Here is a 202,153-nt window from a genome sequence, read left to right as displayed (position 1 = left end):
CCAAAGAAGCCCCCTCCTTCAGAGCTTGGCAGGGACCAAACAGCCCTAGGAGACACAGTGCACCCTGTCAAGCTCTGCCCTGCTGATAAAGGGAACCTTGTCACCTCTTTTTCTCTGTGCTTGCTGCACTCAGCTGCTCCTGAGGATGCCTGGTTGAGAAGAGCTCTCTTTCATCCCTGGAGACATAGTCACAAGGGCTGCTACTGCTCAGTTAGGGCAAAGCCATGGCATGTGAGAGCCCCGTCCATGTTTGAGGTGCTGTGATGGTGGGGCTTGATCTTGCTCTGTGCTGAAGCTGGGACAGAACCTGGTTAAGCCTTCATTGGAGAAGGAAAATGCCAAGTGATGGAGCAGGGAAGGCTGGTATCAGGCTGATGCATGACAGCATAACTGTCTGCAGGCTGAGATTGCACATGGGGCTTTCAAACTTGGGCCTATCAATATGGTTATTTTTGTCTCTATAAATTTTACTGAGCTGAAACAACCTGTGAGTGTTCTTCAGTGTGCTGTCAAGCAATATAATTGTAATTGTGGCACAGAGGCTTTCTCACCCCCTCTCTCTGTGGTGGAAGGTACAGTGCTGTGGACAAGTTTGTACAGAAATCACATGCCCAAGTAGTTCTGTATTTACTGGAGATGGCACATTTCTGTGGTCTTGCTGTGACCTTCAAGCAGGAATCATAGAATCATAGAATTGTTAGGGTTGGAAGAGACCTCAAGGATCATCTAGTTCCAACTCTCATGGGCAGGGACACCTCACACTAGATCAGATTGCCCAGAGCCACATCCAGCCTGGCCTTAAAAACCTCCAGGGATGAGGCTTCTACCACCTCCCTGGGCAACCTGTTCCAGTGTCTCACCACCCTCACGGTGAAGAATTTCTTCCTAGCATCCAATCTGAATCTACCCACTTCTATTTTTGTTTCATTCCCCCTAGTCCTATCATTACCCGACTGGCTCTAAGCTCCTGTGGGAGATATTTCCCTTGTCTTCAGAAAGTAGTGTCTGCTACAAATTTGAGTTAAGTTTGAAACTAATCTAGGGGTGTGAAACAGGTGTACTTATATGTATCTGCATGCAGCAATGTATCTCTGCATCTGAAAATGCTGCAGTGATGTGCTGAGCATCTCTGCAGAAGTGCAAGTGTTCAAATGAAAGACTACCATGTCTGTGTGCAGTGGTTTAAACAGTTTCTCTCATTTCTCACTCCTTTTTCTGGCTGCTGCACTCCCACAGTGACAGCTCTTCATTGCCAAGCCATGCACTCAGGTATTGAAGGCAATTATGAGCAAAAATGAGAGGTCATTTTTTAAACAGTGGAATTTCTTACTTTGTAATTCCCCTTCACCCTCCTTGAGTAAAAGTGGTGGAGGTAATTTTGTTCAGCACTTCTAAAGCACTCACCTTTAGGGGGTTGGGGGGGAAAGTGTGTCCTAAAATGTGAACATGTAAATAGTATCTGACCTTCCCTATTACTCTGACAGATGTAACATCTATTACATTTCTTTATTATACAGTGCACATTATAAAAATGGCTTCCCAGTGGTGAAGCAACTTGCTTTTCAAGGAGAGAGAAGAAGCCTGAGACCCCTCCATTTGGAGAATGGAAGGCTGGCTGAGAGGAAAAATAATCATGGAGGCAGTGGATAGGGTGATGAAGTGCCACACACTGAGTCCCAATGCTTGGGCACCAGGGGGGCACTTGGTGAGGCATGTTGGAGGTTCTTTTACAACACATAAAGTATTGCTGTGCAACATAGAGTGAGGTGTTGGACCTTGTTGTCACAGGCAGTGGTGGAAGCAGGTGCTAGTAAGAGATTAAGAGGGTGATTACTTAAACATACAGGCTCTGTTGCCTATACACACTATAGAAATAGTAGGACTATATCTCATACAAGAGGAGCAGGTATCCCAGGGGGATACGGGAGGTATAGACTGTAGGAAGGAGCCAGGTTTATGAGCTCTCCTAGACAGTATCTCTTGAGACCACTGGTGCAGATGGGGTGATAGGACATAATGAACCATTGGCTTTACCTAGTAAAGTGTGAATTATGCTCTTGCTAACAATGGCCCAAATGCTACATTTTCTAGCGGTCCTTTGGGATGCTTTCTAATAGATAGAGCCACTCTCAGCTCAGGCACCAGCAATGTGGAGTTTTGGAGGAAAACTTTTGTCCTCAGGTTTACACCTCTAAATCTCCTTACATTATTGAGACCTGATCTGCAAATCAGGGAGCCTCATCTGCCTGCTACAGGACTTGGGGCTGGAAAGGGCCTGTAAGTGTGGAGATAGTTTACATAATCCATGTTTTTTTGCTGAGTTCCTTAAAGCAAATGCCCTCAAATCCTTATCACCTCCAGCTGGAGCCAAGTACTCTCAGCACCTTGCAACATCAGTCTAAGTCAGGCCTGCTGCCAAGGAGGTTATGCATACCTGTGCTGAGATCCCAGCTGTCTTTGGGGAGGTGGTCCCTGCCAGGGTTTCTCTCACAACCCTGACTGTTGTACTTTTTGCCCTTTGTTGATTCTGGGTAGTGACCAGCCTGGCTTACCTATCCTCCTGCACTGCCTTGGTGCTTAACCCCAAGATGGGAGAGAAACCCTAACTGCTAACGCTGAAACCCCAACAAGATGAGCAAGAAGGGATCAGCAAAAAAGGTAAGTGTCACACACAGACTGCTGACCTGTCCCACCACTGGCAGAGGCTGGAGCTGTGCAGAGGTTTAGTTGTCAAGTCTTGCCAGGCAGAGCTGTCACTGCTGAGAGTTTCTCTCCCAACATGACCAGACCTGCATGATTCCAGTGCAAGGGGCTCACATGCTTATGACTTCATAAAATCATGAGATGACAGCAACTCCATTTCTGCAAGAGCTTCCAAATAAGCTAATAGAAGCTTAGCAGTGCTTGGTTTTTTGTTTAAAGTGATTGCAATGGAAAGGGTTGCTGTCAGGCTCAGGCTGTGTACCTTACCCCTACATCAGAAAGGGTGTTGTACTGATGGGCTGTTTGTGCGTTGCCCTGTGGAGCACTCTGGCATCTTTCAGACTGACTTAACTTCTTGCCAGCCTGCTGCAGGTTAGCAGTTCTTATTGTTTGCAGTTCCATCAGAGCCATCATTCCAATAAAGTTCTTGCCATCCCTGAAGTCCATTTTACCCACCTCCCTGGGAGGAGAAATGTTCAATACAGCGCACATGGAAAAGGCAGAAATGGAAACATCTTTAATGTCGTATTGATCTGCCTGAATCCTGCTCCTGACATTACAGGGATGCCTGATGTCTTCTGCACCCTAAACCCTTCCCTGGCCTTTTCATGCTCTGCAGTTGCCAGATGGGGTGGCATCTGAAGATGGACCTCAATCCCAGCAGGTAGAGGTTGTGGGATTAGGCTGGTTGTGGGGGCACTGCAGCCTGGCTGATCAATGGCTCTTGTTTCTGGCCTTCCCTGAGCCTGGAGTTTCTCACGCCTAGTGCCAGGGCTGGAATGTTTTGGTAAGTTTTCCCCTAATTGTCTAGGCTATTTTGAGTGATAGAGCTTTAAAAATAAACACATTCCTCTGACTTTCAGGAGAGTTAAACATTTTTCATTGCACTTGACTCAAACACAGTCTGCTGTGCAGGGTGCAAGCCCCTTTTATGGGATGTGTGAGAAACTGAGTAGGCTATTTTTCACAGGTTATTTTTCCAGATTGTTGTGTTTTCACATGGAATTCCTCTGTAGTGAAAGGCAGGAGTTTAATCATTTTGCCACATGAGCACTTCAAGCTGCTTCTGCTTTGCAGCCAAAAGGACTGTTACAAGCACTAACCTGGTAGCTACACTGAGATGCAAAAGCTTTGAATTTCTAGGAAGACTAAACTGTAGTTCAGGCCAGTCGGTGATGTGATGAACTGCCAATAGAGGAGAGCAAATTATCATCAGATCATAATAAAAAGATGTTATTGTTAATTAACTCTGAGTACCAGAAAAAGTCCTACGTGGTTTACCGTAAAGCTGGGAAATAAATCCTTGTCCTAGAAGACTTGCAGCAAGTAAAAAGGGCAAATGATGCAGGGTGGGAAAAGGAGATACAGGAAATGGTAGGAGGGAGAGTGAAAGTGTGTATCAGGTCCATAAAGTGAATCAGATTAATTTTAAGTGGATCCTCACATTAGTAAGTTGTATTAATATGTAGTTATTACTATTTAAATACTTATTCTGTTCCTGCACTTTCATAAGACTGCACGATTGGTGCATGAATTCAGAGTATTTTTCAGTCGATAGCTCCTGCCTGATTCTGCCCTAACTCAGCTCCTCACTAAGGCTGCATCTAGTCTTGCAGTAGCAGGCAGGTGGATTACCTGTCTGAGACAGGGTTAATGGCCCACTCTGCCAGGAGGGAGAGGGGTGTCCTGGATCCTGGCTAGCTACCATTGAAGATTTTCTTGGCTTTTCCACACTGAGGAGATTCATCTTGCCAGAGGAGGTTCTCATTGGCCTTTTGGCAGATGTTCTCTCTCTGTACTTGAAGAGCACAAGTGCAACACGCAACTGTTACTTACAGCTTATTGGGAATTCTTCTATATGCTCTTATGTTTGTTGAGAAACATGCTCATGAAAATTATGTTAAGACAGTGTTTAACTGTGAAGTAGAAAGCAGCTGAAATCCTGGTTTCCAGTGAACTCTATGTTATTGGCCTTAACATGGCTTGAGTTGCTCCCCTCCATATCTGTTTGCTCACTGGCCAGTGACGATGACCCAGAGGATATTTCTGTCCTGGTCAGCATAGATGCCACCCTAGGGAACTCACACTATTAAAAGCAGATCTTATTGGCATGCACCCTATTCTGATTGAGCATTGGGGTAAATTAAGATAGAGCTGCTTCTGGAAAAGTGATTTGTCTGCCTGGCTTTTTTGCGGTGTCTGTGGGTGTGGTGTTGCAGGTGAAGGGTTGGAGAATATCTGAACAGTGTCCAGCTCCAGGCAGGGCATGATCAAGGCAAGCTGATGGACTTCTGGTGCATCCTGTAGTTTTCCAGTGGTGACTGAAGCCAAGGATGTGGAGGGTGATACATGACAGCAACAGTAAATTTTCAGAAATCCCCATGGACACCCAAGCCCTCTGACTAGTATGAGAAAACTTCTTTAGACAAGGAGTGTTTCAGGCAGTTTAGGTTGATGTAGATGAATAATGCAGATAACATTTTTCTTTTCAACAACCATGGGGTGGAGGACAACAGGCAAACACTTTGCCATCTTGGCATTATAGTATGAGCAAGCATGTCTGGGGCCCTTGGAGAGGGTGTGATTTTAGTCTGGATGAAGAGTACAGTGAGATACTATGGTCAGACCATCAGAGGGGCCTTTCATCCATTACGGGAAAAAGACTTCAGCTCTTTCTGCCCATAGGACAAATTTTTCCCTTTCTCCCCTTCTCAATTCACTTTTCATGAATTGAAATCAGGGGCAAGCTCCAAGTCTTCTCTCTTTGCTTTCACCCACTTCTGCCCACGTGCCCACCTGGAAGCAGACCACTGACTCTGTTTGGGAAAAGACCACAAGCTTCACCAGGGAGCACAAATGTCCACCCCAGAGATGGTCCAGAGAAGGAGGAAGGAGCCACTTGGTGGCAGTAAGTTCAGAGAAAAACTATCCTGAAATGTCTCACCTTCTCTGAGGCACCCTGCTCTGCCCCGTGTGGAAGGAGCTCTCTGAGGAGTGGTCTCTTGTGTGAAATCCCTGAACTGAGGCTGCTCTTCCTTTTCACAGCTTAGCCAGGAGCCATGACAGAGGCTTAGCTAAGAAAAGTGTCAGAGCTGTCTCATGTGCATGTATGGATAGATAGGGTTGGAAATAAGAATGAAAAGAAGGAACTCTTGTACCTGGAGGGCTTCTCCCTTTGTCCTTTTGGGCTTCAAAATATATGACCTTACGGATCTTCAGTCTGCAGCACTTACAGTGAGCAGGGGAGCCCAGTTGGATGTACATTACTTTCATGGGAAGTGGAACTCCATTCCCAGCTGGCTGCAGGAAAGCAGAGCTAACATTCCCTAACCAAGTCTTCTCCTCCCAGCAGAAAAACATGCCACTCTTGTTTCTCTCTGGAGCATGACCTGCTCTATCCCCTGAACCCAATGCTAATTTTCTTTAAATGCTCTTAGCTAAACTCTGGATAACTTTATTCAAACTGTTTCAGACCCTAGACAGACCTTATATTCATGTTGCAAATGGCACTTCCATGCCTGGAGGCCACAAATATAGCAGACCTGATTTCTCAGATCAGAGCAGTGCTAAGAAAAACCTTTGGGCATTCTCCAGATGTTTCATAGTTGAAAGCTCAGCTACATTTTATGTCAGATGACTGCAAAAACATGCACTGTGTCTCACCGTAACTATAAAGCAGGCACACTTTATTTTTTTTTTCCTGAAGACAAATCAGGACAATGCTTGTCTTTCCCCTGCAACAAAGATCTCATTTTTTTCCAGGCAATTTGGGATACCAGATCTGTTCTCCTAGGTGTTGTAACCCAGGCTGTCAGCCAAAGACACAAAAATGGCTTCTTGAGAGTATTTTTAAATATTTACAGTCCCAGGAGATCTCTTTCTGTTGAAGGTGATGCTGATTAAGGCCTCAGTGATTATAAATAAGGTTCTCAAACCCTACATAAAGTTCCTCCATGTAGCTGTTCATATTCCTCCCTCCCTGTTCTGTATCTAGATAATTCACCAGATGCCTGCCCTATACTCATGTCAAAGAATCAGCCATCTGGATTGTGAAGGAGTCCCTCATATCATTCCACTGCACGAAGTTTGTGACAAAATAGGAAAGACTTATCTCTAACATGCAACAGCAATAGAGGAAACTGAAAAAAACCCAAACCCATCCCCAAAAACCCAAGTGCGGTGGTAGGACCCCATAATTCTGCTATAAGGTTCGTGTAATACTGATTTGTTTAGTTTGTTACATTTCTCAGGTCACTTCCCTTGGGGCATTTATCGAATTAGCTGATGATTCTGCAAAGATCAGCAGTCAAGTGTTATCATTCTTAATATTCATTGTATGTCCACATTGCAGGTTGTGTTGAGTAGAGATCTCCATGCCAGACTGCTTCTGGTACTCGTGTTATCTCTGGTGGGGCTGGCTCTGATTTCTGCATGCAGCATTGCAGTTTACAGTATAGCTGTACCTGAACAATTTCTATTGCCAGAGATCCCTGTAGAAACAGAGGGTTAGAAGTGTATTTCAGAAGAAAGATGAGATTCTGGAGCAAAACTGTTCAGAGGAGAAATTACTGCAAATTCTGCCTGCAGAACATGGGAACTTGGGTACCAAGGCTTGGATCTGGGACTGAGCCATCCTACAGCAAGACCACAGTATCACAGAGGTTGGAAGGGACCTCAAGAGATCATCAGGTCCAACCCCCCTGCCACAGCAGGATCACTTAGGGTAGTCCACACAGGAATGCATCCAGGTGGGGTTTGAAAGTCTCTAGAGAAGGTGACTCCACAACCCCCCTGGGCAGCCTGTTCCAGGGCTCTGTCACCCTCACTGTAAAGAAGTTTCTCCTCATGCTGAGGTGAAATCTTCTGTGTTCCAGTTTGAACCCATTGTTCCTTGTCTTATCTCTGTGAACCACTGAAAAGAGCCTGGCCCCTTCCACTTGACACCCACCTCTCAGATATTTATAGACATTGATCAGATCCCCTCTCAGTCTGCTCTTCTCAAGACTAAAGAGCCCCAGGCCTCTCAGTCTCTCTTCATAGGGGAGATGCTCAAGTCCCCAAATCATCCTCATGGCTCTCCGTTGGATTCTCTCCAGCAGGTCTCTGTCTCTCTTGAACTGGGGAGCCCAAAACTGGACACAGTATTCCAGGTGTGGTCTCACCAGGGCAGAGTAGAGGGGGAGAAGAACTTCCCTAGACCTGCTGGACACACCTTTCTTGATACATCCCAGGATACCATTGGCTTTTCTAGCCACAAGAGCACATTGTTGTCCCATGGAGAACTTGCTGTCCACTAGCACTCCAAGGTCTTTCTCTGTAGAGCTGCTTTCCAGCAGGGCAGTCCCCAAAGGTGGGCAGCTTGGTGCTTTTGCTGTGCCCTTTGCTGGGGCTGTGAGCTGGAGCAGTGAGCTGGAGCAGAGGTGTGCCACCCTATGCTCCTCTGAGGTTCTGCAGGAACAACCCATATGTTCTGGCACTGACTCCTGGAGGGAGTGGGGAGTAAAGCAACTTTCTCCTAGGAGAGAGACCCCTTGAATTTCAGCCTCTCCTTCCTATATCAGAGCTGACTTCTGTTGGGGGGGGCTATGCTGAAGCTTACCTACAAGCTCCTTGTTTCTGATACCTAGCATGCATCTTTTGAATGGGATTTGGGGTCTTTAAATGAGTTAAATTATCTGGGTTGTGTATTTCTTGTAATTAATGAATTGAATAATTAAGAAAAGAAGAGATTCTGCACAGAAGGGCTCCTGTCACATGTGTAAGTTGTCAGCAGGCCACGTTACCAAGGTAGTACAAGTAAACTCAGAGTCTTGTGTTTTCTGAGCTCTTGGGAATGCTTTGGGAACAACAGGATGTGATGGGACCAGAATAGCAAAGAGGGTTCAACAGTGTGTTCTTCAGGCATGAGAAAGCACTACTGAGAGCTTGGGAGCATCCTCTCCAGGTGTACAAGCTCCTCAATGACAGAAAGCACCCACTGGCACATGGTCAGCATCCAAGGCTTGTGCCCAAGGTGCTTCCAGTGATGTGAGCCAGCAGAGTGCAGGCAGCTGCCTGCTGAACCCTACCAGGGGCACTGCCACCCTGCCCCATACAGCTCCCTGCACATGTTGCACGGAAGTGACAACACAGCCCCAGCTCTCTGCTGGAATGTTCCCCTGGGCAGTGATTGCAGATCTGAAATGCAGCAGGACCAAATTTCTCTGCTCCCTTGCTCACCTGGCAGTGCTTTGCACTTGTTTAGGGATGCAACCCACAGGGAATGATGGCTGCTCCAGGCTTTCTGTGAATGTCTGTGACAGAAGGGGGAAGAAATGTGCTTGGAAAGGTAGGAGCAGGTGGTGTGTTTGGTTCAAGTGTTGGCTTTCTCTTGTTTCACATGCTATTTGAGTGATTTGCTTTTCTGCAATGGATCTTGCAGGATGGTCAGAAAAGACTGAGGAGGAATCAAGCTAAGTGTGCTATGATCTGCACAGTGGTGAAAGAGAAGACAGTGTGCTAGCTCTGCTGTCCCAGGGAAATGAACACATCTTTCCCTTTTCTAAATCCTGGATACAGCTCCTCTGCAACCTAGGTAGTTGCTGGATCCAAATCCACATATGAGAGCAGCTGACCCTTTTTTTTTTTTTTTTTCTAGGAAGTGGAAGAGAGACCAAATCTGGTAGGAGCCCAGCCTCCATGGGTTACTTGTACCAGGGGGAAAGAGGTAGCTTGGACATTTGCCTTGAATGCCTCAAACTTCCTCTTGCCACTGGCTGTGATCAGCTGGCCTAGGAAGGTGTGGGTGGTTGATGGATTACAGGAAAAGATTCTTAGGAGAATGAAAGATGCTTTTTAACCTTTTTTTGCACCAGAAGTGCTGGGAGACTGATGTGGACCCATGCTGCAGCCTTGGGAAGTGCTGGTCCTAGCAATAGCTTTCTGTGCTGAGTGCTATGTACTATGCATCAGGAAATAAGTGTTGTGCAAGTAAACCTGAAAGGGCATTTTTGAGGGCAGATTTTAATTAAATTTAGAGGGTTTGGCCAGAAGAAAGGTAGACTAAAAGTAATTTAGACTCTGAATTTTCTGTACTGCAATTATAATCCCCTCATCAGGTGCTGTGGAGGTACCCACATGCTCTAAGCACCTGTCTTTGCTGGTAGAGTTGGTTTTGGTGCTTCTTCCTGCTCTCTCAAACCCTAAAGCCCTAGTTGCACAGCAGCTGCGCTGTGCCTAACTGCAGCATGGTTTTACCAGCTGGATGGTCTGTGATTCAGTGAGCTTTTTACTACTTACTGCAGCTTGGGCAATGCCCTGTGATGCAGAATGGTACCATTGCCACACTACCCTTCCTGCAGGGCTTGGGAAGCCTCATGGCTGTAGTGCTTGCCTAGATGGCACAAGGGCTGCATAGGTGTGTGTAGCAGCGATGGCAATGGGTCCTTGGTGCATTGCCAGCCCAAGAGCTTAGTTTCTGTGAACCACACTAACTTCAGTGCAGGATGATGCTCGGGATGTGCGCATTTCCACGGAGTGGGTGCCTTGATCCCATGTGCCATGGGGTGCCAGGGTGTACTCGCTGGCCACCTGCTTTATGCCAAAGAGTACCTGCTGCGTGGTGATGGGGCCACCAAGGGCTAAGGGGTGCAATGGGACAAGCCCCCGTGTCACCCGCGTCGCAGCAGCTGCCTCGCAGTTAGTCAGCCCCCGCCATGGGGGTGTCTGCCACCACCTGATGGCACCCGCTTTCCCAAGGATGCCGCCCCCCGCCCCGCTTCAGCTGAGCGCATCCCCGGCGGCACCCACGCAGCCAGCGGGCAGTCGCGGCCCGGCGGAGGCGGCGCTGAGCCCCCCGCCCCCTGCGGCGAAGCGGCGGCGTGAGGCGTTAGGACCCGGCGGCGGCGGCTGGGCGGTGCGCGGCCGGGGCTGGAGCTGGAGCTGGAGCTGGAGCTGTATAGCGGTGCGGAGGAAGCCGCCGCTCCGCCGACTGCTCTCATTCCTCCGGCAGTCGCCCCTGCCCGTGGAGGCAGCTTTCCCAGGCTCCCCCGGGGCGCTCGGCATGAGGAGGATCAGGGCCAATGCCATCGCCATCCTGACCGTCGCCTGGATCCTGGGCACTTTCTACTACTTATGGCAGGACAACAAGCCCCGCTCGGCGGCGGCCGCCGGCAGGTCCAGCAGCAGCGGCGGCAGCGCCCAGAGAGGGCAGAGGGCGGGCGGCAGGCTGGAGGTCCGGCGGGAGGAGAGGACCGTCCCCCTGAGCGTGAGTGAGCCGCGGCCGCCGAGCATCCTGCCCGGCCGCGGCGGGGTGGAGGGGAGGGCTCGCCTCGCCGTCGGGCTGCTGTGTATTTACAGTCGCATCCGTGCCTGTCACCATGGCAGCCGTTACGGTCGGGGAGCAGGGTGGGCAGACCCGGAGAGAACAGAGTAGCGAACGCCCGGGTTAAAGTGTTGGCGAGTTGTCTGCCGGCTCCCCCGGGCTCTGCGCCTTTTGCTGAGAGTCACTGCCCTTGGCGGAAGAAAAGGATGGGCGAAGCAGCTGGGAGCTTTTTTGGTTCGCGTTCAAGAAGTGCATACGTACATCCATGTGTGCATGCATGATCACATCAGAGTCAGATAAAAGCCGTGACCCGTCACAAGCCCTTCCTCCGGGCAGCCAGGCTCTGGCCATCGGGCCGGGGGATGCAAGCAGTGCTCCTCTCAGTACTGTCCGTTTTGCTGACAAATGGGGCACCTGGCCGCAGCTCACAAGTTTTGTCTGTTTCAAGACGTAGGTAACAGTCGGCAAGTCGGGCTCGGGCTGAGGTTTAGACAGGTTGGGAGATGAGGGCATCCCTCAAGGCTCTTTCCTAGCCTAAGGGCTGGTAGTGGTGCCCCTTCTCATTTGCTTTGAAAGCCCCAAGCTCTGCACTCCCTGGGTATCTGTGGGCTCAAGTATCCTAATAAAATCGAGCTCCTGACTTAAGTCCTTAAGGACGGTAAGGACCTTTCTGCTCTGTGGAGGAGGTTTGTTCTGATTCACCCTGTGTAACAGCAGCAATAAAGCTCTCCTAAATCTAGGCAATAGCTTCATAAAAAATAAACCAGCCACTGGAGCATAAGTGGCCCAGCAACACCATTCCCAGGAGTGATGTAGCTGAAGCAGTTGGGGGACTGCACTGTGTGTCACTCTTTGGCTGCAAATCCATTTATCAGCTGGTTACGCACACATGGAAGTGAACAAAAGCAGCAGCCTGGTCAGGGTTGGAGCAGGGGCCAGACACTGTTCCCTCCTTAACTGGCACTGGGATTTCTGGCCTGTGTCTCTCTTCTCCACCTGTAAAGTTGGGGTGGCAGGTGTGTGTGGGTGTTTGCGAAGCCTCATGAATGTTAGGAAAATACTGCCAGAGCAGCTCCAGCCCTTAGGCAGCAGGGTGGGAACCCTTCAGCTGAGACCTTCAGCCACTGCTTGCAGCTACTGACACTCAAAAGTCAAAACTGAGGCTTCTGGGCAGAGCAGGGGTGATGTTTGCTGCTCATTAGACCTGGGGGCTGCCGGCAGCTCAGACTGCTCTGTCAGACTCTCTACGGAGCAGGACTGTGGAAACTAATACAGTTTAGCCCAGGCCAGGGCTGTTATTGCTCTAGCCCTTTGTGCATGCTGCGGAACACTCTCAGGCTGTCCGAGCTGCACAAACGGAGGGTTTGGAGTGCTGCTGTCTGTTGGATTCCACCTTGGCAGCAGTGGAAACTGCCTCTAAGCCCCTGGTTTCTACATGTGCTCGAACATGCTGCTCTGGCAGTATCATTTATCTGTTCTTCTGCTAATCCCTTCAAATTAATTTTTTTTTCTTTTTAATTTGGTTTAATTTACTTCCTCTCAGAGGGCTTGTGGAGGTTATATGAACCTATATCATCTGACAAGCACCTTAAAATCGTTGGGAAGAGGATGCTGTGGCAATGCTGCATATTGCTTTATTGCTGCTGTTTGTGGGAAGGCAGTATGTGCTCATGGCTAACCACAAAGCCTCTCCTTACAAGCTATAGTGCTGTGCAACAGCTGCTCCAAATCTGGTCCTCATCGCAAAACAACGTAAAGCATCCCAGCTCTGCTTCATGCCTGAAATCCCTTGGGGAAAAATAATCATTCTTTGCTTCTCCTATCGCTCTGTAACTTGGGTCCCAGAGTGTGCCAGCTCTAGCTCAGTTAACTCCCAGTCTTTCTGGCAGGCAGAGGCTGGCATGAAGGAGGACCCTCTCCTGATCCACTTGACAGTGGGGCATGGTTGAAATACCACATCCTGACCTGCCACAATCTATTTGCATAGAGAAGGGAAGCAGAAGACATTTGTGGTGCTCGGGCTTCTCCTTGTTCAGGCAAAGTGATTTCCAAGGGTTTGGCTGGGTTGCTCTGAGAGGTGAGCTGGTAAAAAGGCAATAGGTGTGCAGCTCCAACTGTGTGGTGCCATTGCTTGCAGGCAGCCTAATGGGTTGCCATGAGATGTGAAGAACGAGCCGTCCCAGCCACAGTGTCTGCCCACCCTGCTGGGGCAGAAGCAAGGAAACAACTGCAGATGGATACAGGGCAGGAAGGTTGACAGGGGTCTGGGACAGCACCCCCCAGCACAGGGTGGCATCTAGCGGAGGTCTGAGTAACTGGACTCAAGGGCCAGGCTGACTGTGTGAGTCTGGTAGGACAGAGGCTATACCCCTGTAAGTGGTCTTTGGCACACATCCTTGTGTTCATGGTATGTGGGCTGCAGTGCTGCCCACCACCTTCTCCCAGCCAGTGCAGCAAATGTGCCATTTCAACTGTTCCACTGGAGAAATGAATCCAGAGAAGCAGCTGTTCTTTTGCAGTGCAGAGCCCTCAACCCTGAGTTCGTTCCCCATGAAGTTAGATTATTTGACCTAATATATAATGGCAGTCTTGTGTAAGAGGAGGCGTGCCAATGCTCTGCCTGCTTCTCCTGTCCCTTGGCCTTCTGCAGAGCCACTGAGACAAGCTACCCATTTTGATCCAGGTTTTGATTTCCTCTGCTCTGCATGAGTAATGGTGTTGGAGGTCAGGGTATGGCTCATCTGCAAATAAGGGTGATTCATGTGACTTATGGGTCTCAGGAAAATGTGGCTTTAATTTTCTAAAACTGGGAAAAAATTACAAATACCGTCTGAATGAGTCCTGGAGTTCTGCTCTTGTGTCTATGCTGTGACATTTCACATCCTGAGCAAATGAAGGTGAATTGCGTGGGTTTTGACAATTGAAGTGCTTTCTGGGCTTGTAGTTTTCCTCTTTGTTATCTCCCAACATGAAAAATAAAAATCACCTTAGGTAAAAGCTATAGTCAGTTTCAAGTCTTAGCTTGAAACTGGTTTGTTATTTGTTGACCTCATGCTTATTAGCACAACTTAAAATCTGGATGTCTGGACTCCTGGAGTCAGGAAGCCAAATTGTTGAATATTAAAGTTGGGGTGAGGGGCTGTGGAAGATCAGTGTCCCAGAAATACCTTGTGTGTTAATGGTGCTCCCCTGGATCCCTGCTTTATAGCCAGAAATATTACCATGTGGACTCTCTTCAAAAGCCTCTCCCATAGCAGGTCCTGCATGTGTCCTGGTTTTGCTGGGACAGATTTATAGTTCAGCCATGGGCCACAGGCCATCAGCAGTTTGGAGTCAGCCAGGAAAGCTGACTCCAGCTGGCGCTCAGGTGTATCCCAGACCATGAACATCACAGTACAAAGAGAGAAGTTTGCTGAGGAGAGGGGAGGCTCCTCCTAGAGCCTCTCTCTTGGGCTTCTCCTGACCCAGCTCCTCTTTCTCCTACTCTCAAGGACTGCCTTTCTGTTTAGTGTGACTGTTGTATCTTCACTTTGTTGAGTATAACTTTATATTCTTTGTATTTGCACTGGTATTAGTTTGGCTGTTTCATTAAATCTGGTTTTGTTTCAAACCACAGGTCTCATCTCCCTTTCATGATCCCCCTTCTCTGCTGGGGAGGAGTCAATGGTGTTATAGCAACTGCTGTAGTTTAGCACCAGAAAGGGGCTAGATGTAGACAAGTTGATTGAAATAACAATGCAGAAATCTGTAAAGGGCAAGGCTGACTTGGTGGCACACTGAGCCCCTGTGTAATTCCCCTTACACCTGACATGGAAGGTGGAAACACGAGGAAGTACCACAGTCCTAGAAATGCATCTTTTCTCTGGAGCACAGCAGAGTTTCATATCACTTAGGAAGAGCCCTGGGACCTTTGGCAGTTGGTTTATGTTCTGGGTTTTCCTGGAGGACGGACGTCTTCTCTGTGCTCTTTTCTGTTCCTCCCAGAGAGGAGGTTGCTTCCTGCTTCTTGGAAATTTCCTGGAGGCAGAAGCTCTGCAATGTGTCCTTTGGAAGGACTTTGGTCTACTACAGGCAGTTAATTATTCACTACATGCTGCTCATCTCCTTCAGCACAGCAGTAGTGGGCAAAGCCCAGGACTCTGTTCTGCCTTTCAAGATTGCAGCATGGGAAGCTGCCCTGGTGTATCTATGTTCCATTGAAGAGATCAAGGCCATTCCTATTGTGTGGCTAGAGCTTGTTAGAGGAATGCCTAGTAGGTAGCTCTGAAGGAGGAATTTTGCTCTTGGCTGACTGGATTATTTGCTCCCATTTCCCAGTCAAAAGCTGGTCATGAGGCTGCCTATAGGCTTCTTGCCCTTGCTGACTGCTCTGGGGTGGTAGGAAAGCAGCAACGCATCTGGAAGATGGAGACAGAAGAATATTGTTACTCGTGCTCTGAAACATGCTGGTGCCTAATTGCTCTTTAGAGCAGGTCTGTCACTTCTTATCTTTGTCCTGCCAACTTTTGTGACCTGCATTATTGTTCTGTGACCGACCTAGATTTGGTTTGGGAGCTGAGAGACTCTAAAATACTGGCTCAGGTTGCCTGGGCTCAGCTCTCTTGGCTGCTCCCTGCCTCTGTGCTGAGCCCTGTAAAATGAGCACAGAGGAGGTGAGATCAAGGTGTCCATTTCCCATGTAACAGAAGGTTTTTAAATGCTCTGCAAACATCATTGGACTGAGGGTCACTTGCTTGTGTTGAGACACTGAGCAGGAGGCTCCTCTGGGATGTGCTGCTGAGAACAAGAGGTGTCTGTAGGCATCAAGCAAGTTGGTGAGGAAAGCTGTCTTGTTTGGTTTGGCTGGGGTGTACCTGCTTCCCTGAGTAGCCAAACTAGGGAGTGTAGCTCTTGTATTGGCCACCATGTCAGACCACCTTGACATACGCTTTTCAAATCTTGGTAGGCTTAACTAAGTTGCCCAAAAAGGGCACTCTGCTGCATTTGTTTTCTGTTGCCTTTGGTCATGGGTGTGGAGCAGGTGTTGGCTGATCTTCACCATTCATTCATGAATGATCTTACTCCCGTCCCTTCACCACATTCCCCCTGTGCACAGCTTTCAGGGGATGCTGTTTCTGCAGCTTCTGTGGATTGGGAAATGATACCAGTTTTGAGGGAGTCATGTGCCTCAAGCCCCAGAGATTCCTGGGCATGTGTGCCTGCCTGGAGGCAGGTCTTATAGCCTTGGGGACAAAACTCTGGGAACTGGGGTGGAAATTAAATAAATCAATAAATAACCCCCCAAAACCAACAAGAAGGAGTAGAGCACTAATTTCTTGCATTGACATATCGTCAGGCTTGTGAAGTACAGGTTTGATTTCATGTCCTGCTGTGCCATGGTGAGGGAAGAAGGTGAAGGTGAGATTCTCCTGCTCATCTCAGCAGCCTCCTTACTACTTGACTCTTACCAGGTTGCTCTCTCTTGAGTCTCCTGCTTTTGGGGGCAAAAATCAGGAATGTGGCTGTACAGGTTTCTTTCTGTTCTTGAGCTGGACAGCTGCATACCAGTTTGCACACTGTGAGCACAGCAAAGGACAGGATGCTGCATGATCTCCCTAAGGCTGTCACATTGCCTGTAAGCCAGACCACCTTGGCTGCAGGCATCAGGAGCTGGAGTCCAGGGAAGCATGGTGAGCAAGACAGTGAAGCCATCATGTTCAACAGCTTAGGAAATGTTTTTTTAAAAACATCTCTTCCCTTCAAGTCAAAGGAGAAGGGATGGAGGCTTGGGTTCTCCATCCTGCTAGCTTGCAGAGCAGCTCCACTCCCTCTGGCTCTGCAGATGTTGCTGGAAATGAGATGGAGAAGAAGATGCAGATCATAATGCTGATGCTTTTGCAGGGTGATGGTGCCCCTTTAAAGTGCTGTGTTTGTCCATGCTGTTCAGCCTGGCCCATTCCCCTGCCAAAAGCCCAGCCTGGCTCTTCCCTGCCCCTGTACAGCCTCTGTTCTTCCTGGTTTGTTTTTTTGGAGGGGGGGGTGTGGAGGAGGGAGGGAAGGGGAGGGAAGGCTCTTATCACTTGGAGTTTTATGGCAGCTGTTCCTGCTGTGGTGAGACCCCTGCAACACTGAACTTTTGAATCTCTGTGGGATCTCTCTTGTGGCAGAGGAGAGGTCTGTGGTAGCTCCCTGGGAAAAGATGACTTGATAACTATTTCTCCAGGGGTATTGCTGCAGGAGGAAGATGCAGCAACAGCTTGACAGCTTAATATTTTATTTACAGTGTTGATGTTTTTTAAATGTGGGAACGAGTGCCATTTGCCTAAACGGCAGAAAATTATTTGCTCTTTAATTTGTCCCAGCAGCCCATGTGGGGCATTAAAAAAATAGCAATAAAAGAAATGGTTGACTATAATAATATTAATAAAATCCAGATTGGCAGCACTGGCCTTAGTTATTAGTGATGAGGTAGCTGGGGCTTGAGGAGTGTGGTGATCTGGGCAACCTGTGACAGTTTGTAGAGGTTTTGTGGGGTGCTGAAAGTGCTCCTGATGATGATTTCCACCTCCCCTCCCAATGCCCCAAGGCTTTCCATGAAATAAGTGAGTAAAGCAGCTGCAAGTTCTAGCAAACTGAAGCATTCTTTCAGTGTGCAGCTGCTTCCCCAGTTGGATTTGTCTTTGCCTATACAGAGCTGCCCTAAAATTTGAAACTTTAGCAATGTTTGCTGGAGAAGCTTTTGAGAGGCACCTCAAGTCACTGTTTGCTGTGGTGAAACTTGGCCCAGGTGCTTCATCCTGAGGTGGGCAGTTAGGGAGTCACTTGCAAGGTGAGGGAAGAATATCTGCTTTTGTTCTGAGGGGCACCAAACTGGCACTGCCCATGCTGGAGTGCTGAAAAGTGGCTTCATTATTCCTGTTAGAAAAGCATAGTGCAAAGTCATGAAACCAACAGAGGCAAATGTGCTGGGGATGAAGCAGGGTCAGGGGGATCCTTGGCTCACCTGTGAGGTGCATTGTCTCCTTCTGCAGGAAAAGTCCCAGGGCAGAGCATGGCCAGACAGGATCTCTTACTCTTCCTTGGCTCTCCCCAGGATGCCAGCAGGTTGTTCATGTCCCATGGCATCTCAGTGACAGTCCCAGGATCTTGTCCTCTACCTCCTGTGTTGGTGGTGTACACTGCTACTTGTGCTTCTCCAGCTCCTGTTACAGGCTCATAGGCTCTTTGGGGCTTGTCGTGTCCATTGTCACTGCTCTTCTGTCTGTACAGCACCTAGCACAGAGGTTGCGATTCACACCATGTCCCATATTATTGTTATGGTAATGATATTGCTGCAAGGAGACCCATGGGCTGGGAGTCAAGCTGGCATACTGATGGAGCTGCAGACTCATCCTCCTTACAGGCTGCTGTGCCTCAATTACCCTGAAGTCAATGGAGATTTTTATCTGCTTCACAGGGCTTTTGGAAGGTTTGGCTTGCAAGCTTTGTAAAAGGCTGGAGGTAAGAGAGCTTTAGCAAAACATTTGGTTGAGTTGACCCTTTGTATACCTTTGAACTAAGGATAGGAAGAGCAGCAGCACAGCAGGGAAGGGACAAGAAGGAGGAAGATGTTAACAGTTCAGCATGGACTGCTCCATGTACTGAACAAGAGGAGTTATGAGGAGAGGCTGTGTGCTACCTGCCTCTGTCTTTCCCTGTGTTTAATAAGCATGTATTTTTACAGCTAATAAAAGTGATAAAGGACAGGTGATGGACTGTCCTGATCAAATTTTCAGGTCCCAGTCGTGCCTCTGGCTGTGAAGACACATAGATATATAGGAGTGCATTAAAAAAAAAAACCAAAACAAAATCCAAACAAAATGTAAAAGGAAAAAAAAAATAACAAAATTGGTCTCTTGGGCCTCATCCTTGCAGAGAAAATGTCCATGTTGTGATGTGCTTTGAGCATATGGGCAATTTCTCAGTGGTGGCAGAGCCTGGGTGCTCCCTTTCGAGCTGCTTTATTTTGGCTACTTCAGCCAAAACTGTTCCTGCAGAGACCTGTCTCAGCTCTTTCTGTGGTGGCCATGCAGGTTCTGCAGGCATTGTTGGTGACTCAGCCCCGTTTACACTGGGATAAATTAAGCTGCCATCTGGGTCTGCCCCTGGGCAAGGAAGCTAGTTATGGCTAGTCAAATGATGCTTGGTTGGTCACTCTGCCATGATGGAGCTGTAGGGCTGACTTTGCAGTTCAGACTTCAAGACTGCCATGGTCTGTCTGGGGTAGTGTTCCACTTTCTGACACTCTTATAGCATGGGTACTGATGGCATCTGGCTAAAGTTGCAGAAAATAATTTATTTTAACCTCTTGTTTTCATTCTCCCACTTTCCAAATTTTTTACCTTGTAAGCTGAAATGGAGTCCTTATGAGGAGGCTTCCTTTAAAAATGGCAGGGAGGGAGAGAGCAACTCTGCTGAAACCTGCATCAGCCATTTTGTGAGCTTGGGAGGAGAAAAAAAAAGAGTATTTTTCTCACCTTTTTATTTTGAATAAGCTGAATCCTTAAACAGCCAGGGCTTGGCTGGAAAAGTGTTCCTGCTCTATAAAGGTGTCTTCAGAGGTTCTCTGAAGAAATCTTCCTGCAGGGCAAAATTGGAAAACAGTGATGGTTTCCATCTGCTCGCATGCTGGTGCCCTGAACAAAGTATTTGGTGCCAGAGAGTGTCATGTTCGGGTAATGCTGTGCTGTACCTTTTGAAATCAAGTGTGCAGTAAAAAGGCAAATAAATGAGGAAGAGTGTATAAGAGCAGCAAGAAGCACTGCAGCTCTTTGGGTAACTGGTGAGTTAGTGTGGGAATGGCTATACAGTGTCAGTGCAAATGGGAGCCCTCACATTCACACAGTGAAGTTTAAAAATTCTGTGCTCCCTGTGTAGTTTCCCAAAGTGATTTCAAATTGTGAAAATTAATATTAAAGTGTCAGAGTTGGGAAATCTGAATGCTGCAGGTACTCGCTGCAGACTTCTGGTGCTGAGTGATGTGATCGTGCATATTACAGCACCTGGAAAATACAATATGTGATTTTTTTTTTTTTATACCCTTCTAGGAGAGTGGAGTTTGGGTTTTTTTCTTGGTTTTTTTTTTTTTTGTTTGTTTGTTTTTTAGTTGTGTGCTAGGACTGCCCAGCTGCACCAGGCTGCTGATGGAGTAGGCTGTACGTGTTTCCTAACCTTCTGAGATGTCTCAGTTCAGCTGAAGTACCTGTTTTATGATCAAAGACAGGACACAGCCACTCAAAGTGATCTCTGGGTGGGTTGTTAGGGACAGTGACAGACAGGTAGGACATAACCCTATCCCCAGCATAGGGGTGCTGAGTGACCTCATCTCCACCGGTGCTACACTTGCTCCTGTAATGCAAAGGCTCTTGGTTTTGTGTTCAGGAGAAGCAGAGCTGGCTCCCCTGGCAGTACCAGATGCAGGTTGGGGTGAGCACAGTCATGTTTCTCCCACTGCTTGGAGTGCAATGTGGTGTTTGTACTGAGCTTGGGTTGGCAGCAGAAGGATGGATGATCTGCAATGAGGTAACCCTTTCAAAAAATCTTTTGGAGTAAGTCTGAGTAAACTTGGCATCTATTTGCATTCTCCTGCATTTGGGTGGTCTAAGTCTGGTTGAGCTGTGCCCTGGAATTCTGGATTGTTGTGCTGTGCCTGCTAACTGGGCAGCCCTGTGGGGCATTTCCAGTCTGTGCTGGGAAAACTGGGCCACACTGGCTGGCACTCCCAAATAAATTTTGGGAAGGGATAGAAAAATCAGTGTTCCTTCTGGACTAGCTGTGGATCTGTTGGGTCAAGCAATGATGTCATCAGGTAGGGTTTAGCATCTATCAGAAGCTTCCTTTGGCTGAGTATGAAAGGGCTTTAAGTCTGTGTGGACTGCTGGCTTGGGCTGGATTCTTGAACAGGCAGAGATCTCATGCTACATGTTAGGTGAGGCATGAGGAAGTGGTTTACAGTGAAAATTCTTACAGCACAGGACACAGATTGAGTCATGCCAGGTAGGAAAAATCTGCTGATCTGCTTACAGCATCATCAAAAAGAACTATTAATTGTAAAATATTTACTCATTAATGTTTTTGTGCCCAATGCCTCACCTTCAGGAAAGGTGTGCTTGAGTCGAAGAGAAACATAGTGGAGTGATACAAATGGTTGTGCTTGGCAGGGCTAATATAAAAGGTAACTTATTGGCTGCGTTCTTCTTTCTGCTGCTGTTCAACTGCTAATGGTGCATCTCTGCTGTGTGGTTGGTACCATCCTCACCTTTGCTGCCCCTTGGACCTATGAATGAAGGGGGTTACCTAAGGGCTTCTGCCACCCCCATGGTTTTGCATGCATTAGTTTTGGCATGGCAATGTCACAGCAGTAGAGTTCTCTTGCCCACCATCAACATCCTTGGGGCAGTAGGTCTCTTGCTTGTGTTTGCTCACTGAGGAAATGGCAGGGACAGTGAACCATGGGGACCTTGCTCAAGGGGTGCGTGTGCAAGGCTGAGCCCTTTAAATCTTAGTGCCCTAGTTAATGGGGATTTAGCCCTACCAACCTGTCACAGGCCATCTCATTTTTTCTCCTCTTTCTAGTTAGAGGATTATAATTGTCACATTGAGCTTAAAAGGGATTGGAATGCTCTGAATCTTTCTTCTGCTTTTGCCCAATATGTCCTAAGAGATATTATAAAGAAGGGTCAGGAATGCATAAGCAGGTATTAGTACCTCTGCAATCACTGATGAAAGGGTGAGAAAGTTTTCCCTAAGTAATTGTATCTGTGTTCTTGCAGGGCCTGCATAGGATGCTCTGTCACCTCTTGAGATGTGGCAGCTCTCTGCCACACTGGTGTTAGTCCATGTCCCCAAATACCCTGGTATGCAGAGTCTCTACTGTTGGCAGTCAGTTGGACAGGACCAGCAGGAGAGGAGAGAAGAGTGCTGATAGGAAAAGGATCTCCTTCTTATTCTTCTGTGCTTCCTGTACCTTAGGAACCTCGTATGGTGTTGCATTGGTTTCCCAGCTCATGAGTGCACAAAGGGAATGTGCTGCTACCAGTGGATCGCATGTTCAGAAAACTTGGTGTGCAGATAAAGTCAGTGACTTCAGCTGGGCTTCAGCAGAAACCAAACCAGTAACATCTCAACCTTAAACAAATTATATTGATGGTGCTTTTCACCACAGAAGAATCCTTAGAAATGGCCATTTGAGTCCTTAATTTACATAGCAGTGAATCTGAGAAATTAGGAACTAATGCCACACGTGGCAATCATCAAATGTACAGGAATTCGCTAAACCGAGTCTTGTGACAGATTCATTAAGGCTAAGTAAATTTTGAGGAGCCACATCACATCATCAACTTTCTTGTCCACCTTTCCTTAATGCTTTTATAATTCCACTAAAACAGAACTCCCACTGCTAGATTTGACTTACTGGACCTGAGTGAAGCATTAATTGTGGTCCTCACCATTCTCTATGTCAAGGACAGCGATGAAGCATGTTGCCAGAAGGTTAGTTTGAATCATTAAGGGCAATTCATATCCTTCCAGCCTTGATGGATAGAATTTGAACAGAAAGTATTCTATTGAGATCAGAATTTGCTTTAAGTTACTGGTTTAATATTTTTTGTCCCAAGGTAATTTCCCATCTCATTGTCCCATATCTGGTAGGGGTAAATACAGATGCGTTTTGGTCACTGCCTGTCAGCTGGGAGCCCTTGGAGAGTCAGGGGCTGCGTTGCCTGCAGTAGGCTCCCCATCTCTCCAAGACAGGTGTCAGATTGTGCTGGGTCACAATTGGTGTGACTCCAGCCATTACCTGGCTGTGCTTGTCAATAGCTGAGTAGGTGCTGGCAGTGTGCTGAGAGTCCACATGCAAAAGGAGAGATGTGGAGAGAAACTGTTCTTGACACTAGTGGATGAAAAGCTGGACCTAAGCTGGCAATGCATGTTCGCAGCCCAGAAAGCCAACTGTATCCTGGGCTGCATCAAAAGCAGCATGGCCCACAGGTCAAGGGAAGTGATCTTCCCCCCTCAACTCTGTCTTGGGGAGATTCCACCTGGAGTATGGCATCCAGCTGTGGAGTCCTCAGCACAGGAAAGACATGGACCTGTTGGAGTGGGTCCAGAGAAGGGCCATGAAAATGATCATATGTGCTGTGAGAAAAGGCTGAGTGAGCTGGGATTGTCAGCCTGGAGAAGTCTCAAGGGAGACCTTATTGCAGCTTTCAGTACTTAAAGAGGGCTTGTAAGAAAGACAGGGACAAACTTTTTAGTAGGACCTGTAGCAATAGGACAAGCAGTGATGGTTTGAAACTAAATGAATGCAGATTTAGGATGGATATAAGGAAGAAATTGTTTAAAATGAGGATGGGGAAACACTGGCCAAGGTTGTCCAGAGAGGTGGTGGATTCCCCATTCCCATCAACATTAAAGGTTAGGTTGGATAGGGCTCTGAGCAACCTGATCTATTTGAAGACATCCCTGCTTACTGCAGGGCAGTTGGACTAGATGACCTTTTAACGTCCCTTCCAACCAAAATCATTCTATGTCTCTGTGAAAATTCAGCTGGCTCTGGCAGCTGCCAGCTTTCCCTGTCTTGGCTGTAACTCTGCACACCAGCAAACTGCAAAGTCCAGCTCACAACTGGATGTGTAGCTCTGTAGCAGACTTGTTCTGTATCTGAGGGAGTTGTTTTGAGGTTCTTGGGGGATGGGGGAGCAAGGCAGGAAGACTTGTTGAATAATAAGCTGTTGGGGAGCTTGCCTGGAGTTACCACTTGCCTTACCATCCTGTTGTTTCTTAGGATTTTTTTTGTTGGTTGGTTTAGTTTGTTTGTTTGTTTTTGAACAAACTGGACATCAAAGTTATGCAGTCTAAGATGTCCTGAAGGTCTTGCTCGTAGCCCATACCTGTGCTGCTGGGTTCCTCCTGATTGCAGATCTCTTCTCGGAGGGTGTTTGGGTATCCAGAGTGGGGGCTTTCCTGTGCAAGGCAAACTGTGGACAGTAGAGACAGCCTTTGTCTTGTCTGTAGATAAATAAGATAAAGGGTTGGGGATCACTCTCCATTTCCCTGATGTGGAGCTGAGATTAAGCCTCACTTTGCTGAAAGGAAGAAAAGAAAAAGAAATAAAATATAGAATGTGTATTTGTTATTCAGATCTGCTTACCTCGGGTTATTAACTCTGATAGAAATACCAGTGGTGCCTAGACAGCTTCATATGTACCAACATGAGTTCAAAGAACTTGGTACTGAATTCCAGCTACTACCCAAAGAAATTTAAAACTGTCCTGTGGTAGCTGCTGCTGTAGCTGTACTTTATTCTTGTTAGGGTTTCATACTTTGCCATGGCAGTTTATCTGGGTGACTTCCCACCCCCTGTTAAGTTTTGTGGTCAGTGATGAATTGGCCACCTAAAACCACCTTGGCCTTTACTGTTACCTGAGGGGGCTGGGACAGCCTGGGGGGAGAATAAATTTGGTTCATAGCTCGGAGTGTGTGTTGGGAAATTTCTCCTTTCAATTACCCCACATGCCCCAACTCAGGTTTTAGTGTGCATTTCTTTATGCATGTTCTTTTGGGGGAATGTCATGACCTGGTTATCCTGGACCAACCCTGGTCAGCAGTGGGGGGGCTCGTGCTAAGATTTGAATAATTCCCTTGGAGTAAATAAAGGCAAACTGATGCCAAATGTCTGATGAATCAGGTTTATTAGATTGGACCGGAGCAGAGAGAAAAAGGAAGGAAAAGGAGAGGGTAATGTAGAGAGACAGAGAGGATGAGAGAGGGAGAGACTCGAAGAGCAAAGGAAGGGATATCACCATTTCCGGGATTCAGCTCACAGAATTATCACAGGAACAGTCCCAAGTTCTTGGTGGCAGGTGCACAGTTTGAAAAGGAGGTCCCTCTGTGGCAGTGGTGGAAACAGAGTGGTGCAGAGCTGGATGAAGCGGTGCAAGCAGAGGGAGCTGTCCAGGCTGTGCAGGCAGTGTGGACTGGAGCAGTGGCAGGAGCAGGGAGATTTGGACTGCCATGGAGCTGGCAGATGGCGTGGGCAGTGTGGAGGGAGTGGCACAGCAGGGCCGGCTATGTGTGTGGGGAGAAGCCAAGGCGTCAAGTGCACTGCTAACGTGTGGCTGCCACCCAGAAGTTGCCTTCCCCCCATCACCCCTTGTGGGGCAGGGGCAGTGTCTCCCGAGCTGTGCAGAGTGTGGTGTGCAAGTTTGCCTTCCAGTGGTGCTGCTGCAGTGCTTTTAAGCCCTGCCATCAGGCCGTGTCACACCCTGTTTGAGGTAATAAAGCCCTTGGGATATCACCGGAAAGAAGCAGCATTGGAGAGTAAGCAGCTGCGAGTGAGGAGACAGGTTAGAAAAAGCTTCAAACTGATTCCCTCATGTGCAAATGTTAATCATTAACCCTGTTACTCTGTAACAGCATGACTTCTTGTCACCATAAGCTGCGTCTCTAGGCTGAACAGGAATAAATCTCAGGGTGTTTGCTCAGGTCTGGAAGCTCTAACTCAGCCTTTCCCACCTGAGCCTGAATGCTGAATGACATTTAAATGCTCCTTGGTGGAATGTGGTGATGACCTGCATGACAGTAGGGCTGCTGCTGCTTCTTTGGTCTGAACTCTGCCTTTGGAGAGTTAACTCTAACCTTAATCAAGGAAAAGTGAGGTTCCCCGTGGTATCTTGGCTTGGCTGAGTGACATCTGTAACCAGCATCTGGATTCAAGGTCTGTGCTCAGACTAGTAGCCTGTGTGATATTTCTCTTCTTGGGGGTGGGGAATACACTGTAGGCAGTTTAATAATTCTCTTCACAGTAAAAAAGAGTTTTCATTTGGGAATATGTTCCAAGTGTTTGTAGGAGTTGTTTTTTGTCTTGCTACCAAGTTCTTTAAGCAGATAGATAACAGCAACATGAGCGTCTGCATGCTGAAATGCTTCTGTGCCTGTCCAGTGGTACAAGTTGTAATGAGCAGTACCATCTGACTGGGCATATGGCCTTTTTGCTATGAGTTATTAATAGTCAAATGCAAGCACAAAGAGCAGCTTCTACTTTTGTAGCAGCAGAATTTTACAGTAAGCAGAAGGGTGAATTCAGCTGGTTGGACTTGTTTCCCCCCAGACAGGCGTCTGAATGTAGGCCATCCATGGCTGCTACTGCACACCCCAGTTTCCTGTTGAGAAGGGCTACTTCACTAGTTCAGAATCTAGCAGTCAGGGCAACATCAGCTAGATGATAAAAAGTCACAAATGGATGACTAGGCCTTTACCTCTGTTATTTTAGCAAGTCATGTTGGCTAGTACTTGTTGTTAGTTACTCTAATGCAGACAGGAGCAATTTAGCAGTCTGAGGTGTGAAGGCCCCGTGGTTTAGCTTGTCCTTGAGTTGAATAACCCACTTTGCAAGGCATGCTGCAGACAACCATCTCTCCTGATCAGAGAGGTGAGTGGCAATGTTTCTGAGGCAGTGGCCTTATGCTACCTCAAGAAAACAACTAACATATGCAGCTAACTCTTAAATCCCTAGGAAAGTCTGTCCTGTTTGGCACAGACCTACTATTGCTTCTTCAACATTTCCAACAGCAATATGGGATTGGGACAGAATAGGTTCTGCAGAATTTATTCTTCATAATGGTGCTGCACTGTAAGCAGAGATGGGCTCTTTGGAGTTACTTAAGGGGAAAAAATTGGTCAAAATAGACTGAAAATCCTGATGGTCTAAAGGAAATACCTTTGCTCCTGAGAAGGTGACTGGAAGACCCCCACCTATTTGTTAGGGCCACTCAGGCTCCCCATAGGCTGTGCTTCCAGAGCAACTATTTGCATTCTTCTGCTAGTTCAGTGCCTCAAGCATTGCCAAAGTGCATGTGAAAAACAAATGCATGGGAATGTCTGCTATGTCAGCTCAGCTATCTGTCCTCTAGACAGACACCAGGTCTGGCAAGGAGAAAGGTATTTGTATGATGTAAGTTTTGACCTCAAAACTTGACACTATGCATTTCTCAAAAACCTGTTAGTTTTTAAGAAAAAGAAATCTCTTAGCTTTTAATAAAATTGATTTGGTGCATTTCTGAGAGTGAGAAAGTGATCAGCAATATTCTCCATGGTTTGCTGAACTAACTTACGTGAACTTGGAGGAGCCCCCTTGGTGCTGCCCACAGACAAGAAAGTTGTGTGAAGAAGGGTGGGGTGCAAGGACTTTACTGCATGCTCCTAGTGTAGGGTGGATGTGCAAATATTAGAATTCATATAAAACATCTGAATGTTTGCTGAAATGTACAGTCTTAATATTATTTTCCTTCCTTTGTCACTAAAGCTGTGTGAATTTATTAGGAGAGAAGGAGGGTTGTGGGTTTTTTTTGTATTTCCTCTTTACACATATGGTGTTGTTTGCATCAGTCACAGAAAGTGGAGGTGTGAAAATAACTATCATCCAGGCAACCACCCTGCAGATGCCAACTGCTTCCTGTAGTAATGGCCCACATTATCTCTTGGAGCCTCTTGCTTGTTTGTGGCAGGACAGGAACCATCCAGTGTCTGTTTCTGCCCTCCATCCCATTAAATATGTTGATGATATAATATGCAGGATTTTAGTGTGCACTGAATGTCTGTGATTTCAGTCTGTACTGAGTGAGACTGTATACTCAAGTTCCAAAACCAGAAGGAGACATAATTTTATAGGATGCTGGGGTCAGAGGGCAGGATTCTATGTCACCGGGCTGGAGCTGTCTGCTCCTTCATGTAGAAGGAGCTCCACCTCAACCCCTCTTTTGAAAATGATTTGGAGGACAGAACTGCTGTCAGAGGTCTGTTCAGATGCTCATCCAGAGCAATTTAGCAGCCTGCATCCCATTCAGGCAAGGGAAATGCCATTGGTGGAGTTTTTCCTATTACATTTAATGACCTGCGTGAACGTCATGGCCTGATGGTGTTACTGCAGAGAGCAACGGACAGAGGAGGATTTTCCTTGAACGTTTTCTTTGCTGCGTGGGGAAGGGGCTGCTTTTGTCTGATTCAGCTGCTGGGCAGCCAGATTTCTCTCTGCTGGCCAATAAACAGAAAGTTGTGTTTTATGCACCAGAAACTGGAGTACTGGCTGCTATACATATGACTTAGTTTCTAGTGTCAGATTGGTTAGACCTTATGGTGGCCTTCCTGTACCTGAAGGGGGCCTTACAAGAAAGCCGGGAAGGGACTTTTTACATGAGCTTGTAAGGATAGAGCAAGAGGGAATGGATTGAAGCTCGAGGAGGGCAGATTTAAACTGAATATTAGAAAGAGACTCTTTACAGTAAGGGTGATGAGACACTGGAACAGGTTGCCCAGGGAAGTTATGGATGCCCCTTCCCTGAAGATGTTCAGTGCCAGGTTGGATGAGGCCTTGAGCGACCTGGTCTAGTGGAAGGTGTCCCTGTGCATGGCAAGAGGATTTGAACTAGATGATCTTTAAGGTCCCTTCCCACCCAAACCATTCTATGATTTAGATTTGCACCAAGCCAAGGATCTAGCTACATAAGAAGGCCAGGTTGGAAGTGAGTCTCTGTTTCTGTGTTATGCAGATTTGTAGCAGCGTTTGTTCTGCCCAGTAGCTTTTACAAGGGGAACAGTCCAGAGACAGTAAGATTGAGACACTTCAACTGGTACTTTAGTAATAAACATTTTTTTGCATTGACACATCTGATGCACTTGACTCTTCAGAAATGTGGTAAGTGCTTAAGCATCTTGTTTTTCAGATCAAAAGTCTGGGGAAGGCTTGGAAAGGTTAAAGCCTCAATTTACGCTGATTGCTCAGGCTCCATTGAGTTTGCCTTTGAGAGTCTCCCACCAGGCACTTGACTGACATTCCTTTCCCTAGAGCTTCAGTGCATGTGCAAATAATCATGGCTCTTCTTGCAGGGAGGGGAGGTGGATTAAGGAAAAGTGAAGTGTTTCTACCTTGTGGATGCACAGTGCTTTGCCTCTCAAGAATGGTGCTTTTCTTGGGGTGTCTTTGGGATGCAGCTTTGAGAGTGCTCGGTCTCTGTTTGCAAGTGCTGCAAGGTGAAGGCCCTTATGAGTGACTCGAATGAGGCACACAGTAACAAGTTGTCCAGAGATGGTTCATTGGCTCCTGCCTAGGAGAAGGAAAATGTGTCACTGGGATTTGCACTTGCTTACCAGCTATGCAGCTGAATTTTATCCTTCATCTGGCTTCCTGGTTTAGACAAAATCCCTTGGATGAGATGCATGCCATTTGCAATGTTATGAATTAGAAGAATTCATCATAAATGTGGGCATCTTTCATTAATATGGCAGAGGATAGAGATCAATTACATCAGAAGAAATGTGTCTGCTGTTGTTTACTGTTTCAGTGAAATGTGGCGGTCCTTGGTGTCTGCAAACACAGATGAATTCCAAATGATACTGCTCTGCTGCCACTTATGCACCTAATTATTTAATGAGTTACTGACTAAATTTTGAGTTGAGGTAGCCCCACAAAGCTTGCTGCCTACTGCTCAGAATTTCCTTAAAACTTACCACTGCAGATCAAGAAGCTTTTGAATATGCAAAGGGAGAAAACCATGGCATGTTGAAATTTTTCATAGAAGATCTATACTGAAATATCTGTGTTCTCATCTCCAATACTACCACTAGCAAAGGAAGGGATAGAGGGCAAGGAGATAATTTACTCTAACAACTCCAAAATTAACAGCTCACTTTAGGACATACATCAGGCTTGCATCCTGCTTCTCTCTCTGTGTTATCCTCCCTCACCTAGCCAAGGGATGCCATTTTCAAAGCATCTGAAGAGGGGAAGGTCCATTGGCTGTGCAAAGTTTAAGAATCTGAGATTAAAATTGCGTATTAAGTTCTACTATGTGAAACCTGGCTTCCAGTGCCAAGGCTTAATTGCTTACATTCAAGTTTTTAAGAGTCTGTGTTTTTTTAGAGAATACTCCACATCCATCTTGAGGGCTCCAAAGCACATAGTAGTTATTTGGAATGTTTATTAGTGGGGTGCAGCAGGGCTCTCCTCTGAAGATAGCAGGAACAATTAGTCCACTGGAGATTTGATTTTGGTGAGGTTTTTTTCCAATAATCCCCATCTGTCACCTCAGGAAAATTTTAGCTGGTTTATCTCCTTTCTTCCTCTCCAGATGGATATCATGGTACAGAAGATGGATATCCTTGGTAAGGAGAACTGTTTCTTTCCCCTGCCTAAAAGAGGGAGTGAATCGATAGAAGCTGTCTCTCAGACACAAGTTTTGAGTGCTCTTTTAACTTGGCAAAGACTTTACTCTCAGCCCAGGAGCCTTGAGGAACAACATGTCAGGCAGAAATGGAAAGAGAAACCCACATAGATGGTTTACAGAAGAATGGAAAAAGTGTGTTTTGAGGAGATCAGAAATAGGGTACAGCTATACTGTACCAAGCCAAATCACACTCTGCCTCTCACAGTAGTAAAAGTTGTGATTTTCAGCTGCTTCTCTCCTCTAAACAGAAAATTAGTGGTATTAGTAGAGAGGAGATGAGTGTTTGTCCATGTATTTAATTAAGACCTGCTCTTCAATGAGTGCTTTTGGGATTAAAGTGTTAAGCAATCTATATTGCCCTGTCTTTTGTGCTCTCATGTCATGAGTTAGGAATGAAAGTACCTCCTCTGACAAATGCAGTCTGATGGAAGGTCACATCTGGAAGATTTATTTATTTGTGAGGTTTTTCATGTTGAAGCAATGTTAAGTTAGAATTTAAAGAAATATCTCAAAATGAAGGAGAGTTGAACAAACATTTCTGCCTGTCCTTGTTCTCAAGCATGCAGTACCTACCACTCTCAGAAGAGGAAGAGAGTGAGGTTTTAAGATGCTTAAGGAGTCACCTCTTTCCACAGAAGGCTGTAGTGCCTTCTCTGTCTCTGCAGTTTTTTTCATGCCTGGCTTGCAGTTCAGGGGCTCAGATGTGAACAATTTTAAGATATGTTACACATCTGAGGACAAGATTTACAGACCCTTAGAAGAGCTAAGAATTTAGCCAAAATAGATAAGAATTTACTGACAAGCCATATCTTATTGGATTGCTTCACATAAAATCTCATTTACAGCATTGAAGATTAATTGATTAAACTTTTCTCTAGAAAAGTTTGTTTTTTTAAAATGTCAGTAATGTAAAATTGCTTTCCTAGCTTAAAAAAAAAAGGCATAAAAATAGTTTTAAAGGGGCTGTTGCCAGGCAGAGAATATGGTTATCTGCTTTTGTATTTTCCCTTTAAAAAAAAAAAAAAGAAGAAAGAATCCGAAATGGTGAATGGAAGCAGTTAATTAAAATAAACACTTTGAGATTTGCAAGGTCTTTCAGATGAAGGACTAAGTTAGACATGGAAATAGGTGTTTTATGAAGCTGTTTCCTGCTTTGCAGTTCTCCCTTTGAGCTGAAATGGAAAGGAGGTGTTAATCACTTCTCAAGGGCTCTGCAAGACATTGCTGCAGTCTTGTGAACGTCATTGATTGTGTCCTCCAAAAGATCTTGCCCAGGCCATGCAGCTGGAAGAAGAGATGTGGACAGCTGTGATACCTTGATGAAAGAAGTAAGAATATTTGATATAAGAGCACTTATTACTGTTCCTCTTGCTCTGTTAAGGTGTTATATTTCACTCTGCAGGTTACCATGAACAACTATGTCTTACCTCGAAATTTTGGCAGCTGCCATTAGGAACGGTGCTTGGGAGGCTGAGAAACACAGGAGAAACTAGTTTTACCCAGACATCCCTCCATCTCTCTGCAAACCATGCTTGTACTTCCTTGTTCCTGGGTACTGCCTCCCTTTTTGTCTGTGAAAGAGGCAGGGGCTGAGCCAGTACAGCCCCACAGCAGCAGGAGACAGCTCTGCTATTTCATGAGAGGCCTGAGAGCAGAAGGGGGTCATCTTCCAGTAAAGGGGCTGAGAATACATTAATTGATGTGAAGTGTATTTAATAGGAGTGTAGAGGAACTTGGGAATGAAAGGCAAGCTGGTCTCCAGTGGATGCTGGCTGTGATCCCTGAGGAAAAGCATTTTTGCTTTATTGCCACCAGTGTCTTTTTTTACTCAAGGTTAAAGCACTTGGGTGGGGCTGAAGACACCATTCTGGGAACGTTTTGCTTCACGTGAGCTGACTGCAAAGAGAATTCTTCTTGTTAGCCTGGTATTGACCTGGGGCTATGAGAGGGATTATGCTGCTGTCACTTGCCTGGTAAAGTGGAAATGTGCAGGGAAGGGTGACATTAAGTCATTGTCAACTAAAAATTTGAGGGAGTTCCTTTTCCTATTGGTTTAAAACTTGTTGCTTCACACAGGTTAACTCAGTCATCAAAAGGGTTGAGTGTGTGTAGGGAAACAAAAGATGGGGATGAGTCTTCTATATATACTTTTCCCACTTGCTGCTTCCCTCCAAAATTGAGCAGTCATTTGGGAGTTGGTTCTGGCATATTGTTCTTTATGTTATAAAAGGAGGAGTCTGTTAAAGGCATATCTGTTGAGTGATGAAATACTTACAGCAGCTTCCCTCTGTTAAGATGTTATCAGGTTAAAGGTTGCTGGTGTGGTTACTGCACCTATAGCTCCAGTTCAGCACCTTTCTAGGTGCCATTTGGACTAGTAGCCCCCCACTTCACCTCCAAGAACTGCTGGAGCAGCTTTGCTGGAAATATCTTTGCAGTTTGAGCCACTCACCTAAATGCTGGCTCCATAATCCAGAGAGTGAATGTTAACCTGGAGATGGAAAAATCTCATTGTCTCTGACTCAGTGCATCAAGGTGACATGGAGTGGGGAGAGCTTGCAGGGGGCCAGGCAGGAGCAATAATGAAGTTAATTTGGAGGGGAAGTATATTGCAACAGGGCAAAATAGGAGCAACTTTGCTTCCTTGTGTTTTTGACTCTGTGCAGTGAACAGCAGCTATTTAAACATCCTTGTAGATCTCTTTCAATTTCACATGAGAGAAAAAAGAAACTTTTTTTTTTTCAGGAAACCTGAGGTGTGGCTATGTACACAGTTTCTGAACTGAGTTGTCTGGGAGATGCTATTTGTGTGGGTGTCTACTGACAGCCTTGAAGCCCAGCTTCAGTGAGTGCATGCTGTAATGATACTGTAATTGAGATAACTTCTGGAAGCCTTTTTTCAGTACAGAGGAGTTTCATAATTTGTGTACTTATTTTCCTGGTTTATTTCAAGTAGTAATTCAGATCTAGTGTTTCTTCCACTGCTTTGTGTGGTAGAAATAAAATAGTGAAAAGCTATTTGCCCATCTGAGTGAAACCATTGAAGGTCAGAGGAATGCTCCCTCTATCTATCAAAGGAGCTGACGTACCTACCTAGTAAGAGATCAAACTTCATCAGTTTGGCTGGTGTACTTCTGTCTCCAATTTAAAAGCCCCAGAGCCATCCTGCAGAAAGGGCTAGTGGCAGAGTGTCTCCAGGAGCCAGCCACCTGCCTTCTTGGTTTTCTCATATCTGGAGCATTCCTGAGCAGGATTTGGGGCATCCGAGGGCTGGGGACAAGCCAGGTTACAGTTCCTTCCTGTGTGAGCATCGTCTTGCCCAAGGCAGGATGACTCCTGTGTGCATCCTGTGATGAAGCCACCAGGGCAGCAGTGACTTGCCCTCTTTAGATGGAAGTGAGCTCTCAGCCTCGCAGCAGAGGCTCCACTAGCAAACCCAAATAAAACACTTAAACTCCCTTGATTAAAACTGCAATAAATGAGCATGTTCTTGTGATGGGTAAGTCAAGTTGTAGTACCTCAGCCCATGAGATTTTCTTGGATGCTTCAGTGTTCCTAAGTTAATGAGCTTTCTTGAGACCAGTACCTCTTTCCTCTTGACACCTATCATCATGTCTCAGACCTGGCACAATAGGATTTGAACTGTGTGACGCTGGTTAATGCAGAAATTTAAATTGCCATCATGATGAGTGGTCTGTGTCAATCGTCTCTCTCCAAGGCAGCCATTTTTGAAGCAGTTTTGGTGAAGAAGATCACTTTTCTGCAAAAAAACCCACATTTCTTCCCTAATCTGTGATTAAAGATCAATGGACTTTTGAAAGATGTCTTTCTACGTTCCTTTAATGAAATGATTCATTCTGTTGGTCTGCACAAAGTTATTAATGTTGTTGTCCTACATGACTAACATCTATCAGCTCTAGGCCTTTAGTATCACAGTACAAACCTCTACTGCCTGTGTTTAAGGGCTGAGTCTTCATTTGCAGGAGCAGTGCCAGGCAGTTTTCCTCTGTGAACTGGTATACAGAAATGGGTAGTGTGCAGTCCTAGCAAACCAAGAGGATAGGTGTGCAAAAAAATTGCTTCACTTTGTGGTGGATGTATCTTACTATGATTTAATGCTGTGAGACAGTTTCCTGTTGTTCAACTTAACTGCTGATTTCTAATGAAGCATGTGCTGCTAAGCTGCTCTTCTACTCCCCCTAGTTGGGGCATTTGTTGCTAAAGGATCAGCTCTCTTGAGTAGCCCAAATGTGCCAAGAGTTTGGCTTTAAAAAAAAAAAAACACCACCACAACTAAAACCCAACCAATAAAAAAACACCCACAAAACAAAACTTCTGGCAAAAAATATCTTTCTGCTTCTGGAAGGATTATCCCTTGGCTATACTTGAGTCTGAACATGACCACAGTTAGTTGTATTTTGGGAGGGTAAATGTCTGACAATCATTTCATGGTTTTCAGGTTCTTTGGAGTAGCTCATGAACAAAATTCTGAAACCCAACCTTTTGACAAGTGTATGCCATTGATATGGCAGATCTAGGAAACCTCCTTATGATAGCTGTATGAAGGCTTCTGTAGATCATTGACAAACTCTGGTAGTAGACTCTTTCATTGAAGAAAAAGTTTGCCTTATGATATTTGTGCTGGTCTTGTAAACTACTTTTGTCTCATCTGTTTAAAGGAGAAGCTGAAAGTGGATGCTCATAACAGTCTGATGACTGTTCTGAGAAAAGTTAATCACAGCAGCTCTCCAAGGATGTAAGGAGGTGCAGTAGTGTGGCACTCATCGGTGTGGGTCAGTAGCATCACCATGCTGGGTGCAGGCATCAGAATTGGCTTTGGTGAATGAAGTGAGCAGAGCCTGGCAATCACAGTAGGTCGTGAGGCAGGAGCTGAGCATCTCCTCTCATCACCCTGCTCCCAGGTGGCAGGCTCTGCTGTGTTCCACAGCACGCTGCAAGTATTAGTTTCACAGAATCACAGAAGTGTCAGGGTTGGAAGGGACCTCAAAATCATCCAGTTCTAACCCCCCTGCCATGGGCAGGGACACCTCACACTAGATCAGGTTGCTCAGAGCCACATCCAGCTTGGCCATAAAAACCTCCAGGGATGGGACTTCTACCACCTCCCTGGGCAACCTGTTCCAGTGTCTCACCACCCTCATGGTGAAAAACTTCTTCCTAACATCCAATCCGAATCTATCCACTTCTAGTTTTGCTCCCTTCCCCCTAGTCCTATCACTACCTGACATCCTAGAAAGTCCCTCCCCAGCTTTCTTATAGTCCCCCTTAAGATACTGGAAAGCCACAATAAGGTTACCTTCTTATATAATTGAGAATTGGCTCTGTTTGCACTGGATAAGAGCCTAGCTTTAAAAAAAAAAAAAAAAAAAGGCAACAAAACAAACTAAAAATTACTGTGGTATTGCTATGGTAACAAACATCTTGAAATGCAGACAGAACTCTGTATGACCTGCAGGCTTGGGCTTTATAGCCTATGCCCTGGTGGTTGCATATGCAATCATGGACAGAAATGATACTGTGAAGGGAAACAGCAGCAGGTTTATGACACCTTAGGATCTTTCCAAATATGAGACCTACTTCTCCTTCTGCTTGAGTCAGGCTAGGAGCAGTTGCATGGTGTTGAGGCGTTGCCTGTCATTGCTTCCTCTCTCATTGTCCTAGGCAATGAGAGAAGAGGGGCCAAATGCACTTCCCAGCACTTTTACACTTGAACAGAAATGGCTGATTACAGTACCGGCACTGGAATGTTCTGCAGTTTAAGAACACTCTGGCCTCTCATTGGATTATTTTTGGGCTTTGACTAGTTGCTGAAGACAAGTTAATCTTGCATATAGTGTATTGTTTGCACCTTCCAGCAGCACATTCAACAGCAGGCCTGAAAGAAGGCAAAGCGAGCTCAGCTTCTTCCCTGGTAGAGTGTTTAGTTGTGTGTGCAGTGGTTCTGGGTTTTGCTTTGTTTTCGTTCTTGTTTTCCACTTTCACTCTGTTACTAGCAGTGAAGTAGGAGGGGAGGTGCCAGTAACAGAAAGCTTTAAGTTTCTGACTGAGATGGAGCAGGTTCTTCCACAGCACCGCAAAAGCCTGGGATTTCTTGGTAACTCAACTACCTTCCCCTCCACAGCATCTCCCAAAAGTATGGCAGGACTGGGCTACAGGACAGAAGAAAAAGGGAAGGAACTTCTGCCAGGTATATCCTTCTATGAAGGTATAGGGGACCTTGCTATAATCATGGAGGCTGATGTTAGGGGGAGAAGATCTGTGCTGAGAAAGCCTGACTTTGAACAGGAGAAAATTCTTCCAAATGCTGCTTCTGAAAAGAGGTCTTGCTTCTATGCAGCCCTCTCTGAGGGATGATCCTGAAAGGATTTTGGTTCATGAAAAGGAAGCTGCTGCTTGTAATGTAAGGACTTCTCTGGCTTGCTGCTGTTCTGGATCCCCTTGGGAACAAGTCGCAGGCTGATTCTTCCTGACTACCATTTCTGGCTTCAAATTTACTGAAATTATTGAGTGTGAGCTATCACTGGAGACTTGATCTGGATGCTTCTGGCATGTCACTTGTTTCTGTTCTACTTTGCATGTGATCACAGGGAAGCAGCAGAAGAACTCTGGGGAGCTCAGTCTCCTGTGTCAGGGCACGTGTTGGCATGTGATTATCTGCAGTCATGCCAATTAATGGTTGTAGTGGACCTGCATGGTAGAGCTAGTTTTGTGCTGGCACTCATAATTCAGGATTCTTTCTGCTGCATGCTTGACTCTACAACCTTAAATAAGCCTGTTCATGTTGGTTTGGGGAGGAAGGAGCAAGGGAGAGAGCTGTATGAAATAGTATATGCATTAATAGACAGTGAAGAGCCCTTCATCAACTCATTTTGCTTAAATATCTGCAAATCAGGGAGAACAACATGAAAAATGATGTCCTGGCAATTGGCATAATTATGAGCAGTGGGCATGAGTGCATGCTCTGGTGCATAGAGATCTCACTGTCAGCTGCCTTTGTACTAATAAAAAAAATATTTGGACCATTAAACCCAGTTTATTCAGTGTGAGGTGCTGCTCTGCTGAAGAGCTTTGTTCTTTACCAGCATTGGGCATCTTGCTGGTCAGACTCCCTTCAGCAGTGGTAGGGACAGACTGCTTGATGTAGGGCATGCAGGCAAACACACTGGGTACTGTTGGTCCATGCCCCTGCCACATTCAAGCTGATTATATAGAATACCTTTTACATCTAGCCAGCTGCAGGAAGAAATGCTTATTCCAAGCTGTGTAATGACAGAATTCTGTCATTTAAGGATAGGCCTCCTGCATCTTGTTCTGTCTATAACAGTTCTTTCAAGTTTTTGGGTGGTTGGTTTTCTGGCTTTGTTCTTTAAAAGTTTATTTTGTGATATCTTTGGTGCTGTATGTCCCCATGCTTGCAACCACAGGTCTGGTTTTGGTTTTATGATTTTTTTTTCTTTTTTTTTAACCCCCTTCAAACAAACCCATCAGCACATTTCATTTGTTCATATTTGTTCATCTTCATTTTCTCTTCTGGAGCCAGAAATGCTAAAACCCAACAAAAGTGAGCCAGAAATGTGAAGGATATCTCAAAAACCTTTTTCTCTTCAGGGAAAATTAATTGTGTTACAGACTCCATGTCTCTAACAAGCTGTGTTGCTTTTAGCCTTTACCTTGCCACAGCAGCCTCCTGCTAGACATGTATACATTATTTGTTTTCTGGGTAATGAAGGCTACTTAACAACATGTTATGTAAAATGGTTTCTAAACATAAGCCATTTTCTGGAAGAAAGGGGAAATTCAGTGTGTTAAGCAGTTTGATTTTTTTTTCCAATAGATCATAATAAAATGAGGAGTGGGAAAGACTGAAAGGTGGTGGAAAACTTGGACCTTTAGGAGTTCTGCCTGTGTGTTTGGTTCTCTCTGTATGTTTGTGATTGAAATCCTGTCCTGCTGATAATCAGTCACCGAGAATTTTGCCACTTATGGCACCCTCAGACTTGTATGTTGTGTTCTTTCCAACACAAACAAATCCTCTGTGCTTTATGCTGCATTCTGCAGAGAAGAGCAAGAAGACTTCAATGAGCAGAGAACGTCCTTGTGAGCATCCCTGTGGTTTTCAGGGAGCAGTGACAGGACTTGTATGCACCTAGGATTGTTTTTCATTCATATTTAAGAAGGCTGCTGCAGGCCCAGGCAAGATTCTCTGACCCATCAGAGTACTTGTGTTTTGTTTTGGGTTTTTTTCGGAGCTGTTCTCTCTCTTTGGTGAAATCTGTGTGGTGAAAAAGGCACCTGCAGAGTGCTCCTAGGCAATAAGAGGTAGCAAGTCTCTTACATCACCCAAAGACATAAATGCAGGTCAGTCAGTCTACTGGTTATACTCAGCTGTCATACTCCAGAAGATAAGTTTTAAAACAGTATGCAATGTATCTTGAGAAAACTGTCTTCCTTGGCAGCATTGCTTATACTCATGCAACACTCTTCTAGGAAGCAAAATGTTACGACCACAGTCCCAGCTATCAGAAACAGACACTCATGTTTTTGTTGTGATCCAGGCATGAACTCTGAGAACCTCCTCACAGAGTGCAAACTTCTTAGCTGGTGGCTGCCTTGTGGTCCAGGCAGCTGTGAAGGGGAGAAGTGGTCAGCAGTGCAGTCTGTGTCATGTGAGAAAAGTGGGAGGAGGTTGCAGGGCTCTGAGAGCTTTCTGGAAATGAAATTTGGGCAAAAACTAACTAGCTAAATATGTGGAGAAAAATGTCAGACATAGCTTTCAATAAAGGAATTCAAATCCAGCAGCTCCCAAAATCTACCTTATCAGACTCATGGTTTAGCGAGGCCAAAACTCAGCTGCAGCCCAAGGATTCTGTAGCAGTGTTACTGCTGACCCCAAACATTCAAACATTTCTTGGTTTGAAAACCAAGTGTTGTGTCCTTTATCTTCGCCTTCTAAGTTCTGAGATACTCACCTTTTCCTCCTCTGCAACTATGGAAACAAAGATTCTCCTTTCAGAAGAAAAGCTGTGAATTCTAGCAACATAACTTAGGAGTTGCATCTTTTGGATGATGATCTTGCAATGGAACTGTGTATGTGGAGTCAGCTGATGGCTGCACTTTGTATTGGATGGGGATTGCTAGAGAACTGGATTGTAAAGATCCTTGCTGGTCATCAGAACCATTGACTTTGTTTTGCTGCAGTTTATATCTGCAGAACAAGACAAGTAATGGTGTAAGAGACCACAGTGCTTTGTGCACGGGGAAGACTGTAGTTCCATGAGCAGTGGCTTGCTTTGGCCATACCAGTCCTGAGTGTGTTTCTGTGATGTCTGCTTTAATGGTTCTGCTCTTCCTTATATGCCCAGCTTTTTCCTAGTTGACAGTGGCTGAGCAGAGAGACTGTTAAGGAGGTCTCTGTTGATAATGTGATTGAAGGTCTAGGATGACAAAGGCCTGCATAGCCTAACACAGGGTTTTTTCATAGTTGGCAGGCATATATGAGCCCATTGCATGATTCTTCATTAGTATGCATCATTGATTAAATTTGCTGCTGGGGAGGTGAATTTAATGCCTTTGCAAATGGGAGACCAAGCAGCAGCAGAGGGTGACTCTTAGGGTTCTGTCAGTTCAAATTGATTGCTGAGTCCTGGAATTGGAGCAATGCAGTAACTGAAAAATTAACTGATTAGAATGGAATATCATTTGGCTCCAAAACAAAATGCTAACAGCCTGATATTCTCAACTCTTCACTGACAAATAGACAATGAATTTTCCCACTATTAAAAGACAGCATAGCATGCCACGGAGCTGAATGCCCAGCAGAAAGCATATCTGAGTGAACAAGGCCTTGTGCTTAAGGACTCATTTTTGTTATAAACCAAGGATGCATATGCACCATCACCTTTTTCACTACAGAAGGAATACCAGCAGAGTCCCTGGTGATAGATCTCATGGCTTTGAACCTCTGAAATACAAGTCTGCATTGTGAGCTGAAGGTCATTCTTGAACTTCTCTAAGAAACTAGATCATGATTCAGCAGCAGCATGAGGAGTTGTATTGTCACTCTGTTAAATACCACTTTGGCTGTTGTTTAACTTACAAGCTTCATTTTCATGTTGGGCCTAGCTAATGCCCAACCACCGAGCCCTGTCAAGAGCCTTTCTGCCTGATGTTCAGAAGATAGTGTGAGGAAGACCTGTGTGGAGCATCCTGGTAAATTACCTGACTTCTCAAGACCATGTTAGTTCCTGGGAAGACAATCTGTGGGGCTGGGGGCCAGCCTCCAGGAGCAGCATGGTATCCTGGGCTGGCACAAAGGGAGGAGTGTGTCTCCCTAAGGCCAGTCAGCCACCCAGCTCCATCTCTGCAGGATGTACCATGCTTCCCACATGCATGGTGCAGCTATCTGTGAGAGGCTGCAATAGGATCTATCAGGTGATTAATATGGGGAGAGAAGAGAGAGTGTGGAATCGTGTAATATCAATCACACCTATTTGAGCAACACCCACTAACAAAACCATGCTTGGGAAAAATCTTTCCTTGCTGGAATAAGGGGAGAAATTCCCATCTCCTGCTAGCGGGTGTGTGAAGTGTCCTCTTTTCTTCCTGGCTCAGCTGTGCATGTGCACAGTATTTCTGTGGAGTGCTGGCTAGTTGCAAACCCACACTTTTTTATTCTTAATCTTCTAATCTCTGTTTAAAGCTCTTAGCTCTTAACTCTTGAGGATGAATGATTAAAAAGGTACTTCGACTTCCTTTCTCTGGCCTTAGCAAAAGCCTTTACAGCATGATCTTGAAGGCAAAGAAAATGATCCCCAAGCTTAATGTAATTAAATATTTTAATATTTTAGGAGCAGTCCCTGCTCCTCAGTGCTAGCTGACCTCTGCTCATCTCTTGGGTAACTAGTCTACTGCTGACTACTTTAGCAGCTTATGAGGTCTAAAGTTGCTTTCTCCTTCTCTGTGAAAATATCTGTGGCAGCATCTGTCACTCTAAACAGCTGTGATTCAGTAGGAGGGAAAGGCTGAATGTAGGTCACTTGAGTTCAAAGGGAATAGATTTGTACATCAGTAGGGGAAGCACATTGTGTTTGTGCAGACAGTATAAGGTGGGGAAGTGGACTGAGAGACAATTTCTGTAACTGACAGGTTTAATGAAGACCTAGACCGCTCTCACTTGAACTGTGTTATTGGCTTCATAGGTACTACCCCCAGTCATGAGGGCATTGTCTGTCTTGATACAGATGCTATAAATTAGGGTTCAGGTAATGCCAAAGTGGTCACTGAGCATCTAGCACTTAGAAGACAAATAAACCTTGTGGAGAGGCACCTTTGGCAAGCAGCAGTGGTGGAAAGCAAGCCCCAGAAGACTTTTCTTGCTTCTAACTCCCACCATCCCTTGGGAACTACAGCTCTGTCTCAGGACCTGGAGAAACCCTGTGAGCTGGCAACCATGGCTTCTTCTCAGATGACATTGAAAATAGCCTCTGCTGGTGAACCACAACTGGTCTCTCCAGCACTATTTGAAATTGACAGCAGGCCTCAAGATTGTCCAGTGTTGATGGCAGTAGAAAATTTCTGGTGGCCAATTAGCTGCTGTGAGAGCTGATAAATCCAACTATCTTTACTGCTTCCATTGTGTTACTCCAGTTTGTAGCATACACAAAGAAAACATTCAGATCAGCCTCTGAGCTCCTCTGTCAGCACTTGCACTTCTTGAATAACAAAGATGATTCTATTTAACTGTAGTAATTTTTATTAACATTTCATAACAGAAGTTCCATAGGAGCATGGCTCCTAAACCACATTTAAAATGCTTTTCACGGTTAAAGCATAAATAAAATAGTCCCTGTGCTGTCAGTATCTTGAATAATTTTTCAAAGCACACAGACTATTTCATGAGACATAACAAGAGCCATGTTTGCATCTGGGATTCCTAAACCCAAGTAGAAATGCAACGTGCTCTCCAAAACAAATGCTTCTGGCAACAGGCATTCAAGAGACGCTATCTTACAGGTTCAGCCCATCTTGAGTAGCTTGTTGCCTGGGAATTTTCTTGGCAGTTGGCAGCAGTTCACTGTCCTGCCTTGTGTGTGCTCTGTGCCATTCATAGCACATCTGTGTGCTGTGGGTTTCAGAGCAGAGCAGTACCTGTCTCTATAACATTTCCAGGCACTACTGTGCTCCCCAGCATCTGGTTGGTGGTGGTGGTGGTGCTAGGCTGTTCAGTCCTCTCTAGGACTTGTCTTCAGGTCACTGGGACAGCACAGAGCAAATAGAGTGGTCCACAGAGAAAAATTCACACTGTGCTGAGGCTGCTGTGGTTTACAGAGGTGTCTTGACCCTGAACAAGGAAGAGGATTTCCTCAGCCAGCAAGGTTGTATCTTAATCCAGTGGGCTGAAGATAGAATTAAACCAGGTCAGAAGGGAAACCTCTGCAAAGGGAGGTTGGACCTACAGGGCTTGGCGGGAGGGAGTTGCTTGCAGGGTTGGGGATTCATGGCAGTATGTGAGGCTGTGGCAGAAGAATAAATCAAATGGAGGCCTCAAAAGTGAAGAAGGTTTGTTGAGATTGTTTCTCTCTGGCTTGCTTTGTGTCTGTATTCAACAATTAGACCTTCCTGGTTTGTTAATTCTTCCAGGGAGGGACATTTACTGGGGACAGATTGGGGTTTAACAGAGCTGATGCCAGCCTAAAGCAATGGAGAAGCGTGGCAGCCCCTTGCTCCGTTTGTTGTTCTAGCACTAAATGTTTGTAAGAAAGAGATGCAAGAGCTGCAGAGTATGTGTCCTGTGATATAAAACTGCTCTTGGGCTGGTTTCACAGCAACTGGACAATGATTAAAGGCACCTTTGAGAGTTTTTATACTTTACTCTGATTAAGTAATGATTCCCCATGACCCCTGGAGTATGGTTATCCTTTTTGAATTCGGTCAAGCCTACTGTCACTGAAAAATATCTTGGGACACTGAAGTCTCCAACACTCTGGTTTCAGTGGCTGTTAGCACAATATTGGAGCTAATGTGCCTATGTTTGGTGGCAAACAGTGGCAATGTATGTAGTTGAGTGACACTGTCTCTGTTACAGTTTTGCTATTTCGTAAGTTATCAGGCCTAGAGGAATACTACTGTGGTAGTTGAGAAAGGAATGTCTCAAGTTTTCACAGATGTGTGTAGTATTAATTCCTTTCCCTTAATCTGTTTCTTGCAAAGTTAATTTCACTACTTAAATAGTTTCTAGTCTCTTGAACCATAGAATCATAGTTGGAAAAGACCTTTAAGATCGAGTCCAACAATGTGACAACTCAAGTAAGAACGTGCTTTCGACAGCAGAACTGCATCTCAGTCCATTCTATCACTGAAAGAGAAAAGCATAAGCAGAAATGAGAAATGGTAAAATGGGATTAGAAGGTTTACAGTATTTTCTGAAATTTTGCTATGTGAATTTTGTTGGAGGTCTCAGCAATGTTTTGGACAGACCTTAATCTGTGTAAACTACTTTGCTAATCACTGTTGTAGACACTCATATTTGTGGCATTGAGTGCACCCTCAGCAAGTTTGCTGATGACACCAAGCTGTGTGGTGCAGCAGACATGCTGGAGGGAAGGGATGCCATCCAGAGGGACCTGGACAGGCTGGAGAGGTGGGCACAAGCCAACCTCATGAGGTTCAACAAGACCAAGTGCAAGGTCCTGCATCTGGGTGGAGGCAATCCCAAGCATAAATCCAGGCTGGGCAGTGACTGGCTGGAAAGCAGCCCTGAGGAGAGGGATTTGGGGGTGCTGGTGGACGAGAAGCTCAACATGAGCTGTCAATGTGCACTTGCAGCCCAGAAAGCCAACCAGAGCCTGGGCTGCATCTGGAGAAGCACAGCCAGCAGGTCAAGGGAGGTGATTCTCCCCTCTCAGCTCTGGTGAGACCCCACCTGGAGCACTGCATCCAGTTCTGGAGTCCCTATTACAAGAGGGATGTGGACATGCTGGAAGGTGTCCAGAGAAGGGCCACCAGGATGATCAGAGGGCTGGAGCACCTCTCCTGTGAGGACAGACTGAAAGAGTTGGGGCTGTTCAGTCTGGAGAAGAGAAGGCTCCGAGGTGACCTTCTTGTGGCCTTCCAGTATCTGAAGGGGGCTACAAGACAGCTGGGGAGGGACTTTTTAGGCTATCAGGTAGTGATAGGACTAGGGGGAATGGAATATAGCTGGAAGTGGGGAGATTCAGGCTGGAGGTGAGGAAGAAGTCTTCCCCATGAGAGTGGTGAGAGCCTGGAATGGGTTGTCCAGGGAGGTGGTTGAGGCCCCATCCCTGGAGGTGTTTAAGGCCAGGCTGGATGAGGCTCTGGCCAGCCTGATGTAGTGTGAGGTGTCCCTGCCCATGGCAGGGGGGTTGGAACTAGATGATCCTTGTGGTCCCTTCTAACCCTGACTGAATCTATGAATCTGTTTGTACTGCCTATTTATCTTTATTTCCTCTTTCACATAGCAGGTTTTAGGGGTTTGTCACAGAGGATCAGTCAAAAGGACCTAGGCTCTTTTGCTCCCATAACTCCCAGTTGTATCTGCAGCATCAGGCATGGGGATTTTAGGAAGTGTGACCACATAAAAAACTCAGAGTACGAATTGTCCTGTTGATGTGGTAAAAGTCTTGAGTCTGCGCTTCTCAGAGGAAAACTCCTCAGTCTGACCTCCTCAGAGTTTAGCAGGGAACTGGTAACTTATTTCCTAGATGTTGTAGTTGTAATGAACCTGTGCTTCTCCTGTCAAGTAAGTTTTGAATTAGCAGTGATAAATATCCTGTAGTCAAATATATATATCCTAGAAAAAGAATCTAATAGAGCAATTCAGTCTTTAATGATAAGCTTTGTATTCACTTTATCGGGCTTATTCATAGCTGTCTGGGCTCCACTTAGAATGATGTTTGTTCTCCTCTCTTAATCTGACTTTGCTTTTTGTGTTTTGTAGTAATCTGTAATATCTAGAGGTTTTCTGAGGAGCTCTTCCCTTGCTTATTTTGTATTAGTACAGACCTGATGAACTGTAGATATCTGTGGTGCCCTTACTGAATTGCATTTACGGTTTTCAGACTTTTTTTTTTTTCTCTCTGTGTTGAGATAATCTTAAATTCTTCTGTTCCCCAACACATGTGACATTTTTCATGGATTCCCTATGGATTTCACAAACATTCTCTGTCTCAGTATCCAAGGTACTTATGAAAATATGGCACTGGATCCAGAAACCCCTAAGATCTGGTCTTAACATAGCCCCTCTGCTCTGGCAGTAATTCTACTCTGACAGTGGTCTTGCAACCAGTTTCACCCACTCTGCAGTAGTTTCATCTAGTTTCATCTATTATTCCTCCATCTTGCTAATAACAATTTCTTACCAGCCACTGTCAAAAACCTTACCAAAGTCACAATGTGTCTTATGTCCTGCTTCTCCACACCATGAAGACTGATTACTCCATCACAGGAGAGAATTAGGTTGGTATGAGATGATGGAGTCTTGACAAATCTCATTTTGCTCCTAGTTATTACCTTATTATCTTCTTGTTGCTCAGGAATCAGTTGTTTGATGACCTGTTGATCAGCTGTCTTTCTAGAAGCTGAAGCTAGGGCCTTGGAGCTATCATTTCCTGAAACCTCCTTTTTTTTTTTCCTTTTGAAGAGCACAAAGAGATTCTGGCTAAGGTAAATATGAGAAATATTGATGTACAACTAATGTGATAACCCTAGCATCTAGAGGAAATACTCTTAATAATTTAAGATTAAATCTGTCATGACCCTGAGGGCAGTAATGGGCTCTCCTGACCCCACCCAAGAGTCCCCTGTCAGTCCCCCAGGGCTCCCTCCACCCTACTCATGGCCCAGGACCCCAGGGGCTGTCAGCCTTTGCCCCAGTGACACCACAGCTTTGTCCTGACTGGCCTAGGCCCTGCCAAGGTGGACCCACATCCCAGCCCGTCCCCAGAGAGGTGCCTGATGCCCAGTTCTGGGGCTGCCCCACTGCTGACTTGTTCCTGACTGCAAGATCCTGCCCTGAGCTCCACCCAAGGGGAGCTCCCAGCCTCTGAGAGACCCTGAAAAAATGTCACTTGAAGACGTGTTGCCTATTCCAGAATTCTGCAAGACATCTCTAGCAATATAAACCAAAACCAGCCATTAATTTCCCAGGGCTTGGGGAAACAGATAAGTAGCAAAGGGCAAGCAAGTGACCACAGAATATTTAAAGGTGTGTGATAAACTGGGCTTTTGCCACAGTGGTTGAATAAGTTTCTTTGTGTTGAAAAATAATGTTGCTTTTTTTCCCCATGAAAAGATGTTTGCCTCATTCTTGTATGGTGAGAAAGGGAAATCTGAATATCAGGATGACCTTGGCTGTATTAGACATAATTTTATGGGCCAGTCTCAGGTTATTTTTCTCACTTCATTCATCTTCTCTCTAAATGGAATAGGCCTAACCTTTATTTGTCTCCATCCTGCAATAGCTTCCTTCTCGAGTTTGATAAAATTTGCATTCTGTCCCTGGTTGCTGAGCTGTCACTGATTTTGTGTGACAGTATTCATGATGGTTTCAGTTTTCCCTGTCCCTTTTGCAGTGCACTCAATTTGCTGTATTTCCCATCTCAGCAGACCAGCACAACTGGTCCATGGGGATGCTCAGATCTGTAATCCAAGTGGTCATGGTTCATTTGAAATCCATCACTGTGCATGAGTAGTTCAATTTGTTTCTTCTAGTGTTCATTGTCTTACTCTTGTCTATGCTGAATTTCATTTGCCATCACTGTCTGGTTCTCCTAGTGCTGTCTCCACTGCAGGGTAGCCCTTCTTGGAGAAAGGTAGAGGTGTTTGTTCTTTCAAGTGCTCTCCTGCTTAAGGAATTTCCCATGTTTCTGGATCTCTTGAGTTGTTTTCCAACCCACTAAAAGGACTCAGCAAAATGCTATGTGATATTGAGGACCAGTCATCTCTTGTCCTCTAAAACTCCTGAAATAAACCTTGTAGCAGAGGGAGAAACATGATTAAGCCTAGTATTGGAAGATATCCAGACTATTTTACAGAGAAGGAGCTTAAGATCTGGTGATTGTCCAGTGCTTTGGATGAGATATGGGTGTGCCTTTTCCAGCAGTTTTAGGGAGATCCAACACTTCCTCATACAAGTTTGGAAGCATTTTGCACTGCCTTTATGATTTGGTCTATCAAACAGCAACAACAGACAGTTTGTTAAATTTCTTTTATTGCATAAAAAGTCCTGATTGCTTTATAAGCGGGTATTTTAGAGTTTTTTTAGGTTGTTTCAAAAGAAAATCCTGTGTCTAAGATTTCAGCACAGGCCAGAGCTGTGCCTGTCCTTCCTCCTAGTGGCTCTAGTGAATGGTCTTCAGGTGCTGACATTGCATTGACACTGTGGCCTAGAGGAAAATTAGGAGAGAGGAGGGATGGCCTAGGTATTTTTGTTCTTACTGGGGACTGGACACAGTCACATGCAGCTTCCACCTTTATCATGGACTTCAGTGATACTGGCCAGAACTGGGCAAGGCAGAGCAGGGTGCCTGTTCAATCACCTGAGGCACTGTCAGTATGTGATAGCAATTGCCCAAAGGCTGGAACTGGTTTTCCTGGAAGTCTTGTGTTTCAGCCTCATTGGCTGGAGGCTCCTCTCCAGATTGTGTTGCTTGGAAGGGTTTCCAAAAATGCCTGCAGCCTCATTCATTCTGTGTAACAAGTGCTAAAGAGCATTTGACACTACCAGTGCTATCAGGAACAGCAGCTTTCATCCCAAGCTCCGTTGGTAAGGATAGTAAGGCCTGCAATTTTCCTTGGAGAAGGCAATTGTTACACTATATATGTGAAGCTTTCCTGCTTTCCTTTACAAGCTCTTGCCTGTCCTGTCTTCCCCCATGCCTGAGCCACTTCCAGATGCGTGGCCAACAACCTGCCTTAGTGTACACTGAACTTACTACCTGTGTTCAGACACGAGTTGTCCTCTCTTCCTGATGCTCTGATGCTTGTCTCTGCTGTAGATGACAAGGGCTCCCCAAGGAGAGAACAGCCGGAGGGGTTTTGATGAGAAGGCTTACTTGTCCTCAAAGCTGCTGAAGGCTGGAGAAGACCCCTACCGCCAGCATGCTTTTAACCAGCTAGAGAGCGACAAACTCAGCAGCGATCGGCCCATTCGGGACACCAGGCACTACAGGTACCGTGCAGACCTTGCTCCAAGCCATGGCTGCTGCTTGGTGTGGGGAGTCCACTGTCCTCCTGTGTTGTTCTGCCATGTTGACAAAAGACAATTTGCATTTTTCTTCACCAGTGTTGGTCTGTTACTTCATTATATTTTCTGGCTAATCTGGAAAGGTCTAAAGTGCACAGAGCCCCTTGACTAATTTGGCTCCAGCTTGTTGTTTTCCTAGCATCTGTTCTCCCAGGTCCAGGCATAATTTTGTTGTTTCAGCACAGCACTTCCGCTGCAGCTCAAATTGCTCATCTGACAGTTGGCTTTTTTTGCACAACTTCCTTCATGATCACGGCTTCTCTCAGGGACCCTCTGTCATGGCTGCAAGGTTACGCCATTATTGCAGCTTTGCTTTACTCTGGTGTTCCTCACCTGCTGTGCCCTGGCTGTCTGAAGCTGGTTTGGTGCCTTCTTTCCAGCCTGAATGTTTCTGTTTGGATGAAGGTGTCTGGGCTGGGAATGAAACAAAAATATGAATACAATGAATATTTCAAGGCTTGCAAAGCACTTATCATTCTGTCCTTATTTCACTGAGGGTGATTTTTTTCTGCTGACTAAACTCATCCTTGAATTGCTAATAGTTTTGTAGTTTCCTGTGTACAAAAGGTAGTGCTGTACTTTGAAAATAGTAGGTTTATAGTGATAGAATAGTATAAAACAACCTGTGTCAAATGGATGAGAAACAGAAGCAAACTAACCATGCCTAAAATGCTTGTGTGGCATGGAACCTAGACCCTACCCAGGGTTGCAAATCAACACTTCACAGCTGCTGGGAGTGGGAAAACAGGCATCAAACTTGATTGACATTGTGAAAGCAATCTCAGGAGACACAGAGCTTTGTGAGCGTGCCAGCACTGACAGCCATCAGGGTGCTTTGTTGAGACCTTGGTGGTGAGATCAAAGTCTTGTGCTCCTGTTTCCCAGCCTAATACTTGGGATTTGCTTCCTAGCAGCTCGAAGGCAGTGGTGCCATGTCCTATGTTCCTGACAAGTCTCCCTGCCTTGCAGAACTGCAGTTTTCTGTTAATGTGCTGTCATGTTCTGGCCTACAACCAGCTCACTTCAGAGGTGAATTATTGTTAATTTTGATCTGTGATATCTTGCTTCTTGTGAAAAGCCTTAGCTATGCACTTCAGTCTGAAGAACAACATGTTTGTGATTCCCTGGAAATGTATGGCCATTTTGGCCTCAGCTTTGAAAGGATTCCTTTCATCAATGGGGAGTCTCAAGTAGTGTATAACTGGAGCAGATAAAGCTATTTCCATGTTCCTCTGCCTTGCAGGGGTGGCAGTTTGGGAGTGAGGGAGCTGTGTGTTTGAGTACCTTGCCTTGTAACAATATTGGAATGGTTACTGGGATGGCAACTTGGGCTGAGAATTTATTTCAGCTGATACAAGTTAGATTGTGGTTTGAGGAAAGCCCATCCTTGTGTCACGAATGGACCTGTCTCCTCATTTAAGGAGTAGTGGGTCAATAGGTCAGTAGCATGTCACTCAATCATAGCTTGGATGTACGTCATACTTGGCTCTACAAGCTCCTTTTGACCTAGTGTGTAGCTGTTTTTTTGATCCAGAGGAAAGAAATGGTCAGCTTCAAAGCACAAACTCTGTCCTTCTCTTCTGTGATGCTGTAATAAAGCTGAGGTCTTGGAAAGACTTCCCCCAATAACACATACACAAACCTCTTCTGCTTTTCCACTTTCTGATGCCTTAATACATTTTATATGCATTACATCATGGAGCTACTTTGAAACAATAATAAATGTGGTATGTCTCCTGTCTGGTCTAAGGTTTTCCACTTTAGTTTTTATCAAGGCTTCTTTTATATGTTTGAAAATTGCTGTAAGAAGCTACTGTCCTTTTAATAAAATATTGCAATGAAAAAGTTGTTAGTCAGTAGGATTAAGTGTGATGATAAAAACAGTAACAGTTAGCAATAGCCATAAAATAGTAGTAAGTAAATGGGGGGAATACAAGTAGCAGCTGTAACACCTGAATTGTATTCCCTCCCAGGATGGATTCAGTCTGTGTTGGCCTTGAGTTGTTGAAAACACTAGGCCACAATTTCAGTTATGGGCTTTTCATCAAGAAGGGAATTAGTGCAGACTGACTACTGTTGGACACTGGCTGCAATTATACGGGCAGACCCTCTGGAGGAGCAGGTCAGTCCAAATCTGCCATTCCTGCTATCTGCCAGGATTGGATCTAGGATTCACATCTATGAGTTGTTCTTCTCCAAGAGTCCTTGTTATCCACAGGGTATGAGCAGCCCTTGTGCAATTTGGTGATCAGTTAATCCTTGGTTCTGAGTACAAAAATGAATGTATGTACCTAACATTACAGAGTTAGATGAGGAGGGATTAATTTCCATTGCTAGCCAGAGAATTAGTGTTGTGTCTCAGTAGCTTCCTGATATGAATCACAGCACTGGCTAGTGTTTTCTTTTCTGTGAAGCCCACTATCCAAAGAATTTGAAGTATATCCAATTTGAAGGGATGCCATCCAGAGGGACCTTGACAGGCTGGAGAGGTGAGCACAAGCCAACCTCATGAGGTTCAACAAGACCAAGTGCAAGGTCCTGCGTCTGGGTGGCGCAATCCCAAGCACAAATCCAGGCTGGGCAGGGACTAGCTGGAGAGCAGCCCTGAGGAGAGGGACTTGGGGGTGCTGGTGGTCGAGAAGCTCAACTTGAGCTGTCAATGTGCACTTGCAGCCCAGAAAGCCAACCAGAGCCTGGGCTGCATCAGGAGAAGTGTGGCCAGCAGGGCAAGGGAGGTGATTCTCCCCCTCTACTCAGCTCTGGTGAGACCCCACCTGGAGCACTGTGTCCAGTTCTGGAGCCCCTATTACAAGAGGGATGTGGACATGCTGGAAGGTGTCCAGAGAAGGGCCACCAGGATGATCAGAGGGCTGGAGCACCTCTCCTGTGAGGAGAGACTGAAAGAGTTGAGGCTGTTCAGTCTGGAGAAGAGAAGGCTCTGAGGTGACCTTCTTGTGGCCTTCCAGTATCTGAAGGGGGCTACAAGACAGCTGGGGAGGGACTTTTTAGGCTATCAGGTAGTGACAGGACTAGGGGGAATGGAATAAAACTGGAAGTGGGGAGATTCAGGCTGGAGGTGAGGAAGAAATTCTTCCCCATGAGAGTGGTGAGAGCCTGGAATGGGTTGTCCAGGGAGGTGGTTGAGGCCCCATCCCTGGAGGTGTTTAAGGCCAGGCTGGATGAGGCTCTGGCCAGCCTGATGTAGTGTGAGGTGTCCCTGCCCATGGCAGGGGGGTTGGAACTAGATGATCCTTGTGGTCCCTTCTAACCCTGACTGATTCTATGATTCTATATTAGGAGAATGTACAGTGATCCCAGGGTGTGCCAGTGCTGTGCATCTTTTTATCATGTGCATGAATTAAGAGGATTTTATGTGAATAATGGGAGAATCCAGGGCCTAGAGTCCACCATGTTCAAACTGTGTTCACCATAAAACCTCTGTGCTGTCCTTAGCATGCAGCATCACAATTTTAGGTATCACAGCCTCAAAACTTTGCCTTTCAAATGGCACAGTTCTTTTAAAGCTCTGCTTGCCTTGGTACAAGGGTTGCTGAGGCTTCCCTTACTGCAGCCCAACAGTGCTGTTTCTGATTTTGGCATATTTTTCTCTTGTCCTTTAGAAATTTGAGGCACATTGCCACAGTGGCTGCTGGTGGGTGATGTGCAGCTTACAATTCTGCTCTCCTGTGTTGCAGGTGCACTTCTGTACACTATGACACAGACTTGCCAGCTACCAGCCTCATCATCACCTTCCACAATGAGGCACGTTCTACCCTGCTCCGCACAGTGAAGAGGTGAGTTCAGCAAGGGGTGCTAGGCCCTAAGGAACGGCACTGGTGGAGGATTAGGCATTTTCCAGCAGTTGGACAAACAGGATGGCTGTATTCCTCCAAGGGCTTGAGATGATGTGCCTTTAAGCTGGCCCACTCAAAGAGGTGAGGGGCTTGGATTGGCAGAGCGTATGTGTAGTTAGCCACCATATGGACCCAGGTGGGGGGCCATAATTAGCAGCAGGAAAGGAGCTGCTGCATCTACATTTGCAGGCATGAATGGTTTATAGGAGCTTGGTTTGGAAGAGTGAAGGAGGACCAAAGGGGACACTATGTGTTGTTAGATGCAGCTGAGGGATTGTGTTCCATAAAAGGGAATAAGCAGCCAGCTCCCTGCTAGGGCACTTGTTAGAGGAGCTTGGACTGGCTCACTGAGGGCTTGGAAGTCTTTCAAGCAGAAGCTGATGAGCTCTAAGTCTCATTGAAACCAAGCTGTTGTGGTCTCAGTAGGTGCTGGTAAACAATTGCTGAACCCAATAGCCTACCCGATCCTCTCAAGGCCTTTGCTCACAGACCTTGCTGAACCCACAGGACACTTGCTATCTGGTACCAGCATCACCTCATATCTGAGTATCAGCCATAGATATGTCTAACCAAGTAAATAGGTGGCATAAGGCCTGTCAGCATCCCCATGTAGACAGAAGCATGCAGTTATCTGTATCACAAATCAGTGTTCCAGCTACTCCTTCACTCCTCCTTCCATCACTCACACAGAACCCAGGGAGGCTCTTTTCCTTTTAGTTTTTGTATGGAAAATAACCTCTGCCCTTCTGTCTTAACAAGTCATGTCTCTGAAGCTTACAAAGCTGGTCCAGCCTGTTGAGACTGAAGGAGGAGTGAACTGTCCAGGTAGAAGGTTGAGCTGATGGTATCGCTAACAGGAATACATTATTCATCATCACCACTTCTTGCCCTGACAGATCCTCTAAGCTTAGAGAAATGTGCTTTGTGAATAAGTGACAGGGTTTTTCAAGTTGGCCTCATGGCCAGAAGACTGGGGTTCTGTCTGCCAGGTTTGGTGCTACTGTGTTTCCAGACACCTGTATATATTGCATTAACACATTTTGTCTTTTTGCCTCTATAATTTCCTCTTCATTTGAACCATAAAATGAGTTCTACAGAGCCACTGTTCAGAGAATGAGCAGGTTTGTTTGAAACCTGTGCTGCTAGGACAACGGGAGGAGATTCCTGTCAATTACATCATAGGTCAGACAATAAATGGTTAGGTGCTCAGAAACCATGGTAGTAGGATCCTTAAGAAAAAGCTCAAGGTAGCCAATCAAATAACCAGGTGCCATGATAGGAAAAAGTAAGAGAAAATGACATTCAGAGTAGCAGTAATGCATACAAACAGAAATCGGTGTGCAGATCCTGTGAAGCGATGTCTACTAACGAGCAGATGAGTGTTGCCTATGTGTGAACAGGTCAGGCTTGACCAAAGCAAGGTCAGCTAGAGTAGTTTGCTCAGGGCTGTGCCTAGTTAGCTTTCAGTGTCTTCAAGGATGGAGATTCTGCAACTGCTCTGAGCATTCTTTTTTCAAGGCTAAACAACCCCAGCTTTTTAAGCCTGAGCTAATAATATCTGATGCTCCAGTCCTTTACTGGACCTGCTTCAGCATGTCCCTCTTTTTCTTGTCTTGGGAAGCCCAGAACTGGACACAGCATTCAAGATGTGGTATTATCAGTCCTCAGATGTGGCATCCTGCATCCTAGCACTCCCAAAAAAGACCCTGAATAATGGATGACCCATCTGCTCAAACTCATCCCTGCAATCCTGCTGCTGCCACTGGAGGAGGGCTGTCATGAGAAGCTGGCTGCGCTCTGCTGTAAATGGTTGGCATTTCCTCCAGACCTTTGGCTACAGATGGAGTCCTCTTTGCCAGATGGTTTACAGCCAGTGCATGGGATTGATTTACTCTGTGCTTACATCAAATGTCAGAAGTGTCTGTGATTTATCCCTGTCTGACAAGGGATCCCAAAGGCTGAATTCTTCTTGGGCCCCACAGTATTTGCAGTGTCACACAACCAACCATTGGCGAGTAGTCTTGTCTTTGAGGCACATGAGGTTTGACAGTTGTACACAGAGATGAAGGCATAGGTCATGGCTGCACTGTTAAAAAGAGGCATAGAGCTAAGCCCCACTTGCAGGGTGACACTGATGTTATAGAGGGACTTGGCAGATTTCAGATTTCCTATCTTAAAGGCCTCTTCTGTAACCTGGGAGCCCTGTCTTTTGGCAAAACCCATCTGGATGTACTAGGCTGAGTTGCTGCTGTGGCTATAATTGTCTCTCCATTCACATCCACAGTCAGTTCACCAAATAATGTGTAATTACTTTGCAGCACTTTGGGATAAGTCAAGTGTCAAAGGGACAGGACTGTTCTATTCTGTTTGGTTTATGACCCAGCTGTGAGTCTGCACAGTTGCTTAATATCACTCAGATATTAAGCAACAGGAGGTGTAAAATTGCACTGCCTACTTACCTGCTGACTTGCAGCTTGTCATTATTTCTATATCCATAAGAGCTTTCTTAAGGCAGGTAGAGCATGATTATTTAGATAATTAGAATTAACCATTTGAGATACACCTGGTGAAAGTTAACTATTATTCCAGTGTTATTATGGCCCTTTTCCCAAGTTTACTTATCATAATTAGACTATGGGGATGCTATAAGAGAAGTAGGTGCAAAAGTGGACAACTAGTGGAAATGAGCAGCACTAAGAGCAAAATTTTCTGTAGCTGAAAACCTTAATTTTAGAGGCCAGATCTTTAGAGGTGAATAAAGAATGTACTACCAATTGAAGTTTTTGTGTCTAAGATCTTTGCAAGCCTGGCTGTTGAGGGCCTGAATTTGGGCACTCAAAAATCAGCTGCAAAACTTTGGGAAATTGTAGGAATATGAGAAGAATACCAGCACTGAACTTAAATTAAAACTAGAGGGAGCCTAAATGTGCTTGCCTGAGCCACATAGTGTCTTACTGTGTTATTCTGACACCTCTGCAAGGTAACTCAGCTAAGTGGCAATGCTGGTACCAAAAAGTCTGAGGAAGTGTCCCAAGGAATAGACTCCTGCGTTATGGTCTGTTTCAGAGTTATCTGAATATGGCAGACAGCTCTTAATCTGCACACCCTTCTCGCTAACCCCTGCTGCATCTGTGCACACATGGACTCACATGAGCACCTCTTGCACCTCAGCAGTTGCAAGGCTGGTCCTGCTGACCCTGAGATCTCTGCTGCTGGGTGGAAGTTAAGGGAAGGATGTGCTGTTGTTGCCGCTTGAGGAGGGAGAAGGATTTGTGTTAGGGAAAAGAGGGAATAGAGAAGTGACTGTTATAAGTAGCTTATTCCCTCCAGCACTTTCACACTTGTCCCTTCTGGTCCCCAGAGGCATCATGGGCAGCATATCTGCCTGCTGCTGTGGACTCCAGCCATTTTCTGCTGTGGACTCCAGCCATTTTTCTCCTCTGCCCTAGGTAGAGGTGACAGGCAGCTAGACCTGCATCCCAGGGAGTCCAGGCCAGTGCACCAGTAGGCCATGCTGCCCTGTATCCCACTGTCCCCATGCAGGAAGCCTTTCAGACAAATTTTGTTTTCAGCACAGAGGGAGCCAACTGGTTAAAAACATTCAGCAAGAGAGTAAGAAGGGGAGTATGGAAAATGAAGAGGGGAAATGGGCTGCGCACCAGAACCTGTGAATGTGCCAATTCAGATGGCACGTTGTTGGCATCCTTGGTCCTGCAGAGATGGGTGTCAGTCAAGAGCTGCTTTCCTGTGTGATATTTCTTCCTCAGCAGGACATAGCTGTCACTCTTAAACCAGTTACTTGCTTGGCATCCTGTTCTTCTTCAGAAATAGCTGTCACTCAAAAGGCATTTTGTGTGATTGATGTCTGTGCCTGATTAGTCATTAAGCAATACCATCACTTCTGCTGGTGTGACCATTCTTGCTTTGGTGTCTGGTCCCTTTCTTTGTCTTTATTTCCGACTTCAGTCAGTATGCAGGGACTGTTAAAAGTCAGGCTTTAAGTCAATGAACTCAAACAGCTCTCAGTGGTTTGGTGCCTATGTAGAGAGGCTGTATAAACTGTGATTAAGACAATGCTGTTGTAATGCTAGAGCATTTGGTACAGCAGCTCATTACAATGACAATTTAAATAATGGCAAAAGACAAGATTATTTCAGACCAAAGTAAAAAAAGATGCTCCTCTGCTAACATCTGGAATAAATGAGATTATCTGTGAGCAGATGATGGATGGACATATCAGCAGAGGAGAGAATCTCATTGTCAGTGCTGATTTGGTGTCATGCAACAGTGAGGACATTGGCACTGAAAGAAGGAAGGAGTGAGAAAGACAAAGAAGGTAGGGAATCCATGAGATAAGGGGAGAACAGTCTGTGTTTCTGCTGTAAAAGGCAATTGCTGTTTGATTTTGAATCCTAACAATACACTTTGTGCCTAAAAGTAATTGATTGTTATGCTAGTCACTGCACCTCACTGAAGAGAAATACCAGGATTACTGTGTTTCTTGTTAAAAAGATGGGTAAGACAAAGTGTAAGAAGATTAAGTACCTTTCCCAAGGATCCACAGCAAATTATTGTGGAGCTGAGAGAAGAGCTGGGCACTGACTGAGCAGTGAGCTGTGAACAGCTCAAGGAGTATTTTCTCTCTACTAGAGATTCAGTGGGCAGGTGAAGAAGAGAAAGCGGTGCTTGGTTTTGGTTTAGGTTTTTTTTTTCCTAGTTATGTTGAGCTGGAAGACCTGAAACTTGTGGAGAAAATGTGAGCATTGCTAATAGTCAGGCTAGTTGGGAGAAGGTGCAGAATACCATTTTATAGCCATTATACTGTGGGGTGCAGCCTGTCTGGATTGGTTATGTTTTGCACTGAGTTTGCACAGACAAGAGTTTCAGCACAGGGCAACCTTCTCTGTAAAATATGCAGATGAAGGCTCTGCTAGGAGAAGTTGCACTTAGAAATGCAAAGAGGAACATCCCCCACCTCACACCCCACTATGCTAGAGGATCCAGAGAGGTACAAGCCAGGAGAAGCACATGAAATTCAGCTTTGAAAAATGCAAGCTCAGTCATCTAGGGACATATAAGCTCAAAACACAAATACTCTGAGACATATGAGGCAGCATAAATCTGAAATAGGGTGGGATGTGATTCTGAACAGCAGAGCAGTCAGGATTTTGCTGTGTGAGACAACAGAAAACTCTCCCAAAGTGAGGAATCTCTTGGCTCTGTATGCAAAGCCATCAGTGATGCTGCTTAGCAAGATGATAATTTATTTCTCTACAGCTCCATTCCTGGGAATATGGGATGAACTCTTGTCTGTTTCCTGTATAAAACAAAAAAGCCAGTGATCTGTCTCTAGAATTGCTCCCAGTCCGAAGTGCAGATGCTCCTTAATGAGATGGGTTGCTAGAACTTGAAGGACAGTGTTTACCAGCTTTTAATATTGAAGTTTACTTACCTGTCCTTCTTGCTGAGATCCCTAAGTGTTACTGGGCAATGAGGACCTGTGTGTGCATAGAGACACTGGAGGAAGCTCAAAGGAGAAATATGAAGGACTTGAAGAAGAAAGTTTTATTTAAAATATTTTAAAGAAGTGAGAGGGACAAAGAGGTCAGAATCAAGCTGCTCTGACTCAAGTGTACCTCGGAGGAGGGCAGAAGATTTTCTCTCTCCTCTTTGCATGTGAAAGCACCTCTGTCCTGCAGACAAAAACCCACTCTGGTCCTGAGGATACTGTGGGATATGGTGCAGCCAGCCGCTAGAAGGAGGCTCCTCTCAACAGTTGTGGGGCTGATTTAAAAGAAAGACAAGTAAGAAGAAAAAGAGGAAAAATAAACCCCATATTCTAGAATACTGCCAAATCAAATTGCCTTCCTTTCATAGAAAGGAATTGGTGAGAAAGCCCCAGCAGTCTTCATCAATGGCACTGAGACAGATCAACTTGCTGGAGAAAGTGACAGCTTTCTTACTGCTCCTCAGCAGTGATGAGCTTTGCCCAGACCCTGGCAGACAGGAATGGTCTCCTGGCTGCCTTGGGATAGGTGGTGCTCTGCTCTTTGCCTCTGTTTAGAGGCAGAGAGTGTGCTACAGCATCCTTTGCTAGTTGCCTCCCGGCAAGTCCTGCAGTCAGCTGCCTGGCTGTGGTCTCTTGTAAGGTGCAGCTGAGGTGCTATAGCTCACTGGGATATTCCTGCTTGCAGTTTGGCTCCTGCCAAGGAACTCTGGTACAAGGGTGAGGTTTCCTCTTTCACATTACTGGAGTGTGGTGTTTCTGCATAGCATAGCAGATTTGTATCAGTCCTACCATTGTTATTACTATGGCAGCTCACAAAATTTGTCTTTTTCCTCCCTGGGTCTCAACAGTGTCCTGAACCGCACCCCTCCTAGCCTCATCCAGGAGGTCATTTTGGTGGATGACTTCAGCTCAGACCGTAAGTATGGACCCATTTCCCTGGTACTTGTTTCTTTCCCTTTGTTTTCCTCTGTTTGCTCTGGTCAGCTCCCTTCCCTCACAGAAATTCCCTCTTGTCTGTATGCAAGAGAAAATGAAAAGGGAGAAACTTTTTCTGTGTTTAGTTGATGTTCATGCATGGCAGAGGCCAGAGCTTCTTCCACTTTTTTTGTCTTTCATAGGGTTTTCCCTTTCTGTCAGCTTGGCAGTTTTGGCCAGATTACTGGAGATCTTTGTCTAGTTTCATTATGCACCATTTTGTGATCTGTTTAGCACAGATATCTGTGTAGTAATGGTCTACATAAGTAGAATGGGGAATTACAAACTAAAGAGAGCAAGAGGATGCAAGCCTACAGACAGAAAACTGTTGTCTGGAGTCCTGCAGGCAAATTGAGGTGAGACTGCCTGCCTCCTGTCTGGGATCACAGGTGTCCCTGTGGGAGGCCATAGAAGGGTAATTGCTTTGGACAACACCATACCCTCTTCTGCAATTTGACACAGGGATGGAATGTCTTTTGCAAGAGTCCCACCAGACCTGCAGAGTGGGTGCTATGGACTCCTTCCATCTGTATGGTTGCTGTTGTGTAGCAGTGGTGAGGTGGTGGGGACAGAAGACTTCTTGCTTCTCCCATGATGTGTGCTAGACTCAAGGACAATCTAGTTGTGTGATAGTTATAATAATTGATAATTACTCCTTCAGAACCCTTTACAGATATCTGAGAATGCCCACCTTGGCCTGCTGAGGTAAGGAAGCATTGCTCTTACTTTTGCAGCTAAGTATTTATGTAGCTTTGGGAAAAAAAAAAAAGAAGTAAATGTGAATGCTGCAGTTGAGGATTTAAGTTTCTGAGAGCCTCAGAGTGTGATCTGGATAAGGACTGAGCTGTGCCCAGCTGTGGGAGTTGGGTGTTTCTCTGGTTTCCAGCAAACAATACTAAGTGTTCCACATTCAGCTGAAGTGTTCCAGATCAGGAGTGGCTGATCTCCAGTACCTGTCCTGCACAGGGCTCAACCAGAAACCCCCATTTAGGCTCCTGGGTAAAAAGAAAGGTTTTAAAAAGCTCCATCCTATGACAGTTCTCTTTTTTTTTTTTTTTTTACTGGCAGCTGGATATTTATGGATACAGCTGCTCTCCAGAGGCACCTGCATGGAGGCACTTTAGCACATGTTTGAGGTCTGGTGCTTTGCTTTGATATCTGCCTTGGTTTCTCTGAAGACGCAGAATCTGTCAGCTCTGTCAAGTAGCTGCAGTCTGGCTGATGTGCTCCACTCCTGGAGAGTGAATAACATAAAAAGAATTCTCATAGTTGAAGTTGTAACTTGACTAAGATGAGTGTTGTCTTCCCTGGTAATAGATGTCCAGCAAAATCTTGATACTCTGTGACTAAGAGCACCCACCACTTCACTTGGATGATGCAGCAGCTGCCAAGTGACCACTCAAGAGTGGGATTGTAGATTGCATGCATCCTTGAGAGTGGAAATGCTTGTGCAGGAACATGTCAAGAGATGCACTTTGGCTCATGGCCTTTGTATTCCCCCTGAGTGCTCAGTCTGTGGAAGGATGACAGCAGAAAGGGGTGGGTGAGATGTGAAAAGGAATGTGGAATAGACACGGAAAACGGGGTGAACTTGGTGGAGCTTGGAAAAAGAACAAGTTAGAAATTGTTATTCCTATGACCTCCACTAGGACTAGGACAGAGAAAGAACAATAGAGAACCACTGTTCATTGTTACAGCAAAGCTGGAGCCAGTAGCTGTTCCTCTCTGTTGTCTTCCCTGGTCAATGTAAACGAGGGATGCCCTGAGCATCTGGCAAGCTACCAGCAAAGCCCTCAGTTAGGCATCCATGTGTTAATGTAATGATGTCTCCTAGGAAGTGGGTCACATCCCTGTGGCCTTTATTAAATAAAATCAAGCAGAAACTGCCCCAAGAACAAATGATGAGAAATGCCAAGTCGAGCTGCTGAAGGCAAAGAGAGCAGATGAGATCACTTTGTATAACAGGACTCTCTTTTATTTGTCATTTTGGTGATTTGCAGCCTTGGCTCCCTGTGGTCTCTCCATTTCATCAGTGCTCTGTGCCACGTTGCCAGCGCATGCCTCGTTGTACTTGTGAAACACTGAGCGTGGGAGGGCGAAGGCCTGGCTGCTCAGAGTAACAGGGAACAGGCTCAGCTGTCTGAGGAGGCCAGCAGTGCTCTTCTGTGTACTCTTTAGACAACAGGATTAAGGCCATCAGGCTGATTAATGTGATGTTAAATGAAAGCAAGATTTCCCCTCCTGTGGAGAAGCAGGAGAACAGTTAATGGGAGCTGTCTATTGAAGCTAAATAACCCATATGTGTGTGCCAAATGTTGTTTTGTGGTTTTTGTTGTTGTGGTTTTTTTTCACCTTCCCTAAGCTGAGGACTGCCAGCTCCTTACCAAGATCCCAAAGGTCAAGTGTCTACGAAACACTCGGCGAGAAGGTGAGCATGGAAAGCTTTGTAGGTACAAGGACTTTGCAGATTTTCCATGGTCCTGTTTGCCTGTCACCTGCTTTATATGTTGTTTCCTATATAGTTTGTTTTTCTCAGAGTAAGGCCTTCTTGTCCTAGTTTGGAGGCTCTGTGGAGGGAGAACCTGACTTTCATACTTTAAATAATGAGATGTGGTGTCCAGAGGCCCTGGATAGATCGAGGACCATTTCTTAATATCTTTATGAATATTCTGTCCATTGAAACTCAGAGTGCAAGATAACAAGCCATCTAGGAGATGTGGACAAAGGAAAAACAATCATATACCAGTCTTAAAAAGATGCAATTAAGGGAAGTTATTTCTCATATGTCTCCTATGTGCATAAATGGTAATGCTGACTTTCCAAGCTGCTCTTTAGTTTGAGTCACATATGATGGCTTATTCCTAAAAACTGTCAGTGCACAGCAGGCCTGGAGAGGGAATCTGGAGGGTGAGACAGTAATTGCTGCTTAGTTCACAAAAAGCACCCCAGCCAGTGGGACAGTCTGCAAAAGAAGCAAGGAGACGTCTGAGAGCCAGGTTGATATCTCTGACCACAGGGTGGAATAAAGGACAAACGGGAATAAAGCAATTAAGGCATGAGAAAGGCAACAAGGAGAAAGTAGAGCATGGAGCTGTGGAAGTGGAGAGAGGCAGCAGGGTGCTCTAATGGGAGTGACACCAAGCAGGCAGCATCAAAGTACCTGTGGGGAGGGCTGGATGTCATCATAGGAGGAAGCAGATGAAGGCTTGGTGGCACAGACAGATATGACAGGCAAGGTTATTCTTTGAGTGCTGGGAGGCCTTAGCTGACAGTGTCTCCTGGGGGTTACTCTGCTAAAGCTGCCCACGGGTCTGAGATGTGATACAGGAGAACCACCTACTCATCTCCCTGGAATGGCCACACAAAGTATTTTTTTCTGAAGGCTTAGCTGTTTCCTTCCTAACCTTCTTACTCCTCTGTTGGCCTTTCCTCACTGTAGGGCTGATTCGCTCTCGGGTACGAGGAGCTGAAGTGGCTACTGCTGACATCCTCACCTTCTTGGACAGTCACTGTGAAGTCAACAGTGAGTGGCTGCAGCCAATGCTGCAGAGGGTAAAAGAGGTGAGCACCATGTTCCCCTCTGAGATGGATGGATCTGGCCTGTCTTGTGCTTGTAGATACTCTGCCCCTGCATTCCATCCGCAGTACTGGTGAGGACAAAGGCTGTCCAGGTGCTCAGGTAAGCTCAGGTAGCCTGAGCTTAGATAAGCAACAGATCCATTATGGTCTTCTATATTGTCCTGTTGGCAGGGCAGGAGGTGCTGAGTGATAGGGTGCAATGGTGAATGCTTGACCCACCAACTTGTACCTCATGTCTTCTGCAGGTGCTGTGCTTCCTAGTTCTGTCACCTGTACATGGATAGCCACTTTGGCAGAACACCCTGTGCAACATTTCCATGGTTGCCATCTCCCTTCTTGCTGCCTTGTCACTCCCAAAAACTTCCTTCCATCAATGCTCCTGGTGAGCTGCCAACACACACCACTTGCATGCAGGAGGCTTCCTGGCACAGAGGAGCTGCCTGAGAGTGCAGGGATGTCCCTTTGCTGGTTCACTTGGCAAAGGATTGACTTGAGAGTGAAAACGAGTATTAGCAGCTGTCACACTGACTGCATTGTAGGGCTGGAGGGGAGATATTCAGAACAACGCAGGGGGAGATGATGGGAGAGGTCACAACCATGCTTGCAAGTGGCTGGGGTTGATCCCCTCTTCTGAAAGGAGGATTTGATGGTGTAGTGAGCCCCAGGAGAAGCGGCAGGGGCTCTAATGCAGCCTTAAATTCATGTCTGATTGGCTTAATCTGAAGGTGAAACATCAGGATGGTGACATAAAATCTTTTCCTTTTTATTCCTGCTCAGTAAATCCTCCATCTTGGAAGCCCATGAATGTTTAGTTCTGATCTTTAAGTCAAGCTGCAGCAGCAATAACAGCAGCACAGGGGTCCCAAAGCAGAAAGGACCTCACTTGTTTCTTCAGGGAAGGGTCTAAGTTGCAAATGCTTGTTTGTTGACTCTGGTATACTTAGTGTGCAGATTTCAAGTCAGCCTATTTCTGACCTTCTTCCTACGTTTCTCACATGCATCCTAGTTCAGATTTCAGTCTAGCCGTACTCAGTCCTAGTGCTGAGTAGCTGGAGCAGTGGCTGGGGCTGCCAGGTGGGTGCTGAGGGTGCTCAGGCCAGGCAGACATAACTGCTGTGCAGCCATCGCAGCACAGAGGGAAATAAACAAGAGTGATAGCTCTCGCCTACCATGTGCCATCCTAGCCAAGTGTGCTACAGCAGGAGGAACTATTGGAAAGCACAAGTAAAGGTTTGATAGGAAAGACATGGAGGCTGGCAGCTGTCTCATAACAAGATGCTGTTTCTGGCATTGCCAGCTCTCTGTTTTGTCATACGTTTCAGCTGTCACAAGACATGTCTTTAATGCCTTGTCTCATAATACTGAAAAATTATTATGATCTCAACTTTTCAGTTTGCACTATGATTCTTAAGTGCAGGATCTTGATTCATAGTACTTATTAGGAAGGTGCTTTATTGGGGAGTTGGTAATTTCTAGACTGATGCTAATGAGTTAATACTTCAGCATGACAGAGCAGAAGGTATGCTGTCAGTAGATATCACAAACAAGCACAAAACCTGTGGGACAGTGATTCATGCCCTGTAATTTGGGCAGGGAATAAAGAGCTGTTTCTTAGAAGCACTCCTGGGTGTTGCAGTCCCAAGCTCCATTCCTCACATCCACGATGTGCAGCTGGCTAGTACCTACCATCTCCATGTCTGGATGTAGTGGTCATTCATCTCCTGCTCAGCTACCAGCACCGGACTGGAGAACCCAGACAAAGATTTACATGTGCAGCTTTGTGTTTTCTGATCTCTGGCAGCTTTGCTCAACATTCAAGAAAAACCTGAGCATGTTTTTTTTCCCCCCTTTCTCTCTCTCCCTCAGGATTATACCCGAGTAGTGAGTCCAATCATTGATGTTATCAGCCTGGATAATTTTGCCTACCTGGCAGCATCAGCAGATCTGAGGGGAGGTGGGTACAATGAATCTCTTGTGTAAGTTAGGCCTGAGGGGTGGTGCAGGAGAAATAATTGAAGGTCTCTTCAGCTTTCCAAGAAAACAGTGATGATCTTTCCTGATGGGTTTTCTGTCCCCTTTTTCCTGCAGTCAGATCTTTTGCAGAGTTAAAGCAAAACCCAACTAGTGTTTTCCTCTTGAGCTTGCATCACTGTCACAGCATATTGCAGTTCCAGGGCTTAGTTAACTGATGAAACATATATCAGCAGGCCCTCCCTACACTACATGTACACTGGAGTCTGACAGGCTCTTCCAGTTGCTGCTCTGATCTGTGAGGCCATCTCATGACTTCTTCCGAAAGATATTTTCACCTCTGTCCTTGCAGCTGAACCCTCTGTAGCTGTTCCTGCAGTCACCCACAGTACCCAGTGCTCTTCCCCCTCTTCTGTGGCTGGGATTCACTGCCACGCTGTTTGCCACTCATTCTGTGGCTAACCTTAATAATGGTGTAATGTTAGGGACTGGGCTGTGCTCAACTATCCACCACAGGCCAACAATAAATAAGTAGTAGTCTTGACAGGGGTGTTGGCTTCAGTGGTCTGCAGGCCCTTGTACTCAGAACGCATCACATCCCACAAAGCCCTTTGACTCAAGCCTTATAACTTTGGCAGACAGGGAAATCTAAGACAGACTGACCAAAATGCAGTTGCATCTCACACTAACACTCCTGAAGCTGTGGAATGGAATTGAGCAGAGAACTGTAATGAAGATGCCAAGACAGAAGGGGGTGACTTCTACATTAGGACAGACTTGTCATTTTAGGTAGACAGTGAGGAAGGTCAGGGAAGAGAATTAAGGATAGCCTGTGTTGCAAAGGAGAAGCCTAACATTCTGTGATTCTATTATTGAAGCTAGTAGAAAAACAGTAACAAAATCTGATATGTGTTTTTACTTCTCAGGGTTTGACTGGAGCCTTCACTTTAAGTGGGAGCAGATTCCTATAGAGCAGAAGATGTCTAGAACAGACCCAACTCAGTCTATAAGGTAGCTGTATTTGATGGGCTGTGTACAGTCCTCCAAATGACTTTACTGAGCCTTCACTGGTATGTCAAAGAGTACACAGGAACTGTCTTGCTGAAAACAAAATGTCACAGTGTTTGCTTGATGGTAATAAACTCTTCACATTATTTTCTGAATGCATTGAGGTCTGTCCCCTGATTCTGAGAGTATTATTCTCTGAATATTGTAAAGACAGCAATTATGTGCTATTATAGGCTTGCAGGCATGGCACCTCTTCTTCCAGATGTTTGGTTTTGTGGTCTCCCTCAGTCAGCACTGTGAATGCCTCAGAAATCCCTATAGGGGTTTTTAATTGCCTCCACCTTCCAGATGAAGAATTAAGGAATGAAGCAGCTAAACGGTCACCCAGCAAGTGTAAAAGAAGTCTGGGAACTGAATCTTGCCTAGTAATTGAGGCACAGAATTATCCTCCCCTCCTAGATATACATATCTGTGGACAAAACAGACTCTGTTGGCTGGAACAGTTATTGTTAGCTTTGCTGCTGTGTACATGGCTCTGAGGAATGCAGAATGTGACCAATTCTGGTATAAAAAGTCACAACAGTGCTTGTCCGTATAGTCAGATAACTCCCTCTTTATAACATAGAAGTAAGTATTCATTTCCTCTGTGCCATTTTTGAGACCAGAAGCAACCAGCTCACCAGTAATAGAATAGTACATGCAGCAGTGTCACTCACACCATGTCTAGTTGGTAAACACAGCCATCAGACTGTGGCTCTGCCATTCCTTCACGCTGTGCATATTTGTATAAATGCAAAAGACACTACGTTACTCATGTAGTGCTTGCAGGACCACTTAACAAAGGCAGGGTGATGGTCTAGTAAGGGAGACCTCAGAAGTGTGCTGCAGGTTCATGTCCCAGTTGTACTATTTGTCTTTGTAAAGTGAGATATAATTTGTCAGGCCTTGACAAATTGTATTCACTCTGAAATGAAGATAATGTTGCTACATATATGTGTGATTATCTTGTGTGGACTCCTGTTTTCTTTTCCAGAACCCCTGTCATAGCAGGAGGCATATTTGTGATCAACAAGTCTTGGTTTAACCACCTGGGAAAATATGATACTCAAATGGACATCTGGGGAGGAGAAAATTTTGGTAAGTTTAGGAAGTTTCAGGGGAATGACACACTAATGCAGAACCACTTCTCAGTCTTCATTGCTTGCCAGAACTTTTGAGAGATCTGATTTGCATGTCAGCGTAAAGCTAGGAACACGGTCAGATAATTCCCATCACTGTCAGCTTTTTGTGATCAGAACTACCACCCTCTTACAGGTGGTATTATACAGGTGCTCCCATAGTACAAGGAAGAAAGAGGAACCTCTTGACGTTTAAATTGTTGCTTGGTTTTGGAGAATATTCCTGCAGCCCTTCATATGTCGGTGTAGTGGTTTGGCCTTGGCTGGGGGCCAGATGCCCACCAAAACCGCTCCATCATTTCTTAGATAGAGAGGGGAGAAGGAAAGTATAATAAAAGGCCTGTGAGTCAAGACAGAAGCAATTTAATAGGATGCAAAGCAAAAGCAAAGGCCACACCTGGAAGCAAAACCAAACAAAGGTGTTCTCCTCTGCTTCCCATCAGCAGACGATATTCAGTCACTCCCAGGAAGCAGGGCTCCAATACACCGAGCAGCTGCTCCAGAGGACAGATGCAATCAACAAACATCCCCACATTTCCTTCTTTCATTTACCGTTTATATCTGAGCTGGCATCAAATGGCATGGAATACCTTTGGTCAGTTTGGGTCAGCTGGCCTGGCTGTGTCCCCTCCCAAGATCTTGCACATCCCTCAGCATACTGTTGCAGAGGGAAAATGCTGGAAGAGTACAGCCTTGGCCATTGGCTCAGCAGTAGCCAAAACGCTGGTGTGTTATCAACACCTAGCTACAGCGCTGCAAAACACAGCACTAGAAAGATGCACTGGGGAGAATTAGCTCAAGCTCAGCCAAACCTGATACAGTCAGTCTGTGTTGGCCCAGCCCTGAAGCAGATAGTCCCTCCCGAGCTCTATTTCCCAGAAAAATCTGAGTTGCTCTCCCAGCTTGATAGGTCAGAAGGATATTTTTCCTAGTAAAAGAACCCTCTTCCCAAGTGAAATTTGTGTACAAATACATTCAGAATACAAACATTTAGAAGCAGACTGGGGGCATCACAAACATCTGAGGAATTCGGAAGCCCAAGGTAATCTGTCGACTCAAATGCTGTTATTTGCAGGGCATGATGCTAAAACCCATCTCCTTGCACCTAATTGTGGCACAGATATTCCAGGCATCTCTGTGAAGGGATGCTGCACTGTCACCAATTGTTAGTGACAAGAGAAAGATGAGTATTGGAAAGAGTTTCACAGACACCTCAAGTGCTTGGAGCCTTCATTTAGAAATGAAGCAGGTGCAGCTGAAGAGACAAAAGCCTTACTCTGTCTTGCAGACAGTTTAAATAGGCTTTCCTGTACCTAACACTGCCAAAAAAAAAAAAAAAAAGTTAAAAAAAAATCTGTTTCTACAGCTTCCATAAATGTCACAGATTTCTTTAAAGGGTTTTATTTACAAGAATTTATATGGTGTTTTCTAGTGCACGGAAGACTGATTAAAAAGAAATAAATAGTCAGGAAGAGGAAACTTTTGTTTCTCTGAACATGGCTGGGAGAGCTGCCTCTTTCTGAAATGCTCTCTGAAGCCAGGAAGTATCATCTTTGGCTAATAGCAGAATATCAAGGTACCACTTTCTGAAAACAAAATACCTAATAATTAGTGTTTGTGCTCCCTGTCTTCTGAGGTCTTGCTTCAGTTTTAGGATATTCATGATACTAAAAAGAGATATTAAATGGGGCTGGCACTAGGGTCTCAGCAGTGCTAGCTGCATCAGCTGAGCACTCTGGGCAATCTTTTACACAAGTGTGGAGATCACCTTGGATCCTTCTGCATGGCCAAACTCAGGTCTTTGCTGTCAGTAGCCCTCCATCTGCAGAGCAAGCCACTTGGCCATCCTACTAGTCTCTGAGCTGCAACTGTGTAAAAGCTGTAGACCCCAAAGACAGAGAAAGAATATTTCTTTAGGCTTTTGTTTGTCTGCTTCTGTCTGCCTGGGAGCTCCATATTGCTGTTTGTTGTGCATGTTGATAGCTTGATGCTAAGCAGAGCTTTCTGCTGCAAGTGGCAGTAAATTACCTGCACACCCACAGCCCTTCTTTCATGTAGAGCTGATCAAAACTCCCCCAGAACTTGCTTCATTCTCCTTCAAATTGCTCTTGTAAAGTCTGGCAGCAGCTGGGCCAGGAGTGCAGGGCTTGCCAGTCTTGCCTTGTGCTGTTTCCCAGTAAATTCCATATCTCCAATCCATTTTCTCTTACCTTGCACCTTCAGTCTTCACTTAAAAGGGCAAAGGTAAATGCAAAATACTCTGTTTAATTGGGCCTGTCCCTGATCAACATTGCCACACCACCACTGTGGTGATGTCAATGGGAAGGTATTTAAAAACCAAAATAGACTCCTTTTCTTTTTTAAAGCTAACTTTTGTTCATTTCTTCAGCATAATGTGAGGAAACAAATCAGCCAGTGGCTTTTACTCTAAGCCTACTACTGTTGCATGGCAGAGGGGTAAAAATCCACTTGTATTTGACAAGAAGAAGTATTGATTTTACTTGAAGCATTCAGAATGATTTATTTACCCTCTTTAAAAAACCCCAACAACGCCAAAACCAAACATGGTTAATTGTTCAAGGAAAAATGTTGATAATGTTCTGAAACACTATTTTTTAACTACAATTTAAAGTTTTGAGTGGAAAAGAACTATGTGGATAAAGTCACCGTAAGGATAAGGTGGGAGAGTGGTTCTGACTAATTCAGGTGGATGAGGTCATAGAATGGTCTGGGCTGGAAGGGACCTCCAAAGGTCATCCAGTCCGACCTTCCCACCCAGCTAGACCAGGTTGCCTTGGGCCTCATTGAGTCTCACCTTGAGATGGGCCATTCCTTGCCCACAAAGGCAATTTTTAATGAACTACTTCATCAGAACTTTCCTGTGAGGAAACAGGGTAAGAGAGGTAAGACACAGAGCCAAACAAGTGCTGTGCTCACAGCAGGTACACAGAAATGATCAGGCAGCAATTACCAGCTGAATATGAGCTGGTAAATGCTTTTTATTCCACTGTGATGGGAAAAAGCCACAGTGATTTAAACTCATTTAAAACACATATGGACTTGGCCATGTCCTGGAAAATACACAGCAAAATGTTCTCGTGTGCTTTCCATCAGAGGATGAAAATTTTTAACAAGATCTCCATTTTCTTTTTCAGTGCCCCAAATCTGCTTTCTTTTCCACTTCTTTCAAGAATTCTGTCATTTATAAACCTGGGCATGCAGTCTGCTTAAGATACCATTATGGCATGAGGAATCATCTCTTGGGAGATGAATATCACTTTTAAGTTAAGATTGAGAGTTTTGTTTTTGTTATAGGCTGGAATGAGTCAGAGCCTCCTTCCAGTAAAGCAAATGCTGGACACTGCCAGACAGGAACTTATGTCTTGTCCTTTTTTGTTTGTTTGTTTGTTTGTTTGTTTAGCAAGCCCTTTCTAAACTAGTACTCCCTGTTGAAAGGAGACTGGAAATAACAAGCTCTAGGAAAGCATAAGGGAGAGACAAGAGCTAATAAGAAGTGGCACAAAATACAGTCTAATAAAATGATCTTTTATTTAAAAGCTAGACTAACTATACCATCTTCTGCCACCAAAATATACTATTTAAACATTTCCCAGGAGTTATAGGGAAAAATAGGAAGGTTGGGAAGATGTTAGTGTGTGTATGTGCTTTGAAACAGCCAGCAGAGCTGGATACATGATTTCTTTTTCAATTTCTCAACATCAGAGCCCTGTAATTCAGGCATTACTGGAAGGAAATCCGAACTGAGTACAGTTTTTGAAGTAATAATTTTACACAATATGAAGGCCCTTTTTTAAGGACTACCAAACCACCCAGCTAATTTTCATTTTCCTTCTTTCTTCTTCTCACTGCCATATGAAGCACAAGTGGAAAACCCCTCTGGTGTGGCAGTGATTAAATTTGTGAGGACAGAGCCGTAAGATCAAATGAGGTAGCACCTCTTCTGAGATGCAAATAAGCACCTGTACATCAAAGCTCCATGTTCTTCTAATCCCTTAACAAAATGTTGAATTTAGCTTCAGAACCAGCTGGATTTCTTCAAGTAGCAATGTTCTCTTTGTATTTTACAGTCACAATATTAGGCTGATTACTGCTCTGAGTCGCTTTCCCAGCAGAGGCAGTGGATGACAAACTGTAATTCAGTCATCCACTTTTAACTATTATTATTAACAGGGCCCAGCAGAACAAGAACAGCAAGACATGGGGTGAATAACATGGAGGTATTTATGGGAGAGGGCTCTGCTCTAGACACTCACTCACTTCCTTATGCCTTCACTTTGTTCTCTTCTTTCTACTTGTCTCCTAAACTCCCTTCCTTCCTCACACAGTTTGCTTTACACAGTCAATTATTTATTTCCACCCATATGCAGGGCTGGAAAGTTACAGAAGCCCAAAAGAAAGTGGGTGTGGGGGTGATCTTAGTCTGTTGCTAAATGCCATCCTGAAGGCCTGACAGCAACACAAGGACCTGGTCAAAGGGGAAGGTGTCTCACTAAAATGCCTGGGGGACCAAAGAGAGGGGTGGGACTGAAGAAGACTGGGAAGTCTCCACAAGATTTGCCTCCATTTTAACAAAGGGAGGATAGTTTTCCCACTCTCATCATAGCATCACTTTTCCTAGTTTTGCTGTTGCAGAGTATACATCTAGGGCAGAGGGCCAAGGTTCTCAGGCACAGTGCTGAAGCTTCCCTTTTTGGAAATGCTGCTGATCTGCCTGCAGCTGTGTAACTTTTAGGGTCTCTTCCAGAGCTCTCTTTCCGAGTGTGGATGTGTGGTGGCAGCTTGGAGATCGTTCCCTGCAGTCGAGTGGGACATGTGTTCAGGAAGCGCCATCCCTATGACTTCCCTGAGGGCAACGCACTGACTTACATCAAGTAGGTGTTTGATAGTTCCTTGGTAGCAGTCAGGTCACCTTGATGTTGGACAGTTCTAAAGAAGCCACAATTCTTTGTTGTCTTTCTGCCTGATGACAGAGGAGAACAGCTTGTGTCTGAGCATCTGTTCTCAAGGGAAGGATGAGTTGCTGTTTTCCATGAACAAAACCTGTTCTTGTTTCTGTTGTTTGTGTTGGTGCATCTTGTTCTTCCTCAGTCTGCAATGGAGAGCTGACCATTCGTGGATATTGCCCTATGACACATGCAGTGTATCAGCAGTCCTTAGTAATTGCTATTGCCTCTGAACTGCTTTTGAGTCCAGAGATCCTACTGAGCAGTATGTGCTCTGAGGCAAGCCCTAAGGACAACTGCCTCTGCAGGACAGATGGGAAGAGAAAAGAAGATGAAGCACAGTGTTTCACGACAGGAGCAGCTAAGCACTGGCATAGGGCCCCAGAGAAGTGGTGGAGGTTTGACATGGAAATCTCTATACCTGGAGATTTCAAAACTCAACCAGAAGAGACCCTGAACTACATGACCTAACCTGAAGCTAGTCTACTTTGGGCAGAAGGGTGGACCATGTGATACCTAGACGTGCTTTCCAAGCTGAATTGTTCCATGGCATCATTTTAATCAAAGGAAAAGCAGGGTGATGGTGACAGTTTGTAGAGGGACCATATGTGAAAAAGTCATGGTAAACTACAGCTGTTCAAATTGTAACTTCTGAACTGAAGCATCCTTGCAAGACTTAACACGTTCAGTCCATATCAGTCTGTACTGCCCACTGCATTTCATGTTTGGAGCTGTCCCCCACTCCCTCCTGGCAGACAGGCCTTAGGTCTGCCCACCCAGTGCCTGCTTGCTGGGAGGACAGGCTCTCCACCAGCACTCAGCAAACCATCTCCTCATCCCCATGCAGGAACACCAAGCGCACAGCAGAGGTGTGGATGGATGAATACAAGCAGTACTACTATGAGGCCCGGCCATCTGCCATTGGGAAGTCATTTGGAAGGTAAGCTTCCATCAAATCCTGACCAGGAGTGCTCTGCTAAGGCCCTTGCCAGCAAGAAGTAGTTTTTGAATATTCTCTGGGGATAAGTGTGGGAAGCAGAGATGCTCTGAAGGGCTGGCTTGCCATGGAGGTTGCAGCTTGATTGTTTGCTTCTAATTCACATTACTTTTCCCCAGTAACCCTGCATGTTAGAAAAAATCTGAAGGGATCTGTAATGAAATTGAAAGGGCAAACATTTTAAGTGGATAGATAAGAATACTTTCTAACACAGCATCCAGCTGCTTTGGAAACATGAGCTACATAATGACAAGAGCTTAATCAGAAGTTCTGCAGATGCAGAATCCTGGGGCAAGCACAGCTAGCTGGCACATGGGGCAAGCTGCAGTTGCTGCACTCTCCCCTTTTTTTATGAGTGAATGCGTGGTTTGCCTGGTTTGTAGGGTAGAAGAGATCATGGCCATGGTGAGCCATCTCATATATAAACTCAGTCTGGTTGACATCTCATATATAAACTCATCTCCAGCACCTGTTGAGCTCACTTCTGTGCTGAATTGTGGTCCTTACAGTACCTTTGCTAAAGCTCTCTCCAGGCCACATGGGATTCACTGTTACAGGCTTAAATGTTCCTTGTGACCCAGAAACCAGTGATGGACTCTGAAACCTGGGATGAGGGGAAAGTCATATAACTCCCAAATAAACATCAGCAATCTCAGGAGTGATGTGTATCTCTGGGTTCTATCTGCCTGTGAATAAATGATTGCTATACCAGCATAAGGACTTGTCAAGTGTGTTTGTATCTCAAATGTGTTTGTATTTCAGATGTGCAGCTTTGTGCACTGGGTAATGTTGCACCTGCTGCTTATTTGATGACAAGCAGGTTTGGTCTCACCCACACACGTTTTTGGTTTTGGGGTTTTTTTGTTGTTGTACATTGTGCTTTATTATTGTGATGCACTACAGATTTTTGTACAAATAACTCTGCATACCTAATTTATCTGTTCTTGAGCTGACTGCAGCAGCTGGATTGGGTCCAAATGGCAAGTAACCCTGCTGCTTGTGAAGGGACCCAAACTACTGTATATTGAATGTGGGTATATTGCTTGTGTGTTTTAGGGCCAAAACCTGCAGTTCTTGTTCAGACTTCCTGGTGCCTTTACTGGCAGCATTGGCTGAATAAGAGCTGGAGCAGAGCTGTAGGGTTTGATTTCAGGAGATTTCTTCACTTGTAACAACAGCCTTGTGAACCCGCATTGAATCTAGATTTTAGAATGCAAATGCCTCTGAGACCATCTGTCAACTGAGCCTAAAATGAACCCTTCAGCCATACAGTTTTGATGTGAACATAGGATCTCAGTACATTCTCCTGAGGTATGGGCAGTACAGTGCCCTCTGTGGGCTGAGGCTGGCAAGGGATATGGATGCAGCTGAAAGTCCTTCCCAACACACAAATGTTACATGGCTTGAAGAGGAGAGTTCCTGGTGTCACTGCTCAGTTGGATTGCTTCAGCCAGTTAAAGCCAAGCAAAGAAGCAGCAGGACTGCTGCAGCAGACTATAGTGAAATGTTAAGCTCCCCTTATACACATTCCCTTTCCCAAAACCACTGAAAAGCGAATAATTATGTGCTTTAGGTCTGAAACCCAACCTGAGCCTAGAGCTGCTGCCATGAGCAACATATACCTGAGCACAAACACTTTTTAAGCCTTTTCACAAGCTGATGTGCAAGTTTCATGGCATGCCTCTACAGGGGCACCCAGAGGTAGAAACACTTTCCCAGTCCTACAGTAGTTTTACCGCAATCTATTATTTAACACTGTAGGACCTGGGCCTTGCCCTCTGAGTCAAAGGAAGTACAAAAGATTCTCTCTGGATGTGTTTCCGTCTTCCTTTTCTGCCTCCTGCTCTTGCCTCTCTCCTTTTCACCTCGGGTCACTGCTAGTGCTCAGAACTCGGCAACACCTACGTGGGAGAATGAGTAATGGGAAAAAGTTGTGTATTCTCCCTCAAAACTTCATTGTTCCCCTCCCTGCTGTTCATTACCTCATCCTCAACAACCTGCCTGTGTTTCCAGTGTTGCAGACCGCCTGGAGCAGCGACGCAAACTGAACTGCAAATCCTTCCAATGGTATCTGGAGAACGTCTACCCTGAACTCAAGTGAGTCTCTCTTTGTAGGCATCTCTGAAGGATTTGGGAGGTGGGTCACAAGGAAAAGCTGAGCTTTGGCAACAGGGAAAAGAGAAACTTATGCTTGGAAAAGGTTTTCCTATGTTCTTTATGGTGGGAAACCTCCAATGATTTCCTGACTTTTATCATGACAACAATTCTGCAGAAGGTTTGTTGCTTCTGCCCCTGGGAGCCCTCTACTCTGCCACACATAGCTGTCCCTCAGATGTGCAACAGTGGTGTTTTGAGAGGTGTGAAGTGTAGAAAAGTGCCAGACCATTACATCCCTCCCAGTTACTGCTTGGTCATTGCCTGTTGGATGCTCTGCCTGGAGGTGGTTGAGCCAATTGGATCTGGACAGCCTCAGTGCAGAGGTGGGGCATGGTTCAGAGAAAGCCCTGGTGAATGCCAGAGCCAGTTGTGCCTGTAGGTTCCCCTGGCCTGGGTCAGGATGCAGGAGTGTTGTGTCATTGGTCTGTTGGAAAGTAGCCTAGGTGGAGCTGTGTTGGCAGCACTTGATAGCTAACATGCCCTAGCAACACAGCTTTACATCTCAGTCAAGCCAAGTCTGTAGCCAACATGGGTTGAGGCTAAAACATCCACCTGTGGTCTGGCCCTGACAGATTTTTGCTGTATTGCTACTAGTGAGGCAGTGAATGTGTGCTAATGCTGAGGAGGAGACTCTGGGAGATGAGGAGGCAGAAGCACAGTAAATCAGTGTGGGTATGGCTTTTTACTGGCCTTTTTCAGAAGAGGCATCACACTACACTGATTGGGGTATACCTAAAGATCCTGTTACACCTTCTGAAACAAAATGGCACCAGCTCTCTGACCAGGCTCTGCCTTGCCTTCTGCCTCCTCTATACATTTGCAGCAGATAGGAGATATTGTTTATTTTCTGGCAAATAAAGGGGTCTGTGTTTCAGCCAGTTATACCCTTATAAACGGGAAAGTGCTTTGGATGTTTCTCTATATGGAGTGCCATGCAACTGTCATTTTACTTCAAGGATTCCTGAAAAGGAGTTGATTCCAGGAATAATTAAACAAGGAGGAAACTGCCTTGAGTCTTGGGCACAGGATACCACAGGGAATACATTGACTGGCATGGGAAGCTGTAAAGGGACAGTGAACAATCCACCTGTCACTCAGGTAAGGCAAGCTTCAGTTTGGTGCTTCGCTCCTGCTTCTGCCCTTTTTATTCCCTGAGAATGAAAAGGCATCTCTCAGGCTGTGGTGGGTTTGTACAGAGGTGAATGAAGGAAGAATTTGGCTCTGTTAATAATTTCAGTTGTAAGCAGAAAAAGAAACTCTACCCGTATCTCAGCTGGCTCAACAGACCCAGCAGTCAGGCACAGAGTAGTAAGGTTTTTCATCAGCTTGAATGCTTAGGGGTGTGACTAGTCTGTGCTGGAGGTGTGCACCCAGGGTTTGAGTCATGTAGCTGTTCCCACTCAGACTGTTGCTTGGGTGTGCACTGCTTCATCATCCAACCCAAGAGAACTAATCTTGGGTTGTGCTTGCCTAGTACACTGACACATGAGTAAGAGATTTTCCAGGATCAGAAACGTTCCTGCCAGTTCAACTGTAGCTGCAGATGGTTTGAATTGTGCTGTTTAACAGAAGTATTTCAGTATAAGGCCCAAACAGAGAGTTTAAATAGCTGAGACTCCAGCTGCAGTAATTTGGTAGAGCTCTCCTAACTGCAGTGAAGCTGTGCTGGTTTATACCAGCTGAAGATCAACACTCAGGTCTGTTCTTTCAGTGACTGAAAGTAGCAGGGAAGCAGCTTGACAAAGTTAAGGGTCACAGTAGGATATTTTATGCCAGAAAATATTATATTCACATCTGTTATCTGTTGGAAACTAGTTTGCAGCCAGCATTCAACATGCCATTTATTCTGACTCATTGCTCCATATCATTACTGATTGAAACTTACTGCATTTTGTATTTATTCCTTGGGGAAAGTATAACAGTTGATTGGGTCAAGTATCCATCTAGTGACAGGAGGGGAAAATGAAGTGGCTTGTGCTGTGTGTGTGCTGCTGCTATACGTTAGCCCATGGATATGCCTGCACACGTTTTGCTTCCCTTGACAAGTTGTAGGTCCCAGATAGCAGTTAGAGGATGTTTGCTGTGTAAAATATGCAGCAGCAGTTGCATGTCATGTAGATTAGGGCTTTGGGGACCTTCCTGCTTTGTAGGCCTGAGTCTGTAAAGCTGTAATACTGCAGGGAGTCGCTCCAAGGTTAGTCTGGGGTTAAATCAAACAGCTCAGATGGTCAGGGGAACCAGTCGCAGGCTTTGAAATGAGTCAGGATGCACCAAGCTGGAGCTTAAAATTCCGACCAGGTGAAGTCTACTGCCACAGTCTTGCCAGGGACTTACAGGTTTCTTAAATATCTGGTAGCCAAAACCCCTCTTTCCCCCTCATCTGGTGAGCCTTATAATCCTAATGGAACCTTTCTTTTTCTTATGCCAAAGGAGTGGGTGTTCAGTGACCCTTTAATTCGGCAGCAGGACAAGTGTCTTTCCGTTATGTCCTTCTCTACTGGCTCTCAAATCACGCTGAAAGCCTGCAATCAAAAAGATGGCAGACAGGTAGGTAACTGTGCCTCTTTTAATCCCTACACTGACACATACCTGTATTCCTGCATCAGTGCATCTTGCTGAGGCAAACCTAGGTCTGTGAAAGTGTATAAAGATCCTTTCCAGCTTGTGAATTTCCCTCTGGTTGTGTTTCATAAGCTCCTGTGTTTGAGACTGCCCATGATCAGAGGTGGGAGCACAGACCACACTTACTGTGGGGGTATGTGCTCAGTCTGGGCCCTGGGCAGCATGGTTTGCTTCAGTAGCACCCTGACCTCACTCCTTGGATACTTTTATGTTCAGTAAAACTGCTGCATGGATAGAGGACAACATCAGAGATGGGGAGGTAAGCAGCAAATGCTTTGAGACACCCCAGAGAAGGATGCATGCTATCATTTGTTTATCTCTTTAGAACTGAGAGAACTGTGTTCTTTGTGCTGTCTTTGGACTTGTGAACAGAGCTTTAAAACAGAGTGTGTGCAGCACGTGAGGAATACTGACTTGACATGAAGCACTGTGTGTTCCACCCAAACTGCTCCCTGGGGGAAAATACACAGCAGCAGTGTTCCCGGCAAAATGCAGCTCTGTGACTCTTATGCTGTTTCCAAGATGTGCTTCCTTGATCTATCAGGACAGATGAGTCATTTTGCCTTACAGCACTAGGTAAGAGCTGGCCTCTGCGATGGCCAGGGTGCCCTCACAGGGATGTGATGTGCCTTTTTATCAGAGCTGGGCAGAACACAACAGGTGACAATGCAGTGCTAGCAGACAGTGGACAGGTCTTGTTTCATTCCTGTTTTCTGTGCTTCCCTTTACACCAAGAGAGAACAAATTTTTTGTCATTTAAGATTATGCTGACTCTGTTTTTTGTGACACAGCTATTGTTTTGATAGCCCAAAGGTAGGAGACAGCTCAGTTTGCTACCAGTTCTCAGCAGCATCCTTTTTTGTCAGTACTTTTTAATGCTTTATAAGTATGTGAATTAATACTTCCTGAAAGAAAAGACTGAAATCCAGTCTTGCCCATTTATGGAAAGCCTGTGTAGACTGTCCTCTGGAGAGGTGGTTAATGCAGAAATGTCTTGAAGAATTGTCACTGAGTATGCTGGGAAAATTCTGAGTTTGGATTAGCCTTGCAAGGATTTTCCAGATGGGCTGATCTTACCTGCTCCTTTTTCTTCTTGGGAATCACTCATCTCTTTGCTGTGTAATTAGGTCACTTAGCTTCCCCTTAGGTGCCTTGCAGCATTTTCCTCCCTGGCAGCACAGAGGATTCTAGCAGCTGCCAAAATCAGCTGTCTTTCCCTGCCTCCCCTGTCGAGGAAGGACATGGGTCCCCTGAAGTGGAGTGGAGTGGAGTCCAAGCTTCATTAGCCAGAAGAGGAATTAATCCACACTAACACAAGCAGCCTCATTCTGCTTCCGGAACAGGATTTATTGAGCCTTGGTGTGTTGATTATATATGGACTCATTATAAAGACATGCACACACTTAAGGATGTGAGGTATTGCTTTCCATTACCTTATGTGAACAAACTGCACTTAAATCAAGGACTTGACCTAGCAGATGATTTAGCCAACTGACTGTAAGCAAGGGCTTTGTTTAAGCATTTCAAATAATTAGGGACTGATGTGAATCACAGCTGCCATTCCAAACTGCCTTGCAGCTGAAGGAGTGAGGTGGGAGAAGTGCATTTGAATGTTCAATCTAATTTGGGTTGATGTGTTGGCTGTTTTTTTTTGCAAGTCCCAAACTCCCATTTCAGATTTCTACTTACAAAGCCAGTTCCACTTGCAATGTTGAAATTTGCTATGTTCTTGAGGAATAAACACAACAGTAATTGTGGTTAATTCTTATTTTAATTACTAGAAGTTAGTCATCTTTGCAAACAATTCTCTTCTTTCTCCTCTGGATATTTGGGAGGTTGAGTTTCAAGGAGACAGCCACTGCTTTAGAAATCATAGAATGGTCTGAGTTAAAGGTCATCTAGTCCAACCCCCACTGCAGTAATCAGGGGCATCCTCAACTAGATCAGGCTGCCCAGAGCCCTGTTGAGCCTCACTTTGAGTATCTCTGGGAATGGGGCCCAAACCACCTCGCTGTGCAACCTGTTCCAGTGTTCCACCACCCTCATGGTAAAGAACCTGTTCCTAACATCCAATCTAGATCTGCTCTTCTCTAGTTTGAAGCCATTGCCTCTCATCCTGTCACTCCAGGCCTTTGTAAACAGTCACTCTCCATCCTTTTTGTAGGTCCCCTTCAGGTACTGGACGGCTATGATTAGCTCTCCCTGCAGCCTCCTTTGCTCCAGGCTGAACAATGTGGACATGTGTTCAAGTATGAAATGAAAGAGCAAAGCTGGAGGGGAAAAAATTTTGTCAGTTGCCCTGCAACTTGCCTGTCTCCCTATGGGTACTTACAGCCCAAAGTTTGAGTCTTGGAAGCAGAGAAGTATGTATGGGTGTAGCCACTTCTGAGGTCAGGTGGACTTCTCAGAAAGTCAGAGGAGCTGAGAGTGGAGGAAGGGGACTTGAGCTATTTCAGTGAGGTGGAGGTGACAAGTGAGATCCCTGAGTGGAAGGAAGTGAGCCTGGGTGATATGCATCACACATACAGTATCCTAAGGGGAGATAATGGCATGATGAAAGCCTAGCTTTGAACATCTGTGGTGTCACTGTCACCAGAGGTATGTGGTGGATGATCTTTGAACTTTTTGTGGATCTAGATTTCATGTGTATGAGTAATGCAAAAGCAAGACTCCTGACAAAAGATGGGGCATGCATTAGCTTTGTTTTGTAGTGTCAGCAGAGCAGATGCGTTGGATCCTTTACAACAGGACCATACAGCTCCTAAAGCTTCCTCCTGCTTTCAAACATACTGAATCTGTGCCCATGCCACACAGCTGGTGTGCACCAAGTCTGGCCTCAGGGCAGATAATTCTGTTGCTATTTTGGGGTGCTAACAACTGTCCAATTAACATCTATATCATGCTCACACAGGGGCTTTACAATATTGTGAGCTATGTCTAGAGCATTACCTTAAAATAAGTCTAGAACTTTGCAAGTAGCACAGCCAAAGTTTAAATGGTTTTCGGTTCTGTTGAACTATTCTCTCTTGGGTTGAAAGGAACCAGGAACAAACTCTATTTGGCACCATAATCCTCTTGATCATTCAGCAGCAACAGCTGGCACAGCTAGCAGAAGGCCAGCCAAGAGCTATTCTGCATAATCAGAACTAGATTTCAAATGAGATGGACGTTATCCATATATGATGTTATTTGGAGAGCAGCATTTTTTAGCTGAATGCACAATAAGTTATTACTTCTAGCTTTGGTTTTGGTTCTGACTGATGGTGGGAGTGGCATTTTAATTTGTATTATAGTGAGGACAAATAGAAGGCAAAGTGAGAGTCAGACACTAAAAGAGGAGAATTGACAATAAGAAACACTGGTGCAGTTATTTCCCAACAGAACAAGAAGCATGCTGAGAAACCCTATTAAGCATCCATATTTCATTAAAATTTGCTGAAGGAATATGATCCTAGCCTGAAAATGAGGGCACTAACTTTTCTTGTGAGACAAACAGTGTGCCTTTGGATGCAATTGGGAAATTGCCCCCCTCTTGCTTCTTAGTGTTATCTGATATCCAGACAAATGCAACTTTACACAGAACACCAGAAAGGAGAAGGAGTGAAAACCTGTGTTTGCTCTAAGTACCTGAGGTAGGGTCTTCATGGTAATACTGACAGTATGCCATAGCTTGAAAGCAATTTTCAGGAGACAAGTTTCTCTTAGCTGTGATTCTTAATGTTAACAATTTAAGTGCCCAAAGGGAGACAATACTTGCTGGATACTGGTGCAAGCTTTTCCATCATACTCTGTCCACTCATATGTTTAAAAACTTAGTATTTGTCATCTTCAACATCAGCTTTAGGTTGCCCACAGCTCTGCAAATGCTTTCAATTGCAGCTTGCAGTATCCTTGGCTATTCCAGTTATCAGCTCTCTATATGTTTCTGTTGGAGGCATTTCAGTCCTAATCAACAAAGTCTGCTCTTTTCAGCTGTGTTTCTTGAGCTTGGCAAGCTCCACTATGTTTTCAGGGTTGCAAGGCTATCATTAGGATCTTGAGATAAACCCTGGACTGATTGAATTGCTGGAAGTTAAAAGATGACCCTGAAAAGTTATACTACTGTAACCACCTTCACCTCTTGTATATATTGGGTGGAAGGGGACTGGTTGTTTCTGACACTTCTCTTAGTAATTGCACATGGAGCCACCTCAAAGTACTTTGCAGTGATAGATAATAAAGATGAAGAGGGGGTTTTAGAGAAACAGTTGTGAAATGTTTGAGGTTGGAGAAGAGGATCGAGATGTGGTATTTCAAAGAGAATACAGTGGGATTTTTTTTTTTTTCATCTCCACTCCAAACCTGCTGTGACCAGTAAACTATATTATTCCCATCTGCACAAGAAAGAGGAGACCAAGGAGGATTTTCAAGCCAATTTTTTTCTGATTGTGCAATGCTTGTATCTTCCAAAAAGCTTTCCCTCCAAGTACAGTCCAGTCATAATGTCTGGATGTAGGAGAGGACTCCTTGTAGTGTTTGGCTGTGTATGCAGGAGGTGTCTGATGTCTGTTTTTCCTAAAGATGGGCACCGTTAGTGTCACTTAAAAGTTAGCTGTCCAGGCTCCCTACATGGTCTGTGGAGAAAAACAGTCCCTCTCAGAAGGTGCTTGTACCTTGGACCCCTCCATAAGTATGTCACCAGGTGACTAGTTTAAACTAAGTTGCCCAGACCTGAGGGGGCTGATGGTGAGAGACAAGCATCATATCTCTTATTTCCACCCATTCCTACTGCCCACCCTCCTAAGAGGTCTGAGATACAGTATGTCCATGTAGGGCTGGGCAGTCAGCTGGGGGGAAGTCTTGTGAAAGGTTCAAGTGAAGTCTGGAGAGTTGGTTTGGTATCTCACAAAATGGAACAAAGCACAGTTTCTGGCCAGAAAGGGTGGAATCCATCGTTCTGAAAAGACCACTGCCGTGTGAGACGAAGGGCCCTACTTTGGCTTTCACTGTCAGTGTGCCATATAATAGCTTCACACATGGCACCTCCTTGCAACCCAGACCAGCCTTATATTCAGCTCTCTGTCACCTTCTCAGGTGCTCCCCCTGCCCTGTCCTTGCCCTGCTTACTTTTGAATATAGGAATCTGGAGTGACTTGAAATGCTGGACTTTCAAGCAGTGCAATTCACTGAGAAGCTGATTGATTTGGTGTAATTTGTTAGAGGCAGAAAATGTGCTCTGGTGAGTGTTTGCTGCTGTCCTGCTGTGTCTGTTGCTGCAGCCTCTCCCTGCAGGCATCACAGTGGGTACCTGCTCAGCATGGAGAGATGACATGGTAGCAGTCTCTCATCTGGAGGAATAAGATGAGTGAGCCTCCCAGTGGTGCTGATTTTTCTCCTGAGCAGCTAGGGAGGCGAAGAAAACCAGTGTCTCTTGGTAGTTGCCCTTGTCCTCCTTACAGCATACTCGTTTTCAGCAGGGTCTTCTGATGAGCTGCGTGTTGTGTGGGAGAGACTGCTGGCAGGCCTGCTCTAGCACACACACAGGGGAAGGCGATGCAGGAGGCTGGGAATTCACAAGCACAGTGAGGGAGAGTGGAGGACAAGGAAGAGTTTCCTTTTGCACACTAGGTGTGCTTTGGAGAAGGCCAGGAGGCTCTTCACTAAGGTTTCTGTGACCCCAGGAAACAGTGATGGGGAGGCTGTTGCACAGAGGTGGCACCAGCAAGGCACACTGTGCCTCTTTCCTGGGGAGGAGACCTCCTGCTTTCCACTCCATCATTACAGCTGCTGCATGATGATATTAACTCTTCCTCAGCTCTCTGCGGGGAGACTTCTGCCAGATGAGAGCCAGATGGGTCTGGAACCTGTGTAGGCAGTGGGTTACAGCACCTGGTGAGGGCATCACAGTGCAGAGACTTCATTGTGTCTTCCTCTGCATCATCACTACAACCCTCTGCCCCCTTGCGGGTTAGAATCGGCTTTTTTCCTGCTGCACAGAGAGCTTTTCTTTAATAGTATCCTGTCAGACTGGGCTAGCAGTGCTGGCAAAGTGCCCTTACCTCTGGTAGTTAGTCTTGAAGCAATATGTGATAGAGGAGCAGTAGATTACTCTGGGCTTTGCAATTGCACTGCCCTTCAAGAAAAAATCACCAGCACATAGATGTGGAAGAGAGCTGCCAGCAACATGTGAACATAACTGATGTCCTATACCACACAGCATGTGGCAATTTGTTTGCTGTGTTACCAAGAATTAAAATGTTGGTAGGTTTTGATGTCCAGATATTGCAGGATTTTTTTTTTTTTTATTCCCTTTGCATATCATTTTGGCAACAGTCCATAAATGTTGTCAATCTGTATCTTGTTCTTCATCAGTCTTATAGGTTATCCAAAACATCCTGATAATATTCCTAAATTGTTTACTGACTGAGCACCCAGACCCTAATCCTTGCTGGGTCATCTGTGTGGCTGACAAAGGTGATGGGAAAATCCCTGGAGCCTGGATTACTCAATCCAATAACCAAGTGATCTCAGTCATGCCCCACTGGAGGAAAATGGTCCAGCCTCACCTTGGAGATCCCAAGTCCACAACCTCATTTCTGCCCTTTTTTCCCCCCCTTTTTTTTTCATTTTCTTCACTGTCACCCACAGTGGTCCCAGTTCTTCCCAGCAGGAATGGGAGGTGCTGCTCTTTCCCAGTAGAATTTGCTATTCAAGGTTAGGACATTGTTTTGTTTGTTTGTTTCCCAGAAAGCAGCACAACCAAAGTGGACTTTCAGGAAAGGATTGCATGTGTGACCTTGTGGGTATAGTCTAAGGGGAGCAAATCCAGAGGGCAGCACTGCAGGAAGCCCCAGGAGGCTGTCAGATGGACACTTATAAATGGAAATGTTGGTGGGCAGATGAGTATGAAGATCCAGCTGAGAAGGGTGCACAGCTGTGAAGAGCTTTCAATGTAGTGCTGATAAAAATCTTAAATTTGAGAGAAGAGATGAGGGGAGACAGTCAAGCAGCAAGTGAGTTTTGCTGCCTGGGCATGGATTGCTTTCTGTGTTGGGGGAATTTTCAATGTGGATTAGAAAGAAATGTTTTAGAAAGAAAGGTTTTGACACCTGAACATCTGAATATCTAGTCCCATAATTCAGCTAAACCCAAACTCCAGGTTTTGTTAATACAGGAAACCAAGTGCTTTGAAGATGCTGCCCATACCCAGATTTTTCAGTCTTTCCAGTTGCTGGGGTTTACTTGAGGTTTGTGCTCAGCTTTGCTGCTTGGGTTTGAAGGCATAGCTCTGTGGTGAAATAAAGTAACAGCATGTTTCTTCTCTGTCTCCTCGCAGAAATGGAAGATGAAAGGCAGTTTCATTCAACATTTTGTCAGCGGTCTCTGCCTGGAAAACCAGACTGGGAGAGTGGTGACCAACTCTTGCCAAGCAGGTGTACCTGGCCAACAGTGGGAGGTGTTACAAGCAACATGATGGTAGCACAGAGATCTCCTTGTTTCTTTGTGCATGAGACTTTGGGAACAGAGGAGGCTCGGGAAAGGAGGAGTGCTTTTTTATGTCTAACCCTAAATGTTTTCATTGTGCCCATCAGCAAGCCACCATTTCAGCTGAGCACTTGGTGTTTCTGAGCTTTTCAGAGAAGTGGCTGGGGGTGAGAGAGGGATGAAGAGAGTTGTTGAAATCTTCCCATCTGTTTTCTGACGTTTTACTTTGTAGCTGATATTTGTGCACAGCTGCACACAGAGAAAGAGGAGCACCCAGCCCAGTACTTGGAGTGACCAGAACTGCTTTGCAGCTCTCCCCATCCATTTCTCCTCTGCATCCAGAGTCCACAACTTTCGGTCTTGACAGCTTAGACAACGCTTATACAAACAATGATAGCTCTTTGGTTTCCCTGGCTTTTCTCTCTAACACAGTGCATCATTTATGCATGTGTGTCTCTCAGTGAGGACTGGCCAGAAGAGTCTTCATGGTAAGTGAAGGGGCTGGGAAGGAACTAAGCAGATTCTGGGAACAGGTTTGTAACCACGTTGTGGTAGGCCTGTTCCTTTCCCTGCCCACAACAGCTGCCCCACAGCCAAATGGGCTGAGGTTGGCACAGTGATGACCAGAGAGCTGGAAAGGGGACAATCTGTTTAAGCAGCATAACTGGGGATTGTTTGGGGGACTATTCCCTGTTGGATTCTTGCTTTCAGTTTTCATGGGTGGAAAGCCAGCCCTGCCTCCATGAGTGATCCAAGGCTGCAGGCAGCCCAACCCCGCCTGGGTTCAGGGTACTCCTGCAGAGCTGGTCAGAGATGGGTGCCAACACTTTGGGATGCCAGCAAAGCTGAGACTGCTATTCCTGGTGCTACCAGACACTGCCTGCTGCAACCCACGCTGAAGGTGATGCACAGAGCTGTGTGGATGTGCACAAATACAATGCCACTAGACTTGGCTCAGGCCTGTGGAAGGAGCCCACCCGGTTCCCTGCTGTGAGAGGCAGAAGGGAACAGCTCCTAGATCATCAGAGACTTCCTGCTGCTGGCTGGGCAGGAGCACAGCCCCCTCTCTGACTCTTGGGCTCTGCATGGCCCTTGTGAACGCAGTCCAGCATGACAAGCCACTAATTCCTTTGCCTAGTCGCTTTTCCTCCTCTCTCTCTCAGAAAGAGGAGGCAAAAAGGCCTGGGGCTGCTCCAGTTGTGGCTCCCAGCTCCCCTCTCACTGCGCACCTTGGAGAGGTTGTTTGGTGAAGGTGAAACTCTCCCCTGCTCAAATGCTGCCATAGTAGAGGCCTGCTATGAGAGATGGCCTTTGTGTTCTGGAAATACCAAAGACAAGTGGTGTCTCTAGCTAGTGTCCCAGTCCTGCAGGTAGTTAACAGTCAGCTGTAGCTGAGTGTGTGTTTTCAGACCTGCCAGGGCAACTTAACTTATTCAAACAAAAATTAATCCCCACAAGCTTACCTTTCACACTAGATTTGTTAAACTTCCCTCTTGGAGGTGGGTTTTGTAAACCAGCTGTCCTCTCCAAGAGCCTCTCAGGGGAACCAGATGGTGGGGCCACCTTCAGTAGACAATTGCTTACCTGGATCCTTTCTGGTGTAGAAGAAACAGGTTGTTCATTTGGATTCTGAACAGCTGGCTGCTTTTGATCACATTTGTATCCCCTTTTAATTCTTTCTCCTAGCTTGGTACTAGCCCAGACAGTTCACAAAAGGACAGATAATGTTCTTCATACATTGCATGTGCTCAGAAGTGCTTGTGTGAGAACTGGACAATTTGTTTTCTGTTCTTGGTTCTTTTATTAAAAAAAATTCAATCAGTCATGTGGCAGGAGCTCTTCTTCTGTTTCCCCCTTCACTCTGACAGCAGCTTACCATGTCAGCACTGATTAACTAGGTGAATGACCTGCCTGGACTGTGAAAACCCTTTGGTCCCAAGCTTACAGCATGGTGCAGCTGCATTTGTGTGGGAATGGGGGCACTGAGTCTGCAGAGATTTCTCTTTCCCTGTATAGAGATGCCTTGGCATGAGACCAGGAAGCAGGAAGGAAGGAAAGAAAAGAGGTGAGGAATGGAAAGAAGGCAGGGCAGACAGACCCACCTTGGGGGAGAAATGCTGTCCTACTAGCAGGTGCTTCTTTTAAACAAGAATATGCAGGAGATGTCACTTCCAGTACAACACTATTAGGCAGTAGGAGACAGGAACAGGCAAGTTCTCATCCACCAGGCTTGAAAAAAAAATCATTGATTCAGACAGACAAAAGGCCCTTGAGGAGGTTCTGTATGCAAGCTCTGAATACAATGAAGTGCAAAAGGATTGTATTTTCATCAGAGTGCAACATGATGCATCTGAGCCCCCCCACTTCCCTCTCCAGCAGCCTATGCATTGCAGCTAACAGCATGTTCACTCCTCCACCAGGTGCTGCTTCCTTTCTCCTTGCTCCCACTGTGTATGTGCATCTTTCTTGTAGTTCCTTCGTAACTGTACTGGGACTGGGACCCAGCTTTCTACAAACAATTCTCCTCACTGCTGCAGACCACAGAAGCTCTGCTTATATGCAGTTTCCAAGCTCTGGGCCAGCCCTTGGTTCAAAGGGTTGTTGTCAGTTCAGTGTTCAGTGCCCCTGGGGTCTTTCTCCTCTCTCCTGCCCCCACAGGGCTGGCTGCCAAATGGATCCCATGCTGTTCTGTGCAGACCATACCCTGGAGCCTGCACACAGCTGGAAATCCTAAGGATGAGGTGGGCATCAGCACGCTTGTGGGGCCCTCCTGGCACTGGGTTAAAACAAAATCAAGAGCTATTCTTGAAAGCTCCAAGCAAAAGGCTGGAGGGCAATCTGTGCAAAGGCTTCAATGTTACCATCAAAGGAGATGACCTGTGGATTTCTTGGCACTGAGGAACAAGAGTGGAGCTTAATGTAGCAGGTGTGGGGATCCAAGGCAGCTCCTCCCCACATCTGACATAGCTGGGACAGGCTCCATCAGGGCTGTAATGCTGGTGCTGCCTGGGGCTGGCACAAGGCTTCGTGTAGAGTGCATGTCCTGTGGCAGTGGTACCCTGGCAGGGAAGGACAGTGGTGAGTGTTGAGGCAGTTTGAACCTCCATGTTGCCACTGTTCAGCATGGCATGGACTGGCTGAGTTGTACCTGTGCAGACTGGCATATCTTCCAGGAGCTTGCCAGATGCCTTTTGAACCCTGTTTCCACTTCTGGCACATACAGTGTCCTGGGACACAACTTATCAGGGGTTCTGCCTCAACAACAGCCCATGAAGCTCCTTCTTGGTTGCCTCAAGTATGAGGGGGTCTTGCTGCTCTCTTTCCCATGCTGCTCAGGGTTTGCATGGGTCACATGGGACCCCAGGTCTGGTGGCTTGACTTGGTACCTGCAGGCTCTCCCCATCCCTCTGTCTCCTTTCAGCCTGGCTAGTTTTGTTTTGAGGCTAAGAAGAACTATGTGCAAGCAGTTGAGGGATGTAGGTGACGATTTCTATATTGTTTTTAACAGTAAAAGTTTCACCACAGTAGTATTAAACCTTTTAAAAGGGAATTTACATAAACCCAAGATGTTAATTAATACAAATAAATTTGTCAAGAGTTAGTGATTAGGGTTACAAAAAATTCAGCTTCCTGCCCAGTGACTTTACCAACAGCTCCTGGTGTCTGGCATCCCCTCTTTCCTGCTGCTGGGCACTGGGATTTTTCAGGCAGCTGTGCCCAGAGCTGGCAGGGCCGAGTGTCTGCCTTGCATGGCCGCTCTGTATCGCTTCTCCCCTGCATTACCTGAGCCCCCTGGGTGCTGTGAGGCCTCATCCCGTGCTCCTGCCGTGGCCTGGGGTGTCGGGGAAGGGAAATGGGTGTCTGGGGGGGTGTGGCTGTCCCGCCGCTGCAGTGCTGGGAGGATCAGCCGGGGCAGGGCAGACACAGGGGAAGGCACCGTCTGCAGGCACAGGAGGTTTGGCAGCTGCATCTCCAGGTGTCAGGGCTCCCTTTAGCTCCAGGGGGTGGTTTACTGAGACTCACTGGTAAAGGCAACCTGATGAGCCTGAGCAGCTCCTTGGCACTCTGGGGGTTAGAGCAGGCATCATGCGCCCAGGGGAGAACTGGTTCCCTTCCTTGTCCCTAGAGGGGAAATTCTGGGAGCTGTTGGGAACCTTCCTCATTCCAGGTAGGGACTTGCAGAAGGACATTGCACCCAAGGATGACATGAGAGGGGAAATAAGTTCCTGGACTTGGGTCTCGTGGCCACCACCCATGGTCCCAAAGGGACCAGCCAGTATCTGCCTGTCTCCCCTCTGTGTTGGTCCCAGTTGTGTCTTTTTAGAGGCTTACACCTCAAGCTCCTGTCAGACCTCCCTGGCCTCAGAACACAGGTGTTCCCTGAGCACCATGTAAGTTCAGCTACAGATCCCCATGTTTCCTAAAGCTGCAAGAGGGCACTGGTTTCCTTGTAAAGGAGCAGAACAACCCCATGATGGTCCTACATGGAAAGGCAGCAAATGTGCCTCAGCCCCAGTGCTCCCAAATTGCCTCATCCTTTCCCTGCCTGCATACCCCTTGCAGACAGGCAGCTGTCTCACAGAAGCAGCATGCCACTGGGTTATCAGTGTCCCTGGGCTCCCTGGGTCTCCTAGACTTACAGAGCAAAGGTTTCTTTAATAAGGCTTTAGGAGCCAGAGCTGCAGCAAGATGGTTCAGGAGAGTTATAGGGGAGAAAAAACCAAAAGCTGGGCTCCAGGCTGCCCTGAAAACAAAACAACAAATATTTCCTGGGAAGTACCTGGAAAGGTGATGTGGCAATCAGCCCAGATATGCAGCATTGTAGCTGGTGAAGCTCTGACATTAAAGCTTTGCTGATAACCTCCAGCCTCCCCAATCCTGGGATGCCACTGGAGCACTGCCTTCCAGCAGCCTCTCCCTTGCACTTGCCAGCACAGGTTTCCCATGTGTCTCTGTGCACTGAGGTCCTAACCTCTCACTTGCAGGCCAGTCCTTGGGAGACTTCTCGATGATGCCTTTGGCTCACTCTCTTCTGCACTGTTCCTTGTTCCTTCTGCCTTGCTGGTCCCTCAGTGTGACTGTTTAGGGCTGAGTGGTCCCAGCACTGCCCAATCTCTACCCCATTCAGCTCTGCAAAGCTCTGCAGTGGGTTCCCAAATAGAGGTCAAAGGAGCCATCTTCCAGCTCCTCCCTTCCCATCCAGAGGGGATGCAGCTTTAACTGTGTGAAGCAATAAAATGCTTTAAATAGGGACTTTGGGTAATGGTTGGTTTATCTCTATAAGGGCTAAAGGAGGTGTTTGGAAAAGACTTAGTCAGAGTTTTGTTCTCCTCTCAGTGAATCCTCTTCACACACTATCACCATCAGCCCAATATCCAAACTCCTCTACAGATACCTTGCTCTGGATTTAGTAGTTTACCTGTGCTTTCTGTCCTCTACAGGACTACACAGATCTGCTGAAGTCAGGCAGGGGAGTTGTGCTGGCAGTCTCTAGTTCTGGGCCTCACTTTACTTCTTGCCTGCCCAGACTTTTGACTCAAAGGAGAAGCCCCCAGGCTCTTGTGGGAATTAAAAGGTCTTAGATACTAGGGGATGTAAACAGACTGGGCAGAAAAAAGTGGTCTCTGTTAGCTAGAGATTGGGGGGCGGGGCGGGCGGGAAATGAGGCAAAAAGTGTCTGGAGAAGAAATCAAAGACCTGAGCACATGGATCATATTTGGGCAGCATCTTGTCTTACAAAGCAAACCCTCTGCATTGTATCAGACCTGCCCTCTAAGGTAGAGGACATTCATTTTTCACACTCCCTGGAAAATGGCCTTCACAAGAACGAAGATGTTTGGCTGTTGAAGGCTGAACTGCCATGGGCACAGGCTTCACTTTTCTGTTGTTGTCAGAGTGGGGTGTGCAGAAGAGCTGGCTGAGGGTGCTGAACCAGTGGAGATCCTTTGCCATCAGTGTGTGCAGAATACCAAGTAATGGGTCAGCCTCAAATGGGAGCCTCCTTGGGCATCCTGGCCTGGCTCTGGAGCCTTCACTCTGTTCCAGGCTCAGATGCCATGTAGTCATTCCATGGGAAAGGCTGGGGCCAGCTTCACAGCAAATACCAGTTGCAGCAGAAGCTGAATGCAGTGAGTGCCCAGGCTGTGGTGGTATGGCATGGGGCCAGCTCCTGTCAAAGTAAAATCACCTTTTTAAAAGCATTTTCTGTTGCAATGGGACACGCCCAACTGATCTTAGCACAGTGTTTCTTAGGGTATCACTGGGATTTCCTTCTAGCTTTCCTCCCTTTGCAGGTCCCCTGCTGTGCCTTCACAAAGGACCTGAACTGACTATCCCACAGACACGGCAAACCCATTGGCCTGAGCCATATCTGCTTGAGCACTCCAGGTTCAGCAAATCTCCTTGGCCAGTAACTGGAGTGGTCTAGTGTGCACAGCAGACATGGCCTTCCAGGCAAAAGCCAGGCCAAGAGGCCAGGAATGTGTATGTCTAGGTTAAGCCAGACACTGATATTTTCTGTGTGCAAAGCATTTGTTAGCCACCAGCTGGGCTTCCCACTGCATGGTCATTTTGCTGCACCTTAGTGCATTTGTGCTGATGTTCTCCGCTCTAGATATTTGAAACGGCTTAAAACCATTAACGAGTCTGCAGGAGTTAGCAAAACAGCCCCCTGAGAACCCAGGGCTGGGAGGGAATGACAACCTTTTGCAGGATGCACATCAGAAAGATTCATCGGTGCCCCGGGACAGGGCATGCAGGGTCACAGACTACCAGGTTGGAAGGGACCTAAGCATCATCTGGTCCAAGCTTCATTGGCAAAAGCATGTTCTAGACAAGATGGCCCAGCAGCCTATGCAGCTGAATCCCAAAGTGTGAAAGGTGTCCAAAAAGCAGCACAAGCCCCGCTGCTGGCACGGCAGGTAGGTGAAGGCAAAGGCTGCTTAGAACACGGCTCATGACGGGAGGAAGGAAATACGGTAGCAAAGGCAGTACCTAATGAACGGGAGCTTCATTAACTAAGGACAAAAAATAGTGAAAAAAGATGCTTACAAAGCAAGAGGTGCAACGGCGCTCCCCGCGCCGTAATAGAGCTATGAGGGGACCTGCCCTCAGGCAAGACCCCGGTCAGGCCCTCCAGCCGAACCCCTCCCGGTGCCCCCGGTGGGGTGTGGGCGATTATCTCATCCGCAGCCAATCAGCGCCGCCCCGTAGCCCCACCGCCCCGGGCGCTCGGTCCCGCCCGCCACGCCCCGCCTCGCCCCGCCCCGCTCGGGGGATGCTGTCGGCAGCGCTGCGCCAGGTGCGTGCCCGCGGGAGCTGTGGGGCCAGGGCGGGCAACGGGAACGGGAATGGGGAGGCGGGGGGCATGCCGGTCGCCTGCGGGCGGAAGGGCCGGGGCGTGCTCGGCGCCTCACCCGCGCGTCCCCGCTGCCTGTTTCCCGGCGGCGCAGGGCGGCGGTGCGCGGCCATGAGCCGGCTGGAGGCCGAGCCCTGCTCCCGGGCGCTGGCGCAGGCCCGCGTCTACTTGGGGCAGCTGCGGAGCCGCGTCGCCGCGGGGGGCCCCGAGGGCGGCGGGCGGAGGGACTACCTGGTGGAGGCGGCGCGGCAGCTGCGGCTGGCGCTGGAGCGGGACGTCAGCGAGGACTACGAGGAGGCCTTCAACCACTACCAGAATGGCGTGGACGTGCTGCTCCGCGGCGTGCAGGGTGCGTGGGGCATCCACGGAGGGTGGGGGACCGGGGCATCCCTCCGCGGAGCACGGCCATGGGCATCCCTCCAGGGAGAATGAAAAGGGACTGGGACATCTCTCTGGGCAGAGCTGCAAGGGGACTGTAGCCAGGGGTCCGAGGCATCCCTACCGGGAGAAGGGTGAGGGGACCAAAGCATCCCTCTGGGGAGAGTGATAAGGGGACTGGGGCATCCCACTGGGCAGTGTGGCCGGCCCCTCATGCCCACTCTCTGTGCCAACTGTAGTTGACCCCAACAAGGAGCGCCGAGAGGCCGTAAAGCGGAAGATCACTCAGTACTTGAGGCGTGCGGAGGAGATCTTCAACTGCCACCTCCAGCGGGCTGCAGGAAATGGCAACCACACGGCCACGGTGAGGGGCTGGCATGGGGCACTGGAGCTGGGGCTGTTTACTTTGGAGAGGAGGAGGCTGAGGGGAGACCTCATTGCTCTCTACAACTACGTGAAAGGACGTTGTAGAGAGGCTGGTGCTGGTCTCTTCTCACAAGTGATTAGTGATGGAACAAGAGGGAATGACCTCAAGCTACGACTGAGTAGGTTTAGACTGGACATTAGGAAGAAGTTTTTCACAGCAAGAGTGGTCAGGCATTGGAATGTGCTGCCCAGGGAGGTGGTTGAGTCACCACCCCTGGATGTGTTTAAAGATGGCTTGGATGTGGTGCTTGGGGATATGGTTTAGGGGTGAACCTTGTAGAGTAGGGTTATTGGTTGGACTTGGTGATCGTGAGAGTCTTTTCCAACCTGAATGTTTCTGTGATTCTGTGATACGGGGTGGCATGAGTGGGATGGCAGTGGAGTGGGATGGCAGTGGATCTGTGGCACTGGGAAGCTTTTGGGGGGACATGCATAAAGCAGCCCCAATGAAGCTCCTCAACTGCCTCTGGCAGATGCCATGGTAAGGTAGTGCAGAGAAAATGACAGAAACATCAACTGCCAGAGTGTCCTGGCATGATGGTGGCTGAGAGGGAGCTGGCAGCCCTTCATCCTGCCTCAATGAAGAGCTGAAGTGGGTCTAGCTTGCCTGTGGCACTCCAAGGTGCTTACTGCCACCGTAGTTTTCACTATGGTCATTTTGGTGGGATTGAAACCACTGCAGGGAACCACCTTGTCAGATGTTAAAAATGTTATCTGCCCTGTCATTGTTCCCAGCTGGGTGGTAACCAAAGCTGATGCCTGCCTGCTTGCTGAGTTGTGGGAAGCAGGTGGTTAATGAAGGGAGAGGGAAATAAGCCAGGGCAGAGTTGGGGCCTGGCTGGAAGGACGAGGGGAGAATGGCAGCTACCTTCCACACAGATCCTCTTAGTGTCGAAGCAGTCCAGGTCCAAATTTTGGAGTGATTTTACCTCTGCTGCAGGCAGAAGCTTCCCCTGTAAACTTCAGAAATTCAGGAGCTGACCAAGAAAATGGTCCAGCTGATGCAAGGAATGAAGCATTGGAGTGTTGTTTCTGGATGCTGAGCAGCCCAGCAGTATGGCTGCCTCCTCTGGAAAATGGAGGGACTTCTCCCACCTGCTGTCATGGAGAGGAGCGTCCCTTGGTCCCTCATCCTCTTCTCTCCCCACCTTGCAGGGTTACAGCAGCCTGCGCTTCAGGCCAATCAGGACACTCAGCTCAGCAGTGGAGAACCTGAGAAGCTGTAAGGTGGTGGGAGTGATCGACAAGGTAATAATTGGATCTGGAACTGGTGGGGTGAGGCTTGGCCTAGACCAAAGGGAATGTAAGCTGGGGGTTGTAGCAGCTGGGATGGAGGTGCTGGCATCCAGCACACCTACGAAGGAATGTAGGGTGTCTATCCACACTGTTCCCACCAAGGAAAATTTGCAGGTGAGGGTGCAAGACCCTTCAAGAGTTAGCTGGGCAATCTGTCAATGTCCCCATTGCCTTTGCTTACCAGAGCTCCCAAAACATTTACAAGGAGACTGCTGCATCCATTTCATTCCCATGCACAAAATGATGCTTGATGCCTAGGTACCATGCTGGGGGACTCCCATATGTAATCTAGACTTCAGATGAAGAGGAGCTGTCTGGCTGAATAACCTCATGAGTAGTTTGTGATCTTAGAGCTAAGATGCCAGGCTTACTGTCTCCATACACACACTGGTGTGTTGCTCTCCTGCCATTCACATATCTCAGTTTGTCAGGACTGCTGAGGTCCTTCTGTCCTGATGAGACCTGGGCAGGCAGCCCAGTGCCCCCTGCAGAGCACTGAAGGGCAGTGTGAAGCCCTTCTTGGAGAAGGAAGCAAAAATGGTGTGGGACTCACCTCTAGGTTTAATTAACTGTCTATTCCCTGTCTGAGTGGTTGTCTCACTGATAATAACCTGTGTTTTGGCTTTCCAGAGGAGGGCTTTGAGCACCACCATCTCCTCTAGCTGGGTGGGAGGGTTTTTTCAGTTCCAGAATGGAATCTCTCTGAGTCATTCCTGTAGGCTGTGTGTTGGGGTGGGAGCAGTCACCACTGCTGACCAGTACTGTGTACACTGCTCCCAGGTGCAGATTGTCCAGGATCCAGCCACTGGTGGGACCTTTATACTTAAGGTGGGTGTTTTCAGTTTCACCTGCCCGTGGCTCTGTCAGGCCAGAGCCTCCTTCTCCAAGCAGATGGCTAGGGCAGATGAGAGGACCAAGAAACAGGGCCACATAGAGGTGCTGAAGGCAGTTCATTGCTCACAAAGCTTCTTTTGGATGCCTTGGCCATCTTCTGTGATAAGAATGGAAGTGGTTCTCCTTGGCCATCTGTTTCTCTGCCTTGTAATGCTGCAAGACAAACAGCCTCACACTTGTGTTAATCTGTGTCAACCTCTGAAACAGGTCATAGGTGAGGTGTGCTTAGTACAAGTCCTAAAGCATTTTCCAGTGCCCTTGAGAGTAAAAAGAAAGGATTTTAATAGTTGGAGAAGGAGATGCTGGCATAAGAGGGAGACAAATCAGTTCCAGGGGGAGGAGGGGAGAGGGTGGAATGGCAGGTTCCTGGCTGAAGGGAGTAAGGGCAGTTGTTGGGGAGGGCAACTGCTCTGGACCAGTAGTGTCCTCTGGGTGCCACACTGCAGGTGGGGAGTGCTCTGCCTTGGCAGAGCTTTGCAGAGCCCTGCCTTGTCACAGCTGTGTGCTGGGCACTGACAAACCTCTCAGCAGGCTTCCACAGAGAGTTACATTGCAGGTGATGCAGGAGAACAGCCATGGGGCTTGGCAGATGGCATGCTCCTGGCTGGCCTCCTGCCCTGGTGGGTGCTAGGTTGCAGGGAGTTCAAGTCCCTACCATGCTTTAATATTTACCTGTACTCCTCAGAGCCTCCCCAAATCCCATGTTGAGACCCGTGAGCGACAGACCATCATCCCTCATGGGGTGCCCTTCATGGTCAAGCTGTTGTGCTACTATGTGAGTGAGGACTCCATCTTCCTCCACCTGGAGCACGTGCAGGGTGAGTGGGGACAGCTTTGCCTCCTGTCCTTAGAGTCCTGCTCTTATGCCCAACCTCCCTTCCTTCAAAATCTCAATTATGGTTCCACTGCTGCTTTGGAACTGTTTTTGATAGTGACAGCAGAAGCTGTCTTCTTCCTTGGAGACTTTGGGAAGCAGCTGCTGAGCTGTTTTGGGTGATTCTGAAGGTTTGATGAGAGCTGACTTGGGAAGTAACCTAGACATGGGCCTATGGAGACCTACAAGGAGAAAGAGGTTTTGTCTTAGGGTGTGTTATATGGAAACTAGCATGAGGAAACACAGTCCCATGGTCATGCCTTCAGGTAAAGAGGTTGATGTGGTCCAGCATCTTGAAAAGAAAAACATCTTCATTTTACTGACATTGTTTGACCGTGACAAGGTGGTGATGGAAAATGAGAACCAAGTGAAATAGTTCACCTGGATGTTGTAGAGCAAACCAATCTTTGATAAGTACTTTATAAAACATTTTTTTGTTTTGGTTACAAAAGAAGAGGTCATACTGGATTTTAAGATCAGACTCAAAGAGAGGATATGGAGAATCAGGGTGTAAAGGGCAGGGAGCACATTGGGGTTCAGATACAAGAAGGTGGCAAACTTGAGGCTTGTCCCAGATCCTGGGGAAGAAGTGTAACAAAGTGGGGGCTTGTCCCAAGGAGCTTCTTTGCTCTCTATTGGTTGAATAGATGTGTAGGGAGCAGCTACTGGAGTGCAGCAATGACACATGAAGGCTGCCCTGCATTGGAGAACAGCCTCATCTCCTTGTGTGTTGTAGGATGAATTTGCAGACAGCAGCTTGCAGCTGAATGTAGCGAGGCTGGGAAGCCCTTGGCAGCGTGCTGTGGGCTCTGGGGAGTGCTGCTCTGGCTCATCACTGACCCATGGCCCCTGTGGCCTGCTGTGGGAGCTCTGTCACATGAGGAGGAAGAGCTCTCAGGGAAAAGGGGGGATGGTGGCAGGTGCAGGGGCATGTGTGAAGACGTGACTGGCCTGTGACATGGAAATGGCAAAGCTGAGATCAAGGAGACTGTGCAGAATGGGGAGCAGGGATGCTAAAGGAGGCAAGTATGAGCCTTTGGTGGAGACCCAGGAGCGGTGTGGCATCGAGCATGGTGTGGTTGTAGGGCTGGGGGGAGTATTCTGCATGGGCTTGAGCTTTGTGCCAGGGGTCATTAACAATGCCCAACTGTGTCCCCAGCATGTGGGTCTTGGCCTGTGCCTGAATGGGCCAGATCCAGAGTGGGGGAACTGGGGCTGCTTTTCACCCCATCATTTGTTCTCTCTGCTTTCCAGGAGAGACACTGTGGTCTCACCTCAGCTCCAAGTACTGTGTCCAGCAGGGCTCTGCCGATTCAAACACTGCTCAAGCCCTGAGGGACCACGGCAGAGAGGGCGGCGTGGGAAGCTCTCAGCGCAGCAGCCAAGCCTCCATCTTCTCTGCTTGGACAGGCAGTGGCCTCCCAGGCTCTGTGACCCACCAAGTACTGGGAAACATTGGTGCCTCCCTCCCTCAGGAGCAGTCCCTTGACCCCAAGGACCCTGGCTCGGGGAACCACTGCCAGCTTCACCTGGCTGCCGCTGGCAGCGTGAGGGCTGCACCTGGAGGGCAGGATCTAAGTGTGGCACAGGCTGTGTCTAGCCTTGTGGGCCATGTTCCAGCAGCAGCAGTCAAAGGTCCCAGCCACCTTACCAGCCAGGGCCTGGCCATCAGTCCCAGGGAGGCTCTAACCAGCAGTGCAGGCTGCATGTTGGAGAGAGCAGCCTCTCACCATGACCCCAGGCTTCCTCAGACACCTGCCCCTCTACCGAAAACTCTGAGGGGGGGGCAGGCAGGGGCAGGGCAGCCATTGTCTCAGCAAGTGTCTGAGGTCCCCTGGGCCTGGCCCCTCCTGACCTCGGGTCAGAGGCAGCTTCATGCAGGAGTTGCCCCATCTGGCTCTGGCAAGCCCTGTGGGCCTGGCCCAGCAAGGGAGATCTCATGGGAAGGAAGCCTGACCCATGGCCGGCTCAGAGAGCAGCCACCATCAGGACAGTGCAAGGCTTTGGCTTCCTGTGGGCACAGCCAGAGAGCGTGGGCTGTGAAGGAGGAGCAGGTGCAGCTGTGGGCAGCAGAAATCCTCTTGGCCTTAGAGGGACTTCACCAACAGGGTGTATTGTGCCGGGATCTCAACCCCAGGAACTTACTGCTTGATGCAGGCGGTAGGTAGTGCCCCGGACTGGGGCCCTGAGGAGGAGGAGGTTTGCCTCTTGTCTGGGAAACTGTCATTAGTCCCATTTCCAGGAGACATGGACTTTCCTGAGCTTGCTTTGGGGAAACAGTTGGGAATCTGGGGAAGTTTGGATGTTTCTGAGCCTGAAAGCGCAGTGTTGGGATTTCTGAGTGGTTATTGCAAGGGAGGGCTCTGCAGTGGGAGAGCCAGGGGCCAAAGCCATAGGAATGTGTTGCCCTTGATCCCATGTGGGTGCTGGCTGCCTGGGAAATCCCAGCTTGGGGAAGCTGAGACCAGCTGAACTATGCCTGAGGTTGGTGGGACTGCAGTTTTGCTCTGATTGCAGTTACTGCCTCCTGGGGTGTTCTGGAGCCATCCCATCTCTTCAAGCCATGGGCACCACTGTCAGTGCAAGCCAACTGAAAGTCCCTGCTCAGCTGGCAACATCTGGGGAAAACTGGAGAGGTACCAATTGCTTAGGAAAAGAGGACAGAGAGCTTTGCAAGGGGATAGCTAACCTTCCTCACTTTGAAACCTGCTTCTTTCCTCACTATAGCCTGAGATTTAAGCCCAGCTAATGTTCTCACCAGCTGTGAGTGCCTGCTGGGCATCTCAGGCAAGCACTGGGGGGCTAGACAGTGTGCAGTGCCAGGGGATGCACAGTGCCTCTGCATTCAGACATGGCAGGAGCACAGTGACCTGGCTGCTCCCAGCTGCAGGGATGTGGCTTGGCTTTGTGCTCTAACCAATGTTCCTACTTTTGCTCTAATCTCCCTGCTTTTGGCTCTGGTGCTGCTCTGCAGGTCACGTTCGGCTCACTTTCTTTGGCCAGTGGACAGAGGTGGAGCCCCACTGCTGCAGCCAGGCACAGGAAGAGATGTACAGTGCCCCAGGTAAGGGACATGTCCCCTACCTTCTCCTGTCCTCTGCCCAGTGCCACCAACCAGGGGAGAGGGAGCTTCTGCAGGCAGTGAGATGTGCCCAGCATGGTATGGCCACTGGTGCTCCCTGCCTCCAGCTCTAATGCCTCTCTGGCTCTTTCTGCAGAAGTGGGAGGGATCATGGAGCCCACCGAAGCAGCTGACTGCTGGAGCTTTGGCTCTCTCTTGTATGAGTTGCTGACAGGAGTGGTAAGAGGCAGAGGAGCTGTACAAGGTGTGGGGGAGGAGAAGGTGACACTGTAGTGCAAGGGCTCCCTGCCACGCAGGGGCTTGGGGGGGTGCCTTTGTCCTGCTGGCCCCTCAGTGCTCTGCAGGGTTGCTTGAGACATGTGATTCCTAGTGGCCTGTGCATGGTCTCTGGGTGTTCAGGCCCCAGCGTTTCAATCCTGCCATGTAAGGCTCAGAGATCTGTAGCAATGAAGGCTGAGCAGGGTTCTACCCTCCTCACTCCATGTACTCACTCCCTGTCTCCTGTAGCCACTGTGCCAGAACCACCCTTCAGGGATTCAACCTCACACCCAGCTGCATCTGCCAGAAGGGCTCAGCCTGGATGCTACATCGCTGCTCACCGAGGTGAGGGCCTCGAGTGGGTGAGGAGGAGGATGGGGCTAGTCAGAGGAAAGGCAGGGACCAGCCTGGGTAACTTTTCCGGTGTCCCCATCTCCCTGTCCCTGCTGTCCCATCCTCTTTCTCCACAGCTCCTGCAGTACGACCCGCAGCGGCGCTTGGGGTCTGGAGCCGGTGGCATGGCGAAGCTGAAGTCCCACTCCTTCTTCAGCACCATCCCATGGAACAAGCTGGTGGGCTAGGCAGACTGTCCTTCCCCCAGGGAGCTGAGTGTAGACACCAACCCTGGCACTTGTCCCCTGAGGTGGCAGGGGCAGCTCTGCCTGCTGGCAGAGATATGCCTGGAAGGATTGTCCCAGGGTGGGCTATGCATGAGGTTTGTCACCCTTACATGTTCTGTCCCTGCTTGTGTTTGTTGGTGCCTCCAAAGGAGGCGACTGTGGTCTGGTCCAGGCTGTCATCTCCTCTAGCTTGTCCCTGGGTAGGAGAGCTGAGCTTCCCACCTTCAGGGAGAGGCCATGTTCCCTTTCTGTTATGTTCCTTGCTCAGCTTCGCCTTGGGACTCTTTTCCTATGTTTTTTATCTCTGCTGCTACTACAGTGACCCCTCTGCCCTGTTATTTTTTTTTTTGTGGTTTCCAAGTGCATTTCCAGGCCTTGCTGGCTGGTGCCAGAGCCTGAGGACTGTGCCTGTGCCTGACTCTGTGTGTGTGGGGGGGTAATGCCTGTTGTGGGGGCAAGATGAGAAGGAGCAGGACTCTGCTCTTCTCCTTGCCTGCTGAGAAAAATAAACCATTCGTCATTGCTTGCAGAAGTGCCCTTTTGTTTCTAACCTGGACAAGCCAGGCCTGGGCCAAGTGAGGGGGAAAGCCCCACATCTGTTTCTCAAACCTGCCTAGGAGCCCTGGGTCGGTGTCATCCACCAGCTTGTAGGCACCCTGCAGACAAATCCCAGAAGACAGCACTGAGTGCCTGTCTTATGGCCTCTTGGGTCAGCACAGTCAGGCAGCTGCAGCTCAGCCTCAGGGTTTTCTTCCAGCCTTGACTTCTGTCACTGTTACCTATTCTGGCTCCAGCATCCTGTGCCTGGGTGCTCACAGGACTGCAGCCCCACTGCCCTCCTTTTGTGCTTTGAGCACAGGCATCCCTGGCAGACCAAACACCAAGGGTTTAAAGGGATGAGCTCTATGAGCCAGCACAGAAGGCAGGACAAGAGTAAATACAACCCAGGATGGAAGAAAAAAAAGCAGCATGAACGAGAGTGGTCTGCTAACAGCCCAGTGCAGAGGCTGCTGTGCTCATTTGTGCAAGCCAAAGCCATAGGCTGAATGGCCACAGGGATCCCAGCACTTCGTCCCATGGCTCACTCAGCCCTCATAAAAGAACTTAGTGGCACCAGTGAACCTCTTCTGTGGCTAACTGATGCCTGCACCTCTCCCCAGCAGCAGTAACAAAACCCTGCGCCGTGCTGACTCAGCACCAGGAGTGCTTGTCCGCCAGAGGGCAGCAGAGCCCAGGAGAAACTCCTCTCACCCCGGCAAGGGCTGTGCAGAAGCAAGAGGGCTAAGCAGGAAGCTGACAACGAATGCCACACCAAGGCCAGATAGCAGGAGCAGCTCAGCTTGTGGCTTCTCCTCTCTAGGGCAGCCTGAACTGGCTGAATCCTTCAGCAGGCTTCTACCCTTGGTCACCATCCTCCTAAGGAGGACCAAAGTCTGTGGACAAAGCCACGTTGTGACAACACAGTGCCCCAAGTGTCACCCAGGAGAGGCCAAAAAAAAGCACAGCAACTGTGTGACCCTCCTGCAAGCAAGCTCCAACAGAGCAGATTAAATAAAAGCAGTTTGCTAGGCTGCATAATTTTAAGAGCCTGACTGTACATTCACTCCCTGGGTAGTTCAAAAGCCTTATTTATTGCAGCTCCAGATAGGATACAGGCATTGCCCTTCCCAAGCTCATGGACAAACTCAAAAGCGGGCCCTCTGTAGCCTAAACCAGCAGGGAGGGCTGGGTGCTTGCAGCATTTTTTAATCAGAACTTTCACTCTATTTATTTATACAAGAGCAACTGGACTCTTTGCCCCTCCTCTACAACATAGGGAAAGGGTTTTTTCCCTCTCTTTCTAAACTTCTACCTCAACCAGGAACAAGCAAGAGAAAAGCTGGCTCCATGCACAGTTTGTCCATAGCTGCCAGGAAGCCATAGGAACCAGTACTAGGAACTGCTCTCCCTTTCACCAGCAAGGCAGCTGTGAGTGCCCGAATTGGCTGTCAAAAGGGGCTGCCTTCTCCACTGATAGCTGGGAACAGCAGATAATTCTCTGAAGCTGACGACAGAGCTGGAAAAAACCCCACCCTGATCCAGGAACAATTTCATATTGTTCTAACAGTGGCAGTTCCTTACAGAAACACTCTCAGCACCACAGCTTTTGCTTTATAGTTCTTTGATCTTGCTTCCTTTCTCCCTCTGCAACTCTTAACAGCCTTCTTCCCCACTTGCAGGATTTACAACTCTCCCCTCTTGTAGCAAGGAAAAAAACCATCCTGCCTCCACAGCTGTCCTTGAAGACATCTGTCTCCCTCTTGGCCATCACACCATCTAGCAAACACTGAGGATTTCCTTACTCTCCCTAACAGTTCTGTTGCTAGACCAAAAAAAAGCCCTGAAAACCCCATCTTTTGCTGGGAAAAGCCAATTCTGTGCCAAAGAGTGTTTGAAAACAGTACAAAATTCGCAGCCAGAGCACTCTCAATTGAGTAACCACCAGTGATGGGAACAACTCCCATTTCCCCTTTGCTCTCACTACCAGGTAACAGATTTCTTATACTACATTATGGATGCTGCTGATGCCCAAGTCCTCAGGCTGGAGCTGCTGCTCAGCCCCTCAAACACACCCCCACCTTGCAGTCATTGCCCAGTTTTATTTCATTTAAAATCCGCTGTGTTAAATATTTTACTTACAAGTTCTGTGTAGAGGGTAATAGACTCTGCAGGCACTAGCAACCCCCTCACTCCCCCGTACATGTGTGCGCTATCAGATTAAGGACTGCCCCCCTCCCCCCAAAACCAGCAGGCTGGGATATACATTACAGTTAAAGACCTGGCCCTCCCCAGCTGTCTCTTTTCTGGTAGCAGGCCAAGCCCTCGCACGCAGGAAGCCAGCAGTCAGATCCACTGTCAGTGAGCTGTGATTCAAGGACAGCTGCTGGGGGCTGGTTCCTACCCCCCTTGTGTCGGGCATGTAATGGTGAAAGGGTTGCCTACCCAGGAACTACCTCCACAGAGGTCATGGGCTCTGCCCACCTGGACACAGACATTCATGCCACAGTGACTAGGCTGAGGAGAAGCAAACAATCTCCAAGGGAAAGCAGGGGAGCTGCTGCGTTCCTGTCTGTGGAGGGAGTGTAACTAGGACACTGCCATCTACCTCAAGCCCTGCTCTATCAAAACCTCTGTTGCAAGGGACCTGAGGCTCCCCCAGCTACCCTTATACGGCAGAAATACTTTCAAGCAAAACAGAGACAGAACAGTAGCCTTTCCTCTCCCTCTCAGGAACCTCAGTGCTAGGAAAAATAAAGCTGAACCTGCCTTGGAGTGGCAGGGAAGGGTACCCTAGCACAGCAGCAGCAAGCAGTTTCCAGTAGTATAGGACAAGCTAGAGGTGAGAGTTTGGTACTGTGAGGGAGAGGATGCCATAGAGACAACCCTGGAAAGGCAGTGCCATTCAGTGGCTGGCCCACTGCAAAGCAATCCTCATGAGAAACTGAACTTGTGTCAAACGGAATAAGGAAAGGAGGTAGGAGCTGTCCCCAAAATTCCCTCTGGACAGCCCCAATCACAGCGGAGAGAGGGAGACCGGAATGACCTCTGCCAGCTCCTGAATGCCCTGCATCGCCCTTGCTGGTGCCGCGGCCTTGCCCCGGGTGGGTGGTGTGGGGGTGTGAGCGCTCTACAGGTCGAGCAGCAGCACGCGGGGGTCCTCCACCGCTGCCTTGATCTTGCGCAGGAAGGTGACTGCCTCTCTGCCGTCGATCAGTCGGTGATCGTACGTCAGCGCCACGTACATCATGGGCCGCACCTCCACCTGCAGGGGAGGCACACGACAGCCCTCAGTGAGCTCAGCCCCACTGCCCGCACCGTGCTCTCCCGGGAGTTCAGGGAACACCTGGCTTTTCCTGTCCTGCCCCCTTGGATGTGTCTTGCCCAGCAGGATTACTGACCCACTCGCCCACTGATCACCATCCGCACCACACAACACTCAGTCCCTTTCTGGAGCTGTTCCCTACGGGATGAGGCACTTAGTACCATGGTCTGGTTGATTAGATAGAGCTGGGTGATCGGTTGGACTCGATTATCTTGGAGATCTCTTCCAACCTGGCTGATTCTGTGATTCTACCACAAAGGCTACAGCTGCCCCCTCCTCCCCACACTGAAGCAGACAACAAAATTCTCCCACTCATGGATAGGACATGAGCCTCAAGCTAAAACTGGGTAGGTTTAGACTGGACGTTAGGAAGAAGTTTTTCACAGCAAGAGTGGTCAGGCATTGGAATGTGCTGCCCAGGGAGGTGGTTGAGTCACCAACCCTGGATGTTTAAAGATGGCTTGGATGTGGTGCTTGGGGATATGGTTTAGGGGTGAACCTTGTAGAGTAGGGTTATTGGTTGGACTTGGTGATCGTGAGAGTCTTTTCCAACCTGAATGTTTCTGTGATTCTGTGACAAAGCCCCCTGCACACCTCAGGCAAGACCCAGTGCCAGCAAAACTTCCCTAAACCCATTAGTCTCTACTCTTCCCTCACAGTAAAGCCTTTTAGAAGCTGACACCAACCCCCTAAAAAAGGATTTGGGCTATGATCCTCATCTCACTGAGCCCTCTCCTCTGCTCACTGAAACGTCCTGCACAGCTCCACCTACCTTGCCTCCCACAGCCACGGGCCTGTCGAAGATGGCGTGCATGCCTAAGATGGCAGACTGGGGTGGGTTAATGATAGGTGTCCCAAATAATGACCCAAAAACCCCTCCATTGCTGATTGTGAAAGTGCCACCATCCATGTCTTCAATGGCCAGTTCATTCTTCCTTGCCTAGAAGAAAAGGCAAGGTCTTAGAAAGCCACACAGATCAGAGAAGGCAAAAGAACAAGTTTGGATGTTTACTCTCTCAAGGAATAAATGCTGATGGCCAGAGCTCCACTTATTGATCTGTTCAGCTAGAAATAACACAAGTTACTTGAAAAAGCATCCTGTCTAAATCTGAACATTGACTGGCTTTGGGGAAAAATTCACTTGCCTTTGTTTCCAACTCCTGCTTTTGCAAGAGACAGACACAGGGATTTCTACACCAGGGCAGTTCAGCCTTGGTCTCTAAAGACAAAGGTGAAGATACACCACGTCACCAATGCACAGTTTGCACTCTTTTGGGAGGGTAACAAGTAAATAGCATGGGCAAAGTTACAGATGTAACTGGATCACTGCCCACAGCACGACTCAGTGTGTTAGAGGGCAGAAATGATGACACAGAGGGAACTGAATCAATTCATCACCCCCAATGCTTCCCATTCCTCTGAACCCCTTTCAGTAAAGCCTTCAACCTTCCTTACCTTCTCCCCCAACTCGTAGATAGCACGCTCTATGTCAGCATAGTTCATGTTTTCTACATTCCTAACAACAGGGACCACAAGACCCTAGGAAGAAGCAAAGTGTACGATCAGCAAATCACCACAGCCACACACACATACCTGCTATGGGGACAGGAGATTGGCCTCAGTCCAGCAGAGCTCCTGCCACCTCCTCAGTGCACAGCAGGGCTGCTGGTTGGCAGAGCTGCTGGTTGGCAGAGCTGCCGGTTGGCAGAGCTGCCATGCACCCGTGCAGTTTGCCAGGAAACCTGGCATGCCACACACCAAGAGCCACCAACCATAAATGAGGTACCAGCTTTGTCTTTGTAAGCCCATCTCAAAGTTAACACGGCCTGTTTCGATTCAGCTCCACGTCCGTAAGAAGCAGGTGAGGCACTGGGCAGAGTTCAGCTGCCACCTCTTTCTCTGCAAGAAGAGTGCAGTCTCTTTGTGATGGACCTCCCCTAGACTTTGGGAGCAGTGACAGAACTTCAGTCCTGGGCAAACCCCTTCCTCACAAAAGAACCAACTAATTCGACATCTCTACCTCCATCCTATACTCTCTGGACAGAGACATCTCTCTGAAGCACCAATGTCATTTAGAGAAATGGCGGAATAGCACAGCAGGGTTAGCCAAAGGACAGGACATGCAAAGCTTTTACTGTCTATGCTGTATCTTCATGGGTCCATAAAACCCCCAAAACCCCCTAACCTGGCCCTACTCATTAACCATGGAGATCTGTATTGACCACATTACTACACCTCCTAGCACAGTGGCATAATACTTTCGCTCCTCCATCTTCTCCCAAACCCCCTCTCAGCAGTCCACAATGCATCAGATGTGTCATTTAGAAGATCAGCCTCATCAGCAAGTTTCTGCTGTAGCAGACTGTGTCAGGTTACATCCATCCCTGGAGTGGGCTGAAAAGAACCCAGCCCCCAGGTGGACAAAGAAACTTGATCTAGGTGGGCAGAGAGACTTGGTTCCCCCTCTCAGAGGGAGGGGTCCCTGGGTCAAAGTCTATTCCACTCTCCCTTCCTGTGCAGCAAACCTATTTAAGGGGAGCCACCTTCCTGTCCCTCCCTCTTGCTCCTACCACGTGGTGAGGCCTGCTCCCTGCTGCATCCCAGCTCCTAAGGACTGCATCTAAAGAGAACCCACATTTACATCAAGAGAATCCTATGCCAGCTGGGCCTGGTTTTGTGTATTTTTTCACTTACCCTTTTTCCTTATACCTTTGTAACTTCCCTTTTACTCAGATGCCATATATGTTTTGTTAAACTTACCTTTTCTATTTCCAAATCAATTCTAGACTGTTTTTCTTTCGTCATTTTACCTCTCTCTTCTCCTGCTTAATTTGCTTTTCCCTAGCAGGAAAAAAAGGGAGAGGGGAGGCAACCTAAATCTGTTCCATTTGGGCTTTTGGACTCTGGGAAAGCTTAAACCACAGCATGGAGCTCCGAGTTGAGTTGTCTCAAAGTGTGTGGCCATTCCAGACCAGAGGCCCCATGGTCAAAACATCCAAGGTACCTACCCGGGGAGTTGCTACAGCCACGCTGATGTCCACATAGTCCCTGTACACAATCTCTTTGGTCGTGTCATCAATCACTAGAAGGATCAAAAAGCTGTGTTACACACTCAGTACCCAAGATCAACAGGTCAAGAGCCCAGAAATGACCATGAAATCCTAACAATGTGCTAATCTCTAGCTTAAGTGTACCTCCAGAGAAGAATGAACCCTCACTGAGCACCTGTGGGAGAAGTATCAGGATAGACAGAATGGAAACTGCCCAGGGAGGTGGTTGAGACCCTTTCCCTGGAGATATTCAAGGTGAGGCTCGATGAGGCCCTGGACAATTTGATCTAGTTGGGGGTGTCCCTGCTGATTGCAGGGACCTTGGACTAGATAACTTTTGGAGGTCCCTTCCGGCCTGGACCAGTCCATGATTCTATGAAACACAGCCCAGATAGGCCAGTTCCTCTCAGACATCCCCCTTGGTTATTCTCCTCTTCTGGGTTTGAGCAAGCACCTCTGACACCCCCCCAGAAACTGCACTGCACCTACAGCAGCTACCTCTGCACCAACCAGCAGGCTCTGCCCTCCATGGGCTGGCAAATGCATGGCCCCAGCTCCACTCCTGGCAGCCCTTTCCTAATAGAGCCACTCTTGGCAAGTTGTCCTCTACCTACCTAAGTGGCATTAGCAAAATCAGCTGCAGCATGTAGGACTGTCACCCTTTCTCCTGTGTTTTTGACATGCTTATCCAAGCTACTAGCCCTGCCATGGATTGGGCCACCTGCTTCCCCCTCCTCTGCCATGTTCAGACATGCATCTCAGCAGCAAGGATCACCACTCACCTGCATTCACAACAGGCTGGTCCTGCAGAGCAAAAGCTGCAGCTTTTACAAAAGCTGACATGAAACCCAGCTTCAGGTTGTGCTTTTTCAGGAAGGGATCCTTGTGTACAGCTCTCATCTCCCGGATGTTGCTGTAAAACACATGGTAACTGGTCATCAGAGAGTCCAAGAAAACACCATTCCTTTGCTCTGGAATAGATTTGAGAGTAAGCCCCAAGGACTGCAAACCTGCACCACCACCAGGAAAACTCCTAATCTGCTGCAAAATCCTTCAAATGTCATAGGTGAGGTGAGCTGAAAGCAGCTCTAAGGCCCCTGGCCAAAGGACCTAACAGGAAGTACTCCTGGACCATAAGCTCCATGGGGCAGGGCTGAGCTGCATGACCTGCACTGCCAAGCACAACAACAAGATAGGGCATGGCACATTTCCTGCTGGGCCTCACATTGCCACCGGTTCTCCGGAGGCACCGTTGCTGATAGCAGTGCAGCATCACAGACAGCAGCTGCAGGTGGAGCTGGGCCAGCTCTGCAAGGGTGAAAAAAGCAGGAAATGTCAAGAGCAGAGAAGATGCACGTGGGGACTGAAGGAAAAGACTTCAACCATTGGGCAGGTCCAGTGCCAGCCAGCACGGCGACACCTGCACAGCCAACTCCAGCCCTGGGAGTCGAGTGAGTATGAAAGAAAGCTTCCCAGATGCTATGGTGGTGTGTGCCAGCCCACCCACGGCCCTCAACCAGACAGACCATGTTTCCCTACTGCTTCTAGTTGTCACAACTGAGGCTGTTTACAGAAAGCCAACCAAGCTGTGGCTACTGTGTATTCCCAGCTAATATCAGCTGCTGTGGAATTGAGTAGTCCGTTCCTTCCCCTGTCCAGAGATCTTTGAGTCTTTGAAGAGACAGTTTCAGCAAGGGGCAGGGGTCTTCACATTTAGAGTGTTTGTTTTCCTGTGCCTAACCTTGTTTAGGGCTAGGATTACTGCCCAAAGGCATTAGTGCCTCCCAAGACACAAGGAGTACAGCAATGAGGATGACGTTTGCTATGAAACTGGCTCATTATGGCTTCCTCCTTTCAGATGCTGACCCCTGTGGAAAGCAGGAGGCCCCAACACAGGTCCTCATGAGCCAATCTCACAGCAATCTATCCAAACCAGATTACCAGATGCAGTAAGAGCCTAAGGCCAGTGTAAAGTGACACCTCAAAGAGCCTCTGAGAGGAGATAAAGCTGCAGCACTTCCCCTCCAATCCAGGCTATTTTGCCAACCTTATTGTTCTCAGACCCAAATATTTACATGTTTTGTCTTAAGGAGCAGAATAGGATTTCACAAGTCAATTTGATTTGGGCACAATTTCCCCTTAATGCATTGTAACATAAGCTGCCCACCTTCCAAAGCCATTACTGAGTTCAGTCTGTGCAAGCACTTGAGTCAGGAGACCCCCACCTGCCCAGAGGGGATGAGGAAGGATGCTAGTCCCTCCCTGGAAAGCTGCACCACCAGACAGCAAAGGCCTCAGACCTATGTGATGATCACCTGAAAGGCTGAAGAGCCCTGGGGGACCACCTCATCAGAAGCTAAATATGCCCACCTCTGAAAGCTGTAACCTGGTAGAGTGGCAGAAAGCAGATGCTACATCTTGCTGTCTTCTAACAGCCACTATACAAGTGATGTTAGTCACTCCTGGTCTTCTGCTCAACAAATCCACAACCAAGAACCACAGAGATGAGGAACCAGACTGTCCCTTTTAAAAGCAGCAGATGACTCCAGAGGAAGTCCAGGCCATTAGGAAGCTATGCACCTCTGGAACAGGTTGCCCAGAGAGGTAGTTGAGGCCCCATCCCTGGAGAAATTCAACCAGAAGTTCAACAAGGTTCTGGGCAACCTGATCTAGTTGAGGATGCCCCTGCTGACTGCAGAGGGGGTTGGACTAGATGACCTTTGGAGGTCCCTTCCAACCCAAACCACTCTCTTATTCTATAATTCTACTGCAACACCAACATGGCACTGATGAAGCTCTGCAGACAGCGGCACACACCTAAGAAGTCCCAAGAGAAATGTTGCAAATCTCTCCAAAAAGAATCAGCAAGGTCTTGACTCCAGCTTGCAGATGACTGCCTGCATCTCTTTCTGCTTGTCAAGAGAAGGGGAGGTCTGCTCCTCACCTCATGTCGATCTCATTGAAAGTGGTCAGCATGGCACAAGTGTTCTGAGCCTCCTTCAGCCGCTGAGCAATGCGCTGCCGCATCCGATTCATTTTCACCTGGAAATTAAAAGGATATAAACAGAAGCTGCCTCCAGCTCATCCAAGGGGAAAAATGTACAAGAAACTCAAGAGGTCTTCCTCTTGCCATCAGGTTGACTAGTAACAGATGCCTAGGGCCAAGGCTTTCACTTCAGGTCTCCCTGAGGAGCGTGACAGGCTGAGGCGTTGATTTCAGTGTGAAACTTCTAAGCTCAACACACAGTTCGCTTGAAAAGCAGTGGGGAAGGCATCACAGTGTAACTACTACTGACCTATGTGTTCCTCACGACCTCCAAGCATACACAGGCTTCCACCAGCATGAGGCTAACGTGAGAACAGCAAGGCTGCTGAGAAAGCAGGCTGCTAAGAAAGCAGGCTGCTCAACCATGTTCTCTTAAGAATGCACAGGACAGCTGCAGCAGCCTCAGTCCTTTGCTGAGGACTTGTGGACAGCCCAAGCAGATCACACTGAGCCTTCTGTGCTCACTCAGTAGAGCAAGACAAGACTTCTGCCTAGAAAAGACCTGTGTCAGAGCAGACCTGGCTCTTCCTCTACCCCACCCTCAAGTGGTGTCCTCACATAGAGAATTTCCCCATCTCTCACAGCCATACTGAGCTGGGTGTGAACAGGCAGATACGGACACATCCAGAAAGCTCAAGGCTTATGCAAGAACAGACTGTCACCCAGCAACAGTGCTGGCAAGGCCCCTGTTCCCACAGCTTACCCTATGCTCTGATCTGGCACCTTTGCTGGGCACTGCCTCCCCAGGAGGGGCTGCCGCTGGGGCTGCAGCCGGCTTCACCGCAGACACTGAGGGTAAAGAACACATCAGTCATACAGGGAAGCCAGGGCTTGACTGCAATGCCCTGAAGCAGAAAGCCCATCAGAGCTCCTTGCTCAAGCAACACTGTGTGGAAGCAGCCTTGACTTGGGCTGGGCAGGTTCCAGACACAGCTGAGCTCTCCAGTCAGGAGCATGCAGGGCAGTGGTGCGAGGAGGCCTTCACCATAAATGCCAGACTGTTTAGCTGCCTTTAACCTGCCACCTTCTCCTCAAGGAAGAGAGGCTTGAAAACAGGAGAAAATGGCTGCTGCCTCACCTGGCTTGCTGTCGATGGGCTGAGTTGACACAGGTGGCACTGGTGGCATTGTAGTGGGAATTGGTGCTGCAGGAGGAGGAGGAGGAGGAGGAGCCGCAGCTGCAGGTTCAGGGGCTGCAGGAGGAGGAGCTGCTGCTGGTTTGGCCTTGGCAGGAGCAGCTGAAAGACAAGGAAGAGCCATGGTAAGGCACCAACAGTTTCCACTGTCAGTGATCTCTGAGTCCAACCAACCTGATAAAAGGCAGAGTGCCCTTATGTTCTCAACACTACTGAACTGATAGGAGCCACCACAAAGGGATTCCACAGTGAAAGTGCTTTACCCATCAACACCCTACATCTCCTCCCTGTGCAGGAGACTGGATACTAAAGAAAGAGGGCAGAGAATGGAGTCATATAAGGTAAATTCTCTGATCATTTTAGCTTAGAGCTGCAGTCTCCTCCAGAGGGAGCAAAAGGAAAGTCCACCCCCTCAGAGAACAAAAATGATGCTTTTCTAAGTGGACAACAGAATTTTCTTCCAGCTGCAAGCACCATATGGAAAAATATTAAATCTCTCTCAAAAACCCTCTAAATGCTTTGATTGCATCTTCTGAAGAAGACTGGAGGAAACAGAAAGACCTGGGCGAGTTCTACATGCCTGACACTACAGCACAGGAGGTTCCACCTCAACGTGAGGGGGAACTTCTTCACTGTGAGGGTTGCAGGGCACTGGAACAGGCTGCCCAGGGAGGTTGTGGAGTCTCCTTCCCTGGAGACGTTCAAGACCCATCTGGATGTGTTCCTGTGTGACCTGTGCTAGATTCTATGATCCTGCTCTGTCAGGGGGGTTGGACTTGATGACCTTCAGAGGTCCCTTCCAACCCTTAACATCCTGTGACTTACCTCCAGTTTTCCTGAGTTTGAACAGAGGTGTCCCCCCTTCCACTTTGCCACCATCAGGTACCAGAAGGGCTTCAATCACACCAGCTGCTGGGGCTGGAACTTGCACTGATGTCTGCAAAAAGCAAAATCAGTGAAATTCCCCCAAACATTGGATGGAGAACAAGAGCCCAGGAGAAGATGCCAATATGAGCAGATACACATTGTAATTTGACACAGACAGCAGCTCTGGCTTGCACCACTTGCACCAGTTTTCACACCCTCTACTGGGACTTTGTGCCAATACTCAGGGGTTTTAGGAGATGCTGGCAGTGTAACACATAGCCTGACCTTCCTGCTAGAGGGTACAATCAAGAATTCATTCACTGCCAGCATCTTCCTGACAGCAACACTGGAAGCAGGGAGTTTTAGCAAGAAGTTCAAAGCTTAAGAATCATTTCAGGAGTGGAGAAAATGAAAGGCTAAATTTAAAACACATCTGAAGACACCCTACGGCTCTGCAGATTCCTCCTCTGTTTAAACACAAACAGGTTTCAAAACTTAAGAGCACTGAAATTGGAAGGAGGAATGGAATTGGAGCTCCAGCAATCATCAGGGCCACTGATGCTTGATCAAACGTATGAGGAAGGGTTATCAAAGAACTTGCACTTAAGGTACAGCCAGCTTTCATACTAGATGAGAAAAGCTTTTCTCCAAGAAAGGAGCAGGAGACACAGCCAGGGCCTGCAGGCTCTATGAGCTCTTAGCAGGAGAGGAGCCATACAGGGAACCCGCTGAAGAACTAGAAGTAGTTTTGGTCCAGAAAACTCCTACCTTATCTGTTTCAATCTCACACACCACTTCATCTTCTGCCACTGTGTCTCCAACAGCTGAATGACAGATACGAAGACCACTGTGAGGAAGGAGGTGTGTTCTAGCCTCCCCTCTGAGCCCACAGCAGTCTGCCCCACTAACCCAGAATTTTCTCACCCCAGTTCTCTGCAGCTTCTAAAGAAAGGTCTTACTCAAGCAATCTACTGCACAGTCAGAGTCCAGTTTAGACATCACCCTTTGCTCAACATCACCCATGACAGCAAAGTGCCAAGGTGGTAACTGCAATCCTTACCCCTTAGGAAAACTGCCATTAACTGCCTCATTTGTCACAGCCTGAAAGGCACAGAGCATGCTTTCCAACCAGTGAGCTACAGTCCATCCCCATGCTGGCCAGTGCTGCAGCAAGTGCTGAGAATTGCAGGGAAAAGGCAACCCTTACCTTTCTCCCACCTGACATCTCCTTCTGTGACTGACTCTGCAAAGGCTGGTGTGTTCACTGTAATAACATCATCCCCTGTGAGAGAGACAGACAGACTTTAATGCATTCAGAGCTCAACACTTGCAGCATTGCTTCATTCTTGTCATCAGCACTCTACTAGAGAAGGTAGGTCATCAGATAACAAATGCTGGTCGCCTCCTTGCTCCAGCACTGATTAACATTTAAAGATGAGAGAAGTTCCCACTTGATGGAAGTCACGTAGCGACAGGGATGCCAAACAAAATGTTTAGGGCCCTAGGACATAAACCCTCCATCATACATTGAGGTGAGAGACAGCAGTGGGCCTAGACCAAGGGTGGAAGAGGTAGCTTCAGCTGTTAGCAGGATAGCAACAGGTAACCCAAGAGCCATCCAGTGGGCTCCTTTTTACTTACTACGTACTGCAGTGGTTCTGAAGTAACGGACAGTGAAGACACTGGAGCTATTTACTCTGCAAAGAGAGAGAGAGAGAAAGGTATGAACACAGAAATATGTTCCTCTGTAGGCTGCTCAACTATTCTGATGTATTTGTTCCAAGGGACTCCTACTTACTGTTCAAGCTGCAACAAGAAAGGAAACATCACTGGAGCTCTCAGAAACTCAGTGAGAAATTACATGGATGGAATTCTAATTTAGGGAGACAACCCAACCACTGTGGATTAAATACTGATAACAGGCTGACCTAGCCAGCACACCCTACACTTAAGATGCCTAGTAACCATTTTTTTTACCCCCACATCAGGACTGTCACCGCTACAGAAGCTGCTGGGTTGCTCCAAAAAAAGAGAAGGCACTGCAAATTGCCTATGGCAACACGTTCAAGAGACAGCTACTTCTCTCCCCCATGCCCCTTCAAAGGCAGCTAGCCTAGATGGGGTTTTTTATACCTACTGACATCACATTTGGAAACCTGAAACAAATATGCTTTAGCACTTCCTCTAGAGCAAGGTACTTGGTGCAAATAGACCAGCACTGCAGGCTTTCTTGGATGTGCTGTTCAAGGTTATTTCCCCAAATACATTTTTACAAGACCACCAACAGCTCCCTACACCATCCCTCACCTGACAGAAATCCTACCAGGAGGCCACCACAAAACAAAAGATTTCTAATCAGATAATCAAAAGGTAGCAGAGATCCACTTATCACCACTCTCCTCATCCCTATGCCTTTCCTGCCTTGGTATCTGGTTCCAAACAAAGCTTATTTTTTTAAAGCATGCCACTGTTCCTGACCTACAAAACCTGGAGTTTGTTAGGGCGAGCTCCACGCTCCAGCAGTGTGCCAAGGGTTTTTTTGACAGCCAACCACATCCTGTCTCCTGGGCCCAAAAATCTTATCAGGATTAGTGCAACCCCAGCCTCTTCACATCATAGCTCTCTTGGGGATACTTACACAAGCTTCCTGCTGTTCATGTAAGCCATTCCTTGGCTCCCAGCCACACCTGTGGATGAGAATGGTGTTAGTCCACAGGAACGTTATCCAACCATCCAGCCCTCAAACGTCCCTGTCATGTAAAAGAGTACAGAGCACACCAGTGTCCACTGAAAGGTTTGGGACTAAGGGGGAAATACAGACATACAGAGGCACCTCAGTGTCAACAACTTGGCCCAGAGTTTGCCAACACCAGTGGTCTTTATTTAGTTTTACAGAGGTAGAAAAATGAGTGATATCTTCACCTCAAAGCTAGTAAGGATAACTTTGAAAAGGGCAAACAAAGCAGGGGCTACCCCAGTCAGAACAAAACCAGGAGGCAACTACGAGGGACACCTTCAGGACTACTAATACCTTCAGTGCTTACTACTGTTATCCCCACCTACACAAAGGAGTTCCCCATAGGAGCAAGGGATCAGTTACATAAGAGGCACCCCCCCGAAAGCCTCACAGTCACATGGAGAGGTAAGGAATAAAAACACCAATGGAAACAGTGTGTAGGGTGGAGTTACAAGCCACCATCATCCCTCTTCCCTGTCCATCCTCTGGCCCAAGAATGCTTTTCCAGAACTCACAGCAGAGAGGTACTTGCATAACTTCTCAGTTTCACATACTCTGTTGTCTCCTTCTCACCCTACTTCCCCAGCCCTGACACTGCAATTTTTGTTAGGAACTGAACTTCTGTCCGTTGTCTCTTTCAGGGCACTTGGCAATTTTCCAGACTGATCTTAAAGAGTCACAGCATAGCAGCTGAAGAATATAATTATTTCAATTACACAATGTCAGAAGAAAGAACCAATTCCCCACTTGATTTTTTTTCTTTTTAAACAACACAATTTTAGCATCATCCCCTAGTAGAGGGTTTATTTTGGAACTCCAGGAACTGGAAAAGGTAAGAAGATTTAACTGGTTTCTCAAAGTGGAATAAGAAGCAAGTGATGGAATGTTATACAAACACACTACAGCTAGAAAAAACAGAGCTCTGGGAAAATCCAGTTTAAGCACCAAAGAGGAGTTCACAGCCCTATGAGATTTGACATGTCACTTAACATTCACTCAGCACTTTCAAAGGAGCTTATTAGAGATCTAGGCTCTGCAACAGCATGTGTGCAACGCTTGAAACTGCGCTTCTGCAGTGAAGTCCTCAGCAGAGCTGAATGGGTCAGCCAGCAGCTACATTAGGCAAGAGAGGCACTCACATGGAAACACAACTGATTTTGCCAACTCTTTCTTCATTACATGATTGATGGAAATAAACCCCAAACAAAACCTATTACCTATTTTCATCATCAGCTCTAAATAAGTTTGAAATTAAATAAATGTGTAAGACTCACCAGACAGAGAGCATCTTGCCAGAGTACAGTTCCCCTGTCAAGAGAGAAGAACTATCAGTATTGCAAGAAGACAGACTCACCCTAGAAAGATTTTGTTTTTCCCATGGGACTCAAATCAGAGATGGGATCCACCATTCCCATGCTCCAGACTGCAGGCATGCTACTTTCCCATAATGTGCAAGACTGGGAGACAGTGAGAGCATCTACATCCTTCTCTTTGCTTCAATTTCCTTCCAGGATGCTTTCCTGTGGAGTGCTGTTAAACCTGACACACTCAGTTCTCAGTTGTGGCTCCAGCTGTTTTGACCTTCTCATGCACACTTTCTACTTTAATAAGGCACAGATTTCTAAAGACTTATTCACTAAAATTTGCTATGAATAAGAAAGCCAAGGATAGATAATGGATATGATGAAAAAAACCCAAACTCATTATATTTACTCCTAGTCATGAATTCATCATTTGGGGTTTTTTTGTTTGTTGGGGGGTTGGTTTGTTTGTTTTGTTTTAGGGCTATGGAGACTCTGAATTCCAGAATTTCTCTTAATGGCACAGTGTCTACTGCCTTCAGTAAGTCAGGAATTCATCTCTCTGGTGACATTGCACTTCATACCTATATAATCACTGACTGGACTCCTAGCTCAGAGTAACATTCCCCAGAAGTAAAAGACATTTCAAGGTTTTTCAGTTATTTTCCCTATTGTTACTGTAAACTTCCTTAGCATCAAACTACAGACTTAGACACTTAATAACTCTTTAAAAGCTATAAGAGAATACTACATGACTAAAATGCAGTTGACTGGTTTGGAACAACAGCTACTCAACAGCTCAAACCAGCTTTCCCCAGCAGCTAAGGTAAGAGATAAAAATTGAATTTCATTCATATCTTCAGTGTCTGAAGGGAAGTTTGTGTATAAGCCCTGATTTCAGCTTTGCTGGAGCAAGCAGAATGGGATACAACTGATCTTAAATATCAGAATAATTTGTGGAGCTGTGTGTGATAAATACAAGACAGATATCAAAGAGGTACTTAAGCTGTTCACACTGTCTACAGGACAGAGTCCCTTAGCATGCAAAAATACATTCAGTGAACACTTTGCCTGGTCAGAACGATGAACAAGTCTGGAATCAGCACCTTGGCAATTTAGTTACCCAAACTTACTGAGGGGTTTGGCTTCTCAGATATTAATGAACACTCAGTGACCGATGGGTAGTTAACCAGGTTATGATTAGGAGCGCTGAGCATGCAGGCAGCCAGGCTGACCTCCTGCTAAGCCAGCCTGGGTGTAGCATAGCTCTGGAGCTCCAGCACAGCACCATGCAGCTATCCTGTTTGCTGACCTACCACAGGGACTAACAATCCCAGACTGACAGTCACAGGGCTCACAGGAGCCTCTGCCCCAGGTCTGGCTGGGGAAGAGAAAGCAGGGAGCACTGCACAGAGTTTGCAGAGTCATCCCAAGCACTATGCTTTATCTTGGTGCAGCAGTGGCCCCCTGCTAACTCCGATCTGGTTCGTGTCGACCTAGCCCTGAGCTATGACCAGTAAGACAAACTTCAAGTTAACTCTGCTTGGTCAGGCATTTAAACACCATAATCATCACTGCCTAACTCAGTTCCCGTACTAATCAAATTCTTCTCACCTTCTGTAGTGTCCCACATAATACGAAGTTAATCATAAACAAAATATCAAGCAGCCTGAGCTCCCTACTGCCCATGAATGTTTTCCTGGGTGCTTTTAAAAATAAATCCTAAAGGTGTTCCTAGCATGCCAGACAGAACTTGTTAAGAAAGTGGTACAGCCCCAGAATGAGGCAGAAATAGCCAATTTTATTTGCTCAAAGAGGAAAAAAAGGAAAAAAAGGGGAAAAGAGGGGGGGAAAGAGGGGGGGGGAAGAGGGAGGGGGAAGAGGGGGGGGGGGGAAGAGGGGGGGAAAGGGGGGGAAGGGGGGAAAAAGGGGGGGAAAAGGGGGGGGGAAAAGGGGGGGGGAAAAGGGGGGGGAAAAGGGGGGGGAAAAGGGGGGAGGGAAAAGGGGGGGAAAAGGGGGGGGAAAAGGGGGGGAAAAGGGGGGGAAAAAGGGGGGGGGGGGAAAAGGGGGGGAAAAGGGGGGAAAAAGGGGGGGAAAAAGGGGGGAAAAAGGGGGGAAAAGGGGGGAAAAGGGGGAAAAAGGGGGGGAAAAGGGGGAAAAAAGGGGGGGAAAAAGGGGGGGAAAAGGGGGGGAAAAGGGGGGGAAAAGGGGGGAAAAGGGGGGAGAAAAGGGGGGGAAAAGGGGGAGAAAAGGGGGAGAAAAGGGGAGAAAAGGGGGAAAAAAAGGGGAAAAAAGGGGAAAAAAGGGGAAAAAAAGGGGGAAAAAAGGGGAAAAAAGGGGGAAAAAGGGGAAAAAAAGGGGGAAAAAGGGGGGAAAAAGGGGGAAAAAAGGGGGAAAAAAGGGGGAAAAAAAGGGGGGAAAAAGGGGGAAAAAGGGGGAAAAAGGGGAAAAAAGGAAAAAAGGGAAAAAGGGAAAAAAGGGAAAAAAGGAAAAAAGGAAAAAAGGGAAAAAAAGGAAAAAAAGGAAAAAAAAGGAAAAAAAGGAAAAAAAGGAAAAAAAGGAAAAAAGGGAAAAAAGGAAAAAAAAGGGAAAAAAAAGGGGGAAAAAAGGAAAAAAAGGAAAAAAGGAAAAAAAGGAAAAAAGGAGAAAAAGGAAAAAAGGAAAAAAGGGAAAAAAAGGGAAAAAAGGAAAAAAAGGAAAAAAAAGAAAAAAGGAAAAAAGGAAAAAAGGAAAAAAGGAAAAAAGGAAAAAAGGAAAAAAGGAAAAAAGGAAAAAAAGGAAAAAAAGGAAAAAAAGGAAAAAAGGAAAAAAAGGAAAAAAAGGAAAAAAGGAAAAAAGGAAAAAAAGGAAAAAAAGGAAAAAAAGGAAAAAAGGAAAAAAAGGAAAAAAGAAAGAAAAAAAAGGAAAAAAAAGGAAAAAAGGAAAAAAGGAAAAAAAGGAAAAAAGGAAAAAAGGAAAAAAGGAAAAAAGGAAAAAAGGAAAAAGGAAAAAGGGAAAAAAAGGAAAAAAGGAAAAAAGGGAAAAAGAGGAAAAAAGGAAAAAAAGGGAAAAAGGGAAAAAGGGAAAAAGGGAAAAAGGGAAAAAAGGGAAAAAAGGGAAAAAAGGGAAAAAAGGGAAAAAAGGGAAAAAAGGGAAAAAAGGGAAAAAAGGAAAAAGTTTAGAATGTCTGTCCAAAAATCATTGTGAGAAAATACACCTGCAGCTCTTTCCTATGACGGGTGTCAAGCCTGTGTACCACAAGTGCTGCAAAATGATGGTAATGCTCTATCCCTGGTTTCCTAACCTAAAGGACAGAAGGTAAAGAGCTCTAAGGAGCCACTACTGAAAGAGACCAAGACTCCTCCTGTCTTGTGTCCATCCCTTAACCACAGTACCCGAGATGCACGTGCAGCTCTGAGACGCCTGTTTTCTCTTCCCTTTTTCCTTGAAGGAGTCACTGTGACTGCACCTGTTCCTCATATCTCCTGGCTAAATCTGCCCTCTGCCTGATCTTGGAGCTTCTTGACCGAAAATGCAAACATTTAGGTTTCACCAGCTGGCGTTAGCACTTTGGGTCACTTTAAAGAGACAGCCTTCACTTGGAGAAATAAACCTTGGTCTAATTAGCTGGTGACTCACGTACCAAGTGAGTAATTTTTCCACCACGTTTCACATGACTTCTCAGGATTGTTTTTGTAACTGTTATTTTGTCAAAGTGACCCTGGTCCACAGTTTCCCAGGCCACACCCTTCGAGGAGCTGTCACCTTCCAGTAGGTCATCACACAGTGAAATAAATTTATGGAACACATCCGCTACAACGACACATTTCTTCTCCAACAGCAGAAGCAGGGACCAGTTCAGGTAAGGACACTAACGGAACAGGAGGGCACAGGGGATGATTTCAACAGAGGCAAAAGAGAAGCCCAGTGCTGAGCAGCTGTGACAACATGCTAAGCAAGAGTGGGTTCTCCAGCCATGGCTTTTTCAAAGCAAAGAAGCTGCTGCTTTGACAAAACAGAGGAGCACAAACCACTGCTACACACGGAACTCCACTGCACATCTTCCAGGAATTTTAACACAATCACACACAGCATGGCAGGGCAGACGGGTAAGGATGGGATGGAGAGAACAAGGCTGAGTGGTGAAGGATACTGTTACTAAAATGACAGGCTGAGAACTCTTCCAGCATGCAGAGAGGATCAAAGAGGAGTTTACAAACTCTTCCCCAGATAAAGAGAAGGACTTGATTCTCAAAGCACTGAATGCAGCTCCTGATCAAACCCTCCTTTTTCAGATGAGGACATCTCTGGACTTTTTCAGGTCATCCCTCCACAGGTGTTCCCTCCCAACCCCACAGAGTCTTACATGCTTGGATGGCAGGCTATGGATACTCATGCATGATTTCTGCTTGATACATGAATCCAGAACCCTTTTCTCTTTTACAAGATCATCAAAATGAATACGGCCCTCCCTGCCCTTGTTTCTTGCTGACTCCACTGTTCTCCCATTCAACCCTCCGCTTCCATGTGTCTATTGTTCTCACTTCTCCCATCAGGAGTTTGTCAAGTTCTGGTCTTTCTCTCTCCAAAAAGCCTGTATTATCCTCCCAGGCAAAATGTACTTCCCACGTTCCTGCTCAAATGGAAATCAAACTACTACCACCATCTTGACCTCTTGACTTTTCTAGTACATCGCTAGAACTGTCTCCTGTGCCTAGCACTCAGCTGTAACCTTCTGATTTGCAGATTAGTTTTGTAAAATGTTGGAATACTCCATCTGTATAATTACACAGCACCACTGACAGCTGACAATGCTTAAATGTTGTTAAAATACCACTCAAATAAACTGCACTATAACCAATTTTTATCTACATATATATATATAATAGGAAACAACTATAAATTATATAAACTTATAACTATAAATTATATAAACTTATAAATGCTTATGGTGCAGTTTTATGTACACACACACATCTGTAAACACAGACGTGGCACCCAGAGACAAGGATTTAACATGCCACAGCCCTATGGGGAAGAGAGACACAGTTAAATGGTCAGCATTACTATGAGCTGTCAATGCTTGGCTGCTTACATTCATGCAATGGCTAAAATCAAATCTCATGCTCTAAGGCTTCAGCTGGGCAACGGGAAGAGAAGTGATCTTTTTCCTCCTGTAGGTATGCCAGCGTATGCAGGTACATACATGCATATGTATATATATACATATATGTACATAAAGCTGCACGCACTTGCTATGTAAACGGAAGACGTAGCCAGAAGGCAGCAAAGACAGAAACCAGCCGGCCAAGTGCAGCCCCGGTGTTGATTTAAGTAGCTGGATCTGGCAATATTAGACTGCAAGACCACCGCCAGCACAGGTTACCACCGTTTGCATCCATTCAACGACTGCTTTGAAAATGGGAGCACAGGAATTAAATAAGGAAGTAGACATCAATTTATTTGCCGTTTCTGCACCGGGCCGGCCCCAGTGGGAAGGATCTCTGCAGCGGCAGGAGTGTGATGCGAAGCGAGTCGCGGCTGCCAGCAGAGAGCCCCCCCAAACGCTTCAGCCCAGAGAGAAGCGAGGGTAGCGGAGCCCGAGAATGGAGCGTTTCGGAAGCTTTTCCCGCCGGTCAGCTCTGCACGGTGCCGCAGCCGAACCAACTGCCGGCCCACCGGGCCCGGGCGGGGCGGCAACAGGGTAGTGGTATACGCGCCGGTGGCGCCGAGCTCGAGAAGAGACAGCACGGCGTTCACCCTAGCCCCTCCCGGACGGTAGGGGCGGGGGGCAGCCCCGCCGCCAGTGCCGCCCCTCCCTGCCCTCTCCGCAGCGGGGCGGCGGTGCCTCGCGGCGAGGAAGCGGGCAGGAGGGGGAGGGGGTAAAAAAAGAGGGGGACGTGTCCCGGTGCCCTTGGCGCCGCCGTCCCCGCTCGCCCAACCACCGCCCAACCGCCCTCCTCGTCTCCCTCCCCGCAGCCGGTGCCCACGGCGGGCAGTACCTGCCGGAGGGCACGCAGCGAGCGGCCCAACGCCCGGCCGAGGCAGCGGGACCGCCACAGCAGCAGCATCGCGGCAGCAGCGGCGGCGGCGGCGGGAGGAGCCGGAGGGCGGACACCGGAAGCAGGCCCGGCGCGAACGGGAAGTGCGCAGGGCTGGACCAACGGCCCCGGAATCGGGGGAGCGAGACTAGAGGGGCGGCACCATTGGGAGCGGGTCTGGGAAAGGCCTGGGTACAGGGCTGAGACGGGGACGGGTTGTGGTACCTCAACAACCCCCTGCTGACCCGTACGTAAGGTGTCTTCCACGGCCCGTGTGGGGCTGGGTGGCCGGCAGGCGCTTTGGTCGTGCCTCGTGTCCTTCTCGTCAGTAGCTTTCCGCAGCCCTAGCTGCCCACGTGCTGTATGACCCCGGGGCAAACGGACACCAGGGGCTGTCACCTTACCAGTTACGAGACCTGTGAGTTATGTGACCTACCATTCTTGGTACGTGAATGGCCCTTTGTATGACCAAAGGTCCACGATGCTCTTCAATGAACCACCTCTGAACTGCTGTACCAGTGGTCTTCCTGCTCACCTTGACGAATCATGGGGTCAGGCTTGTGGATGCTGCAGGTGTTAGCCAGTGGGATGTTACATGGTTAGAAACAGGCCAGGAAGTCATCTCACCACAGCAGAAGGGGCAAACGAGTCCACGATTAAGTCCTGCCTTGTCAGATGTGGTCTCTGTGTGTGGCAAATGTCTGAAAACCCCCAGCTAGTTTCTGTTTTCTGCCTACTTCCAAGTAGGCAACCACTAGAAGAAACCCAAGGAACTCATTTGCAGAATTTGAGAATTAGCTTGGGATAGTCATGGAAAGTTGTCTGGCAGCCAGGCATCAAGTCTCAAGGAGCCAAGTCCTTAATTTAGCCATTGCTTAGTAATATATGAATGGTAAACTGCAACCTTCCTAATAAAAAATTTGCAATAAACATCCTTGGAATCATTTTCAAAGAAAAGGAGTTGAATAAAAATCAAGAGGGGACAGCCTCTAAGGCTTTGAGAATGATTGAACTGCTTTAATAAAAGCCAACTGAGCCAGAAAGGTTCTCTGCTAGAGATTTCTCTGCAGTGTCTCCCATAGGCTGGTATTTTGAATGAGACCTCCTGATGTCAACTACTTTTAACCACAGCCTCCTTCCTGCCATTGAACACACCAAACATCACCATGTTCAGTAAGTGTGTGGAGGCAAAGCACACGAAGCCCCAGGAGTGGCATGCATGACTAGCTTAGTCCACCCACCTTCACAGCTCCTGCATGAAGTGTCTCACAGCCACGCATGCCCCTGGGGCAAGTAGGTTTGCCCTGGAGCTGGGGTCCAGCATGCTCTGCTGAGAGTACTGGTGGCTCTGCTAGCACCTGTGGTAAGCGAAGGACACACTGTTGCTGCTTTTCCTGTGCTCTTCTGTTTCCTGGCCGTTTTCTACACCTCAGACTTCCAGGCCAGCAGAAATGTCCAGTGTCCCTGTGGTGGGGCGTGGTGGGGCATGTTGGAAATGCCTGGGTGCTTTCTATGGCAGCTGGGCAATATCTGGAACTCTGAGCCAGCTCCTTCTTTGCCTGTGACACTGCTTGCCTGTGACATTGCTAGCCTGGTATTTGCCTCATCTCACCGATAGTTCACCATCCTAGGTCCCAGATGAGGTTTCCAGGCCAGATTGTAGGGAAGAATTGCTCACCCAGCCCTCTTTCCACACAAACAGCCAGCAGCTTGGCACCAGCTTTTGTCCATCCGACCACAGGGGCCATAAGCCTGGGAGACGGCCAAGCCGCAGGGAAGGTGGTTGGACCCTAGTGCTGGACCTGACCTCCTGGATGTCCATCTGCATATTCACAAGTTGTTCCCAGCCGGTTGGCTGCCTCCAGCTTCCCCACTCCCTCTTTAAAGGACCTGAACGCAGCGGGAGGATGTGCTGGCACTGCCTCTGCAGCACCCGGCGCCCCGGGACGCCTGCCCTCAGGGCACTGCGCTCCCTGCGCCCCCGGAACCAAGGTGAGGAGAGGGGGGAGAGAGGTGCGAGCAGCTCGGGTCAGGGACCGCTTGCTGAGCACAGACGGGTGCGGTGGCCGGGGTAAGCTGGACGGGGGGGTTTCAGTGCTGGAAGGGTGGCAGGCTGCTCCGTGCGTGGCTCTCCCACCGAGGAGCGCTTGGGAAGCCCACCCGGGGTGGCTCCCATTTCGGAGAGGACACACTTGCCTGCTTTTCTGAGCATCTTCATTTCATTTCTGTCTTTTGCCTCAGGTAAGAGGAGCCTCAACTGCTTTTTAGTGTTTTGGAAGGTGGTACTGGTGAAGGCTGGTAGTAAGAGTAGGAACCAAAGCACACATTTGCTAACTCAGCAGGCAAAGGGCTGCACCAGCACCAGCGGTTTGCTCGGGGTAGCATCTGCCAGTTCTGCAGCCCTGAGGCAGCTGTGGGGGGAAGTTGAGACCACTCATGATGAGCTGCCGTGGCTGCAGGTTCTGCTCCTACCCTCCAAATCTGTGTCAGGAAGATGGTGGTGCTGGAAGCTTTAAGCAAGTGGAGGACTTCTTGCCAGCTCTGAGTTGATCTGCTTCTGGGGGGTGCCTCGGGTTTGCGGGGCTGGGAAGCCTCAGCACAGGGTATGGCAAGCTCTCTGACTTTGTGGAACACAGAGGAGGGTGAGAAATTGTGACCAGATGCCAAAGGAAGGTGTTTCTGTAACAAACCAAGTGACATAGCCAGGCGAGCTGTCTCATGCCCATGGTGAGTGGAAAGGCTTTAGGCTGTATGAAGTCTATGACTGCATTGTATTTGCTTTGTGGCTTTGTTGGAAGAAGCTGACAGGCTTCTTCCTGAGAAGAGGTGGCTGCAGGCAATGGTGAAGCTTGTTCCATAAGAGTGAGCTCAGCACCTTGGCCACAGGTAAACTAAGCAGTTTAAATGATTGGCCATTGGAATGGGCTGCCCAGGGAGGTGGTGGAGTCACCATCCCTGGAAGTGTTTAAAATGAGACTGTATGAGGCACTTAGTGCAATGGTTTAATTGATTAGATGGTGTTGGGTGATAGGACTTGATGATCTTGAAGGTCTTTTCCAACCTGGTTAATTCTGTGATTCTGTGAAATGCCCCTGTGACAGACTGTTAGGAAAACGAAACCCTAATGGTTGGGAAGGCTGGGGGAATAAGATGGGAGAGCAACAAGTGACATTGAACAACTCAGAAAATACTTGGGTTTTTTGAAGAGTAGAGCTCTGTAAAAGGCAGAACTCTCCCAGATACCTGCAAGGAATGGTCAAAGAAAGGCAACCTGCTAAAAAATGAGTGAGAAGAAACCCATTTCCTACACGGCTCGTTAGCCTGGAGGACTTGCCGTGGAGCAGACAGTCACAGGGACAGGAGGCTGATGGGGTTGAAAGTGATCAGACGTTTCTGGATACAGCAAAAGAATCTCAGACACTTTAAAGGTGTCTGGGAAAGACATAAACTGTCCTACTAAAGAATGCAAAGCTACTGCTAATTAAGGTAGCTGAGGAAGAAGCATCCCCCGGGGTGGTGGGTACCGCATCTGCACCTTCCTTTGCAAAAGCTGTCCAAGCCAGTGATGAGTGGAAGGTCCCTGCCTGGAGTCAACGTGACAATTTTAAGTCCAGGGCTGCTGGTTCAGTGGTTTTTCTCTTCCCCAGTAATCCCCATCCCTTTTATTCAGTGTTTTGCCAAGCGCTTAGGAGCCCTGTGCTGTGTCAGCCTGAACATCTCAGTGTGTCCCACTCGCAGCAGGTTACATCACTTTCACCCTCACTGTGCCCCTTTCCATCAGCCTGTTTGTGCCATCTCAGCCCTCCAGCACTGCTGCCCATCACCGTCCCCCAGGCCTGTGGTGGCAGGTACTGGCTGGGTGCTGGCAGAAGCACACAGCAGCCATGCCCTTCTTGAGCTGCTACATGCTGTGAATGCCTTTGTCAGGGATGTAGCTGCCATCCCTGTGCTCTGCCAGCACCTGGGAGCACCCAAACCCACCTTTGCCCAGGCATTCATGGCAGAAGGTTACATCTAGCACTCACCACCCTTGTACCTGAGTCCACCAGGCCAGAGAGGAGTTTCCCCAATGCCTCTGGAGCAGGTGCAGCTGGTGGTGTGGGAAACCTGTACTGCTGGGCACATCCAGAGCCCTCACAGTGCTCCTGGCATGATGGATGCCTGGCTGGTAGGTGGGATCTGTGATAGTGTCCGGGATGTTGCTGTTGTCATAGAATCATAGAATTGTTAGGGTTGGAAGGGACCTCAAGGATCATCCAGTTCCAACCTCCCTGCCATGGGCAGGGACACCTCACACTAGATCAGGTTGCTCAGAGCCACATCCAGCCTGGCCTTAAAAACCTCCAAGGATGGGCTTCTACCACCTCCCTGGGCAACCCATTCCAACGTCTCACCACCCTGCTGGTGAAGAATTTCTTCCTAATATCCAATCTCAACCTACCCATTTCTATTTCAGTTCCATTCCCCCTAGTCCTATCACTACCTGACACCATAAGAAGTCCCTCCCCAGCTTTCTTGTAGGCCCCCTTCAGATACTGGAAGGCCACAGTAAGGTCTCATTGGAGCCTATTCTTCTCCAGACTGAACAGCCCCAACTCTTAGTCTGTCTCCATAGGAGAGGAGCTCCAGCCCTCTGATCATCCTGGTGGCCCTTCTCTGGACACGTTCCGGCACATCCAGATCCTACTTGTCATAGGGGCTCCAGAACTGGACACAGTCCTCCAGGTGGGGTCTCCCCAGAGCAGAGTAGAGGGAAAGAATCACCTCCCTTGACCTGCTGGTTATGCTTCTCTTGATGCAGCCCAGGATGTGATTTGCTTTCTGGGCTGCAGGTGCACACCAGTGGCTCATGTTGAGCTTCTCATCTACCAGCACCCCCAAGTCCTTTTATTCAGGGCTGCTCTCAAGCCAGTCACTGCCCAGCCTATACTGGTGCAATACCTGACAGCTTGATCATGAGTTTTGCAGTGTCGGAAGGTTTCTGCCTGGGTCATTTCCTGCTGGAATAGACTTTGCAGAAGAGCAGGCGTGTCCTGGTGTATTGTTTGAGTTAGAGCAGAACTGGTTCTCTTGAGTGATTTTACTTTTCAGCTCAGTCTCTTCTCAGTAACTGCAGTTTCTGCAGTTAATGGCATCTTTCTGCAGCCAGGGTCTGCTTCGAGTGGTGATAACACTTGGTGTTCACAGTTACTACTAAGGATTGGTGTGCAGAAAGGCACTTGCTTAGACTTGCTCCTATGAAGACCAAGGTCACTGCTAAATCTTGTGTGCCATGTTGGGGGTGCAGAAAGTAAAAGGCTGCACCTGTGGGGAGGAGCAGACAGGACAGATGACCCTAAACTGCCCAACTAGGTATTCCCATTCCATATACGTCATAGTCAGTATAAAGCTGAAGGATCATGAGGGTCAAGCTCTCTTCTTTCACGTCTGGTATCTGAGGAGTTCTCTGTCCATTTTGCCTTTGATCCCAATCTGTGCATTCCTGAATCCGGTTCCCATCTGCAGCTAAGTCCAGTCTGGGACTTCCCCAGTGCCTGCCCACAGCGTCAGTGGTGCCAGCAAGGTAACTGCCATCAGGGGAGCTGGGTTGGATATTGATTTTGTATACATTTGTACACATTTAATTTTATTGTTATTATTTTCATTAAAGCTGTTCTAATTTTCTTTCCCAATCTATGAGTCTCCCTTATTCCCTTTCTATTCCTCTTTGGGAAGAGAGTCAGTCGTTTGTGTAGTGGCTGGCCCAGCCCTAACCCTTGACAGATTCCTGAGAAGTAAAATCTCTGGCCATCTGCTTGGAGAACTGCTGTATGAGGTCCTGCCCATTGATGTTTCTTCCTCCAGCTCCACACCACTAGCAGGCTGAAACATCAAACACCTGGGAAGCCTGCCAGTCTGTCACTGGAAATGACTCCCAACCAGCTGAGGGTCACCTCTCCGATATCCAGGCAGAAAGAAGAGACAATGGATAGCAGGAGTGGCTCTGAGCAGCACAAAGACTGTACCACTTCAGGGCATGGCCAGAGGCTAAAGTCAGAGCCCTCTTTCCAGACTGGCTCCCTCTTGCCTTCCCCCAGTTCATCTCTGATATCACAGCTCCTCAACCACCCAATGGCTGGCAGGAGCCTGGATCCCACCATCCTTTTCCCTTCCTCTGTGGCAGTGGCCCTGCCTCAGGACTACAATTGTGATTCATCTGCTGGAGAAGAAGCACAAGCCCTGGCTTTCCCCAGGACCCACACCTCAGCTCCTGTGCCCTGTGATGGTGAGAGGGACCAGGTCTCCAGCCAGCACCTACAGGACCAGCTCTCTGACCAGCACCTACAAGCCAAGCGGGCGAGGGTGGAGAGCATCATCCAAGGCATGAGCTTCCCACCAAGCCCTCAGGCATTTGGCATCAGCCTGGAGGCAGCTTTTGGGCATGGGAGAGAGACAGGTGGTGAGATGCCTCGGGAAAACAAGAGGAAGCTGAGGCTGCCCCAGCAGGGCACAGGGGCAGCCAGTCAAGTGACTCCTACAGGGAGCAGCCACCATGCTGAGGGCTGCCAGCAGCTGAAGGAACAGCTCTGCATTTTAGAGCAGCAGCTGAGGAGGCTTCAGGAGAAATTCTCCCAGGTCTATGACTCTAGGGATGCTGCTCAAACCCAGGAAGGTGCTGAGAAAGTGCATCCACTGCCTGGAAAGCCTGGAGACAAACTGGATAAGGACAGTGCCAGCAGTGACCCACAAAAAGCACCTCTCTGGAGGAGCATCCTGGAGGTGTGTGAGCCAGAGGAAGATGAAGACAGAGGTGACACAGGCAGCCTGCCCTCTGCAGAGATGGTCCTCTCGCAGGCACTGAAGCAGGAGCTATCTAGGGTGGTGTCCCAAGTGGTGGACACTGTTCTGAAGACTGCCTGGCCAAAGGCAGCCAGCCACCTCCTGGAGCAGCACCGCAGCCTCCTGGTGCCAGGGCCAGATGCCAGGAGGGAGTATTTTACTGCTGGGAAATGCAGAAAGCCACTTGCTAAGCCATCTGCCACGAATGCACCAGCTGCACTGGGCTCACCCCAGGCCGAAGCCCTGTCAGGAGCTTTGGGGAAGAGCCTAGACTCTCATGCTGATTCCTTCAGCTCAAAGGGGGTCAGAAAAGCCTCTCAGGTACCCAGTATGGGTTATTCACTGGGCTCAACTCTCCCCATCCAAGGCAGCCATCTGCTGAGCCAGCTGTTGGGCTATAGCCAGCACAGCCTCTGGAGCAGTGGCTCTTGTGGGAGCCCCTCTGCTCCAGAGAGGGGTCCTCCAGAGCCCCTTGACTTGCACTGGGGAACTGTCAAACTGAGGTCATCAGTGGCAAGACAGCAGCAGCAGCCCCTGCCCCTGAGCCCTGCTGACATGGAGAGCCTGGCACTGCTGCCAGCTGGCAGGGATGGCCACAGGGAGCTGCAGGCTGCCTTTGACAGGGTGCCTTTTGCCTCCACCCATATATCCTTTGGGAGCTGCTGGAGTGGTCCCTGGGCTTGACTGGAGGTACGAGGGGTCCTTCAGCTTGGATGTGCTCCTCTTTTCCTCTGGAGCCATAGCCCAGCCCAGCATCTGCTGGTCTCCCCAAGGCCAGTGTCTCTGCTGTTGCACAGGAGGCTAAAAAGGAGCGAGCAGGAAAGGTGTCGTGAGCAGTGGAGATGCACTGCTGCTCCTCAGGGTAGGTTAGATGCTGTAGCATAGCTGGGGGTAGAAGTCAGGAGCTCCCAAACTTGATCTTAGGCCATCCAGGTGGTCCTGTCATCCTATGCCAAGAACAGATGTCTCATGGAAACCCCTGTTCCTACTGGCCTGGGACATGTGGTGGGGAGCACAGCTTCCCCAAGGATGCCAAAGGGGAAAGCCAATAACTGCCCAGCCAGATATGAGCCCACTCCACACTGCCACCAAGCCGTGGGGAGGGGCTTATCATGGGCACTGGGCAGATGTATGCCAGGGACATGTGGAGTGGGTTGGGCTGCTGCGTGCAGGCTTTCCTTGACCATTAGGCAGATGCAGGAGGCACTGACCCCCAGCCACCTGAAGAAGGCCAAGCTGATGTTTTTCTTCACCCGCTACCCCAGCTCCACTCTGCTGAAGACCTACTTCCTTGATGTGCAGGTAACATGGCACTACTTGGTACTGGCATTGACCAGATTCCCACATGGAATGACGCTCAACCTGCCTTGCTGGGGAAGGGGATGCTCTTGTGTCCCCCTGACCTGCTGGCAGGAGCAGGGGGATGGCATCCTCTTCAGCACTGGCTGCCTGGGAGCAGACCTGGGCTGCCAGGTGTTGGCTGTGTGCACTCGAGGTGTTGGGATTAAAGCACAGCATGAATGTGCCTCTCCTCTGCAGGCTTGCTGGGATCTGAATCTCAGTGGGGAGAGGCACTGTGGACACCCCCCTGTCACAGTCTCGGCTTGTGCTTTGGCACAGTTGGGGCAGGGCTGGGTTTGGAGCCAGGCATTGGTGCATGGCGAGGCTTGTGGTGCCTCATGGGTTGGGAGACTCCAAGATGGTGTAAGGTCTGTGCTCTGTCTCCCCCCATCCCTGGCAGTTCAACCGCTACATCACCTCCCAGCTCATCAAGTGGTTCAGCAACTTCCGTGAGTTCTACTACATCCAGGTGGAGAAGTTTGCTCGGCAGGCCCTGCTGGAGGGTGTCCTGGATGCTGGCACCCTCGAGGTCTCCCGGGACTCGGAGCTTTTCCGTGCCCTGAACATGCACTATAACAAGGGGAATGACTTCGAGGTGAGGAGGGGGAGCTGTGGAACAGGACTGGTGGGGGATGGGGGTTTAAGCAGAGCGAGTGGGAGCCAGAGAGCCAGCGGTGCCATGGGCTGATGCCTGTCTCACTGCAGGTGCCTGGGCGGTTCCTGGAGGTGGCCAGCCTGACGCTGCGGGAGTTCTTCAGTGCCATCCAGGCGGGCAAGGACGCTGACCCCTCCTGGAAGAAACCCATTTACAAAATAATCTCCAGACTGGACAGCGATATCCCAGAAGGGTTCAAAGCCACTGGCTGCTCCCAGGAACTGCTCTGCAGCTGAGTGTCTCCGAATGCAGCCACCAAGTGCTAAGCACCTCATGGGCATTCTGTGCAGCATCCATTATTCTGAATATTTTCTCTCTGGCCTGTAAAATAGCTCCTTGGATGAGGTCTATCATATGCCTCACGTGCTGGGATTTTGTGCTGTGTGCTTTATCTCCCTGCTCACATCTGGTGGGGTCCTGCTGGAGACCCTTGGATGAGAGGGATGGAGATGAAACCACCAGACTGGAGCCCAGGAAGTTGCCCTGCCCCAGCTCTTCCAGTGACCCTGGGTGATCTGGCTTCCTTCTCTTCTCCAGAGGGCTACAGATGAGGGCAAGCAGCCTTTCTGTTTACAAAGCAGGCAGAGGTCCCAGCAGCTGGCAAAATTTTCTTGGCACAGTAGACCAGTGGAGGCATCCAGATCCACAGCACACCTCAGTTTCTGTCCAGATACAACACACCAGTGTCCAAAGAAAACAGCTGGTGAATTCCAGCATTTCAAGCACCCCATGGGAATAGCTGACCCTGTCTGAGAGGTGTAAAACCAGGGTTTGTTTTATCCAGCATGAACAACACTCCCTCCTGCCTCTCCCTGTGCTGTTTGGCAAGAGCCCCCCATGCTGCTGTGGCCACGCAGGTGAGTGTGTGCTGTGGCCACGCAGGTGAGTGTGTGCTGTGGCCAAGCAGGTGAGTGTGTGCTGGTGGAAGCAGCCCAGGAGTGACCACTCGCTAGCAGTGCCCCTGGTGCAGGAGGAGTGCAGGGTGTGCAGCCTGTGCTGCTCAGCCCCACAACCAGTCCCATCAGCCCAGGAGAGTGCCATCTTCAACACCCACTCAAGTCCCCTCACACTGTGGTTTTTAAACTGCCCAAGCTGCCCATGGTGAAAGAGGAGCACATTGTTTGGGACCTGTCAGGCCCTGGGGGTTTTAACACAAACTGGTGAGGAGCTGGGCTGTGATGTCTCCAGCCCCATTTACTGTAGGAGTGTAAAATCAAGGGGGGTTGCTTTTCCATGTGGCCAGGACTCAGCGACTGCTTTTCCACCTGATGGAGCATGGTGAAGTATTTTGTGTTAAGGGTTCTCTCATGCTGGCAGTGGCAGTGGTGGGGAATGTCAGTGAAGAGGAGGGAGGTCCTGAGAGACGCATGGCAGTTAAGTCTCTGGAAAGGCAGTGATGTGTAACTGTGGATGAGCAATGATATCCCTATACAAAATCAGGATTGAGAAAACTGGGAAAAGGTCAAGATGTTGTTGGACATGCAGCAAGGTGCCAGCTGGGTACTAGAGGACAGCAAATGGCATGGAGAAGAAAATCACAGCTCCAGCAGCAGCAGAACACAGAGGGTGATCTGCAGACAGTGTAGCTGCAGGGCTAAGGAAGCATGTGATAACATCAGGGCAGGATGGGGGTCATCAGAAGAGGGGCACTTTTACAGTGGTTTGTGAGTGCAGCTTCCTGCCCTGCTCATTTCCTCCTCATTTCCTGAGGTTTTTGTATTTTACAACCCACACACACCAAACTGACTTGTTCTATTTTTAAATAAACACATAGCTTAGGTTACCCCTTTACATCCCTAGAAACCTACTGGATAATTTGTGCTCTAAAGAGTTACCCTGGGAATTTCTTGCCTTTTGTTGGGAAAATAATAACACTGCAGCAAAATGGCTTAGACTTCCTCAGCCACATCCCTGTGGGGCTGAGCAGACCCTACTAGCTAATGTACTTTTTAGCCTTGATATTAGAAAGTTCTTAGAAAGAAGTTCTTGACAGAAAGAGAGATTGCCCATTGGAATGGGCTGCCCAAGGAGGTGGTGGGGTCAACTTCCCTGGATGTGTTTAAGAAAAGACTGGATGAGGCACTTAGTGCCATGGTCTAGTTGATTAGATAGGGTTGGGTGATCGGTTGGACTTGATGATCTTGGAGGTCTCTTCCAACCTGATTGATTCTGTGATTGTTTAAACCTGCACCCACACCCCAGTGCCTCAGGGGCAGTCTGCTCCAAAGTGCAACTTGTCAGGAGGATCAAGAAGTAGGAGCTAGAGGCAGAAGGAAACTCATCCTAAAGCTTACAGGTGCCAAGACTCAAATGCTAGGTGCATTTGAGAAGGGCTTCTGGTAGCACCACAGAGGCAATATCAACCTCTGAGCTTGAGTAATGCACGCAATAGGCAAAATTGACACTGATGGAAAAGGAAATGATGGCCAGGCTCACAGAAGGGGTTAGTAAATTCTTTTGGAAATAGGTACACCATTAGAGAACATAAGAAAGCCCTGGTACACAGAGTCCCTGGGGGAGCAGTTTCTTGCTGCTAAAATGCAAGTTCAGGGGTGTCAGTAGAGCAACAGGAGGGGGACTGAGGGCAAGGCAGTGCCACATACCTCAGTTATGGAGCAGCTGATGTTGGAAAGCACCTCTGGAAGTGATCTGGTGGCCCCTGCTCAGTGAGGGCTATTGAGAACTGGCTGCCCAGGACCATGTCCAGATGGCTTCCCTCCCATGGAGGGAGACTCCACTATCTGATCATGAATGAAGACACTGAACAGGATTGGATGAAGCATTTGGAGCAGTAGTTTTGCTCCAGCATTTGCAAAGAAGCAGGAACTGCACTGGTTCTTGTGAAATGTGGGCCTGCATGACCACAACAAAGAGCATCCCACATCAGTTATCCATGGCCTCTGATGAGGCCTTGTCTGTTGTCACTTGTGGGTTGAATTCTGACCAGACAGATTTTCTGTCTAATAGAAATAAGGAGGAAAAAAGGGAAAAAAGCAGGGTTAGGGAGATTGTGAAGGACATGAGACCACAGGACACTTGTCAGCCAAGTATGAAAGAGAGCACAAAGGTGTCAGGGTTGCACAGGGAGCACCAACCCACAGGAATCACTTCACACACCCTCTGCAGGGAGAGCTCCTGCTTGGGGAGTGTGGGGTGCAGCTGCCTCCTCCAGGGGTGCTTCTCTGCCCAGAGCCAGGGCAGGCTGCATCCAGGCTGTGCAGCTCTGAGGTGGAGTGAGCTGAACCACAGCCCCTGGAACAGCCTTAGAAAGCAGCAGAAAAGGGTGACTCATGCTGCCTTCCCTCCATCTAGGTCAGAGGAGCACTGACATGAAGAAGGCAGCACATCTGCTGGGACGTGGGAAGAGCTGGGATTACTTCAGGGGCAATGGAGCCTGAAGCATAAAGGAAATAACATGTGACTGGCTAAGAAATAGGGTTGCCCTGGTTGTGCTGTGCAGGGTGTGGGGTCTAAGTTCATTCACTTTCCAGCAGTGCCCAAGATGCAGCACCTAGTAATGGCCACAGGGAGATTTTTACTGACAGTGTGCCTGCTTGCAGGGCTGGAGGGAGAAGAGAGGGCCACTGCCCACACAGCAACTACAGTTGTGACCCTCAGGTTTCAGGGGGCTCTTGCTTCAGCATTTCCCACGAATTGCCCAAGGAAGCAGTGGGGGTAGCACACCCACCTACTGCTACATGGCTTTCATCTTTTACAAACCCCACACACCTTTCCTTCCCTCTGGTCAAATTTCTGTACTAGACACAAAAAGCCCACAGCCTCCAGCAACTGTCTCTTCTGGGAACAATCTCATAGGGCTATCCTTCTACACTTCCAACTACTTATAACCCATCCACAGCATGAACCCAGCCCAGAGTTAAACAGGGGCAGACTGTTAAGCACAAAAAATGGCTGTTCCCTCCTCCAGGCTGCTGGGGGTCTTGTACAGCCAAAAGAGGGAGATGTGACCACACCGACTCATCTGGCCAGGCCCCAAAAACCCTTGAGTACTCACTCATCCACGTTGTTACTTACCATAAGAGTACTTATTACTCACATACAGCTGATTAGAGCTTGGAGAAGTTCCTAGTGAGTGTGCATCCTGTACGCCAAAATAGCTTGGGGGGGGGAGGAACTCTGAGAAGCAATAAAATACCTCTGTTTTTTCTTTATTTCTGCTAATAACTTGGCCCTGTCTGCAGTAACTGAACCAGGCCTAGAGGTTCCCAGCTCAAGGAGATGTTCTTGAAAGGGACCTACCCTCAAATACACATCTCAGGTGCATACACAGCATCAGGGCAGCTTTTTTCCAGCTAAGCAGCCCCTGGTGATCTAGTGGCCATGCTCACGAGATCTCAGCAACATTTACTATCCTCTTCATTATATGCATTGGAGAGACAGATTAATCCAGGTTACAGTACAGATACCACATTTGATCTTGCAGCTGGAGAAAACACCACTTTCTCTGCCTGTGTGTGCAGAACTGTCCTTTGCTGCAGATCCAACACCACTTCAGGGGAAGGTGAAGCAATGCATGGAAAAACTCTAGAGATCAGACTCAAGGATACAACACCCTATGTATGTCTAGCTGGCAGCAAAAGCTTTTTGTTTCTGCACATCATGAAATATTAGCTTGAGCCATGAGCAGGTGATGGGAACTGGGGAGCTGGGCAGCAGCTAGTTGACCTGTTCTCCCTTGACTTACACAATGAAAACCACCATTTTGATAAGAGAGTGGCAAGGTAGCCATACAGACAGGGCTACACTCTCCCTTCTGGGGTGCCTCAGCTCACTAGCCTGCCTGCAGCAGCTCAGGTGCAAGCACTGAGCTTGGGTGCAGAGAAGAGCAGGATGGAGAAGGGAAGATATCTCACTGGGAGCTCTGCCCAGACAGGGCAGTGCAAGAAGGAGGCCACTGTGTAGCCCAGGCACTTTCAAGGGATTTATTTACTCTGAGCAAGGCTGCACAGAGGACTGTGAGGATAGGAAGCCTCATCTCCACCACGCAAACCCAGCTGATGGGCTAGGAGTAATGCTGGTTGTGGAGGGGAGGCAGCTGGGGTGGAAAATGGGACAGACTGCCAAATAAAAAGCATGTCTGTGGATAAACACTGAACTAGTAAACCCATTTTAAAAAGCAAGCTTAATCCAGAATGCTTGAAAAGGGCTATTCAAGTAAAGACAGTGAGAGCTGTGCCATGGATCTCAAGAGAAAGCAGATTTAGGTCAACACTCAATATGGATGAGGATACTATCAACTGTACAGGCTACTGAGTGGGTGGTGAAGTCACATGTCATGACTGACCTCTTTTTTTTTTTTTTTGTAACATACAAACATCACAAAGACCTAAGACTACAGCAATTTCCCACTTTCTCCTCTTGAGATGACTTTCAGCACACTTAGAGTAAGCACTCACACCCACTGTCAGCCTCTGCAGGACTTCAACAGGCTTCCCAAATTCAGTAATTTGTTCTTGTTTAGCTCTAGGCTCATAATAATAATAGTAATAATAATAATAGTAATAGTAATAGTAAAGTTGGTTAAAAGTTCATAGGGTAATTTTAATTTTGTGTGTTTTGTGTTCTTGGCTTTGCCATTCCAATAAAATGGGCACTGCAAACACTTTGTGTGGCTATTTCCTGTTAGCTACTAAGCAACTCTTAATGACCCAGCACTAAGTCCAATTGCCATGAGCCAAATGTGGCAGTTGCCCTGCTGGTGTTTATTGTTCAGGCTTTTATTATTTTCTCTCTTGCTGTTCTATTAGATTAACAAGGATCATTTTTAAACACGCCAGCCTGTACCCAACAAGATTCAGCTTCTTGTCTTATTGCAATAATGGAAAACAAGCAGCTAAAAGCAAATAGTGAAATCCAAAGCTGTGAGTATGAAAAATACAAGACGGAGGGGGAAAAAAAACAAAAAACCCTGAAACTTCAAGGAAAATATTTTACTGGATTTCTCAAAGCATGTGTGTTATCCACAGCTTTACACAAAACAGAAACTATAAAAAAATACTTTGCATTAATTTAAAAACCTAAGCAAAATACCTAACACGCATATGTACACACACCTCTGTTATAAAACCCACCTCATTTGCTTCTCAGAGAGCAAGCACAGAATATTCAGCAGCTTAAGTAATTATATTTTTTTCCAATTCTAGGTCTTTGGAGTAAGAAACAGTAGAAATAAAGGCAGCTTTTGAAAACACCATGAATTCATGCTCAAGAGAAAAGTGAGGCCAAGTGCTAAGTATCTGCATCTCCAGAGTCCCCAGGAGTGGCAGTGCAATCTCTGTTCAGATAAAAATACTACAAAGGCTGTTTTATTAGAGCAGCTACAGTTACAAAAAAGAGAATGCTATAGAAATGGTATTTTTAAAAGCTCTCCTCTCTTGAGCAATCATTATAGTGCAGAATGTAATCTATGCAGGTTTAGAAATGTCCCTGGCTGCAGCTGTGAGCACTATGTTGAGGAGCCACAGCAAAGCTGCATCTTCGCAGCTCTGACAGCTGCTGGGGTAGAGATTTTTTTGTTTTGTTTATAGGTTTTTCTGTGAAAGGCTGTGCCCATAGCATGGCATTTCCAAGTGAGCACAGAGCTCCAGAGGCTTTTTCCTCGGCAGCAGACTCTTCTGATAACCTCTGGGTAGAGCACACCCTGCACTGTGCAGCACCCAGAGCGAGCACTGCTGGCAGAGCTCAGGTAAAGCCCTTGGCTGTGATTTTCATCACACCATGGCTTCAAACAGACCATTCATTCTGCAGCTCCTGCTAACCAGTCTCACTTCCATTTCTGACTAAACTTCCAAGGAGCAATGTTATCCAGACAATCAGAGTAATCTTTGCAGGGACTGGCAGCATCTGGATGCTGGAAACATCATCTCAGCAATGGTCCAGCCAGTGAAGGTCTCTGTATTCATGGCACAGGATCTTGGTTTCCAAAGGCTGCAACAAGCCAAGGTGGGAGTGTTTGATCTGGTGACAAAGGTTCTGCTTCAAGTACTTCATGAAGCTTTGATTATTTATTGAAATGTAAAGGAGTGCCAATAGTATATTCACCCACGTGTTAGCACTTCACTAGAGACACATCTGTTAACACCATACTGTACAAGCTGCTTGTGTAAGCCTCTTCCCAATGTAACCAGCATGATGGAGGCAATGCTTTCTGAACAGTCACACCAACCATGGAGATGAAATCCTTGTAGATCCTTGGCTTACTCAGAGATGATTGGATTTCGTTTTTGACAAGGGGCCACTTGATGCTAGAAGGAATCACCTTTGGACCAGTGTTTCTTGAGCAGTTACGGTGGAGAAGACTGCAATGGCACAGAGCACCTGGCTGGTGCTGAACAAATTCTTGCCATATGAACTCTCACATAGCCAAGAAAAAAACTACAGAATTCTCTTTCTCCTGAGCTGTTGTAAGCTTGTTTCCATCAGTTTGTATTTCAAACACAGAGTGATTTCTTTCCTTTACACACTTGGGAAAACCAGTGGGCATCCTGTTCCCTGATAAGAGCCCACACACCATCTGCACCAATACACTCACTGTAAAGCCCACCACCTTCTCCTGGTATTCATTTCCTCAGATCAGCACACCACCATCCGTGACCATTTGCCCCCAGATTTACTGGTTATGCAGAAGCAACTTCAGCTTTTGGCCGGTGATTTACGATGCAGTTAACACTTTCTGTGTGAACACTCTAATCTCTTCTTACCACATAACAAACCCTAAGGCCTCAGCCAGCCAGCAGACTGGCAGTTACCAGATCTCACACCTCTTAATGACTACTTCATGGCCTGTTAGGCCAACCACTGTCAGGCATCAGCCTTAAAGCCATCCAACTGCTCTTTCTGCATTAGTTGTTCTCCGGCTGCTAGTGACAGTAGCAGTCCTTTGCAGAGCAGCTCCACTCTCTGCAAATGAGGCTGGAACCAGTGTGGAAGGTGTTCCTCAGAAGTGTGGCACTGTCATCACCCCAAAGCAGTGTGCAATGTCCTGAAAAATCTTTTAAGAAAAACTGCTGACACATCCAGGGATCCAAGTCCTTGCTTGTTCAGCAGTTTGCAAAACTCAGTTCACCATCTCACAGTGCTTCTCCTCTAAGCCTTCTGGTGCCAGTTCAGTTGTCTTTATTGCCCAGTTTTATTGAATGGATCTGTGTTTGCAAGCATTCAGTGGCCTTTTCCACTAGAAATAAACCATAAGAGTTAGAGAGTCCCACACCCAAAACACAACAATGCACACTCAGAGTTTCTCAAGTTGAGAAAGGATTCTCAGACATACAAAGTTAATAATTAAGAGGGAGAGGAAGGCTGAGATAATAGACAAATGCAAGTATTGTTGATGTAACTCTTGATACCATGCAGGTCTAAACCAGGAATCTGTAAAAGTAATGGAGAAATGACAAGGTATACAGGATGTTACAGAAAAAAATCAGGCCCTACATGTGAAAGATCTAGGTGGAACAGCCCTAAATCCTGCTATAAATAAAAGGAGCACTGAGATTAGCAGGAAGAAAGGTTATAAGCAGACAGTTCTCCAGTGTCTGTTTTCCCCATAAGATATTTAACCAGAACTGAAGCACTGGGAAAAGCCACTGCCATAAGATTTAGCACACAGGTTATGTTATCAATACATAAAACCACAGCACAGCTTTGGACATCCAGTGTGCCCCACTACAGGAATCTGCACCACAGGCGATTCAAAAAATCAGATGTGATTCATTCACCATTCCACAGTAAGGTGTAGCAGCCCCAGCCCATCTGCAGAATGGAATACAACTGCCTCATAAGGGTAAAAACCTTAGACAAAAACAAAGTTAATTAGCCTATGAGAAGTTACAAGGTGGTTTCTGAGAAGCATCACTGAAGACACCCATCTCTGTGCCATTCCCTCTCTGGTAACAAGGCTTATCTGCTCCATACTAATTGTTCAAGGCTTGGCTCATATGCATCCCGGGTGCAGGATGGAATCCCTGTGTGCATAGGGTTCAAGGGGAACATGTCAGTGATGCTGCTGCAGGTAAGTTGCTGCTTCCAAAGGCAAAAAAGCTCTTAAAATAAACCAGACTCTATGACACTGACATCAGCAAAAACAAAACCAAAAAACCCAGCCAAACAAAACCTCCCTAGCTGACAACTGTGCAAGCCAAAAAATGGTAACTGCTACTATTTCCTCTCCCTGAGATCACCAAAAGCAGCATTTTACATCTTAGCCTATTTTCAAAACCTTTATCAGTGAGAAGGTCAGCAAAACAACCTGGAACCTGACACTGAATCACAAGATGTTAGGGGTTGGAAGGGACCTTCCAAGATCATCCAGTCCGACCCCATATTGAATTCCAATTCTTATTTTTTAAAATGTATTCCTACCCTTTTACACTTCCCAAAATTTCCCAGAGTACTGTCCAGTCTTAATTTTGCTGCTGATTTATACTCTTTTTGCCAGGGAAGATGCCAACCAGGTGCATGCTTGTAAAATATTTTAATGATGTTAGTGACTTCAAGCTGAATACAATTTTAGCACCATTATTTCCAGAGGTCTTTCTCTACTCCACAGCTGGAGTATCAAAAGTAGGGAACAATGCAATCACCAGTAATATTAAAAAACCCCTTATATAAAAAAAAACAAACAAAATCAAACCAAAACCCTACAGAAAAAGTAACAATGTTTCTACAACAGACAGACTCCATTCGTAGGTTTCAGCTGTGCTGTGCTCTCTACTCAGCAGGTCTATATAGCTTGACAGAAACAGAGAAAGAAAAAAAAATACCCAACCCTACCAATCAACCAAAAATAAAAATCACAGCAAGGAGTGAAACATGAGAAACAGCAGTGCAGAAAGCTCTGGAAACTGTATCACAGGTCTTAAATCCCTGCTGGACTGGACCAATTCAGCTGGAAAACTGAACATAAAGGAAATTGATTTTGCATCAGACATTTATTTAAGTTGCATATGATATACATATGAGGTGCATTACACATTTGTTTATGACCTGTGTTAGAAAATGTAGAAAGATGCCCATTTAGGCTACTTATCACATGGAAAGAAGTACATTATTTATCTCTCTTGTACTCTGAGACTAACAAGTACCTTGCACTGTTGAAAATAGATTTCCTTTACCTTGGTGCACGTAGCCAAGGGCAAATTAACCTAAAAGGAAATGCCACAATAGTCCAGAAAAGAAAACAAATGCATACAAGACATAATCCATACATCTTTATCTTAGAAAGGTAAGTCTCCTAAACTGGAAGAACTAATATATCAGAGTCTGAAACTAAAGCATTTGACTAAGCAAGTGACCAATACTGAACTGCTGTGAAAAGAAGATCATTTTTCAAGGCAAGAACATTTGAAATCAATCCCTCTGTGAATAAAACCCACCCAGATTAAGAACATACACAAATCACACTCCTGCACCACATCACCAACCCTGCACCACCAGTTGTGCAGAGTTAAACTCATGTGTATTTCTGAAGTTTTTGCTGGGAATAGCAAACAACTGTCCATGGTCAATTGTCCCTCAGCACTTACACCTTCTATTTACAGAGCACCAAAAAGGTTCGATGCTGAGAAGAAATGTCTCAATGGAGAGAGAAGTTCTGCAATACTTCTGGAGACAGACAACATCTACAAGCTTGCTCAGCTGTAACAGACATTACTACTGAGGAACTAATCTCCTAAACTTTGACCCCACTGGGGTGCTGCTGAATCAGAGTACATAGTGAAGAACAGCCTCTGAGAGAAATTCTCTGGACAGCTGTGGCTTTTCGAGTGAGATTCAAGACTAGGATTTTGATGAAGGAATCAAAGCAGAGTGCAAAGTGCCAATGTGATATGGTCAGCAATTTTGCACTTAGCAAAATATAAATGGTGCAAGTTTTAACTTCTAGAGTGTCACTTCAGTGCAGTGCATTGCAAGTCTGCCTTAGGAGCAAGAGAAGGATGGAAATCCACAGGACTGGGACAATCTTCCACAAACCAGTACTGGGCACAACAGACAAAGGAGGTGATAGAGAAATTCTTATCACTAAAGGCCACAGCTGTCATCAGTTCTCCAAACTGACCCAAAGCCAAACAGTCACCTCTGGTTTCATTGAAGTAAATCTGGATTTTCAGTCAGATTTTTATTCCGCACCGAGTTTATCTCCAAGCAGGAGGTACAGATGTTAGCATACTACAAGGAATGTAGCATACTCACCATGTTAGTCTCTCCCCCCAACAGATCTGATTAAAGGATACTTGAGTATTATTCTCAAGCTACATCTGAAACACACATACTGCTTTAACAGACAAACTTTCCAGCAAAAATGGGGAGGTTTATATCCAAGTTTACTTTAGGGCCATCCCTTTAGTCTTATAGCAGATTTCTCTGCCTGCTGGGAGAAGGGAAAGGAGATACAAATAGTTGTATTTGTGTCAGGTTACACCCAGAGCCAGAGGGGGGTGGGCTGAAAAGAACCTAGCCCCCAGGTGGACAAAGAAACCTGACCCAGGTGGGCAGAGAGACTTGGTTTGCCCTCCAGGGGGAGGGGTCCCCAGGTCAAAGTCTCTTCCACTCCCACTTTCCTGTCCACCAAGCCTTTGTGGCTCTAAGGGGAGCCAATTTTCTGGCTCGCTCTCTTGCTCCTGCTTCTCACCTGCCTGAGAGGCTACTCCTGCTGTTGCTGTAACCACATGGTGGAGCCTGCTCCATGTTGCATTCAAACTCCTAAGGACTGCAGCTAAAGAGAATCCACATTTGCATCAAGAGAATCCTATGCCAGCTGTGACTGGTATTGTGTATTTTTTCATTTGCCCTTTTTCCTTATAACTTTGTACCTTCCCTGTTTACTCAAATGCCATATATGTTTTGTTAAACTTACCTTTTTACTTTCAAATCAATCAAAGACTGTTTCTTTTGAGATTTTACCTCTCTTTTCTCCTGCCTAATTTGCTTTCCCCTTACCAGGAAAAAGGGAGAGGGGAGGCAACCTAAATCTGTCCCATTTGGGCTTTTGGACTCCAGGAAAGCTTAAACCACAACAACTTCCAACAAAGAAATATAGAGATTGTAAACTCTTTGGAAAAGGATATTCACATTCCTCCTTGTCTATAAAGTACTAATGCAGTAATCATAACATTGCACACACCTGTTTGAATTGTTTACATTATAGCTTCAAGTAAGGTTTATTTTGCCTTTTCTGTGAGAGATCTTGGTAGTGGTCTCTGATCAAGCTGAAGGTCTGAGATTTCTTAGCCAGACAGAAGTTAGCAGGTTCTTCTACTAGAAGTATCTTTAGTGCTTTGGTATGGATATTTATCATTATTTTTCATTCCAGGAGGGACAAAAAAACCCACAAAAGATTCAACAAGAAAACCTTGGAAGGCTTCCGAAGTATTAGTTCCTTGCTACAAGATATACCTATATTGGGTAAAGACTCTCAAATTTAAAAGCAGCTACTAGCAAGTGAAATCCCATTTTCCATTAGGTGTCAGTGGTTGTCAAGCTTTGTACTGGGATATAAGAAGACCATTTAATTTTGATGCCTCTCCTCACAGCAGAAGTAGTATCTTGTTCCATATTTATGTTCAAGCACAAAATCTTCACTATGGCCTGCAAGTGATACTCCACACAGCAGTGCAAGGTAAATTCACACTGATTTTTTTTTTCCATGGAAAATGGTAACTCTTTCTTTCATAAAACAGAAGTTAATGGTTTAAAACTGTACCAGGCAATATGAAACCACACACAAAAAATAATTATAGGAGAAACAATTTCAAGGTGGTTGGGTTCCCCCCCCCCTTTCCTCCCCAATTTAATCCTAATGTGAAATCAAAGCTTTAGTGCCATCTGGTTGTCATTACCTGAAAAATCTTGATTTCTGTGTGACTCCAACTGAAGAGTACAATGAGATCTGCTGCCAGACAAGTTAATTTGTCCATGTATTCTTCAGAGAAAAAGCATTTAGATCAAAAGGAAACGGAAACCCAAACACCTCAAAGAATCACAGTAAAGACTTGCACAAGAGTTCTGAGCATCCACAGAGGAGTGAGACAGTGCAGTTGTGGTAAAGTTGTTTTCTGTGCTTTTCACACAGTAATACAGTATTCCCAAAGCCCAGATGCTACAACAGCTAGTACCTAGATCAGGAGTATCTGTGGTCAAACAAAACTTCTTATTACTATCTGCATCAGTTACCAAAACAGAATAAAAAGATAACTTTAAAACACTGCTTAAGATACCTTTGTCATTCACATATGGTATAGTGCCAATTTCAAGTCATTGTCTGTATTACCTACCTGTCAAAACAAATCCTTAGGTTTTTGGCACTTCAAGAACATTTACAATCTGAAGCAGGGAGGAAGCGCAGCTCTGTTGCCCTCCTGTGCTTATCCCCAGAGACGTTAACATCCTACAAGGACTTAAATGGAAGAAATCTCAAGTTTTTGAAAGACATTTTTATTTTTGGTGGTTTTTTTTTTTTTGTCTGTGTTTGTTGTGGGGTTTTGTTTGGTTTTTTTTGCCTTTTTTTCCTTTTTTGGTTTTGTTTGTTTTTATTTTCAGCTTACATATAAGATGAAGTATTTCAGCTTCTATGTAATTTGTTAGTGGTTTAATTCACTTTTAAAGTGAATTAAAAGTAACTTTTGAATCACTCTTAACAGACTTTTTCAAGACGAAATGCTTTCTAAACCAGATTGCTCAATTATGTTTTTCACCTGTAAACAAAAAAAATTGGTAGAGATTAGTTTCAGATTTTCCTCCACAAATATATATGCAGCCAGTGGAGTTGCTAGCACATTCTAGCCACATACCACAGTTTCCAGCTAAGATTACTCGGAGGAAAACTAACTGAATTCCCTCTCCTTGTTTGTTTTTGTGTTCTCCCCCCTGCCTTCATTTAGATGGAAACTTCTCACGTTTTTAGTTTGTTTTGGTTTGTTCTTCAAGGAGCACTGCAATTATAATTTCACCATCACAGGAACTGCTGAAGTGGTAACAACCTTGCAGTCTTCACATACTGCCCTAAGACTACTAACTCTTCAAACAAAGAACTGCATATATGAACATGCTGGTCAGATGCCACCCTAATAAAACACACCAAGAGTTTCTTGTGCAAAGCTGAACATCCATTCGTACATGTGTGGCATGACCAGTTAAGGAGACCAAAAAAAAAAAAAAAGCCAATAATAAACTTTGTCCCTGTCCATACCTACCAAGGAAGCAGTATGGAGAACTACTGGAATGACTGACTCACCAGGACACAACCCTAAGGAAAGGCCTTCCCTCCCAAAGAGATTCCATCTGAAAGTTTCCCAAGTCAGAATAATGTGAGGAAAAACCCCCAAACTGTGCCATTTCCACCCAAGCAGCTTTAAGGTTTTGCATATTCAAACTATAAATGCTACAATTCAAGGAGATCAGAGACTCCTGACTAGAAACCTAACACAGAACAGAAAACTTAAGTGACTTCAAACCAGTTTTGTCTATTTCTCTCTCCATTTCCAGCAACCTGCTATACTTTTTGTTTGGTAACAGTACTTGTGCTTATTACCCAGTGTAAGCAAAACCATGAATAAAAGAGCACATTCTGCTTCCAAACAACATTCACCAGCTTGAAAATGAATGAAATATTGTCATCACCAGTTTTCCAGCCTACATGCATGAGGAAGATGGAAGGCTCCAGGCTATAGATGCAGTACCATGCAAATTTGGAAGAGGAAGAAAGAGATATTGCAATTACTGGAATACTCCACTGGTAAGAATGAAACAAAACAGTTTGACCATGAAGAAGTCTTTAATCTTGATCAGAAATAAGAACAGTTACTCAATGATCCTTTAGTTAATTGAAGGATTCCGACTCACATCTGTAGGAATGGATGGGTAGGACAAAACAACTTTGATTAAGTTTTATGAGAGAATAAAGATGACTGCCTTAGACTCAAAACAAAGAATTGAAGCATTCATATTTTAAATTCCAGGAAATTTCTGGGCCTCTCATTTCTACTGATAAGAAGGCTAAGTATGATCAGTCTTGCATCACCATGTTGTAAAAACTTGACTTTCTTTTTATCCATTTCTCATTGATGCTGTAAACTTGCAGATCTCAACTTAAGTGGCCAGCTCTGCACCTCCAATACATTATCTCATGGCCTGCAGATTGTCCTGGTGCTGTTTGATCTCAAGTTGTTAGTGAACCTCATGTTTAGTATTGAGACCTCAGAAGTAATCTGGAAAACATTACAGGGAGGCATAATAAAAAGGAGCCATGTACCCATCAGTATGTGGCTTCCTGAAGGTGCCGACCATGGGAATGCTCCAAGAGCAAAGAGAACTCTCAGTACTGCTTCCCCTTCCCAGTACAGCAAATTACGATACTCTCATCCTGGGTTTTAGCTCAGGCAGCTCACAGCTGGCAGAGACACTAGGAACTCCACAGCAAAAAGCACAGTTTGCCTCCAACCCAGACCAAGCACATTATCCTCAAGTTCTGAAGTCTGTGCAACATTGTGTGGGTTTCCACAGTGCAGTGGCAGCAATATTAACAACAAAATGGCACAATCTGCTAAGGGAAATTGTGTCAGAGGGGCACCAAACCATTCACCGTGACAGCTGCACTACATAAACGGACGAAGACTGTTTTTTTTTACTTCTGGTAACATTCAATTTGTTTAGGTGGCAACAAGCAGTCCCACAGGCTGAATTAATTCATCCCTTTGAAAAGGATTCTCAGAATGTTCCATTATGTTGACATTGGGCAAAACTGATTTTGGCTGGCGAGGTCACATTCTCTCTCATTTAAGGGCACCCTAACGATAGATCATTCTTCTGCAGGAAGCACACTTTCTAATGCAACTCAAAAATGATGAGGAATCATGATTTGCAACTATTCAACCACACTAGGCATGGGCTTTTGGAGGATAAATTAATCTGTATTTCCAAGTAGTATTTCAACTTTGCTTTTCCAATTCAATCCTTTCACAAAAGCCCACTACAGAAATCCCACTTCAGATTTCCATGGTATCTAAATGGTTGTTCCGAGATTTAAACATTTAAGAAAACAGTTACAAATAGACAATAACAACAGTGATGTGTTTTGTTTACCAACAGATCAGCAAGGAAAAATTGCTGGACAGGGTCTGCAAAGATGATTGAAGCATAGAATCATAGAATGTTAGGGGTTGGAAGTGACCTTCAAAGTCCCATGGAGTCCAACCCCCCCTGACAGAGCAGGACCATAGAATCTAGCACAGGTCACCCAGGAACACATCCAGATGAGTTTTGAAAGTCTCCAGAGGAGGAGACTCCACAACCTCTCTGGGCAGCCTGTTCCAGTGCTCTGTGACCCTCACAGTGTAGAAGTTCCTCCTCATGTTAAGGTGGAACCTCCTGTGTTGTGGCTTATAAGGCCAAAAAAAACCCCAAAACTGATCTGCTGGGTGAAAAGTGAAACTAACTTGTACCAACACCAGTTCTTCCCTTATAAAGACTAGAAACTAAAAACACAGGCCGAGTTGTTTGTGGCACTTATCTATGTTGATGTAAACATTTAAGAAAAGCATGGCATTTCCAGAACTTATATGATACTGTATTCTGTTTTTTCACTCCTTCACACCATAGACAGTCATTAAGCATGAGCAATCCTACAGTAAAACACAAAGTGACTGAAGATGACCACTAGGCTCTATTCGCATAGGAGCGGCATGTTCTCGGCTGCACGTTCCCTTGCAAATAGCACATGTGCTTCTGCCATGAGACAGGTAGTTGGAATATTCCAAAAAAGCAGATGGCCAGGAGAAAAACAATAGAAGTGCCACAAGAAACTGTAATTTACAGAAAATACTGTTTTAACAGTCAGCTCAGCTCAAGGCGCAGCAGCTCGATTCTGCAGCAGATGATGATCAGAGTTGCATTTCAAATGTGATGCACTGCACTGAAATGGTCCAACTTGGAGTCAGCACAACTGCATGCATGCTCAAAGACTGATCATTATCTGGGAGCAGCGGATGCATATTTTCCCATTTAGTCATTAATGGAAGCAGATATTCTTTCTGTTCAGGACTGTGAGAGATTCCACTGCCTGTATTAGTAAGCAGATGATGAGTAAGAACTAAATGAGAAGCAAAACTTACTGGATTCTGTAGTGAGGGATTTTCCAGACCAAAGCAAAATCACTGATCACCAGCCCCTGACCATGGGACTACCTAGCTGTTCTCAGTTCTGTCAGCAGCAATAATGATTTTTTCTTTTTTGCTGCTTCTTCATTCACTGAAGGACCAGAGAACGTAGAATCGGTTACATGCTGCAGTTCTGGCATAAGCTGTCTTCTCTGAAAGCCACTTCCCATCCAGCAGATGAAAACTTCACCTGCTAAACATTCAGATCAGCTGAAACAAATGGCAAAAGTCATAGAATATTTCTGTACTATAGAAATGGAAAAGGTCTAAACTTCTGGGAACCAGGAAAACAGTAACAAAATCCTGCAAGCTCTTCCACCTTTTCTTCTCAGTCTGACAGTCTGCAACAGTATGATGTCATAAGTGAAATTCTGCCCTAAACTGGAAGATTGATAGTTTCTCTCTGTTCTCATCAGAGTCAAGTGTAACTTTATGTGTATTCTCTGTTCCCCTCTCCTTAATTCTACAGAATAAAATGTGTGACCCCTCTGGGTGTTACCTGCTACAATACTTTCCAGAATTGTTAAAACCAAGAAACAATACGATCAGTTCTGTCATATGCTATCCATTTGCATGCTGCAGAAATATTATTTGGTGTAGAAAGGAAAATGTTAGAGAAGGATCTGTTCAGGTGTATTACCAAATACGCAGAAAATCATTATCAGTTCTTAAAAGGCAAGAAAGAGCATCAAGTTGTAACAGTGATGTGCCACAAGAACTCCAGTGTCGTACTGGACCACTGAGGATAGACTGAAACCCATTTTACACATACCTGAGAGATTAAATTTTCTGAAGCAAAGCTTGCCTAATTTCCATAGCAGTAAATAACATTTTTTGTTAACTGATACTTTCCTTTTGTCAGTAATTCTCAGTCAGAATTTAAACAGTAGCCAGCAACATTTAACAAAAGAAATCATATATGCTATATGTATACTAATTACCTTCCATTTAACAAATGCTGCATCCAGGGAGCTTGGTTTTCTTGTATTGAGCATTCAGGACACAACACAAGTTCAGCTATCCCCCCATTTACCAAAGAGCTTTCACTCGTCACAGGCAAGGCTGAGAAACATCCAATAAACCAAAACATCACAATGGCCAACAAACCATCTATCAGCACCAATGCTCTCCTTTAACAGCATGAAATGCCACCACACCAAAACTTGTTGGTTTACCAACCCAGATGTAAACTGCAATGTAATCATTCAGCAGAGCAACAAAGAATAGCAGAAAAGGAAATTCAGGACTTCATTTTCTTCCCTTAGATCAGGAGAAAAATGCACTTCACCAGTACAGCAGCAGTTGTTTTTGTTTAAACACCTTGCCTGGTTACATTGTTTAACGTAAGGTCTTTGCTTCAAAATCTGAGAGGATAAAAGAAACCTGGTGCTGTGAAGAAGCAGTAAGCCAGCATCTATGAAGAACTGGTACCAATCTTAATGGTGTGGATTGCTACTCATTTACCTTTTTATCAAGTTAAACACATTTGTCAAAGGAATAGGAGGGTAAAACTTCCAGTCTTCGGTCCTTCTTTCAGTGATGTTTCTCTATGATACAGTAAACTTATGCATGGAATGAAATACCCTGATCAGTGTTGACTGAAAGACGTAAGTAAGACCAAAATGAATTTTCTGGGCTGCTCTCCAGAGAGCTCCATAGTACCTGTTTTCAAGTTAAGCATTAATGTTTTTCATGCATTACTACCTTGAGTATTTCAGAGCCATCCAATAGAATTTATACTCACATAGTAATGGGAATTTGATATAACTGAGAAACTAGCATCCAGAAAATAATGATCACTCCTGCTGTCCAGGAAGAATGAGAATGGCATGACTTGTAAAGACCAGCAAAACCTGGGGCCTTAATGAAGTTGTCTACAAGATAAAAAAATCAGGTGGCAAACCTAGGAAGACAGGACACATTCCAGAATATGAGCACAGCACCTCTTTCAGGTAAGGACAGCTCTAAGAGCACTGCCAGCACGTGAACACAGACCACACTTAAAACATCAAACAAAAACCATGCTATATGGTCCACCAAGAACACAGAGTTTATAGTGAAATTTATTGTTCTGCTTCCTAATACAATAAGCTACAAGGTACATACAGTATAAAACGAGAACGCCCACAAAGCAAAGGTGATAAACATTCTGTGATGGTACAGTGAAGGTAACGTCTGTCTAATCCTTCCACTTTTATCCCACAAACAGCAGCTAAAACTACTGGCCCTCCCCCTCCCTCCCCTCCAAAAATATTAAAAAGTAAACTGTGTCTCTCACTTAGGAGCAGCAGGATTTGTTGTTTTACTTGAGGGCACAGGTTATCTGCCAGTATCTCAAGAAAACTGCTGAAACTAAAGTAACAAAGAAAAAACCAAATTGTGAAGGTGGGAGGGACATGACCCATGCAAAGATGCTCAATGACACCTTGGTTCACTTCTCAGAGCAAATGGCCTGTAAAGAAAGGAAAAGTTTGTTACACCAAATAAAACTGCAATTAATGTGGTCAGAGATAAGCTACAATAAGCAAAATCTAAGCTGGACAAGACTAGGGCATACAGCTAAACTCTACTTTCAATGAAAACAGTCTTCCTGCTCATAAGGTTTGGAAGCTGATAGCTGAAAATCCTCCTTTTATTTTTAGATGCTGTACAGGAGGGTGCCCATTGACATGAGCACAGCTGACAACCATTATACAAGGCTCCAAATCAAATAATTTTGTCTGGGAGAACTCAAACTGCAACCTCAACTCTTTAAAATGAAAAAACAAACCCAACAAAACACACCACACAAATAAACAAAGCAAAACAACAACAACAAAAAAACCCCCAAAACAACAAGAAGAATCAAGGCCATAAACACACAGGAAGACTGAGTAACTTACCTTAAAGGCACAAAATTCCATTTAACCACTTTTTTTTTCATATATACTTGGTGCGGTTGAGGGCTCTCTCAGCAAGATGACCACTTTCATCAGTTATCTTCTCCCAATCTGTTTGTCCCACAACAAAACCAATGGCTCTTTTCCTGTCTGCATCTTTTTTTTCTTCTAGATCTGCCCACCGCACCTAGGGAGAACATACTATCAGTTGGACAATCTCCTAAGGTATCCTGAGACAAGCCTAGACTTTGCACAGCAGAAAAAACCCAGAGCTATGAATATTCTAAGCTGAACTCATTCAAATGGGTAGGTAGTAATTTGTTTTCCAATGGGTAAAGATGGGAACTACACCACTTACATTATTTTTAACTTAATATCCAGATGTTTTATGGAGCAGAAGAAAGGTACAGTCGATTAGCCTTTTCCATTTCAGTGCTATAATTCTGAGACATGAAGTAAAATTAACTACAGTTATTTCTCTGTTCAAAGCAAAGGTTTCTGCAGGAAGAATTAGCAAAGATTCATTTACTGTCTTCATTTTCTACCCAACTTCCCTTTCAGTTGTACAAATGGAAACATCTGGAAGATGACTATGAAATTACAGAAAGATCCCTCATTCATTGCTGAGTTGCTATTTTTGTGCTACGTTTCCATTTAAATTTGTCTACTATTTCTTTACACTAAATAACCTTCCTCATGCATTTGTTATCTTCCATCTTTACAGTTGCACCCGTCTCCTGTGCAGCTCATCATGGCCAAGCAGATCACCTGCATTCATTCTATTCAAACACACCCAGTCACTCCAGTCACAAACCCAGTGTGAGGGAGATGATGATGAAGGCCTACAAATCCAGAAACTCATCTGGAACACACAGTTGCAAGACAAAAAAACCCCAAAACAGTAAGCGAAGGAGCTCCTTGCTGACATCCTAACTGATCAGTCCCATTAAGGTTGATTTGTTACCTGGAGGGATACAGCTTTATCACCTTTCTGTCAGCACCTCCCTGTTCCACATTCTACCTGGATTTCCTCAGACATTCCTGCTGACAAGCACTGTCTGCTTTCTTCCCACCACACACCATCGCTTCCTCTGCCAATGCAGAGTATCTCCATTTCTCTTAAACATGCTGTCCAGCACTACCCATGTCTTCTATTAGAGATTACAGAACAAAACAAAGCCCAAACATCAACAATTAACTCAAATTACTTCTAATGGCAAAAGCTGGTCTTTTTATTTTGGGGACAAACCCCTCCCAAACCAAATCAAAAGAGTATTACCTCTTTCTATTACCTCTCTCTCATCTTTCTCTATGATCTTTTTGCCACTTTTTTCCACAAGGGTATTATAAAGATGCAGCATTTTGTGTTCGGAGCAGAACTACATATAAAAGGTTAAAGTCAATCTCTTATGCACTGCCTTCCAAGCTTTATGCAAGGTATATACAGGAGGTAACATCTGCAAGACTTAACTGATATAAAACCTACATACCTGATGTTTTCCTCAGCTGTATCTTTTTGACTGTAATAACAGTGTACTGTTTCTCTGTCTGCTTACTATAAAACCTCACCAAAAAAAGGAGTTTAACAAAATCATCATCTTGTCTTGGAATCTGCACGGTACCTCACACTATCTCATCACCACATTCACAGCTTGAGGAGCCTACAGGTTGGTCTAAAATGAAGTGCATCATCTGCCCCGGCAAAAAACGGGCGATGATTCCATTTTCAATTTCAAAAGCCATGCCATTCATGGTTTATATATCTACTATTCCTCACTTCATTGTAATTAATTAACGTAGACAGACTGAAAGAGTTGGGGCTGTTCAGTCTGGAGAATAGAAGGCTCCAAGGAGACCTTATTGTGGCCTTCCAGTATCTGAAGGGGGAAAGCTGGGGAGGGACTTTTTAGGGTGTCAGGTAGTGACAGGACTAGTGGAAACGAAGCAAAACTAGAAATGGGTAGATTCAGACTGGATGTTAGGAAGAAGTTCTTCACCATGAGGGTGATGAGACACTGGAACAGGTTGCCCAGGTAGGTGTGGTAGAAGCCTCATCCCTGGAATTTAAGGCCAGGCTAGAAGGGATTCTGCGCAACCTGATCTAGCGCGAGGTGTCCCTGCCCATGGCAGGGAGTTGGAACTGGATGATCCTTGAGGTCACTTCTAGCCCTGACAATTCGATGATTCTATGATCTCTACCTCTGGAAGATCCTCCTCTCAAGAATATTTTCTTACAGAATGTAATGGAACAGCAAAATGAGAAGTGAGTCAGTGAAACTGCCCTATTGATTGACACAGAACGACTTGATACAAACACCTTTTCCCAGAGATTGTTAAATGGTCATACATAGACAGTAAGTCATTTGAAAATTTATTACCCTTTTCTTTCCAGGTTCAGAAGCACGAGTGTCATAGTCATCTGGAAGCTGTAGATAATCTTCCATTCTGCTGGCAATTGCTTCCCAGTCACGTTTCCTTTTAGTGCCAGTCCGCAAACCATCCAGCTTGTCTGAGAACAAACACAGAGCCTCAGAGTTAAAGGAGGATTTTTGTCTATCATTCACACAAACAGAGTGGAAAAAAATTCTCAAAAGAATGAGCAGAAGAACTTGTACATCCAGCTTCTCTTGACAGGTGAAAAGATGGGAGTTGAAATAAAATAGAGAAGACTCAACACCATTTTTAAGTTTTATTGATCTTTCACAATTAAGTGTGTGGTAGTAACAGTCTTCTTGTTGGTACGAGGGAGCAAAGCTTACTCTTCTGGATGCTTATGCTATACGGAGTCTGCCCTTACAGTTACAATACAGCCACCAACAGCTAGAGAAAACAGATCCACCCTTCCGTATTTGAACATAACACTAAAGCATTTTGCCCAAATTTGGGGTCTAATACTGTGTCAAACATGCCATACATGCAGTGTCAGGGAAAAAGTGACCATCTTATACTTTAATGCATCAAAGACAAGTTTCTGAGATACTGTTTCTGCAAAACAAAAAGCTCCTTGGAGACCCTGATCCCCCTTTCTCTGTTTTTCCAACACACTTGAAAAATCCTCCAGGACTGAGAGGGCAAAAAAATCTTAGAATCTTTTGTTTCATGGTGTAAGAGGTCATTCATGAATATTTGAGCAGCACTTCTGTCCAACAGTCATAATTTTCTTCTTTTTCTTATTGAACCGATAAGGCACGAGGAGAAACAATCCCACTCCTAGGTTCTAAAATTTTGTTCCTCCTTGGACACCTATTTTCAGTGAAAAGAAACAACACCTTCTTGAAATGATGTGGCACACTGTTTTTGGTAAGGAGATGAAGCACTTATTGTAAGGTTATGAATAACAAAGCATGAAAATGAAAAACAGCTTTATGACTCAAAGGGAAGCCTAGCACTTCTGCCAATGTATGCTACCAGTTTATAAACCAACAATTCAAGTATATGCAGAAGGAATACTAAGTTTGCTGTAAACCATTTCCAGCGATGCCAGGAACATTGTTTCAGAAGTCACTGAAGCAATTAAATTCATCCACGAAAGGCCTCGTAAATAAACCAAATACAAGGCAGCATAGTTTCTGGATAGCAGAAAAGGATGTTCAAAGGTATTTATCTAAAGAAGCTCAGTTCAGAGATGAGGTTTTTTTAATTAATATGGAAGAGGAAAGAGTAACAACAAAGATAATGTGAGGCAATGGTGATGTAGACATGCTAGTATAATTTAAATGCCATAAAGTAATTTCTCCCTCATAAAACTCTAAATTTTTTAAGACTCTACCTCTGCCCCATTCAGCTTGAACAGATACAGAATTTCTTCTAAGAAAACATATTAATCTCTCTCTCCTTCTTAAAACCCCCAACATTTGAGACAACTGTGCAGAATATTTGTATCTGTTACATGGTATCTTGCTACACAATTCAGCTAATGTTCTTCTTTTGCTCTAAGTTAAATCTGCCAAATTTGCAGCTCCACCTCCACAGGACAGCACTCCCTCCAGAAGACAGTTTATACAATCTTCCTGTTATACCAGTACATAACACACTTGCACTATTCCTCAGTATCACTCTCAGATAATGCGTGCAGATCATAGCATAAGGATTTCCAGAAAAAATGACACTGAAAAGGAGAGCAAACAACGTGCTGAGGGGCGCATAGGAACGCGGAGAACTGAAAATTCAGAAGCTCTGTTGGCATGTATCTGTACCCAGACATATTCCTGCTGGAAGGCAATGTGCTATGATGCAAGTTCATCTCAGTACCCATGTGGAAAAAAGAGCTGAGTCTGCCACTTCCTGCTGCATGCAGACCCATGGATAACATCCTCAAGAGACATGTAACTCTCAAACATCAACAGAGAAGTTAAAGAGGTCTTCAGAGTATGAAGTTCCCCTGTCCCCTTTTGTGCTGCTACATGGAATTATTTTAAAATGTTATCATCTCCTTCCATGTTTGAAGTTGGATTGCCTTTCCAGATGGCTCTGCTTCCATCCATACTATCCCAGTTCAAGATATGCACCACGCAGCAGATACTACACAAGTGTCAAAAGCTTACCACAAAGCATTATTTTAGATTATCCTTTTCTGAAAGTCATACAAGGTGTCTTTTTGTAACAATGGTGCTTGTGAATATTTATGGCAGGTTATTATTTAGTGTTGAACTATCGAATATTTTCCCATTTCCATTTTAAAAGCAATAAGGAAGCAGCAGCATTTCTGAAAACCCACAGAGCTTAAGAACTCACCTTCAGAATTTTAACAAAGCATCTGGAAGTAACCGACTTAATTCTCTCCTTCAAAAACTAGAGGAATCAATCAGCTAAATTTTCATTCTCATACTCAAAAGCCACAAAGTTTTATGTAAAATGTTATTTGCATTCCAGAAAACTCCAGCTATGGCAGGGCTCATTTTGCTGTTACTGAAAGTTTGCAGAACTCGGCACTAAGCCGCACTTTGGAACAGAGCATCGAGCTAAACTCTTCAAGCATAGTCGAAAAATGTGAGTCTGTGACTGTAAACTGAAATGCAAGAACCTGTGTGCACTATGCACTGAGACAAACCAGTGAGCACACTTGAGAATAAAAATGTGTCTGTGCACACACAACACATAAGGAAACTATATACCACACACTCAGAGGAATGCATCACCCCGCCAAAGCAAAACTGAACTAAAGCAAAAGCTCAGGGGCATATGGTACGGTGACTGTCCCAAGCCAGTGGCGCAGCTGAAGAACTCAAACTTTTCAGACCTTTTCTGAGGCTTATTGCAGCCAGTGAGATCTTACTGTGCTTTCCTGTAACAATATCTCCTCAGAAAGAAAACCAAAAAGCAAAACAAGACTGACAGTGTTGGTTTGGGATTCTGTACTTGTACCACTTTTGCAAATGTGTGCCCTCTGTGACTAATGCAATAAACCTAATGGGAAGGCCAGCTCCCAGGCTTGGAATAACAAATGCTTACCACAGTTTACATGCCTTTCAGGAAATAATTTTAATTGGTCATTAATAATGAAAGTCTCATTGTGAATTAAATAATACTTACTCATAGACTGCAAGTGCTTGTAATGCATACCTTGAGCTAGAAGTTGCCTGCCCTTGCAAAGTATTTTACTCCAAAGAAACAGCATTCATTACCAAGGGATGCCTGGCTTGTCAAAAATCATGTTCTCTCAGAATTTACTTTTAATCTATAGTTCCATATAATAATAAAAATTAATCTAGTACATAGTATTTCTGGAAGTAAAATTGTGAATACAGATTTAATAGAAAGACCTCTATCTGTGTCTTGTAGCATGCTAACATACAATTTGTTAATGGAGTTGGACTGTTCAAGTCTTATTTCAACAGCTTTGCAAGTAACTGCAAGTGACTGCTGATTGCTCCCCATTTTACATTTAATTGGAGAACACAGAATTCCTCCATTTTATATTATGGAGTTTTCATATGGAAAGAAATACAACACAGTTCTTCATTTGTATTTGTTAGCAGTATTTCATCATGAGAAAGGTAAATTTTGAAAGCTATCTGTATATTTCTGCTGCAGTTGCAGTCTCAACGTTGCTAGAAACTACACAAAACTTCAACATTTTCAGAACATGCTTTGGACCCCTGTGATGTTTGTAGAACACATGGGATGACTTAAGGTTCATTGTATGAAGCACAACACATCTGTTCCTACTACAGAGTATTTAAGGAGGTCTGTGTTATTTGGAATACCACACAATGTATCAGAGCATTCTTTGACAATGCAGTTTTCTAGTACTGTGAGTTCATACGCAGATGGGAAAAGACATCATTATATGCTTAAGAAAAAAATCTTAACACGTAAAAATGTATTGTTTTAATATCAGAAAAATGCAAAGCAGTCTTGAATTAATTCTAACTGCCTAGCTGTTTGCTATGGTCGAACTATTTAGTACAAGGCTTCTCCAGTTGTACTGCAGGTGCCACAATGTTAATACATTTCACAAATATTTAAATGACTTAAAACACAGCACAGCAGCAGAAGAGATGGTGCAGCTATGCAGTTAACAGCAAAAGATGAAAGTCTGCTTTATGCAAGCCAGAACTTCTAATGCTAACTCCATGATGCAATTGTGATTTTGGTTACTAGAAAGGAATGATACACAAGGCTGTACCACACATGCAGAAGCAAAACTCAAAATGTTAAGACATGCTTCGTCCTATTCAGATTTGTTACTGCTCACAGACATCACAGAAATTAGCAGTTTTATGTAGACTGCACTGATAAAATCTTCACTTAGAACCATTATTGTTAAGTGAAAAAACAAAACAATAATCAACCCAACCCAGAACTGATCACAATGACTAGAAATCCCTTTCCACATGTACACCATAGCTACGATGCATGCATTTCAGCCTGGAAGCTACCTTTGACAGAATCCTAGTGTCACACCTAGTGCAACCAGCAGCACTAATCAGAACAAAAAGTGCCTTTCTACTCCTAGAAAGTTCATTTTGCATCCTACCCAGAAAAATTCTAGTAGTCTCCTGGAACTGAAAAGCAAATTGAACTTCAACTTTGCAACACCTAAGTTATTGAAATGATACAGAGGCTTAATCATTCAGAGACAGTTTCAAAGCAAGGCACTACTTTGCCTTCACACACATCAGTTTTGGTGAGAAACATCTTCAGTACAGTTAGCAATGAGGCATGTCTCCAAGAAAGTGAGAAGTTACTGATGACATTTAGGCTTAAGAAAAAGGTATGCAGCATGAACAGGAATGCAGTGCAATGTAAGTTGACCCTTTGCTTTTTACAATACCAGAGATGAATAAACAATTGAAATACTGCTTTTAAAAGATTTTAATACCAAGTACTTTCCTTGAACAGATGGAGGAACAATTAATGAGTATATAAAACAATGATGGTTAGAAAGTCTTAGCTTCCTTGCCTCTGGCAGAAGACGAATTTCTGTATAGGTACTTTTGCAGTTTCAGACACATGTATGAGGTCATTACATTTATTTGGTTTTGGTAAGGAGGCACAGTAAAAATGAAAATGCAGGTTTCGCAAACATCATCAGATACCAGCTATAAGAAACAGGAAAAAAATAAATACCCACCTAGCTTTGCCTCAGATGTGTCCATCTCCCATTTGCTTTTCGGAATGTAACCCTAAATCATACACAGAAAGAAGCTCGGAGGATTAGAGAGAGACACACATGCATATCACTTTTGAACTGGAAACAGCATTATAATGGGAGCTTAAGGTATTTCTTTTTTGTAAGGCACAATTCTTGTTATCAGAGAGGAAGGAAACAGATTACTCAGTCTTTCAGAACTTCTGCATCCACTTCCCACTCAGTGATTTTAGCAGCTCCTGCAAATCATTACAAGAGTGCTATTCTCTGCAAACAGAACTCTGGAATGGGTCTTAACAGACAGCAAGCTCTGTGCACAGCTACTATGTACCATTATCCCAGGTGGCAAAGTTATGGCAATACAAATTATCAGGCATAAAGAACACTCAAAGCTTTACAAATACAAATCGGAAAGTTACTGTAGTCATAAGCTTTTAAGAATATACTCCCACATTAATACACACAAGCTTCACTTAATAACCCTTTCAAAGGTCTATACTAAATTCTTGTATGAGTGGTTAGTCCACAACTGAATTATTTTTTTTTTTTTAGTTTAAATGAGAGTACTTGAGTCACCAAGACTTGAGTATTATTTTTCATTTTAACATAACCCTCTTAATTCAATCATTCTTTTAAAAAAACTTTTCCCACACAAATAATATCACAGTATTTTTCACCTGTAAGGATTTTTATCCAGTTTATTCTTTGTAAGTAAGCTTAATGATACTGAAATTTCCCCCCAAAATATATTTAAGTATTTTCTTGTTATCTTTTCATTTTATACTCTTAGACAAGTAAATCCTTACTAAGCAATCCCTTATAACTGATTTCAGCTGGTCAGATTTGGTGTAAAACTGCTTACTTACGTTTCTCTGCAATTACATAAAAAGCTCAATGTAGCAAAATGGAAACCCTGTGAGCATTTTAAGAGTATTTTTAATAAAGAAGGAAAATAGCTACTTTAAATTTCAACAAGAAAACAAACAATCCACAGACCAGTTTTATTAACTTCGTTCCTGCTCTATTTATAGATTGCTTGCCCTGTGGTAAACACAAGTGTATTTGTTAATGCTAAGGGTTACTAGATCAGAGTGTACTATTCCAGAGAGCTACACTGCTTTTGATTATGTTCAGCAATGCTCTTCCAAAATCCCTAAAAGACCTTTTTTTTTTTTTCTACCAAGCACCTATCAGCGACTTGAAATTATCAGGCCTCTGTATTTCATTGTTTTTAAGACAGTTTGTGCTACAATATTTCTTTGTAATAAATAAATAAACTTCATGTGTATATATATATATTTTTATACTTGTAAAACAAGTTGCACATTGAAATTTGCTCAGGAAGTTTATACCACAGCTTAAAGTCTGTATTGAACAAAGTGATGTGTGATACACTGGTGAGAAAACTAAATTAAATGCCTCCATAATTCATACCATCAAGCACAGAAAAGCAAGACTTGTCTGAATGCTACAAAGAACCCTATAGGAGTTAACAATAGCAACAAAAGAGTGACTTTGATGGTGTGAAATGGCCTGTTGTGTGCTGAATCTGCACAATATCCCAGTCCTCAGACAAGAAAAGATTTAGACTTCATCCTTTGGTACAACACAGTTGGGTATTTCGAGCACATCTGCCAGATGGCAGGAGCTTCAGACCTCTGTTATTTCCACAGGATTAAATGCAGCAAAATGAATTGAAGAACCCTTACCGACTGCTCTCAAGAAGGCAACAGATATCAAAATATAGTGTACTGTTCCACCTTTCTGTCTGACATTCCTCTATCTGAGATTAGCCATGTGACTGAATAGCAGAGAAAACATATAGGCAGACAATTTTTTGCTATTTTTCACCTCTTGTGAATCTGAACAGAAAACACTCTTATATGTGCATTACTTTTAATTGTTAATAATTTGCATAGTTTTCACCAGCAAGCTTTCTCTTTGTCTCATAATGAAAAGGCCTGTTGTTTATGTGCTGTACATGAGACACTCCCCAGAGCCCATAAATACACACATACACACACACACACTTATGCACAGGTATCTCAAGAGATAGACAACTTTCTCTTCAGATATAGCTTGTTTCCAAGAAATGAGACTAGCAGCCATATTGCTCTAAACATGGATGCATCTCTGAAACATTCTAACCACATTTTATGTAGTCTCATACTCTGTGCCAAAGAATAATTTAGTAAAAAGAATAAGTGAGTCATGTTGTAAAAAAGAGATGTTTATTAAAATCCACTCTTCCTAAGCTTTGGGGGGCTTTATTCTGTATTTCAACTGCTTCTAAACTGATGCTCCTGAGGAATAGCAAATTTTCATCAAGAAAAAGGCCTTTGCTTGTCTCAGACATTTTCGATTGCTTCCTGTTTATTGGAGTTTAACTGCTTGGTTGTGGGAACCAGGGTTTGACACATTCAACTCATCAAGCACTGACCAGTTGCAGGTCCAACACATACCAAGAAGTTACATTAGGAAGCTTTCCGTAGCCTTTTCAATACATACCTAAAAACGCCAGCCCTTAGGGCAATTCTCTAACCTTCATTTATCCAAGAGACCTAATCCCTCACATCTTGGAAATACCTACTGACAAAGTCAGTGACCCTTGGCAGAGGAAGCATTCTTCTTTGTTGTTGTCATATACTGTGACAGTCGAGGAGAGTTCTTTAGACACATGGAAGGAAATAAGCTAAATCTTGGCCCACTTTTCCCATTCCTCGACTTAGTGTAATTCTTAGCGTAATTCAGCACTAGAATGTCCTGTGGGTTATAAATGTCTGTAAGAAGTATGTTGCCCTGCTCCACTGAGAATGCTTGTTTGTGCAATTATACTCACAGATTCTTCAAATAATCAGAACTAATATGATTCAACATTAAAGCTCTCCTAGAAACCTTTAAGGACCAAATGACTAGAAGTGTGTGTATTAAGATCGCACTGCTAAGAACATCAACAGGTTGGCATTTAAAAAACTGAGATTCTCCCTCAAACACATTAACCAATATTTTGTTAGAGATGGCTGATGTCTCTCCTACCAGTTCACTTTCTTCCTCCTCTGCTGCATCCTTCTTGGCTTCTTCTTTCTGGTCTTCTATATTTGCATCAAAATCCTCCATCTCCACCTGTTTAAAAGCCCAAGCACAGATAAGTAGAAGCTCCCAAGCTCCAATCGAAAAGAATTAATCCTGGAAAGTATGATGAACACTGGCTTCATTTTGGCTTCCATTAGAAGAGGGTTCCCTTCTAGCTACAGAGTGACAGAATGTGTGGGAATGTAGCAATCATGTATTCTCTTCCTTCACATGCATTCTTTGTGCTACCAGTTTCTGTAACAGTAGGATACTTCTCCTGCTTCCCACACAATCATAGTTGAAAACCTGAAATCTCAGACTTGCCATTTACATATCACAGCAATGTCACTCTCTGCACAGAACACCTCTATCAAGTCTTTATCTTTCACATATTTATTCAGAGTGAAGAATAGTAAGCCCAGAGCTTAACATCATAAAGAAAATGGATGCTTGAAGATATAAAACTAACCCTGCCTATCTAATAGAATATTTTGAGGCCTACACCTTTCATGGGAATTCATGTGTATACCTAAAACTCTTGAAGCATGGACAACTCTTCATACCATTACTAAAACTTTGATGCAGACAGAGTAAATCACAAATTGGCCCTTCTCCGCGTCCCCTTCAGAGCTGAGTGTTTTGCTGTCCTCCTCAAGATTGCTGTTTTCTGATACAAGGAATTTAGAAATTAAAAAATAACCTGCTGACTTTGTAAGAATCTGCAAGGAGTAAAGTCCCTTTCTACTTCAGCAGTTTGCCAGTTTACACAGCCACGGCAAGAGCTGTTCTGACAGCAGCATGCAGCTATGGTACACTCATGATGACAATACAACTGACATACTAATTTATTCCCAGGGCTCCTGAAACTTCTGCCAAAGAAGAATGCAACCACACTGAAAGCTGACACACAGATATATGTCACAGCAAACAGCAAGTGGAATAAAACAGTCGCACCCTTCTAAGTAAGTGTAATCTTCTGCCACATTATTTATTTCTATATTCTCTGCTACAGGTCTGCATTTCTCAAAGCAGGGACTGAGAGGTGTTCATTTACTTACTTATTTTATCAAACTACTTTCCTCAAATTATGATCCAACTAAACCAGTAACCTGAAAAAGGGACGAGTTTCACACCTGAGAGAACAAAGATCCTCTTTAACTGTTGCTAAGTTGCAAAGAGTAAAGCGGCTTTGACTCTTGCTCACAGATACCTAAGTCTGGGCTCCAAAAAGCTGACAGAAATAACACGTACCTTTGTGTCTGGGTAAGTGAGAAGCATAACAGAATGTATTTGTCTGACAGTGATTCTGGCTTTCTACAGTGCCAAGTATAACTGCCCTGTTTTGATGCCTGCTTTGTATTGCCAGTATAGTCACATGTAGATAATTTATCATTCTAACAAGCAAAGATTCTCACCTCTTCGATAGCAGCATCCTGCAACAGAGAACGAATGTCCAGGCGCATCATGTGACGTGGTGCTGCCTCCCAGTGATCAGACATCTAACGAAAGAACAAACCGAAGTGAAGCACCTCCGAACAACACATCACAGGTTCAATGGAAAATTTGTTTGCAGATCATGAACAAGATGCAGCTTGTACTCAGGAAAAGTAATTTAAATTGATCCCATTAAATAACTGCCAGCTCTGCTTAGAGGAAAGGTGTAAGCATTATATAGTCTACAAAAGGTCAACAGTTTCCCCAACAGCAGCAGCCCTGAAAGCACAACAGAAGATCATTAATCCCTATGATTCCAAAAGGCACACAGTTACCCTGCTGATTTCCTTTAGCTTGCGTCCATGAATATTCCTCTTGGAACACGTCTGGTTATCAGCACTCATTTCAGCTAAGTACACCTAGGAAAAGAAAGACCATTATTCAATACTGTGTATCAATTTTTACAGCTCGATTTCTACATGGTGATAGACTCTGTAGAGTTGTACATTTTATTTAAGAAAGGTAAATTTGTAACTGTAGACTACAGCATTTTTCCTCCATTTGGGTGGGACTTTGCATACAAAAATGTAGAAATACCAGCATTAGATGCTAGCAAGTTCAAATGCTTTTTAGGCTCCATTACCTCAAACCCCTTGGTTTTTGCAGCACTCCAAAACTGCTCAAAATGTCGCACTCTATCATTGATAGCATCAAGGATAATGAAGGGGAAGAAGCCATCATCCAAGGTCTTTTTGAAAGTTTTAAACATGCTGGTACGATAGGTCTCTTCCATATCAGCTTCATATTCATACTCCATCACCTTTATCAAAGGACAAAAGCGTTTAAGAAAGAGGACACCTATTAAACTGCTAATGTTCAACTGCAGAGTGTCATGACCACAAAGTTCATTGGTATGAGGAAAAAACCCAAAACCTTCCAGGTCAACCTCTAGGAATTTGTCCATTCTGCCCTTCTGCTATATTGACTTGTTTTGAAAAACAGCCCACAGCCTCTGCACTCTTACAAAGCCACAAACTGAAATTCTGATTGCCACCGTGTTGTTCCAGAACATCTTGCTTCTGTGTCAAAATAAGCAACTGACTTAAAAGTACCTTCTTTTTAACTTTTTTCCCTGTATCTGGGTCTCTCTCTTCTTTTTCCACCTCAGTGATAAAATAGTCATCCAGGCTGAGCACTCTTGGTGCAGGCCCTCCACACTCTACTTCCTTATCCTGGGAAAAAAGCAAAGGAAAACATACACCCTTACTATAAAATAACACTATTCTGCTACAGAAGAGCTACAAAACACTTGAAGCAAAAAAGTTCCCTGCTCTTTATTCAACACGAGAGCAGTATCCCCTGTGCTTGCTAATAGTGGAGGGGATTCACACACCATACAAAGTCATGGAACATGAAATAATAACAGCCTGAGAATCCAGATAAACACAAAGAAAACAGGAGAGAAAAGGCATGTAAAGGATAGGTAGCACTACACAGCCAAGGGCTGTTTACATACCCTGATGAGTTTTGCTACATGAGTCTTCCCACTGCCAGGCAGCCCTCTCATGATGATTACAATCTGAAACAAAGCTCATGTAAGAAGATAGGATACTGTACTACATTTAATAGCATCTCTTCTGCAAAAATTTTCTTCTAGAAAATGATGTGCTCTGGACTCATACTTTTTGTATGTCATCAAGCATAATCAGTACCATGTCTCACTGCTTGTTTTACAAACCAGGTTGTGAGGAAGGGTAGTAGGACCACAGAATAGAAGCATATGATGTTAATCGTCTCAGCAGCTTATACTGCGTAAGATGTTAATAATTCTAGTTCAAGGAAAATTTAAGTGAATGAAACTCATCTGTTCTACAGTCTGAATCTTGTCCTTTTGTATTTCATATGGTGCATTGCCCAACCTCTTGACTCTGTGTGAAGCCAAATCTTTCCTCTGATACATCAAAAACCCAAGTGAAGATCTCAGGAGAGTCTAAAATGCATTAACATTACCTACTAAGAGGAATTTCATCTTAGCATTTCTAGGGAGTTCACATTTCCTGTAGGCTTCTAATAGCTATGCTACAGCATTCTAGGCATTTGTAAAGGAACCAAGAGTATTTCCAGAGCTCCCTCAAATTCAGAACGTTAAGGGTTGGAAAGGAACCAAGAGATCGAGTCCAGACACCCTGCCAGAGCAGGATCATCCAGAGCAGGTCACAAAGGAATGCATCCATGTGGATTCTAGCAGTCTCTACAGAAGGAGAATCCCCAACCTCTCTAGCCAGCCTGTTTCAGTGCTCTGTCACCCTCACAGTGAAAAAGTTTTTCCTCACGTGCATGCTTATCAGTATTTTATCTCAATATAGACCTCACAGAAGCCAATTGCTGCTTTCAGAATGCATACTCACTCTCTCTGGCCTGCTATCCCGTCCTGGTGGCTTCAAAATATCATCTACATTTTTAGATTCTGGCTTTCTTTCCACCCGTGGAGCAGGTGGTGGCTGACGAGGTATTGATGGAGCAGAAATAGGAATTCTTTCCTCAGGGTAATTTCTACGATCACCTTCAAATTCCAGTGTTTGGACAGAAGAATTTTCTTAGTTTGGTAAAATAAAAAAGAAAAAAAAAAAAAAATTAAAATGTTCATGCCCAGCTAAGGTGAATTAAATAGATCTTCATCATTTTAGGATAAATTCACAGATTTGTCCCCTAAATAATTCAGGTATCTAACCTTGAACCAATTGCAATCAAATGGTTTTGCAGAGCATACAATGGTTGCACTCCTGATCTCATCACCACTGAGAAACAAAACTGTGACATCACCCAAATAAACTTTCCTAATTTACATATTCAGAATAAAGAAATACTGAAAATTAATTAACATTCTCCCAACTAATTCTTCACACCTCTACAAGCCCTTGTTTTTCATAATACCCTAGCATGGTGTGGTAGTTTCAGGCTATGCCTGGAAAATTTTCGATGGATTGAACAGAAAGTGATAGAATGTAAAATAAATTACCATTGGATGTGAAAAGGAAAATAATGATAACATTGGACAGATAACCAACAAAGTTAGACCTCTAAACTAACTTTCTCTCTTTTTGGCTTTTTCACTGTAGCAGATACTAGCTTCTGGCTTTCTGCTGGCTTGCTGACCCTGGCTGCATTGCTTTGTTGTGGCTAAGTACTAATAAGCTCTCTCTCTGCTTTTCTCCTTTCTTCTCTTGTCCTGTGTACAGGGGGAGGGAAGGGAGCAGGGAAGGGAAAGCTGTTGGCAACCCCCTGGTTTTGTCCAGGGAGGTTCTTGTGTTGTTTATAAATTGTAAATATTGTACATTTTGTACATATTCATTGCATTCCGTATTTCTAGCTTGTAGTTTTGCTTGTCAATACAGCTTCATTTGCTTTCCAACTGAGCTGGTCTGGCAATTTTACATTGGGAGGAGGATGGGGTGGGTAATTTCAACCCACCACACAGGGCTTCAAGGTTGAGAAACTCTACCTCCAAACATGGAAGGGCCATGATCGTACGCTGGGCGATCTGTCTTTCGTTCATATGGTGGTCTCTCAAAACCACCCCGCCTGGAGGAGGGATGATCTTTCTTCTCACGGTAAGACTGAGCCCTTGAAGGTGTAGTAGGAAGAACCCTGCCAAAAAAAAAAAAAAAAAAAAAAAAGTATTTTGCATATTTCTAGAATTTGTGCTACAGATCCCAGAGAGAAATGAACATGTACTCCATAAGCAAGATGGTTTAGCCTGATACTCAGCACAGTCTGAATGGTTTTAATGTCAACAGCGCCCCAAAGCCATGTACCTGTCATCTCGTGGATGCCGCTCTTTATCAAATCTCTCTCGCTCATAGTCCATGGAGACACGGTCCCTGTGCAGTTCCCGCTCTCTCTTGAAATCCCGGTGATCCGCGGTGGAATTGCCTTGACGCTCAAAATAAGCCTCACGATCTCGTTCTCTGTTGTAACGGCCAGGGTGCTCTGAAGGGAGAGACCCGGGGGAATCCAAACTACCAAAACATACTCACAGAATTCAGAGAATTACAGAATCGTTAGGGTTGGAAGGGACGTCAAAGATCATCCAGTTCCAACCCCCCTGCCACGGGCAGGGACACCTCACACTAGATCAGGTTGCTCAGAGCCACACCCAGCCTGGCCTTAAACACCTCCAGGGATGAGGCTTCTACCACCTGTTCACCAGGTTGGAAGGGGCCTCAAGGATCATCTAGTCCAACCTTTCAGGGTAAGAATACAGTTTAAATGAGCTGGCCCAGCACCCTGTTAAGCTGGGCCTTGAAACTGTCTAATATGTAAGGGAATCCAGCACCTCCATTGGGAGTTTACACCAATGTTTAATAGTTCAAATGGTGAAAAATTATTTTCTGGCATCCAGTCTGAATCTCCCCAGTAGCAATTTGTGCCCATTGCCACTTGTCTTTACCATGTGACTTTCTGTAAAAAGGAAGTCTCCCTCCTCTTGACAGCGTCCTTTTATGTACTTTGTACATGGTTATGAGGTCTCCCCCAAGCCTTCTCTTCTCAAGGCTGAACAAACCCAGTTCTCTCAGCCTTCCTTCATTGTTTTTGAATGAAAAACAATAAGCAAGAGTGCAAGAAAAGTACATAGAAACATATGATGTGTGGGCTTGAACAGACAATCAGCCACTGAGTCTCTTGTCTAAACTGTAACAGACAACCACGCCATGCAATCTTACTTAGAGCCACAAAACTGCATTTTTGAAGTCTCTAGGTCATTGACTCCTCTTGACAATATAAACTGCTATGGGCCTCTGAGGAACATAAAGTCGTTCTAGCTTAAATGAGAGTTTAGATTAAGACATGCTTTTAGCACCTTACAACTTTTTTGAAGAGCTAGAATGCCGCCTGAGAGCTAGCCAAGCACTGCTTACCTTTCTGAAATGGTTGCCTCTCTGGCAGAGGTTCTGGACGCAGTGTTACCCTCTCCCCATATGGAATCTGTTCCACTTTGCTGGTGGTTATATCTAGTTAAAAATAAATACAAAGCAATTAGAGTCTTAAAATGCCCCTTGTGATCGTCCATTTCCTTTCCTCTGTCATAAAAAGAGATCCAAATGATGGGAATAGCTACTCAAAATTTCCTTTAATGTAAAAGCAAAAGGAGCTACACATAAATACACAGGGCCATGGTTTTAAAAGTCTGAAGAGAGTGTGTAAGTATGTGTACTGCTTGACCTCAAGAAAGGGACTTCTGCCTTTTCGGGTAAGTTCAGGTAGCACACATAATCAGAAGATCATAAAAATTACAATGCTCTGAAAGTTTCAAGAACTGTTAGAACTACTGTAATTTCAAGAACATTAGCTGAAACACTCACTTCAGATTCTTAACAGAGACAATTTTTCTAACAGCTTTTAATAAAACATGTACTTAATGGAATTGATATAATTTCATCTTACAGAAAAAAACAGCTCTTTAAATTACAATGTACAATTTAAGAACTTCTTTATGACATGATCTCACTCCTGTTAAAAACTACGAACGAGGAAAATAAATTCTACTACAAAATATTGCTGAATTTTAGCTTTGACAAGTTCAGTATTAAAAATCAGAGTCCTTTGTTGTTTATGTTTTAAATGCCTGTTTGGGGCACACACTCTTCAGAGATGGACCTCTGTCTCCCTTCCAGTCTAGAGGACACCTCACACCCATTAAGTGGTATATAAATTATGCAAACATCAGTCACATTCTGCTTGATATTACTAAGTCACATCTAAGAACTGTAACAATCCAGAAGTACCTTTTAGCAGTTATTTCCATACTCAACCACGAAGGAATTAAGTATTGATATAAGTCTAAACATAAACCATCACAGAATGGCTTAGGTTGGAATGGACCTCGGAGATCATCTACTCCGATTTGCCCACTATGGGCAGGGATGTCTCTCAACTAGACTCAGCTGCTCAGGCCTCATCCAGCTTGGCCTTGAACAGCCCCAGGGAGGGGGCATCCACAACCTCCCTAGGCAGCATAGTCCAGTTTCACTACCCTCATACTGAAGAATTCCTTCCTAAGTTCCAGTCTAAACCTACTCTCCCTCAGCTGAAAACCATTTCCCCTTGTCCTATTACTAGACACCCTTATGAAAAGTCCCTCTCCAGTCTTCCTGTAGAACCCCTTCAGATACTGAAGGCAGCTAGAGGGTCCCCCCTGAGTTTTCTCTTCTCTAGGCTCAGCTCCCTTGGCCTATCTTCATAGCAGAGGTGTTCCAACCCTTGGATCATTTTTGTGGTTTTCCTCTGGACTTGCTCCAACAGCTGTGTCCTTCTTATGATGGTGACACCAGAACTGGACTCAGTATTTGAGGTGAGGTCTCACAAGAGCAGTGCAAAGGGCAGGAATGCCCTCTGTTGACCTGCTGGGCACACTCTTCTTGATGCAGCCCAAGATATGATTTGCCTTCTGGGCTGCATGTGTGTGCTGCTGGCTCACAGCAAGCTTCTCATGAATCAACAGCCCCAAGTCTCTTTCTTCAGAGCTACTCTCAGCATAGCTGTGATGACATCAGCTGGTGTTTATTGGAAGCAGACATGGGGCTATACACTGTTCAGTTCACATGAGATAGCTCATTATCACAGCACTGAAGAAAACCTTCAACTCGAGGCTGGAGGTTACAGACTCCTTAAAACTGCATTGCTTAGCATTAGATCACAATGTCCACAGCCTACAGGTCAACTGCAGGACATCTGTGGCATGCTTTGTGTGGCACACACGTTTAGAAAAAACACAGGAGGACTCATTAGCTGTGTTACAGACCAAATGAATACTCTAGAACACTCACCTCGCCCGTGGCCGTAATCCACAGTCTGCTGAATTACAGGTGCCTTAGGAACCGGTGGAATAACTGGAGGAAGAGACACTGGTAAAGCTGATGGAACAGAGGTGTGAACAGCAGGTACTTTGACAGGCGAGGAGATGGGTGGAGGCATCATTGACTCCTGCTTACATAATTCATACTCCATATTTGCTCCTTTATCCTCATTTGTGTCCCAGAGTCCGTGGAAGGAATCCTCATCCCAGCGTTCCTGTTCCACAGTAGAAGGTGATGGTTTTAAAGAGTGACCATGACCTGGGGTTGCAGTTGCAGTAGAAACTGTAGCATGTGGCCTTGTCATGGGTGTAGCAGGCCTTGTCAGTGGGACACTTGGTCTCGTCACAGGGGTGGGCTGTCTGAACAACACGGGAGGCTTTATAATAACAGCAGGAGAAGATTTAATAGCTTGGGCTTCTATTGGTGCCTCTGAAGACAGCTGAGATGAGACCTAGATGCAGAAAGCACTTTTAATGTAGATCTGCAAACTAACCTTCTCTCATCCTAAGTCAGTAAGCACAATGGCAATCAGTAATCGAATCACAAGCGTTTTCTAGTACCTCCATTAAGGTACCACAGGTAGGAGAACAATATTTTAAAGAAATGGTGGCCTGAATTAATTTGGTGTTTGTTCACTATGTGAAGGCTTAAGCACTATTTATTTTCTCTTTCAAAATAACCTTACCAATTTAGCTCCAGTAGGCCTATCTCAGTTCAAAAGTGTCTATGGTTTTATTCCCAAAGACTCCTGCTGTCTGCAAAACTTGCTGCTGTCTGTGAGGAGGCTGAAAAAGTCTGAAAGTAGGGCAGCTTGGTGAGGCACAAAAGGATTGATAAGGCCAGCTTCTTTCTGGAAGTCACTGGGAAAATTCCCAGAGTAGAAATACCTGGAAACCCCTTAATAAAATCAATATCAAATCAATAATAAGAAAGGGGGAGGTCTTGCACAGTGGAAAAACAAAAAAACCCAAACCCTTCATGAACCCAGCATCCCCAAAGACCACACATGCTGCACTGCAAAGTTGTTTTCAGCGAGACAGCAGATGCCAAGTTACAGGCAGCCTTATAAGCACCATACATCAAAACTTGCAGAATGGTTATAGGTACAAGGCTGAAATGATAATAATGGTTCAAAATCAGAGCAGAAGTCTGAAGGCAGGAATCTCAAGAAATACAAGAGTTGTTTAAACACCTCTAGGCAGATGGATGAAGTAGTCTGAATATCTAAGTTGAGTAAAGTCACTTCCTAAAGGCATCAACATACCTGCAGTTTGTGGTAGCAAATCTGTTCCATTATTTTACTTTATAGATACTATAAACAAGGGAGAGGTGACCCAGGCACAAAGAAAACTTGCGGTGCCTTATATGCTGTGTAACACTTCACTGCAGGGAGGGACAAAAAAAGCTTGGTCTGGCCAAGTATCAGACTCAGAGGTCATTATGGCTGCATTTATTAGTACAATAACATTGGGCTTAAGATGTGGTGAAGAATAAAGACTGTGCATAGACTTGGGTATATTCTCTAACACATATTTAACAAACTGTTTATTTATTCTAGGAGGAATTTACAAGCCTGGGTTAACATGGCTGCAGAAGTTCAGCTGTTTTGTGACTAGTTATAAATTATCAAAAAACCCACAAATGAGCAGCTGAGTAGAGTTCCAAGAACCAACCAGGAGATTAAGCAGCAGAGGAGTAACAGGAGGTGAAGTCACTGACATACACAAACACGAGCTTCCAGGCACTTTATAATATTCCAGAGGGTCATGAGAATTCCCAACAAAAAATGCAATCAGAAAGCTCACTCAACACTGAAATAGTTCAGTTTCTGACTGACTTATGCTCAAATTTCTCTGTCTTCAAATAGGAAAAGAGCTATTAAAGTAGGAAAAGCAGAGTAAGATCTCACAACTTAGGGAAGGAACAGGAAGGTTTTCTCATGAGCCTCATGCCCTTGTTTTGGAAGAGGTCACCTCTTCTTGCATATCATCCTACAGCAATGTAGGCTGTAGAACCAAAGGCTTTGCTCTGCCTAAACAGAAAATTGATGAGGTTCTAAGGGCTGCTGGGGAGACATTCCACAGAGAAGTTTGATCATCACAGTGTAGAACTGATCTGACATACACATTAACAGTAATTACTACCAGTGTGTTATTAAGTTGCCGTAAGTTGAATTTACCTGAAAGGTACCCGGCCTTGTGCTTGCGTTCTGTGACCTCGGAGAGTCTTGCGTGGAAATGTCAGGTTTAAACTCTTTTAACTTCTGTAGCTGTTCTTTTTGCTCTCTGCACATGAATGACAAGAGTGTGTTATCAATCTGTAGCTTAAATGAAAAATTAAAGAAATCACCAGTCATGGTGAAAACCATGTATTACTCTAGTACTAGGGGCCGAGTCCAAAGAAGACAAGGACACGGCAGGTTTTACATGGCTAGTGCTGTGATTCTGAAATCTGTTTCACACCCATCTAGCTCCACAGGTACTCAGTGTCTTAGTTTCATCCTTTATTGATCACAAGTTTCTCCTGAGGCATGCAGCTATGCTTTTGTGCTTGGTCAGAAGCATTCCATTTTGACAGAAAAGAGCAAAGCTGGATTTTTATCTTCTGTCAACACCTTCTGTAAACAAGCCTGTTGGAAATGAGTGCATGGGCACAAACAGTGACTTGCTCTGTTTTGCACACTAACAGGATTGAGGCCAACAAAGCACAATATGGCAGAGATTCCACTATTAAAAAAATTAATGGTGACTTTAACTTTTCTCTCCTTGTTTTATACGTAAAAATGCTGTTTAATATACAACCAGGACATAAGTCCATGAAGCAGACACCAGGACCAACAACCACTGATGACACAGATCTATTCAACGTAATTTCCTTTCAGTTTTTGTTTGAAATTTTATATCTAGGATTTTTATTGCTAATAACTCTTTGTTCATATTAATTATGTGTAGTAGTAGCAGCTCCTAAAGTAGTAGTTCCTGAAGAAAAACTAAGAATGAGATCCATCTCTACTAGGCACAACAGAGGCCATCCCAATTCGGGATGCATCAGTTTGGTGTCCAGTGCAAGGGGGAACTTGGCTCACAGAAAGGCATCTCAAGTGCTGCCTTAGTGTAAAGAGTAAACTGAGCAACTGCTAGCACTTAGGTCTTTTTTACACATGGCTTAGGGAAAAAATACACCAGATGACTAATACAGAACAGTACACAGCTCAGAGTATGCTGCTTTATACACACTAAAAGCAAAACCAGATGAAGGTTTTACCTTTGGAGATAAAATCTGTTATACACCATACTTTTGGATCAAAAAAAAGAGTAAAAAAAAAAAAATCATAAGCAGTCTCTTTAAAGTTATTCCTACTGTCCAGACTGAGGTCATCTGCTTATATGAACCTGATGAGAATGACCAGTGTAGCTAATTTTAAGCTTACCCTCACAGTCAATTAAAAAAAAAAATCACTATCAGCAGTATCATGTTTGTATTTTCCATTTTTACTGTCTTAGAAAGAGTTACCTGATCTACTTGCTTACATAAAACATTTTAGTTCCCATGTTTAAATTTTTCAGCTCTAATAAATTATTCACTTTAGCTTTAGTCCACTGGCTTCCAGCTTGTCACATTAAAGAGCCATGTATGCTAACCCCAGGCAATAGGAAAATCAGGAAGCTGAAATTGATCTGTTGCTTTGAACCTTTGGCAAATATTGATTTTTAACAGATTTCACACTTACTGACACCTGTTGAATTAATCTAGTTGCAGTGAGAACTAAATTATCCAGAAGTTCTTCTTTCGTTTCTTAAAACTATTTTACCTCTATTTTGCTATGCAATTAAGGCTTTTCATATGGGATAAATGCTTAACAAATTTCTGAGTCTGAAAACAAAACAGCTTCAAAAAAAGTGCATGAAGAATACATCTTTCAACCTGGCTTAATGTAAATGTAATGATAACCAAACATTTATTTTGATTGCCCACTATTTTAGCATATCTTCTTCATGAAATGAACCCCCTGTTTACTAGGTGCCAACCCCACCTATCTGTTGTTTACTCATGAATAGGATGAGCCACATGCACTTATGTCTCTAAGATGCTTCATCTTTTCTCCACATCTCCTCTGAAAGATCTCATGCATTAGAAACAGTCAAAGAAACTCATATTTCCATTTTATGGCTTTGGGTATTTTAAATACATTTGATGCACCTAAATCCTTCTCTGGAGACTTTCAAAACCCACCTGGATGCATTTCTGTGTGGACTACCCTAACTGATCCTACTTTGACAGGGGGGTTGGACTCGATCTCTGGAGGTCCCTTCTAACCTCTAATGTGCTGTGACACTGTGAAATCCATGCATAAAATCACAAAGGCATTTGGATAGATGGTATGTGCTCAATTCATGCTAATATGACTAAGTTTACTGAGTCCTAGGATGTTTCTGATGTTCAAAGGGATATTCTATTGCTTACTTTGAAATAAATACCTACTAAAGCCTTAGGGAGTCTAACAGCTGCTTTCTAAACATGGGCTTGGGGAACTCTTGCATTCATATCCTCCTGATCACCCAAGGAACAGCAGTGAACTAAGAGCAACCACATTTGACAAGATTGCTCACTGACAATGCTGGATTTCAAATGTGGAATCATTGTAAAAAGAAAAAAAATCTCACATATACTTTTAATTAAAGGGAAAGCACTACCCAAAAGATTAGATAGGTCTCATTCTGTGAATTAAGAACCACATTAACATAGGTCTTGACAGCTAAATATTCAAAAACAACAGTTAACAAGCTCATCTGACACTAATAAAGAGATTGAAAAGCAATTATCTGCAAGCTCCTTTAAGCATAACAAAAAGATTAGTCAGGTGATACAAATGGATCTCTTCCTGGAAGGTAACAAATAGGGAATGCCATATTCCTGGGGAACATGTCTATTTAAGAAAAAAGGCCCATCCACAAAAGTTGTGATGAAAGTACTCTAAATAATTTTTTTCTGTATGAGTTGCAACTGTCATGGTGTGACAAAACAAGATGTACAAAGAACCACAGTGCTCAGCTTTGGGGCCCCCAGTGTAAGAAAGACATAGATCTGCAGATCCAAAGGAGGGCCACAAAGATGATCAGGGGGCTGAAGATAGGCTGAACGAGTTGTGCTTATTCAGCCTGGAGAAAGTTCCTTACAGTAGCCTTCCAATACTTAAAGGAGGCCTACAGGAAAGATGGGGAGGGACTCCATTAGAGAGTAAAGTGACAGGATGAGGGGCAACAGTTTAACAGTTTTAATCTGTACAAGGTAGATTTAGAATGGATATTAAGAAGAAATTCTTTACTGTGAGGGTGGTAAGGCACTGGAGCAGGTTGCCCAGAGAAGTTGTGGATGCTCCCTCCCTGGAAGTGTTAAACACCAGATTGGATCGGCCTTTGAGCAACGTGATCTAGTGGAAGGCGACCCTGCCCATGCGAGGGCGGTTGGAAGTAAATGACCTTTAAGATCTCTTCTAACTCAAACCATTCTATGATTTTATGAAATGAAGCCATTACTGATTCATTGATTCAAGGAATGAATCAGGAAAGGAGCACCATCTTCATAGAATGGGATTCCCACCCAAAGAAACAGAACCAGGCGACTCACCGAAGCATTTTGAGCTCCTGGGCAGCCTTCAGAATTATCTCATGCTGTCTTTGGCTAAGGACCATCACTCCTCCCAAGGACTGGTCAGAGTCCAGGTTTGAATCTGCTCCCAGCATATCAGAGGAATGTGAAGGTGGAGGAAGGGATGAATCTGAACGATCATCCAAAGACCGCAGTCTGTCTCCATCATCTGGGTACCACCTATCTGGCAACCGTTCCCTCTCCCAATCAGTCCTTTCAGGAAGGTAGTCTTGCTTGTCCCGCCATGTATCATATCTCTCTGGATACTCTCGAATCCTCAGCTCTCCCCTGTCTCTGAGGTCTCTGTCATAATGATCTCTGTTCCTATCTTCCCTCCACCTGTCTTCACGGTATCTGTCCAGTGGTGGAAGAGGTGGCAATGGTGGTAGAGGAGGGATATCCAGGTCACGATTCCCCATTTCTCTGTCATCCATAGGTCTCATGTCCCAGTCTCTATCCCATTGTCTGTCTAAATCTTGATCATACATATCTGAGGATCTTCCAGTCCTGTCCAGATCTCTCTCTAGTTCCCTTTCTCTTGGCCTTTTCCAGTCATCCCACCATGAATCTCGTCTGTCATGATCAGATGATAAGGGAGGTAACGGTGGTAGGGGAGACAATGGTGGCAAGGAATGGTGCGACTGCAACCTGTCATCTCTGTCATACACATCTATCGAATCATCCTGGTAATCAGCCTTGTGATCTCTCCAGTATCGTTCTCTCTCCCAGTCACCCAATCCTTCGTGCTCCAATGAAGGGTCATCCTGAGTATCTAAAGGAAATTCTTCCTGCATTCTGTCATCCTCATGATCCCAAGAACCCCTGAGCGTCTCATCTCGATGGTATGGAGGCAACTTGTCAGGGTCATCTCCTAGGTGAATGGCTTTATCTATACTGCCTGTTTCAGATCTTCCTACTTCTCTCTCGCGGCTGCCTGGCCTCCTGATGGGACCCCTCTCCCGGCTACCTGCCCGCCTGACAGGGCCCCTCTCCCGGCTGCCCGCCCGCCTGACAGGGACTCTCTCCCGGCTGCCTGCCTGCCTGACAGGAACCCTCTCCCGGCTGCCTGCCCGCCGCATGGGCTCTCTCTCCCGGCTACCTGCCCGCCGCATGGGCTCCCTCTCCCAGCTACCCGCCCGGCCCCTATCCCGGCTGCTGGTCCGCCCAGCTAGCTCTCTGTCCCGGCTAGAGAACACCCTCTCGTGGCTACCTGACCGTCCACCCACTCCCCTCTCTCTGCTGCCAGATCGTCCATCTGGCATCCTCTCCCTGCTACCTGACCGTCTATCTGGCATCCTCTCCCTGCTGCCTGCTCTCCTGAACATCCCCCTACCACGGATGGATGCCTGTCGAGCCTGTCCTCTGCCTCTGTATACATATCCTCTGCCACGGCCATTGTCCATCCTGCCCATTCCCCGGCCATGGCCATCATCCATCCTTCCCATTCCCCAACCACCGTCCATCCTTCCCATCCCTCTGCCACCATCCATCCTTCTCATCCCCCTTCCACGGCCCATTCCCCAGCCACGGCCATCTCCCTGCCCTCTGCCTCGGCCATCATCCAGTCTGCCTTGGCCTCTTCCTCTGCTTACTGGCCCCTTGCCTCTATCTTCATGCATAAACGGCCCTTTTCCTCGGCAATCTGGTCCAGGTAGGCCCTGGGTGCTATCTGAAGCAATCAACTGGCCATCTGCTGAATCCAAATCCTGATTTTCTGTTACAGGGGTTACTGCACCACCTGTTCTTGCAGCACTTGACTGCAAAGCTACAGGGTTACTAGAAAGGGATGTCGATTTCTGGTTCTGAATAGGTGGAGTAGGGGCTTTGGGCTCTTCTGCTTGCTGGTTAGGATCATGTGAACTCCATGTCCACTTTTTAGGAGGGTCTGAAATAGTTTCTTTGACTTCAGGTTTGGATGGCTCCTGCTGAGTATTTGTCAGGTCCTCATTATTTGTTTCAACGGGAGCTGAACTCTGTGCATCGGGACTAGACTCTGTTCTGCTTACAGTCTGCTGACTACCAGCTACGTCTGTAAACGGCTCTTTGTTTTCTGACTGTGAGTCTGAATGTGACTGCTGCTGCTGCTGTCCCAAATGAGGCCTGGGCTCCCTCCACCGAGGTCCACTAGGTCGGGAACCATGTCCATGTGATGCATTCGTTGAAGTGTAAAATTGTGCTGCTGGTCCTCGTGGGATCGTCCCCCATCTACTTGAAGACTGCCCATCTGTATTCTGGCGGTCAAAACGTGACCTGTAACCTTCTGAGCGCTGGGAGTCAAAACGAGGCCCTCTCTGTCTTGAGCCTTCAAATTTGTCATATCCTCTTCCTCGAGGTCCATCAAATCTATAGATGACACAATGGCAATTTTATTCAAATGAACACATTGAATTAAAATCCTCAAGAAGACAGTTTCACCGCTCCCACCCCAAAGTCACTTCTAACTGATGAATCCTACTGTGTCTTAGAATTAATTTCTACTGAACCAGTGCAGAAGCACAAAGACATGTTCTTCAGTTCAATATTGTCCTCTGAAGACCAGTTTAAACCACCTGCAGATTATGTAACCTTGGAGGGAAATTTTCCTTCAATATCTCAGGACTGAAACCTGACTAGCAAAAAAAAGATGACAAACTATCTTCAAAAAAAGCTTTCAACTTTTGTTTAACCAAGGTCTTGTTGCAATGAACAACTCTTCTTGTACTTTTACATACTCAGAAAAACTTTTAAGGACAGATCCTTTCAAAATGTGCAACAATCATACAAGGTAATATGCTCACTTCAGAAGCAAAGAGAAGAGAAATAAATATAAAGATATGATTGTGAAGTCTTGCAGAGTATGCAAGGAGAGCAACTTAACAGAGAACTGTACTTTGTAGGCATCATAATCAACCCATTTTCAACTAATGATCAGATAGAACAGATGTTGGCTTTGCAACTTGGTATCATTTCAAGTACGAAAGAAAAACATTCCAGAAAAAAAAAAATTTGATTGTGGATTAAACCATATAGCAGGTATAAAAGCACATCAAAGACACAGAACACTGCCTCAGAGTAGTTTTACATTAAGGCAGCAGGCCATCCACCTGATGAAACGCAGTTTTAAATCTGAACAAAACTGTACTTTACTGAAGAATAAAGACAACAATCACTAAAATCAAGACCATCTAGGATCCTAAAACTTAAATCTTCATTTCTTTCTTTCTTGTTTATAACTGTTCGAATGCTAAGCAATGCTACGCATGTAGAAAACTATTGATTTGTAATTGAGACAAGCATTGTTATCAAACACCCATTCTGAAAAGTGCATTGATTAGGACAATCACATAGCTGCACAACTCTCTCGCACTGGAAGGTAAAGTACTACTGAAGAGCTTTGAATTTTCATTTCTTTCTGCAATCAGTGTTGGATTACAAAGATCACTTTTTCTTTTTTATAAAAAATAAATAGCATCTGAGCTGCCAGTAATGAGCTATGTTGAGATATTCAACTGAATATACACCCTAAATATTTTCCTGAATCCCTTTCAGAATGCCTACACTACAGTGCTACCATATATAGCCATGTATGAAAAACAATCCTTCAATATTTTTACTTTAGATTTTCCTGTCTTCCGAATACCACATAGGAACCTGATCTAGTAGAGGGTGTCCCTGCTAACTGCAGAGATGACCTTTAGAGGCCCTTTCCAATGCAGACCATTCTATGATTCTAGGAAATGCTGGGAATTCAGATCACTTTTCATAGGAGGATCATTTTTTCAAGTTTGAGTTATCATCTCTGAACTAAATATACCAAATATTTCTCAAATATTTACAACAGCTTTCCTGTTTTCACAAAAGGGATATTATGTCTCTGGGAATGATAAAGGTGCAGTGTGCCCAACCACTTTTACCAGAAAAAAACCCAACGCGTTTTGCTCTAGATAAGGCTCACGAGAAAGGTATCTACCTATCCTTGCTTTAATAAGATGAATACAGAGCACGGTGTGCATAGATTAAACCCAAAACCTCCACCAAGCAAACAGACTTCACATGATCTCAGGAAGCTTCAAGAATTAGATGTATGTTTAATTTCTTAATATAGCACTGAAAGTCTTGCAGCTTAGAACATGCATAGATCACTCACAAAAACATTCTTACCTAGGGCCTCTGGGGCCTTCAAAACGTGCTGATCTGGGAGGGTCTGGAAGCAGTCCACCTGACCTCACTGGTTTATCCTGCATTGTAGGTGCATGTGTGGAAGACACTGAAGAGGACCCTTTCAGTTCCCCACATGCTTGCTCAGATGAACTAGAGACAGTTTGTTTACCAAGATGAGCTTGAGACTTTCCATGGTCTGAAGACCCAAAGGATGAACTTACTTGAGAATGGTAAGATGAATAGACAGTTGTACTAGCTATTTTTGCTGCATAGGTACCAGGGGTGGGAAGCAGAGCTGGCCTTGGTGTTTCAGTAGATTGACTACTTTGAGAACTGGATCCTGAAGGGACAGAGGAATTTGACAACTGAGAAACGGAAGAGAGAGGAGGGAGGACCAGTGGAGGTGTAGTTGAAGTTAAAGTTGGAGGCATAACAGGAATGCCACCTTGACTGGTTTGAGAATATGGAACAAATGGAGGTGGCAGTGAAACGTTTGCAGGATACTGGTTCTTCAGGTTTTGGAGTGAGCTCACTTTCTCCTGCAGATGGGATTGAGTGACCTTCATCTGTTCATCCCATGCTTTCCACTGTTTCTCATACTCTTGAAGCTGGTCTTTGTGAGGGTAAGTTTGAAGCTGATGCTGCCACTGTTGGTTCATTGATCGCTCCCAATCTTTATGAAGCTGCTGGAACTGTTTTTGCTGTGCCTCATAATGTCGCAGTTGCATTTCCACTGACATTGTCTGTAAGGAGAAGACAAAAATAGCTTCAAAATACCATCTTAGTTATTTTCAGAGACACATTTCACTATCACTTGCAATATCATGACTTCTGACAGGCAGAAGCTTGAGGAAGAACTACAGTGAGACAAGCAAACATCAACTGTGACATCTAAAGTCATTGTGACTACACATTTGATGAGTAGAGGACATGGATAAAATGCTGCCTTTTATGCCTTTTTTTTTTAAACAAGACAGATGAAGAAATCTATAATCAAATGGCTCCAAGATGTATTATTTATCCATACTACCAATGGCTAACGCCCAAATCAATCTTCATGCTTTCAATACATACAATACATGGCTATTTCTCAAGCTTTCAGTTTCTGTTATTAACCCACTCAGAGTTGCTTTAGATGACAGCTCTTATTTTTCTCTAAGCCTCTGCCAGATATTCTTATTTGTACAATAAAGCTTCTTTCAAGGAGGTACTGTCTTTCATTATTTGTAGACACAGGTCCTATTAGTTATGTCATGATCTCGTCTGAGACTTTCAGGGTTCACTGTGAAAAGATTTTCTTAACCAAGTAGACAGCCCAAGCTACAAAGAAATGCTTAATGTACAAACTCCACCAACCCTGAAAAAGCTGACTCAGCTCTAACACAGTAATTAACTTCTAGTTAAACGCTTAAAGCTTACAACACTGCTATAACAATCCAAACTTGTTATTATTTTACCAACTGAGTCAAAAATAGTGTGAGACACTGATTTTCTTCTTACTTTAACGGTTTCTTTTTGTCATCTGTGATTACTACACCATTGTATATATTTATTTTTGTACTACAAAAAGAAGAGCGACCAAATTACTCAATCACCTGTTTACCTGGCTTTTTTTTCTGAACTCCTTCTCCAGCAGTAAAACATTTAAAACTAAGTTCAATATCATGTTCAGCTCTGCTCCTGTATCACCCAGATATGTCTGAAAAAAATCTTATGATAGGTGTAAAGTCTTACATTTCTCATCCTGCTGAAGCTTTCTTGCCATCTGTCAATTCTTTTTTTCATTCTGAAGCTGAGTGACAGTAGGAAAAGGGGATATAGACTTCTACCCACGCATAAAAAGTAGCTAGACAAAGGAGTCAGCCATGAACAAATAATTCAACTACTTGTTTTACTGCAGACCATGACTACTAGGTCACCCAAGAAGTATATCAGAAACTATCTCCTTAGCATTTCACCTGTAAGTGTGGAGGCTGTTGCATGATCTGTTGATACTGCTGTACTATCTGCTGCAGCTGGGCATGCTTCTGCATTATCCTCTGATACTGAAATCCAACCCGCTGATGGGGATGCTGCTGCCATTGAGCTGCTGCTGCTTGCAATTGCTGCAATCTCAAATCTTCCTCAGGGTCATCAGGAGGTTCAATATTGAGCTACAGAAAAAAGACAAATAAATACTATAAATGAAGGAAAGGAAATCTCCTTCCATCAGAAGAAAAACACACTTGTTCACTACCCCACTTAGAGGAACTTTCTCAGTGTCTGTTACTTTATCAATCTGTAGTTCAGTGTTCTGACCACTCACAGCTTCTGGAAGGTTGATTTTTATGACATTTATTCTTCATGTGAATAATCTGATCTAAAGGTTAGGGCGATGGCAATTAGGGTATTTGTACATACAGAAACTACACACAGGAAAGAGATTAAAGCAGACCTGTTCTGTTCTCTAATGATAAGACTAGGGGGAATGGAACAAAAATAGAAATGGGTAGATTCAGATTGAATGTTAGGAAGAAATTCTTCACCAGGAGGGTGGTGAGACACTGGAACAGGTTGCCCAGGGAGGTAGCAGAAGCCCCATCCCTGGAGGTGTTTAAGGCCAGCCTAGATGTGGCTGTGAGCAACCTGATCTAGTGTGAGGTGTCTCTGCCCATGGCAGGGGAGTTGGAACTAGATGATCCTTGAGGTCCCTTCCAACCCTAACAATTCTATGATTCTGTTGCTCACAGGAAATACAAGATAACTGTGCTTTTTCATGATGAGGTAAAGTAATTCAAATTGCATTGTTACTGCCACTTGATAGGAAACCCACACAATGTAAGCTAAAATAGAGCCCCTGCTGCAGGGTAATCTACTACCCTGACACAGAATCACAGAACCACTTTGGTTGGAAAAGACCCTGTGTAAAGTTCTTGGCTTTCAGACAAACTATAACACAAAGAGAAGAAGAGCCAGAACTGACAAACTGACAGACAGGAATTAAGAAATAGTCTTTTAAGGACAGCACTTCTCATTTACTGAGTACCTAATTTTGCACTTAGTATCACAAGACAAAGATAACAATGTTGGAGAAAGTGCAAGCCAGTCAAGCTTGGACTTGCCTGGGTGCATGTGTAGGTGACTGTCTAAGCCTATATATAAGGAGTGTATTTTAATTATTTTAATTGGTGCAGCCTTACAAAGTGTTCTTTTAAGCTTGCTTTACAGTATTTAATGTCACACAGTATACACAAGAATTTGATGGCATTCTTTCGCCGTTTCTTTATCCCATTCAGCACAACCAGTGGAATGGCATCACTTTACAAAGCCCACCTGAGTGTCAGTGGATGTAAGAGAAGACTCATCTTCTTTGGACGTTGGAGGCAGGGATTCATTAAGTGGAGGAGGTTCAGACTGCTGAGCTGAAGCACTCATTTTCCCTTCTTCAGTCTTTTCTTTCTGTTCAGAGGAATCCTTCACTACTGGACCTTTCATTTGCTGCTGTCCCTGAGCATGGGCTTTTGCTCTTTGCTGCAGGCTAAGCAGGTGCTGCTGGTACCAGTATTGCTGCTGTTCCTAAAACATACAGGAATTTTTCTCAGACTTCGTAGGAAAAAACATAGAAATTAATTCATGACAGTCACTGGAATCATACTCTAGAAAAGTTCTTAAATCTTTTTTGAGGGAAAACTCACTTCTCATCAACAGTATTGCAATGGATGTCAGAAGACCGAATCAAAATTCAGAAAACACTTTGTGAAGCATAGCATCCACAGCAGAATTTATTTCTTACCTCAAAGAGCTTACAACCAAAGAGAACAATAACAAAAAACAGAAATATGACCAGTAAGAAATCAGATTACTACAGCTATGTGAGAACTACCACACTTCTTATTTTTAGTGCTTTTTACTCCTAACAGTTATAGGTACTTATTATGAGACTAACTTAGGTAAAAGGAAGGGAAAGTGAAGGACAAGCCTGAGTAAGGGAGAAGTAAAAAGAAGGAAATGTGGAAAAAAAAATTAAGAATATGAACAGAGAACAGAAGCGTCAAGCAGAGTGAAAATGGCAGGTGAGAAATTGTGGAGACATTTGAATAAAGCTGTGGAAAGGAAAAAGAACACTCAGAACCAGCATATAGTGAGGATTATTCATCATCAGAATTCTCATTAATTCTGACTCATTCAACACATGGCTGTGCCTCAAAAATTATCCATTTAAGACGTGATTGAGCATTCACTTTTAAGCATTTCAGGCTAGAGTTAGAGTACTCTGGGCAGATGATAGTAGCTTCAAAGCAATGTCAGCTGCCACAAAGAAAGAACAAAAGACTAAAGGTTAGTATCTCAACACTCCAGTAGTGGTGCATCTTAGAAACTGAATAGGAACTGACAGTTCTGTATCTCTTCCCATACAAGAAATGCCAGGCATCAAATCAAACTAGCAGGACACATATTTAAAACACAGGGAGGCAGCTCACCACCTGACATGGCCTTGTGCTACCAAAGTACCTGCCAGAGACTATTCCAAGGACTACAATTTTTGGATTCAAGACACAACTCCATAATCTCATAGAATAAAAATCTATGGATTTTAAAAATAAAGATATCAGTTGCAGTTAAGGCAGCTCCTACATTTTAGAGAAGTGTTGCTATACACTTTATTTTAAAGTTATTCTCAGCATCTGCCTTTAGTTACTGTCAAAGACAGAATGATAACATGCTGTACTTTTGGTCTGACCTAGTGCAACCACTCTTGTGCTCTCACATCAGCTTCACTAGTTCTGAGATTCTGTGCCTGCCCTACATCTTTCATATGCTCTGTTCCTCCCTTCCATCCAAGTACACACAGTAAAGACACCTATATAAAACCCACTCAGAGAAACAAATCCAAAAGCTGTATGTATTTGAAAATGTAAGTGTGACAACAGCAAATCTGGTAAGATTTCTCAAAACTGGACCATTCTCTCTACCTTAAAACAGGCTTAAAAGAAGTACAAGCTTCTTCCAAAAGGCTACCTCACACTCAAATCAGAAATGACGTTTCCTATTGGTAGCAATCCAGCAGATAATGAAACATGGAGCTGTATTTTTTAAGAAATACTTCTGTAAAATGGTAATGTGGAGATGAGGTCAATGAAAGGAGAGGCTGTGCTTCTTGGGACTTTATGTTGACCCTGCAGTAACTCCTGCCAAGAATCTTTTCAACAAGAACATGACGCAGAAGAGCTGTCATGGCTTTGGGTGGAAGATGTGCATTCACACTCCAGCACAGACTCTCCCAGAAACCTTCAACAACATATAAATAAATGTAACACCAGGGAGGAGCACAGATTCCCAGATATACAAAAGCTGATTCAGTTATCCCTCTCAAAAGGCATCAGGTGATTGACCATTGATGTTACTGGATGCTGTGCTTGGTGAGCACCTGTTCTACTGTCACAACATTGTTGTCTCCATAGATCCATGTTGTTTCCTTCCCATTCTACCAACTGGACAAAGGGTTAAACCCCATAATATGGCCAGTGTTCATACAAAGAGCTATTTGCACTTGCAGCCCAGAAAGCCAACCAGATCCTGGGCTGCATCAGGAGAAGTGTGGCCAGCAGGGCAAGGGAGGTGATTCTGCCCCTCTACTCAGCTCTGGTGAGACCCCACATGGAGTACTGTGTGCAGTTCTGGAGCCCCTATTACAAGAGAGATATGGACATGCTGGAACTTGTCCAGAGAAGGGCTACCAGGATGATCAGAGGGCTGGAGCACCTCTCCTGTGAAGACAGACTGAAAGAGTTGGGGCTGTTCAGTCTGGAGAAGAGAAGGCTCTGAGGTGACCTTCTTGTGGCCTTCCAGTATCTGAAGGGGGCCTACAAGAAAGCTGGGGAGGGACTTTTTAGGCTATCAGGTAGTGATAGGACTAGGGGGGATGGAATAAAGCTGGAAGTGAGTAGATTCAGACTGGACGTGAGGAAGAAGTTCTTCCCCATGAGAGTGGTGAGAGCCTGGAATGGGTTGTCCAGGGAGGTGGTTGAGGCCCCATCCCTGGAGGTGTTTAAGGCCAGGCTGGATGAGGCTCTGGCCAGCCTGATGTAGTGTGAGGTGTCCCTGCCCATGGCAGGGGGGTTGGAACTAGATGATCCTTGTGGTCCCTTCCACTGATTCTATGATTCTATTCTATGATTCTGTGACAATATCCTGCCACCAGTTTTTTTACAGATGAAGTCAGTGACATATAGATTGCAGGTTCAATCTGAAAAGTGAGGGAAAGGTGGAAACGCAGATTTCTACGGCTTAGTCTGAGCAAAACAGAAGTGCAAGGGTAGAAAACTCTTGATGGCAAAAACCTGAATTCGAATGCTTATCTCCACAGGATGATTGCCATTCTTTAAGTTCAATTACAATCCTTAAGCCCAGGAACAAACCAGAATCAAGAGACTGTGTCTGTTGCATTGTATTGCACTGAAGCCAGCCCTATCATTTCCTGACCACAGGACATACCACCAAAAACATTAATGAAAAGCCCACACCAAAAGGCTACTTCAAAATAAATTTAGGTGACCTTCAGCCGTAACATAATTCCTGTTTTGTGGGACACTCAGTTCTTTGCTGGTAAAGATAGCAAAAGAATGGTTTAGCATCCTTTAAAAGAACAAAGGGAGGAAATTTAAAAGAAAGTGATATGATAGTTAAGGTAATTTTAAGAGATGTAGATAAATGCATATTTATGGATGCAGATTCACCTACACATTTTTTTACTACTGTAAATAAACAGCAGCATACACTATCCAAATATCAGATGGAACATTAATGAAATACCATGGGTATTGCCAACATGCGTAAAGCCAACAGGACTTGACCAAAAAAAATTACATCTGGTCATAGCGAAACATAAGAATCCAACAATTTAATCCAACTACATATCCACACAGGAAACGCTAAACTCACAATATTGTCAAGGCAAAGAGTGGTATCTGATTTGGAGACAGGAATGGGAAATTATAAAACACTAACTCACGGCAAATCACATAATGGTAAGAGAAAAACACTGCTCTATCTGGCTGCAGCCACTGTTACTGTGGGATGAGAACAGACAAAATTGTTTTCAGTTACCAGTTTAAACAAAGGCTAAACAGGACCCTCAAAATGACAAATCACAGTATTTCTGTACTCAGCTTTTGAGGTCATGAGCAGGAACGTGTCACAACGCTTTGCTTTTCCTATTCCTATGAGGGAGCTGGGGTTGTTCAGCCTATAGAAGAGAAGGCTCTGAGGGGACCTTACAGCTGCCTTACAATACCTGAAGGGATCTTACAGGAAGGCTAGAGAGAACTTTTCATAAGGGTGTCTAGCAACAGAACAAGGGGGAATGGTTTTAAAGCTGAGGGAGAGTAGGTTTAGACCGGATATTAGGAAAAAGTTCTTCAGCACGAAGGTGGTGGGATTCTGGAACAGGCTGCCCAGGCAGGTTGTGGATGCCTCCTCCCTGGGGGTGTTGAAGGCCAGGTTGCATAGCCAGGTCTAGTTGAGAGGTGTTCCTGCCCATGGCGCAGAGGTTGGAGTAGATGATCTCTGAGGTCCATTCCAACCTAAGCCATTCTATGATTCTACTGTGTAAGGACTTGTTGCTCCAAATTCCAATTCATTTTACAGTAAAAAATCGTATCTATATGTTGTAACAGATTTATGACCAGCAAAGTACCATATTCCTTTTGAAGTAACACTGAACAGTGCATGACAGTAAAACTACTCAGGACAGAAGCTGTTTAAGCAATCACAGGTGAACTTCAGCAGTACTCTGCTGCTTCTATGTGTGCACCATAATAATGCACTACCTGCACCTTTCCTGAAATGGAGACAGTGGTTGAGAAAACATTAATGAAACTTTAGGCTACATAATGGGGGAAGAGTTACAGCATACTGTTTGATCTTGAGTTCAATAATTTAGGAAGTCAGCAAGCAGCCTCAATACTGAATTAACATCACTTTCTGCACCTGATTTTTCAAAGTTTTTGTTTTGTCATTAGAAGATTTAATGAGTCCCATTGCTATCAATGCAAAAGATCAGCCAGTACTGTCCAAAAGCTTTGGAAAATTAAATTCACGAACCGAAAGCACCCCTTGCTAGGCAGTAATTAGTTCTATGGTGCAAACTTAGAAATGATACATTCCCAAAAATGTTCAGGTATCAGTATGAAATGTTAATGGATACAATTAAAAAAGTATGCCAACAATTAACAAAACAAGAGATTTGTAAACTTAAGTTTCAAAGACGAATTCTATGATCAATTTGCCAAAACCAGACATGTTTCAAACTTAAAGTCAGCTTAAAGCTTTGTTCTTTCAGTTGGATCTCTACAAGCCAACCCCAAAACCATGCACAAGCCTCATTGAAACTGGCTGAAGACCAAAATATGTTTGTCTCTGTGCATGCTTAACCTTAAGCCACTAAGCTATCCTTAACTTATGAATGGTCACATCAAGTTCACTGGAACCACTTCATTTAAGAAGTGAAACATGAACATTTTGCAGGCATTGTGGCTCTAGCATACACATAAAAAGCAATCAGAATATTTTTCACCTCAAAACCATTTCAGAACATTTCCCTCCAATGCTCCATACAATTTTCTACTGGAAGATCAAGCACATGTAGCACGAACCATAAGCCTAAGTAAAGGGCCACTGTGTGGGATTACAGAATAGTTTGAGTTGCAAGGGACCTTAAAGATCATCTACTTCAACCCTGTGCCATGGGCAGGGTCACCTTCCACTAGACCAGGCCCCATCCATCCTGGCCTTGGACACTTCCAGGGAGGGGGCATCCAAAACTTGCCTGGGCAACCTGTTCCAGTGCTCACCACCCTCACTATAAAGAGTTTCTTCCTAATATCCAGTCTACAACTACCCTCTTCCAGCTTAAAGCCACTACCCCTTGTCCTGTCACTACAAGCCCTTGTAAAAAAGCCCCCTTCAGGTACTGGAAGGCTGTACTATGCCAGAACCACTTGTGTAGCTATACATGTAGTAAGATTAAAATAGCCACAATCCTACACTGCTCAGACAACTGAAATACAACCCCATGAGAAGACTAAACGAAGAAATCACTGAAGACAAAAGGCACTCATCCTGCAACGTGCAATAAGCAAGCAGACTGCTGCATCTCATAAAAGGCTAGATGAAGTCAACACAGGTTTGAGGCTGTACTTTGGAAAGCAATTCTCCCGAGACCAACAAACTCCTCAAGAAAATTAAATTCAGCCCAGAGACTGACTTTTCCCTATATAACTCATTTGCTCTTGAAAAACGACGATTTGTTACATCCCGAAACCCACCACTGGCTAAAGAAGCAATTGCAGAGCGTGGCCTGAGCTGTGCCATTCCCGGACTTCCAAAGGTTGCGTCCAAACCCTTTGAGTATTATGCAAAACCAGTGTGTTTAACAAGGGAGACCTTTGCAACACCCGTACTTGCCAGCCGCTCATCGCCACCACTGCCCTGGTGACTCCTGCTGCCAGCCGGGGCCTCAAGAGCGGAGGTGGCGGTGCCTTACCTGGGGAGTCATGGTGGAGGGGTCCGGCTGTTCGGTGCTGCCTGCCTCCTTGGCGGCACCCTGCGCGGCCTCCGGCTGGGCAGCGGCGGCCAGGGGTAAGGACGGCTGCGGCGGGGGGAAATGGGCCTGCGATGGCTTGGCCGGGGGAGGGATGGAGGTGGACAGGCCGGGCTGCGCTGTCTGGGAAGGGGAGGCCTGGGAGGACAGCAGGTAGGGCTGAGGGTGTGCCATGTAGCCCTGGGCAGGGGGAGGCAGGTAAGACTGGGAAGCGGTGGCCGGCGGGGGTTCCAGGTAGGAGGGTGGGGGCTCGGAGAAGGAGGGGGGAGGCTGGGAGGCCTGCGCCCGGGTCAGGTAGGGCTGGAGCGGAGGAGACTGGGCTGGGGGCGGCTGGGTTGGGGGTAGGTACGGCTCCGTCTGAGGGGGCGGCAAGTAGGCCTGGGCGGGGGGCAGGTAGGCCTGGGCGGCCGGCTGCGGGGACTGAGGCGGAGAGGACAGCTCCATGTCCATGGGCACCGGCGAGGATGGCACCGGCTCACCCCAGTCGCCGTGACCGCCCGGCGGCTCCTGGCCATCGCGTTCCCGGCCGGTGGGCGGCTTGCGGGTTGGTGGTGGTGGCTCTCGGTGGGCGAACTGCTTCTGGTAGCTGCGGACTGGCGGCGGCACAGGCGGAGGCGGCTGCTGCCAGTCGGTGAAGGAGCCCGGCAGCGGCGGCGGTGGCAGCCCCGGAGGGGGCGGCCCCGGCGGCGGCGGGGGCCCCAGCAGAACGGACTGTAGCTGCTTCTGGTGCATCTGCTGGAGCTGTTGGAGCTGCGCCAGGTGCTGCTCCTGCAGGCTCAGGAATCCCGAAGTACCGGCGGGCGGCGGCGGCGGGGCGGCGGGCGCGGGCCCCGGTGGCGGGTAGCTGGGCATCGGCATCGGTGGGACGGCGGGAGGCGGCACGCTGGGGGGAGGAATAGGCAGCGGCGGGGGTGGAATGGAGGTGGGTGGCGGCGGGTAGTGCCCCGCCGCCCCATACAAGCCCCAGGCCGGATACATGGCGAGGCTGCGGCGGCGAGAGCGGAACGCAGAGCCTCGGCAGGCCGCGGCGGCGGCGGCGGCGCATGCGGCCCACGGCGCCTGCGCAGGGAGGTGCCCCGCCCTCCCGGGCAGTAGAGCGCGAGCCGGGCGCTAGAGCGCGGAGAGCTGCTTCTCGTCGGGGCTCGGCGCCGGCTGCGCGCTACCTAGCGGACAGTTGCCATCACTGCAGGAGGAACAACGCGAAGCCAGCAGCACGGTTCGTAAGGAGGAGCGGAGGCGAGCCCACAGAGCTGCTTCGTCGCCGCCCGCCTGCCCCGGGTCGGCTCGGAAGAGAGGTGGACAACAGAAGGCAACCCCAGCACGGAGTTCTGTTTTGCGTAGGGTGACAGCGAGCAGGCGGGTGCCGTTACGTCCTGCCGCGGGCTCACAGGCGAAGCTATATATGGCTGACCTGGCCCCGGCGGCCTCCCGCAGGCCGTGGTGCTGCCGAGGTGGAGACGCTGGTGACCTCGGTTACTCCAAGGCGGCGGCGGCCATGATCCCGCGCTTGCCCACCGGTCCTGTCAGAGCCGTGCCGCCACCTGCCGGTACCGGCTCTGGCCCACAGCGCGTGTCGCCGTCCGCCAGTAACGGCTCTGGCCCGCAGCCGGTGTCGCCGCGCTGCTTGAGCCCCACGCGGCGACACCAAACCTGGCGTGGGTGACCCGAGGTGCGATGGCAGCACTCATTAATCGCTGCAGGGACTGAAGGGTGACGTGAGTGCAGGCAGAAATCGAGCTGAGCGGAGCCTCGGGGAAGACCTACGAGTACAGAATGCTGCTGCGGCCCGGTGAATGAGGTCACGGAGCCCCTGCGCCGGGATAAAGGCCGTGCCGGGATAAAGGGTGATCCCTCCCCTGGAATGGTGTTGTCCGCAGTGAATACGCTGGTGCTAAACCCAAGAGACAAAAATGAGAATGGAGCAGATCTGTGAAATTGTTTTTCTTTGTGTTTCTCTCTTCCTGCACTGAATCATAATCATAGGACAGTAGGAGTTGGAAGGGACCTCTGGAGATATGACTTAAATATACAAATACGCCCTGCAGCCCCTTAGCAAAGAGTTATGCAAAGTGCTGGGCTCCCATTGTGGAGAAGACAGGAGGGTTTGTGTGTGAATTCTAGTAGCTGGACAACAAAGCCCAGTGGTTGCTGTTTTGGTCAGCAGTACACCAGAATTGTGGTGTCTCACTACTTGCCCTGATTCCCAAACAGAGAAAACCTGATCCATTTTGCACCTGTCCAATCTCAAGTTGATGGCTGGTGAATCCAAGATCCCTGGCCAGTGGACAAAGGCAGTTGTTGGAGACAAAGGTTTTTCAGTCTGGATCAAAATCAGGAAAACCACCTTGCTAGGCAGAGAAAAAGCTTTGTCCTCTTTACTGGAAAAGCTGGAGTTTGCCATTATTTGTTGTTAATTCCAGGTAATCCACAGAGGGGGATACAGCATGAATCTACAAGAAAAGCTTCAAGTAGAACGTGAACTCAAGTTATGAAATGTAAATCTTTATGGAAACTATCTTAATACACATAGGACTGTCTTTTTCTACTCTTTATTTATTTATTTATTTATTATTTAGAGGTGATCATTGATCCTTTTTTTCCTAAGGTGGCACTCTTTTACAATTTCTCTTGCAGTGAACATGGCTTCCAGATAGCTTTTCTATTTAGCCCCCCATGTCCTCCACATCATACATGTACTTATTTATATTCCCAAGCTTTTTGGGCCAGTTTACTCGCTATGCTTACCAAAGTCTGTCCTTTCAAAATAATTCACTGAAGAGTTCTCTTGCAATTGGTTTACTCAAGGTTCTCTCCTGCAGTCTCTCCCAGTATTCTTGCTGTTTGTTGTGGTTACGTAGCTAACAGATTTCTTCACAATATTCCCTTATGAAAAAGTACACACACTCAACTATGTCAGCAGCAATTGTTTTCCATCCTACCAGTGTTACTTACAAATTCCTTGACAGACATTTTTGTCAATACTCAAATCTGGCCTTGGCAGCACTGGAGTTGACTCTTACCAGCTGATACATTGCCTTTACTCAGTGTTACCTTGACCTAGAACAACCTTGCTGAGTCCACCTTATGCCTTCTTTTACAGTCTGTAATATTAAAGTATGTTGCCATGCTAATTTTAGGGTTTTTTTTTGGTAATAGTTCAGGCCTTTTCTGCATTGGGTAGTAATGCTGTAGCAATCTTGGGACCTTCTGGTGACCTGCAGAAAGGAGCAGAGATTATTTTTTTCCATCCTTTGCCTAACTTCAGACTTCAATGGTTCTTCTGATTGTTCTCCATCTTCTGAAGCTATGGAAACGGGCTAAAGCAAGATATGGCATGTTAGTGGGGAAGGAGGATTCCCGAGATACTGAGAAACATTGCAGGCATCTGATACCTGAGTTGAGTGCTGATGCCATGGGTCAGGAAGGTCTTTCCCTTCTGGTTTGGACTGGTAGGAGTTCTGCATTGACAGGAATGCCAAAGCATTCTTGTTTACCGAACTCTTTCCTGTCATAATGATCTTTCCCCTTTTGCCATACTGTAAATTTGATCTGAGATTAGGATTCCATAGTGCTCATGCATGGTGTGCACCAATATCTGCTCTGCAGGTTCCCTGGGATAGCAGGGGAAGAAGTTGATGATCCAGGTGGTCCTTTCCCATCCTGTTTCTCTTCTAACTAGGCTCTTTGAATTAATACCCAACTCTTTTCTGTCTTGCCAGTTATGCTCAATTAATCTTCCTGTTGCTGATATCTTCTTCCTCTTCCCTCACACCTAACAAAATGGATGAGGCTTTGAGGAGAGACCTGCTCCAGCCCAACCCTGCCCTCCTGCCACCACTCTGTATGTAAGCAAAAGAAGTGGGCTGCCAGCTAATCCAGTACAGACACAAGAATCTGAGCAGGACACTTAAGCAAACTTACTTCATTGTACAGCTGAATAAAAGCCCTTCAGTTCCAAATTAAAATCTTCCAGACCACTGGGCCACAGAAGGCACATCAAGTAGTGCAGATTTGATGGCTTTTCTCCAGAACATGGATTCCAGTTCCCTCACACATTCCAGGTGTGGGAGAGTTTCCCAGAGGAATTCTTGTCCTGCTGCAGATGCAGCAGTAAGAAACTTCTAAAATTTCTGTGGTTTCATTGTCAGTCAGAGCTGGATCACCAGTATTTAATTCAGAGTGATGAAATTACTTTTTACAATGATCCCAGTAAAGAGGGAGTGAGGCATGTTCTGGGCACTGCCATCTTCTTTTTCCTATATGCTTCTCAAAACTATAGGTAATCAGGCCAAGTCAGAATGAGGATGAATAAAAAGACTGTTCCAAGTATCTTTTCCTTAGAAGACCACAGGTATGAAAGCCAGTCCATGTCACCCCCAGTCCTATGAGCAGAGGGTTGGAACCAGAAAGAGCCTTATCCTGGCTCAGAGTCCTGGCATTGATGGCTTGGCTGGACAGGTTAGAATCGAGGAGCTCCATAATCATCTGGCATCCTCTCAATATTGTATCTGAGAAACAAAGAGGGAAAACCGATGAAGACAACCCACTCACATTGACCCTTCCCCATGCAGCTACTGCCTTAGAAGCAGACTGAACAGCATCCAGCTTTGTTTTATTTGTATCCAAAGCTCAGATCCCCAAGAAGAAAAGTATTACTTCTGAAAGTGAAAAGCCTTCACAAGGTTGCTGCCATCCTTCACCTTAACTCACAAACTGGGCATCTCAAAAAGCTCACCACCTCCAGAGAAGATAAAAAATGGTGGCTTTGTAAGATCTGATTTAGGTTATTCAGCTTATGATTCATGTCCACTGTGAATAAGGAACAAGTATGTTTAGAGAGAAAAATCTTCTGAGCCATGTTCTAATTATAGAACAGTTAAGACTTTACATATTTAATCAGCCTCCTCGTTTCTAACATACTGGTTTGGTTTTGAGCTAAGAAGCAAATTCAAACTCTTAGCTGAGGGTACACAAAGATCCCAAATAGAATGTAGAACAAGAATGGTTCTTTTCCTTGAGAATCTGTAGAATGAATTTGCTTGGTAGTCTTGCTGCTGGCAAGCAAAACTGAGCTGTAGGAACAGTGGCCTCAAGGAACTTAGTTTTCCAAGTGAAAGCAAGTGAATATGTAGGCTGCAATAAAAGTGGGTCTGTGACCAGTCTCTTCCCAGCAGCAGTTGAACATGTACTTTTGCATTAACACTAGCCCCTTTGCTGCAGCCTGCACTAGAGACAATGCAGGAGAGCAATACGTCAGAGCCCCTGTCAGACAAGGACTGCACCGGCAGTGTTCCTGCCTGTCAGAGGTCCCTTACCTGTGCCTGGAAATATACATTATAGGCACTCCTGGGATTTTTCGTATTCTCCGCTTGAGCTCTTTATCCACTGTTGCCACAATGTAACATTTGTGCTGCAAAAAAACAGGTCAGATTCAATACCAGTGAACCCTGGGAAGGAGGCAGAGCAAAAGCATCTCATCAGTGACTTCTTTCAACACAAGACTACAAGTCCTTAGCAAGCCACTACTAGAACCTGTACAGAATTCCACAGCAGACTAGTAACGTATTTCTGTTCATCAAAATAGACTCACAGAATCATCCAAAGTCTGTCCAGCCTTCCCAGCTGATAGGTTTCCCATCCTAAGTGCTTCTTGATGCTGTCCCACGCAACAAGAATGCTCCGGAAAGGCTACACCTTGCTTCAAATAAAGTGCTAGGGACTGAAACTGCACCTCAGTGAGATTTTACAGTTCCTTTGTGGGAAATTTCAGTCATCAGTAACTAGGAGAGTTCAGGGATTTTTAGTGTGTTAGCACAGTACACAAAATTTCTAAACCATAAATACCTGAGTGACTCTTTGCACCAAGCAGTCATCTGCATAGGTTCCTTTGTGCATACACGGCAAGCGTTCAAAGCGAGGGTCCTTGGCAATTCTGTGAGGACATATGAGGGAGCATGGCAGCAATCAGACCAGAGCGTACAGAGACACAAAATGCAGTAACAGTAATGCCCCTTCTCTGTGATACACCACGTGTTATTCTTAAGGCCAGGGCTGAAATGATGGAGTGAATGATACAGAACAGTCAACTGAAATGAGGAACAAAAAAAGATTGCAATTGTCTTGCTGATTACTATAGGTTAAGTATTTCTTAGTATTTCTTACTTAGATTCAAGGTCCCTACAATGTTCATCTCTTGCCTAACACAGTCATTTGAAACAAATTATCTGTGGGAAGAAGCAGAGCTTCTAGTATCTGATCCTTCATACAGGCATCTAGGAACATGTCACTTCTTTGAAGGGGAACATCAAAATTGTTCAGGGGATGCACTTGGATACTTTACAACACCACAGCCCAAAATAAAAAGAATGATAATCTATCTGACCAGTACACCTGGTCAAAACTTTGGAGAAATAAAACTTTATTGAACTAGTTTTGTACAGATTACACAACAGTCTCTCTAGATTATCAGTGTGTGCTACCTACTCCTGCAGGAATAACATGAGACATGGCTGAAAGGTTCCACAAGACTATTCCAGTATTGATTTTTAGAAATTTCTGTAATTTTACATATATATACACACACAAACATGAGGAATTGTTATTTTGAAAGTCTTACAAAGAAAGATTTAGAGATTGTGCCTAGCATTTAGTTAAAAAAAGGAAGAATCTAAAACTTAAACCATTGTATAGATCTCATACAGCCAGAGAAATAAAGCCAACTTTGAGACTCTGTAACAACCTAATCACTCTCTAGTGCAAAAGCACCATCGTGGAAAGTGTTTTTCATTTATTTATATTAAAACATTGAGCTCTAGAAATGGAGAACATCCTGCACTTACCTTAATGCCACACGGTACTTTTGTCCTAACTTCTCAATTTCACCCATTACACAATCTGTGATACATGGAATACCTACATGCAAAAAAAACCCCTTTATTAAAATAAAGCAGTTCTTCTGACTCCTATGTACTGCCCACATGCCCAAGAACTATTATGGAACTCTGTAATGTATTACTGAAGATTTTTAAACTTATGAGAACTGATAAGGTTGCAAAATAATGAAATGTAGAGGCACTGAGTTTGACCATGCCTTAGCAATTTTAGAATTTTAGGTTACCTTTGTTGAGATTGCATTTAAGACCATTGTCTGACTGAAACCAGTGACAGTCCCAGGTTCTCTAGCCATGAACAATGAACTAGATGATCACAACATATATCCTTTTTAAAAAGATTTCTGTTATCCTCAGCTAATGGTAAGAGGCTGATAAAGCACATCATGGGCACACCATGGCACTGTGTGGTTCAGATGAAGCGGCAAGTGATGCAGATACTCACACTTGGCATAAAGACAGTCCATCATTGACTGAACTAGGTCCAGCTTGGCCTTGATGGAGAAATTGATGAAATTAGTGTCAACCAGGATGTGATAAGGGGGCCCCAACTGTGTATTATACTGGAAGAACAAGCATGAGGGATGCTGGGGGCTGCCAAGAAGACAAAATTCAAGTCAGTTAATTACAATTAACAAAGTATCCAACTTGCACAGTATGCAAGGGTATCAAGCAGAAATAACACAAAGCAGCATGGGATGGTGACCTGTCAGACCTCCCGCCCCCTCCCAGGCCAAATCCTTTGGTTTGGGGGCACCATTTCCTACTCTTGACAGTTTTGCTCATTGAAGTTCCTGGTTGCGGCCTGCAGCGTGGCCGGCCGGCCCTCCCTCCCTCCCTCCCCCCAGCGTCGGCAGCACTTACACTTCCCGTTCCTTGATGGCGCTCGGGTCCTCCTTCTTCTTCACGGGGGCTTTCTTCCGCTCCTTCTCGTTACTACGAGGAAACACAGGTATTCATGGCGGGTGAGGGCGACAGGGAAAGGCGGCCAGCGGTGAAGGGGTCCGGGCCGGGATCTCCTCCCGAACAGGACAGAGGGACAGCCGCGGCCGCACTCACATGCGCTCGTCCCGGAGACTGATCATCCGCTTCATGACCGCGTACTTCCGCGCCTTCTTCTGCTTCCCCTGCAAGGAGACCGATGCCCACCAGCCATGAAGCGGAGAGAGGTCGCCATTATCCCCCCCACCCTCCGGCCCGCGCCCGGCTCACCATGCTGCCGCCGCTACCCTCACCGCTGCCGCTGCTCCTTCCGCTGCCGCCACGACGCGTCACTATGCTCCGCCGGCAAGGTCCGGAATGCCGTCACTTCCGGACGCCAGCCCGGGACAGCGGCAGCCGGCGAATGTCGCGCGGCGAGGCGGGCCCGCCGTTACGGCCGCTAACCGCAGCACTGGGTAACGGAACTCCGCGTTCTCCCTTGCGCCTCGGGGCGGGCTCCTGCGGCGGGGAGTCGAGGCTGCCAGGACGAGGGAGCCTCAGCCGCAGCCCGGCCGCCCCGCAGTGCTCGGACATCCACCCGGGGTAGTGCCCGGCCCCGCTCGGTCCCGGCTGGCAGCGGGAGGGAAGAGGGTGGCTCCGTTGCCAGCCCAGAGCGCTCATGCTGGGGGCCGCCCCACCGTTGCCCTTGTCAGGCCCAGTACAACCGCAGCGGGGGTCCCCGCTCTGCCGGCGGCGGGGGCAGGGTTCTCGGTGACCGGGAAGGGCTGGCTCTGCTTACCCCACGGCAGGAAGCGCGGCGTCCTCCAGCTTTCTTTTTTTGTTGTTTTAGCCGTGCCGTTTGCGCGGCGCTGACGGTGTGCCGGTGGAACGTCGGGTGGGTTGGGCGGGCTGGCGTCTGCGGAAAGACCGCGCCGTTTGGCGACCCCGCCGAGCCACAGCAGGTGCGTGCTGGAGGGGAACCACGGCACACCGATCGTCCTCCTGTCCCCGTTTTCCGTTCTCTGGAGATGAGAGGTTATGGAGGCGTCCAGCCTGCTTTCTTAAGCTTGCTGAGCTGGTGTCTTTTGAAGAACTAATGTACGCTGGCTTTGCTCATGAGCCTCATGAAAAGCTTTGCCACGGTTGTCATTTTCTGTAGATCTTCCCAACGCTTGTGACCTGAAACCTCAGCAAGTGAGCATCATTTCAACAGTGCTTTTTCTGTGGTCATAATGGTGTGGTCTGACCTAAAATACATTTTTTTACACGTGTAAGGAAATGTTCTCCAAATTCTCACTCTAGTTCCAGGCACTTGGTTCTTATTACCCTGTGCAGGAAAGGCTGGGAGAGAGGCCTCCCTCTTGTTTCTGGGCTTAGTGAGAATTTGTATCTGTTGGTATCTTCCAAAAGCAACTGGTTTTATATGATATGCTGGTCAGAAGAAGCAGCTGTGCAGCCAGTGAGGAATTACGCAGGAGTTTATTCCTGAAGCACTGTCCTCAGTGGAAATGTGGTTGAGGCTCTGACAATTAGAAAGAAAATTAGACTGGAAGGAGAACTGAGTTCTTGTGGGAAACCACAGCTGAGCTTTCCACCTGGGTGATTGTGCCAGGCTTCATTGTTGGTCAAGGAAACATGGTGAAGGTCCCCTGATGCTGCTTAAGTAGATCTGAGTGGTGTGTGTGAAGGAAAGAATTGAGGAGGAGGGAGTGATCTGCTTTCCCCGTGAGTGTATAGGGTGTCAAGTGACTGAATGTTCTTCTGACTTGGGAAGCAGATCTAGTGTCAAGAAGAGACTGGCCTGAATGTTGCCGTCTAGTTAGCTCGCTGTGTTTGAGGAGGAAAGAGCTGACAGCCCTAGTGGTGCTTCAGTTGTGATGAAAAGTCCGTAGACCTAGGCAGCTGGGGAAAGTTTCACCTATTTTTGATGTTTTGTTTTGTTTTCCTGTTGTCACTGTTTTATTTGGCTTGTGTGTAAATGCATATGACAAATTCCAGCCTGATGACAGAATGACAGTTGTGTATTTGTTCTTGACAGCTGATACTGCAGACTGCTGAGAGCCTTTTGCACTGATACTTCAGCATGAGCAGTCTTGTTAGTTGGTTTGTGCAAGCTTTACTTAGTGAGAGAAAATACTGCACCTTTCTACTCGAAAGAAAATTGCCATCCTGTGTGTGGCATGAGACAAGCCATGGGTGGTGGACATTTGTGTGCACTAATCAAGTGGATGTTCTGCACAGAGATGAAAGGTTCTTTCATCTGGGTTGGATGAGGTAGCATCAAGCTGCAGAAAGGTTTTAAACTCATCTTTATTCTTAATTTTGGAACTTGTCAAGGGAGGGAAGAAAGGATGTTAAATTTATCAGTGCAGCAAAAAAAAAATGAAGAGGCACACCAGATTTCTTAGGTTCTCAGTAAATCAGTTCTGTACAGCACGTCTCCAAGTGGCTTTGTAGCTGTAGCCCTGGGAATGTGTCATTACAGTGTTACAGATCCTTCTGTATATGCAGCTATGCTTGTGCTTCCTTCTGGAGCTTTGCACTGTGTTCCTCTGGCTTAGCAGCAGCACCAGTACAAACAAACTGTATTTCCATTACTGGCCTTCTTTTCTTGCTGACCTGGGAGAATCAATGGCAATAATAGAATTTATTTTATGATTCTGTACTGTCTATCCTGATAATGCCAGTGCTTCTCATTGAGTCAAACCAAGCTGAAGCTTTCCAAATCCCTGTTTTCCCTGCAGATGGCAGGAGACTGTTGCCTGCTCTGTCCTTGGATCAAGATCACTAAGACCTGTCAGACAATTCAGCATTTTTTTCCCCACCCTAGCTCTGCTGGCACCTTATATTGCTGATTTTCAGAATTAATTTCCTAGATTGCTAGCTGGCAGTTCTCAGCAGAGATACTGTTTTAACTTGGATCTGCATTCTGATAAGTGAGTGACAACATATCTTGGATACCAGTTGCTCACAGCTAAGTTCTTTACCCCAATGTATCCCAGCTGCAGGAGTGTCCTTAAAGCTGTTGGTAGTGTGTATACTAGAGGGTAGTATGACAGCTGGTGGCCATCTCATTGGTGTCTTGTTTACCATTTTATGTAGCGATAATAGAATTTGTTCTGCTGATTGAAGGAGATAACTACTTCTCTGTGTCCAGTGAGCTCTGAAATTCTACAACCCAGATCAAGAGACTCAGGCTTCAACTGACTTAACCCTTGTAGTTGAAATGAAGAGTCTTTCTTCATGCTTTTGAGCGAGAGACTGTGTGACTTGTGGTTTGCTTCACAGAAGGGAAAGAGTTAGGGACTGAGGCAGAAATAGCTCAGGTTGATGAAGGCATGTGGCTGGTTTTGTGTTAATGTTTTTTCAGTGACGTGAAGAGACTGATTCCCTAACATGGTGGATGGAGATCTCATAGATTCCCAAACATTGATAAGTTCCTGTGAAATTTTTCAGCTGTGTGAGATGAAGCCTCAACATTTTCCACCGCCAAGCCAGGCTGGGGTAGATTTTTCAGCTAGACCATTTGTAGCACATCTTGGATACGTGCTGTGAAAGAAGTAAAACGTCAAGGAGATTGCCAGAGCTGTGATTCTTAATACACAGATAGGAATTTAGAAATCTGAAGCTTCATCTACAAAGAGAATGAGAACTTATGCCCTGGGGACTGCAACACGGTTCACTCAAGCAGAGGAAAGAAGAAAATAGCTGAGTGGGTGGTATTTTCCTTGAGGCGTGGGGGAGCAAAAACCAGTGAGAGTCTGTCTGCTTCTGCAGTGCAATCAAGGGGCTCTGCACCAACTTAACTGTCAGTTTTCATACGCATTAAAAAGCTTAGTGCAAGTGTGCAAAGGCAGCCAGATCTGTATGATTATTGAGATGGAAGGAAATAACAGGCATCTGAAGAGGAAGATGGATGAGGAGGAAGTAAGGAGGAAGTGACAGCTGAGGCAGGCAAGAGGAGCAGATAATTTACATCCACAGAAAAGGTGACTGTCTATACTGTGATAAAGCTGGGACTGTTCATTCTAACTCCTTTGTATGATCTGTGTTCTGAATAAGCAGATGCTGACTGTGTAGGCTTTGTGGCTTCTGGCATGCTTTAAATTTTTTTTTTTTTTTTTTATCCTCCATCCTGACAGTGAACTGTAATTTAGTGGATAGTGCTGCTGAAACTGAAATGCCTTATGAAGATGCTGGTTTCCTGGATACCAAGACCAACGGCAGCAAAACAAAATTATCCAGTTTGATTTGAGAGCCAAGAACTTTTAAAGATTTTTTTTTTAAGCTATCCTTTTAGAGTGAGGCAAAATCAGTATGATAATAATAGATGGCATTTTGTGGGGTGTGAAGCCTTGAAGTGGTGCCTGATCCTTAGCACCATTTGTGGATAGCATGCAGGTTCTTAGCTGCTCCATCGAACTCACGAGTCTGATGAAACCTATGGGAGAAGGCTTTGTTTTGTTCTGTCTTGAACCTGACAGATTCAGGGGGTCATATGATGAAATGAGATTGTGACAGGTAGAGGTTAAGGGAATGATGAAGCCTAGCCTTTCATCAACAGCAGTACCTTAATAGCATCTCTCCTATAGATTTGACATCTAGTCAAATGACTCTTGTGTCTTGCACCCTCTCACATTTCTATTTGCTAGATTTGTCCACAACAATGGGAGATTTAACTTTTCTCCTTTTTTTTTTCCCTTTTCCAGAGAAGCTGACAAACAACAGGCTACAGGGAGCAGCATTGTAGCACAACCCATTTCCACAAAGAGGAAGAAATTGATGTGCTCAGGTCCTCACCTTTTCATCAGTGATTCTGTGATGCAAGTTCCAGGAGTTTCTCTTTCTGTGATAATCTTCTCTATGACCTCTTCTTGTTGACTTTTCTCCTGGTGTTGGGCACAAAAAGGAAGGATGCTGAAGAATGGGTGCCCTCCTTTTGGCTTTTAGAACATGGGCACTTGTGTAAAGGTATGAGATTGCTCTTTGGTTGGAGGGATGGAATATCTGTGGAGGCCAGCAAAGGGGACTTGCTGGGCTGGAAAGTCATGGCTATTGTTGGGGGGAAATACCTCGTTTAAGCTTTCTGCCTGCTGATGTCCATTGCTGCTGCTTTTGAGATGACTGATGAATAACTCTCCTTTTGTG

At 45.8% G+C, this 202,153-nt stretch overlaps 7 protein-coding genes across 8 annotated transcripts in view; 4 read left to right on the top strand and 3 right to left on the bottom strand.

Moving 5' to 3' along the window:
* The first annotated feature begins 10,744 nt into the window (after positions 1 to 10,744).
* GALNT16 (polypeptide N-acetylgalactosaminyltransferase 16) lies at positions 10,745 to 84,792 on the top strand. Its single transcript, XM_054400125.1, has 16 exons — positions 10,745 to 10,952; positions 40,176 to 40,191; positions 48,313 to 48,450; positions 52,221 to 52,319; positions 58,737 to 58,804; positions 61,226 to 61,291; positions 62,303 to 62,424; positions 64,309 to 64,396; positions 65,340 to 65,424; positions 66,455 to 66,558; positions 71,365 to 71,491; positions 72,411 to 72,503; positions 74,574 to 74,657; positions 75,674 to 75,815; positions 77,148 to 77,264; positions 84,655 to 84,792. The coding sequence occupies exons 1-16, from the start codon at positions 10,745 to 10,747 to the stop codon at positions 84,790 to 84,792; spliced, it is 1,695 nt and encodes a 564-aa protein (XP_054256100.1).
* Positions 84,793 to 92,271: 7,479 nt separating this feature from the next.
* Positions 92,272 to 99,949, top strand: RPS6KL1 (ribosomal protein S6 kinase like 1). The gene is made up of 10 exons (XM_054400562.1): positions 92,272 to 92,509; positions 92,778 to 92,902; positions 94,120 to 94,212; positions 95,041 to 95,088; positions 95,840 to 95,972; positions 97,283 to 98,188; positions 99,003 to 99,092; positions 99,247 to 99,329; positions 99,618 to 99,713; positions 99,839 to 99,949. The coding sequence occupies exons 1-10, from the start codon at positions 92,272 to 92,274 to the stop codon at positions 99,947 to 99,949; spliced, it is 1,923 nt and encodes a 640-aa protein (XP_054256537.1).
* A 2,886-nt stretch (positions 99,950 to 102,835) lies between these two features.
* DLST (dihydrolipoamide S-succinyltransferase) lies at positions 102,836 to 122,036 on the bottom strand. Of its 2 annotated transcripts, none has more exons than XM_054380694.1 (15): positions 121,968 to 122,036; positions 115,960 to 115,993; positions 114,587 to 114,635; positions 113,590 to 113,645; positions 113,156 to 113,230; positions 112,717 to 112,772; positions 111,907 to 112,018; positions 111,025 to 111,183; positions 110,650 to 110,735; positions 109,845 to 109,942; positions 107,683 to 107,813; positions 106,859 to 106,932; positions 105,306 to 105,389; positions 104,623 to 104,790; positions 102,836 to 103,790 (listed from the first exon to the last, which is right to left on the bottom strand). In XM_054380694.1, exons 1-15 carry the CDS (start codon positions 122,034 to 122,036, stop codon positions 103,656 to 103,658), a joined length of 1,386 nt encoding a protein of 461 aa, XP_054236669.1. In that variant the 3' UTR covers positions 102,836 to 103,655. The 2 variants fall into 2 exon arrangements, with proteins under 2 accessions (XP_054236669.1, XP_054236670.1); XM_054380695.1 differs by lacking the exon at positions 121,968 to 122,036 and adding an exon at positions 121,218 to 121,235.
* A 5,877-nt stretch (positions 122,037 to 127,913) lies between these two features.
* PROX2 (prospero homeobox 2) lies at positions 127,914 to 131,057 on the top strand. Its single transcript, XM_054400835.1, has 4 exons — positions 127,914 to 129,473; positions 130,023 to 130,127; positions 130,567 to 130,761; positions 130,872 to 131,057. Exons 1-4 carry the CDS (start codon positions 127,914 to 127,916, stop codon positions 131,055 to 131,057), a joined length of 2,046 nt encoding a protein of 681 aa, XP_054256810.1.
* Positions 131,058 to 150,237: 19,180 nt separating this feature from the next.
* YLPM1 (YLP motif containing 1) lies at positions 150,238 to 190,172 on the bottom strand. The gene is made up of 22 exons (XM_054400110.1): positions 189,138 to 190,172; positions 182,927 to 183,169; positions 181,573 to 181,767; positions 179,615 to 180,357; positions 177,269 to 177,817; positions 175,454 to 177,208; positions 172,005 to 172,110; positions 169,796 to 170,276; positions 167,888 to 167,980; positions 166,784 to 166,958; positions 166,471 to 166,616; positions 165,377 to 165,564; positions 164,485 to 164,547; positions 164,081 to 164,200; positions 163,612 to 163,788; positions 163,304 to 163,387; positions 162,950 to 163,033; positions 161,499 to 161,585; positions 158,445 to 158,496; positions 153,247 to 153,377; positions 150,872 to 151,055; positions 150,238 to 150,441 (listed from the first exon to the last, which is right to left on the bottom strand). The coding sequence occupies exons 1-21, from the start codon at positions 190,170 to 190,172 to the stop codon at positions 150,909 to 150,911; spliced, it is 6,654 nt and encodes a 2,217-aa protein (XP_054256085.1). The 3' UTR covers positions 150,238 to 150,441; positions 150,872 to 150,908.
* A 2,930-nt stretch (positions 190,173 to 193,102) lies between these two features.
* FCF1 (FCF1 rRNA-processing protein) lies at positions 193,103 to 197,307 on the bottom strand. Its single transcript, XM_054400186.1, has 8 exons — positions 197,297 to 197,307; positions 197,144 to 197,211; positions 196,949 to 197,020; positions 196,530 to 196,678; positions 196,034 to 196,106; positions 195,039 to 195,126; positions 194,510 to 194,604; positions 193,103 to 193,702 (listed from the first exon to the last, which is right to left on the bottom strand). Exons 1-8 carry the CDS (start codon positions 197,297 to 197,299, stop codon positions 193,654 to 193,656), a joined length of 597 nt encoding a protein of 198 aa, XP_054256161.1. The 5' UTR covers positions 197,300 to 197,307; the 3' UTR covers positions 193,103 to 193,653.
* A 4,536-nt stretch (positions 197,308 to 201,843) lies between these two features.
* AREL1 (apoptosis resistant E3 ubiquitin protein ligase 1) overlaps positions 201,844 to 202,153 on the top strand; it is a 17,466-nt gene continuing 17,156 nt past the window's right edge. Inside the window, exon 1 of the mRNA XM_054400064.1 lies at positions 201,844 to 201,976. The gene's annotated coding sequence lies outside the window, so the exon portion shown is untranslated. The remainder of the gene's footprint in view (positions 201,977 to 202,153) is intronic.

The sequence above is a fragment of the Indicator indicator genome, chromosome 4 (assembly GCF_027791375.1).
Source record: "Indicator indicator isolate 239-I01 chromosome 4, UM_Iind_1.1, whole genome shotgun sequence".
Classification (NCBI taxonomy): Eukaryota; Metazoa; Chordata; class Aves; order Piciformes; family Indicatoridae; genus Indicator; species Indicator indicator.
Note: the sequence above shows the minus strand (reverse complement) of the source record. Positions and strands in the feature narration are given on the sequence as shown.

Bases quoted from the DNA above. Each gene is read 5' to 3' on its own strand.
- GALNT16 (XM_054400125.1), top strand. From the start codon at position 10,745: ATGAGGAGGATCAGGGCCAATGCCATCGCCATCCTGACCGTCGCCTGG. The intron at 52,320-58,736 runs GTGAGTTCAGCA...GGGTCTCAACAG, and splicing joins CTGCTCCGCACAGTGAAGAG to TGTCCTGAACCGCACCCCTC. The intron at 75,816-77,147 runs GTAAGGCAAGCT...CTTATGCCAAAG, and splicing joins ACAATCCACCTGTCACTCAG to GAGTGGGTGTTCAGTGACCC.
- RPS6KL1 (XM_054400562.1), top strand. From the start codon at position 92,272: ATGAGCCGGCTGGAGGCCGAGCCCTGCTCCCGGGCGCTGGCGCAGGCC. The intron at 95,089-95,839 runs GTGGGTGTTTTC...TGTACTCCTCAG, and splicing joins GTGGGACCTTTATACTTAAG to AGCCTCCCCAAATCCCATGT. The intron at 95,973-97,282 runs GTGAGTGGGGAC...TCTGCTTTCCAG, and splicing joins CCACCTGGAGCACGTGCAGG to GAGAGACACTGTGGTCTCAC.
- DLST (XM_054380694.1), bottom strand. From the start codon at position 122,036: ATGCTGCTGCTGTGGCGGTCCCGCTGCCTCGGCCGGGCGTTGGGCCGC. The intron at 105,390-106,858 runs GTAGGTACCTTG...GCTTCTTCCTAG, and splicing joins TGGCTGTAGCAACTCCCCGG to GGTCTTGTGGTCCCTGTTGT. The intron at 104,791-105,305 runs GTAAGGAAGGTT...CTTTTCTTCTAG, and splicing joins TCTACGAGTTGGGGGAGAAG to GCAAGGAAGAATGAACTGGC.
- PROX2 (XM_054400835.1), top strand. From the start codon at position 127,914: ATGACTCCCAACCAGCTGAGGGTCACCTCTCCGATATCCAGGCAGAAA. The intron at 129,474-130,022 runs TCCTTTGGGAGC...ATTAGGCAGATG, and splicing joins CTTTTGCCTCCACCCATATA to CAGGAGGCACTGACCCCCAG. The intron at 130,128-130,566 runs GTAACATGGCAC...CATCCCTGGCAG, and splicing joins CCTACTTCCTTGATGTGCAG to TTCAACCGCTACATCACCTC.
- YLPM1 (XM_054400110.1), bottom strand. From the start codon at position 190,172: ATGTATCCGGCCTGGGGCTTGTATGGGGCGGCGGGGCACTACCCGCCG. The intron at 181,768-182,926 runs GTGGGCTTTGTA...TTTTTTCTGTAG, and splicing joins TTACATCCACTGACACTCAG to CTCAATATTGAACCTCCTGA. The intron at 164,548-165,376 runs GTGAGTATGCAT...GCTTTGTTTCAG, and splicing joins GGGATAGCAGGCCAGAGAGA to ATTGTAATCATCATGAGAGG.
- FCF1 (XM_054400186.1), bottom strand. The intron at 195,127-196,033 runs GTAAGTGCAGGA...ATGTCCTCACAG, and splicing joins AAGTACCGTGTGGCATTAAG to AATTGCCAAGGACCCTCGCT. The intron at 194,605-195,038 runs GTATTTATGGTT...GTTTTTTTGCAG, and splicing joins TGGTGCAAAGAGTCACTCAG to CACAAATGTTACATTGTGGC.